This window comes from Clavelina lepadiformis, chromosome 7 (assembly GCF_947623445.1).
Source record: "Clavelina lepadiformis chromosome 7, kaClaLepa1.1, whole genome shotgun sequence".
Taxonomy (NCBI): Eukaryota; Metazoa; Chordata; class Ascidiacea; order Aplousobranchia; family Clavelinidae; genus Clavelina; species Clavelina lepadiformis.
This window is the reverse complement of record NC_135246.1, coordinates 12,450,141-12,722,858: the sequence shown is the minus strand read 5'-3', so window position 1 is coordinate 12,722,858 and position 272,718 is coordinate 12,450,141. Positions and strand designations below refer to the sequence as shown.

The 272,718-nt window shown below is 35.6% G+C and overlaps 35 protein-coding genes and 2 long non-coding RNA genes across 65 annotated transcripts in view; 20 read left to right on the top strand and 17 right to left on the bottom strand.

Moving 5' to 3' along the window:
* The window catches only part of LOC143464735 (uncharacterized), a 26,714-nt gene extending 21,339 nt beyond the window's left edge, over positions 1-5,375 (top strand). For 4 of the 6 annotated variants that reach the window (XM_076962684.1, XM_076962682.1, XM_076962685.1 and 1 more), the window contains 15 exons: positions 41-122; positions 198-287; positions 371-481; positions 656-890; positions 995-1,476; positions 1,569-1,716; positions 1,820-2,329; positions 2,452-2,705; positions 2,850-2,954; positions 3,306-3,609; positions 3,668-3,846; positions 3,931-4,047; positions 4,118-4,255; positions 4,350-4,476; positions 4,584-5,375. In XM_076962684.1, the coding sequence (XP_076818799.1) occupies positions 41-122; positions 198-287; positions 371-481; positions 656-890; positions 995-1,476; positions 1,569-1,716; positions 1,820-2,329; positions 2,452-2,705; positions 2,850-2,954; positions 3,306-3,609; positions 3,668-3,846; positions 3,931-4,047; positions 4,118-4,255; positions 4,350-4,476; positions 4,584-4,696 (2,995 nt within the window). In that variant the 3' untranslated portion in view covers positions 4,697-5,375. The remainder of the gene's footprint in view (positions 1-40; positions 123-197; positions 288-370; positions 482-655; positions 891-994; positions 1,477-1,568; positions 1,717-1,819; positions 2,330-2,451; positions 2,706-2,849; positions 2,955-3,305; positions 3,610-3,667; positions 3,847-3,930; positions 4,048-4,117; positions 4,256-4,349; positions 4,477-4,583) is intronic. The other 2 variants (XM_076962683.1, XM_076962679.1) reach the window with 2 other exon arrangements.
* A 1,219-nt stretch (positions 5,376-6,594) lies between these two features.
* On the top strand, positions 6,595-8,318 carry LOC143464734 (winged helix repair factor 1-like). The gene has a single exon (XM_076962677.1). The coding sequence runs from the start codon at positions 7,275-7,277 to the stop codon at positions 8,055-8,057; it is 783 nt and encodes a 260-aa protein (XP_076818792.1). The 5' UTR covers positions 6,595-7,274; the 3' UTR covers positions 8,058-8,318.
* A 1,440-nt stretch (positions 8,319-9,758) lies between these two features.
* On the bottom strand, positions 9,759-15,059 carry LOC143464733 (uncharacterized). The gene is made up of 8 exons (XM_076962676.1): positions 14,302-15,059; positions 13,704-13,945; positions 12,850-12,957; positions 12,699-12,789; positions 12,451-12,572; positions 12,238-12,358; positions 10,247-11,106; positions 9,759-10,166 (listed from the first exon to the last, which is right to left on the bottom strand). Exons 1-8 carry the CDS (start codon positions 14,396-14,398, stop codon positions 10,059-10,061), a joined length of 1,749 nt encoding a protein of 582 aa, XP_076818791.1. The 5' UTR covers positions 14,399-15,059; the 3' UTR covers positions 9,759-10,058.
* An 8,497-nt stretch (positions 15,060-23,556) lies between these two features.
* LOC143464731 (uncharacterized) lies at positions 23,557-30,032 on the bottom strand. The gene is made up of 5 exons (XM_076962675.1): positions 29,780-30,032; positions 26,263-26,444; positions 25,950-26,077; positions 25,487-25,628; positions 23,557-25,128 (listed from the first exon to the last, which is right to left on the bottom strand). Exons 1-5 carry the CDS (start codon positions 29,952-29,954, stop codon positions 24,304-24,306), a joined length of 1,452 nt encoding a protein of 483 aa, XP_076818790.1. The 5' UTR covers positions 29,955-30,032; the 3' UTR covers positions 23,557-24,303.
* A 3,078-nt stretch (positions 30,033-33,110) lies between these two features.
* LOC143465641 (vacuolar protein sorting-associated protein 54-like) lies at positions 33,111-42,326 on the top strand. 3 transcript variants are annotated; one of them, XM_076964042.1, is made up of 19 exons: positions 33,111-33,422; positions 34,984-35,164; positions 35,266-35,448; positions 35,635-35,782; positions 36,243-36,332; positions 36,438-36,631; positions 36,944-37,138; positions 37,605-37,775; positions 38,129-38,687; positions 38,910-39,025; positions 39,160-39,308; positions 39,467-39,600; positions 39,747-39,850; positions 39,977-40,081; positions 40,260-40,434; positions 40,557-40,694; positions 41,118-41,285; positions 41,415-41,519; positions 41,721-42,326. In XM_076964042.1, exons 1-19 carry the CDS (start codon positions 33,248-33,250, stop codon positions 41,772-41,774), a joined length of 3,144 nt encoding a protein of 1,047 aa, XP_076820157.1. In that variant the 5' UTR covers positions 33,111-33,247; the 3' UTR covers positions 41,775-42,326. The 3 variants fall into 3 exon arrangements, with proteins under 3 accessions (XP_076820157.1, XP_076820156.1, XP_076820155.1); XM_076964041.1 differs by having other exon boundaries at positions 33,112-33,422; positions 35,269-35,448; positions 41,370-41,519; XM_076964040.1 differs by having other exon boundaries at positions 33,113-33,422; positions 41,370-41,519.
* Positions 42,327-43,868: 1,542 nt separating this feature from the next.
* On the top strand, positions 43,869-48,373 carry LOC143465182 (astacin-like metalloendopeptidase). Of its 2 annotated transcripts, XM_076963369.1 has the most exons (15): positions 43,869-44,006; positions 44,125-44,152; positions 44,309-44,432; positions 44,760-44,918; positions 45,312-45,437; positions 45,526-45,613; positions 45,762-45,939; positions 46,454-46,597; positions 46,767-46,969; positions 47,059-47,215; positions 47,316-47,477; positions 47,585-47,739; positions 47,829-47,936; positions 48,067-48,193; positions 48,278-48,373. In XM_076963369.1, the coding sequence occupies exons 1-15, from the start codon at positions 43,941-43,943 to the stop codon at positions 48,283-48,285; spliced, it is 1,833 nt and encodes a 610-aa protein (XP_076819484.1). In that variant the 5' UTR covers positions 43,869-43,940; the 3' UTR covers positions 48,286-48,373. The 2 variants fall into 2 exon arrangements, with proteins under 2 accessions (XP_076819484.1, XP_076819483.1); XM_076963368.1 differs by lacking the exon at positions 48,278-48,373 and having other exon boundaries at positions 48,067-48,262.
* Positions 48,374-48,463: 90 nt separating this feature from the next.
* On the bottom strand, positions 48,464-50,183 carry LOC143465437 (protein SPEC3-like). Of its 2 annotated transcripts, none has more exons than XM_076963725.1 (4): positions 49,957-50,183; positions 49,695-49,845; positions 49,340-49,519; positions 48,464-49,238 (listed from the first exon to the last, which is right to left on the bottom strand). In XM_076963725.1, the coding sequence occupies exons 1-4, from the start codon at positions 50,002-50,004 to the stop codon at positions 49,144-49,146; spliced, it is 474 nt and encodes a 157-aa protein (XP_076819840.1). In that variant the 5' UTR covers positions 50,005-50,183; the 3' UTR covers positions 48,464-49,143. The 2 variants fall into 2 exon arrangements, with proteins under 2 accessions (XP_076819840.1, XP_076819841.1); XM_076963726.1 differs by having other exon boundaries at positions 49,695-49,842.
* A 1,010-nt stretch (positions 50,184-51,193) lies between these two features.
* Positions 51,194-53,497, bottom strand: LOC143466160 (uncharacterized). 2 transcript variants are annotated; one of them, XM_076964787.1, is made up of 5 exons: positions 53,480-53,497; positions 53,134-53,362; positions 52,823-53,063; positions 52,422-52,604; positions 51,194-52,190 (listed from the first exon to the last, which is right to left on the bottom strand). In XM_076964787.1, exons 2-5 carry the CDS (start codon positions 53,221-53,223, stop codon positions 52,087-52,089), a joined length of 618 nt encoding a protein of 205 aa, XP_076820902.1. In that variant the 5' UTR covers positions 53,224-53,362; positions 53,480-53,497; the 3' UTR covers positions 51,194-52,086. The 2 variants fall into 2 exon arrangements, with proteins under 2 accessions (XP_076820902.1, XP_076820901.1); XM_076964786.1 differs by lacking the exon at positions 53,480-53,497 and having other exon boundaries at positions 52,823-53,066; positions 53,134-53,378.
* A 4,933-nt stretch (positions 53,498-58,430) lies between these two features.
* Positions 58,431-64,994, top strand: LOC143465484 (NAD-dependent protein deacetylase sirtuin-1-like). Its single transcript, XM_076963809.1, has 14 exons — positions 58,431-58,623; positions 59,920-60,001; positions 60,165-60,295; positions 60,836-60,960; positions 61,101-61,220; positions 61,356-61,448; positions 61,953-62,053; positions 62,137-62,243; positions 62,333-62,412; positions 62,501-62,684; positions 62,796-62,955; positions 63,059-63,498; positions 63,645-63,776; positions 64,441-64,994. Exons 1-14 carry the CDS (start codon positions 58,497-58,499, stop codon positions 64,629-64,631), a joined length of 2,073 nt encoding a protein of 690 aa, XP_076819924.1. The 5' UTR covers positions 58,431-58,496; the 3' UTR covers positions 64,632-64,994.
* Positions 64,995-65,089: 95 nt separating this feature from the next.
* Positions 65,090-71,094, bottom strand: LOC143465485 (organic cation transporter protein-like). The gene is made up of 13 exons (XM_076963811.1): positions 70,442-71,094; positions 69,143-69,236; positions 67,922-68,080; positions 67,713-67,816; positions 67,486-67,640; positions 67,136-67,325; positions 66,847-66,973; positions 66,552-66,696; positions 66,280-66,456; positions 66,074-66,182; positions 65,891-65,990; positions 65,656-65,780; positions 65,090-65,555 (listed from the first exon to the last, which is right to left on the bottom strand). The coding sequence occupies exons 1-13, from the start codon at positions 70,711-70,713 to the stop codon at positions 65,501-65,503; spliced, it is 1,812 nt and encodes a 603-aa protein (XP_076819926.1). The 5' UTR covers positions 70,714-71,094; the 3' UTR covers positions 65,090-65,500.
* A 1,126-nt stretch (positions 71,095-72,220) lies between these two features.
* LOC143465629 (uncharacterized) lies at positions 72,221-74,997 on the bottom strand. Of its 2 annotated transcripts, XM_076964022.1 has the most exons (5): positions 74,920-74,997; positions 74,393-74,493; positions 74,008-74,244; positions 72,698-72,834; positions 72,221-72,520 (listed from the first exon to the last, which is right to left on the bottom strand). In XM_076964022.1, exons 2-5 carry the CDS (start codon positions 74,473-74,475, stop codon positions 72,279-72,281), a joined length of 699 nt encoding a protein of 232 aa, XP_076820137.1. In that variant the 5' UTR covers positions 74,476-74,493; positions 74,920-74,997; the 3' UTR covers positions 72,221-72,278. The 2 variants fall into 2 exon arrangements, with proteins under 2 accessions (XP_076820137.1, XP_076820136.1); XM_076964021.1 differs by lacking the exon at positions 74,920-74,997 and having other exon boundaries at positions 74,393-74,512.
* A 3,629-nt stretch (positions 74,998-78,626) lies between these two features.
* LOC143465738 (carboxypeptidase B-like) lies at positions 78,627-81,829 on the top strand. The gene is made up of 13 exons (XM_076964201.1): positions 78,627-78,779; positions 78,942-79,017; positions 79,090-79,187; positions 79,363-79,483; positions 79,657-79,755; positions 79,908-80,009; positions 80,134-80,241; positions 80,345-80,432; positions 80,597-80,658; positions 80,723-80,860; positions 80,946-81,030; positions 81,425-81,536; positions 81,702-81,829. Exons 1-13 carry the CDS (start codon positions 78,715-78,717, stop codon positions 81,778-81,780), a joined length of 1,233 nt encoding a protein of 410 aa, XP_076820316.1. The 5' UTR covers positions 78,627-78,714; the 3' UTR covers positions 81,781-81,829.
* Positions 81,830-83,354: 1,525 nt separating this feature from the next.
* LOC143465740 (uncharacterized) lies at positions 83,355-84,733 on the top strand. Its single transcript, XR_013118644.1, has 3 exons — positions 83,355-83,892; positions 84,006-84,323; positions 84,447-84,733. It is a non-coding gene; the product is annotated as an uncharacterized LOC143465740 (long non-coding RNA).
* A 10,819-nt stretch (positions 84,734-95,552) lies between these two features.
* LOC143465739 (NADPH--cytochrome P450 reductase-like) lies at positions 95,553-97,975 on the top strand. Its single transcript, XM_076964202.1, has 5 exons — positions 95,553-95,676; positions 95,934-96,058; positions 96,358-96,552; positions 96,743-96,807; positions 97,847-97,975. Exons 1-5 carry the CDS (start codon positions 95,578-95,580, stop codon positions 97,855-97,857), a joined length of 495 nt encoding a protein of 164 aa, XP_076820317.1. The 5' UTR covers positions 95,553-95,577; the 3' UTR covers positions 97,858-97,975.
* An 87-nt stretch (positions 97,976-98,062) lies between these two features.
* On the top strand, positions 98,063-104,159 carry LOC143465737 (carboxypeptidase B-like). Its single transcript, XM_076964200.1, has 13 exons — positions 98,063-98,222; positions 98,375-98,450; positions 98,553-98,650; positions 98,907-99,027; positions 99,212-99,313; positions 100,644-100,745; positions 100,915-101,022; positions 101,190-101,283; positions 101,416-101,477; positions 101,562-101,696; positions 102,148-102,232; positions 102,355-102,466; positions 104,008-104,159. The coding sequence occupies exons 1-13, from the start codon at positions 98,155-98,157 to the stop codon at positions 104,084-104,086; spliced, it is 1,242 nt and encodes a 413-aa protein (XP_076820315.1). The 5' UTR covers positions 98,063-98,154; the 3' UTR covers positions 104,087-104,159.
* Positions 104,160-105,655: 1,496 nt separating this feature from the next.
* On the bottom strand, positions 105,656-112,585 carry LOC143464666 (uncharacterized). The gene is made up of 16 exons (XM_076962580.1): positions 112,268-112,585; positions 112,083-112,173; positions 110,052-110,189; positions 109,774-109,925; positions 109,351-109,460; positions 109,185-109,266; positions 108,831-109,093; positions 108,410-108,578; positions 108,163-108,257; positions 107,764-107,931; positions 107,296-107,587; positions 107,013-107,163; positions 106,724-106,883; positions 106,366-106,566; positions 106,196-106,277; positions 105,656-106,064 (listed from the first exon to the last, which is right to left on the bottom strand). Exons 2-16 carry the CDS (start codon positions 112,134-112,136, stop codon positions 105,872-105,874), a joined length of 2,310 nt encoding a protein of 769 aa, XP_076818695.1. The 5' UTR covers positions 112,137-112,173; positions 112,268-112,585; the 3' UTR covers positions 105,656-105,871.
* A 1,733-nt stretch (positions 112,586-114,318) lies between these two features.
* LOC143464667 (APOBEC1 complementation factor-like) lies at positions 114,319-123,670 on the top strand. Of its 3 annotated transcripts, none has more exons than XM_076962582.1 (13): positions 114,319-114,477; positions 116,120-116,337; positions 116,831-116,973; positions 118,407-118,574; positions 118,667-118,846; positions 119,062-119,218; positions 119,311-119,498; positions 119,605-119,717; positions 119,851-120,133; positions 121,239-121,302; positions 121,544-121,666; positions 122,142-122,240; positions 122,547-123,670. In XM_076962582.1, exons 2-13 carry the CDS (start codon positions 116,209-116,211, stop codon positions 122,970-122,972), a joined length of 2,073 nt encoding a protein of 690 aa, XP_076818697.1. In that variant the 5' UTR covers positions 114,319-114,477; positions 116,120-116,208; the 3' UTR covers positions 122,973-123,670. The 3 variants fall into 3 exon arrangements, with proteins under 3 accessions (XP_076818697.1, XP_076818696.1, XP_076818698.1); XM_076962581.1 differs by lacking the exon at positions 114,319-114,477 and adding an exon at positions 115,391-115,545; XM_076962583.1 differs by lacking the exon at positions 114,319-114,477 and adding an exon at positions 115,391-115,545 and having other exon boundaries at positions 119,851-120,173; positions 122,547-122,837.
* A 519-nt stretch (positions 123,671-124,189) lies between these two features.
* LOC143464668 (26S proteasome regulatory subunit 6B) lies at positions 124,190-128,891 on the bottom strand. 2 transcript variants are annotated; one of them, XM_076962585.1, is made up of 11 exons: positions 128,641-128,891; positions 128,423-128,490; positions 127,725-127,875; positions 126,979-127,153; positions 126,766-126,872; positions 126,235-126,344; positions 125,978-126,153; positions 125,651-125,736; positions 125,022-125,098; positions 124,726-124,894; positions 124,190-124,580 (listed from the first exon to the last, which is right to left on the bottom strand). In XM_076962585.1, the coding sequence occupies exons 2-11, from the start codon at positions 128,456-128,458 to the stop codon at positions 124,411-124,413; spliced, it is 1,257 nt and encodes a 418-aa protein (XP_076818700.1). In that variant the 5' UTR covers positions 128,459-128,490; positions 128,641-128,891; the 3' UTR covers positions 124,190-124,410. The 2 variants fall into 2 exon arrangements, with proteins under 2 accessions (XP_076818700.1, XP_076818699.1); XM_076962584.1 differs by having other exon boundaries at positions 128,423-128,516; positions 128,641-128,890.
* Positions 128,892-132,514: 3,623 nt separating this feature from the next.
* Positions 132,515-140,037, top strand: LOC143464908 (glutamyl aminopeptidase-like). Its single transcript, XM_076962952.1, has 22 exons — positions 132,515-132,648; positions 132,809-132,911; positions 133,034-133,135; positions 133,235-133,365; positions 133,491-133,768; positions 134,117-134,258; positions 134,380-134,520; positions 134,625-134,751; positions 134,832-134,986; positions 135,285-135,398; positions 135,520-135,654; positions 136,445-136,576; positions 136,745-136,864; positions 136,977-137,118; positions 137,255-137,444; positions 137,622-137,769; positions 137,890-137,966; positions 138,059-138,166; positions 138,327-138,488; positions 138,994-139,134; positions 139,261-139,342; positions 139,507-140,037. Exons 1-22 carry the CDS (start codon positions 132,592-132,594, stop codon positions 139,660-139,662), a joined length of 2,943 nt encoding a protein of 980 aa, XP_076819067.1. The 5' UTR covers positions 132,515-132,591; the 3' UTR covers positions 139,663-140,037.
* Positions 140,038-140,570: 533 nt separating this feature from the next.
* Positions 140,571-143,620, top strand: LOC143464911 (uncharacterized). Of its 3 annotated transcripts, XM_076962957.1 has the most exons (4): positions 140,572-140,776; positions 141,088-141,193; positions 141,322-141,408; positions 141,646-143,620. In XM_076962957.1, the coding sequence occupies exons 2-4, from the start codon at positions 141,100-141,102 to the stop codon at positions 142,215-142,217; spliced, it is 753 nt and encodes a 250-aa protein (XP_076819072.1). In that variant the 5' UTR covers positions 140,572-140,776; positions 141,088-141,099; the 3' UTR covers positions 142,218-143,620. The 3 variants fall into 3 exon arrangements, with proteins under 3 accessions (XP_076819073.1, XP_076819072.1, XP_076819071.1); XM_076962958.1 differs by lacking the exon at positions 141,088-141,193 and having other exon boundaries at positions 140,571-140,776; XM_076962956.1 differs by lacking the exon at positions 140,572-140,776 and having other exon boundaries at positions 140,967-141,193.
* On the bottom strand, positions 142,711-147,126 carry LOC143464910 (uncharacterized). The gene is made up of 4 exons (XM_076962955.1): positions 145,452-147,126; positions 145,142-145,317; positions 143,756-143,984; positions 142,711-143,615 (listed from the first exon to the last, which is right to left on the bottom strand). The coding sequence occupies exons 1-4, from the start codon at positions 145,749-145,751 to the stop codon at positions 143,124-143,126; spliced, it is 1,197 nt and encodes a 398-aa protein (XP_076819070.1). The 5' UTR covers positions 145,752-147,126; the 3' UTR covers positions 142,711-143,123.
* A 2,980-nt stretch (positions 147,127-150,106) lies between these two features.
* LOC143464909 (uncharacterized) lies at positions 150,107-153,913 on the bottom strand. Its single transcript, XM_076962953.1, has 4 exons — positions 152,341-153,913; positions 151,792-151,958; positions 151,437-151,665; positions 150,107-151,324 (listed from the first exon to the last, which is right to left on the bottom strand). The coding sequence occupies exons 1-4, from the start codon at positions 152,626-152,628 to the stop codon at positions 150,791-150,793; spliced, it is 1,218 nt and encodes a 405-aa protein (XP_076819068.1). The 5' UTR covers positions 152,629-153,913; the 3' UTR covers positions 150,107-150,790.
* Positions 153,914-156,942: 3,029 nt separating this feature from the next.
* Positions 156,943-159,320, top strand: LOC143466006 (glyoxylate reductase/hydroxypyruvate reductase-like). Its single transcript, XM_076964584.1, has 8 exons — positions 156,943-157,221; positions 157,396-157,526; positions 157,707-157,825; positions 157,984-158,054; positions 158,183-158,379; positions 158,492-158,627; positions 158,698-158,828; positions 158,935-159,320. Exons 1-8 carry the CDS (start codon positions 157,151-157,153, stop codon positions 159,054-159,056), a joined length of 978 nt encoding a protein of 325 aa, XP_076820699.1. The 5' UTR covers positions 156,943-157,150; the 3' UTR covers positions 159,057-159,320.
* An 18-nt stretch (positions 159,321-159,338) lies between these two features.
* LOC143466007 (cilia- and flagella-associated protein 95-like) lies at positions 159,339-162,411 on the bottom strand. Its single transcript, XM_076964585.1, has 6 exons — positions 162,265-162,411; positions 160,909-161,023; positions 160,533-160,663; positions 160,152-160,223; positions 160,029-160,089; positions 159,339-159,678 (listed from the first exon to the last, which is right to left on the bottom strand). The coding sequence occupies exons 1-6, from the start codon at positions 162,363-162,365 to the stop codon at positions 159,478-159,480; spliced, it is 681 nt and encodes a 226-aa protein (XP_076820700.1). The 5' UTR covers positions 162,366-162,411; the 3' UTR covers positions 159,339-159,477.
* A 275-nt stretch (positions 162,412-162,686) lies between these two features.
* LOC143465880 (mitochondrial glutathione transporter SLC25A40-like) lies at positions 162,687-166,926 on the bottom strand. Its single transcript, XM_076964397.1, has 10 exons — positions 166,012-166,926; positions 165,566-165,729; positions 165,311-165,378; positions 165,098-165,213; positions 164,832-164,906; positions 164,485-164,583; positions 164,029-164,205; positions 163,717-163,797; positions 163,518-163,590; positions 162,687-163,387 (listed from the first exon to the last, which is right to left on the bottom strand). The coding sequence occupies exons 1-10, from the start codon at positions 166,250-166,252 to the stop codon at positions 163,354-163,356; spliced, it is 1,128 nt and encodes a 375-aa protein (XP_076820512.1). The 5' UTR covers positions 166,253-166,926; the 3' UTR covers positions 162,687-163,353.
* A 3,394-nt stretch (positions 166,927-170,320) lies between these two features.
* Positions 170,321-176,716, top strand: LOC143465457 (uncharacterized). Of its 3 annotated transcripts, none has more exons than XM_076963775.1 (10): positions 170,321-170,624; positions 171,908-171,992; positions 172,061-172,199; positions 172,555-172,781; positions 173,941-174,056; positions 174,127-174,352; positions 175,309-175,854; positions 175,978-176,134; positions 176,212-176,368; positions 176,473-176,716. In XM_076963775.1, exons 1-10 carry the CDS (start codon positions 170,470-170,472, stop codon positions 176,657-176,659), a joined length of 1,995 nt encoding a protein of 664 aa, XP_076819890.1. In that variant the 5' UTR covers positions 170,321-170,469; the 3' UTR covers positions 176,660-176,716. The 3 variants fall into 3 exon arrangements, with proteins under 3 accessions (XP_076819890.1, XP_076819889.1, XP_076819891.1); XM_076963774.1 differs by having other exon boundaries at positions 175,309-175,908; XM_076963776.1 differs by having other exon boundaries at positions 175,309-175,908; positions 176,478-176,648.
* Positions 176,717-176,860: 144 nt separating this feature from the next.
* LOC143465456 (E3 ubiquitin-protein ligase UHRF1-like) lies at positions 176,861-184,862 on the bottom strand. Its single transcript, XM_076963773.1, has 19 exons — positions 184,597-184,862; positions 183,881-184,057; positions 182,532-182,618; positions 182,038-182,148; positions 181,690-181,862; positions 181,419-181,581; positions 181,290-181,336; positions 181,099-181,208; positions 180,790-180,982; positions 179,482-179,605; positions 179,264-179,371; positions 179,074-179,178; positions 178,628-178,734; positions 178,387-178,549; positions 178,148-178,285; positions 177,851-177,929; positions 177,619-177,764; positions 177,418-177,516; positions 176,861-177,334 (listed from the first exon to the last, which is right to left on the bottom strand). Exons 2-19 carry the CDS (start codon positions 184,031-184,033, stop codon positions 177,188-177,190), a joined length of 2,253 nt encoding a protein of 750 aa, XP_076819888.1. The 5' UTR covers positions 184,034-184,057; positions 184,597-184,862; the 3' UTR covers positions 176,861-177,187.
* Positions 184,863-189,055: 4,193 nt separating this feature from the next.
* Positions 189,056-195,010, top strand: LOC143464885 (uncharacterized). Its single transcript, XM_076962921.1, has 6 exons — positions 189,056-189,273; positions 193,087-193,195; positions 193,561-193,718; positions 193,802-193,890; positions 194,065-194,126; positions 194,233-195,010. The coding sequence occupies exons 1-6, from the start codon at positions 189,228-189,230 to the stop codon at positions 194,285-194,287; spliced, it is 519 nt and encodes a 172-aa protein (XP_076819036.1). The 5' UTR covers positions 189,056-189,227; the 3' UTR covers positions 194,288-195,010.
* LOC143464884 (uncharacterized) lies at positions 194,128-212,763 on the bottom strand. Its single transcript, XM_076962920.1, has 37 exons — positions 212,673-212,763; positions 209,450-209,497; positions 209,074-209,179; positions 208,690-208,879; positions 208,353-208,481; positions 206,870-207,070; positions 206,544-206,687; positions 206,299-206,380; positions 205,940-206,195; positions 205,425-205,638; positions 204,837-205,002; positions 204,571-204,746; positions 204,344-204,470; positions 204,021-204,123; positions 203,519-203,738; positions 203,189-203,407; positions 202,649-202,786; positions 202,356-202,570; positions 201,924-202,103; positions 201,648-201,759; positions 201,398-201,541; positions 200,525-200,827; positions 200,243-200,380; positions 199,834-200,164; positions 198,513-199,627; positions 198,300-198,429; positions 198,073-198,212; positions 197,892-197,984; positions 197,557-197,692; positions 197,162-197,329; positions 196,814-197,025; positions 196,575-196,742; positions 196,223-196,436; positions 195,921-196,066; positions 195,486-195,749; positions 195,007-195,139; positions 194,128-194,867 (listed from the first exon to the last, which is right to left on the bottom strand). Exons 1-37 carry the CDS (start codon positions 212,740-212,742, stop codon positions 194,728-194,730), a joined length of 7,071 nt encoding a protein of 2,356 aa, XP_076819035.1. The 5' UTR covers positions 212,743-212,763; the 3' UTR covers positions 194,128-194,727.
* Positions 212,764-214,989: 2,226 nt separating this feature from the next.
* LOC143464432 (sodium- and chloride-dependent glycine transporter 2-like) lies at positions 214,990-223,786 on the bottom strand. 2 transcript variants are annotated; one of them, XM_076962184.1, is made up of 16 exons: positions 223,654-223,786; positions 223,209-223,364; positions 218,851-218,980; positions 218,598-218,729; positions 218,279-218,452; positions 217,935-218,152; positions 217,750-217,836; positions 217,508-217,642; positions 217,281-217,384; positions 216,971-217,095; positions 216,690-216,802; positions 216,368-216,496; positions 216,083-216,182; positions 215,887-215,987; positions 215,643-215,810; positions 214,990-215,512 (listed from the first exon to the last, which is right to left on the bottom strand). In XM_076962184.1, exons 2-16 carry the CDS (start codon positions 223,299-223,301, stop codon positions 215,315-215,317), a joined length of 2,007 nt encoding a protein of 668 aa, XP_076818299.1. In that variant the 5' UTR covers positions 223,302-223,364; positions 223,654-223,786; the 3' UTR covers positions 214,990-215,314. The 2 variants fall into 2 exon arrangements, with proteins under 2 accessions (XP_076818299.1, XP_076818300.1); XM_076962185.1 differs by lacking the exons at positions 223,209-223,364; positions 223,654-223,786 and adding an exon at positions 219,165-219,606.
* Positions 223,787-223,807: 21 nt separating this feature from the next.
* LOC143464433 (uncharacterized) lies at positions 223,808-227,959 on the top strand. Its single transcript, XM_076962186.1, has 11 exons — positions 223,808-224,314; positions 224,473-224,677; positions 225,145-225,321; positions 225,415-225,502; positions 225,622-225,777; positions 225,855-226,013; positions 226,386-226,555; positions 226,626-226,693; positions 226,849-227,063; positions 227,306-227,485; positions 227,699-227,959. Exons 1-11 carry the CDS (start codon positions 224,227-224,229, stop codon positions 227,957-227,959), a joined length of 1,767 nt encoding a protein of 588 aa, XP_076818301.1. The 5' UTR covers positions 223,808-224,226.
* Positions 227,726-236,349, bottom strand: LOC143464434 (E3 ubiquitin-protein ligase RNF4-like). Of its 2 annotated transcripts, XM_076962187.1 has the most exons (5): positions 236,154-236,349; positions 235,770-235,912; positions 228,956-229,038; positions 228,753-228,881; positions 227,995-228,663 (listed from the first exon to the last, which is right to left on the bottom strand). In XM_076962187.1, exons 1-5 carry the CDS (start codon positions 236,222-236,224, stop codon positions 228,505-228,507), a joined length of 585 nt encoding a protein of 194 aa, XP_076818302.1. In that variant the 5' UTR covers positions 236,225-236,349; the 3' UTR covers positions 227,995-228,504. The 2 variants fall into 2 exon arrangements, with proteins under 2 accessions (XP_076818303.1, XP_076818302.1); XM_076962188.1 differs by lacking the exons at positions 235,770-235,912; positions 236,154-236,349 and adding an exon at positions 229,272-229,522 and having other exon boundaries at positions 227,726-228,663.
* Positions 236,245-240,854, bottom strand: LOC143464436 (uncharacterized). Its single transcript, XR_013118495.1, has 2 exons — positions 240,700-240,854; positions 236,245-240,218 (listed from the first exon to the last, which is right to left on the bottom strand). It is a non-coding gene; the product is annotated as an uncharacterized LOC143464436 (long non-coding RNA).
* A 2,756-nt stretch (positions 240,855-243,610) lies between these two features.
* On the top strand, positions 243,611-246,424 carry LOC143465310 (uncharacterized). 2 transcript variants are annotated; one of them, XM_076963536.1, is made up of 5 exons: positions 243,611-244,520; positions 244,648-244,896; positions 245,127-245,342; positions 245,413-245,590; positions 245,689-246,424. In XM_076963536.1, the coding sequence occupies exons 1-5, from the start codon at positions 244,478-244,480 to the stop codon at positions 246,215-246,217; spliced, it is 1,215 nt and encodes a 404-aa protein (XP_076819651.1). In that variant the 5' UTR covers positions 243,611-244,477; the 3' UTR covers positions 246,218-246,424. The 2 variants fall into 2 exon arrangements, with proteins under 2 accessions (XP_076819651.1, XP_076819650.1); XM_076963535.1 differs by having other exon boundaries at positions 243,611-244,896.
* Positions 246,425-247,746: 1,322 nt separating this feature from the next.
* LOC143464591 (pyrokinin-1 receptor-like) lies at positions 247,747-251,075 on the top strand. Its single transcript, XM_076962456.1, has 5 exons — positions 247,747-248,041; positions 248,317-248,568; positions 249,120-249,335; positions 249,500-249,668; positions 249,934-251,075. Exons 1-5 carry the CDS (start codon positions 247,978-247,980, stop codon positions 250,460-250,462), a joined length of 1,230 nt encoding a protein of 409 aa, XP_076818571.1. The 5' UTR covers positions 247,747-247,977; the 3' UTR covers positions 250,463-251,075.
* A 1,539-nt stretch (positions 251,076-252,614) lies between these two features.
* On the top strand, positions 252,615-258,956 carry LOC143464590 (kelch-like protein 25). Its single transcript, XM_076962455.1, has 17 exons — positions 252,615-253,464; positions 253,688-253,813; positions 254,203-254,317; positions 254,564-254,749; positions 254,833-254,943; positions 255,027-255,140; positions 255,278-255,410; positions 255,605-255,820; positions 256,273-256,554; positions 256,651-256,703; positions 256,842-256,936; positions 257,102-257,158; positions 257,412-257,540; positions 257,618-257,886; positions 258,120-258,182; positions 258,279-258,482; positions 258,591-258,956. Exons 1-17 carry the CDS (start codon positions 253,290-253,292, stop codon positions 258,696-258,698), a joined length of 2,436 nt encoding a protein of 811 aa, XP_076818570.1. The 5' UTR covers positions 252,615-253,289; the 3' UTR covers positions 258,699-258,956.
* Positions 258,957-261,562: 2,606 nt separating this feature from the next.
* On the top strand, positions 261,563-272,244 carry LOC143464589 (kelch-like protein 25). Of its 8 annotated transcripts, none has more exons than XM_076962449.1 (16): positions 261,563-262,901; positions 263,230-263,334; positions 263,426-263,600; positions 263,789-263,974; positions 264,176-264,298; positions 265,821-265,934; positions 266,034-266,157; positions 266,385-266,591; positions 266,879-267,163; positions 269,052-269,089; positions 269,172-269,362; positions 269,741-269,890; positions 270,207-270,466; positions 270,607-270,669; positions 270,934-271,143; positions 271,457-272,244. In XM_076962449.1, the coding sequence occupies exons 1-16, from the start codon at positions 262,721-262,723 to the stop codon at positions 271,574-271,576; spliced, it is 2,532 nt and encodes an 843-aa protein (XP_076818564.1). In that variant the 5' UTR covers positions 261,563-262,720; the 3' UTR covers positions 271,577-272,244. The 8 variants fall into 8 exon arrangements, 6 of the variants coding, with proteins under 6 accessions (XP_076818564.1, XP_076818563.1, XP_076818565.1 ...); XR_013118518.1 differs by having other exon boundaries at positions 261,564-262,901; positions 263,218-263,334; positions 271,043-271,143; XM_076962448.1 differs by having other exon boundaries at positions 261,564-262,901; positions 263,218-263,334.
* Positions 272,245-272,718: the final 474 nt, after the last annotated feature.

Below are 272,718 nucleotides of genomic sequence, written 5' to 3'. Positions count from 1 at the left end.
GGATAATATTTCCTACTTCCTTGCTAACTCTTTTTATCAGGGGTCGAAGAAAGAAGCGCCCCGAGCATCAAATTCCATCAGGATCAAGTGGGAGCATGTTTGGTACCCAACCACTTCCTCCGGTAAGTAGGATTTGACAACCAAAGGTCCAAAGTTCGCTGTGATAATCAATTTTTACTCGTATTTTTTCTTTACAGCTACCGATGGATAAAAGCTTGCAACGAAAAATTGAGCAACTTATGGCTGCCAACAACCCATCATCTTGTTCATCATCTCTCTTCTCAAAAGTACCTTTTGTTATAAGGTTTCTTTGAAAGCTGTTAACAAAATTAATGATGTGGTGTAAATTACCACTCTTTTACATCTGCAGGGTGTAAGTTCTCGCAATGAGACAAGTTCATCAAAGTCATCTGCAATCAATTCTCAATCATTGGACGAGGAAGCGGGAAATAGCTCTGCATCGTTGCTCGCCAATCTGAGGGTAAACTGTTGATGTGTTAATTTTTCCTCCTAATTATTTGTTAATTACAAAGCGTTGCATTTTTTCAAGAAGTTGCCATAGACAGTACTTAACATAACTATTTAACTATTGTGGCTTCGATACACACAGTGTAGTAAACTACACAGCAGCCTAATAGCATTTTGTCTTATTCAGGAACTTGCCAAGGCAGACTCAAAGTCCGAACAAAGTACCTCGAGGAGTCGTGGGCGATCGTCAGGATACCGGCATCACTCTCCATCTCCCTCTCAGATGAAGTCAAAAGATTCTTCAAAACTTTCTTCCGATGTGCAAAAATCACAACAGCACCAGCAGTTTATGCCAACACCGGATCAACTTCTTGCCATAAACGCTCCGCTGCAGCAAGTTATGCAAGATGCCATTAAAGCCGGTATATATACAGTATTGGAATAAAACCAATGATGCTTTGCTTCCTGACTCTGCGTTTAGCATCTGTATTTGTTACTGAGTTTTCGTTTTATTTGAATCTTTCAGGGATTGATCCGATGGCTGCAGTTGCAGCTTGTCTTCCTCTCTTCCCAATGATGGATCCTTTCCAGATCATGAACGCATCATCTAAGTCCGAGAACCTGGCGCAGATGCAACAGATGGCTATGCTGCCTCCAGGGGAAATGGAGAAGATGTTGAAAGGGATGGGGCTGACTCCAGAGCTTGCATTGATGCACGGTTTATTCCCGGGTGCCATGTTACCAACAACATCACAAACTCCATCAAAATCAGAGCGCAAAGAAATAGAATCTCGTCATTCTGCAACTCCAAGTAAACCTAATGAATCATCTTCTTCCACAAATGCATCATCAACACCTGGCTTGCACAGTGAGGAGAAGAGCATTGCCAGCATGGTTAGTGAAAAGAGGAGTACTCCCCACCGAAGAGGAGGAAGCAAGCTGGACGCCATGTTTGGAGGCACAAAACTTGGCGATGACAGTCCTGGTAGATCAGCTCATTCATCAAAGGTAGCAGATCTTTTCATCATCATATGCATTGTACGATGCTATCATCACAAGTTCTGTAGAAATCTATCATTTACTTCAATTATTTTGTGCAGAAATCCCGAAAGTCCAAATTTGTGTCTCCTGCCATGCTTCCTCCTGACACAAGGATTCCTGTTCACAATAACACTGAAGGAATCAGATTGTCTGGGGATGATGCTCCGCTTAATAAAGACCTTGCTGATTATTTAAAAGACAATCCCGGTATAGAATTTGAACACTTGTACCTTTGTGCATATGTAGTTACAGCTGTGACTCTATTACTACCTGTAAATTTATAATCCTTACCCAATTCGCTCTATTCCAGGTTATGTTGTGGACTACCAAGCGCTACGACAACAACTTGATGAAGCTGGGTCTAAGAAGCACGATGCATCAACGGACAATGCAGATAATGATAGCGATCAGTTGATAAGTCCCAAAGCAAGTCAGTCGCCCATGCCAAAGGACAGCAAGCACAAAGATATACTCGATGAAGCTGCTGTTCTTATAAAGAGCGCTGAGAAGCTTGTTGAGCACAGGAGAAACAGCCCACTGGAGGCTGCAAGTGAATCGCGTCGGACTCCAGAAAAATCAAGACAAAGTGACTTTGCATTGCCCAAGTCTGCTCGCGGCAGTTCTCCAGCACTAAGCAAGGCAGGTTTTTCAGGTGCACCGACAACAATGTCTCTAAAACAACAACAACAACAACAACTCTCAGAGCTATCATTGTTACAGCAGATGAATGCGGCTGCTGCAGCTGGGATAACCGATCCCACAACAGCAGTTCTGTTGAGCTTGCCTCCGGACATGCTTGCAAATTTTGCACACTCTTCAGGTTAAATTTAGAAATTGCTGTTTGTCTAAAACGTTTATTGTCTTGATGTGATTGGTAATTTTGAAACTTGTGTTAGGTCTACGTTGGATTAGTGCAGTTTTACAATATATTTTCCTTAGCAGATATGGCAGCTTTGATTGCTGGAGCAGGATTTCTTCCCGGCGGGGCAGGTGTTTCTCCCGATCTTCTGACTGCATTCAAACCTCCAAGAGATGAAAAACACTTTGGAGAAACATCCAGTCCATCGAGGTCATCCACTCCAAGTCGAGCATCACCATCACAGAGGCGATCTGATAAAACGAATCCACCATCCGATCCGATTCACTTAGCGGGAGATGAAAGAGTGACCGTAGTGAACATCACTACTGGAAAAAAGGTTAGTGCAGTTTCATATAAAAAATAGTAATAATGTTTTTCAAAATTTCGTTTTTTGTGTCTGTCTGTTTTTAATTTATCTGTTTTGGTAGTACATGTCATGTCATGTGAAAGGTGGGGTTTAATCTCGAATATTGTTTATCAGTTCACTGGTAGACAAGCTCCAGAACTTCGAAATTTGTCGGAACATTTACGCCTGCATCCAGATGTTGTTGTGTCACCAGACTGGTCTCCAGTGATTAGAAAATCGGTAAATAGCGGTATAATATGTCATCGCATAGGAAACCACAAATTTGACTGCGCTAGTAATATCTTTAATAATTAATTAATAAATAGTACTTGAAACGTTGTACAGAACATATGTTATACTTTGAGGTTGATTGTCTAATGAGAATGTGTAAGCCATACCTTTACCAAATCTACACCGTAATAATTTGATTAATTATATCTGTACTCAAGAGATAGCTTCGTAAAAAACCAAATAATTTGAAAGCAATTAAAAAATTTTCATAAACATTTTGAGATGTTTAGTTGATTTAGACTGAGAGGGTTGTGTTAAACAGTATTGAACAAATGGGTCTTACATAAACATTTTTTTTAGAAATTTTTACCGAAAGAATTGCACACAAGATTGCTCCCCACACGACCTTCATCCCCTTCAAAACCATCCTCATCATCAACACAGTCAACGTCTCCATCAGCATCAAACGCAGCTCTCGCTACAGCGCTTGGTGGATTACCTCCAGGAACTGCTTCCATGTTTCCAGGATTGATGCAAGGCCAAGCAGCAATGATGGCTGATCCGATGCAACTGATGGCAGCATTACAGCAAATGCCAGGCCAAGGACAGATGGACATGAAGGCTCTAGCTGCTGCAGGATTCCCGATGCTACCTTTTATGGGAGGTGAGTTGCACACTTTTTTTTGCTGTTGACAGAGAATTTTTACCAACATTTAAAAAAGATCAATTGTTAGGTTTACACAATCCGCTCCTGACAGGATTCCCTGGCCAAGATGCGGCAACTGTCGCAGCGTTGGCTGCTCTCTCACAAGGTCAAACTCCTACTCCTACATCGAAGAAAGATCGATCATCTTCGCATGATAGATCAATAGATGGAAGCAGAGGACGCAAATCAAAAAAGGTTAACCGCAATATCTGATAATGCTCTTTGTATCAGGGTTAAGGTGTTAGTGTGCGACTAATCCTTCATCAAATTTTTTCACAGTATGATGAGCGCAGTGGCAGAGATTCCAGTCGATCCGCAAGCAAGCAGTCGAGTCAACCCAGCACATCATTTGGCGGTGGTGACCCAATGACTGAAGCTCTGGTTGCATTACAACGAGTATGTTTGTGACCTATTTTCGACAATGCTACAAGCTAACAATTGTCAAGATTAATTTAAAACATTGCAGAGTGGAGGACTCCCAGGGATGAATCCATTTCTTCCAGGAGCTGGTGCTAATCCGATGCTTTTTCCACCGATGATGATGGGAGCACAGAATAATCTTTTTCAAATGGATATGATGAATCCTGAATTACTTGCAGCACAGGTATGTTTGAATCCTCACATCCAGAAGATTGATTTATAGAATCTTGACCGTTTTGTTGCTCCATTATTACTATTTCTTTTTGTTCTGTCTTCAGATGGCTGCATTTGGTGGAATTCCTGGCTTAGATCCGGCAAAACTAGCGGCCACATCCAGTGGGCATCAGAAGTCAGATAAGCGGCGTGGAAGTTCGTCATCATCAACATCAGTTAAACCCAGCTCAGGTGAGTAAGAAATTCAAGGTTTACGTGAACCACATGCCCCCTTTTATATAACCGGCAACTGCAAAACAAAAGAGCTAAATAAAGATGTGGTTTTACAACCGGACCAGGCGGTAGAAGTCAGTCGCGAGGTGCGAACGACGAACAGCCGATGGATCTTACGCAATTTGCTAGTGGAAACGTCAACAGGGAAAGGCTGACTCCGGATAAGCACAAACACTGACGAACAACTCCAAGACACTGTTGATTGTGCCGTCCATATCGGTGACGCTGTAGGGGCTGACGTCACTGATCACGACATAGCGATATTTATTTTCATACCGTCTCGGCACATTCCTATTAATTAGGTCGTCACAGTCTTGTTATTTGTGGTACTTTGTACATATCGTCGTTTAGTCATGTCATTGCGGCCATGACGTAACCATTGACCATTGTGTTTTTTACGGCGTAAGTCTGGTATCCGTGACCTGAAATGTTTTCTTTTCTCATTTTATGTTTTCAATGCAGTCTGTATATAAATGGTTGCGACCGTTGTGTTTTTTGCCTTATACATTTTTTCGTTTAGGTAATATCTGCCTATGAATTATAACGTCAATGAAATATTTCTTATGACTGTGCTAACTAAACTTAAATGTTGCTGCCAATCAAATAATTAATCAAACTTTCGCTATCTTATGAAATCCCTTGAAAATTAAATTTTTTAATTAATGATCAACATGGACCAGGGTCACCTGCACGTTATACACTGCTATTTTTTGCGATTATGTCGTCCATACAACTCAGTTGTCGCTAATCTTTTAACTGGATGAAGCCGCATCGTAATGATATTGTGTTTTGTGTGTATGTTTCTATTGTCCTTATTTTGTATGAAATTGGACACACAATAAAGTCACTGAAACATCTTTTCTTTCCTTATCGTAACTTGCAGTATTTCCCCGCAAGTTACAAAAGTTATACTGCATGTCGTATATAACTAAATATGTTAAGTGCGTTTCCCACCAAGTAGGTTATGTTGTTTAATGTAAACTAGCACAAACTTTTTGTGCCAGGATTTCAGATAACTTACGGAGGCAAGTGCCGCATTTGCCTCAACGTAGCTACGGCCTAGGATAGAGTTCGTTCTGATGTAGGAGCATACAACATTTCATTCTGTCCAACAGGTACTGCAGGTTTGACTGCAAAAAGAAAACATGAACTTGGTCAAAAACTACTATGCTCAAAGTTGACTTTTTGTAAACAACTGTTTTATGTTAATTCCACCCCGGTCTATTCGACTCCACGTTAACCGGGGTTGACTTGCCTGGGAATGAAATACTAAATAGCCGACCACTGTAAACAACAAATGTGACAGAAATCCTGCTCTATTTTTACGTACTTTTACCACATAAAATCACAAATCGTGATACTATGATACGGTATTTGGGGATAACATTTAGCCAAAATGTTTTTATTATACACTTAAGTACGTTATAATTATTTACGTTACTTGTCTGTCACAGGAAACATTCTATTGAATCTATTCATATTTGATCCAAATACCGAAGTCATCCTTATTGTTTGTTTTATTGTGACGTAATAAAAACCGCCATGTTCGTCATAATTTAGCGATGACTGCGTTTTTTGCCACTTAAATTATAACTGCTTAACCACTACATATTACTACGGTGCAAATCCTTTTACCATATTTACTGACAACTACTGTTTGATTTAACACCAACTTGTTTTTGGACTTGCCCATCACTTTAACGTCTGGCTGGTAGCCGTGCAATATTGAAAGCGGCAGTAAAAGTAAAGCCAAAACAAAACTACTGTGTACGAAGTTGATGGTGGCTGAACTGTGTTAACCCACTATACAGTAAAATAAAAAATAAGATATAGGCTGGCACTCTAAGCTTTCGCAAACATGAGCCTGCTTCTCTAAGTGAACTAAGTAAAAGTACTGTGGCTATTTTTGTTCGTTATGCTCGCAAACTGTTGTAAAATCGTAGATAAATTACAATCAAGTGGTTATAGTATGTCTCTGGGATAAACACAAATCATCATGACGAGTAATTCTTCTGTTGCTAGTGCGGTGAATCCCCTAGTTTTCACTAAACAATTTTAGATGCAAGTTTGTGCATTGTTAATGTCGTTATATTTTTGGCTGTGTTTGTTTTACCGGAAAAAATCGTGCGTTCGCAACTAATTTTCACAGTTTCTTGTTAACATAACTTAAATATTATAACATAGTAACTTAAACATAACCTACCTTCCAATCTAAATCTAACTTCAATAAAACCTTAAATAGGCTAGTTAAAATCAACTTTTTGCATACCTATTTTCCTAACCTAATCGCCTATCTTTAACAATTGGCTGTGTGACCTGCATACAGTGAAATGGTCACTTTCGTATATTTTTGGCAGGTGCCACCAATGCATTGCAAAAAGTGAAAGTTGAAGCATTTTTTCGATTTCTTTTTAAGCTAACTGGAAATTTATTAACCTAAACCTAACGTAAATCGTATTCTAGTTGAAATCTCACTTAAAACGAATAAAAATTAAATGACTTTTTACTCATCGTTCTCCAAACCTGTACATCTGTATCTTTAACAACGAGCTGCATGACGTATTTACAATGAATCAGTTGCTCATTACCTCATTTTTTTGTCAATTACAGTTTTAAAAGTTTTGCATCATTGGTCATTCATAGAAATTGTTTGATCGTAGGCTATATAAACTGATGGTCATATAACATTATAACTTACTTATCATTCACATTGATATATATTTATGTGTGTGTGTGTCTAAATCAGATTTATAAACATGAGTAAACGTTTTAGTTCACTAAAATCTGCTGAAAGAACAAAAAAGAAATGTGAATTTGTACCATGGAATTTAGAAGATTTGGTTCCAGAACACATTCAAAATGGAAATGTCCAAGATGCTTTGAAGTATATCTGTGATTTAAGCCCATACATAAAACAGAGTGGTGAGATGCCATTGATAGCAATGAAAAATCAACTTTATAGCGTAATGGCAAGTCGTACAGCAGTAGACCAGGGTGTCAGTCATCTGAGGGAAACTGGAGTTATCAGAGTGTTCAAGACAAGTTTGGGCCAAGATCAATTCTGCATTATGTTTACAATTGACTACATTAAGCATATAACTGAGCAGTTTAAAGCTACTTGCAAAGGTGAAGAGCAACCAAAGTGTTTGACAAGATTTTTGGAAGAAGTGTTATCAAACCCAACTGACATTACAGTAGAGAAGGAATTTCTCATTGACAAACATGGTTTTAAAGACTCTGATGTTACAGAACTGATTAAAATTGGAGTACTCAATGTTAAAGATGCTGGCAGCTGGTGGCTGGCAATACCAAGTGTTGGTTGCTTTTTGAAAATTTTAAGAAAAGGTCGACAAGCTATTATTCAAATAATAAGACGAACAAAATACAGAGAAATAAATTACAAAATGTTGTTATCACGAAAGCCACCAACTTCACTCAAGTTTGGATTTCAATACCATGTTCATGACTTGATCGGAGCGGACTTGGTCAGATGCATAAATTCCACCACTGGTGTTCTCTTGCGGATTGTAAATGACTAATTATGACTGTGTCATTACAAGAGATTTTTAAGAACTTTACAGTAGGCTTTTTATGAGGCAATGCTAAGCTTTTACTTTATTGCTCTGTGACTTCAAAATTTCTTCTTCATCATGTTTATTGCGTCAAAACATTGCACAACTCTTTGCCTAAGGTATGCTAACTTACTGTTAGCTTTTCATGCCGTGTTGTGTGAAAAGCACATACTTCTCCAGGGTATTATGATATGTGATTTGATGGAAATGGGTGTATTTTCTTTACAGTTCAAGATAATGAGATATTTATGTATATATTACTTGTTCATTTTAATTACTGTGGATTGTTTGCCAGAAAAGTATTTCACAACTACGAAAGAAATTCCAAGACTTGGTAGGTTTTATCCTGGTATTATTGAAGATACTTTGCTTTTTGACACTGCTAAACAACATGTTCTTCGTAAACAGCCATGGAATCTAAACCAACATGTTAACCTGCCAGCATCACTAAGCATTTCTCAAAGGAATTTCCACCTTTCACGTGAACATGAAGGTGGAGGTATGCACAAAGTTGTAACCAGCAGGCTCACTGCAGATGTGCCTAGAAGTTTTAATCTTTCTTTGAAGTGTTATGCAATGTTTGCAGAGCAAGTAACAAACTCATTTTCACTCGATGTGTATGAAATTGAGCGCACAAAGGAATATACCTTTTATTACAAAAATTACATTGACATTGAGAAATCATCTGCTGAAGCTGAAAATCATACTTTGTTAGTGTTTCAAGAAATTGTTCAAGAAGAAATGTTTTTACATGCCACATACGATCTCACCTGGCATATTAGATATCACCAGCCAAACGATGAAGCATATTACATCCTTGTTACACTTCCTGCTCCAATTGTTTATGTAACTTGCATTGATGCGAATGAACTCACCAACTTTGCTTCTGAAAACAGTAGTGTGCTGGAAGATAGAGTGCTTGGACCATGTCCAATTGGTGTGAAGCAGCTCTGTTTATGGCTGCCAATTAATGTAACCACAGATGGAACCTTACAGTTTTCATGGCCTGTGGGTCAGCCACAACAACAATTATTTGTTACAGCTGTTACGTGTATTGTTACTTTTGCCAGCACTCTGGTTATTATACTAACTGTAATAAAGTGATCACCTTATTATGGGATAATAAGATTATTTCGTATTAATTACATTATAAAGGATATTTTTGCAATGTTACTGTACATCATATTTCGGCCTGAATTTTCCGTTCTGCCTTAATAAATTCAAATCATGATAGTAAGGTATCACACTCTTTATCCTCAGACTGAAGTCTTTGTGCGACCTAAACCTGATAATGATACCTCACCGCTCTAGCACCAGTTTTTATGTAGGGTCTGGTGGATACACATTTTTATGTTTTTGTGGATATAAAAACTATATTGCAAACTATTCCAGAACCACTGAATAGGAGCAAGCGTCATTTACACAATGCTGAAGGGTGCTACTACAATAGCACAACTGGGAATCGAACCTGGTTTGCATTTTTATAAACCAGGTACTCTTGTCGCTTCGCTTCCAAGTGCTGTCTTCTCCAGTGTTTTTTTACTCTTGAGACCATTTTTAAATAATATCAACAAGTTTTGTTCATGTATGAAGATTGAAGATGTATGGTAAAATGTAATTTAAATTTTTTATTGAATGCAGACAGAAGAAACTTTTATCAAAAAAGAATCACAAAAGAACAAAATATTTAATGCAAAATAAACCTGCAATATGATAAATATATAAATTAGCAACAGTCCTCAAAAGTTAAATTTTGCACATGAAACTAAGACTAAACAAAGGTGATGATTTGAAAAAATTAACATTGAATCAGCATATCATAATATTGACACAATTAAACTAAATATATTGCTATGAAAAATAACATTGCCGCAAACAACTGATCTTTGACAGGGGGTTTTAGTTCCTCCTTTAGAATAAAAGCTGTGTCTAGTGGACTAAGAACATGGCCCTTCACCGCAAGGCAGTTTAATGAGTCAACAAATTCAGTCTTCTCAAGGAAACAGTTGGCGAGGTTGGGTCTGGATGCAGATTCCAGCTGTCATGGATGTTGAAGTCTGGTATAAATGGGTCATCCTGCAGAAAAGATTAAACAACGAAGAGCAAATGACAAAGATTAATCAGCTACGTATATGTAAAATATTTTTTGATCTTACCAGTCCAAGAATGATATCATTATCACTGCACTCGCTTTCACTAACATAATCATCTGACGAATTCTCAACATATTGTGCTGATGCCAGACCCTCAGGCAGTGTTTTAAATAATGCTCTATCTTCATTCGTCTTGTTGGCACAATTAATCTCGGCCACAGAATTACTTCTTCCATCATACTGCAATTTTTTTCTAATTTTACGTTGTGATCTTCGAAGTGGTGAAGTGCATTTTGTGACACCATTAGATGCTAATTGTATTTTCTTATGTAAGACTACACGTGGGCTCGTGCAGCAAAGTTTATACTCCAAGTCACTTTTTCTTGGAGAACTGCTGTGGAAAAGTTTAGAATGTGATTTTGAGAAGTAATGTGAAACTGTAGGGCAAGATTCCATGGATATGTCAGTTTTCTCCTGGTTTTGATAGTTTTCATATGACTCTACTTGACTCAGGCTGCAAGTTTTTTCACTCAGTGGACTGTCTGTTAATAGCAGAGCTGCCACTTCTTCAGCGCAGAATCTCAGTCGCTTAGTTTCCTTTGTGTTATGTATTGGTGAAAGAACTGGCCTTTTCGAAGAAGAATCAGGATTTCTTTTTCCATTTTCTACTTTCAGAACATTTTTAGAACTTGAATCACCATCTTCAGACATGTCATTGGAATATTTACGTAATATTATTTTTGATTTTTGCTGTTTCCCGTAAAAAGTTTTCACACAATGTTCAGACAAATTTTCCAGAGTAACAACATCAGCTATTGTAGCACACTTCTCAGAAAGCTTGACACTACAGTTACATTTTATGGCACTATCCTTCAAAGCTGGAATAATGTCACCATTTGCTGCCACAAAATTTGTTTGACCATCTACATGATAAAAACACGATTATAATAAAACTTAATAATTATACTGACTGGGTGCAAAGTGGTAAGATAAATGAATTTTAAACCAAAGAAGAGTAGTCAGCAAGCAGAAGAATTTTGCAATAGTATTTTGTAGTCAAGCAAGTATCGCAATATATCGCAAACTGGCTGCTAATTATGGTAAAGGCATGGGCGATTATGACAGCACAATCTGAAATCAACATGCTTGGTGTTTTAATCTAGTATCAATGAGTGTGGGGCAAGCTAACACGTCAAGACCGTCACATGTAGGTGATGTTTGTTTTCAGCATAAAAATGACACAGGTGACAGTACATATACTACTGAAGCATTTGGCTTCTTATAGTAAATATTGGTACCTGACTAGGTTAATGCTAACAACCAAAACTAAACTTTGGACTTAAAATCTATCTTCGCCAGTATAAACGCATAAACTGTATGTTACATTTTGGGAGACGTTGGAGAAATTTAACAGATTTTTTCAGTCCCCCCAAGAAAAACTTTAAAATACTGTATACATATTATATATATATATATGTCTTGTTTTCTATAGGATTTTATTTGGTCTAATGCAGGGTTTCTCAACCGGGGCCCTATAGACCTCATGGGAGGCCATGAGCAAATGCCTCACTGTAGTAGGCTATAGTGTAGGAATAGGGCAAGACAAGATAAAGGGGACACAAGTTTCTCACTTTTTTGTGCTTGCTATGCAAAATTTGTGGTGTGAAGACTATTGCACACACAGTAGTGAAGTAAAACTGTTCTGCAATGAACAATCTACATTTTTTAATGATGAGCAGAAAGCCACAGATTTTTAAGGTCACTGGAAGGGGGCCATGAGCCATGAAAGGTTGAGAACCACTGGTCTAAACACCACTATCATACAGATGTATTTCACATTGTGACATCACAATTGTTACTATTTAAGTCATAAAGAGAAATTTTTGTTTTTTCGATACACGTTTTTAGCAATAACCACTAAATCTTATAAAAAAAATTCTTTTTCCTGGATACTTACTGACAAATCATCTTTGGCTTAAGGTCAACTTATTTTAGAACTTGCCCCAAGTTTAGTCCAATTATATCTATGTTAAAACAACAAATGTATCAAACACCTTGTGTTGATTCTATTAAAGCCAAGATATCAGTGTTGCTAATTTCTAGGCCTTTGGCATATTGTTGCTGTATATTGGATAGAGTTTTATTTCGTATATGTCTTCCATTTTGATCGAGGATCTAAAATTTGTGAATATTAGAACAAACTGCAAGAACCAACATTCCCGGTACAACATATTCTAATGAATGCTTTTTTAAAATGAACAACAAACCTTTTCAATTTTGAGTGGTTTTAAGCTAGATTTAACTGTTTTAAGGTATGCAGCAAGGTCAGTTGATAAAGTAGCCCAGAATTTTTCATTGAAGTCATTCCACATTTCACCTTGCATGTAATCTACATCCACGTCCAAACATAATTAAAAGCTTTGTAGAAATGTTAAAAATTAAGGCAAAATTCTTTAAAAGAAAAAAGTAACAATTCCGCTTATAAATGTATTGAAGCTAAAGTATGACTATATACTTATTCTGCTTTCTGCATCTTCCAAAAGATTTGAAATTAAGTGTCTAAAAATGTTGACTTCACGCTTCAAAACTGTCACAAGACGAGGATTCTAGAAACAGGAAAGAAGATCAAAAATTAAGTTTACAGCAAACTTCATGCCAAAACTTACTTCAGATGGATGAACCAAGCTTTGGGCACAAGAAACTCCCAGCTGTTCTTCAAGCTGCCACATCACTTGTTCTGCGGTTTGCTCATTGCAAATCATGTGCATGATAATCTACCAATCCAAAATAACCACTGCTTAGGTTAAACAACACTAGTTAAAGAGCAAAAGTTACAACATGATGGAAAATGTACTGAAGTACATTTACACGAAAAACACAAAAGTACATTCTTGCTTTAGTCTCACTCTCACATATCTTTAACAAATGAGAGCTGCAGTAATTTTAAGCATTTTTGTCAATTTTATACAAAACATTTCCACAAGTAAATTACAATTTTTTTACTATCATAGGAAACACATTGAAAATATATCTATTACATTTCCTTGCAGGCAGTTATATATATTTTTATAATGCTGGTCTTTCAAAGAAATTAAAACATCATAAGGAGATAAATAAAAATTATAATGAGTTGTTTTTGAGTGTTTTATAAGATATGGACCTATGATACATTGCTACTACACAATCATTATTTTTAAACATTTGTAACTTGGCTATAAAACATCTAAGAAAATGTGCAATAATTTTGCAGTTCCCTTTTATTAATATGGGTAAGATGCCATTAATTCAATATGGTAAGTGGCGGTGTAAAAATATCAATTACTAGTTCCTGTAATTAAATTCTATTACCAATGAAAGCAGTGTCAATAACAAAGAAGAACTAGGATATGGTAAGAGACCATATAAGCTACCGAAACTCTGGTAGAAAGGAAGTAGTTCTGTATATATTATGTACATCTGAAAAAAATCTACATCACTGTAAAGAAGAATTATGTCAAAAAACGTCTAAAAATGTACTCACAGCTTTTTTTAGCTTCAAGCTGCAGGATGCAAAAGCTGATATTTCTTTAGAGGAAGTACAATTAGATCTAACAAATTGCAATCCTCGAAGAATTTGAGAATATTCCAATAACATATTCAGATCCATGAGCTGTGCTGCTCCTGTTAGGTCTGATAACGTTCGTGGCATTGCTGCTATCACAAGTCTTGTTTGACATTCTCGACTAAGTGGAGTTGCGCTCTGTCGTATTTCATGAAGACATTCTAAAATTCATTATAAATTTTATCATTTTATGATACTAATAACATTATGTTTTTGGCAGCACAACCATAGGCTTAAACGAACCATAGGCTAACAATACAAATAATGTTTGAATTGTTGGCATGTTATTTTATCAGAGCACGCACTCCAGAATATTTAGACAACAAACTGCAAGGTATGGCAGTTTTTAAAAAGAACTTGTGCATGCAAAGACACAATTTTTGGTGTGATGGCATGTAAAGCCTTAGTTCATTAATATTATTATAAATTAGCACATCAAATCGGCATCCAAGTTAATGCGCCACATGCGTGTACCACACTTTCCACTATCACTTGAACACATTTTAAGTTACATAACCTTTTACACCATTTTGTAGTTGATGTTCTAAACAGAACATTAGCACATCTTCGCAATTGAACTCTTCTGAATAAGTTGTGTAAGCACCAGATTCCATTGTAGTTTTGAAAAAAATGTTACTTAACAAAAAGAGGCCTGCGGAAGCACACAATCACATCGTGCATTTGTATACTAGACTCCTGCTACCCAAATTGCAACAACAATTGGTTGTGCACTTGGCCTAGACCCACAAAAAGCACAAAACTTTTCAAGGTCAGTTGGTGAAAAGTTAACCCTTGACCCTAGGGCCTATAGATCATATCAGCCTAGGCCTATAGTACTGATTCTTTTTATTTTGGATGTATAGAAATATAGGTTTGCTATTGTTCTGCAGTATTGTAGACGTACCGTATAAAGATTAGGCTAGCTAGGCTGCTCCTATCTCTTGTAATTTGTAACTGCAAAATGATAAACAGCAACAGGTGCTGAAAGCCTACAGCCTAGCCTATATGTAAAAATACCTGACACTAAAGCTATGATCTGATTGCATCGGCTGTATATGGGCCTATTAATTAGTTAGGCCTATAGCAGGCTAGCCTAGCAACTTTGCTAGGCTAATTACTTTCCACCATCATATTTTATAGAAAGGCCTAGCTTAGACTAGCCGACACAGCGGATATTTATCCCCGCGGATTAAGCGGCATACACCTTAATCAATCCACACAAAATTTCCAATAAGACTCATAGCCAAGCAGGCCTGCTTAGCAGGGACATGGTGAATGTTGATGTTATATGTTGTGTTAATGATTGTATTGATCATTTCGCGGGAACCTGGCGTCATTCAACTGTAGAAAAATCAGCAAAGCATAACAACTACCTATAGACATCTCATAAACTCGCACAAAGACATTTTTGTCTGGTTATTTTCTTTACTGTTCAAACTTACTAGAAATTAGACGCGTATTTCACCATAATAGCTGATCCAGTTGATTGCAATGGTTAACATGCAAACAGAGCAACGAAAATCATTTCACTTTTTTTAAAAACATCGGTAGGTGTCGCTGCTGAAGTATATTATATCTCTGAAGCGAACTCTTTTTACACACTGTTCCTTCGCTGTTGACCATTCAAAGATTTTACGGTATGTACATAACATGCTAACATTTAATCTCTCATTCTGTCTTGTATTTACTGATCGCCCGTTAAGGCAGGCATCTTTAGTTTAATTGTATTTTCATTACAATTCAACCTTTTGAACAGGTATAATGGCAGTGCGATTTCGAGTTTGGGAAACATGGGTTTACTTCAGTGGTGGGCGGGATTTTGAGATACAATTTCTTTTTCGTAAACGGAGAACCGGGGAAATTGATATCAAAGTCCCACAGATAGCAATGACAAGTCGTCATTCAAACGTGGCTTCATGGATTTGTTGGTTACTATTTCAAACTCCAGTTTCTCTTAACATACCCAGAAAGCCTAAATTTCAATCGGTCATTTAATGTAAAAAATACTTTCTGATAAACATTTTTCACACGCGCATCACACACGTTAAATAAAGTGTTAAACAGTTACAGAGAGATGTTATCAATCAATTACGAAATATAAAAGGTCCCGCGTAACCTTGTTATGCAGTGGGCGTCAGTTTTATAGTCAAGGCTGACAAAGACCAGCGTATGAGTACCTTCAAAGTGTCTCCCCTGAAGCTGTTTTCTTCGCTTTGGTACGACAAAGCGCTTTTCTCGTGGTGTGATAGAGGGGCGCCGTTGCCAATTTCAGTTACCCTTATCTAAAGGAAAAGCGGTTGGCTGCTAATTGACAAACGGTGTATAGCTTTTCATAATGCTTTGACGCTATAAATGGGAGTGGCACTTTGAACTGTGTAGATATAATTTACCACCTGACTAATACTTACGGGTTTCGGCGTTGCATTTGAATGCATATAACGATTTTTGAGAAAAAATCTTAATAACATATTTTACTTGGCTCAGATAAATTTCTTTGACTTGTACAGCCTAGGCAACTTTGTACTGTAGGTCTAATTTGATTTTTAGTTGAACACGTAAACCATGCAGTTGCCTATAGCCTACAGTTCGCACATTTGATATGACCATGGCAAGTCGTGTATATCCATATTTGTATACTTTATCCACATCAAAGCACCTTTCAAAGTATTTTCTATAAAGGATTTAATGTTTTCGACCGAAAAAAAACTTATTAACAAATTAAATAATCTATTTTGCCCTTTCCACTATCATCAAGTGCCTGTGTATATAAGTGTAAAGGCCTATACAGACTTTTAAAACCGGCCAACTTTCATTTGCAGCCGGCAGTTTTCTTTTAAGAAGAGTTTGAAAATAGAAACAGTAAAAAGATACTATTCAATCGTTTAAAAGCAAAACCTTTTCAGGTTAAATTATCTGTAACCGGAGACGGCACACGCTTAATACTGAAAAGATCATTCAGGGGAAATCGTGCCTAACAAATATCGGAAAAACTTATATTTGTAATTTTGCAGAGCGAAACGGTCTCCACACACTCGTTTTAACTTGATTTGTTTCATTCTGATGCTAACGTGTACGGTTGTTTAAAGTATTTAAACGGCTTTATCCCAATGACATATTTGAATATACTATTGGTAACGGTCCCTAACAGTAACTGCCATCATATCCAAAAATACTGTTCTATATAAAACTTTAATATTGCAAATGAGTCTCCATATTCTTCACTTCAGTATTTATAATCATCCCATTCATATTTGCTCAAAGAAAACACAAACTTGTGACATGGTTAGCATGTGTGAAGTTTATTTACAGTAATAACATTTATGCAATATCGGTCGGCACGTGGCGCTGTTTTTATAGTAGTAACCCAAGCAGTGTATTATCGCCTTGTTTAATTAGGCGATAATCATGCGCCGTAATGTGACAACAGAGTGGTAAGGGTCTTATCAAAATAAACCGGCTGTGTTGTTTTAGGCTCGGTTAATGTTGTGAAACACGTGTAACTTTTGTTGTGGTACCCGTGTTAACAGCAAAATCTAATCTAATCTGTTGAATATGAGCGCAGAGTGGAAACGCAGCCTTACTAGCGGAAAAAATGAGACGAAATAAGAGAGTTATAAAACGAAATATTACGCAAATTGTATACAAGCGCTGATGTAATTTTTAATTCATTAAAGTATAAGTTATATGTTAGCAATTGCTATTTAATTTGGAGGTATAATTGGGTTTTTGGTCATTTCTATTAAAAGAGTAATGGACAGCAAGTTTATCAGTTACAATCCGTGATTGTTAAAACGTGACGCGTTTTGTCGCATCAACTCTAAGTACAGTCGTGGCCAAAAGTTTAAGACCAAACCGTGAATTTCGAGAAAAACAGTTCTCTGTCCTATTTCTTGTCGCTTTTTTTACTTATTGCTTGCTAAACTACATATAAGTCAAAGTAATAAGAACTTATATTGTATTTTGCATCAAAATCTCAAATTTTTAATATTTGGTGTGTCCTCCTTTCGCTTTGATGACGGCCTTGATTCGTCTGAGCATACTTTCGATTAAATTCTTGCAAAGTTCTTCAGGAATTTCACGGATCCAGACTAATTTGATTGCTTCAATTAGGGAAGGAATACTCGCGGGATGTTTTTAGCAACTTTGTTCTTGAGAAAAGTCCAAAAGTTTTCGATAGGATTAAGATCGGGACTGTTCTCCGGCCAATGCAGAAGAGTAATTTTTTTAGCCCTAAAAAACTCTGTTACTACCTTTGAACGATGGCATGGGGCTCCATCTTGCATAAAAATCGTGCACTCGTGCACCGACATGTGCAGTTGTAGCTTCTCCTTCATTAAGTACAAGTATTTCTGACCGTTCATCGTGGTTCCTGGTTTTAGAAAAAAGAGTCCGGCTGTAACTTTGGTCGAAATGGCTCCACTTCAAATCGCTCCATATCATCACACTCGGTGGATGTTTCATCGTTTGCCGGGTATACTGTTCATCAAATCGTGTTCCTGAGGGTCGATGGACATTTCTTTTTCTTGCACCAAACTGTTGGACACTTGATTCGTCCGAAAATAAAACTTTAGACCATTGGGCAGAAGTCCAGTCTTTGGGCTGCAACTGCAATGCCATTAGGAGGTGCTTCTTCTTCATCGCTGGTGTAAGCTTCGGTTTTCTTGCTGGTTTTCGTGACTTCAGACCAAATTCTACAACTTAACGGCGGCTAACAATCTTCCTGCTGACTGGAATACCGGCTTCATTCATATTGGTTATTTTGATTTATGATGATTACCCTGATTTTTTTTGGCTGAACATGTTGGAGATTTCACCACTTGCCTTTTCATGAAGATGATAAGTTCCTGATTTCTTAAATTTCACAATTGCCTGATGCACAGCAGTTTTACTAAATCCAAGCTGCTCACCAATTTGACATTCTGCATAGCCTTCCCTGTGCAGAACAACAATTTAACATCGCTGAACCTCCGAAAGAGAGCACATTTTACTCATTTTAGGCAGATAAATAGCACAGAAAAGTAATCTCTACTCAGTACAGTAGAGTCTACTGGCTAATGTTCAATTGATATTTGCTAAATAATGACTGATTACATCAGATTTCGACCCAGAATAAAGATGATGCAACTCAAACAATATCTGATGCAGAATTATGACGTAATAAGAAAAAACGTCATTAATAAAGTCTGATCTTAAACTTTTGGCCACGACTGTACGTGTTTAAGCAAGAATGAAGGTTAAAGGTTGTCTAGAGGTTGTATCTTCACTCAGATATAGAAATTTCTGACAGATCTTAACAAATTTGACCAACTTTCGACAGCCATGATATAATTCGGCGGCAATTTTGAGATTTCCAAATTCTTTATCAATTGGCCTATTTCTTAATTTGCTACATATGTACCAATCCAAGCGTGCGATTGTGTCTATAATAACAAACTGTCAAGCAATAATACCGGCAATTTGTAGATTTGTTTATTTTCTGATACGCTTTTCGACCGTCTTAACCTGAGCAGAGCAAGTTATAGACGCATGGAGGTCGTGATACACTTGTGGAGTGCACCCACAACATTTTTAATACAGCACATTTCGAATTCAATTGCGCAGAAGACAATCTTCGATTTTACGCTCCATGTTTTACAACACCAAGATTGTGGGAAGGCGTCAACGTTAATTCGCTGCCTTTCCAGGAAGAAATTTTAGCGACATTTGCATTTTTTCAGAATTTCATAGTTCTCTAGTTTATGCATTTTTTTCAAAAATTTGTGACCAATAAATTTGGAACGTGCTTTTTTCTTTTATTTAAATATTGGTATGTGAAGAACCTTAATTTAGAATGTTTTCAAAACTAACTTAAATTGCGAAAGAACCTTACAAGCTTAATGTAAAACATTTTAATGACGTACTCTGCCCTATATACGTTGTTCCAGCATATTGCGAGAAAAGCTAAATTTTTTTACAAGTATAGCAACTATTTGCCGAATCCACCATCTTGAGGTAAATCATGTTAATCTTCATCTCGATACTAGAAATTATAAAAAAATTCAATTTCGTGCTGTTGTTAGTTTGAATAAAGCATCTCCCCTATATTGTTACTTGCGATAGTTTTTGCAGGTTTATGGTCATGCATTTATGCTTGACTTTTCACACACCTCTGAACAACCAAACCACTGTTTATCATGAAAATATAAACATTAAAATCAAACAGCTTATTGGTATACTATATAGTATAGTGTAAGCTTGATTGTTAAGCTGCAGCCGGGTCAAAGGACTACTCTGCTGGCAAGCTGGGAATATCCCAAGTGATAATCACGGAGAAAATCCAATTTTTACCTATAATACGGAAGTTTAAAATCGGAAGTGTTAGGATTTCAACCGCTTTGATTGAAATCTCAAACACATTTACCATTCATAAGATGGATAACTTATCTAACTATAACTTATAAATCGGACGTGTGGTATTTAAAATACATCAAAGCAATTAGTCAGACCTCTTCTTGAAAATTGTTATAGCATTATCAGCATTGCCTACAGAGCAAACTTGACTTAGAAGGAGACATAATGACCTTATAACGAGAATGATTCACTGATGGGCCAAGAAGAGAGATTGATGGTGAAAACGATTTGACTGTCGACCAGCTTTGAGGCGAGTTAATCGTGTTCGAGAGATTTTGACATTAATTTCAAAGATATAGGGGATTATACCGCGTCTCGCAGATTGTCTGGCTATTATTGCTCGGCAATTTTACAGCGTATAACTGCCTTTGACCGCAAAATCGTCAATTGTGTTTCACTTGCTGTCATTCTCATATCGTTGATGTCTGTAAAAAGTTATAGTTTTGATGTTTTTCGAAATGTGACAGCATTCTAATTCTCAAGTAGTCCTACTGCTCCAAAATGTTTGCTATGATGCTTGATGCATAGCGACATAGCCTATATTATATAATAATCTATACAGGTTCTTTTTAGGGTATACTTAAAGTTTCAAGTGACAAAGGGAAAGGACTAAACGATGTTTTAGATATAAATTATGAATTGACGTACGGGAGTGATGATGTCAGTCGCTAATTGTGTCAGGAACTATTTTACCATGGCGGCGCGTAGGGAAGCCTTACTGTACTTGTCAAAGCGCGAAGTGTGACCCCGCAAATGATTTGTACTTTTAAGTGTTTGATATGAGAAGGTAAAAGATCAAAGTCAGGGCTTTATCTGATGTGTGCTAAACGAAAGCTTGCCCTGGGCGAAGTTCCAAACGCGATGCGCAAACTTATCGGCGAGAATCTCGGCTTCAACATTCGCTCCGTCTTAAGGCGAGATCAATCAGAACAACTCTAATTGCATCCCCTACACTGGCGACACTTTCACCAACGAGTCTTTGTCACTTTTTTAACTTTTCAACCGATATAAAGAGAGGTCGTCCGTTCCCGGAGATTAAGGCTGTCTCTTTTTTTCGCGGAGTACGTGCCCTTTTTATTGAGAATAAATTCTTTATTTCGTATTCGGCCACGCTTTCTAAGGGTATATTGACACCGGGGTTACGTTGTCATAAAGGGGGTTAATGGTTTGACGCCATATTAGCAAGCCACAGCCTTTAGTTTCTATCATCCGGCCTCACAGAACTATTCTGCCAAAGTTGGTAAAAATAACAACCCTATCTATCACCAGTCTTTTGCTTTGCCTCAAACAATAGGAAAAGGGAACAGAAAGCATATTAAAAATAAATGTCCATCCTGTCACCTATCGCTGCATTGTTATCCGATGATCTCTTATTTTGTACCAGCTTCTTCATTATACGCAGAGAATAGAAATTTTATTGTGGGCGTCCAGTTAGACAAAACAGAAAAATCGTTCGACGCCATCTAAGAACCATGCACGGAACGAAGAAACTGACATACCAAAAAGTTAGTTTGGTTTGTGTCCGAATCGCTAACTTTAGTCTGCTATCAAATCACATTCATTAACATTCCTTTGATTTCACCATCCAGCATGCATTAGCTTACGCAACGTATTTACCTCCTAATCGCTTCAGCAGAAAGTTGGGCATGAAGAAAAATAACAAACAAATAGGAGTACAAGAGGATTAGGTTTCAATTGTCATTCTACTTACTTCAAATAAGCATATAGTGCCGAGCTACATTGATAGCATTTTAGCATATACCCAAGACACGGCCATCGCCGAAATATTTTTGTAAACGTCCCCTGTTTTGCAAAACGCAATAAATGAAAAGGCTTTTCTCTAAACAGTGAATGGAGAAACGAAATAGGTGATGAGATTAACATTTTGCTGGACGTGCGTTGGTCAAAAACTTGATTATAGGCGCTGAGTAAATTTGGATTTCCTGTTTTTCAAACAAGAAATAAAAGATATCTCCACCTGATACTCGACTGTGCTAACTGCTATATACTCCAACATTTTTTTCTAAAATAGAAAGTAAATTAAATTGATAAGAGCGAAATGGGCCTATAGCCAACTAGCAAGCGAAGATTTTCATTATTTGTATATATATAATATGCACAAAACTATATGTTTACGTCAATTTACGCCGTTACATAAAATTTTAACTTTCGAAAAAGGAGTTCATGATTTCTCCGAACAAAATTTTCCAATGCCTTTGATCAAGGAATAAATTTTGATAAAACGCTGTCAAGCGTTTTTCCCGTTTTTCTTCTAAAGTATGTATTGAAGTCAGCGTGATAACCGCAAAAACCATGCACTCCCGATGATGTGTGTGCGAACTTATTGGTATTTGGTTATGATAGCACCGAGGTGGAGTTATAGTTACCGGTCCCCTTGTTTCGTATTCAGTATGTTAATGAAGCTATTCACCGATAATGTGTTAGTAATTGAACAAATTAATTGTTAAGGCACCGGTATGTCGGCTACAACAGCGTTTATGTCGGAAGCTATTGCCGCGTTTACCAAAAACTTTTAAGTTAAACGTATTTTAACGCCAAAGGAAAATTTTAAAACGGCAAACACGACCGTTACGTCTAGAATTTTAGGTTGAATACCGGATGCAAACGCTTCCACGCTCAGTTACGCTTCACACAGCATCAATGTTGTATTCTTCCTCTTTCTGTCTCCACCACTATGAAGTCACACGCGAGCCAATGAGTGAAAGCGTCAACACCACATAAAAGATACCTTCTAAAGTTTCTATAAATATACGAAGAAACTTTATGTATGGTCAATTTCCATCAATATATACTCGCTGTAATAAAGTAAAAAGCTCATACAACGTAAGTTGCGAGTCGCTCGTGCCCAAACGCGCCCTTTTATGAGCGGAGACCGTAGAAGAAAGTATAATGAACAAAATGGCGGTAAATTGAAACTGGGCTTTTGTGCAGTTTGTGTAATAGAATTTTACTTGAACAATTAGATAAATCGTAAGTTGATATACAGCAAAACGTTCTTTATATATCGCTTGGCATTATCGACCAACTTTTTTATGATTTAGGAATTGTTAAAGGTTTGGTTTGGAATTTTCACCTTCTCATTTCAAAAACATTTGTCTTACACCTTTCCTTAAATTAACAAAAAATGGTAACCCTAAATTTCGAAATGCGTTTTATAGCGCGTTTCATTTCTATACCTTAAGATATAACATGTATATAGTTTTTATGGCATGTTACAAACTAAACATTGTAACTTACTACATCTTCCCGCGTTCAACAGACTCAAACTCATATCTAGTCGAACGTTTAAGGCTATAAGTTATTGTTGTTATGCAAGCAGAAAAACCACCAAATGATATTTCCTTTCATTTTTATTGAAACGTAGTAAATAGCTGATAATGATACAAGAAAAAAGACCGATTTCAGCAGTAATAAACAAACACAAGAATAAATTGTACGAAAAAAGGGCCTTGACACTATATATGTCACTGAATGACTCTGAAATGTATAGCTTATGTTACACAGTGACGTCATGTCAAAATAGGCACAGTAATGGGTTTTAACAGATAAGGCCGCAAGTACGTTTTTCTTCTCAATAAAAACAGTTTATGATAGTCATCAATTATCAAATAAATAGATCAAAATTTTCTCGGATAAAGATCGCTTTGTTTTGACATTTTTACTATAACACCTTTCTGTTCACAGCATGCTGGTTTGACAAAAATACAGAAGATAGTTTTAAGCCCACATTAGTAGACATATCTTATTAAGCTCATGCGAATGTGATACGTAGAACACTGCGCAAAACAACCACAATGTTAGGTCACGCAATGATTGTCAAATAAATGTAAAGAGAAACAATCTTATTTTACTAAATATGATACGATTTCTATTTGAGTAGAACTACTTGCTACCGGTAGCTACCAGCTTTACTTTAATGATATTGATTTTACTATACATCTTTAAGAATGGTATCCATCAAATCAAACAAAAAATAGAAATATTGTTTTATTTTATTAGGAATATTGCAAATGAAAACTGAAAATTAAAATTTTCATTTACTGTGGTGTGAGATTTTTTCTGCAAACGACGCTTGTAATAAAGCAACTATACTCGCCACCTGAAAGCGTTAGTACTTCGAATATTCGTAAGCGGTATACGTGCGTGGTTGGTTGGTCAAGCCGTATGGAGTTCCATAATAGTTACCAGCCTGCAGATAACCGTGTCCAGTGTATTCGGTAGCAGTACACTCTGCGGTTGCTGTAGCACTATGGAAAAGTTCGTTTGATGGATGTGCTGAATAATAGGCTTGTTCCGATTGGTAATGAACCGGTGTCATTGTTGTTGGCGTTTGACTGGTTGCCCCAGCAGTACGCTCGTTGTACCAGGAAACGGTTGTTTGGTCTGGTGGTGATGAAGTCTCGCTGCTGCTGTAGCTGGCTGACGTTTGCATATTTCGGCATGCGGGAATAGGGTGATAGGTGACGGTGGATGAATCCCCCCTGCCTTGTGGTGTTATGTAAGGATGCTGTTGGTAGCTTGGGAAGCTGTAGCCGGTCACTACATCAGTCTCGCGTACTTGATAGGCGGGTTCAGCTTGTGCGCTGGATAATTCACTAGAACCAGACGATTCCGGCCTAGGCTGAATCTCCTTTTGGTTTAGGTCGATGAGCGTAGTTTTCGAATATCCATTTAACGGCTGACTATCACCGCAAAACGTATTGGACGATTCAGCAGGCTCTAATTTTGCGACAAGCGTCTCAGAGTAAGCCGAAGTCTCGGCAGAATGTTGCAAAGCGCTGACTAGCGTATTGCTTTTGACGCTGTATTCATTTTCTTTCTTTCCTTCATCGTCTTCAGATACGGATTTCGGTTGCTGATTGGTCGGCGTTACGTCACTATCGTCATTGTTAGACATCGATTCTAACTGACCGTCTTTTTCTTGACTATCAAGCTGAAATTTGCAAAGCAATAACTTTACTCATTAAAAAAAATGTTGTTTTTGCTTTAAAAATTCAGAAGGACGCCGTCCTAAAGACTAAACAGGGAACGTATAGCTAAAATGTAGGAATGAATGATGTACTGCTGGAATATGTTCAAATCTTTACCAATTCCACACAAATTTTAAAGAACTTTAGTTTTGTTTCCATACAAAATTTGATATAATTTCTGGGTTGACATTATTCTACAGTTTAACTTTATTTTTCCGATGTTTGCCTTTTCAGCAAAAACCTATACAGAAGTTAAAAGCACAAACGCTTTGGTTGGCAATAAATAAACATTCGATCGCGTTTTTATAGTAAAAGTCTTACTTTTTCTCTTTTGTCTCTTTCTCTTCCTCCCTGCTTCTTTTTAAACCGTTTTCTTCTCCTGAGATAGCTTCCATTCTCAAACATGTTATATGCATCCGGATCCATCGTCCAATAAGATCCTTTGCCCGGCTTCTTGTCATCCCTGCAAAATCAAGCGGTTTTATTATACATTGAGGACTCGTTCATCATTGTTTGTTTTATTTTGCAGTGATAAATATTTTCCTGATGACCTATGCCCACCTAACATTGGGCGAATGCAATCATGCCGTGGATTGACACACTACTGTATCTATTATAGTGCATCACCAGTCCAAATTCTATTTCGACTTTTAGTTTATTCAGTGGCCGACGTTGGTTAACGGTATAACATCGGTTGTATTCGAACAGTCAAATTCCTTGAACACGAGCCTTGCGCACAAGACCGCGACAAAGATTTTCTTAGCCCTGTGTAAAGTCGGCTTACCTGGGCACTTTTACAAAGCATTCATTAAGTGAAAGATTGTGGCGAATTGAATTCTGCCAGCCTTGTTTGTTCTCTCGGTAGAATGGAAAGCGTTCCATGATCCATTGATATATCCCATTTAATGTCACCTGGATAAAACACAATTTTCTTAATTTTCTGCCATTAAGTCATTGCTAAACTGTCGATTACTGTCTGTAAAAACTGGCTGTAATCTAAAGGGCACAAATTATTGCATTGTCCTTTTATTATTGCAATTACTATATTATGGGATTACCCCGATTACGAAATTACAATAGCAATCAGTTATTTGTACTTTTTTGTCCGGCACATTTTGGATAGCCATGGCGATCAGAGCAATGTAGGAATAAGGTGGTTTGACATAATCTTTGTTTTGCTGACCCATGCCGCGCTGATGGGAAGAATGATACCCGGAAGTGAAGCCAGAATGAGAAATGCTTCCGTATTGATCAGCGCAGGTACTTGCGTGATGCATTCCTGAAAAAAATGTTTCAAGTTTTTAAAATTAGTTTCAGCAAAAAATTACTTTTAATGTTAAACGTTGGACAGTTACAAACCAATCATTGCAGCAACCATAATTATAATATTGAACAGTGAGCATGTGACGTAAAGATATTTTGAGGCAGAAAAAATTCGCAAAATTTGACGTCACAAAGCTTTGTAAAAATAAACTAATTTTTGTATAAAAAACTTTGCATTTCCGATCTATTCTGGTCCGTGGGGGAAGCAAAATGGCAATTTTTCTACCAAATCTCAAATGAAAATAAAGTGAGAGCAGTTTCTCATAAATTTGGAAACTCTACAAATTTTTTTTCAAATCATGAAACATTGCGTAAAGGTCAGCATTAAAATTATCCAAACCATTTATTGGTTTAGAATTATTTCTGATACGCCCGCTATATAATGTATATGCAACGTAACTGAGTGTACGAGCATTATTTAACTCTACATTGTACAATTATCAATTTGCTATACAAAATCCACATGTGCGTACAAAGAAAGTTTGTATACAAGCAAAATGATAATATTTATTTCGTCTTTGTGATATTTGATCACGATGACGGAAAATTGAAGCCGTAACTATATAGTACCTACAACGTTATATTATAATTGTCATAGTATGACAAGTTTCTATTGATACCCTACCATTATGCACTGGCGCTCTGGTTTACCTTGCCGGCAGATAATAACGAGTTAATTGCTGTGCGTAATGCGCTATAATCGCATTTTGTTTTCCAACACCCTTCGCTTCAAATGCAAACAATGATATGTAAATATGCTTGATGCGTTTTATTTTAAAAATTTATTTCTTCAATCAGCAAACTTGATATATTATGCAAAACCTATTTATAATCTTGATCAGAATTAGTATGAATAGATTCATCAACACTGACATATTCCCAAATACTCTCCAAAAAACTACAAGGTGATCATGTTTCTCTATAATAAATCACTCCATGGCTTACGATTAAATCCAACAACGATATATTTAAACGAGCATGAAGTATATAGGAAGCACCCGGGCCCCTGTGAATAAATTCGACAGGTCTGGTGGTCAGTTGTTTTTGCAGCGAATCTTAATAAGGAAATGAAACCTAGTTTGTTCATCGTTGCAATTACAGTTTGTAGAAAGCGAAAGAGATGATTGTATACAAACGAAGTAATTTTTGATTCAATTGACTCCTCGAAAATGGCGAAGGCTTTAGTAATATATATTGTGTGAAGGCTGTACGGAAACGCTTTCCCACGTCTCTTGTAGTTTACGAGGTTAGGAACTCATGATTTGCATCAAGGCTTTGTTTTATGATTCGTAGAAATTAAGGAATAAATTTTCAGTTACCAAACAAACTGCACTGCAGCAACGCATCGTCTTTCATATTCCTCTGTTGACTTCCATCTACAGCTAAAACTAAAGAATACCACATGCGACATACTGTGGATTTAGATCACGCTTTTCTATTCTTTCTGAGATATACGTTTCACATCCGCGTTTAGCAATTGCCATCAGTTTGATCGTGAATGGTTTGGCAGTATGAAATTTTTGTCACTGAAGGTTTTTTTCATGATTTTGACGATTTAATATTTGATATATTGAAGCAGTAAGCCTGCCGATTTAAATAAAAGCAAAAAAGAATTGAACCCATACTTTCCGAAACCGCATTTCAGCCCCTACGCAGCACATGTGCAATTACTATACGGTGCCGTACGCAAGGACAGATCGTTACGAATACTATATAGACGAGAGTACCATCGTGACGTGATTTTCTATCCGTTTCCTGCCAAATTTGCACAAATACATCACGAAGCTATTTGGTTACGTAATTATTCTTCGTCTATAACTGAGTGGCGTCACAACTAAATGCATCGACTGCAGAATGATTTAACCCTATATCTTTCAATATTTTCGTATCTATCCTTGCTCTGAAGTCACGTCAAAGCGGATTACCACATTTGTTTGTAACAATATTTGGCACATATTGTCACACACAGCTGATGGCTTCAGGTTACCGAAATCAGGTAAGACATATTTTTAACCTATTGCCCATGACGACGCAAAAATTGGAGTCGCCGCAATGATAATAGCCTGGTCGTATATAACGACCACTGATATCTATCAGTTTAACGCACTTTTTTAAAACGTTATGTTTATAACAACGTTAGCTGTAATATGAAACTGGATACCCGCTTCACGTTTTCACTATAGCCATGAAAATCGCATTAACAACATTGAAAATAAAGTTTTAGTTGATTGATTAGTAGTTCCGTTCAAACATTTGCTTAAATTGATGATGAGTATTAAACACAATAATACTAAATTAATAAAAATGACAGTGCATTAACATAAAAATCTCACGTTTGGATAATTAAATTTTCCAACAGCTTCAGGTCAATCAAAGCTCTATTGCCGTTATACAACCCACACTGTATGCTAATCCATGATATGTTGTTAACGTTTTTAACAGCAATAATAATTTACCGAGATAAAATTCAATAAGATCCAAAATTAGATTTTAAATTCTCTGGTTTTTGAAAATTTGGGAATGTAAACTGCGGTTTTAGTGACGACGATGTTACCAGGGTGATTCGATGAAATTACGCCCGCTCGTATATTTATTAAAATGTGGATGGAACATAGCAATGCTGACGGGATCGAATATATACTGCAAAAGTCGTAAACTTTGTTTGACGTATTTTTTGAGTTGTGGTGCGAGAATCTGGCTTGAGAAGAGGCGGATCTAGATCTAGGTTTCAATGAAACCATTGATAAGGTTTGAGAAGAAGAATTTTTTACTTAAGAACTCCTCATAGCGTATATAGTCTTATGCGTATCAAATCAAAGCAGATACTCGAATAGCGGGTTTAAGACACTTTTACGACCATATTTTAATCATATTAACGCTTGTATATCAATTTAAGAAGATACATATGTAGCAGTATACGGTTTTCGCTGCAAATCTGCAAGGAATGCAGAATTGCTTCTTTTCAAATTTACAAATACTAAGTTTTGGCATTTGCTCCTGAAAATCGCCATTTTGGTTCCACATTATCCACAGTGTTATAGTTTTAGAATGCCTTTGTCAAGTTTTGCAATTACTTTACGTAATAACACATTTAGTTTGTATAGCACAGCGTTTTATATCGACTTTGCTCGTTCATTGATTTATAATTATAATCAGTTAAATCTCTCTAAAATGAAAATTTACTAAAGTCGAGCAGTAGGTTTTAATTATATAATTACAACCTAAAATTGTATATATACTGCGTACACTATCTCTTTTCATACAACATTCTTGCAATAGTAATAAAATTACCTGTAATATTGCTGTAGCTCGCCGATGGATAAGGATAATACGCTGTTTCAGCAGACACCGGGTGACCCGCGTACATACCTACCGAGTTCGACGGGCAAACTTGCGGCAGAATGTCGTTGCTTGTTCCGGGATGAGTCGACGTTTGGTAATGCAAATGCATAGTCATAATTTTCATCAAAAAATAGATAATCTCGCACTCAACAATACGTCTGAAGAAAACAGCACAAATTAAATTTTTTCAGACTTTTTTCAAAATACGCGATATTGTAAATTCGTGGTAAATTCACAGCAACATTGACAGAAATCTGCATTTGTAGAATGACGAAAGCGGGAAAAATCTACCTTCTCGTAAACTATGCTCTAGAAAAGAACAGGATTTGTAATAATTCTTACTTTTATCAGAACAATACCTAATTAATGGGATTATAATTATCATTGTTATTACAAGGAATCTGACACGCGCCCTATTAGCTTTGCAGCTCGTTAGTTTTTTCGGCAAATTCTAAACGCGAGCGAAAAGTACGGTAAGCACCGTATTGCTAATTTTCGATTCGATTAATCCTTACAGCTTGAGGCTTTCTATTGAACTAAAATGATTGAACTGATCATTATTTCTAAGACCCTATGTTCGACGTGAGTGACTCTTTGTAAAACCTTTCCTTATAAACGCGACTTGAAAAGCGATTTCTACGAAAGGGAAAAGATGAATCAAATGATCACAGCCCATTAACTCCCTCTTGTGGCGTCGCAGTAAAATTTCGTAAACTTGTAAGTATTTGGCAATTCGCATTCGAAAATGACGCCTTGTAAATAAATTAACATCTGCATTTTTTGCAAGCATTTTATGTTTTACAGCCAGTGGCAAAAATGCAGCTACAGCAAAGCACTCACTCAACTCAACTCAGCACTAAACTTTGCAGCAGAATAGCTCATCTTTAAAGTTATGCACAGCCACAGGCGTAGCCTATACTTAAATGTTAAAGTATTGAAATGTCTTCACATTCCACTAACAAACTGGCTGCAATAAAGTTTGCCGTTAAATCAGAAAGAACTCATCCGCGAAGGGGAATATCCAGAATGACATCACGGAAGCGTGTCGTTTTCGTAGGCGGGCGTAGTAATAATGGTCCGACTGAAATGTCTATATCCGGCAAAAATTTGGTTATTAATCTTGTCAAGTTTGATGTTATGATTGCTTGATTAGAAAATAATGTTTATTTCAAATTGTACATTTAGCAAAAGTTGCAAAACTGTAGCAAACTGTTAATTTATAGCTCATGCATGAACATTAATATATGACTTCTGTAAATTAATAATTCTACATGTCAATACATCTAAAAAATATGTCAACAAGTATTTACGTCCGCAAGCTAACGCGAAACTTGCAATGTAGAATTTTAATTAGCTCTGTCACATAAGTAGGCCTATAGACCTTCCATTAAAAATCTAAAATCACACGATATGTTCGGAAACTAATTTTTTATAGGAATATTTTAAAGAGAAAATTACCAGGTATCCTGAAAAATGTTTGTAGTGTTTTACAAATCACACTTTCTGTTAAAAATGGGCAATTGACAAGATAAGTTGCACGATACTACGATACGAACTGTGTAGTTGTTATTTTTGTTTTTTTCCACTGTGCAATGTACAACGGTACATGTTAAAAAAATTTATGGTTTTCTTTATGTAGCAGTGATTCCAAAACTTGATAGATATATTGACTACTTAACCCTGCAAGCTTGATACATGCATTCACTAAGCCCTTCGGTAAAACTAAATAACATATATTATACAAACAGAGTGCATGCCTTGATCTCCAACGAACCCCAGAAACTTACCTAACAGCTGGAGTTCGATCGAAAATACGTGGTTATGAAGTAAGTTATGTAATATAGGATGTCTTTATACCATATCAAGTCTTGACGTCAAGACATCTGGATATGATACATAAAATCCCCTTTTTGTTATATCCCTGTTGAGCTGTTAGGACCGGTTAGGACCAAAATTGGTAGAAAAGAATGTTTTCTTTGCTCTATCAGTCTTTAGCAATATAGGTTATGCCTTTTCTTGTTTGTTGAAACGTATTGTATTGCACATCCCCCCTTCATACTTAAATTATACTGGCCGTGTAATGTTTTCAAGTAAAGCCTTTAGCCTTCATTCTGTCATTAGACTGTTAGGTAGACCTAACAGAGGTACTATTAAACACCGGCGTCCAGGTGGCAAGGTCATAACCGAAAGAGCGGATGCTATTGCTATTAGTTGGCCTGACAATCGACTGGTTCGAGCGGTGGTCTCGCAATATATGCGGTTCATGTTCGTGTTTGATACTCTGTGGCACTGTAAAGGCCTGAGGGCTATCTTGGTAACCAGCACTCTAGCAATGAGGAATCATCGCCAAGTTTAAATTGTGCAAAGAGTTTCCATAATTGGAAGATAACGATTATCATACCATACCATACCATGCAATGTAACGGTTGCTACTAGGCTATTTGATAATTATGTCAGTATGTTTGAAGAGATATGATGACATTGCTACTCACTGTAGTTTGATGTCATCTTTGATCCATTGGTATACGCGAGTACATACATGAACATTGAACAAATATGCATACATGCAATTATACATAAAGAGGTTGAGATGTCGTTGCTGTGAAAAAATCCTTTAGTTGAAATGTCCGTCAATTTTTGTTGGTTGATCATTTAATTGAATAACCAGTAACTGAATATTCGATTGGTACAAAAACTCTGGTCTTTGAAAATAGAAACAAGTGACCAATAGTGTCCAAGGTCAGCACTTTGCATTACATGTGGGCAAAACAAGGCCGCAGATCAGATTGGAAAGTTTGCCATGTGCACGAGAGATTAAAATTAGTTTCACATATAATGGCTATTGTTTTGTCTTGTTGTGTGGGGGATTTCTCACCCAAAAACTGCAAACTTCCCAATCTGGGCCACAGAAAGAATGCAAAATGCGAAAAAACAAACTTGTTACGTATTAGACCTACCCTATTGTAGCAATTGCATTTAGTAAACCAAAGAATCAAACAGTGTTGCAGTCTAAGCTGTCAAAAATGACATTATTTTGTGCTATTTACTCTTAATTTGCAGTCACTTTTGCATTTATTTAAAAAAACATTCAGGGTATAAACATGGTATGCAGTAACAGCATCAACCATTTTTACCACAACTTATGAAAAAATTTTTTCTGTTGTTGTGTACAATTGGTTTTATTAGACACCACAAATTGATTAATTGGTTGGTTTATTTATCTGTGCAACATTAACTTGAGCAGTTCGAGTATATGCTTAAAAATTACCATGTCTGTTGTTTTAGTAATAGGTTCATGAAAAATGCATTTAAAGCTTGTTCCATACGTTCATCCTTATGTCATGCACAAACCATTATTACAGTTCGTCTGCATTTTAAAATATGTCTAAGATTTTACAAATGAAATGATTTGAAATTATGAGTGCGCCTTTAGAAGATTTGCCCTACAAGGCTGAATTTAAGAAACGAAAGTGGACAGTGCATGACTGCAAAGTAAATTTAGCTGCATTGCTTAATGACCCCAGAAAAGTTCGGCGAGATTATGATCTTTTTACCAAAACCTGGGGTGAAACATTCAGGGAGCTTCCTCCAGGTTAGTTTGACTTTGTATATATAGATAATAATAATGGTTTAATTCAAAGTTAGAACTGTATATAACATACTTCATTGAGAATTTTTGAACTTATATTCGATAAGCCATTATACACTATGTGGCATGTATGCATCTTTACCATTCTTTTTTATGTCTCCATAATGATTTCAAGGTGAAATTTCGTGTGTGGGACACTACTATAAATTTATATTTTGATACAATTTGTTGTCAAATTGCAATAGATTTTAGTTGAGTTGTCTAATAACCTTAGTATTTTACCTATCCTCGGTAACAATGAACCAAAACAAAGCAATCATTAATATCCCTAGGATTTAGTTTTTCCAAGATGCATGTCCTTTAAGGGAATGTAGATGTGTTACTGAGTTTACCGACCACAAGGTTTCCATTTCTAAATACTTTTTATCGCTACCATGTCACTGAGTACACTTGTGCTTAAATATGTTTGATATGCGGAAAGAATTTTAAAGATTATGGGCAGTGGTGATCATAAGTGAGATCACTAGTGCAAAATTAATAGTAATTCATAACTAGTGCGATTGCTACTAAAAACAGAAGGTGCTATTATTATTTTGCTATTCGTTTCCAGGCTTCCTTATTCTTCTACAAGTAATGCTAAAATCATTTGGGACCCAATTAACAATAACACAGTTAAACACGAGAACACGTTACGTGTTTTAGCAATAATTGGAAAACCAGATTTGGATAAAATGGTTTGTACAACTAATGGTTTCATGTAAAAGTCTTTTTATGATATCCTCCCAATCCTTATGAAATTTTGTAGAAAACAGGAGTCAGAATAAAACTAATCTGCTTTTAGAAACAAGGGCACATTATATTTAAGCATTATGATAAGCTAATAAGAAGGTTAAGCTCTAGTTGTCCGACAGTGCCTCACTTTTCTAACTATAATTTTTCCAACCTCAAACAGTAGTTAGTGATATTAATACAATAGTTATTTAGATAGAGTTTGACCCAGGAAAGCATTAATGTCACTATCTGTGTATCTGGTTAAAAGTTCATAAAAGTCTATATCACCTTTTTTATAAAGTGTAGCAGTTGCAGAAGCTACTTTTTGATTGAGTAAAGCAAGCAATGATGATTTTAATCTGGATTTTCCATTTTCATAACTTTTCGCCATTTCCATTTAAGGTCTTTCAATGATACGTGTTCTTTAAGGGAATGTAGCTGTGTTACGGAGTGTACCAACCACAAAGTTTCCATTTCTAAATACATCTATCGTTCTTTTTCTGCTGTACTGGTAACAAAATGTTTAATGAACTCTGTTAAGATGAATAATGAAATGGAGTTAATGGGTAAACCTCAAAGGTTTTACTATGTCTAAGATGTTTTGCAATTGACTTCAGTAATCCTAATTTGTTGTCCACCCCTACTTCAATTTTTCAGGTTTATTAAGCTATGTATTGCTAATCCGCTATCAATATTAGTATTTTTTTGCTTTACAAATAGTATAACTATAGTTTAGCTTACAAGTGAAAAACTGCTTTTGTATAATCGGATCTTAAACAAAAAGCAATTACAGGTGCATCTATCAGACGCTCAAAATGGATCCCAAATGTCCAACGTGGTCATTTTGCTGATTATCTTGCTGAAAATGCTGATCAGCTGCTCCGACATGACAGTCAGTCTCCAAAAAATCTTCGCAAAATCGATGATGAAGAACAAGACTTAAATTCTGATGCACAAAGTAGTAGCTTTGTGAGGTGAATCTGTGTAAAAAATGCAATCATGTTGTTGTTAAGAATATTACGCTAATCTCGTTACAAGTCATATAGTCAAAATCGTATCTACGTTAATCTTACAGCAGCAACAAGACTGTCATTAAATCTGCGCTGGTGGCTCAACAAGAGCGTGATGCAATTATGAAAACTCGACTTGCTTTGGATGCTCTTCCAAAGATTTTCCTCCGAACAGATTTTAACATGGGAAATCACCACATCTTTGCATCTGTCCTTACTGTTGCTGAAAAATCAGTAGATGCATCAAGGTTTTAGCAGTTTTATTCTAGAAATACTAGAGATGTGAAAATGTGTTTTATGTAATAACGATTACATCACTGAGTTAATTTGTAGGCCTACTCAATATTTTTATCTCTAGAAAGTAGGCAGTTTGTTTCAAATAAATGTCTGATTAGTTGTCATTGTTTGAATAGAGTGAGTTGCTTTATTCATAGTATTCATCGCCGGGAAATGTCTTCATCAAAGTTGCTGCAAGAAAAATTGAACCATTACTTAGACAGAGTTGAAATGGCCATTGTCAGACAGATCTCTTTACAATCCGATGCGTTTTTTAAAGCGATGGCGTCTCACGATGAACTCCATGTAAGTACTTTTACCTTTTTTAAATTGATTGCTATTTTTTGGAATCTTTTTTAACGAGCACGATTTATTTTTAGTATATACATACATACCTATTCTTTTTCATATGAGCAAAGTTACGATAACTACAGTAATAGTGAAAGTTGTAATTTTCCTGAGCTATGTTATTCAACATTCAACTGCTCATACTCAACTGGATTAATGTCAAAAAAAGTTGCGATAAAATGAATATATCAGATCTCTGTAATATGTTTTATTAAAATTTATTTCTAGGTACCTAATGGAATTGCTTGACAATCAAAAACTATGCTAGCTTTAATCAATGTTTGCAATATCAACAATTCTCTTGGAACTAGAAACAATTAGCATATTGGCATGCAACCATTTTAGATAATTTGCAGTGAATAAGCAGTTTTACTGTATATGGAAAGTGTACACAGAAAGTTAACATATATGTTAACAGGAATACTTGAACGCAACCATGACAAGTGTAAAAGAATTGATCAACAAAGTCAAACAAGTGAAGAGCAACGTTGTGTCAAATTCATTACGAGTCAGTACTAAATATTACTTTGAATAACATATTTGTCGCTTCAAACAAGTCTTTTAGGCATATGTATTATGTATTACTTTTAAGCATATGGTTTCTTGTTGTTAGGTGGTGAATTTGAGGCGTACATATCTCAACGCTAATCATTTGGTTGAAAAACTCCATATGATGGTAACCGTACATCAAACTCAACCCACCATCCAGCTCCTTTTGCAAACTAGCGAGTATGCTGGTTCTCTTGATCTCATTCGAACCACACAGGATGTCTTACATCAAGAATTAGCTGGTTTACATTGCTTCAGGCATGTCATAATTATGTATAGTTAATATTTCGGCCAAAGTTGTTTAATTCATGATCTTAATCTTTGAAATGAGGGATTACAAAATAAAATTGTTATTGTTTATATTAAGTAACTTTTTCCGACATGACTAACTTAGATCTCCTTTACTGATTGCAGAGATACATATGGATATGGATATCTCAAAAAAGATTTTAACTGATTTATTGTACTGTGATAATGATAAGCTGTGCTGGATCAGTTATCACTGACTTTAGAATGGACAAAGGACATGAAACATTTGCATAACTTCCTGCTTATATCTCAATTTTGCAGGCATTTAAGCAGTCAGCTGACTGAAATGGAACGCGTGATCGGTCACATGATGAAGCAAGAAATGGACGAATGCTTGCGAACTGAAATCCACAGAGGTGTTGATGAAGGTCACATGTGTGCTGATCCTCACCGACTCACTGCTGTTGTTCTTGGACTGCTTCGTCAGGGCCAGTTTGATTTTTTCCCCGATTTTAGGTATCCCACTATACTGTTGCGAAGAGTGGCTTAATCCTAATGTACTTTACTGAATATGATAGCTGGCTGAAAATATTGGTTACTTGTCACTCGAGTTACAGTACTTAATTTAGAAAGTACGTAATCATACAAAGATTGTCCAGATTCTTCAGTCCTGGTACAGTTACCAAGAATAATTACTATGTGATATAATTGTTGTGAGAACACGTAAACATTTGTTTGAGCTGGAATTTAATATTTTTGTACATCTGTTTTAGTTTGTTTTCTTTAAAGATGATTAGTGAAATTTTAATATGTATTTTTCCACATTTTTGGTGGCAAAATAAGTAGTTGTAACAAAATGCTAAAAATCCTTACATCCACTCATGTCATTATGAATTTTCACCCCATATCAGAGAATTTTAGACAAACATTCTGCATGTTGTGCACTCAAATATTGAACATGGTGTTCTCATGTTTGTATAAGGAATGAAATTGAAGTTGCGGTTAAAACTATCATTCGAGAGACTGTTTCGGAAGCAGTTGGAGGTCCTGGCGAAGAAGCTGAAACTCTAGCATCAAGGATGAGGTCGCTCGAATTCTCAGAATGGATTCTTCTTCTTGACACACTTTTTGATAACCTTCTTGTCTTGCTGAGGTATGTTCGAGCCAGTGGTTAGCTGAATGCTAAGAACAATTAGCAAACCTGTGGTTACATCATCACTGTGAAGAGTTGTGAAATTATTCATTATTATCTTATAACTAGACCTGTCAGGGTGCATCAAAAATACACAGGTTTGCTTGGATCACTGCAACGATAGCAAGAACAACCCAAGTATAGAAATAGAAAAACGTAGGTTCAAAGAAAATTTTTCTTTCCCTGAATCAGTTGAAAAAAGTCATGTCCATGTAGTGATCCTTGCGACTCAAGTTGTAACTTTTGAAGCCACCCGTAGCTATTGGTGTTATGATGATTGCAATTAGAACTGATCTGACTGATGCTTTGTATAGACGAGTGAAGGCGTTGATAGATTTGCTGAATGGTGTTGCTCGTGACTCAGTAACAAGGGGTGATGTTTGTCGAATTCATCACAAGAGTAAATTTACCAAAACTTATCTGTCAACAAGAAGAAAAATTCCTATCAAAACAAAACTGAAAAGTGTTTCAGAAAAAAGGACAGGCGACGAAAATATGAGCAACGGGACTTCAAACCCATTTTTAGACTCCACATCAAATAGCGATTATGATGAAAAGTTGAACCCTTTTGAAGATGCATCGTTAGATCAAGATTCATCAAATCCCTTTTTAAACGATGACAAATCTGCAGAAAAGGCTATTAATGACAAGAAAGTTAATGGGTATGCAGACGAAAATAATCCATTTTTGGGTGACCTTAATGAAAGTAGTGACTTCAATGAAATTGGCTTAATGGACGGACTTGCCAGTTACGAAGATGAGTTGATTAGCACTGCTGCTGATACCTTTGTGTCACCGGCTGATGTTCCAAAGTCACCGAAAGTCTTACCATATTCCAATCATGTTACATCTTCGGATGATCTATCAGAACAGGTAATTGTCATGTTCCATTATTAGTGTGCTTTTTGTCTAACTTCTTTCAAAACGAATTTATATCACTTGATGTTGTGAACATTTGAATTTTTTTGCTTTCTTAGACCCAAGCTTTGTATTAAGTGTACTCTAGTAGTTGTTAAGTGTAATCAGTTATCATCATTTTTTGCTAAAAGCTGTGAAAGTCCATTGAAAAGACTAAATTTTGTTCATATTTTGCAGGTGGATTCTGATAATCAGATTACTTCAGACGAAGTTTTGACCTCTGAAGAGTTTGACAATATTGCATCAAGTCTCAGAGACCTCCTTTGCTGGGCGTGCAACTTTCAACAAGATAGGTAAACTATTTTGTGTAACCGCAATCTACTAAAACTGAACTCTTCACAACAATATATGTCATATATTCGGTTATGTTGAGCAGCCACAAAGGTACACCATAAAATGGAAATTTATGGCAAAAATATTTTGACAGGTGTGTAAAGGTGCTTATTGCTAAAGGCAAAGACAGTTCATTGGACAAACTTGGTTCTGGTGACTTCCTTCAACTTGCCAAGTCAGTTGAACGTTACCAAAGTGAATCAGAAGCAGTTGTAAAGCAACAGTCTCCTGAAGCATCGTCAGGTAGCATTTGTGATAGTACTATTAACATACTATTTTGAATAATTTAGAAACTGGCAGATTGCATTTTTAGTGAAATTTCAATCCCTTTGTGTTTTATATCTTGACATAAACAGATGCTTTGGTATCTTTGGTATTGTCATACTGCCATGTGCTTACAGGTTCGGGTCAACTAAGTTTGAGCGGGGCCCTTCGAAATGCTCTCCAAGCTCAAGCTGGCAGATTTGTAACCAGGTTTCATGAAGAAAGGCGAAACAAACTTTCACTTATTCTTGACAATGAGAACTGGAAGCAGGTATCACATTTTTCTAGCTGCTTTACATTGAGAATAACAAAGTGCTTGGATTGCGCCTGATTTAAATTTATCAAAAAAGATAAAGTTCATGAATACCTTGTCAAGTCATACATTTTTTAAAGATGTAAAAAGTTGCCTTCTTTTAGGCGGAAGTACCATCAGAACTGGCAGGCTTGCTACAGAAGATGGTGGGCGGAAGGACGATGTCAAATCACTTCAACGAACAAAATAAACTTTCTAAAGAGCGCAAGTGAGTATAAGAGAAGCCTGCTAACAACTTACAGCTGTGCAATAAATTTCTTTTTATTTACTTCCTTGCAAATTCTTATCTGTTCCAATCAAATTTCGCTTATGGAGTATCATATCTTTATTACAGCAAAGCTCAGAAGGCAACCAGTGAATACTTGTTGCTTGATGGCAAGAAGTATGCTGTTGTTGGAACCGTTCTTATATTGCTCAAAATGGTTTCTGAGTATTGCAAGTATGCACTTAAATTCAACATACAGTACAATATTTCTGCAAAATCTATTGCATGTGATGGTTGTTGCTGAAAGGGGTTAAGAATAGTGATTGATGGACAAACTGGACATACGAGAGAGAGGCGATTGCGGACAATGTCTACAATTACGTACATCACAAGGTCATGTTTCTTTCTTCAGATGTTCCGATGATCTTCCTGCTTCAACTCCGGACCTGGTTCATCGACTCCGTGACCTCCTTACCCTTTTTAATTCCCGGACATGTCAGCTGGTTTTGGGAGCTGGAGCACTTCAGCTGGTCGGTTTGAAGACAATAACAACAAAAAATCTTGCCCTTGCATCTCGTTGTTTGCAGGTAAAAATGCTCCTTTGACTCTAAGATTGTGTCAAAATGTTTATTGAGCAAGTGATCGCATATCACCAAAAGGCTTCAATAAATTGTAAAATCTGCCTATTTTTTTACTATATTTCTCATAGTTGGTACTTTACTGCATTCCTGCCATTAAACACCATTTTGAAGAGAAATTGAATCAAATTAGCCAATCAGGGGAGGATAAGTCATCGAAACATCTCGGCGTTTTGCGTCACTTTGATCATGTAACCAAAGACTACCAGGTATACTTTTCCAACGTGTCTTCATACAGTTGTTATTCAACGCACGTTTTAGAGAATGAATTTAAAGAAAGTGCCATGCAGAACATGCGAAACACGAAAATATTTCTTTAAAATAACAACGTACTGGTTGTAACAAGGTTTCGCTTAATTGTTTGTTTTATTGCTTTCTGTTAGATGAATCACATTTCCGTGTTCCAGAAACAAAAACTTTTAGTAAATATTACGGTTCTGGTGTATGTTGTATCATATAAAAAGTTATAACAAAATTGGAAAATCTGTTTGTTATGGATGGTCCACTGAACTCAAATTCTGCTCTTCCTTGTATTAATTTTAACCTATTTCCCAAATCAGTTCCATTGTAAAACATCAGCACCATGTTGAACATAACAAAAAGAGAGGCAATAAACATTTCTCTACCTGCAGGATCACGTGAACGAAGTTGAAACTAAGCTGACCGTGATAGTGGCCGGCGTTGTTGACAAGTATCTATCGAAGTGGGAGGTCAAGGCACCAGTTCCGTCTTACGCCTTTCGTAACATTTGTAAGCAGATTGTCAAGTTTCACGATACCGTCAGTTCTTTGCTTCCCGAGGTAAAGATGACGTCACGAATTCGCGATTATGATGTATTTACCGGTCAACCTATTACGATTTATGTCCGCTTTCATGTATCGCAGAACCAGATCTGTCGCATTTTAATGAAATTAAATGTTGATCTGAAGGAAAGATTGCGTGCTTTGTTACGTAAGTATGACGTCCGCAATGATGGCGGTCCGCAACACGGTCTGGTCACGTCCGATCTCACATTCTACGAAAGCAACATCAAGGTATTTACCAAATGGTTTCATAAACACAGTAGCAGTACCAACTATCAAGTGAATGTATTAACAGCATTTTGTAGCTTTCTGCTTGATACAATCAGGTGGCTAGACATTCTAGTTCCAAGTAAATATTAGGCGGTTTTTTGTAGTGTGTCCGTCAAAATTGATATTTATCGTATTTACGTTAATTATTTTTGCCTTTTTCAGAATTTAAGAGGAATGAATGAGGCCGATTTGTCCTTAAGCTCCGTGTGGAGCTGAACAAAAGTACGTCTCTCTGCCTGATGTATTGTCGGGTGTGCCTTGTACCACGGTGCTGTTTACTTTATTTATTAGTTTTCTTTGCCATTCCAAAATATTTTAACAAGAAGTTTATTTATTTGGCGTACAAAATCGCGCGAAGTCCCAAAACACACAAATCTACCGGGACGTTTTTTTATATGTTTTCAACTTCGGACAGAGTTAGTCCATCGAAGCAATCACTTCGTTTCACTGTAAGGCAAATCTATTTACGCATTCTTACCTACGACTGGACACGAAAAAACTCTTTGGTACCCTGTAGCGTCTGAACCCTGATAGTGCTTGTCATTACTGAGGCGAAACCTTATTTTACATAGCAAGAGTATTCTGTTTTTTTTTTTAGTAAACTTTCAAATATATTCGCCTTGTGCGCCATTCTCTGTGTTTGGTGAAGAAACAAGTTTCTGTTTCGTTTTGTTTGCATTTTAATTCTATCAATGTTGCCACAAAATGTCGCTACCTATTGTGCAATATTTTTAAACCGAAAAATAATAAATGAAATGGCTTATTTAACTTACCTGTCTTACATAGAAATGCTACTTAGCTTTTAAGTCGGACGCAACTCCTCGGTTTAGGCTTGAGGGTTTGAGGCGCAATCCCACAAGCGTGTTTGTTGTCTTCGGCGGTTGGATCATATTCCTGTCAAATAGTAGATTTCCGAGAGAAATCTCTGGTTCTCGCGTTGAACTGATGTTTAATATCCAGGGCTGCTTGATTATGTTTCTTGCTGCTCGTTTTGATTCCTCAAGGTTATCCTTTCTTGATTGTTGGATGTCTATGGCTACCCAAACAAGGCGGGTGGTGTCTCTCATGAAAAGGAGAAAGTATTTTGAGGTCTTGCCTTTTTACGTAAAGAGTCGCACGAATTCAAGCAATATGTGGCTGCTTAAATATGAGTTCACGTTCCAGCCGCCTACTTATGGTAGGTTGACTAGTTATTGACAACGGACGTATTTTGTTGACTGCTACGGCAGCAGAACGCAAAATAATACGTGATATTGTTTGTACAATAGCAGACAATTTATTTCAAAGATTTTGTGTTATCAAATAAAATCCCAAGTGTTAGCGTGGAAAGGAGCATGTGGTGTTGTGGACCACACCACCAATACACCAAGTCAGCATAGGTTAGGCCAAGGTTTCCGAAACTGGGCTCCGTGATCACTGCACAGGCGGTCCAGACTTGCCGTGGAGTCTTTGGACTAAGGAGTTTGCTTGTCACAATTTGCTCCGAGAATTGATAAATTGTTCAGTAAAAAGCAACCTCATCCAGCGCATTGATGTTGTCAGTGTTGTTAATAAACATGATTTAGTGTTATTTATTTTTGGGTTTGTGTTATCCTTCCTCGTTGGTTAGGCAGAAAAATTGATTTGACATAAGATTGGGGTATGAGAAAAAAAGATTTACCGATAGGGGTCCGTGGCCCAAAAGTTTGGGAAACCCTGGGCTAGGCAATGCGTAAAAACACTAACACCAGAATAATCTCACCACACAAAAGATATAGCGGCTCAAAAATAAAAACTTGGCGATCTAAAGTTTTTGGATAGTTTTTAAACGATTTATTAGGATCCTTATTGCAAGGTTTGGACTACACTGGCTTTGAGATTAAGATAGTTAGTTTTGTCTACCTACAGGCGCAACATATTGATGGTACACATTGCTGAAATACTTTGGACTATCGACGATGCAACGTTTACGGATAACAAGCTTGGTTGCGTCACTCAGGTTGCCAGTAGGTGCTATGCAGTCTGTGTACATAACTTTATGACATTTTACGAGCTATAACTCATGTAGACTGCATTGCTATAACTTATACCGTATATATAAGTTGGCTGCTGAAAAAGGCGCATAAAGTTGGGAACGAACTCAGAGCTAGTTTGTTAACTGCGTTTGCTGCAGTATAAGCCAATATAAACACAGAGCTATAACGTCGTGGCTGAAAACTGGATTTTAAATTGCAATGTTTTTTTGACTGGGAAGTTGTTAACTTAAGCTTAGTTAAAATATCGTGCTCGTAGGGAAATTTTTAGTAAATGGTATTTTGAAAATCCGTTTTTAGGTATAATAGCTACAGTATATAGTATGTATTTATGTTTTACTGACTGATAATACTTCGTTAAGACTTCGCCATGAAATCCATTGCACTTGGTGTGTTGCTGATCCTAACGAGCGTTTCTTCAGGACTTCCCGTAAAGGTAATTCTTGAACAAAATATACTTCAAAGTTTGAAGAAATGTCAAGTTACATTCTTTGTATTGGCCGCAGATCCAAAATTCCACGTTATATTAATTTTTCCTTTCTTATTTTACATAGCAAGGTCCAGCTCGCAAGGAAATTAAAGGTAAACAATATAGGATGATAATTAGGCTATATAGCTTATATTGCTCTTGTTCATGCAACAGTTTCTGATTTAGTATTGCAAATACCTCATTCCTACTAAATAACTTATAAATGGAGTTAAGCAAATAAATGCACCGAAGTATTTCTCTGCCGACAGGGGCGATGGGTGCGATTTTACAAACGAACCGGGATCAAGGTTACGAATACTTCCAAGGAGATATTGTCTTGACCAACCGGGAACCTGGACAAAACAAAAACGCCATTTTGGATGAAAGTCTTAAGTAAATTTATTGCATGCAGTTTTGTCTCGATGAGAATTTTTTATTAAATCACAAGTTTCGAGCAAAATATACAGGGAAACAAACAGTATAGTACTTATACCATTGTGAAATCTGGTTGCTTGATTTGTTCAAATTTAGTGCAAAAACTTGAATTAATTATAATATACATCCTATAGGCAATGTTAAAATTTTCGTCAAACCTTCAATCGATTACTTCGCAACAAGCAATTGTTTAAATGACCAGATGTTTGCGAGTTGAACCATTGTTTATGATAAACAGCAGTCTTACAGAAAAGTAATGACCTCTACTTGTATTTTTTGGCGTAGGTGGGGCATAAATATTCCTTATGTCATTCACTCCCAGTACAGTTTCGAAATACGCGATCTCATCGAAGACGTCTTGCGCGAATACAGTGCTAGACTTTGCGTCAACTTCGTGCACCGTGAGAATGAGGCCAGCTACATTTTGTACACACGGGACAACGGGTACGTCATGTAAAACTCTGTTTGGAAAAGCATTTGCATCATATATTTAGTTATTGATTTATTAATAGTTTCATTGTATGTCTTGTCCCTGACGTTTCTTGGGACATTTAAAGTTTACCTTAATCACTCAAAACATAAACGACTTAAAAGTTCTAAAAAAGAAAGTAAAATGTATTCGTATGAGTCTTTATTTATTGACGGTAAATACCTTCATTCTTCGTGTTTGGGAAAATGTGTGTAGCCGATAAAGTCTCGTCATTTTTGCAAAGTCCACATTTCGTTTGTTTTATGAGAATGAATGCTATAAAAATGTCTTAAAAATTGCTGTTTTTCAAGTTTTTGTTTTTGTTTCTGTTTTTTTTTCTAAACTTTTTTGGCTTATTTGTGCTGCAGATGTTTCTCTTCAGTTGGTCAAATTGGCGGTGTCCAAACTATCTCAATCGGATCCGGTTGCGAACAGCGCGGTGTCATAATCCACGAAACAATGCACGCTATGGGATTTTGGCACGAACAGTCAAGGTTTGTATTTTTGTATTCATATTTGTTCAGAAGGCCACTGCGTTGCTGGCACTAACAATATGTCGCTGTTCAATGCGTCTGTGTATAGATACGACAGGGATGATTACGTAGAAATTAAATGGGAAAACATTCAGAGTGGAAAAGAACACAATTTTGACAAATATACCGAGTACGAGGTTTGCAAAATTTGATTTTTGTTTACAAAACAGCTTAAGTAATCAAGTGATCCACGTTTATGTCGCAGAAAACAGAAAATATACTAAACAATACCGCATCATAAACCTTTCAACATCTTAACTCCTCACTAAAGGAAATTTATCGTAGATCCAGACTCTCGGAGAAGCATATGACTACTCATCGATCATGCACTACTATGACACAGCATTTTCTGCAAATGGTGAACCGACAATTGTTGCTCTTTATCCTGGTGGTGAAAATATGGGCCAAAGAGAAGGATTTTCAACTAGCGATTTGAACAAACTTCGTAAATTATACAACTGCGGTGAGCACTGCCGGTGTTAGTGTAGTTGACAAAACGTCATGGTTACGTATGTAGACCACTTTTTAACATTAGGCAACATATGCTCACAATTGCCCATTCCTATAACCTAACTACGCAATAGCGAAAGTTACTCGAAATGATTTGCTTTGCTCAACTGCTGAAAAGCCGGTTCCTTTAAGTTTGCTCGGCTGGGTACAATGATTATATTGGATTCCCTTGGTTTACCGTGTTTGTTGAATTACATGACTTTAATGGGTTGAAAGTTCAATGGGTTGCTTATTTGTTTTTGATTTTGTGTGTTTCCTGGATTCTAGGACACGATATTAGGGCCCTCAGGTGCATGGATATGTCCTAATAACAAAGTATACCTACATATTTAGAGAATAATAGGATATTCAGTGCTACCCCTGAGGCCTGAGAAGCTTTAACTAGTCAATAACTGAAAGTGCAATGATAATAAAATAAATTTCTTGTTTGGTTTGTTCATTTCATACTTACGTTATTTTAAATATAGACTTCATTGATGGTTGGACGCGTTGGACTGACTGGAGTGAATGCAACAAGGAATGTAGGATGTACCGCAGGAGGTTCTGCGAAGGCGACAGTTGCGCAACAGACAGCGAAGTCGAGTGGAGTGATTGCAATAAGTTTTGCATCGGTTTGTGCATTTTACGACTACAACTTGTCGTAAACTTTGCGAGTTGCTTGCATAAACAGAAGCAAACCAGAACTTAATCGACAGTAACAATAATAATAATCGGCTATAATAATAACGACTTAGCGTCCGGTGTTTGCTCAACCGCTTACTGAAACTCTTTGATTGGCAGTTGGAACTGACAAAGACTGCAACCTACCATTTGTAGCGGGCGGTTACGGTACCATATCATCACCTTTATTCCCCTATTCCTACAAAGCGGACGTTGAATGCGTGCAAACTATAATAGCGCCACCTGGCGAGATTGTTAAACTGCAGTTCGAGTTTCTCGAAATCGAAGATTATCAGGGGATATGTTATTACGATTGGCTTAAGGTAAGGTAATCTAGGAACAGATCTCAACGTAGAGTTTGTTGTCGTCTGTATGACAACTTGAGTTCGTATTTAAATTGTTAATTTTTTAGATTTACGACGGGCGTGACACAGCTTCTCCACAGATTGGAACCTTCTGTGGTTCAAAGACACCGAGCGCAATCTACTCAACAAGCAACACTCTGACTGTTAATTTCTTTTCTGATTACTCCGTGACCATGGGAGGATTTTTGGCTGATTATTACTCTTGTAATGTTAAATGTCCTTCGATAACTAACTAGTCATCTCCTATACGTTTGCTTGAAGCGCTTTGAAGTAATCCTCCTCAACTAATTTTACTTCATGGCAGCCATCACAGCTCCCATACATGTTTGTCACTTCGAAGGAGGTTATGAAGTGTGCGGATGGACTCACGACGCTGACGCTGATTTCAACTGGGCCCTCAATCGCGGTTCGACAGTTAGTGACTATACTGGTCCTGCGGTTGACAAAACGACTGGAACAGCAAAAGGTAGGATTACGAATCATTGAACAATTGACTTCGGAATATTTGGATGACTAGAAGACTCTGCTGATACAATAAAAAGATGAACCTGAGTATTCGTGCCTCGATCTTAGGCCAATATCTTTACATCGAAACTTCATCTCCACAAACCAACGGCATGAAGGCACGTATCATGACGCCCGAGTTGGCAGTACCCGATAAAGTTCACTGCCTCGAATTTTCATACAACATGTTTGGTGAAAACATAGACCGACTAAACGTGTACAAGGTATATCTTTGCAAAAAAATGTATAGATACTATAACATTCTCCTCATCACTCTATATATACTTTCACAGTACGAATAACTCTATTTTAGCAACCAACTGACGGATGCAAATCTTTGATCTATACTGACTACGGCGACCATGGAAATAGCGACTGGATTACTGTAAAAATTCCCATATATGAGCTCAACCCATACCAGGTAACGAACTGATTAATAAAAATGTTTCTTTTAACGAATACTCTAAATTTCATTCAATGCTCATTTTCGAATCAATCAATTTTCAAACCAAACCTGTTAAATCTGATGCGTTTTATGTTTTGTGAGAAAGATCATATTTGAGGGTGGCCGCGGAAATGGTTATAAAGGTGATATGGCCATTGATGAAGTCCTGGTTCATCCGAACATGTGCGAGGACGATAAAGAGGAAGGAATTGAAGGAAGCGGGATTGTGATTGGTAGAGAGGACAAAGCATCTTTTAGTGTGTAACATTGTTGTTATTATAAGATAATCCTCATGAAATTGGCCTTCGTACTTACAGGTCCGTGAAAAATTTCAAGTCATCGAGCTTTTGTCAACATTCTTTCGGCAATATGTTTCCAGAATAATTAAAAAAAAAATAAAATAAAAAATGGTGCGACTGTGTGTGCCTCTGCCTACATAGGCAAATCTTCTTACCTAAACTGCTTAAGTTAGAGAATTAATTACGAAAACATGAAGCCCCTAATACCACAAGAGTTATTGTATTTTCACATCAACAAATCCATTCTAATGTAATTTGAATTATCTTGTGCATGTACTACAGTATAAGGCACAGAAATGATAAGCGCACATGCTATAAGACAACATTCTGATAATAATTTTAACTATAGCAATACACATAGTTCACAAAATCGAATAGGCTATTGCGCTAATGAACTTTTTGCTCTGATTGCTTACTCATGATGCATCGGTGTCATAAGGCAGTTCTTATCATCCGTTGATGACTTTTACAGATTGACGAGATTTGTTATGCATTGAGTTGAATATTCAAAAACATTAAGTTTCTGGACAAATGAACAACGCATGAAACTGCTACATGAGACAGGCGCAGTACTGCTAGTGGCAAGTTACCCTATTGTTAACGTTACGACAAATAGGACAAAATAGATGAAATACGATTATTAGCACACTTTTGGATATCAACTTGACTGAATTTGCTTAACATCTCCAAAAAAGAGTTTGCAATAACCGGCAATACTTTCAAAAAACCTTCCACTTCACGAATTAATAACGGGCAGACAAACACTTCACAAAAATAATTGTTCACTATGAGATTATAAAAAACCAGTCTTGTAGCCCTGGATACCGTGTCGTACACATTTGAAAATATTTGCACAGTCTTGAAGCACTTCATTTTATCATCTGTTAATTTTTGCTAACCACCGAAGTTTGTCGGGCATTTTTTGATGGTAGTGTTGTAACTGACGTGACAACCAACTCTTCCACATTGCCACTTTTAGCTTAAAATAGTTATAATGGTAAAAATATCAAACGTCAAAAGAATAAAAATATTATTAAAAGGAATTAAATGCATGTATAATCATTCAATAGTGTAACCTACCGGCTATTGAAACAAAACGTACTCCCCAAGTTATGCTCCAAATCCAGCCAGCAAAAAGTACCGGTACGGTTATGAGCTGCGCCCATCCAATCAAGAAGTTAATGCAGAACACGTTGAATTTGTCATGGCCCTCGGGGACAATTGCGCAACAAAAAATAGTAAATGAAGCAATGATAGTTCCTTGAAAAAAGTGTATCGCACAGCGGTAATTCAAAACTATCATTTTGATCTAAAACAATCACAAAAGGGAAACACCATAAGCTTTCATAATTACCGCCATGTATAATTATTAACAAACGTAGTTCAACTATATCAGTTGGTGTCATTAACGTGGACGCAGCAAACTTCAACTTACCTAATCCAGGAAAAAGACAGTTTACTACACACAGACTGATAGCAACTCCCATTGGCAGAACCGGTATTGATGCGTCAGTAGAATCTGTCATTTTCCTTTCTTCAAGGATGACTTCTTGTAAAGGCAGCCTGGTATCGCTTTGATTTTGCTGCTAAGACGGAAAAAAGCGGATTACTGAAGATGATCGCTTGAATCTACAGGCGGACTTAAACTTTATATTTATATTGATACATAAAACAGATTTCAAAAACAAGGCGTTTACCACAAGTGGATGTGGTTTTTCTGACTCACAACTTTCTTGAGATGTCATCTCTGCTCTTGTATCAAGTTCTGACCGGACCGGAATATTTTCTTCTTCTTAAAATTACTAAACAACTTATGTAAGCTTGGTAATCAATTTTTCAACGACTGATATAAAAACGTGCTTAATAAGATCCCTGAAACTGTTCGTTTAAAAACAAGCTTTTCAATTTGTTGCAAAAGTTCAACATCGTTCTCATCATGCCTGTGAAAAAGTTGAGATGCTTTTTTTCTATTTTGTCGCCAGACTTAATTTAAACATTTCTTCTTCCCTGTTACGTCTACCGGTAAAACCCCATGATTTCACTGATGACAGCATTGCTATTTGCACTGCCAATAAAAATCCGAGTGCAAAACGCAGTTAAAACAAAACTTGTCTTTAGTTGCAAAATATCATTGATAGTTTCCTGATCGCAATCATAAAGTTGAAATGGCTGACGTGCCCGATTCCGCCCACTTGTGACACTTCTTAAGATTTCAGGGTTCCCTTGCGCATATTTACCGCAAATTGAACACAAACGCATATAAATAGCCTAATTTTATGAATTAAAACTTCCTTTTTTTTTAATGCAATTAACAAATTAATTTTCAATATCAATTATGATGTTCGATCGAGTTTACGTTTTTAGTATGCTTCTACCTTTTTTGTAAGACAAACTTCATCATCAAACAAAAATTCCTGCTGGTTACCATCGCACGGTATAGTACAGTGTACATGGATAGTCTACCTTATTAGAGTATAACATTTCAAAAAACTATTCAGATAATTGGGAGTATAAGACGGTAATTTTAAGTAAAGGAAGTAGGTTACCAATTCAACTAAGCAGGTGATAAGAAAGGCTATTCCATAGAGTAGTATAGACTATATACTTCACATATTTTGTTCTGACTCCGTAAAATAGACATCACTTGAACTTATGCAAACGACATAGCTTTGCAATACAATAGGCCTACGCATTAATAAAGTTTATCGGCCCCTTTCAGTTATATAGTCACCTCCTACGCTACGTAAAATAACACATAACACCTACCAGCTACTTCTAACAACCAACCTACCTACCTACTAATACCTACGGTAGTTATGTAGACCGAACAAATGCAGTAACTAGAAAGTGCAAAAGTCAATGTTTAAGGATAAGCTACCGCTCAAAAACTAGATAGGATGGGAGAAAAACAATAACAAAAAACAAACTCAGCCGTCAAAGAAGTAAATTTATTGGCCAGGGTACAATTCGCTGTTGTATACAAAAACATCATCACACAAACAATTATTCTAAATTGTAATTACAGTAAAAAAGCAAACATTGACAGCCATACGCTCAAAATTACCAACTGAACTTCACAGCATCATGAAGCAATATAACAGGGGCGGGCAAACTTGTTCAATGAAAGAGTCACTTGCGGAAAACTATAAACACCAGCGAGCCGCAAAATCAGTAATGATTGTCAATTTGGTTATTATATTAGTAGTAGTCATTTTGGGATATTACTTTTCAGCTAGAAGACCCATAAAAAACATGTCGGCGAGGTGCACTTTGACCACCTTTGCCATAGAGTATAGAATCTATACCTGAAAACAATGTTGGATTCTATGTCTAGTGTTACATCATAAACCAAATGCGGCCTAAATAAAGAAAAAAATAGACAGAAACGTTCATAAACGGTACTCTTGGTAGCCTTTACAATTTTTTTGGAATTTTACGATTCGACTAGAAGAGCCACAAAAAACATGCCGGCGAGCCGCAGTTTGCCCACCCCTGCAATATAACGTCAAGTACACACTGTCTTAGAGTATCTAACATGTAGAATGAAAGTAGCTAAGAAAAAAGCAACACCAATATAAAGTCGTGTCAGCAAAACAATCGAGATTTCTAACACATTTGCACTATAATACAATGCAACTTTTAATGCGGAACGGCTAAAGTCGACTTTGTTCTGTATAAACATTGGACGAGGTTTATGCTATAAATGCATAAATCATTTAAAAATTAGATATCCTTGTTTTTTAATCGTATACGGCACTTTACATACGGAAATTCTCAGAAAATGCTAAAAGACGTAACGCATGTCCAGCAGAATAAGTTTTATCTGTTCAGTATGAAGTTACGGTTTGTACTCCAGTGTATTGGGGGATGGGCTGTGGAATTGCCGCAGTCGTTGTTGTGGTCGAAACGATTCCCCCTTTACCATATTGACCTAACGTGTAAGCAAACAATAAAATCTGTATTTTGCCTTTGTATAACATATCACGTTGTACTGAGAACTTAAAAACAGCAAGTACCATCCTTTATATTTACCTTCTAATTTCGTAATTTCCGTACACAATTTGTTAATATGTAACTATCGTGTTTTTAACAATTTACCCACTGTAGGCTATACCAAGCCGTTAAAGGGATATTTACGGTTTTTGCATTGAATGTTACGCACTTGCGTTTGAAATGAAATAAACTCCCCAAATAATGCTCCAAATCCATCCAGCCAAGAAAAAGAATACTGTAAACATCTGAGCCCACCCAATCCAAAAATTTAGGCAGAATACACCACAATTGCTTGATCCGCTTTGTCCAACATTTGCACAGCAGAAAACCGTAAATGATGCAATGATAGTACCTGAAATCATTAAAAATTAACTTTGATTGATATTCTCCACATTTGATTTTGACACATTAAATAAAATGGACTTAGTTAACTAGGTTCACTGCAACCTATTCTTTCGTTACTTCAGACATCAACGCAATATTAAGAAACGATACCATGAAACTGCATAACCTGTTTATAGTCCACATAAGGTTTCACAGTTGCTGATCATAAGTTATTGCTATACTTACCAAACCCTGGTATCAGACAATTTACTATGCATAAAATAATAGCTAAGCACATGGGCATGATCGGTATCGATGACTGCAAGGATCCAGCATGCATTGTTGTTGTTTGAGTGACGTAGGTCACTTGGTTTGGTGGAGGTTGAGGATAGTAACCTCCCTGAGGCGGATTGGGATTGACCATGGAAATATTTGTTTGATTTACAAGGTTTGGTTGCATCTGGGTTTGTGGTGGGGTTGGCATCATCTGCTGAATTATAAGTTGATTATTGGAAAAAGTGTTTGCTAATAAACCTGATAAAATACCTGGCACTTACCGGTGGTTGAGGGGAAAAATTAGCATTAGGCGAGTAGGGGGGAGGCTGCATTTTTTCGGTAGCGTTCACGTTTTCATATGTGGTTTCCATGATGTCTGCTATTTGATTATTTACTTGTTACTTCAAGGCACGTTGCTTGTAAGAAAAGATTTCGATTGGGCAAAATAGTAAACAAGGTAAGAAAGATTACAGCCTAATCCACTTGGTGCAGATTATATCTTGCGATAACCTAAAATGATTGAGTGATTAGAATTGTTAAAGTGGTTAATATCTGAGTCATAAAATAAATTCAAACTGAAAAACGATGATGCAAATAGACTTTATCTTGGGAATATCAGGTAATTACCTCGGGAACTATGTATTCTGTGTTGAGTTAAATCGATTACGCACAAAGCTCCCCATGTTTTGTAAAATAGCATACAATACTGGCCTATTTCCTGTTAATCTTTTGCAAGGTGTTCAGCTTGTACATTTATCCATAACTGCTTTGAAATAAACGTAAACTTCGCCGAAAAGAAATAACTGAGAAAATTGATGTGCCGTCTTAGAACTAGATCGTTCAAACCTGACCTAAATATCAAATAAGCTGAAAATGCAGAATTTTCAAAAGTCTTCCAAATTTTTTTCTCAATTGTATGCAATATGATATTGTTTCATCTTTCTGATTTTCTTGTTTTAAATTTTTCATGTTAAATAAGGCAATTAATCTTGCATTGTCATATGATTGATCGGCACCTGGATGCTTTCTGATGTGACATTATTAAATACATAACATACAGTACTTTACAATGTAAGCTAAGCCATCAAAGTCCTCTTCGGTGGCAATACAAGGTAAAAGGTACCAATCCGACTTTTCAATCCTAACCTTGATATACATAAAGTGAAAATACGAAATTTTGTAGGCGGCCTTACATATTTTGTCCTTGTCTTATGCAGAAATATATTGTTTCATCTTTCTGAATTTTTTATTTTAAACTTTCGTGTTGCGTTAGGCAATTAACCTACCATTGTCACATGACTGAGCGTGGCATGAGCTCTTTCTTACTTAGCCTAACATTTTTAGATTTTCGTTCAAAGCTAACCCATAAAACTCCACTGTTGGGATTCTGTTTAATCATTGAAAACGAAATAGGTTTATAGCAAATACGTCATTGGCAAACACCTTTATGGTTAAACATTAAATATTTGATAAAGTGTACTTGTTTGGCTTAGGATGATAAAGTATATGTTTGGAATAAAGTCATATTGTAAATGCAAGTAATGTAAAGCCATTTACATTTTCTTATAATTACAGAAAGGTTTTTGTTGTTTTCTTGAAATATGTTTAACGCCATATTAGCGAATGTCACAATTACTATAAAAGCATCTTATAATGTCAGATTTATTTAAGTTGCGTTAATAAATCTGGCCAAATAACATAAAGGGGTGATGTTTTTGAGAAAATTTTGTGTTTAGTGTGCAACGCTATAAATGAAGGATGTACAAGCATAGACCGTCTAAAATTTCTCCCGATACATTTGACAGCCTGGTGACTTTTAGAAGCTAAATAGTCTATAGCTATATAGGGTGCATGCTAATTGAATACTAATGCCAATGCTTTTACCAAAATTAAGTAACGCAGCCATATTTTCTGATAGAAAACCTTCTTCAAATTATAGAAGTTGTGATAAGAACAAAAGGCATTTATGCGGTATAGGCCTAAACTCACCTACCTTGCCTGAGCAAGTAGGTCTATGGCTCGAATAAATGTGTGGTAGGCTATACTATACCTTTATATTAGGATACATATACTGTACTTTACAAAAGAATAATCAATAATTTTATATCATAACATTAAATCAGACCCTTATCTACGATGTATTGTAAAAACAGGAATGTGCACTTGCCTTTTAGGATGTTCCCTAAACTTAAATTCTAATGTTGTTGTTTACTAAAAAACTGAACCAGGTAAATCGATCATGACAAAGCAGAGTTTATTGAAATCATACGAAGAACAAACACTTATACAGTCAAAACAGTAAAAAACATATTTATCATTCCCACGTTTCGATCGATACCACCACCAAGTTTAAAATTTGGTTGCTTCTTTTTTTGTGGGTGTAAATTGTTCTCTTACATACTGGAACTTTCTGGTGGCCACGGCATTACACCCACACGAAATTGCATCTAAATGAGATTGCACCCACACGAGATTGCACCTACACAAGATTACACCCAGACGGGATTGCACCCACACGAGATTGCACCTACACAGGATTGCACCCACACAGAATCAGAGGCATACCTAGGGTTTCAGTGCCTGGGAACGGAGGCAACATTTTCTCCCCCACTTGTGAAAATAAATGAAAACAACGAACACAGAATGACCGAACTATAATGGAATTTGCTTGATTTCCACGTTTGGCCACTCCGTCGCCCGACCAAAAAGTGTGAAGCACAAATTATGAAATGAAATCTAACATTTATTCGTACAATAGTACCTGGTAATTTTTAGTGTACAATTTTGAAACGCCTTTTAGAACGATTTTGATGCCATGTGACCAAATATATAGTATAATCATGATTTATAAGCAAAATAGTGTTCACATTATATCTATGCGTGTAACACACTTTTTACACTAAATATGTTTTCCTAAATCATTTAACTGTTTTCTGTGGTATGTACGTAGCGTTTTTCTTATGTTTTACAGTACTTGTTTGTTGCAGTCGTGTGCTATTCTGTGTGGTGCAATCACTGTGGAACCGGAACTTTTATCGTTCCCGCTTTTTTTCACCAGTTTGTAATTTTTTTCTTATTTAGACCTATAGCTCAATTGCTTGTTGGTATTAAAAGCTATGATATTTTTCTTTGCTGGTGCTTTTTTGAAATATTTGTTCATTTTTGCGGAATTTTTCAGTTTGCAAAATATGTTTTTAACTTGTAAAATTATCGTTGGTTATTTTATTGCAAATTTATTGAAAAATGTTTAGACATGAAATTAACGTTAGGGCATTTTTATAACCTTTTCTCGTATATTTTTCACGGTACAGTTATAACTTACATCAAGTCATTTTTGACTCGAGTCAAGCCGAGTCAGAATAAGTTATGAACTTATGATTATATAATCCTAGTCAAATCAATGCGTTCAACTTGAAAAAGTTTGCTAACGTCACACTACGCGTTGTGTGTTGATTGCCGTAGATAATTCATGGTTGTTTCCAATTCTATGGCATCATTTTGGGCATTTTACCAAAGCCAATTGTAGTCATTTTGAACCTTTGGCTCATGTCAAGTGAAGTCATCCGAAAATGTGACTCTAGTGGATTAGAACTAGATCAATGACTCGCGTCATTGACTTAATACCAGCTTGCTAAACACAAAAGATAATTTCTAATTAATTTCCATTAGTACTTAATTACTCCGATCTGATATCAGAATAAATGACGCCAAAATAATGGGTACATATGTAAACGGTACAACATTTCTAATCAATTTTTTATCGTTATCAGCTTGCTTCGCGGCACAGTTTCCTTTGATATTATTGTCTGTTTCGTCGCGCCGCGGCCGGACAATTTTATTCGATCAAAGAAAATTAGAAAATATTTTTTCTCTTTTGTTTGCGTCTCTACATCAGCTGATGTATTTTCTGTGTTAAAACTTTCTGTTTTAGTGCTTTCAAGAAATACTTGAAAACATAGGCCTACCTCTTTCACTGTGCTTACCAGCCCTTAGATTTTTGTCTTTGCCAACTATCATCACTGTTTTTACTACTGTTACTGCTGTTACTGCTGTTACTGCTGTTACTGCTGTTACTGCTGTTACTGCTGTTACTGCTGTTACTGCTGTTACTGCTGTTACTGCTGTTACTGCTGTTACTGCTGTTACTGCTGTTACTGCTGTTACTGCTGTTACTGCTGTTACTGCTGTTACTGCTGTTACTGCTGTTACTGCTGTTACTGCTGTTACTGCTGTTACTGCTGTTACTGCTGTTACTGCTGTTACTGCTGTTACTGCTGTTACTGCTGTTACTGCTGTTACTGCTGTTACTGCTGTTACTGCTGTTACTGCTGTTACTGCTGTTACTGCTGTTACTGCTGTTACTGCTGTTACTGCTGTTACTGCTGTTACTGCTGTTACTGCTGTTACTGCTGTTACTGCTGTTACTGCTGTTACTGCTGTTACTGCTGTTACTGCTGTTACTGCTGTTACTGCTGTTACTGCTGTTACTGCTGTTACTGCTGTTACTGCTGTTACTGCTGTTACTGCTGTTACTGCTGTTACCACTGTTTTTACTGTTTTTTTTCTGTTTTCACTTAAATTTATTTGTGTTATACTATTATAATATTCTTAAAATACTTATCTATCCCGTGTATGTTAAGCGCCTTTAAGCGGCTATATTTTAACTGAAATATGGTCCTATACGAATAATATTATTATTGTTTTTATTATTAATATTATTATATATTAAAAGAATGTAAAAAAGTTTTTTTAAGTTATATATGTAGTAGCCTAGTTTACTTACCAACTCGAGTGCAAAAATATCTTTATTCGATACCAATTTGGCACTTAATGCGTGAATGTACTGTGCCGTTTAAAAACTATAATAACAAACTGTTTTGGGTTTTTGACTTTAGTATTTCGGAAAGCTAAGTTAGTATTTCAACAATATTTTTTCGTGTTAAGTGAAAAGCGGTCACCCCATGATACAGTAAATCATGTGACGCATCACCACCAAGCCAAAGAAGTCTTTGATCAAACCGTTGAAGTCAAGATCATCGCCAAGCAAAACAGCAAAAGTTTGCTACAACACTACTTTGTGTATATTCAATAGCGGTCGGAATATTATGAAAATAGAAACTGTTTAAAATCCCCCACCAAAAAACTTATTTTGATTTTCTTAAAGCATTTAAGATGTCTAGATATTCTATAACGATTGGTGCGGACTTAATTTCACATAACATTGTTTTGCGTACCGGTAATACAAATACAAAGAATTTAAAAACAAATTTAAAAGACTAGATATACTGTTAGAATTATTTTTAATAGTCTTTAATTGATATATGCTAAAATTGTTTTTTGTGATAGATATAATCACAATTAAGTTTGCATGAAAGTTGGTTTTGTGTACAGCATTTGTATGAAACCGTGTTAAAATAATTCTTATTAGGTGAATCACCAACGACGAATCTTCAGTCGTCAAGTTTTACTCACAAAGGAGGTTTGCTGTTGGTTGTATAAACAATTTTTAAATCTGTTCAACGCGATGTTATGGCAGCCTAGTTCATCGTTTAACATACTTTCTGTTTATCGAAAAGTTATTGGTTGATTTCGTCAGTTTTAGGTACTTTTTAGGCAATTTTAAGATTTTGCTAAAAGTCTGAACATGGCTGAATATGAAGTAGAAAACATTAACAAACTGGGTCATGACACGCCTGTGAAAAAACGTCGTGTGAAAACGGAAAAAAACGACTTTTCTGAAAACGATAAAAGAAAAGTTGAATCCCTATCATGTAAGTGCAGCTTGAATCACAAACACTGTTTATTAAATATAAGTTTAGCCATTTAAGAAAACATTCCTTTAGCTTGCATGTATTAACATGTATTGCATGTATTAACAAACATTAGCTTGCATGTACCGTTGGTTTTTACTTATTTCTAATCGAAGTTAGCCGAGATGTGATTATTTTGTTTGGTTTGTTTAAAAAATCCTGCAACTTCCTTTTATACCGATCGTTTTTGGGTTTGCTACGCATTGTAGACGAAGTCTTCAACCACTTTGTGACTTAGATAATTTGTTAAGTTTACCTGATATTTTCTGGTGATGTTTAAAGAAGAGTTTTGCAGATTAAGAGTGAATTTACTAATAAAAAATTTTAAAACTACCCATGTGCATGCTCTGATAGAATATGTCAGCTATATTTTTTTAATGTACCTTACTATCAAATATCTATTAAAACCAATTTTATTTTGTTTTATTTAAAAAAATTCTCTTTTTGTGTATCTAATGTACTTTTGTCGAAAGTATTCAGTTGTCCCTGTCTTTGTTTTAGGGTAACATGTACGAGTTACGACCATAGACAGTAACTTTGGTTCTAATCATTATGTTACTGGTACAGTCAGAACTCATTAATCCGGTCCACTTCGTTTCGTCATAAAAAATCGGTTTAACGGGGTATCCGGATTATCGCGAAAAAAAATTAAGCGAAAAATCAATCAATCTTGCGAATGGAGCACCATGTTCAAAGAGCAGTATGCACCTTACTCCAATTCAAAGTATGCGTATGCGTAGGAGTTTAAAGAGTGAAACTGCAACATTATTATTCGTAGATAATAATCGGCTGTTGTTTTCGTCAACTAACTACTGTATCTAGGACAATCGTGGATCATTTTCGCTTCACTAATAATAATCCGGTTTATTGGATTTTATTGCTATTTATTTAACACATTTGTTCCAAAACTTTTGTGTCGGAGTCGTACAGTGGTGTTTCCAGATTAAAGGGGTAAAATGCATAGGAAAAAATCCATTCCCGACAGTTTTGTGTCGGATAACGGGGATTCCGGTTGTTCGGGGTTCGGATAAACGAGGTCTCGCTGTATATGGTTACATAGAGTGTACTTTTATTTTTGTACAACTTGTATATGTTTATTAAGGTTTTTATGTTGTAATTGCTTGTCAAAGCGTCTGGATTTGTTGGTAGGATGCAATAAAGTGAGATAGTTGAATATGATGCAAATATCTCATTAGTTACTCAATAGTTATTAATTATTAATTGAAAATTTTAAACTTTGTTTTTATTTATACTCAGCACCAAAGCAAAAAGATGAAAGTTCGAAGTTGATTGACTATAAATCCGATGACAAAGCTGTTGAGGAACAAACCATTTTAATGTAATGTTTTATGTGGAATAAAGAAGGCATTGTGTAAAAATTTCTTGTAGTTATGTGACATAATCTTGTGTTTCAGCATAGCTTAGAAATATGTATTGCTTTACTAAACAATTCTTTTAGCTCATTTGCGAACTAGTAATCAAAAATCATTAAACTTTGTTAGGTTGGATACCCAAAATTATACCGAAGACTCTGGAAACTGCTCTTCTTCTTTTGAGAAATCGCAAGGGTCTGCCAGTCCAACTTACTCAGAAGCAAGCGAGAGCGATTGGCAACCATCTGTTACACCTAGTGGTGAATTGTTTTACTTTTGAGTCTCATAGTTCATCTCCAAAAGTTATATTCAGAAATTGTGTCATGCCAAATTTTTTATTTCAAATATACTCTCGCTGTAACATTTAGTCACTAGGTCATAAATTTGTAGTTTTTTGCTGTAATTCTACATTGAATCTCGAGATCAGACACAAATATAACTCACAAGTATTACTCGACCAGCTTTAAAAACAAATCACACAAACAAACTGCAATACAACTCGCAATACATTTTTTGCTTAATGACTAGTCACTCTGTTGCAGTCACAATGACTAGTCACTTACCACCATTTTCAAGGTGAAACTCTCTCTTTCGCCCTATATGAGTGAAAGGTTTTACTTTTTTTTCGGGATTGACTTATTTCTTAGAAGTTAAAAGTTTGGCTATACTGACTATTCGTTTGCGGGAAGGTTCCTAGAGATGGACAGTTGACAAAGCAATTGCGCATTTCTCCTTAATTTTCCATTTAATTAGTGCAGTACCACTCCGCAAAGGTGTTATAATTTTCGTTCTTTGTCTAGGTCTGATTGAATGGATACAAATGCAAGTAGTGAACGACAAAGACCCGAAGGAAATAGTTTATAAGCTGTTTCCTCATATAACAAACATCCCTGAACACGTGGACAATTGGACTGTTTGGAAATTGGTGAGTCTATGACTGAGTGCAATGCTGTCATTTCTATAGGATTACGTTCAATGCAACTTTGTTGGAATTTACTCACATTTTATATGCATCCAAAAATGTCATTGGGGCACTATTCTTATTAAGACTTAAATCTGTTTTAGCTTGTTCGAATGCTCAGCGAACCACCACGTCGTACAAAGCTGACTCAAGTGAATACCTTTGATGATGTCATCAGACTCATTAAATCTTCTTCAAAAATATTAGTTCTTACTGGAGCTGGGGTAGGTTTGTTTCTGGTGATCTCTTTTTATGGTTGTTGCATGCAGCAGAGACTTTACATTTTTTTGCAGGCAATATACGAGTGTGTATTGCGTAGCTTGTTGTCTTATAACTTAAATGAATCTTTTATCAAAAAGGTGTCAGTGTCATGTGGTATACCAGACTTTCGATCCAGAGATGGAGTGTATGCCAGGTTAGCTGTTGATTTCCCAGATTTACCTAACCCCGAGGTATGCTTTGTGAAATAAATACTCATTACACCAGGTTTAAGACCACAAAATATTTGGACTGCATCCGTCTACTACCCAAATAAAATTTTGGAAAATTGGATTACCTATGCACCAGTGCAGTTCTTCCCAGCCTTTTCCAAGTCTCAACTCACTGTTATTTTCATTTTTTGCGTGAGGCACACAATGAGATAATGTACAAGAAAAAATAAATATATCAACAAAACATGCAGTTTACTGTTAATGCGAAACTTGGACTTGCCTATTGGATATGATAAGATCAAGTCGAGGTTTGATAGGAGACAACCTCACACACAACGTAGCATTCAGAGTGCCAGCTTTATTCCAATTTAATAAAAAACTGTACATTCGAAAATGCTTTGCAGCCCACGTGAAAGAACTTCTTGTACTTATACTAACCGTTGCTAACTGTTACTTATCTGAGAAAGTGTTACAAGTTATAGAACCTCCATTCAAACATAAAGCAGTTTTTGTGACACTTTGCAGGCTATGTTTGATATCACTTACTTTAAACATGACCCTCGACCATTTTTCAAATTTGCAAAAGAAATTTACCCCGGACAGTACAAACCGAGTCGTGTGCACAGGTATGGTTTAATTATTATGAAAGTTTTAATTATTTTTCATGAACTTTAAGATCAATTCTGTAAATACCTACCTCATTTCACAGATTTATAAACCTTCTTGAGAAAACAGATCGTTTGTTGCGAAATTACACACAAAACATTGATACTCTGGAGCAAGTTGCTGGAATTACCAAAGTTATACAATGTCATGGTATGTGGGTTTTAGATGATAATAATTAATAATATGTCAGGTTTGGATAAAACCTGACTTCAGTGCAATAGTTTTTTGTGAACTTTTAGGTTCTTTTGCTACTGCCAGCTGTCAAGTATGTAAGCATCAAGTTGGTTGTGATGATATCCGAGACAATATCTTCAACCAAGTGAGTTAGTTTTGTTAATTTTCATTACTGAAAATGCTTGTAACATTTTAATTGTTAGTTTCACTTGTTTTTGATTTCAATTTTGTAGGTAGTGCCACGGTGTCCCAAGTGTTCCTCAGACGAGAATGGTATTTTAAAACCTGACATAGTTTTCTTTGGAGAGAACCTTCCAGAACATTTTCACAGACAAATGACTGCTGACAAGGATGACGCCGACCTCTTAATTGTGATTGGTTCGGCATTAAAAGTTCGCCCCGTTGCCCTCATACCAAGTAAAAACAAAAAATTTGTGTTTATAGCTGCCAGTTTAATTTAGTTTTGATTATGTTATTGTTACCTGACTTCTGCTGTCGTCAAGCATAAAATATAAATATTTTTTTTAGATTCCCTTCCAGGTGAGATACCTCAAATTTTGATAAATCGTGAAACTCTCTCTCATTTGTCATTTGATGTGGAGCTTCTTGGCGATGGTGACACAATTATAACAGAAATATGCAAAAAACTTGGAGAGGATTTTACTGAACTGGGTAAAGAATCAGAAAGGTGAGCTGTTTGATCTTCCAGAAATAAGATAAGTTTCAAATACATACATTTAAACTTTCCGGCTTTGATTGTTGAGATTATGTCCTATGTTCGCTTTTTGCAGTTTAAATGAAATTGACAAGTTACCTGAATGTAGCGAAGCAGATTCATCCATTAATGACAATCAGGACGTTTTGCTACCCAATGGCTCTTCATATGAAAATGAACCTGAATTAGATGTTAGCTCAAGTGAAAATAAAATAAGCAGTTTATCAAATTCCACGCAAGAGTCAGAACTATCTTCTTGTAACAAGGTGGCTGCACAATCAGCAAACACTGTTCGTGAGATGTCAGTTGAAACCAGAAAGTCTGAGAAATGCCCTACTCCTGATACTACAAATGAAACAATTCCTGACGACAGTGAGAGTAACCTTGCCACGATAAGTGGAAACGAAATGGATTCCGAATTGAAAAAATTTGATAGTTCAATTTCAAATAATGAACAAACGTTGAGTGGTTTGTGGAAAAGCAGATGGAAGCAGTCAATCAGCAAACGCCTTCCATGTAAGTCAGGATTGATTTATTTTTATTCAAGTTGGGTTTCCCCGCTAAGTGTGGCCTTGACAACTAATTTCTTTTTTGGTACCTGCAAAGCTCTTTGATCTTATCAGTTTAAATAAGTACAAAACTTTGCTTTTTTATGTTGTCAGTGGGTGCCTATTACTATGATGGTGAACACCGATACATCTTTCCCGGCGCAGAGGTTCCTCCAGAAGAAGATAGCGATTGCTCATCTGATGATGATAGCTCAAGTAATTCAAGTGATGACCAAGAGACACTAGGTTTGTTGATAATGCTTTTTCAATGTCAGTGATTCCAGCAATAAAAACATTTTGCTACTTTTGTATTGAAAGAAGAGTTAGTTTACTTGCATATTTTATTCAAGGAGAATTTTGTGGACAGCACGAGCATTTCTTGAATACTGTAGTATGTTATGATAGATGCTACCTACGTGAGTCAGTGTCGTAGTAAAATTAGTTTGAGGTATTTAGGTTAGGTTGGGGTATAGATTAGAGTCTTATTTTGGGTAGTATCAGGTAAATTTTAAGATTCAAACACAGGTTGTGGTTAACTAAAAAAATTGCTACAACGGCAAAATATTTTTAGTGTAATTGTAATTTTAGTGGATGGTGGCTGAACCGTGTTAACCCAGTATATTGTAAAATAAAAATAAAAAACAAGATATAGGTTGGCACTCTGAAAGTTAACCTTATTTTTAATCTTTTTTTGACGAATTTTGCAAACATAAGCTTGCTTCTTCTGGCATACTAAGAAGATAAGCTTATGTTTGCGAAAACTCGTATAAAAAAATTAAAAATAAAGTTAACTTTCAGAATGCCACAGTTCACAGTTTTATCTATTTTTGATTTTACTTTAATTTTCGTGTAATTTTATTCATTGCATGTGTACTTGTTTACAGTTTTAGAATTCCTTTTCTTACAACAGACTCCACTTTAAATGAAAATCATACTGCCCTTCTGCTGCTGTCTGACAATGGAGACGATCTTCCTCAGTTCATGAATCGTGATACAAAGTTATCTTCTTCACCTTGCACAATCAACCAGAATGGTGCTGATTCGATAGCAGCACCCACGCAAAATGATTCTGACTCTGACAGTCAGATGTCATCGACCTGATAACATGTCATCTTTTGTTTTTTTCTGTCATTCTGTGAATACCTCAGGAATTAATTTTTACATCACAAAATGCTCAAGTTCATTCCATCTGGGCAACTACATTCAGTATTATGCTGCTGGTAACCGGTTTCAAACTTCTGTCTATTTTAGTGTTAATTTTAATTACACCTTAAGCTTAAAAAGTAGACAGCACGGCATGACCATTGGTAAGGGATAAACTGAAAGTACCTGTGTGTCATCAGTATTGTCACCCCATATCACAGGTTTTAAGCTTATTAATTGACACAATTTGTTTCCTCAACTGGCGTTTTTTATTTCCTGTTGTATAAATTTGTTTATAGAAGTACAAAAAGCTTGATCTCACAGTGTGTCTAAGAATCATAATTTTCTTTGCTTAACCTTAATATAGAAAGTTCCCTTTCATTAATTGAAGTTGACTTACACTGATTAGTCATCTGTATGAAAGGTGACGTCTATTGTTACTACAGTGTAAAGGTTTCAGAATATATACAAGATTACTAACACGTGCTAAAAACCATTGACAGATTAATTGAATTTGTATCACTAAAATTTATTTGCGATAGAATAATATGACTTTCTCTTGCCTGATCTAGTTTTCTAAACAAAAATAAAATGTTTTGCAAGAACATTTAGACTGAAATGGATTTTTTCTAAAATTTCACTGTTGTGGTAATAGCCAAAATTGAAAGACGTTAAAAAATGTTTAGCAAGTGCACATTAGCCAATTTTTAATTCAGACTGTGAAGAATTACTCAAATTTTATGTTTTGTGTGCAGAATATTGAACAGTGGCTTTGTGTTTTTTCTTATATTCACGTAAATTTGTCAATCGCACTTGAACGACCAGTCTCAAAGCTGGGTTCGAAATTCTTCGTTGTCTTTTCCATCTGCATGGAGATCGATTCTGCAAACATATCGCGAATTTCACAGAAGATAACGCGATTATTCCCATGCAAACTGCGAACGCTAAAATATGTAAACCCTGGATAACAACTGTCGCTTACTCAGTTTTTACGCCTTTGTAAAAGCCTTCTGCTTCGTCGAGTGACGTCATCATCCTATTTCCCAGAGTTTCGGGAAATAACAAGGAGAGAATGCCAGCCAATAGCGCCAGAACGCCGAAGATGACCTAAAATATGAAATTTTCTTTACCTTTTGGATAAAGAATTGTTAATCTTAGATGGGCTAAATTATGATTGTAAGATTAAATTGGTCCGTGTTTAAAAGCCTAATACTCACACTAGTAAGCCAGGGCAAAATGTACTGTAGTTGCAACGTGAATGGTGTAATGATGCTGCCGACTCTTGCAGACATCGAACCAAGTCCAACTGCTGTACTTCTGTTGTATATATAAGCAACCGTATCTCAGTCTATACTAATGACCTTGATATGTTATCAACAAGCTTGAATGTCGTGACAAACCTCACTACTGTAGGGTAAAGTTCTGCCGTATAATTGTAAATAATAGCGAAGGATCCGGACACTGCCATCTTTCCGATCAAGGCAAATGCTGTTGCAGTGTTCTTCATATCTGCAAGACCGTCGCCATTAGCAAATCTCTTGCAACCCGAATATTGTTCGAAAATTATTTCGCAAGCGAAGTTGCGATATGTTTTTAAGCTAAAGACCTTGATTGTCACCGCTGAATGTGTTGACGGTAGTAGATACTAGACATGCTACTCCGCCTGACAAAAGGCAGGTAACAAGTAGAACACGCCTTCCCCATCTGTCCATCGTTAAGATTATGAAAAAGTAAGCCACCAGTTCCACTAGTCCATTCAGGGTGTTGTTGATAAAGTCGTCACCTGACCACAAAACGTCTGGTTAGCTTAATGATTTTAGAAATATACGTTTTACCAAAGAAATTTGTTTTGCATGATTAAAAATGTTTAGGTCTCACCAGCGAGTTCTCCGACGTTCAACGATAGACCGTAGTAAACCAAGGAGTTAACAAACCAGTTGAACATCATATTGAAGGTAACAAGTCTCATTCTTGGTCTTCTAAAAAGTTCTATTGGGGAATAGTTTTCCAAATCGTCTTCTTCCTAAACCAGATAGTTTAATGATGACATGGTTAGCTAACCTATACTAGCGTTTAAAAATCAGCAATTTTTAGACGTTAGATGTCAGTAAAGTGTAACTAATCCTGGGCGAAAACGGTTCACTCACTGCTGCTGCAATTTTAAAGTTCATACGTCATTTAATTCTGCCGCCTTCTGAGCTCTGTCCCAAACGTCTACAGATAACGTGTTGCCGTTTCTCCTAGCCATTATTTCACTTATTTTCTTTCCCTTTTCCACTCTGCCTTTAGTAAAAAGCCACCTATTACAACAACAAGACAAAATTAGTGTTAATTGTTAGATAATTTGCTTACAATGCAATGTACCTCAGTAAAATGTCAAGGTTTCCTGGATTTGGAATGCTTTCTATAATATAAATTAATTTCTGTTACACAACATTTCCAAACGAATATTTGCTGTGAACCTTGGCGATTCTGGAAGGAAAAACCAAAATAGAATAAACGGGATAGGTACAAATGAAATTGCAAGCTGTAACGTTCTCCAGTCTCTCCAAGCATAAGAAAAGCCAGACAATGCCATGTAACCAAACGCAAACACCGTCTGTACGTTGATGCCGATGAAAGTACGCCATTTTTTCCCGGTAATTTCCATCACTAACCAGAAGGAAAAAGGTCAATCATTAGCCAAGTTCATTATTCCGAAAAAGCCAATAAAAGAAACGCTTATATAATTAAAGACTTTTCACACAGAAAAACTTAGACGTGACCTCAAAATTGTTGTACAAATAGTGATAAGCAACAAGTTCGGATTTACCATAAACAAAACATGCAATATAGCTTCCTTGCAGAAAGAGTGCAATAATGAATCTAATAGCGGCAAATCCAACCAGGTTTGGTGCAAACGCGCATCCAATTCCAGCAGCTGTCATGCAGATTTGGCCTACCAGCATGGTAGGGCAACGACCAAAGCTGAAAGTAAAGTATACAAATGAGTATTACAAATGAAATCGAACTAGTTCTAGTTGAAGTTTTTGCGCTTACATGTCAGCGATGTTTCCACCTATCAAAGAACTCAGAAGAACGCCGCAGAAAAAAACAGCACTGACAACAGCTCCGATGATTAGATCGTCGCACACAAGGTTCCACTGCACACAATATGCCAATGAATTGGATTATGTTACAAAAACTTGACACAACAGTAATGACAAACGATGTAATACTACAGTAATTTCACATTTACATGCGCACACCTCAGTCACGATAGTGCTCTTATACACACTTGTGTCGTAGACGTATCCGTGGTCGCACGGTATCGCAACAAATGTTGCTGGATCAACGTCATCAATGCAATCTAAACTTCCATCACACGATGAAAGGCTGACGTTGTATCTCTTGCATTGGTCATAACTCTGTAAAATACAGTTAAGTCAAATGAACTACGTTTTAGAGTACTATTTTCATTATTGTCATTATCCAGACTTTGCTGAACAATAAAACCAACAATCAGGTTTATCGAAAAAATTTCGAGGAAATGGATTCTATAATAGGTAAAACTTTTGCGCGCTGACGAAGCGATATCTGGATTTAAAATTTTCCATTGTTTGCTAGTTTACTTGATGACTTAATTTGAATCATCTGATAAAACAACTGCGTCAGGTCGAGCACTTAACTGCGTCCCGTGTTTGATTTTTTCTTTGAAATTGGTATGTTTGACGTCGAGGAACGTGCAAATATCGTCAGTGGTCTTCTGTTTGCTGCTCCACTGTATAATGTATGTCTAAACACGAGGTTAACTCGTGAAGTACGCATGCGCTATTAATCTGCCCTTTGTTCCTATTCATTTATTTCGGACGTAATTTATGTCGCGCCATGTCACCTTCAGTATAAAACCCACTTTTTGGGATATACAGTAGGTCAAGCGACCGGCGTGAAGATGCTATAATTACCATTTCCTTGTGGTGGCTTAATCACTACTCGGTTACTTAATTGTTCATTATAGGTATAAACATTTTTATTTACGAAGAATTGTATTAATAAGTAACTATGTAGCATGTTACCAACTTTATCTGCAAAAAAGTATTTGAATAAGAAACTACATAACAGGCAACCAAATTCATGTTTTAGATAAATATCTGAGGAGCCGGAAAATAACTTCACACTGATGGTGGTCAAGCGCCATTTTCAAACGGTTTTATACTGATTTTATCGAGCATTCGAAGATGGTTGCCCCGGTTTGTACAATTAAAAACTAAAAAAAATATTATTCTCTTGCATAAACCTATATTTTTTAATTTAAACCTATAACAATACATTTATAGAGGTAGACAGATAACTGTATTTGTAGTCACTATTATATAAAACTAGGTTTCTTGAGAATAGAAATAAACTTGATTTCTGTTTGCCGTTTACTTATTTACCGAACTTTTATTGTAAAATAATTTAATTGATGTCTCCAGCAAACACTACCTTACCCCAGTTCTTGAATCTATAGGAAGAAGTTCGGTCAAGTTAGCTTCACTTAGACCTGGATACGCGGTTTTATTGTCCAAAGGTGGAAGAGCGCATCTGCGTATATTACCACCTTAAAAGCACTTTTGTGTATATAAAGCCTGTATACAAGCTTTTACTTAGAAAAATCCATCTAGTATAATATTGATCTATAGTATTCAATCATATAACCGTCTAGTTAATAATGAAGCCTTTTTTCAAACCAAATATTTATTGACACAACGTCAAATAGACTTTCTCACTTTGTTATTTATGTTTGTAAACGGACAGTATTCATACGTCACTAAAACGATGTAGTCATTGTCATAAGTGGGAAAGAACGATTTTGGCCAAAATTGCTAGTACTTGTCCGGAAATCGCAGCCGGTAAGATAACTGTGACATACTTGCGTAATAGATTAGCTGAAAAGATGAATACGAACTTTTATAAAAGCCAGTGTGTAGCAATGACGAAATCAAAATCTTGCTTAAACAGGAAATCAAATCCTTAGCTACCGGATTGGACGAGTTTGATTTTTACAATTTAGACCGATTGCCGATCTAAGCAAAATATACAATTGGATTGGGATCGTTGAAGAAAATTTCTCTTAAAAAGTGGAAAAGATTCTCTTAAAATCATACTGGATTCGACGCTCTTCAAATAAAGTAAACACGGAAACTACTGAGTTAAAATAGAAGAAAGATATCTCGTAATGCGTTACAGAAACATTTGCTCACACAAAGGTTTTGCGAAAGTTGTAGATTTTGAGACATTTCTATAAACTATAGCAAAACGTTTATTTAGTTTAAATTTTAAGAATTTCATAGATGTGTACTCCAAACGTGGTTTATAACTTATAGTTGCTTTAGAGTGTTTGACTTCGAATATAAAAAGGTGTTGCATTTCGACCTCTAAGTAGGTTTTAATATAGTTAAGTAAACTCTCTTAAATTTTAACACCCTCTCTTATAACAAACCAGAAAATACAGGAATCGAATGCAAACAAAACATAACAATTCTCGCAAATCCATAACCAACCGCGACTACAGCTAATTATGTAACTGATGTATGGTTAGTCATGAAATACTTCTAGTAGAACAGACTTTTGTGTTTTTTTAGTAACAATTGATCAATAAACTTTATTCTGTAATTCCTAAACAAATTCCATGCACTATATAAATTCGGGATTTGTTTTATTTTTCCATTGTTTGCTTTTATCAATAAATGTTTTGGCACTGTACCATGGAGGTGATAAAGCAGAAAATTCTTACAAAAGGACCTTACCTATGATCTGGCGTGGCTGCGAGAAAAACTGATGCCACCTGGTTCATTCCTGCTGGAATGGTGATCCAATACGCCAGTGCAACCAAGAGAATTTGATACTTTCCAAGAGCCCCGATTTCAGCCATTACCACGCTGAAGTCGATCCGATAAAAAGATCCGCTTGCAACGGAGACATCGTAATCATCACTGTCATCCGGCTTCATGTTTTGATCTTTATCGAAAGCATCGTTTTCGAAACTTGTCTTTACATTCACATTTCCTTTCAAAGACATGATTTTGTTTTGATTTACTAAATTTAACTTACTTTTTTATGTCATAATAATCTGTACACGCATAAAATAGCTTAATTGTAACTATGTAGGTAAAATGTGTCTGTTTTACTTCAGCTACGAATGATACTTGACAGCTTTTACTTGTGATGATCACTGTAGTCTATATGCGACTGCGACTTTGTCGTTTTTGAATTGTTTGCTCTTGCATTATATTGCAAATCTTTTATTATCTGCTGAAATACATGCCTGAGGTCGTACAGTAGACATCTTATGCAAGCATTTCATTTGCAGAGAAAGTGACCAAACCTTAAAATCGTTCTTTGACGCACCTTGTGAAAATCAAAAATCGGGTTACACGTTGTATAGACTGTGACAAAGTTTAATTTAGATGAGCGATTTGTATAACTAAGGCGTAGACTAACAATATTCCGTTAGGGAGATCACTGGGCTGGAGCGATAATTCTTTTCACTAAAATTCTCCTCGTTAAGCATGCACCCATATCGTTCGCGATCAATCTTGTTATGTTGAGTAAATCTGAACATTTCAAACTTTTCACCTGTTTGATGTTCTTTTCTTTTCTCTGCTTCGCCCTTTGACCGTACAACTGTCATATAAAGAGAACAAAGGCGAAGATTTAACGAAAAAGAAATTTATGCGAGAGCCGAGTCCAGAAGGAAGAAGGCGCCATTAACAGCAATTTGCTATTACGAAAGGCTTGTTCGCAAGAACATGTCACATTGTTCATTTCATTTTAAAGACAAAATCAACACCAAAAGTTTCAAGATCTTTTAGCTTTTAATCAGAGATTTCCAAATTTGTATGTTCATTTAAACTTTATTCGTATTTGAGTTTCGACAATATCAATACGTAATAAGATGCGCTGGAACGGCTAAACTAATTTGTAATGATAATTTTATACTTGACGATAAAGGTGTTCCATCTACAAATACAAATCGTTCTCACGTGCCAAACAATTTACTTCAAATTTTGTGCATTGGTTACTTATTTATAGTTACTTATTCAAAACAGGAATTTTATTACTTGCCATGTTATTTCATTACTTGCTTTCAGATTAAGCTGGTTACATATTTCCTACATTTCGTTATATATTCATCTAATTCTTCTTAATTAAAGATATTTTACCGATATTGAATTGGCAACTGCATAAATAACCAGGGAGCCAGTAACCAACTTTACAGCGGTTTTGTAATAACTTATACTTGTTGTGTGTATATATGTATACACCTATAGGTGTAGACTGACTGAATAGGCAACATAGTATATGCGGTATCGCTAAACATTAAAACACCTGTAATAAAAATACCGGTCACGTTTCATATTGTGCAAATATTTATGAAGTGGAAAAGATTGTCTCGTACAAAACGCGTATCATTATGACAAAAGTCATAGGCTTATAGGTGTCATCTATATTCTATACCATTCTGCTGGCTACGGGCACACAAATGTATATACATGACTTATATACATGACTTATATACATGACTTCTGAAAGCATTGGGCCAAGAATTCAGTAAAACATCACAACAACCAAAAAAATTTATTCTTAAACATCAGTCTTTTCATCGGCTGCGATGTTTTTGTGTATGACTGACATGGAGATGAGAAGCAAAATAAGTAAAATCATTCCAATTATTTTATAATCGATCTTGTAAGGGCCTTTGTTCCAAGACAAAATCCCTGTTAATCTCTCACGACGATCGACTTGTTCTTCCAATCTTTTTGGTACCGTTAAACGGTCGAATGTAAAGAACCTGCTATGTGCCGGTGGAGGAGAGCCAGCCTGATCTGTGAATAAATGATACAACATTGGCTTCCTCATATCATTGTTTTGATACTTGGCAGTCTGTTAATCTGTTGTGTAAGTAGGCAACCATGAGTGTGTAACTTGCACACTTTTTTTCGCAATGATTGTGTTGTTTACTTATTTTTTGGTCCCCTAACTTCAAATACTTTGACGCTTACTTCTTTCCAGTATCTCACGTTTAAGTTCAACAAGTTTTTTGTGGAAGTTTTTCTTGGCTAACGTGGTTGAAAATCGAAGTTGGACTTTTCCAGACCGATTCAAACAAGTCATTTGCTCCCTCCATCTGTGATCTTTCCTGCAAAATATGTTACAAGATTAAAAATGTATTGTACGCATGGCGTCTCAGCATGCTGCATACAATAGAGCTGAGGGGTTGGCTGTACAGTAATCCAGAAATCGAGAATTGCAAACTGCCAATTTTATAATTAAAAATCCAACTAAAAATACTTTGTTATAGGCTATTTTCTATTAAAACGCAATCTTTAATATAACTTCTTCTTTTCAAAATCTCAAAAAATATCTCAAAATATCAGAATTATCAATCAAATTTAATTTTGAACTGTTATTTTTTGTCCAGTAGCATTTTCTCAGTTTATGTTGGTCTTGGTATTCTTCCAAAGATCTGCTGTGTTCGAAACTGTATTTTTGGTATAAGCTAGAGTTTCCCAAAGTAGATTCCATAAAAACATTTTAGGGGTTCCATAAAAGACGTTTTCAAATCGCAATCTAGTACAGAAACGTCTACCCAAATTATTAAAGAGCACAATTATCACTCTGCAGAAGGAAGATTTTCGGTGTGGGCAACTGTCCTCCAAAGCATTTTATCAGAAACACGGACGTATGACGGAAGCTGGTTTTTGGTTACGTCATCATCTCAGAATATTCTAAGCAACATATGAGGCTATATTTAACACCTATACAGCTCAAGTACTAATCAAAGTTAAACTTCAAAATTTAGAATTTGTCAAAGGCTACAAATCTTGTATTAGTACATCTCCAAACAATTTTCAAGGTTTTAACCAAGATTTTGTTCGTGTCTGATGAACAGTGAAAAATGTCAGGCAAAACAATACAAAATTTCAAAAAAAGAAAACCAATAATATATGTGTCCATCAATTAGAATTTGCAAAAAAGCTGGTTCGGTTACCGAGGCTCCAGGGATGAGGAATTATTGCCGAATTTAATCCGTGCAAAGACTTTCCTTAATCCAAGGATAAAGATGATGATATATACCATACCGTATACCGATGTTTCTAAGTAATTAATAAATACGACAACGTTTTTACGTTTAACGGCAAAATCACACGCTTTAGTTTGCCTTACCTACGGGAATAGTTAGAGTGACCATTACTTGGGAAAATTGCAGAAAAACTAAGTATATGTTTAGAACCAAACAAAAACAAAGGTTGTTACGAAGTTATCAGTTTACAGGTCTACAGAAGGCTTATGAAAGCAGTTCCATAGTCACCTTACTTTGACTTTTATCTTTTCAAGTTTTCTCATAGTTTCTAATGCCTGTAAGACCCACAAACGTTTGTGTCCATCCAAAACCCAGTATTCTTCATCGCCAAATGTGACTGTCATGACGTCGTGATTTTTATATGTCATTTCCTCTATCGTAGTAAAACCTAACAGTACTTTACGCAAAAGATCAAGAACGTCACATCCGCTTGACAATCGAATTGAAACAGTTCCTTTTATGGGTCTGCAAAAAAAGAAAAATTTAGAAAATGACTTTCATAAAATTTCCTATAAAAGTAAAAATTGGTAAATTTTGAAAGCTGTTATAAATATTTATAAATTTTAAGAATTTTAAATCTATAAATAACATGACATTTTAATTCAAAATTTACCTAATGTCAGAAGGCTTCACGTGTATAAAGACTGGTTCAACAGAATGAGAAAAAGATCTTGATAATTCATATTTACTACACATCGTTGATTGCGCTTAAAACTATCAAAGACAAACTTTTGCTGGCTCTTTTTCAGGAGAATACAACTGTTTAATTATTATTTTTTGATAATTGTGACATAGTAATTTCGTCACATATAAAACTATTTGTCATATAAGTAATTGCCTTTGCTTGATATATTAGTGTGAAGTTTGAAGTCTTACACAACGTACCAAACACTTGTATTTGGAGAACAATAAATTTGCAAACATATTATTTTAAAACATAATTTGAATTTAGATTTTTTGAAACTGCAATTAGTTTACTAATCCTGCTTTTTAGCGCACCCTGCCGGAGAAAGATTTGTATGAATAAAAAGCTGAAGATTGTTAGTATTTTGTGCTTGATGCAGTTAATGTGCGTTGGCAAGTAACGCTTGAACTTGTGATTTAGTAATCCTTGTGCTAATTTTCATTTAAGAATTTTACCTTTTTAAGGACCACTTGTTCGAAAAAGACAACAAATCAGTCGTGACCACGTCAGTAGACCGCAGAAGTTTATTTTCTAAAAGAATAATAAAACCGGGTAACGAAATTTTCCACTTAAAACGTTGCAGCCTTCAAGCTCTATAAGTTAGCTGCTGCAATATATATTACATATATTAACTGAAATCACTTAAGTCAGGGGCTTCTCCTTTTGTTGACTATCTGATATATATATATATACGATAGTGTTACCGGCCTTTTTCTAGTGCTGGTTCGAAGAGACCTGCAGTTAACTATAGGATTGTATTTCAAAACGGTGAAAAGTGGGCACGTCTACACAACAGTACAAGCATCGGTAGAATGACAGTCGTTCGACAACGGACACAGGGCTCTCACAAATGCAAACCAGAAAATCCCTAAAGCTATGCCAAAAAATCCCTAGATGGTATGAAAAATCCCTAAACCATGATTAGCGCGTTATACTATTATTTTATCACTAGGGCGATTAGTTTTTTGACCTAAAAACGAAAGTTTTTGACCTAAACATTGAAAATTTTGACAAATTGTCACATTAAAAAACTTTTTTTTGACAAATTTTCACGTATGAAGAACTCAAGTAGGTAATTAACTACGGTTAATTGTCGTAGAACCGTAATCCTCTACTCTACAGTCTACACCTATGTTCCCTCTAATTTTTTACGAATCTGAGCAAACACATTAACTCCCTGAGTGGTCCCTTGGACCACTGTGAGCAACATCAGATGTGCTTACTGTGGCCATTATTTTGCGTTTATTTTATTTTCAATTCAGGTTGGAGTTTTTTCTTGTGCGCAGGCGCAGCACAGATTTTCTGTGCGTGAAGACCGTGTCAGTAGTGCGCATTTGCGCAGCTTAGAGGGAACATTGCTCTACACTCTAATCGCAATGCAGAATGCACACCAAGGATTCCTTGGTAAGGAAGCACATGTCGGAAGCATGACTAACATTGAAGTCTTAATAAGTACTTTATACGTATCAACAATTTCAAAAATCCCTAAACTTGTCCCTAAAAGGGGCTAAAAGTTCCAATTTGGAACTAAATCCCTAAAAGTGAGAGCGCTGAACGGACAAGGCGTAATCATATTTATCAGTGCTTCTGGCCGAAGGCAGAAAAAAGAAAGGCAAGTCAAACCAAGCATAAAACAACGTAACAATAGTGTACTGTATTCAATATCAGCAGGAGCATATTAGTTCAAGGATCTGCAATCTGATTTGTTTTACTCGGATCCTTGATACATATATTTCGTCTTAACGTCGTCTAATATGGTTGAATTAGTTGCTGCAATTTAGATTTCTACATAAGACCATCGTTTTCTTCGAAATGGATTGTATTTCTGCTCAGTGATAATGGAAAATTACAGACGAGAATTTCACCAGCTGTCCTTATGACGAAGCAATTATCGGGAGTGTTTACTGGGAACACAGAACGTTATTGCTGCAAGGACTTACTTGGTAGTATATTGAAAGAGGTTCACGAGAATGGTTCTTTGGGAAATGAAACACATGTTACTGTCTAACAACACCTTGATTATTTTCATTTTACGGTCATTGTACAAATAGTATTACAAAAACAAAGTTATGGTTTCTAATCTTTTTATACCCCAAGAAAAGTTGCTTCTTTTGGTCCATTAAATGCCGTGAGATGCAATGTTGAGTTTCACCTCACCTATAACGACACCTCTTGGTATAACCTTAACAGAATAACAACATCTGACAGTGTTATACGAACACCGAGATACCCTACAGTAAAACTTTATTTTGTGATTGCAGTTATATGTTGTTCGTCATATCAGATAACTTTCTCCATATTTACAATAATTAAATTAAACGCAAAATAACCTACAAGTTTTCTAACAAATATGACGGTGTCTGTACCGCATCATAATCCAGTATAGACCGTATAATCAGTATTGGATGACACTTTTGGGTTAACTTTTATTTTTAAATTCTCTACAAACTTTAAATTAAAATTAAAAGTAAAAGTTAATTCTACAGACTAGAGTGTCATGCAATATTCTAGAATGATTATAATCTAAAAATAATGTCATCCATGTAATTGCACAATGGCGTGAGAAGGTTGTTGGAGGTTCCATATGAAGCGTGTTGGCCTAAGTAGCATCAGTTTTTAGCGGCTCCATTTCTCTTAGCTGGCAGGTTCCAATTGTCGTCAGTGACAGCAAATATTGCATTAAGTTCACCCCAGAAGTTTATCATCGGTTTAAAGAATACTACGTATAATTAATATAATAATACTGTAACAAAAAAAAAACAACACACTATATGTATGTTCTTAATTTTGGTATCTCTTGGGACAAAATGGTAACCAAAAGTGTCGAAATGCCCAAAATATAAAACCTCTGCCTTAAAAATAAGACAAAAATAAGGACGAAAGTGAAAATAAGGACAAATCTTAGAAATAAGGGTAGAAATATTTTCTATGACACATACCTACAAAATAAGGACAAATCTTAAAAATACGGACATAAGGTATGACAACCCAGTCTGTACGTCAAGCCTACAGCCTGGCAAATAATACATATAGGCAATTGGTCTACCTTTAACATTGATGGAGATAAAACTTTTAATAGTCTGCGTATTTTGCACAATGCTTTTATTTTTTAAGGACTCATTTTTCTGCCAGTTTCAAAGCATGAAGCAAGCTTCAAAGAAGTGCGGTTGCATGAGATTAACAATACTCATATAGGGCTGTTAACGGTATCCGAAATCTGGGGGATAAAAAACTTTCGTTTCATAAATGCAGTAGATTATTCAGTAATGCTGAAAATTGTATTGTGTTGATTTTGATATTGTTTGTAATGCTATAAAGATGATATTCTCAAATATCTTAGGACAAGAAGTGCGTTGGTCCAAATAAAACCACTTTCTAGAATGCTATTTTCTGTGACTCGATTTTATTTCTTCTCAAAAATAATGAAAAGTTAAATTAATTTATTCCTGAACTTTACCACTTGCCAGGATGACGAAACGATATATCGAAAATGTCAGCCATGGCCAAATATAGAGAACGTTGTTTTAACATTAGGAGGCAGTAGGTCAGAAATGGCGCAGTGGGACATGAACCACATGTTGCTTTCATCAAATACTTTTGCCAGGCAACTGAGCATCATAATACCATTATACAAATAAAACAAAAAAATATTAAGGTAACAAACCATCTCCGATGTAATGTGTAGGCAACTTTTGTCCGAAAAAAAAACGTAATAGATTCCTTAATATTAATTAATATAAGCTAATTAGGCTATTTGTGGTACCAACTATAATATCATTAACAACTATGTATAGGCCTAAGTAAATTTAACTTTTAATTTAGTAAATGAAGGGAATATTTACAACAAATAACGATGAGGTAGCATGCACAGTTTTCATGTCACATGAGCCTTAAACATCGCTGCATGCAATTCACCAGTATTTTTTGCACTTTTGCTAATGCCAAAATACTACAAATTATGTGCAAAGTCACTATAATATATCACCGTTGCAGTGTTTTATTTTTCTTTTATAGGTCAGGGAAAATAACATCTGGATTGCTATCAGTTGCGTGGGAAAAAACTAATCATTAACAAGTGACGAGGTACATAACGTATAATAGGTTTTCGGTTACAATAATATATGATCTACTTATACGTTGGTTGTGTATCTTGTTGCTATATTTAACACCTCGAGTAGTTTACAGTAGCGTATATAAAGCAACTGCAGCAGAAGAAAAGTCTATGATCAGTAATCTTTTGTTTCAGAAAGATGAAATTGTTCGTAGTTCTTCTCGCACTCTGCGCCCTTTCTGCGGCCAAGAGGTTTTTTCACGGGTAAGCAATTATCTTAACTTTCTTTCAAGATAGTATCTTTAGTTTTTAGTTCATATTTTGTTTATCATCAAAAAGCGCATTAACAAAAAAGCAATGGCAAATACTGTTTCATAATTGTGCAAAATCTCAATGCAATTGTTCAAGGCGATTTTCTGCTTTCAGGGATCAAGTCTTGAGACTTCATCCTACTGAAGATCACCACTTCCAAGCAATTGCTACTCTGGAGGAGAGTTTTCCGGTAAAGAAGCATATTAAACGTTATCTTTTTAGTTCAGCATTTTCTAGTAACAATATTCGTGATTTTGCATAGATCGACTACTGGACTGACCTATATGGCAACAAACCAGTTGATATTCACGTTCCTAAGAAATATCTTCCACGTGTTAAAGTCTTCCTGAGGCGTAACAGGTAATTAATCAAACTAGTTAATAGGAATATAGGAAAGAATGTTATGTTATATTTATAACTTAAGCTTAAATTTAAACATACACGAAAAATTAGTTTATATTTGTCTAAAGTGATATGATAAAACGTTCAGATGTGGTACATGTAATTAATCTAACAATTATATTTGTTTTTGCAGAGTGAATTTTGAGATTTTTATTGAGGATCTCCAAAAATCTATCGACGAACAAGTCACAGACCGAGCTCTTCAACTCAATTTGGCTACATTTGATTACAATGTTTACCACACTATGGATGAAGTATGGCTATACAACCTTATTTTTGTATTGCAAAAGTTAATTCAAAACACGTTTTTTGATGCTTACTCATCAGTGATCTCTAAAGCAATCACCTTCATCTAAGAAACATCACGTTTTTGACCATGGGTTTTATTAATAAATTAAACCTGATCAGATTATTGTAATTAATACAGATTAACGGATGGATTGATGATATGGCTAGTACTTATTCCACTGCAACAAAAGTTGATATCGGTAGCACCTACGAAGGTAAAACAATCCACGGTCTTAAGGTATGCAATAAATATATATATACAAAGTAAACATATAAAGAATGCTTAAAGGTTTATGCCAAGGTATAGAGATAATACTCATGTGTTATTTTATTGTACATGTATAGTACAAATAAAAAAAATAGCGTGTCAATCTCATTTGCACGTTACAGATCAGCACCGGAGGCTTCAACAGACCCGCCTTCTTCATCGATTGCGGAATTCACGCTCGTGAGTGGGTCGCCCCTGCTAGCTGCATGTACGCTGTCAAATATGTAAGTTTATGCTAAAACCGTTGTTGCAACATGAGAGTGGATACTTTTATAGAGCGCAAAAAGCCAACTGTGACAACTGTAGATCAGTTTTGACTTAATCCTTACAAGATTTGTTTGTAAATAGCTAGTAGAAGCTACATCGGGTTCTGATGAATACAATCTACTTCAAAATATTGATTTCTACGTGGTACCCGTTGCCAACCCAGATGGCTACCTATACACCTGGAGCGGTGTAAGTAAAACATCCAAAACCATGTCTTTATTGATACAATAGGTGTGGATCGTGAATTCAACCACTAGTAGTCATTATAACTGAAAGGATGTTTTTCTCATAGGATCGTATGTGGAGAAAAACAAGAAGTAACAATAATAAAGTATGTGTTGGTGTAGATCCAAACAGGAACTGGGACATCAACTGGAGTGGTATGTGAAATTATATTGATATTTAAATATGTCGTCGTATCAAGTGTACAGGAACACATTATACAGTATGTTTACACACTTAATGAGTGCGTGTGTTTTCGTGCCATGTTTTCAAATTTTTCTATCCCATTTGCTTTCGATTATCTGAAACTTTTATTCTCTAGGCCCAGGTGCCAGCAGTTCATCGTGCAATGACGCCTATTATGGTCCTTCTGCAATGTCTGAGGTGAGATAAATCATTCTTACCCAATCACTATGTGAAGTCATGGTAAAGTTGTGATGTGTTTCAGGTTGAAGTACAAGGACAAGCAAATTACTTAAGGAGTATTCCCAATTTGAAAGGCTACATTGATGTGCATGCATACAGCCAGTATTGGATGTATCCTTATGCCTATTCTTACTCAACGTGTCCAGATGACACTTTTTTGGTGAGATTATACTTTCCAAAGCCCTATACTCTACACTCCTTTTGTGGCTTATAGAAATTATATCGACTTTAATTGCCTTGATCAGAGGTCAGTCGCGACAGAGAGCGCGAGCGCAATCCAAGCTGTACATGGAATGACTTACCAATCCGGACCGATTTCTGAAGTAATATGTGAGTTAAAGTCCACCGCTTTGCAAAAAACGTTCATATTTCATTTGTATTTATGTAAAGTATTTTTTGACGGTTTTCTCCATCTTAAACCCAAACACATAACCACAGTAACTGATTAAATTGTCTAAATGAAAAATTTGCTCGAGAGTCATACGAGGCTAACGCTGCATGGATGTTGCCTGCTCGTATAAGATCGTTCTTCCTTATTTCTAAGGTTTATTCCTAAACAAACAATACTTCGAGTGTTTTCCTCTCTCTGTGACTAACTGTCAACGAAAATAAATTTTTAATCTCTGTATGTTATAAAATTTATATACTAGCCGAATTAATTTGCAGTAAAACAAAACACATCAAGTACAAATGATACACTTGCTGTCATTCAAATTATTTTTAGACCAAGCTTCTGGAAGCACAACTGACTATGTGTACCAGGAAATCGGAGTGAAGTGTGCTTTTGCAGCCGAGTTGAGAGATACTGGTCGTTATGGATTTACCTTGCCTGAGAGGTTTGTTTAAGACTAAACTCAAAACAAAATTTAAATGTTTTCTGCTTTACGGCTACAGCTGACGATCTGTAATAAGCTGTAAAATACATTAAATTTACTGAGATTTAGAAATTAGCTTACATGCGTAAGTTTTTCAGTACTTTAACTGTTTATTATCTGGTTTAGATTTATTCAACCAACAGCCGAGGAATCCTTCGCTGGCCTCAAAGTGATTGCCAGTTATGTTGCCAACGGTCAATGCTAATAAAAGCAAACGATAGATGTAAAAGAACAAATAAAATTTATCAAAATTGTCTGTGGTTTTTTACTTTGTCGTTGATGGAGATAGTTTACTTCACCATTTTACATAGATACTCGGTTTTCACGTAATATCTGTTGCCGCAATGAATGAAATATGCAATAATCAAAACAATAATACAATAAATAATCACACTCAGTTTAAGTGTTCAGACGCGTAAATATGATGACATTTGTAAACATTGTCTGATCGTTAATGACGTAACAGATATGATTATGAAGCAGCAGCCAAAGATAGAGCATCAGGTTTGACTTCGGCGAAAGCTAAAATATTTAAAAAATTTTTAAGGGTTAACTGCTAATTTTAATCTAATAACCCGAAAACTGGAACTTTTACTCCGTCATTCTTTTATCTCATTTATAAATCAGCGCCATTTGTGCAGCTCCGCTTCATCGTCTAGCGGACATTTTCTTTAGCAAATACGATGTACTGTATATAAGCACTGTCATTCTGATACTTATGATTTGTCAAAATTGGTTTTCATTTAAAGTTAGCAAGAGTATTTCAATACTTTGAAAACTCGGAAACACTTTTGTTGTTCGGCTCAAACCAGTTTCGAACGTTTCAGTTGAATCATAATTCACAACAATAAACTACAATCTACATTATTGTGTAGGGCTGTTGCATTGTTAAGCAATATAGGAGAGCTTGTCGCAAATTTTCTAGCAAGAATCTGGCACCTTTTTGCTTCGAGTTAACCTTGAAGCAAGTTTCGCGCTTATTTCATCAGCTGAGGAATTTACGCGAGATTTGTCGAATCTTCACTGCGCGTGTTCGTTCCACAATTTCATTCTTTTACCTCGTGTAGTTGAGGTGGCTGGTTGGTTGGTGGTTATGAGTAGTTTAGAATTTACAATACAATGGATACAATTGGCCTACAATGGATTTACAAAAAAGCAGAGTTCAGTTTGGTGTCGTAAGTAAAAAGACCAAGTGTAAGATATTTTTGACCTTGTGACTGGTTTGAAGTAACAGGTTGTCTATGCTGAATTGAAACGTCATTGCTTGGTTTAAGGCCCATATTTGTTGGTCGGTTTGTCTGACTTGTTTAATAACGATAGAGTTTTGGTCAGGGTTGCAAGTTGTATTTTGTTTGATGCTGAAACACAGCTCGCGCTTGTTGCTGAGTTTTGTATTTGTTTGACCTTTGTTGTACACTTCAATGTTCTTGTTGTCAACCTTTGTTCCTGCTTTGTTGCAACTGCTCTCTGCGCGCACTTTAGCGTCTTGGTCATTGTTGCATTTCTGCGCTTTGGCGTTTGTACAGTTTGCGTTGAGTATTTTTGGAGCCTATAAATTGGTGATTTTTTTGATTTTTTATGAATTTTTTTTGTTGGAGTTTATTGATTTATTTTGTCCTGGCCATGCAGTGACCTTCAGTTTAAATATGTTCAGTTTCTCTGGATTCTGTTTAAAATTTGAGCTCGAGATATCTGGCATCTGGTGTTTCAGGACAATTTGTTCCCCCAAAGCTGATCTGGAATCTGCAAATCTGCACATTTCTTGCTGTGAACTGAACATGTCAAGATTTGTACCAGAACTACAGTATACGTAGGCAGCATAAAAACTTAGAAATCTGCGTTGGCTTTGTTCAGTTCAGTAAGATTGTGTTGGGGGTGTATTTTAAGCTTTATTTAACATTACCATCACGTTGTCAAAAGTTCACCTTTTTCAGATGACGCGAGTGGTGACGTGTAAACATGACGTCTATTCTACGACGGCATTAAAATTTGCAAGGTATGTTAAAAATATTTTTAGGAATTTTTCTATTTAATAAAAGTTCCAGGGCCTTAATAATTGCCAACTATACAATTATGATGTCATTGGAAGCCAAGTTTGATAATGATTGTGTCCTCTCCATCGCCCTTTTGTGGGTCGTCACCATGCTACGATAATTTATAGCTCAGGTGAGTTTGTTTTATTGCTGTTTTCATACTCGTTTCCCAAGATATTTCCTCCATCAGCTGAATGTTCTATTTCGAAGTTCCAAGTCTTCTAGTCATTTTCATCTACTTCCATACAACCAGTAACTAACAGTGGTTACGCCCATAGTAAGAGGTAATGTAATGTCTTTCTTGGACCCGTATCTAATTCTCACAATGTTAAATATCGCTTTTCCCGAGAATCGGTGTTGATATTTTATTTTCATTCCTGGTTTTAATTTCTTGCAGGTCATTTCCCTGATAGTTTCTCATATAAACCAAACATTTTCACGTTTCCCAAACATTGTGACGTCTTACACAAGCTTCAAGACCCTACAAAAATTCAGTGATGGGTGGTTATACCAAAACAGTAATAAAATTATTACACACATATCTACGATTAAAAGCTACAAAGTTTTAGCAAGTTTATTCGATCGTCAACTATTAATAACAATATTGTTTCAGACTTTTTGCCAACATTTAATTCTACTTCAATAACTTCGATAGCGTTTGTTCAGTATCAAGGAACTGGCGGTGCAGCCTCAACCCAGCTATAACTCGCCATCTGTAGGTCTCGTTTGAGCAACTAGTTTCCTGAATTAAACTAATCAATTGCTGGTGTCAAGCTATTAGTCATGGGTGATGGCTTTGCTGTGTAAGCATGGGTTGACCCTTCTGTTACTTTTTAAGGTGTCATGGAAGTCCAGCAACCAATCAACCAACCAACCAAAGCAATATTTAGTCGCAGAGCATTATAATGTTAGGAGCGCGCTGGTAACCAACGAGGGACGATGAGAAGAAGTAGCGATAAGACAAACACGGAAGAGAGAGGAAGCTTCCGACGACAAGTTGCCGGCGCGCCAGTGCATCGTAGGTTACGGTTCAGGCGGCATTACCATCGCACATTGCGCCCCTGGTGTAGAAATGTTAAACATGTAGTGCAGCAAAAAGGGACATTTTATACCAATGGGACATTATGCTATCAGACTAATATGACTTCTATAAGAATTCATTAAATTCCCCTCTATGAAAGACAGGGACATTTCGTATTTTTGTATTTTTGTGTGTTTTTCTACTTCCTTCCTTCCTTTCCTTCTATTATTTTTGTCGTCGGTAGAGGGCGTCAACGCAAATGCGATGGTAATTTTTTTCCAGGTAGGGTATATCCCAAATGTACCTAAAGTAGTAAAGTTTGGAAGATCCGAGGTGAATTTTCAAATATCTTTTTTGCTTAGGCCCTTTATATGTTGCATAGTTTATAATGATATATTTTTGTTACAATAATTTTGCTATTAATTGAGGGTGTTAACATAATAGCAATAATAATATGGAGCAGATTAACTATTGCTTATTTTGATACCTGTTACATTTACATTTTACCATTATTGCAAACATAATTTTTAAACATTTTTTCAATATAACTGTTTTGCAATTTAACCAAAGGACAGTTATCTAAAACCAGTAACAAATTTACTGGGATTACCTTGTATACAATAAGATAGTGCAGGTGCTGGAGTCGATGGCATAATGACTTTCTCTATCTCTTAAAATTGATGGGATTGTTGTTGTGTATTGTTTTATCGCTTGTCTTATTTCTCTCATAGTTAATGAGTTCTTCTGTCTTATATTGTTGTGTTTTGACTGTGTTTTATCGTCGGGAGAGTGCAGGACCCGATGCAGCACTGGGTTCGCCAAGCCCAAAGCGATCCAGTGTCCCCGGCCCAAATTATGAACATTTTGCCTTCGCGCCCCTATACTAGCCTGCATTCTCATAACCTTATCCTAGGGGGACAAAGTGCCGTGTAGAATAGGGTAGGGACTTCCGACATTTTGCGCCTCCCCTAGATGACGGCACAGAATGAAACAAGTAGGTCCGACGGGGCATTAGGCCACAGACAAACAATTCGACGCTTATGAGGTTTGTTTTGGGTCCCCAGATAAAATAGTGCTACTAGGGTGTAGCTCGCTTAGGTTATCCAGCACTATTTTATTTCAGCCTTGCGCATAAACAATTAGGATTTTAGTTTTCGGAACCACACAATTCTATTTAGTTTCATTCCCGTTATGTCCATCGACTCCAGTGCAGTTATATTTCTATTTTTTATATATGCTGTATCTAATCTTAGGCATAAGACTCTATACTCTCCTTTATTCTGGCACTCCAACCTAATGCAGCGGATCGGTGCCTTCGCGCGCAACACAACCTAAAACAAACACAACCTCAAAAAAATAATTCACATACTGTATGGCCGGTTTGAGTTACCGGCGTTAGCTTTAACTCCTTTTTTTCAGGCTATCAGGTAAAGTATTAGAGTAAAACAATCCTAGGGTGACTGCACTTCGGTCTTGTTGACTGCATTTTCAGTCAAATAAAATTAAAACAACAAAAACAATAGGCCAAAACATCTAACGCGACCTTCTCTTGAAGCCTTGTATAAAATTATCACAACACACCACACCGCGCGATACCGACTAGGTCCCTCCAACATTTCATAGATGAGGTAGGGTCATGAGTTGTTTTGTTTTTGCCTTTTCCTCTATAGAAAAAATGTAAAAAATTTCTTCTTGGGTCCCCAAATGCTTGTCTTCCCAACCTCGTTGTTTCATTTTGCGCGATTGCGACGGTTATTTACAGGTTACAGGTAATTATATGAAATGAAACGATGGTCAACGGTTGGGGGGACTCCCCCTGGCTTTAAGAGAAGGAGATTGCATCGTAACGTACCAAATCTTATACTAAAACAGTATAAAATAAATAATATATACAAAAGTAGAATTCAACATTTGGCTTGTAACAACGGTCTTTATCCCGCTTCTCTACACCCATCGGTAGCGAAGTGGGGGATTCTTTCCGTTCCCAAAGAACCGTTCCGACGACTGCCACCTTGACGCGGTGGCACGGCTTCAAAAACTAAGAGCAGTCGACTTTTTGGTAACATCACCAAACGCAGTCAATTTTAAACTTTTACCAGCATTAATTGTTTAGATTTTTTACAAGTTTTTAACGTTGATGCTATAGCAGGCATACATCAGCTTTAATTCTATGGTTTCGTACTTTTAATCAAGATTTTGTTCTATATTTTTTTCAGCCAAAACAAGTCGACTTTTGATCCTGAGCCTAAGACGTACGCTCAAGCTTCTCTAATGGAACGAAGACAACATGACTTTCTATGAAAGTGTTTTATATTATCTTTGCAATGTTTATACCGTTGCTGTGTAAACGTATCACTTATCACATCACTGCATTGCACGTCGCACTGCATATTACGTCACAAATCCTTACATGTTCGATTCTAAATGGACTTAATTTCTGACTGATGGTCCTCGGCTCTTATTGGTTACAGGTTCTGGCTAATCTTGTAGACTACCCTAATTACCATCGGTTAAAAGATCACAGTAACTTAATTCGTACAATAAAACACGCAAAATATACAAAATACGGAAGTTCTATACATAATTCTAGAAATAATGAACTATGCATAATAATAATAATAATAATAATAACATAATAAAATGGAAATCGTCAACAAACTGCAATCGAATTCGCCACATGACTGTTTGGTGACTGGAAATAGGTTAAAGGTCATTTCCAAATATTTCCGCACAAAACAATATAAATTGGTTGGAAGTAAATCACTGGGAAACACTGTTTTGTTGACCATCCTCATAACCAATAAAGCCTCACGGTAACTTGATTTCTTTAATAAAATACACAAAATACACAATGCTAATGCAATATAAATGAAACAAACAACATGATACATAACGAAGCAACACTTGTCACTTGTTAAAAACCGTAATCGAAATCGACATTCGGCTGATTGGTGATTGGTGATTGGAAACAAGATAAAGGTCATTTCCATTTTTTCCTGTGTTCTGGAGACCCAATGACGGTCACTGTAATATGATAAAATAATATATTAGTTCGTAAAAATACTCGTACGGATTAAGTGTTTCCGAACTTGTGGCCGCAAAACAATATCATTGGTTCGATATAACAAAATATAATGTATCAAAATTCTAATATAGAATTTTGTAACAATATAAATATAACAAATCGATTAGTTGCGGTAGCAACAAAGTTCGTAGCAAATCGCTCGATTTTCGACCATGATTATTTGCTGGTATTTGGCATTTTTGCTGAAACAAACATCTCATCAACTTAACTTGCCCGCTATCGTCCGCAAAATAATACCATTATTCGTGCACGTTTTAAACCTAGTAAATAAATAATAAATTAGTCGTAGCCGCCCGATGATTGATTGATAACGAGCTTTCATCAGTGACACTGCGCGTCACTTCGTGAGTAATGGTTTTTGCATCAAAGAAAACGAATTGGGAAACATATCTATCGAAAACATCGTTGTTACACAACATCGTTTACATGAGTTAATTCGTAGCTCGTGTGACTCGACACTGCACTCGGTGCTAGAGGTTCCAGGTTCGATCCCCGGCCATGGTAGAAAAGCTCGTAAGCCACTCATGCGTGAATAAAACGTAAGGTCCACGGTCACAAGTGTAACGTAATTCCGACTGATAGTAATCTTCGAAACTGGAACTGAGTCAGCAAAGTGAAAATATGTATTTAACATGATCATATAAACTTAGCTTTCTGACATCACGACATAATGCGTCATCATTTATCTTGTTACAACGTTTGTCAACATGACGACTACGTGGCTCAGCAGTAAGGTGTCTCAATCCAGATGAGAAGATTTCGTGTTCAAATCACGTTGGAGTCACTTATCCTTTTATCTCAGTGTTATGATACTGATGAACGGTTTCAGGTCAATTCAATTTCTGTATAGTCGAGGAAGATACTTCTAGAACAATTAAACTCAGGATGACCCAACCAACATGTGTAGTTACCGAGTTCAGGTCTCTGTGGAGCCATATGACCTGTGTCTTTCCCTTTTCAAAATTTAACAACTGATGCATCGTCGTTGGTTATATTTGTTACACCACATCATATACGTGTGCAACTTCATAGCTCGTGTGCTTGGACACTGCACTCGGTGCTAGAGATTCCGGGTTCGATCCCCGGTCATGGTAGAAAAGAATGCAATACAGGAAGGTGAAAAACCACGAAACAGGATGTAGGACCGACGGTCCTGCAAGAATGGGGAGGGATGAGCAACACCCAGGAGGGATACCCAGCTAGTGCATCAGATGCAGTAAAATTTATTATGGCGCCATTTAGTGATAGAAAATTTTAGGCGTCCATTAGATGGACACCGTACAAAACATATCCCGTCCAGCCGACCTTAATCTTAAGTGCTGGGATTATCAAGGCCTTTTGCAAACTAGACACCGCTCCTGAGGATCCACCGATCACCGTCTCTACTGATGCCGCCACGACCTTAATTGAAGACGTCGGCTAAAATTAGCACGCCTGTAAGCTACATGTCTATGAACCTATCTTGGCTGCCAGCACTGCCTTTTCCCCTCAAACTAATATGTATCCATGTATGAGCCCAATAAAAAAGGACTAGTCGTTGATTGCGTAAAGCCTCAAACTAACTGGACCAGAGAAAACTTAAAAGCGCTACCTCGATAGCAACACCACTGCACATTAACATCTCTAACAGGGGAGTAGGCGGAGCATCGAGAAACAGACGAATGTCTGAGCACGGCAGGAAGAAATCAGCAAAAGGTGTGACGTTGTTTTGCAAATAATTTTTAAATAACCACTGTGATGAAATGGAACAGTGGAAATTAATGAGCAAACAAAAACATGCCGGGGGCAAAACACAAAGTTTTCCACTGATGCACGAGCTTAAACAATTGAAAACTCTCGAGGAGCTGAAAAGTGCAGTGGCAACAACAGCTATTGGATAAGCTTCTTGTTTGGACGGCATCCCGGTTGATCCCTTGAAATGTGTCAAACACATCGTTCCATTTGTTTACTCGGTCCTGTGCAAGTGCTGGAACACGGAAGGATGAAAGACGCAGATATCGTAACAAAAAAGTGCTGGTAAGGGAGATTGTAACAACCGTGGAGATATCTTTGCTGAGCGTTGTTGGCGAAGTTATTGCCAGTGTACAATTTGAACGTTTATAAATCTTAGCAGACAGTTTTTATCCCGAATCATAAGGCGGCTTTATAGAAACAGGTCATCAATTGACTTTATTTTCTCTATCCAACTAACCCAGAAAAGTATCGAGAACAAGGACGGCCCATCGTGCTCATTAGACCCGAACGTTTGTGTACAACTAAAGGTTCTCATGTCATGGTCATCAGCACCAACAACCGATGCGCAGCATCTGCCACAAAATCGTAATGAAAGCAAACAACCTAGTAAATGAGAAGTCTTACATAGGCTACGTGACAGAAGAGAAAGTTGAACGCTTTAAGGTCAAACACCAAAAAATGCCATAAAATCTTTGTTTGTTTTATTATACAGTGAATTTAATGTTAATTTAGTATGCTTTGAACTACCATTCCATAAAATGCCATCAAAAAACCATGGTTCAAACTTTTAAGAGGCCCAAAATTAACACTAGAATTTTTGGTCTAAAAAACCCAATTTTAGCTACTTTCATGCTAGTTTTAGCCAAATTCTTTACGCGAGCTGGGATATTGAAGCACGCCAACTGCTACGGTAATTCCCAGGCTAGAAAACAACACCAACCATGCTGCCTTCTGATTGGTCTAAACATTTATAATAAATAAAATATACGCCCTACGTAGGACGTCCAACAAATTCATAGAGATCTTAGTTTTAGGTGTTTGACACCTTAATAGGCGCTGTCTGCGACGCAGTTAAGGAGTCACGTGGCGCACCAAGATCAGGAACAGCAGTGTGACCGAGCGCACTGGCTGCAGCTCTCTACCCTATCACATGAAAGCACATCTCTCAAAGTGAACTCATCTCTAGATCCAGGCCCATTGGTCGATCTCTTCTGCGTTTCCACGACAAGGTGAAGCAGGATACGAAGCAGCTCCACCAAACCAACAACCACCAAACCAATATGTACGACATCCAGGTCAGCAAACAAGCTTGAAAAAAATTTGAACAGCGTTTTGTAGCGTGGCTAAACCTCATAAACATGGAAAATTTCTTGAAAACTCCAAAACACTATTAGTATTGAGTGAATCGGTGTCCACTAGAGCCCCACCATATAATTCACACGAATTAAATGTGTCTTTAATTTTATTGAATAGACCGCAAAAAAAATAAGTGACTATTTCACTCTCAGCCGAAATCGAAATAGGTCAGGCAGCCAGTCTTCGAAGCTGCTTTGATTTTACTGGGTATTTGATTTAGTCTAGAAAACATATATAGTTAGGTTTAGTTATCAACAGTATATGATAAAACATTGAATTTTAGTTAACGTGAGGTATGGAAAGGTAATTATGAATGTACGATGTTTTCGTTGAAATAGCGACAGCTCAAAAATTAATACCAAAAATAGTTGAAATTTCATGGAAACATTGTGATTGGAATACTTCACTGGTCACATGAACAAAGCTGATCCACTATAGAAAACAAGGTTTAATTTTGTGAACTGTAATAAACAGTTCTACAGTTTGCTACTGTCCCTAATTCTGAGAATTAGCCGCATAAGAATAAAAACTTTGTTCCGCTGGAAGACAGAACCTTTCTAGAAAGTGTACATCATTGGCGGCTTGTTGATCCGAGAATCACCGCTTGAACCTACAAACATAATGGCTCGATTGAAGATATCGTTTACGCTATTTTGCATCTAAAGTTTTCAAGTTAAAAACGTATTATATTTTACAACAAAAACTTAAGCCTATAATAGTAGATTACAAAATTTGATCAAAAATAATGTCATATTGTTTACAAAAATATAACAAGCCAAAACCTGTTTGAAAGCTAACTTGTACTTATATAACCTAGCAAGCTATAAACCAGTTTAAATAACAGATATAAACGTCAACCGAAAATGTATTCAATAAACCAAAACTTCAAACTGACAGTCTCATAATCTTCAGCCATTTAGTCATAGCGCAATAAAGAACATGCTCTCGCACAATTAGCGAAAAGGAAAAAGTGGTAACACTCGAACTTTTATAAAACATGCAAGATGCCAACAATACAATTGTGCTACATCATATTAAGTTAGGATCAAGCTAACAAGTTTGAACAAAATATACCACTATCATAAGCATGTTTATCGCAATCAACAAAATACTGAATATTCGACTCACCAAATGTACCAGAGCAAGCTTTCACTCTGCACTGGAAATGTTGAGCTGACCAAGCCAACGCACAAGTTCTCACAGCTGCGACCTTCTCAGTCACCGTCAAAATAAAATGACCACGAGTTTGTTTATTTGTTTGTGACGTCACCTGGCATTCGGCGCGGCGCGCGTTAATTAAAGTCTGGCTTCCTTACAAAATTATCCGCGTATAAAACTGAGAAGTAATTTTGAGCTTAAACCCGCAATCTATGATGTCTGTGGAAATGAAATGAAAATCAACCAAGTTGACGCAATAAACTTCAAAATACAAACATGGACGTAACTATTTTCTCGTACCGAAGGGACATTCTGCTATCGGACTAAATAGCTTCTATAAGCGTAAGTTTTGTATTTTTGTGTGTTTTTCTACTTCTTTTTTCTTTTCTCTTATATTGTTTGTCGTCGGTAGAGGGCGTCAAAGCAAATGCGATGATAATTTTGTTTCAGGTACCCCGGGTATATATCAGTTGTACCTGAGGTGAGGTTTGGAAGATCCGAGGCGAATTATCCAATATTTTGAACAGGCCTGACCCCTCTAACATTTGCTAGATGAGGTAGGGTCATGAGTTGTTGTTTTGTTTTTGCCTTTTCCTCCATAGAAAAATTTAAAAAAATTTCTTCTTGCGTCCCCAAATGCTTGTCCGCCCAACCTCGTTGTTTCATTTTTGCGCGATTGCGGCGGTTATTTACAGGTTACAGGTAATTATATAAAATGAAACAACGATCAACGGTTGGGCGAACTGCCCCCGGCTTTAAGAGAAGGCGGTTGCATGGAAGGTTTAGCTGTAACCTACCAAATCCTTTACTTGATCGTGAAAGTAGGGTGTAGTATTTGGTTTGTTACAACGGTATTTTTCCCGCTTCTCTACACGCATCAGTAGCGAAATGGGGTATTCTCCCCGTTCCCAAAAAAACGTTCCGACGAATGTCACCTTGACGCGGTGGAACGGCTTCAAAATCTAAGAGCAGTCGACTATTTGGCACCTTGGGAGAAACAAGTTTTTTTATTTCAACGTGAAACACTAAATAACTGGAACTTAATAGGTTAACCAAAACTTGGGCTGCTACGTTTCAGAAATTGTCAGTTTAAAGCAATTTTACTTTTCTTTCAAGCGATACCCACTTCATTTTAACACCTTTATTTTTTAATAATAATTTTATTTACCCAATTCTCGTCTCTTGCACTACAAGCTTTCTATTTATAGTTCCTCCGAACATTGGCTCATTGCTAATGGGTCAATATGTGATGTCATAATTGCCAACATCTGTTATCATTTTGCTGAACTTTCCTTATTTTGATTTTACGATTTTTAATATTTAACAATTCTGGCAATACGTTATATCCTGTGTGTAGGATTCAAACCGCTGTAAAATAAAAACTAGGGAACGTATTTTCAATGATTTGTCTTTATCGTGTAAAGGAATTCACATGCTACCCACCCAGAGTCCCTTTGATCTACGTCTAAATTCCTCACATATTTGTTGTGATATTATAACTGTTTTTGTTTCTTAAATTTATACTTTTCAAGACCTTAGGCATGGTTATGAAGCCAACATTTCTCCTACAGACTATAGTGATCCAGGTGAGAGAAAGATGAAACAATATTGTATGGGTTAACCCAATCATAATTTTTCGGAATGTTTTGTACAGAAGTCCTTGGTGATGAGAGCTTCGTGGAGGAAAACCAAAATGCAATCTCTGAAGATATAAACCGTGTTACTACAATCCCATCCGGTATATGCATAAGCTAATTATAACATATTGAAAACAAATAGACTATTCAAAAATGAGTTCATAGTTATTGTATCTACGGTGTTTCATTCCACGCATCGCGTGGGTCCAATCGCACCCATATACACGGAATTGTAATTTTAATTTAAAACATCAAAAGGAAATGCTTGAGAAATATCAGATTTTTGATACTAAATATGCAAAAAGCTATTTTACTCACATATAAGATATTTATGCAGATAATCCAACAACGCTGTTAGATTTTTGGGTGGAAGCTTTTAAGAAGAATAAACAACACTTAATAGATGTAGCAGTTATAGAGTTTCCAACATCGCTTAGCTTATTTGGCATCAGGTTGACAAACGATCAAATTTTAGCATTTTGCTTCGTTTTAAAACATGTTACCAAGAATATAGAGATGTTGGATTTATCCAACTGCAATTTGAACAAGGAAAGTTTTCACCAAATCGCTTCTGCAATAAAAAGTTTGAAATCGGGCCAGGTATGGTTTGTTGTGTCAATGAAGATTTAATTAACATTAAAAACAACAGCATAAAAAAAAGTTTAATGTTTTATAAAGCAAAAATTGTCTATGAGCATCGACAAAATTGTTTTAATGTAGATGTAATGTACATAGCAAAACTGAATTTAATTCAAAACAAACTTGACGCAACAAATGTGGATGACATCATTGGATCGCTAAGAGTTGTGCAAATCCAATTGGACTTAGCTAAAAGCTTTGACGATGGCCAAGGAAATTTTCGAGATCCATCTAAGTCAGAAAGGATCAAAATTATTTGATGTTTTGGATAAAATGAAAGACACGGTATAAGGCTCTATAAGCCATTACCTTCATAGACCTATAGTTACATTTTACTGAAGAAAGTTATTATATTATAAAGTTAGTATTGTTGCCTTTTGCTGTTGAGCTGAAAGATTTGTCCTCAAATAACTTACACAATTTGTTTTAATGTATCAATAAATAAGTATATTTTATATTTGCTGTATTCCAACGGTGGTGTTAACGGCCAATTGTATACAAAATGAGACTTCAGTTTAAAAACGAACATAGTTGTTTGTGTTGCAAAATCTCACGTATCTTTAGAAAGAATACTCTCCTCTAGAATTTTACAAGGTTGACATCATCGGCAAACAACTAAAAGTTAAACAAACTCATCTTTTTCTAGAATTTAAAGGTCCCCGTTGGTTCTATTGCCGAGCTCAAACGAAACAGGATTCGACTATTTTTTTGATTGGGAATATCTAACTTTTGCAGAAGTGGAGAGTACATGGTTTTGCTATTGTCTACAATATCAACGGATAGCTTAATTTTAACTACAGTAATTGAACAATTGCCTGTACATAACCAGCAAGTATTACTTGGACAGCTGCTGTGTTCGAAGAGTAGCCTACATATACCACGTTGTAAACACAACGATTATCACTTTTGCTTATGTAGGCTATACATCTAATGTATATGTAATTTCTGAATGAAATACAAGGTTATTAAAATTAAAATTCTAGTTGTTCCTAAATTGTAACAATCGTTGTTTCAGGGTAGAAGCATGGCGATATTCTATGGTTCACAAACTGGCACGGCTGAAGAATTTGCAACCAGGTTGGTAAAAGATGCACAGAGATATGGAATGAAAGCATTAGCTGTCGAACCTGAAGGTTAATCAAACGTGTTCATTCGGCTTAGATTTTCCACAGCATTCATTTGCTTCTGAACAATTCTTTTACGTCATATTGTATTCCAAAAAAATATTGAAATATTTAAAAACAAATTTGAAAATGTTTGTGCAACATTTTTTACAGAATGTAACATGGAGGAGTTAGCGGAACTTCATCAAATCGAAAATTCTCTCGCCATCTTTTGCATGGCGACGTATGGTGAAGGTGATCCCACCGATAATGCTCAAGATTTCTATGATTGGTTCCAGCAAGGAGATACACAACTCGATGGACACAAATTTGCCGTAAGTGTTTCCGCCAAGTTGAATATGGCATACTTAGTGTGTTGGCATACTTAGTACTCAACTATGGCATACTTGTGCGTGTGTTGCAGATTAGGCAAAATGCTATTTTTTACATGCAAGTTCAGTAAATAACTGACAGTTGTCGATGCGTAAGGTTTTATCAGAAAGAGAATACTTTATTTCCTGTCAAGTGTACCCTGCCTCTTTATCACCATCAAAACCAACTACCCACCACCAACTAATTTCTTCACATAAAGGTGTTCGGGCTGGGCAACAAGACCTACGAACATTACAATTCAACTGGAAAATATGTCGACAAGAGACTCGAAGAGCTTGGAGCTGAGAGAGTTTATGAGATCGGCCTCGGAGACGATGATACAAAGTCAGTGACTCTGTGGTTTAGTAAACTCTTTTTTATGCCGCTTGCTCGCGCGTGTGTGTGAAGCGATCAGTGGTGATCAGATGATGCTGCTTATGCGGTGGTATTTCCTGCCGCTCTGCAAGAGTACTGTGGTCTGAACAAAGCATCTGTTACCACTAAGTTATCCTGATGTTTATATACGCAAGTTTCCTGTTCTGAGTCAAAGTTTGTGTTTTGTATTTTCTCAACTTAGCCCTATTTCAGGATTTTTCAGTCTAAATTTAGTCTTTAAACATCGGTTTGTTTATTTGTGAATGTAGCATTGAAGAGGACTTTGTGACTTGGAAGGAAGGTCTATGGCCGACTGTTTGTCAGAAGTTTGGCATCGAAGTTTCAAAGCAGGAAGGTTCGTTCCGATCTTACTCCTTCACCAAATACGAACCTGATGATATTGATGGGAAGACTGTTTATAGCGGTGAAGTGGCGCGTTTACATTCCTACAAGAACCAAAGGCCGTGAGTTCCTGGAAAAAAGTTCCTTGCCCGCTTTTAAAGTTGCTTAAGTCTCCTATTTGCCTGAACTACTGACCTACCTTTTCTCCTTTAAAAACAAACATTCCCTTCCTTATAAGGGAACCTACGCAATAACTTCACTTAACCTACTTACCAAAGCCTACATTCCCTTGTTCATCTGTTTATTTTGCAGGCCGTATGATGCGAAGAACCCATATCTTTCACCTGTTTTGGTGAACAGAGAACTCCACAAAGGCGGTAAGAACATAAGACATAGTTATACCTCCCGGGAAAGAATTAGTGCGACTTCATACTGAAAGCGCGTTGTTACATTCGACAAAATGCAATCCAATATGCAAACAAACACTAACACGTATTCGCTTATAACGAAACGACTTGAATTTGGCACGCAAAAGTCTAAATGAAAGGTGATTGCCTATAATCTTGAATCAGACGAAAAAGAAAACATATCACTTTAAAGAACTGTTCATCAATAACGTACTGGTTCAGGTAAACTGTGAAAATAATATGCGACGTCCATATAGTGACTTTGATCTAACGTTTTCGTCACGCTTCCTGACGGAAATTCCTGAAAACATACTTCGGTTATCGTTTGATTAAAGAATTTCCTTTCGCGTTGTGTATAAATATCGTTCTGCAACAAAATTGGCTCAATAAATATCCCAAGATGCGTATTGCATGAAAAACTGCGGCCATTTCCAGATATGATAAAATCTGCAAACCTGCTAGGTTAGGTTAAATTCAAAGGCGTTTTTTAATATAATGATGTTGAATATTTTTTTGTATGAATGTCCGTGATGTGTTCAGGCTTTTATGCTTTATTCAAGCTATAACGTCAAAAGTCCTACTTCCCATAACCAATAATTTGTAATAAACGTTGGTAATAATGTAATAATGTACCTTACAGTACGTTGTTTGCTGTCAGTAGCAGGTGCGGTGTGTGGGAAAAAAACAGAGGGTGCCACCAGTTGTTTTCCATAATGTTTTTTTTTGTACAAATATCAGCTGTAATTTCGCGTTCGCTAAAGTAATGGCAATAGCCTGAATGTCTATATACACTCTACTGTATGATGTATTACACATGTGCATGCAAGACGTATTTTTTGACGTGTTTAAATGTATACGGTTGTATCATGGAAACCTAGAGCTTATATATAATGCACATTTTTTTAGGTTTTCCAACGTTAAATATGTATTTATTAATTTGCCATAGAAATATTCGATTCTGCAAAACATGAACTGGAAATACCTTTCTTCAAATATAGCCTTTACACAGATATTCTGTAAATATTTCAAATGATGTATCGCTCTCTGATAGGAATGGCAAAGGTTGTAATGAAAGTCCACTCTTGGTCTGCTGTATAAAATAAATTCCCTGGGAAATAAACACCTGTAAGTACCTAATACAACAAAATTATATATCTCATAATAACCGCTGTCGGGCAAACGCACAGGTAGATAATTCCCACATCTTCTTTGCAAATACAGTTTAAGTGGTTATTCTATTATTAGATTCAATACAGTTTATATATGTAAGCATCATCTGCTAACGATATTTCATTGTTGGTCTTCTATCTTGGAACGATGAAAGTGCTAGTGGTTATTCTGCTCGTTGTTTGCGCTCTTTCTGAGGCCAAACGATTTTTTCACGGGTAAGAGGATTTGTGAGAATTTATTGCATCATGCAAAGCTTTTATGCTAAAAAAAAACAATGTTCACTTTAACTTCTCGCAGAAAACTTTTATCTATTACAATTCTTCAGCAAAATTTTGGTAAAAACATTTCAGATAATTTTTACTTTTAGAGATCAAGTCTTGCGACTTTATCCTACCGAGGAACAACATTTCCAATCAATTACTATTCTAGAAGAAAATTTTCCGGTAAGGTTTATTGCCTAATTTTGAAGTATAGCTAAGGGTGGTAAGGTATTGTTTCGTTTGTAATATGCATCGTGTAGAGATATTTTCTTGATAATTGCATAGATCGACTACTGGACCGACTTACACGGCATTCGACCTGTTGATATTCACGTTCCTAAGAAAGATCTTCCACGCGTTAAAGTTTTCCTGAGGCGTAACAGGTAAAAACTATACCCAAATATTCACGGTTACTTTATACTTTGATATTAATTAATATTGCTTTCATTATTTATTGAAAGTATATTATTTATCCATCTATGTATTTTACACGTATTCAGTCTCCTAATGTTGCAAACCGTAACAAAAAACAGTTTAACATTCAACTGAAAAGAGAGAAACTTGCAAACAGGTTTAAATTAAGCAGACCTACCGTAACAAAACCTTACATTCATTTTCTGAAATAATTATTTGTTTTAGAGTGAATTTTGACGTTTTTATTGAAGACGTACAAAAAGCAATTGCCAATCAAGTTTCTGACAGAGCTCTTCAGTTTGATTTAAGTGGATTTGACTACAATAGTTATCACACTTTGGCTGAGGTAAAAATAAGCTACAATATAACCAGTGGCGTAAAACTGGGAAAGGAAAATCTAAACCGATGTAAACCCAATACTTGTGTGAAACAGTATTACTTGACTTTCATGAGCAACCATTTCTGGCCGTAATTTACATCTTAAAAAAATTTACATTTATCCTCACCTTGAATGCTCTATATCACTATAGATTTACGCATGGACAGACAGCGTCATTGCCGAATATCCTGACCTTGTGTCTGCAGAAGATTTTGGTTCCAGCTATGAAGGAAGACTGCTTAGAGCTCTTAAGGTAGTAAGAGAACGTAGATCTATCGAAGGATTTAAAAAAATTATTGCGCAATAATATGATTTGGTTATAACAAAAACCTATAACTGATCAAAGGAGGCAGATAAAATCTCCTTCCCTGTATATGTATAGTCAATATACATAATGGCTATTTGGCTATTTTTATACAGATATTCTATAGACCTATTGAATCTAATTACTGTATATATAATATTTTGGTGAGAAATGGGTCGTTATTTGAAAAAAAAGGGCAATCTGTACAACTTTTTCGTAGTAGATAACGTGCAACATTTCGTTTCACTAAATTCAACCATTGCCGGTGACGTATTTCCGACCTATGTTGCGTTTGCTTTGATTGTGTACGTTTTGTTTATAGCTCTTCGTGTATTGGCAAAGTTGTAATGCGCCTAATATTTTTTACTTGAACCCAAAAATTCGTTTTAAGCCAAAATTAGGCCAGATGGTTAACTTGATTTTACGGTCATCTATTGATGTCATCCTTTTCAATTTGCGCTTTGCTCTTTGCGGAAGTTTTTAGCAACCTGCGCGCGTGCGCAGTCGTGTAAAGATAGTGAAAATACAACGGAAATGTGGCAGTCGAGCGTGAGAATGAATTCGGGCCCAAATCTGGCCCAAACTCGACTCCGAAAGCCCGGCCCGGTTTTCAACTCTGTTTAGTGGTTCGATAAAAGCTGACGTCACAATAACATAAAAATGCCTTCATACAACTTTAAGTACCGGTTGTCCGCTTGCTTTCTGCGTATATGCTGTTGTAGAATGAAAAAAGTTTTGAGCGAATAATAAATAATTATTGCGTGAAAACGTTTGATTTTTAGAATACAGTATTCGAATTTCAACTATACCTGTACGAACAAAACAATTGTTGACCTACAATTTCCGTGGCTACTTCTCCCAACAAAAAAGAAATTTCAATAGTGAAGTCAAAACTTATAAAAAATATTTTTAAGAGTCTAGTAGGAATCATCATTTTTATCTTTCTTTCTTTCAGTATTTCGGTGTAACCCATTTTTAATGAGAGTAAAATTGCAGTCATACAATCACTGGTGGCAGCAGAAGAAATATTTGTAAAAATATATTAACACCTCAAAAAACTCTGGAAGCAGCTTTGTAATTCCAGCTTAGGACAATAGCTTGCCACGTTTTAGGCAGTTTAAAAAATTTGACGCTTCTGTATTTAAAATTAAGCTGCCAAGTACCAACGCAAGTCAACGTTATTCAGTGACGCTATAAATAAATGCTACGCACTCTGGACCGAATAATTTTAAAATGAAAATATTCAAAAGGAATTTTTGAACTGTATGTTACATTACAGATCAGCAAAGGAGGTGAAGGCAAACCATCGTTTCTCATTAACTGTGGTATCCACGCACGTGAATGGATCACCCCTGCTTCATGCATGTACGCTGTGAAATATGTAAGTTTACGCTGTTGTCTGTGAGAACCCTTTTCAATAATAAATACAAATAATCTAACAAAAAGCAACACACCGTAATTCATCAGAGGATTTATCAACATGAACAACTACGATGTAATTAAACGGACTTTTTCGTTGATTACGTGTTAAGTTGAGGTTTTGTATTTAGTTGGTAGAGGCGAAAGATGGCAGTGAAGAAAATAACTTACTGAATCAGATGGACTTTTACGTAATCGTCAGTTCCAATCCGGATGGATACGACTATACCTGGTCCGATGTGAGTTATATAAATTTTGCGCAGTCTGTGCACCGGTTTGATTTGATTACGTAAACTAATTACCTACATTTGAAAAAAGATTCATCGGGCAGCAATTCATCTGACCATTGTGATGGTAACGTCTTGTTTACTTTAAAGTGGATCCACCAATTTTTTTTGTGTTTTAGGATCGTATGTGGAGAAAAACAAGATCATTGCGTGACAGTGGTAGCATTTGCATCGGTGTCGATCCCAACAGGAACTGGGATTCCAACTTTGGAGGTAAGCCTGAATAATATATATGAATTGTGCAACTTCTGATTGTGGTGTCCATACGAATTTAAAATAACCGGATAATAATTTTTTTCCTACGTGCATTCTTTATTTGTTAAGTTTTAATTTTTATTTTTGCAGGAGAAGGTTCCAGTAACAGTCCGTGCAGTGCAACGTATCATGGCCCCGTAGCCTTTTCTGAGGTTACTAGTTAGACTACACATCAATTTGTACATATCATTTGCATTATTATAAACGTTGACTTAGTAAATTCTTTCAAATTTTAGCAAGAAACGTTGCTGCAAAGAGACTTTATTTTGAGTATAAAGCCCAAAGCTTATATCGATGTGCACGCGTACAGCGAACTTTGGATGTATCCGTATGGCTATACAGAGAAATTGTCAGCTGATAACGATTTTCTGGTAAGACTTTGCAATTATAATTTTATGAAGGATGGTTTGTCTGCATGGTTGTTGGCTCGGCATAGCCAAGTAGTTTGAGCGCTTGCCTTGCAATAAATACAACTCGGGTTCCTTGTTCGACACCCAGTGGCCCAATACCCTTGTATAATACTCTTAGGCAAATCATTGACGACTCTTGATCCTGTTGTGGTCAAACCTGGCTTACAATTATAAGTTCGGGCAATACTATATCAAACATCAAAAATTTAAATAAGAAATATTTGATGATCGAAACTTGCACAAAGGATGAAGATTATCATACCACACCATACGATCAATACAATGGGAGAAAGTTTAAGAACAATTATAACTTTCTCTAAAAATAGTTTTTTAATTAGACGTCAAGTTATACTGTCTTAGTCATTAAGTTAAGTTAACTCATAATGTGCTGTATAATGCTGGTATTGTTTAGGGTAAAATTGCCGATGAGAGCGCTGCTGCAGTATTTGCCACTCACGGAAAACGATACCAGGCCGGACCTGTCGGTACTACAATATGTAAGTCGACGAACGCCGGTGACTTTAGATATATTACTGCACAACCTCAAGAACAAAAATTGTATGTGTTAATACACCTTAAACTATCAGAATAAAAGTAGCATTTAACCTCTTTTTTTCAGATCCTGCATCTGGGATTACTGTTGACTGGGCGTACGACGAAGGTGGTGTGAGGTGCTCTTACACTTCTGAATTAAGAGACACCGGCCGATATGGGTTCTTGCTGCCTGAGAAGTCAGTATCTAAGTTATTAAAATACTAACTTTAAATAAGCATTATGGTATATAAACTAAGGATAACGTAAAAGGCACAGACGTATTTTTTTTTTATGAAACATCTGAATATACCTTCTTCGGAATGACCCACCACACAAGATATATAAGAGATTAAAAATATAAAGATGTCTATATAATTTTTCATACCCTGTCTTGGTTTTTACTTGGGCAATTAGTACACTAAATGAAGTGGAAAAAATGTAAAGAAGTTTTAAACGACATTTTATTACCGAGTTTGAATTATTATTCCGGCGTTCGGATTAAAATGTAAGTCATCCCTTTAAAAACTCCCTAACAATATTATTACTGCTGAGCATTGGATAATTAATTACACGCAAGCATTGATAAATAAAGTTTTTAGAGCATAGTTTAATTTTCTCCCTTTCATTAAATCCACGAGCAAATCTTCAAAAGTAAACTTAACTTCACCAAAAGGACATGTTATGCATTACTTCAATTACATTGGCCTTTACGCACTCAAAGAGGCAAACCTAAAACGATGCCGAAAATTGGCAAATTATTAATAGTGACAAATCAATTTTCAGTGACAAATTATTGGGTTAATTATGAATAACAAGTCTCTAACTTTCACAAGAACCTAACCCAAACAAGACAGTATGGGTAAAACTGTTTGACTATATTTAAAACTTAACAGTAAGCTCTTAAGTTAATTCGATTAAATCGTTGATGCAGCCATGCTTGTGTAAGGTACGTTTAAGTGTCCGGCAACTCTCATTTAAATCTTCATATTATGGCAAGCTATACTGGACAAATGTGAAATCGTTACGTGCAATATAATGTGCATGGGTTGGCCAAGCGGCCAACAACGACTCCACCCTTTGTTAGCGCGTGATCGCCGGCGATTAGACATTTTTTGTTCCATTTCGCCAACCCAAGACCTAACACGTAACGATTTTCGCTTATGTCCAGAATGGCTGGCATATCATATTGCTTTATAGGACGTGTAAGCATAAATCAGTTTAAAACGCAACGTATACCCATATCGGGAGAAGAAGTGGGTTGGTGATCGGTATTGATACGTTTTGCAAAAGGTTTCTACAGTATATCTGTGGTATATTGGCATCACCTCGAAAACGTCTATTCAATGGAATTCCAAAGTTTTTATGTTCATAAAATTCATAACTTTCTGTAATAACTTTAATTCATAACTTTCATAAAATTCATAACTTTCTGTAATAACTTTAATTCATAACTTTCATAAAATTCATAACTTTCTGTTTGGGAAGTGAGGACTGAAATAATTCAATTCGATTCTCCGATTCAATTCAGGTGTAATTTTTCTTAACACAGTTACTTTTATTGCTTTGGCTGAACAAATTGATTAAAGAAACAATAAAGATGGCCTTGTCCATATACATAATTCAAGGATTATTAATTGCTTTTCATTTCGCCGTATTTTATGATAACAATATGTTACTCTATACAATATATGAGTAAGGTTTCATTTAGTGCCAATTTATATCCAATTTTATTTTTCAGTCAAATTCAACCAACATCAGAAGAATCTTTCGCTGGCATTAAAGTGATTGCAAATTACGTTGTTAATGGTCAATGTTAATTAAACTATCATGACTAAATTGCAAACAATTTAATTGATGTAATGCAAGAAATAAAACCTATAATAATACATATATGCGGAGTGCTTTATTTATCTAACGTTTATTCTTTATTATAGCTATCATTTTGAAGGTAGACAGTGTTGGTTCTAAAGTATTTTAATTCCAAAGAGCTATTACGTTAGATTGTAAAACAACCAATTACACACCCATGTGTCTATTTACATCATTTCTGTCAATATTTTAATCACCTACTGTATACTATAGTAACGCTACAGCAAGTGCGTTTTTTAGATATATGTCCAAACCGTTTAAGGACTTCTTTCACAAGAGATTCGAACGATAAGAATTTTTCCTAAACTCTTCTTTTCAAGACTAAAAGCCTGGTCTGTAAAAAATGTTAGCGCACATTTTCTCACCCTTTCTTACACCAAAACTTCGTCATATTTCACAGTAACAATTAGGCTAAGCACGGAAAAAGCCTTATATAATGTCGGCAACATGTTACTTACTACTGTGGACTGTAATTACTAACTTGACCAATATCATAAATTTGGTTGTTACATAACAATAAGAAACACGTATATTGTAGCAGTGGCTGCTGCAGGAATGGAGCCATACGTGAAAATAAATTTGTTAAGACACCAAATTCGGCTCACAACTATACGGTCCATCAACAAAGAAGATCAATCTTGAGTGATGTGAAAGCTAAAGCAGTGTTAATTAAAATTTATTTATTAATGGTAAAGATGGACGCAATGCAGTAGTTCGAGTAGTTCAGGGCGCCCGAATTTTGTACCAAGCCGCTGAAACCAAGATGGTTTGAAATGATATAGGCTACTTATAGTGTTTGCTTGATGTTGCAATAGACTTACTTGCATTTCATATCTATAAGTTTCAATGCTAAAATAAAACGGAAACAATTACTCCATCCTAAAATGAAATTTGTCTCAACCACTATGTTATTTTGCTTCGCGGCTCATGCCAAATATACTAATCAAATTAAGCCGTTTCACTGAGAATATGAGCATTATTCTATTTAAAATAAAGGAACGTATGTTGCTCAAATAGGAAGCTTAGAGTGTCATTTACTTATGATTTAAGCCCCTTGCACCTTGCTTATCACACTGAAAAAGAAGCAAAGATATTTCAAACAAACAAATTTAATACATTCTATACAAATTCCTTCATAGAGTTAAAATATTGGAAACATAACGATATCCATAAAGCAAGTAATCTCCAGATAAAAAGAAACTTGGTTAAGCTTTTTGAGGTGCTGGTAATGTTCCGACGTATGAAATTTATAAGGAATTGGGACAGGCTGTAAAGTTGTGCTGTTTTTTTGTCATACATGCAAAATATCACCACTGACAGTCAAATCGTTTGTTTATCGTTCTTACTATATGAGCTCAAAGCTCGTCTTATACTGAAATTAAACATGTTACTTTACAACTGAATTGTGTGCAAGGCTTTTGCTTTGAAAACAACTGCTGAGGCTGAAGAAAACGCCCTACAATTACACCCTACCCCGCCCACCCTACCTTACACCCTACTGTCTGCAACTCTACGGGCATGGTTAGGGTCAGCTTTATTTGGAAACGATTCAGTAAACACAATGCGTCAGTCATTTCAGCATATATGGCTAAAGTTAGATAAATAAAACAAAATGGAACTTGCTGACCATGTGCTAAAGTTAGCAACAATCAAAATAAGCAAACAATGAAACAAGCAAATAGATTATACGCATGGCAGTCACTTAAATACAAACAGCACGTGTCTAGAACAAATTAAGTGCATATTGCTCCCCTAATACCATTGACAGGTTGAGACGAACAAATGCATGAGTTCTTTCCTTCACACTCGCTAATAAATGGCGTATAGCTTCCTCCGTACCCACTAAATCCCCCTGAAGATGAGCAAACAGCCATGCATCTGATTTGGCCGCTTCCGTTGCCAGATCTTGATCTGCACTCAGGACCACTGAATTGAAAAATTTAACAAAAAAAGTGTTAAAGCAAAGACGTAAACAGACGGCAAGTTAAAGGTCTGTTCAACAGAAAATTGGAAAACAAACTCTGCAGAATATTATAAAAACATTTTTCTTAACTTACGCGGCGCCACATGAGCAGGAAATTGAAGAGTCAAACCCCATGCACCGGTTTTCTCGGGAACATCTGTCACTCATGCAAGTACCTGATAGAAGGAAGTATACGTTTATGTTAAAAGGTTACCAATGGCATTTTAAATACAGCAAAAATTACAACAATATCGTTTTACAAACCTTGTCTTGGGTCCTGCACGTTTGAGTTATAAACTTGCGTAGTTTGATCCGGAGTCGGATATCTTATATTTCCAGCAGGAGCGTAATGAGCTACTGTGTAAGAAGACTGCAAAGTAAATCTTCCGTTGCTCTGTAAATTGTCAACCGCCCTAGCGCAACCAAGATATTTTGTGTCCTTCCATAGCATCTGAGTATAATGACCTGTGCAAAATATAAACAGTATACAAGTAAATATCCAAAAAACTCAGTAAACCGTATAGATTGGAAAAAGTTATGTGTATACATATTCAGGTGGGTGAAAGTCAGCGTTTGATTTTTAAAAACTTTTAACAAAAGTTTCTTATTCTGCAAAACTAACCAACTGGATTTCCGGAAGAACTTCTGGTCGGATTGTTTTTATTGTAATCAAATATTTCGGCGTACCATCTAAGCACCGATTCCCATGCTGGACTTCCATCTGTCGACTTGTCCCAGGCTATGTTTTCGCCTGCGTTACGGGCGCGATACACTCCTTTTCCCTTAAATTTCAAAAAATCACCAATGATAAAGTTTTTTTTTTGCAATACCCAAAATAGACATGAAATTAGTTGTTTACATAAACAGCAAACTGGAGTCGACAAACAAGTGCTGATAAAGTTATATTTTACCTCTGAGTGAGGCCAGTTAGGAGTTCTTCGAGTGCCTGGCCGTGGTTGATTAGGATGATCTGGAGCGGCAGCTAGCAAGAAATTAGCCCATTTTTGAGCAAACGAGGCCAATGTAGGATCCCATTGCAGTGCAGGCGTGTTATGGACAGCCCTGTAAAATTGAGATCCACAACGTTTTGCATACTTTAAAAAAACTGCGTGCAGTTAGCATATTACATAAGCAATATTTCGTGTTTATTAGCTAATTCTTTTCAAGAAATAACTGCCTAAACATGGAAATTACCTAAAAAAGTTATGGCGGTCGAAACATTCCTTTGCAAAATCTGATTGAGGTGGAGGGTTTCCTGATCCGGGAGAAGGCTGGTTGGGAAAGGGAGTGAATGGAGGCTGAGTAGCCGGATATGGAGGGGTGAAGAATCCGTTGGTTGGTGAAGGCCTGGTCGGGAACGGGAACCCGCCAAAACCAGGTGGTGTAAAACGATTGAAAAGGTCTGTGGGTGGTGTAAAACGATTGAAAAGGTCTGTAGGCATTGTACTTGGAGGAGCTAGTGTAGTTTGAGGCAATGAACTGAGATCTGCAGAGAAATAATTATTACAGGAAATTTAAGTAAATCTCAAATTCCAAATTTTCTGAAACGGCAATATGGTTTTTCATTTACTGGGAAGTAACTTGTTATTGTTGTTAGTAAATTCATGTTGAATTAACGATCGATCTATACTATAGCGATTATTATATGCAAGGCGTCTTTACCTGGGGCAAAGAAGAACCAATTTGTATTTAAATAATTGCAGCAAGCAGAGCCGGTGTGAAGTCTGGTCATCTCTGTACCCTGTCCGTCATCAGAGTTCGATACAAAAACAAACATGGCCTGGTTGCGAGGAAGAGAAGATGCGTACAACACGTATTCTTCCATCCATCCTTGACAAAGACAAATAAACTGACGGTATATTAAATTGTTCTCCGCAATTAATATTTATGGTTGAATACATTGTTTTCCGGAATTCAAACCCATTGAAGTATAGAACTTAAAAGATTTTAAGCGACAAAATGTTGCAAAGTGCCATCTAATATTACAATATATGCCACAGCAATAAACGATGATGCGGTCGAGTATAAATGCTGGTAAACTCATCAAAAAATTTGGTATACCGGGTGGACAGCTCGAGTAGACGACTTGCCAGACCTCGTTGCTTCCTTTTCCAAGTTTGCAAAACCGTACTGCAACCCCATAATCGCTGGTGGCCCTAAGCAAAAAAAGCTTGCTTTAAATATGGTTGCATGGCATTTACAGTATACCCATTAATTCAGAAGAATTTTTCGTTGTTTGGAACGGCAGTCATTCTTTTGCGGTATTCAACGATCCGCACCCCATAAAACATTAGTCTTCATTTCTTACCTGGTATACAAATGAAAAGAAGTGATCTCGCCTGGGCTTGTGCTGTCCGAAACCGGTTTCCATGGCGATGGAGGACTATCGGGGGAAATGACGTACTTATAGCTCAAAGCGTTGGAGGAAGGAGTCATTCTAAAGTAAACTTTCACTTCACGATACAAAGGTTCAGGAGCTGTAATGTTGAAAATGAGAACATGAATTAAGGTTTAATTGTAATTATAATTATATTGAATTATAATTGAATCATTATAATGGTTCAGTAGAAATGTCAGTATTTTATGAAGGTTTCAGGTAAGAAAAGTCTCCACTAGTCCAGTTTATATCGATAATTTACTCTCTTTCTCCCCAGAAACGGGCAGTCATACATAGGATCTCATACGTATGAAATAATCGGTATATATTATTGTAGCACTATACTGCTTACTTGGACGGCTTGCTGGAAAGAATGGTGGCCTGGTTGAAGGACCTTGGTTAGGAAAGAATCCTCCAGGCCGGTTTGGGTAGTATGGGCCTCCTTGGTTAGGAAATGACGGCCCAGGTTGGTTTGGGAACGGCAGACCACCTTGGTTAGGAAAAAATCCTCCAGGTCGGTTAGGGTAGGGTGGACCCCCCTGGTTAGGAAAGGATGGGGACGATCCTGATCCTGAGCACGAACCGCAAGTTGGTCCGCAGTACTGCATCATAAAACTGTGAAAATGCTCGGGTTACCATACACCGTAAGCCTTTAAAACGCTAAAACGACAAACACTGTAACGGGGCAATATAGTTTACAACTTACTCATAGTACTGTGAACGTTCGAAACAAACATCACGAAGACGTCGCTTTATTTCGGAACAAATCGAGAACCAATTGCGGCAAGCTAGTAAACAATGAAGTAAGAAGTTTAGAAAGTTAAAATGCGTCATGCTGTATAAGCCAATTAAACAAACAAAGTTTTATTCACTGTTTGGTTGACAGAAGTTCCAAGTGCATCTCCTGGATTGAAACTTAAGAAAGCGGGAAACTAGTTGAACTCTGACTTGCCGACCTTCGCCACTTCTATCCGACGTACGTCTGTGAAAAGGTCAACATATTCTTATTCTGTAAATGCTTCGAATCAAAACATATACTTAACCTTAAGCAGGTCATTATATTGGATTATATTAAATCTATAGTGTTGCCTATTAAAATTCTGATATATAAATTCATATGTACTAGAACAACTACACTTTGAAGTAACCAAATCACGACTGTATACAGAACAATTACTAGTATATAAATTGAAATCTGAACATGTACCGTATATGAGATATATTATTTTGATATAGCATGTCGAGCAACTAAACCAATTATAAAGCGAGAGTGGGAGCAAAAGCTGGGAAACAACCTGCAACATCCGTAATCACTCCAGCGATTTTCTCCACCGAAGAAGAATTGCTTCTTGCTGCTGTTCGTTGTTGAAGACGAAAAAGTTTCTTCACTCACGATTTGCTCAGCTGTTTCCCACGAAAGAGTGAGCTTTTTCGAGTCAATGTTTGTCTGCAGAAAAAGTGGGTTTATACTTTACATTTTCTCATTCAAAAAAATAAATAAATAATAATTCCACCTTAATGCCACTGCAATAAAGGATGGTGCAGTCGAGTCTAAATGCTGGTAAATGCTTACTTTGGTGGACAAGGCGATGTATGAAACGGTGGTGTTCATGGGCGGAACCATTTTGTTATCGGGTATGTAGCGATCGGTCAAGCTTTCCATATATATCGACATCAGATATTCGGTTATGTTCTCACCGACTGCTGGCATCTGGTCATATAAAAAAGAAACAAAAAAAGTGTTACGTTATCTGTAATCATTAACGTTTGACCATCTAACGTAATTGGAGACATATCAAAGATTTAAAAAGATTACAATGTGTTTACTTAAATAAGTTCATACGTCAAGCTATGTCATCGCCCTTATCTAAGGTGTGAGTATAATTCCATAACAACACAATACACTTCGACATGGTCTCGCCTCGACCTCTGTCGCTTCAATGTCTTATCAACCACAAAAGATTGTTTGTGCCTTCGAGGATTTTAGCCAAAACCGTGCCAAGGGCGTCTAGATCATATGACGTCATCAACACAATTTTACGCTATACCATAACGGACCTTGTTCTAACCGCGAGTATATGAATTGATCGTTGCGGTTTTAGATTACGATAATAATAACCGGGTTAAACCCACTTTTACGTTTTATCAGCAGAAGATCACATTGTGGCCTCCGGGGTTCGTAAATTGGAAAGGAAGTCTGCCCAAACCACTGATGGAAAAATGTCATAACAATTTTGCAAAGAAGCCAAAATCACGAAGTAGTTTGTGGTCAATTAAACCTCAAATAGAAGTGTTGAATAAATTCGTACCCAGCACTCACAGTTACAAGCTCTAACCAAGAAAGGGTGTGTTGGCAAGTTTGACCGGATCGCGCACAATCAATTTCATGAGTTTGGGTACTTTCCGTAGTTTTACCGGTTAATGGTTTGCTGATGCTATCAATATGTTAGTCGCCCTATTTATCATAAGTGTCAATGACACATCAGAGGGAAAAGGCGGTTAAGGTGTGCCAGCACAAAACTCGTTCAAACGCCTTTAACGCCCAACATGCTTGAAAATATTAACAAATTCTGCATTGCGCTTCCGGACAATTTGGTGGATCGTTGGATTAGCAAACGTAACGTCGTTAATCTTGCTGATTATGTTTTGGTTTTGAGCTTGAGCTTGCGTTAAAATACATTTTAGTATTTTGCTCTGAGACGTGTTAAAACAAAGTACAATATGTCACTAGTAGCTTTGCCTATTCTTTGTTACGGAAATTCAGTTTGAACATAACGCATACAGTTATAATTAATTATGACAGTTGTATATAATACACATCAGTTTATAATTAAATAGCCAATTTTTTACATCCTCAATACATCGGTCTTAAAAAGTTGTAGAAAAGGGCGTAGTTATTACTATACCGATCCATTCAGACATAAGAGGATTATTAACGTATACATCACGCGGCACGTCCCTAATTGACCAGTCATATGATTAGATGAGCAACAAGTTGTTCAAAATGTTTGATGGCAGAAAGTTGCAGCTGAGCGCAGATTCTCTATTGCAGATTCCAGTATATCGTTTAATTGGTATTTTTTGCGCATAAAGTTTTACAAGTATTTTGTTTAAAATTTTTTTCTAATCGCTTTGCCTTTTCTAATGCAAATAACAGTACGTGTATCTATATATACAAACAAATTATACGTGTTTTGCAAAAATAACCTTCTTTTTAAGTATTGAATATTTACAACAATTTAGAGTTTAATTATAACAAATGCGAAATATTAATTTATAACTTATTCAAAGTTAACAAATTCTGCTCGGTGTTGGAAAATTACTTAATAGTTAAAACTGCAGTATAATTTGGTAAAAACTCGAATTTAATCACATTACGAAATTGATACAGTTGGTAAAAACACGCAATGCAAACGTTTCAATAAAATAGTTTCCTTTCCGTATAATAGGTTACTAATGAGCTCAAACGTAGGACCATTTTCTAAATTCTGGTATGAATAACATAAATTGAAAAATCACGGCACTCCGCAACTTAATAGATACAGGACTAAAACTATCCATCACCAGTTAACAACTTGCGACTTTCTATGTTTATTCTGCTTACCCCGACCGCCAGGTTGATGTGAAAAACAGCTAAAATTGCAATCCCAATCTTCATGGCTGGTGCTTTGCGTTCAAGTTTTTCTTACACAGTTCTACAAAGGTAAACAAGTTTACAAACTAAAGGATAATGAAAAAGTTGTCAAATTTTTACCGGCAAAATCACAGCAATATTTAAAAAGTTTGTACCTTTAGCTTCGAATCGACGTCTTCAATATGATCGTCACCTTTTGATAAATTCACTTTGTCAATGCCGACCCAAGATGTGACGATTTCATTCGATATTCAAACCACTTATATACCCAGGTCGAGTTTTTCTTTTTTTAATCACCGCCCACTTCAAAAACATATTGAGAGTTGTCATGATGATGAAGGCGTTAGTCATAAAGTCCACCCAATCTTTTCTCTTCTCATTCGGAATACAATGCCCATTTTCATTCCCAAGGCCATTTTCCTCGTTGCAAACCAGTGGTCGACATCAGTACCGGCTACGGAGAGAAATTGGCGGCGACTGTCACCGATTTCGGTTGCTAATTACAAGGAAACGAAGATTGGAAGTAGATAAACAGAGTCATGGGCGTAACAGGAGCTGTCGATTATGGTTAAACATATCAAGTGCGGTGATGACCGCAAGACAGAATTTTGGTGACGCCTGCCATTAAAGTACACGCATTTTTGAAAATCTTACAAAGCGTGCATTGAAACCGATGTAATAACTTTGTTGAGTAAATGAAATAATGGGCGGAGTCTTTGACATATATCTCTTCAAACTATTTTACACCCTTACCAAAACATGATAATTATATTTTGCTCGTAGCATAGCAGTTAAATTACAGATGCATCGGGTTTGTTGTGCGCCAAAAAGTATATCAATAGACATAGCTGTATACGCTAAAACTCATTTGTTAGTCATAAATAGGGAGGGCGAACTGCAAACATAACATTTTATCAAGTTCCAAATCTATGAATGCATTTCACAGCTTATGATTTCAATGACATTTACATAGGGACAATGCAGATCGGAGTTATAAGTTGGGCCCGGCTTTTCGGGTCGGTTCGGGTTTCAGTTTGAAAAATAATTCTTGCCAGATTCGAGCCAAAACCCATACCCACACTCTGCCACACTTGCGCCAAAATTTCACTTTCTTCACACGAATGTGCATGTGCGCAGGGTGCTAAAAAGTTCGCGCAAAGTGCAAAGCGTAATTCAGAAAAGGATGATAGTCAAAGGATGACAATAAAATATGACTTTTATTCTTTTGGTAAAATTATCTTTTGGGCCTAATTCGGGCTTCAATGAAATCCAAAACATTCAATAAAGACTTTATTGATTAACATGTTTTTCACAACAACTATATTGATTCAATGGAAGCGATCTTATCACAATACCCATGGAGTGGTTACGCAAATCATTACATGACCGCTAAGTTATAAATGATTTGTTCCAGGTGTGCATTTTGACACGCTTTAATCTAAATTACAAAGAACCTTATAGTACCTGATATTTCTTTGAAAAAAAAAACTTCTACAAACTTGCAAATATATATAAAAACTATTAAAATTGCAAAGCTCGGAATATATATATCCCGAGTAAATACCAACTTAAGTTCCTTCCGCAAGAGGTCGTCAAAGATTGTCTGGATTGGACACAAAAAGTGATATAAGCACCAATATACTGGCAGTTGCATAAAGGTTTCATACCAAGACAATGAATTGTGTTTTTTAGTGTCCATTACAACGCTGACGCTGCCAAAAAAATTGCTAAATAGGTATAACGGTCAAGCGTTGTATTTACTTAATTGATTTTGATATATAGATTTACGATACGGGATGTTACAACGATAATATAATTGGATATACATTATAACTATATGAACAAGCAAATGGAATAGCCTTAGAAACTAAGAGTTAATCAAACGCTGTTCAAAGGCCGTACAGTCACGGGAGTTTGTATTGTATATCTTCAATGATATAATTCAGGGGTGAAGGTGTCACAAGGTGTGTTAACTGCCTTGCAAAGAAGTCTAAAAACAATGACAAATTTTATCGTGGCCACACACACAGCATGGGCAAACATTGCTATCGGCCACGGTAAAGTAGTACTTTCACAACGCCTCGAACAACGTCAGGCTCTGCTGAACGAGACCACGCACCAGTAAGTGTGAGTGTCATAAAAAATCGTCCTTAATCATTCCTAATAAGTAACGTATTAGAGTTTGGAGGCAGTGGATGGGACCCACCATTTATCTTAACCAAACAATGTATCCACCGTCTCTTAAAAAGTCAACACGACTTGGAACACATGACGACCACAACCCAATATCCAATGTAGAGGAAAGAGACATTCGAATTCAACAGAGTGCACCGTTAATTGCGTGATTCGAAAGGAAAATTCGAAGGTAAGTCTTTGGGTTTTTTTTTTATGAGAGTCGGGATAGAAATTGTAGCAAGAGCTAACAGTATCTTTCATCAAACATCGCTAAATACTTGTAAATTGCATTAAAAGCATTACTTATTAAAACATAAAAGGTAAACGCCAGAAAGTGTGCTCTAAAGAGCATATAAGCATTTGATGAATTGCTTCTGGATATGATGCTTTTTGCTTGTTTGCTCAATAACACTAGTTTCACTTTGGCGCCAAACGGATATCAGTTCTTAGGATTGTTACCAATTGCTCATCCATTGTTAGAGAATGAATCGAGCAAGGTAGACGGCGAATTGTCTTTAACTAACTACATCATGCTTTACCTTGTAGCCTACAGAGTCCATAAGCAAGTTGTGAGGTCTTTGCAGAATGAATACCTTTACATGGGTAGCGCATAAATATTCCATTGTACCTTTTAGTATACCGGTAATATATGGCACCTGTACAATTACTTTCACAAGATTTAGCCGTATAATGGTAAACATATAAAACAATGAAAAACAAATAGCTAACTTTATAAGACATCCCTAAACGAGCAACGCTCATGTTTGAATAGACTCCTCACCTATATTTACATTAAGACACGGCTTCAATACGAGAGGTGGTTGCTAGTCACAGTGTACATTACAGCGTATATAATACCGTCTATATATAACATATTTGTGCAGTATAGCGTTAGCCAGGGTATAAGCATATAAGCAACCTCACAGATCAACTGCAGGTTAAGTGTTTTGTTTGTAAGTGGCGGAATTTAGCTTTATGTCCTTCTGTAAATATTGTATTTAGATAAAGGTCTTCAGAAACATAAATGATAAACACTACACAAAAGCAATCTTCAGCTCAGATTAAATACAATAGATGGTTCAAGTGTTAGAACAGAAGACAGTACAATGTTGTTTTTCTCTAGATGAACCATACTGGACTCAAACACTAGTGGACAAACTGTGTAAATGTTCCTCAAACGTAATTCTGTAATAATTTGAAGCTAATTTTTTGTTAATACAGTATTACTATAGCACAATGAAGCAGATTAATTCACACGGTAAGTAAAGGCTCTTAACTGAAACTTATAACAAAATCAGCAGTTTCCAAACAAGAAATTTAGGGTGGTCTGGGGTGTATGTTGTGGGTAACAAACAATGTAGTTGTTAGTGCACTAGAATTTTTAACCTGTCGGACTTTGTCACTGTTTCTCCTGTTTGCTCTTGATAAGTTAATGATTAAGTAGGGCAATTAACTACGATCACGAGATACTCTGTGCCCATAAACTATAACTTTGTATAAAAGGTCACGTACCCTATTGGGCACCCAGAAATTTTCCGTGACGGAAAATAATAATTAACTAAAATATCCGTTGACGAACCGACTCAAACAAGTTCTACGCAACTGTAAACCTTTAGTTAAACCTCAAGTAAAACATTGAGCCTTAAAAAGTTTTTCGCTATGTTAATTTTAACAAAACGTTGCAACAATTTATGTTTCCAACTCAAAATACTGATCTGAAGACTTCATGTAATTCAATTGGAACAAAATTATCTAAAATTTGGACAAGCTTTAAAAAGAGATTAGCAACGCCTGTTTTCAAGCAGGTTTAAAATATTTTTATGGTTTTACAGATTGCATTGTAATTCCTAACAAATCGCACCAAGCAAGCTTGCTTAGAAGTGACATTCCTTCAATCACAAGTGGCGCACAGCAGACTAACATGATCACAGCCAATCAGCCGAGCGCAAATGACGCCAATTCAACCAATCAGGAAGCGCTTTGCAACAACCCTGCCAAAGAAGCAGCGCTACAACAGCTATGCAAGACTACCGGCTATACGTTAAAACAGGTATATATTCGCATACTCGTGATGTATTATATGTTGGTGCAGGATGGATCGTTAATCTTTCAAAATGATTATAATGAAAGTGAAAACGATGTTTTCTAACTCTATAATTCGACAGTGCAACAGATTGAAAACAAAACTTATGGCCATGGCACTTCCAAAAGACTTGTGTTGAACGGGTTTAACTTATTATTTCATTGTTAATATACGACTATGCAGCATTTATTTTAGAATAGTCTTGCCACTGGTAGTTAGTTTTGAAAACAAAGGTTAAAAACCCACGGGTTTGAAAAAGAGACAGTGGTGTAAAAACACTTTAAGCAAATAAAATATTAATCGTAAACAACAAAATGCATAAATACGTCAATCATTTCATTCATGAATGTTTTCATTTTCAAACCTCACCTTAATATACTTGACACTTATCGCAATACTCACAGTTGACTCTCCTTCAGTGCATAGAGCCGCACCTAACGACATGCTATTCTTTAAACAGGAAAATGGTCAACGAAAGTACGGTGGACCTCCTCCAAACTGGAACGATGCTATTCCAGGAAAAGGTTGCGAAATATTCGTCGGTAAATTACCTCGCGATCTTTACGAAGATGAACTAGTACCTGTGTTGGAAACATGTGGAAGGTAAGAAACTTTTTTGCACAAATTGTTACATCTTTGCATTATTCACATGTTCTGGCTTATATAAGCACTTATTTGATCTACTCATTTTCGAGCCATTTCACTTTAAAAATTATTGATGTCTGCATAGTGATGTCGTAGTGATAAAAATTATGGTGACTTGCTAAAAGCGTTTTAGAAGTCTTAAAGAAAATACACCTTCTCTCTTTGTCGGTCATGTAGCAACAATCGTGGGGTTCTTGACTTTACAAATATTAATTGTTCAAATATTTTCAAGACCAATGAAATTCTCGCGAAAATCAGCTTAAACAAATATAATTTTATAGAATTAATCTCCAAAAGTTTCCTTTTCCGTGGCGTGACTTTAGCTGCAAGCACGATCGAATATTGTAAACGTTTAGGGCTTAGTAAAGATTTTAAATTGTTTGTTCAATGATATGCTCTTTTAGCAGCAGAAGATTTCAGTAGAAGATTTTAGCCAACACTTGTTTCATCTCTTTCTGGACCGACGTTATAAGGTTTAATAACAAATCCTGGAATGCCTTTGGTGCACAGAAAAATGTTTAAAATCTGGCCGGATTTAATATGGTCCGTTCAAACAATACTAAACTCTCTTTACATTTCCCACTACACTTTTCGCAGAAAACTTCTGGTTGGGTAAATGATTGACGAAAGGCATGCAAGTCGTAGTCCGCGCTAAAACGGGGTCTAAAATAAATATAGTTGCTTTATACAGCAATCTATAAATTTCTTAATGTGTTCTGTCTTTAATGATTACTTGAGCAAACTTTATCTTTTCATTATCCTACTCACGTGATTTACGTGTTTAGACAGCAAGCAAAAAAAACCTCGCTATACTTTTTAAACATGTTCGATAAATGATATACCACTTGCTTTTGCCAGGTTGTGATGAACCAATAAATTTGTCAAATCGTGTTTGTCTTACATTTTTGCGGCTGGGAAGTTTTGTTTGCATTTCATAAAAGATTTTCGGTCCAAAAATTAAATTAAAGTAGGACACAGAGCACAGAGCCCCTATTTAACTATATAGTTGATAACTTAGGCCTTAAAGCAAAATATGTGATGCAAAGAGTTTTTTGGATTGAACCAAACAAAAATAAACACGATAAATATATTCCTTAGTACATATGCTAATTGTATATTCTTCAGATCTGGACTGACCATTTTTTTCTGGATCAAATCTTTATGTTTTTGGGCAAAGTCTTTATGTGTTTGGCAAAGTCTTTATGTCTTTGGGCAAAGTCTTTGTGGCCCTACTTATTTATGGGTCTGATATTATCACGAGCTTCGTAATATAGGTCGATGCATAATGGGCGTTATTAACTTTGCTACATTCACGCCTTTACCTTTTTAAAGCATTTGATGTCATTTGCCTTGTTGCGACTTAATGTTTCTTTTGAATCTTTTTAAATTAGAATCTATGAACTTCGTTTGATGATGGATTTTAACGGCAACAATCGCGGTTTTGCCTTCGTCAAATACTGTGCACAAAATGAGGCCAGGCGTGCCTTGAAAGAGTTGAACAATTATGAAATCCGAAAAGGAAGACTGTTGGGCGTCTGCAAAAGCGTGGATAACTGCAGGTATATGCTATCATGTATGCTAACGTCAATCTTGTTAAGTTGAAGAAATCGAGGGCTTCTTTCAGTAGACTTACAAATTTTCTTCTGTTTAGATTGTTTGTCGGGGGAATTCCCAAGACCAAATTGAAAGATGAGATTTTAACCGAAATGAAGAAAATCACTGAAGGTGTCGTGGACGCCATTGTCTATCCATCAGCCGCAGACAAAACAAAAAATCGAGGTTTCGCCTTTGTAGAGTATCAGGACCATCACACTGCTGCAATGGCAAGGAGGTTTGTTTCTTTTAATAGTTATGACTTATAGGCAGTCGATTTGCGTTAAAAATTCATTTTCTTTATATTAGCACCAATTATGTCTGTTTGTATCTGTCCGTTAATCTCCATCCATGCAAAGGTTAAATATTACACTGATAAATTGTAATTGACATTGATTGATTTATTGATTAATATTGACAACTGACATTTATGCGACGTTTTGGTTTCCATAGAAAGTTAATGCACACCCGTCCACAAGTCTGGGGTCACCCAATTGCAGTCGATTGGGCAGAACCCGAAGTTGAAGTGGACGATGACGTTATGTCAACGGTTAAAATTCTTTATGTAAGAAACTTGATGCTGAACACAACGGAAGAACAACTCGAAAAGGCAAGATAAAACACTGAAACTAGGACAACGCCCAAAACTGCCGGTATCCTAAATACGTAAAATTTATGCCCAACTAATTTCTGAAACTGCAGGAGTTCTTAACAATCGTTCCGCCAGAGGCGATAGAGAGAGTTAAGAAAATTCGTGATTACGGTTTCGTTCACTTCAACACAAGAGAAAACGCGTTGAAATGCATGAAGGAACTTAATGGGACATTACTGGACGGGGCGCCGATGGAAGTCACTTTGGCAAAGCCAGTTGACCGGGAAACCTACGTCAGGTATACCTTGCATATACAACACAACATAGCCAATGAATTAAGCTACCTCAAGTTGGACATTTTGAAATTAGTTAGATTTATGCGGGTGCGTGTTCATAAATCACAGGTACACCAGAGCAGCAAACAGAGTAAATACTGAAGGTCAGGAGAGCCTTGCAGCTGCCTATCCAGGTTTCATCACAACAGCTTATGATCCTGCAACTGCTTATTCATATGCAGGTATTGGTGCGCCTACTGAGTAGTAAAATAGAGCCTTAAAAACATTGGCGTTACTTTATCTTGTAAAATAACTTCTAGCAAAGCGTTTGCGACAGCTGTTGAAGTACAATTTAATAACATCGTTTATTTGAAGGAACTCCAATATACTACGGAGGGGTGCCCTATGCCACCGCTGCGATACCGGCTCTTCCCGCCACGCCACGTTATTCAGTGCCATCGACACTTCGAAACGACTTTACCCAACTTCCTGCTATCGGCATACCACAGATCGGAGCTGCGGGAGTTCCTCTCGGAATACCGGGGGCAACAACAGGGATGGTAGGAGCTCAAGCAGGACGAGGGGTGTCTTTGCGTGGGAGGAATCGCGGAGCGGCGCGTGGGATCGGCGCAAGAAACGTCCTGAATCTAGGAAGAGGGTATGCTTCAGAGATCTCCATGCTTGGTGGGGATCTGCAGGTGTGCAATGACTAATCAAACCTATTATTCGGTAACAATTAAAGTTGATCATTTAATAATAGTTAACTAAAGACGCACGTTGCAAAATGCTTGACACTTTTGAGGTTAAAGTTGACTCTGAAACCGAAGGATAACGTCAGCTTACAAACAGAGTTCTACCAAAACAAATGCTAACACGTAATTATGAAAAACACCTAGCTTTGTTTGTTTTAAGTTGCTAGTAATAAGTTATATAACATTTCTCGGTCCTTTCAGCAGGATAAATAAATTAATCTTGTGCATCTTTGAATGACAACCGTGACGTAAAAGAGAAAGCATTCTGAACAAAACAGGTCTACGATAAAGATGCGCACGCACAAATGCTGTATATGTTTAATTTTTCTTGATTAATTTTTCTGAGTAACTAACTGTTCAAGTGGATTTGCTGTGGTCGACTTACGAACACTTACAATACTGATTGAAAGTTTTTAATTCCTGAAACCTAACATCGTAATCTGTATAGCCTGAATGTTTAATTTGGTCGGTTCAAAGTGTTTTGCTTTGAAATATACCAGAAATTGTACATATAACAGAGCCAATATCTAACAGTTATGTTAGCCTACTTCATTACGTTAGTAGTTATATCTGGAAAAAATTTCTCATGGAGAATCACAAAACTAAAATCTAATTTAAGCTATCTTTTGATTGTTTATAGATTTTAGATTTTAGAAATTTTGTGATTTTCAATCTGGAATTTCTTAAAGAGATTTTATGGTAGTGGAATCCGAAGTAGCTGAATTTCAATAGCTTTTTTACAATAATTGCTCACATTTGTAAGAAAAAAGTTGCTGTGTAAATGTAGAACACTTTTAATTTGAATTGAACATATGTTAATTTTGGCCGTGAACGTGGTACAGTGGATAATTTCTGAAGACGTAGAGATAATTTTACGTTAATTTGAAATAATTTTTGCTCTGCGATTTCCCCACCTTTGATTCCTCTATAACAACTTTAAATAACAACAATATATTGGGAATTAGTTCCTGCGAGTGCAAATTTTGACTGCTGATATTTTGAAAACAACAGGCTTCAGACGACTTTCTACAACCACTACAACAAACGGCATCACTGGCAACAACCACATCATCAGGTTAGTTTCGTTTCTATTCTGATAGGGAAATCCACAGTTAGTGGAAATTAGTAGTGATAGTAGTAGGCCTATATGCAGTACGTCGCAAGTTTGTAATTCTGAACCTAACAAATATGAGTTCTTCAAAGCCTGGAAGACAATACCTATAGGGCTTACTCCAAAAACATTAACAGTTAATTTTAAACAGCGGCATTGTTTGATTATAAAACAGTACAAAATGTCTTGCCGTTATGAATTTCAGCAAGTAATATCGGGCCCACTGCAGGGCCCGGCAGAGAAATTCGACTTACTGCCCGGTATGGAGCTCACCCCTATCAACCCACTATCGCTCAAACCCAGCAACCTACAGAAATCATCAATACAGGTGAATTTGCAGGCTTGTCCATGGGACATTTTTTTCTGTCCCATCCCATCCCATAGCAATTAATGCCTGTCCCATCCCATCCCATCCCATGCCATCCCATCAAAATACAATTCAATAAATGTTATTAAATTTATGGAAATTTAAGTCTAATGTCTATTAGAATTGACTACATGTACAAAGAGAGATACAAAACGACAAAATTTATTGACTTTGTTAACTTTAAAGTTCAGAAAAGTTGTCTATCTATGACAATTTATTATCATTGGTACTCATATTCCGAGTCACTGTGTTCATTTAGCAAATTTTCAATGCCATGGGAATTGCAATTCGTGCTGTCCCATCCCATCCCATCCCATCCCATGGGACATTTCCCATGGACAAGCCTGTGAATTTGTATGCAAAGAATGCCAGCATTATATTTACTCCGCAAAATAATTCTGGAATTTAAACTAAAACATTTTGATTTTTGTTGAAGCTGTTGGAGGACTATTGCAAGAAAATGGGGCTGGCGAAGCCGGATTACAGGCTGCACTCGGCCGATGGCCAGAATGGGCGCCAACTGTTCTTATACCGGGTAAAAATATGATTCATCACTAAAACAGTCTCCTAAAACTTGTGCAAGCTAGGCAACATTAATCTATGGAAGTAAAATATCAATTTGATTTTTTTCAAATATTTTCACTAACACAATTCTTCAGGCAAGCTCGAAACGTCTGTCCCGCATTTGTATAAGTTAATATTGACCAGCAAATTTGCCAATGGCCAGAATATAGAGTTTTGGTAAATTAACCAATTGACCACAGAGCGACATAAGAAAATAGCAAGAAAAAATTGCCGTAATTGCATTTAAACCAAACATTGTGTTTACAATTTTGTTCAGGTGGAAATGCCTTCATTGGACAACAAGCACCAGTCGCAAGCGGCTTCACAGCCGCCGCCGCCGCAGCAGCAGGAACAACGGGAGGGCTACAACCAGCCCAGGTCGCTGCCCAACCGAATCCAATACACCCCTACCAAATTGTGTACCTCCCTTGAAATGGCTAAAGAAATCGCCGCTGCCCACGTGCTGGGTGCTCTTAACGTTGACAAAAACAGCAATGCCGCCGACGTTAAGTCTAATGATGGCGAACACATTTATGTCACTGATGACGCCACATCCGGCGTTGCCACCCTTTCACTTTGCAGCCCTGACATCAACGGTTACCCAACCGTTTATACCAGCGCTTTAGACGACAACTATGCCGGTTTTCACATTTATAACGGGATGGCCTATACCGCATCTAACGAACCATACACCACCTACTGAACGGTGTTTGGTTAATGGCATACTAGGCCTATGTGTTTCATCCTGTGATACCGTAAAACCCAGGAGATATAGTCGATATGTAAAAATGCAATCAAATTAGCTTATTTAAGGCAGCTAAAGCTTCATTTAATTTGTCATTCCGCACGTTGTAAATATGGCTTATTGTACGCGTGTTACTGCATTTTCGCTTTTTGTGCTCCTGTTATATACGAGCATTTTATCGTTAGTCAGCCTTTCTTCCAGCTTGTATAGTTTATATACTTTACGAAGCCCTCAGTGTTTATTTTACAGCTTTAACTCCTCTTCATGTGGACGTTTTACTAACAGTTGAATTATTTGTTTTCTTGTTAGTTTTCATGAACGTCAAACAATTATTATCAATAATCTGGAAAGTACAATTTATTTATTAAATTTAAAATTGGGTGTCAATAAGCACGAACAAATCAGCCGAGTTTTCCACCATATTGCCATACTGTCAAGAAGTTTATTTTTTACTTTTTTTCTTTAAACATTTTGTCCGGGTTAGGACGTTTTTTGACAAACTAATCACATCCTTAAAATTAATGTAGAATTGAACAGATATTACCGTAAAATTCAAATGACTATATTGTGATTTCTGCTGCGCTTGCGATTATGCGTCTTCTGTGATTGCTTTAATCAAATGTAAATTTGCTAATCATAAAAGCTCTGAAAACATTCTTTGCGGTCTTCATTAGTTCAGCAGAAGTACGAGCAAACAAAGATAAGGTTGTGGTGCCTGGTGAGGATAGCTGTTATGTTTTTCTGTAGGTGTTGATTAACTTATTAATAAGTGTTGGAGATGATGGGTAGGGCCGATAAGCATGATAAGAAATCCTTCACAAACGCGTTCATGGTTGGCTCGGTACCCGAGTGGTTAAAGCACTGGCCTGGCAACAAATATCGGCAACACTACACGACAAATCAAAATAAAAACTGTGTGACAATCGGACCTGGCACGAAGACTCGCTCGGTAACCGGGTCTCCAGCGATGAAGAATTATCCCGAAGACTTTCCTAAGCCCGAGGATAAAGATTATCATAAAATGTGAGAGCAACCGACATAGCTATAATTAAACAAAAGCACATTATGCTTTTTTCTCGGGACTTTGTTTCATTGCTAGAATACGCAAAAGGAGGTCGCCTGCAAGCTAACATGGTGGAGGATTTATTGCGCGCACAATTTACAGACTCCCAAAAGAAAGCATTCCGTACGTTTAATTCAAGTATCGGAGCAAATTAGAATACAGGCAACCTATGAAACTTTAAAAATAGTTACGGGACCTATATTTGTTTCATAGACTTAAATAGCTATCTTAAACCCATCTTTAGATGTGTTGAGACAAAGCAGCAACGCGTACAAACAAAGTTGCCGAAATATTTTCGAAAAACAACAACTAGTCAACTATTGGGAACATTTTCTATTTGTAAAATTCCATTTCCAGTTCATCTTTCTTCATTTGGGTCTTGTAAGCTTTTTCAAAATCTTTTGCCAACACAATGTAACGATTTTCCCTCACCGCCAACATGCCGGCTTCTTGGCAAATTGCATTTATATCGGCTCCTGATATCTTATCTGGTCGTGCCACATCTACACAAAATAACAATAATAATGAATTATGATTTGGTCTGTGGTTATTCGGTTTATTGGTGCATCACTTGGCAAAGATAACTTGATCAAAAGTGTGAGGTAGGCAGCAAAAAGTTAAAAATGAAGTTTTTTAAAAATATCTTACAGTCTTCGAGGTCGATTTCATCACTGAGGTTCATTTTGCCCGTGACCGTCGAAAAGACCAAACGTTTCTGTCGACGGTCTGGCAGCGGAAATTCAATCTTTCTATCAAGTCGCCCGGGACGCAATAAAGCGGGGTCTAACGTGTCAGCACGATTCGTGGCCATAATAACCTGTAGATATAACAAGTGAGGCTTTAAACCTAACTCCTTGTTAATATTCCAATGGATGATTGCACATTTAGTTTTTTAATATATCTGTTGTGTTGGAAGGCCAAATTTAACCAAAACGTGGTTTTACCTTAACATTGACAGTTTGATCAAATCCGTCCATTTGATTTAAAAGTTCCAGTAAAATTCTTTGAACCTCTCTATCAGCTGTACAGATGAAAATTGTACTGTTAAATACAATTATACATACTCAACAGAGTTATGTTTTAATAACAGCATAATGGTTTCATCAAATCCATTGCAATGCATTTTACGAGCTAAGTATTGAGAGATACGACCCATGCGTAGAACGAACAAAAGAGTCTAGAACTCTAGATAGTAGAATTTTGATTCTTGAGAACAAATTGTTATTGCCGGCAGTTGGCAGTATAGAACAAAGAACCCCATAACTTGGTAGCCCACGACCATAAAAACAGGTCGCCAACTCACGATTAATATTATCCGGCTAATGGGCAAAAATATTTGAGCTAAACACGCCCAACACATATAACAAAATTTCAAGTTATTACGAAATGGGTCTGTAACCTTTTACTGAAAGCCCACTTCTATAAACGCTAATGTTCCATATGACAAAACCTTAAAAACCACGAATCCTACAACAACCTCAAAATTATGCTTGGTAAGTGCTAGAGTAATCAAGATATTTTTATCAAGAAAAATGTATTTAAGAAAAGGGACAGGACCCGTTCCAACACAAACCTCCAGTTTGAGCATCGAATCGTTTCGTAGCAATCGCATCAATTTCATCAATAAATATAATAGCGGGTGAATTTTCTTTAGCAAGCCTGACAAATAAATATGAGGAGTCAGTGACAACATAAGCATTAAAAGATGTAGTATAGTAGATGTAGTAACACAAGTAGAGTACATGATATCAGACGTACAATTGATAACCGAAACGTAAGACATTTAAGAATGAAAGAAGATATGTCTTTAAACTGTCAAAGGCGAGAGCACTCATTGTGACTTCTGCAAACCTAAGAAACGATGTCACACAAGCAAACAGGCAACTGCCTAAACACTAACCGGAATACGTCTCGAACCATCCTCGGACCTTCTCCAAGATATTTCTGTACAAATTCAGAACCGACAACTCTTATAAAAGACGCAGTGGTGTGATGGGCGACTGCCTTGGCAAGCATGGTCTTGCCGCAGCCAGGAGGTCCAAACATTAACACTCCTCTTGGTGGGTCGATGCCAATCTAAAGTTAGGGGACGTTTTATGCAAATTTTAACTTAAATTTCTTAAGCCTACAACTCATTGGTAATTTGTCGTGATGTACCTGCTTATAAAGTTCAAAGTGAGTTAAGGGCAACTCAACAGCTTCCTTGACCTCTTGTTTCTGGATATCCATCCCTCCAATATCAGAGTAAGTAACATCTGGTTTCTCATCTTCATATTTACCATATAGTTAGAAGATGTTAGAAAAAATCTCCATCGTAACTGCTATTTTTACGGTATTATTATTCTATAGGACCAAATGACTTGCAAATAACATAAGTCCTACCTGTGGTATTTTCTAAATATTAAGGATAGAATAACATACAAGTTCAAATAATAGCCTAAACATGTGTTATAATACAAATTGCTTTGTTTCTGTTAGGCCCACCGCACAACGCCCACAACTTAGTGAAAAAACAATTACATAGATAAAGCTTCCGGTCTGTGATTGACATTTCACACAGTTAACTGGCATGTACTAGCTTAACACGATACATTTCTTGATACATGCACTAGTGACTAGACTAAAGAGTTGCGTAAGCAAAAATATTAATATTAAATAAGCACAGATGAAGAAAGTAACATAACATACCAGCTGACAGCATGGTTATGCTGCTATCAGCTTCAGGGGGTAAAACATCGACCAATGCATTGCTGTGCTTATGGAGTGCAACAGAAGAGTTTGGCTTCAGAAGTTCCCTAAAAACAATGACAGAGTCACAGTCACTACAACAGACATATATATGTAGTAGTCAGAATTATACATATTTGTAAAACTTTAATGTAACATAAATGTAGTAACCACCTGTCAATTGTGCTCAGAATTCTGACGTAATAGTTTGAACCAGTGGTCGAACCAACAATAGCATTGTTCTGATCAACTGCTTCAAGAAACTGGCCAATAACAAGTGGAATACTTTGAATGCGTTTCACTTCTTCCTGGGCATGAAGATATTCCTTTCGTAGGTTTTTCATTTCATCTAAGTAAAAATTAGGGGAAAACCAAAAGTTTCAGAAGGTCATTAAAACAAAAATAATAGATATTAATGTTTGTGCAAATCCAAAACTTCCAAATTACCATCACACTTGATTTAAGCACTTAAAGCCGGCTAGTTATGCTAAAAATTGTTATCAAATGACATTCATCAGGACAAATGAACTGCTTTTCGACTTAACAGATATAATAAAATTTAAGCAATCATTTTCAAACAAACAACTGAAAACTTTCACCTAATTTTTTCTTGCTTCTTGTAAAATAATTGATTTAACCTGTTTATGACGGCAACATTCATATTTATATAAAATCAAAAAAATCATTAATGTTCATCTGAATATTTGCATTTTTGTAATTTGTATCATAATTATGCAACGTTTTTTATTACCATGCATATTTAAAACATTTATTTAAGACCATGAAAAATGCAGCACAATTGTAAATGATTACAAGCTGAAGTGCATGATGTAATAGTGAATGTTTGTAAACCAGATGCTGTAAATGGGAAAGTATGTAATCATTTTCACCAAGGAATGTAAGTAACATAACATTTTAACCTTTAATATATTCTTCTTGCACTCCCAGAAATTCAAGTTGTTTACGCAGCTTCATGTACTTTGTATAGAAGTCCTCGATTTTATCAATCTCTGTTGTACTCAACATTGACTGAACAGTACCAGGCCTTGAAGTGTCAGGAGTCGCAAGACTCTACAGAGTGATGTAATCATATTTCATGTTGTGATGTTTGTTACAAAGTTAAGGCAAAAAAACAGCTAAAAATATTAGCACCATGTGCCATTGTATATTAGAAGTTGTTAATTGGTAGTAAATTTCAATCATCTACAAAAACAGTTGCAGTTCTAAAACAGTTGCACTGTATTTTTGTTTTAGAAATACGAAAAGGCAACGGCATTTATTAAATGATACATATAGACAATTGACAAGTCAGAACATGTGAAGTATAGTAGTACTACAAAAAGGTGAAGTGTTACTACATAGTTTTTGTTTGCTATTTGGAAATACGTATGCACATATTTAATTTATACAGTAGTAGTAGTATGTTTACTTGCCAGGGTGAGTGGATTTATTTTGGGCAAGTTTTATGGTGCTAAAAGAAAAGAAGAACTTTTGCTGAGCAAAGACCAATAGTTGTATTATATTGAGATACTTGCTCTCACAATCTCTAACAGTACATATATAAGCCATACTATACACATACTATAAGCTCAACTGCTAGAAATTTCAAAAAACTTACCACTGCTTGTTTACTTATGATCCCGATTTCTTCCATTGTGGATTTGCAAATGCTATGTTTTCAACACACTGTATATAAAACTACGTTTTTAAACCTGCAAAGTAGTTGCAAATTATATCCTTAACATGTTTAAAATGTATATAGTGACTAACATTTGCTTAATGCTTAAGTGAAATGTGTTTACGTCTCATTCATCAACTTCAAAATCAAAACCTCACCAGATTAGTTCCAACTACTGATTTCCACAGAACAAAACAATCCTGAGTGTTTGCACGCACGATTTCTTGTCGAAAAGTGCTGTACTTTCCAGTCGGGTTACAGTCCTAGCCCGTGTTCCTATTTTGTTCAATTATAGGGTACCGGTAATAAGTACCATGCTAGACAGCCTTACGCTGATACAGCTGTAACTGTAACAAAGCGCAATACACACTGACAGAACTATACGAAACTTAATTAACCCACGCTAGCCTACTGCACTTTAATGCCCTTATACACTTAACCTAGGTCTCGTCTGGCGTAACCCCGCTGGCGGATATCCTACTACAAAAACTGTTGAGTCACATTGTGGGTCCTGGAACACAAATTTACGGAAAGTGGGGAATTACGGAATCTTTAATTCATTCATTTTCATTTTCCGCCGTAACTGTGGGAGAAGACAAATTGTGCTGATGCTGATAGTCGAAGATATTAGCAACAAACCCAACACTGATGAAACATCACGATTCACGACTAAAACAGGAAAATATGGCAAGGCCACGAAAGCAAAAATGTCTATTATAATGAAATAAGTTTAAGATCAATTTAAAGCGCTACTGAGCTCGAATACAGTATACACAAATAATGCACATACTCTATCTAAACGTATTAATTTTAAGACAAAGGTAACTTGCTAAATTGGCAGAACATTCACATCTGTGCCACACTCAGGATAGAGACAAAATGTGGCTATGTGTGCCTGTATGGTAAAAGAAAAAACCACTGAAAAACTCCATCAAGGGAGCCAGAGTCTCGTTTAGGTGGCGTGGGTTGATGAAAGGTTACAAAGTTCTGTTTACCACAGGTCGGTTGTTGGGGTAAAAAAAACCTGTATATTGTACTCAATTTTCTGTCTGATAGTTCAATCAGCCAATTTGAAGATGGTTAAATAGATAAGTGGTGCAGAGTGTGATGTGAACTAGAAACCGTGAAAACTGCATACAAACAGGCCTGCGTGAGGTAGTTTATTTAGAAGCTAAAAGTTGGACAGTGCTTTCAATGTAAAAAAGTGTGATTTTAGTGCCAAAGAAAAGGAGCAAAACAAATCACAGTAGTGCAAAACATGCAAGCAGAAACTTACAATAGGCCTATTTCTAGATGAAAACAGAAATACTTGAGCAATAATTGCAATTATTATTATTGGAAAAGCTGCTACAATGTAAAGCAAGTAATCCAGCTCACAAAACCAAAACATTTGCTAATTGTCTATATACGGTCATATGATGTAAATTTAAAAAGTAATAAGTACGTCAGCTCCAACATAAATGAAATGATACAAAAGCGAAAGTGGTTTTGCGCATAAGCACGACTGTAGATACCATGAAAACCAATTTAACTGAGCTATACTTTTACTTTCACATATTTTAATTAGGAAATCACCATCGCACTTTTGAAATACTTTCGTATAACGTAGCGAACCCACAGAAACGAATTAAAGATGAAGATTATGGGAAGTGCGTTGAGATGAGGTGGCCTAGTTTGTTCAATATACGTTTTTACATTTAAACTTATGTTAAACCTTTGCGATATAGATGCATAGCGTTGGTTACGCGCTAAATTACAGTTTCTTCAATTCAAAAAAATGTTCTTCTTTCAGTCTCTTTGTTTGGGGAAATAGCCTACATAATCATCAGAGATTCAATTAAAACCTCCAACCACGTAACTCTTATCTTGCTGAGTGGCTTTCAGATCAGGTCACTAAGATAGAAGCAATAAGAGTTTTTTTTACATTTGTTTAATCTGCAGGTTGAAATCTCGTAATCGGATACGAAATTCTAAAATAATTTTATCACTGGAATAAGAAAAAATAATTTAAATCAACTACGTAACCATATCCAGCACGCGGGCAGCATGCTACCTAATTGCAGTTGCAAAATGTGTGTGGCCCTGTTAAGGTTTTCGTTGTTATGTAGTAATGTATGATAATTAATGAAATTAGGCTATTACAACGACGAAAACTACTCTACTCTTTATAAATTAATTTAAATATTAGCAAACAATTGTCGAGAAAACTTTGGCCATTGAAAACAAATTTCGTCGTTATGGAACGACGTGCTGACTGCTAACCTACTTAGTCCTCATGTAGGCCTTATTGCTCATCTAAAATTGCTTTATTTAAAGCATTGATAATTTCATTATATACTCTGTGACTATGTTGAACAACCATATGTTATAATTTATTAAATGTGTGGCCTTTATCAAAAAATGACGTTATTTTTGGCTCAGTAAAGCATTTTGTTGAACATAGCTTTTGCAAAAAAATGTCCGCCGTGCTTTAACCTTGTCAAAACTATAGAAATCATATAACACAAAGTTCGTTTTGTTAAGAACATATGGTTAGGTTAGTGCCTGAGCGTTATAAAATTATACAAACGAAATAAACTGAAAGTTTGTGGCGAAGATTACGGATAAAAGTAATACGGGTGTTTATTAGATAACAAAACGGTATAGCTTATATATAGTATATAGTGTATAACGGTATATGGTGTATACTATACACTGTATAGTGTTTCACCCGGATCGGTATAGCACTATAGCTGATAACCAACAACCAACTGATGTTGGGAAAAAAATGTCAAAGCAGACATAAAATGGTGGAAAATACACGTTAAAATCTTGCTATTCAAAAGATGCGTATTCCCAGCAACTCTGGCGTTTTGTTCTATTTACAAATACGTTGTACGTTAATTAACGTGTATACATTCCAGAAAAATGTGCAAGATTTACAGAGAACAAACAAATTTGACGCCATAGTTTGAGCTTTCATCGAGGTGTTTGGCGAACTCGGTTAATAATCCTCGACTTTAGTAAACGGCATTTATTGTCTTATCTGTAGTTTGTTTGCTTCCTTTTGTAAAGTCAGAAAAGGCTTAACTTCTTAATGCTTTGACACATACACCGGCACGTGTTTGCAAAAGATAACACGCACGCACAAAAACTATCTTACATCAGTCTCATAAAAGCACACCCGGTTAAAGGCCAGTTTAAAGCAAACAGACTTTCGTTCGTTGTGGCAATGCAAAGGAATTTTAAATGGATGCCGCATTCTGGCTGATGATTGATTGACCTCTGCAGGGAATTGCTTAATAGACTCAGGATACATATAAACCACTCCAGAAAGACAAATCTATAAACATGAAATATAACGGGCGTAGAGAGGAGTTGTTTTGATTTGGCAGATGCGGTTTTGAATAAGAGCCTTAATTACAAGTAAGGCAGCATATGAAATTTGTGAAATGACGAATTTCTTAATGACTTTACAGTTTAAGTGTTTGATAATAATTTTGATTAAATTGGGGACGCGTTTTCATATCAAGAACAGAACAACATCATTACCAGAATAAGTTCAGATTAGCCTGAATAACTCCATGAAAGCAATTAGTTTTTGTATTTTTTCATACTTGCAGTAACTAAACACAATCTTCGTCTTATATTCTTTCTGGTGCGGTGGCCTTATTCCAGTAGTTACTTTATTTACTTACAGACCGGATTCCTTCATGAAATTGTATTGTGTTTATTTTTCTCCATCGACTGTGGGCAGCGAAAAGCATGGTGCTAACCTCTTTGCAGAGTGATCAAACAAGTCTATGGTCGAATTATTACAACAAATTATTACGGTCGCCCGCAAGTGTTGCCATCTCGGCGGTATTTTGGCGTATCTTAGTTCTTTTATTTGCATAACAATCTTTATATTGATCCGAAACAGTTTTCTAAATGAACTCAATGCACAAAGGTAATTAACGTATAAAATTTAAGAAATATAATGGGATTTAGGTCTTGGAAGACAGAGCACATTGTTTTTAAAAGCCTACAGTTAAACTTGAAAGTTTTTATGTATAACAGGTATGATTTCATGAAAAAAATTGTTAACTTAGAAAAACTTGTGAGGGTTTTATAAAGAAATAAATTTGAAGATGCAGGATTCCTTCGAACTTGAAAGTTCGCATAAACAGAAGAATGCTGGTTGTCCAGTGAGTAGACAAAGAGATTTTAGCTTATATAGAAGGGCTGAAATTTTGTATTTTCTTAGCAGAATTTTAAAACCAACTGATGAGCTTTTTACCACGATATTTTTAAGGAAATCCATATACCTTTTAATACACTACAACGCTTTTTTTAATTCTAAAACAGAAATGGCAAGTGTGGGTCGGGTGCTCGCTTCTGGTTGCAATTGGGTTGGGTGTCGGTCTTGGTGTGGGATTATCTAACCAAAAAACTGTGATTGTCGTAGAAGGTAAGAGTAACTAGTTATAAAATTAATTAGCAGCCAGTGCTTTTTATTCATAAGAATGCAATACACTTTTAGCTGCTTAGATCGCTTCCATTAATTAAGTTTTACATCATGTTGATTTTCAGAAACTACTGTCAAATCGCCAATGACCACAAAAACTACAGCAACCCAAACAACAATCCCAACAACAACAGCCGCGGCAACCACCACCATAGCGACTGTTCCTGGTAGATAAAAAAAGTGCTAATCGAATCTGGAAATTCCAAGGTTAATCTTACAAAATCTGTTATAACATCTCATTAATGGAAATTTTCTCTTCTGCATAGATGATGGACCGTGGAAAAACTACAGACTTCCAAATTACATAACGCCTTTTCACTACCAGCTAACTCTCCATCCAAACATGACTACCCAGACCTACACTGGTATTAATGCAATGAACATCAATATTACACAGGTTTTATGTTTTATAAGTCACTTTTGGTATTTGCTTATTAGATTTTTTCTTGGATAGTGTTTTAAGGTCAAGGGAGCCTGTCAAGGTATATGCGATGGATAAAAGTTGTAATTCAAATTATTTAGAACACGAAGTACATTTTGGTTCATGCGGATGCAAAATTGGAGATCCTTTCCTGCAAACTTCATAAAGTGCTTGCCGATATGAGCACTGAGGACATTCCCATTACTCAAGAATTTCGGGTGCCCGAGTACGAGTACTATGTAGTGAGTACCGAAAATGAATTAGAGCCAAACACAGGGGGAGAATATTACGTGCTTACGATGGAGTTTCAAAGCTCTTTGGTACTGAGAATCGTTGGATTGTACATGTCATTTTACAAAGACGACAAAGGCAACGAAAAGTAATATACCTAACTCATATATTATTCTTTAAATGTAATGTATTGTACTTATAATGATCTTCACGTGACGGAAACAGAATAGCCAAGACGTTATAATTTAAATTAGGTTATAGCAGACCTACCGTTTTCTGTGAAAAGGTTCCTAATTTAGCTTCACAAATATTTTCAGTGAGAAAAGAAACGTGTGTTTGATGATATTTTTGTCTTAGCTATTCAATCTCGTTGCGTAACACCGCTCGCTTTCGGTATTATTCACCAAATGCTTTTTATGACAACAAATTTGAAAAAATATTTGTTGAATACCATGTGACTAGTCGGTAAAAATAAATACACCATCATTTCTAAAAGGACAATGGTTGGCTCAGACATGGAGCCCACAGATGCTCGTAAAGCCTATCCATGCTTCGACGAACCTGCTTTGAAAATCGAGTACACAACTGCTCTTATTCACGAACCTCATCATACAGCTCTGTCTAACATGGATGTCGATGTAAATGCATTGTAATAATCCATGATAATAGTAGTAATAATAATCATAGTAATAATAGTCTAATTCTAAATATGCTTTATATGAACCTGTATTCGGTGATTCTAGAAGAGTTACATTGCAGATGGTCGATGATACAAGTAGAGCAGATGGGCTGTACATTACAAAATTTAAGAAATCTGTTCCTATGTCAACATATTTGGGCTGCTTCGCTGTCAGTGAATTTACGTATTTGGAAAAGTTTAGCAAGAAAAAGAACATTTCGGTAAATTTTAATTCTGCTCAACCAATTACCTGATATACAGCAACGTCTATAATAAAGCGACAATTTTATTAAAACTTTGTTGTTGATTTAATTACGTCATTCAGCTGCGAGTTTATGTTCCTCCCCACCAACTGGCAGCCGGTCAAGCGAATTACGCAATGGATGTGATGAAAGAAGTTTTTGACTACTTTGAGGAGTTCTTTGGGATGGACTACTCATTGCCGAAATGCGGTAATTGAAATAGAAATTGTGGCTACTTTCATCTTCTTTTCTATTTTTGTTTCACGTTTAACTTTCTTGCTTTTTTGAAGACATGATATCGATTCCGAATTTTGGAACGGGTGCCATGGAAAATTGGGGTCTCATCACGTACAGGGAAACAAATTTGCTTTGGGACCCCATGGAATCATCAACGACAAATAAACAAAGAGTTGCGGCAGTCATAGCTCATGAGTTAGTGCATCAGGTATAAACTTTTTGCACTAAAACGCGTGGTACTTTCCTATTTCGAAGAGCAGAGATTTTATATAGGAATTAGCGAATTTTCCCGCTTGGAAAAGAAATTTCAGAATCAAACTTATAGTTGGATTTGTCAAGATAACACTTATTAAAGTAGACCACTTGGTATGCGACTAAGCCTCGTTGTATTTAGCATGATTTACGAGCCCTAAATTATTTGGTAAGAGATTATGTGATAAAACGTTCTATAATTGCTAATAAAGCACCATCGTTAAGGCTAACGATTGTATTTTATGTGCTTGCAGTGGTTTGGAAATGTTGTTACCATGAAGTGGTGGGACAACATTTGGCTTAACGAAGGTTTTGCGTCGTTTTTTGAATACTACGGGCAACGAGAAGCGGAACCTGAATGGCAAATAGTGAGTTTAGTATACCCGCCTATTAATTGGAAGTAAATCATTATACGACCATAAACTCATGTATTTTCATACATACACAATTTCTGCTAAGGTTGTGAAATCGTTTCTCTTTTTGTCTAAGATGGATCATTTTGTGATTGACGACGCACAACGTGCTTTATCAGTGGATGACACCTTGACGTCACATCCGGTCGTTGTCAATGTTTCATCACCTGGTCAGATCACATCCGTTTTCGACACCATTTCTTACTCCAAGGTTAAAACTTACTGTTCAATTAGATTTCGAAAACGCCGTTTATAAGGTTTAGTTTAATCTCGCGATGATTCTCATGTCGGTGTTTTATGATTTATGTTAAATCGGCGTTTTTTTAGTTTATAACCCAAACGCTTTCAATTGATTCAAAATATAGACCCAAAGATATTCCAAATAATATTGTTCTGAGTCACTTATTTTGTATTTTGCTTTCATTGATACAACAAGTAAAAATTTTATTGAAAGGTAACTTAAGAAGTAAAGATAACGCATATATATGCAAACTTTGCAATATATTCAGTTTCAGTTTCTCAAAATTATAAGACCGATGCTCACACACAAGTAACTTCGCTGATCAAACATACAGGTCATCTGCAGTTGTTTGCGTGAGCAATCGTCATGTCAATGAACTGCATGCACTAAGAGAACAAAAACAATGTTTACCAAATCTTCCATAATCGATGTTATCGGGAACATGTCGTCAATGGTGATAACGACTTTGCTAATATTTGTCCAAACGTTAAAAGATAATAGGTTCTTATTCGTGTCCAACGTTAGTTGCATTTGGAAATCATTAATCGATTTTTGTTGCTGTCATTGATAAAAGCCGTTATGGACTGTGGTTTCGTCAACTTAAAACGTTACTATACTGTGACTGGGGAAACGTTTGCTGGCGTTTAGGCAACTTACGATTTTGAAAGAGTCTTCTCAAAAATTTACCTTTAACAAGAAGTCCTTTGCAACTTTTTGATAAAAATGCCCAAACATATTATCGTTATAAATCCATGCTTAGGGCGCTTGTGTTCTGAAAGTCATGCGAGATTGGCTTGGTGAAGACATCTTTATGGGTGGTATCAAACACTATCTTCAGAAAAGACTATACAGCAACGCGGATGAGAAAGATCTTTTTGCCGACGTTCAAGAAGTGAGGAGACGTTATTTTTAACATATATTGCAATTGATGTAAATAAAACTAGCGTGTAAAGCACGAAAAGCAACGCTTCAAAAAACATAAGCAATGAGTCACATGACTTTTAAGTTTTGTTTTGTTCACTATTCGTTTATTATAAAAACGTAATTTTGCTGATCTTAGTATTTAGACACAAACACAACTATCAGTTTTCCATTGTCTGTGTCCGAATACATGAATCCATGGGTTTTACAAATGGGCTACCCGGTGGTCAACGTGTCCTCCAGCAACGAGGCGGATCAGGTGACACTGAGCTAGGTCCTATATGCTTCTTATAAGCCCATATTTAGTTTTTATAAGTTTAATTTCGGAAAAGCAAAATTACGAAGGCTTTGTAAAAATTTTGTGTTTTTAGAATCATTTTCTGACAGATCCAAACGCTGACTTAACTACACGTCCAGGATCTGTCTATAACTACAATTGGAACGTTCAGCTCACCTACTTCACAAGCGACGACCCTACGGTTAAAAATAGTCTTCTGGAAATAGGAAATACACGTAAGAAAATATGAAATATCAACGTTTGTTTGTGTTTTGTTTTTGTATATAAACATAAACTTCTTTGACAAAAAACGGTGATAAAAGTTAATATTATTTTTTTAAATTCAGTTACAACAGTTTGTTATTTCCTCAGTTACACTAAACCTTTCTTCGCTTCCTGCTGATGGATGGTTCAAGTTGAACTCTGAACAAGCCGGTTATTACAGAGTCAATTATGACAAAGAAACATGGAGAAAAATTTCTGAGCAACTGATGACAAATCATACCGTTTTCAGCGAACTAGATCGCTCCAACCTTATCAATGACGGATTCGAATTTGCTCCGTAATTAAGTTTTCCTCTTGCAGATGGATAGTGTGGCAGTTAGTTTCCGTTGTTAAGATAATGCAACGACTAATCCACTTATTTATGAGATAAAATAACATTTGTAGTTTGCCACGTTGCTTACGTTGCCACACTTGTAACTACGTAAGTAGTCAGCCGCTTTATATACATTTTCAGGGCTAACATTCTTAGTTATCCCGAAGCTCTCAATCTCACGCGTTATCTAGACAAGGAAACAAGTTATTTCGTGTGGGATGCTTTCTCTGGCGGCAGTTCTTACATTAGGATAATGTTGGAAAGTTCCGATATTTACACCGACTTCAAGGTAATGTATAGCATTTGTGTTTTAGCTTCGGTAAGTGTTTTTATGTGCTATATGTCGACTTTCCAAAAGAAATATATTTATGGCCATTTTGAAAAATAATCCCATCGCAATATGTTACAGCTTTTCTATAAGCAAAAAGTCAAACCAATTGCCGATGAATTGGGTTGGAATGCAACCGTAGGAACTCACGTAGAGAAGTAAGTTTACTGGTTATGGCAATGCACAGATACTAGCAAAAGGACAACATTCTTTATTGTTTTTCTCATCAACCGAAATAAATTTTCTGCAGGCTGAACCGATACTTAGTTCTTGCACTCGCATTACGCTACGGAGATGAAGACGCTTTAGACAACGCCACGGGTTTATTTTCCAACTGGATAGCGGACGAGTCGTATTAGTAGGATGATCACTTTATACATAAGCATAGCTTTCCTACTTATGAATACACAAACTTTTGCTTTTTATGGGATTTTTTAAGATTCGATTTTGGTAATCAGCTCCACTGAAAACAACTTGACCATTAACTTGAAAGTTTATTGTATCTTCTTACTATACAGCTTGTACCCTGATACTCGTCAGCTAGTTTATCGATACGGAAACCCGACTGCTTCTGAATGGGAAATTATGCTTGAAAGATACATTAGAGAACCAGTGGCAAGCGAAAAGACAAATTTGTTGAGAGGCCTAACCTCAACTGAAGATGTTGCTCTTATTGACAGGTGAATGATTTTGCTGCCTTTGGTTGAAAATATCCTTATACGTTGCTAAATATGTTGTCATGAGTATATTTTTGACATCAGAAATTATGATAGCACATAAACTTATACCAATAACAAAATCAACATACTTTGTTCCAAAACCTGATTTTTATAAAAGAAGACAGTAAGACATATATGCCAAATATGCCTGCATGGGGTTTTCATAGGAGTATAATATTATCAAATAAGTATACAGTAAGATTAACTGTGTTATCAGTCGTCAGTACATAATTCTTGCAACTAAAAACTGAAAACCTAACACAAGTTATTTATTTACTCAGCGTGTAAGCATTATCATCTCTAATTTATGAAAAGTGTTTACACATAGTCCATAATTATAGTTTTGTATTTATAATTACAATTATATTTTTGTTTTTGTTTTGTTTTAATTTGCTTTTATTTTATGAGTATAATTTTAGTATATTCGTTATTGCTTATTTCTGAAAAGCTCCACGTTTTCATTTAGGATGCTGGACAACTGCTATAACGACAGTATAGTCTTGTCACAAGATTTTTTCAACTGTGTAACTTATATTTCGTACACTCCAACCGGAAACAGAATGGCATGGTCCTGGGTGCAGCTGTACTGGGCCGATTTAGTAACAAGGTAAACTAACAAAATGCATTGTTGTTGTTGATTGCTATAACTGATAAAAAGATTTTTTTCAAATTTCAAATTAACATGTAAGTTTAAATCTATTCATTTTAAGCCATAAAATACTTTTTGTTTCAGGTTTGGAATCGATGACAGAAATCTCGGTAGACTAGTTCCTAACATAGTGTCTGATTATAATACCGAATTACAATTGTGGGAGGTAAAAGACAAAGTAACATTGTGTTACAAATTAGCATCTAATCTAAGCTAAATCTAGGCCAATATGTTTTAGTTTATCAGACTTTAATTTGGTTCAAACAGGTATCACTTTACTTTTGATTTTGAAATACCTCTATAAGATATTCTAATAACAAGTATTTGCAGGTCGAAGCATTTTACGAAAAAAATCCACCAGGTGACGCTGGAGAAAGTGGTCGCGTTTCAACAATCGATTCGATCAAAACCAACATTCAGTGGATGAAAGATAATCAGGAAGCCATAGGGAGTTGGCTTGCTAACGAATTAGCAGTGATGCCCTGAGTGGAAAGTTTTTATAAAGAGTACAATGGTTGCACATTGCACAATTTACCAGCAGCACATTTAGTTGGAAACTGTTAATTAATCATCAAGAGTTTGTGTTACAATTTTTTGAATGAATTGGTCAAGTATAACTGTCAAACACTTTTTTGAATCAATGCACAGTTCACAGCAGTTGTCACCTAATTTTTTTCCGCTCGTTTTGTAGGTTCTCATTTTGCCGAAATTTTTTTTTAATTTGCTCAATATCTATACGCCGCATTGTTGTCAAAGCATTGCAGGGAAAGTAGGCTATACCAGGCCAGCAATTGGTTCTACCGGTCCTTTTTAGACAATGATGCAGTGATACTTTGGAAATTAAAATTGATAAAGGATAAAGACTATTTTGCTTAAACAACCAAAGAACAGTGGCGTTTTTTGTGCATTTAAGTTAAAGGTCAACTAATCTATTGAGGAGCTGTATTGAAAGTTATGAGAGGGCAGCAGCATAGGTGCTGACAGATTTTGTTTTTTATGGAAACATAATTCGCTTCACATTTTAATCTGCTTGTCACTGGTGTGGTGGAGAGATTTGTGGACCCAGTTGACCCGATGATGGCCAGGATTAAATAACAACCAATCTGTTTTTCAAACTCCGTTTATAAATTTTCAGCAGCTTTAAAAATATACAAATATACATGTAATATAATATATATGTATAATTAAACGGAATACTTTATGACGCTGACAAACTAAGCTAAAATAAGATAGGGTAGAAGAAGTAAGTTATAGCTTGAGAGAAGGTCATACAGAAACGTCATACAGAACAGAGATGAACTTCTGCGAAACATCAACGTCAGTGTTGTCATCATATTCCTATACTAGTGACATCATCGACACGCTTTTTAGAACCCGATAACGACCATTTAAAGACAAGTCACTGTCGGCCTTCTTAGTCGTATGAACTGTGTATTGCAGAAAGAGCCAGCAGTTTTTTGATTGATGGTGAAAGTTTTCTAATTTCGCTCCAAACGTCTTTGATGTTCTACAAGAAAAATAACAAGGGATAGAAACATTATAGTTTGGTTTACACTATAAGGTTCCTCTGTGTAGAAAATGAAATCTGCGCGTTCAAACGGTGAGTGAATTTAAAACGATAAGAATTTAAAGTGATGTCTGAATTCAAAGCGTGAAGATTTCAGCATGCTTGAGATTGGTACAATACTTTGTTTGTTGAGAAATATTTGTAAAGTACTTAGATGAAAAATACTTTCTTCAGTTTTAACATGTTAATGTATATTTTGACTGTCATGACATGATCTGCGACTTACCGACTCTTTGTCTGATATAGTCGTGTTTGAAAACTAGGACGACTAACTTAATTGTTAGAAAAACTAGTATATAATGATAGAAGAGTTATATAGCAAATGATCCACCTCTTCTATGCAGTCCAGTGATGCGATGGCGTCCGGAAATTTCACTTCGGGAAAGAAGCATTTCACAACAGTTGTAAGGTTAAAGCCAACGGAATTGAAAAGACAGAACAAATTTCCTTGTATGCGTTTGCTTTGCTTGTCGTTTTTCATTTGTTTTTTTATGTTTAGTTGGTAATAAAAAGTATAATGATTGATAATTCTAAAAACAGCATTAAACGGCCTTAAGTAGTATGATGATATTTTTCAGGTTATCGTCATTCCGAGTGGAAAGTTGAACCAAGATCAGTATTCGATTATGATCCTTTAGAGGAAGGAATCGAATCCATCAGTTTAGGTGAGGAGTGTTTGTATGGAACTAAAAATAAATGTATTCTTCGTTATTTCTGCCTTCTTTTTTAAGTTATGATTAGTACGTTATAGCTTAATTAGTATGGTTATTTAGGTAGTATGGTTACTTAATTAGATTAGTAGGTTATATCTTAATTAACATAACTGTGGTTTTTGATTGTCTGCATGCGATGATAGACGTCACATATAGACTAATAGTGTGTATAAATGTTGATTTTTTCAGGTCATCTACGTAAAAATGCTGATCAGACGGTGTACGAAGGCTATGGAAAACGCGATTTGATAAAAGAATGTGCTCCACGGCGGCATATGATAGACCCGAAGCCACCCATATCGTGGGTACACAATGGGCAAACGCGTTGGGCAAACACCGCAAAACTAGCAGATGCAACCTCGAAAATCGATTACTGCGGTATCAAAATAAATGGAGTTGCTCTTGACACTCAAGCTCTAAAACAGGCGCAGGCTGTAGTGGCTTGTAAGACAAAGCAAGACGACAATACCAAAACCATACCCAAGGCACCGATAAAGCAACTTTCTAGCTTGGATGAGATCTTATTAGACAGTTTTATTACCGATTATACACAGCATGGCAGCAGCAATAGCCGGAATGATAAACAAAGCACAAATAAATGCTTGGAGTATAAGCCTTCGTTTCCTTGCATAAACAGCAGTACACAAGGTCTTTACTCTCCACAGCCATATACCGTAGACGAGGAGGCAGAGCAGAGAGACCAGCCAAAATACAAGGATTTTAACCGGTCGCCAAAACCTTTCAACGCAATGTACAAGTGATTTTGAATTGTTTCTATATTATAGACCAGACAGTTTCTTGTGCCGTCTGTTGAAACGATTTTTAATTTTTGAACATAATAACATGTACGACTGTATACCCAAAACCTAGTATCTAAAAATTCTATAATTGTGTTTTACATTTCCAACTGCGTGGAGGTTGTTTAATATAGTGAACAGCTCAATTACAGGTTATGTATTGTATCGTGTATGTAATAGTTATATGATGTGCGAACTGTAACGCTTGACTTGCGCATATAATCTTAAAACTTTTATCTTCAACGCATTAGTCCATATCTCTTGTAAACGTCTGTATATAGCTATATCTTTTTTATTCTGCACCGAACCGCGGTATAGTTTCAACCTTAAATAAAAGACAGATGTCTGAAAATGCGTAATCACTGTTAAATAATAGCCATGAATCGATATAAGGCAGTGTTATGTGTCAGTAAGTGTCTGCATATTTTGTTTTTATCAAGTTTTTCTGTAAAACACGCACAAAGTTTTTCTTCTGATACTTTTAATTCTTTGTTCAAATCAAGGACACCATAAGCACAATCGGATTCAGTTCTGCATATACTGTACAACTTATGTGCAATACATAGTACAGATACAATTAATATACAGTGTGTCTTAAACGATTTAAAGATGTCTCTGAATGTGTTGGCAAATATAATTGTAGGGCCACCTTATAAAGGATAGCAGGAAGTATTTTTTATCTTAAAAATATTTTATTCTTAAAACTTGTCACAGACTAATATCTTTCCATCGGCTTTTCATATCTGCACCACCCTTTTCCTTTTTAGCGCACAACTTGTTGCATTTTGAAAAAAAAAAAGCCAATACAAGTTATCCTTTCTGCCCCGGAATCTGAAATTCGCAAGTGAGTCAGGTGAACCCAGATAAAGCTCAAAAACAGAAGAAAATGGTCGACATTAGTCGTGCCAAGGCAGCTTTTAAACTGGACATGTACTTGATAAGTATGATGGGGCAAAGGAGGGTGTAGACCTGTACCAAGATCATCGAGGGAATGCGGATAGCAGGAACATTAAAACTGTCAGCTCCAATGTCAATAAAGAAAGCAATTGGGACTAGAATAGTACCTAAGATGAAAACCGAACTCAACATTGCTATCAAACGCAGCCTTGGGTTCAACCTGGTGATTTTTCTTGTTGGAGGTTTGGCATTGAATACATCATCTGGTCCTTTGTCTTTATCAGCAGACAGCCCTCGTTGATTACCACTAAATTCGTCAAAGTTTGCGGTAGATTCGCTGGTGAGGGACCTACCACGCGATTCAGCAGATAATATGCGGGATACGGCGTTGTTTATTGGGTTTCGAACCTGGGACACCTGTGATCCACGGATTCCACTTACAGTAACCGCTATCAGAGTAACCACCTAAAGATGAGACATGTGTGATCATATTTGGAGCAACATAGCAGAACAGATTTAGTAAAAAAGCAACGTTGAATATTCGGTAATGATATAACAGCGTTGTCAGTTACTGTTCAAGATACTGAAGCTGTCAGAAGACTTACGTCAAAAAACCATAACGCCACATTAACTGCTAAGAACGAGTTGGTCATGGGAGTCCACATTCTTGAGCAACCTTGATTTCTGGGACACACTTCTTCTTTTGCTCCAGGAGGGCAGCGGCATGACGAGGCACAGTTCCACGAAATCACAGCTGCTATGGTTAAAGCAAGCGGAATCAACCAGCAAATAATGACAAGGAAAGCTGCTCTCTGTCGTTTTGATTCTAATTTCCTGTGAAAAGAATGTTGTCGTAAGTGCTGATAAATTCTACTCTAGACTTTATCATTATTGAGGCTCTTATATATGGCGCAATAAAGATATGACGACACCATTTGATATAACATCAAAACTATCACGTGATAGTGCCAATCCAGATGTTGTATATTGTATCAACATGTTAATTTGACTTTTAAATTGATACTTATACTTTTAGAGTTATATAGATACAGCAGTTTCTTAGTTTTTCCAATTTTATCATTTAATGTATTATTAATTACGACAATAATTAATATAATAAATATACTGTAGAATTTGTGTTGTTAGATTTTAAAATATCCAAATACATATGACAGGTTACGAGCAGTTCTTGTAAACGCGTCAAAGCTCAACTGTCAGACTTGTTTTAGCAAATAGCCCAGGTCAGAAAGCGTACATGTAACGTGTTACGTGTGTGTGTTGACAGTAACGTGTTGAGACAACGTGTGGTGTCGACGTCGGGTTCGTGTTTTGTTGCCAAACGAAGGCATTACGTAAAACACGCTTGGGTTTTCTTCAACGGAATGTCCTGAAGCGGCTTCATGTTTTATTACAATTAATGCTGGGTCATAGTTAAAGCGGCAGCCAATGTGGAAAATCTCGAAAAATCATGTGGTATAAGTTTTGAAAAACAGTAATCAATTTCCTCATTGACTTCACGAGCTCGATGCAGCCTCTGATGACGTCATTGCGCGTGATTGTGTTTGGAAATTAATCATTCATGTGAAAACCAAAAAGATTTTGCTTTCGTCACGAAAATATTAAATCATTTTACAGAAGACTAAAATACAGGTTAAAACGTGAAATAAGGATGGTAGCGACCATTTTGTGATGCAATCTCAATCAGCTTTGAAAAAGAATAGACATAAAAATTTTCAGTTCATGTCGTGTTTTATCGCATTTGCACATTTACAATCTTTTGTTTTGCATAAAAAATGACTGTTTTACTTTACTACAACATTCCGTATTCGTAATGTTTAACAAACGCGTACAGTTGGACTTGGATATGAATGTTCTATAAAAAAAAAACTGAACTTTTTTAATTAAAATTTATAACCTGTTCCAAAACATATACTCTGAGCATTTTACATTCACCTTAGTACTTTTTCAGGACTATGTGAGCTTATACTTACTCTGTGGTTTTCACTTTAATTTTAGTGTTTTTTTCAGAACTATGTGAGCACGCCCTTTTGCGATAGGATTGGCTGAATTTCCTGCTGTCCAACATAACATAGATCAGGACCGACAAATTGCCACACATCACAAATAACATGGAAATAGCGGCCGCTTGGCACAGTGCCCAAAGTATCTAAAAACAATCCAAATGTTATCATTAGCGTTATTGAAAAGTCCCTGCACGTCAGCAAAGATTAAAAACGAGTGTTTTTTTGAAAGCGATTTTTAAATTTTTTCAAAATTTTCTTCATATTAGTTATATATTACCTGCATTTTTTCACCAGGTGGGCCACCGTACACGCTGTTTGGCCTCATGTATCCAGCAATCTCTTCCCAGAGATGAAATGAGAGGAACAGTGCGTTGCTTAGCAATGTGCTCGAGACGCAAGAATACACGTAACTTTGACGCAGGAGTTTAGTGCGGTAGATGGATGCCGCAAGCCACACGAGCAAGTTTAGGCATCCAGCAATGATAGGCAATGGCATGAGAAGAATATAATGCCATTTGTTACCTTCCGGTGTGCATTTCCCTTCGTCAAAATAAAGAGAAGTCGTAGCATTATTCATTGTGAGTTTTTAGTTGCCTATTTCACCTGAAAATAAAGTAATTTCACTGATATTAATACAAAATGATCTCCATTTTGCTCAACTCTTTTGAACTGACATCTTGGAGTCACTAACAAACAACTAAACCTGACAATCCTTTAAGTAATAAACTTCGATTAAAGGCTTATTCAACTGCTATTTCAACAGGTTTCTCTCCACTTGTGCTCCGTTGCAATTAAAGGTTTCAGATGATGATGTACTTCGACTAGTTGCAACTCTGTGTAAAAAGACTGATTAATCACAAACTACGTCATATATATGCATTTTACCGTTCTATGCCTGTTGCAACCCGAGCAGCGGGAGGCAGATAGTGCGGTTGATTCACCGATCACCACCGTTTATCATTGCGCAGGTTTTACCAAACGTGATCAGCCGACGTCATAACCGAAAGCTACAAAACCTCCCACACTCGTGACACGGCATAAAAGGTCCACGACAGCAGGTTTCGAGTCATAACTATCTTAATGTTAAATTGTTGCGGTAGTAAAGCTTAATAAACAAGAAAATGCACCGAATCATGTTTCGATTTTAGACGATTTTGGCATTGCCGAGATATAGGTCAACTCTTTTAGGATAGAGCCATGCGCGGGCACGATGCTTCTGCCTGCACTTACACTAACCCGCAGGTATTCCCGTGGCCCGTGGGTACCCACATTGTCAGTTACACTACCCTTGTCCGTCCCACACTTGCGCTGGCTTATTTGCGGGTGCTTCCAAGTTCTATTAAATTCAGGTATAAGTTGTATGAAAGAACATACAACTAAAGACCGTAGTTAATGTATCCAATTGTGATTTGCACCAACTTGTAATACAGAAGCGATCTTAACTCAACATTTGAGGAGATATTGACCACCAATGTCAACACAATATAAACACCACAACATAAATAAAACAGAGTTATGTTTTGATGAAACAAAACGGTCGTACATGAAGAAAACGGACCTTTGTCCAATTTCGTTATCACAAAGTATGCTGCGGACATCAACGTAGGGCCTTCGTTTGCAAGCCTCCTATAAAAAATTTCCTGGTGGCTTGAAAATGGGTATCTTGTTCGGTTTCATCAAATGACTTTCTTGGCACGCAAAACTGTTGTCATTTGGTATTTCATAGTTGCGCAACGTTTGGCAGTGTTACATCGCTTCTCGGTAATGTTTACGCGGCTTTGCGGAGCCTTGCACGACAATTGAAAAAGTTGACCTATGACTCAAAGAACGTACTTATGCATACTCACGCAACCGGCTTCTCTATCTGCATGTATAAGTTAACTACTGAAATGTTAAATGCATCAAAATTGGCAATATACTTCTAATCAGCTAATATTCGCATGAGAACACGTTTTAAATCAATTGCAGAATATTATCATCACCAGAATAAGTTTAAAACTGCCTGAAAGGGCAATTAGTTTTCGTATCCTTTCCATGAGTTTGTAGGTAATTACGCTATTGGTAAAGTTACGAGCAGTCATCACGATCATAAGCGATTGATTCCATCAGGCAATGATCTTATTTCAATATATTTATACCAGTCCTTTAATAAAAACATAGCATGGGCTCCCATCAATATTTTTGTATCAAATGACTATTCTGCAAATTTTTCTTAAAAATTCTGACGCCTTAATGATGTTGTAGGAAGTAGTACGCAAAGTAAAATGACACTTCCGGAAGTTTGGCGTAGAATGATGTGTTTCAAAACGTCACATCATTTTTGTTGATACTGTACTAAGTACACAAACAAAAAACACACAGTTGGTAGTCATACAACGTTATGAATATACAGGTAAAAACGTTTCTTTTCGAAAACCACGTTTTACTGGAAGTTTACTTCCTTTGGTATAGGTGAATTTCAAAAACTAAAACATGACTTTTTTGAATGGAGGTTTATGTCCAACGCGTATGTCGTTAGTTCAGCTATGTCTTTAATTGGGCATCGGATGTAACTCTGCGTCAAGGACTAGCAGAAAGGCATAATATCTCCGGAAATTAATATGAGTCTCAGCAAATGTTACGTATAAGCCTATATGCTCTTTGTTTCATAATACGTTGGATAGTGTTTTTAGTCAAACATGGTATAACGAGAAATATTGCCAAAAATTTCAGCTGGTCTTTGTCATGCACTTGTATGTCTGACGACAGTTGTTATAAAATTTTACTGTAAATAACCGCCACTGAAAGTTATTTCAGTAAAAAATGTGATAAAGACATGATAACAAAAGTAAATGCTGTTCATCATTCAATTCAGAGAACGTTTTGCAAAAATAATTTTTACTAAACATTTCCATTTAGCTTTTCTGCATGTTAACGTCATACAACACTTCAACATTTGACTAACACAGAGACGTATTCCTGAACACACCCTATTTACACTATATTGTGGACGACCCTGCACACAGTCACAGCAAAACGTGACGTACAGTTCCACTTTTGCTGTAGAAACTTGAAATTTGGTGACTTTTCCTAAAAAAGGTTCAGTTATCTTTCCATGTTTGTTTTGTAAAGTTTGATTTTAAAATTTTTGAAATATTGTCATATTTTTATAATGTTGCTCTCTCTCTCCGCATTGAAGCGTATCGTTTTCGTTTACTTATTCACACACAACTAACTCGACTAACTACTCTCTTGTCTTCTTTTCTCGTGGTCAACTGGTTTTCCTCACAGCGGGGGCGCAGCGTAACAAGAAAAACTTTTAGAAATGTACCATTTGTAGAAATATTTAATTTACACTAAATGCACTTTCTTTAGTTTTATAATTATGATGTATACAGGAAGCCAGATGTTTTTGCTACTAACCTGTAAAAATCCGATCAATTTACGACGTATAGTTTTCGAATTGGTATCGATTCAAAAATTGTGTGCAGTGTCGGCCACACATAGTTAAAATAGTAATCCTGCGCAACCGATTTTTGATATTTTTCGATGAGTTACAGTGGTTAAAGATGCTTTACACGAGTCGCAATAAAAAGAAAGCAGCACGTTCGTTATTCGATTGCGTCACACAGACAATTGAAACGTTTAGGTTACGTCAATGCTTCGTGACTTCTCAAATAGTTACCACCATACAGCTTGCAAGCATTGATCTCTACAGATCAGGTCTAGACCATATCAGAGCCCACTTACATCATCGCAGCAAACGGTTGATGGAACAATATTTACCCAGAGACTGATGAATGATGATGCATTACCTCATTGTACTTCCATGAATCAGTTTGGATCTGCGAAACACGCTAACACGCGGAAATGATTGGTACTTCCAACTTCCGTAACACAACAACAATGGTATAATGCAATGCAAAATTTTCCAATTTTTCACTGGACTGCACATATTTTGAACAATACCTATATATATATAAAAAGTAACTATAGCATAGTCTTATTGTTTTGTTTTGAATCAATTTGAAAACATTTTCTTCAAAACTCTGTCCGCAACAAACCTAAAGTTATATCAGCTAACTTCCTTGCGTGTTTCTAGCTGCCCCGCTTTCATATCACGTTGATATCAGCCTATGATAATTTAATCAATCACTTCATTAGTTTGAATATCATCAATAACATCTGCACGACTATTCTGCTGGAAACCAACTTTGATTCACCTACATTTTACGTGGGTCCGACACGTTTACACTGTTGTTTGCGCATCTTTCGACGCAGGTCTGCGTTAGGTTTATGGTTTATTAAAGTAGCGTTTGAATTGACGTATTGTCTGCACCACTGAGTATTCTTAGCTGTGGGTTATACTTATTTTAAGCCCATTAACGTCGCAACTGTTTGCATACTTATTGCGAAACACTAATAAACCGCAAACGTAATATGTTCTGCCACAGCTTCAGACAAAATTAGTGGAAATATGAAGTACCATAAAAACAGCATTATTTTTGGTATAAATTAGAATATATCGAATAACTTCCAATATAGCTCTCTTTGTCAAACCTAACACTGTTTAGTGATGAATTGTAAGGCTATATCAATATTTTGGTTTAAAAGATACGAATAGAGATTTCTAGGAAATATTGCAACGATGTTTTGCGACAGAAAATATCTGTGTGACTTTGCAAATGTAAATTTAGTATGACGTAATGCGGCATTGAGCTGAAAACACAATTTCGTGACTAAGCAATGTTTAGAATAATAGTATATGACGTTTAATTGTTGTTTATGTAAATTCTTTTAAAAACTTTGCAAAAATGGCTAAACGGTATAGCGTGCTGATGTGACTCATAAAATGTTATATTAGTATTATAAAAATATAGGGAAAAAAACGAGAAAAAATTTCTGTAGGTCAGTGATATGAATAATCTATTTTAGATTGTGAATAACAAAATATCAAATAAAAAAGTTATTTTATTAAAAAAGATAACACGACAAATAATATTCTTGTTCGTATACTGCCAACTCGCACTTGCTTTCTTTTTGGCATCATGATTCCAATTTACATGTTATAAGTATATGAGCATGCTGTGTAGTATCAAAAAATTTCTTTAAATTAGAACAAAGCATACATCCTATTAAAAATACAAAATCTAACCGATATTTGATATCACTCAACCGAACAAATTTATTTGCGTTACATACTTTATATTTTGGCTTATAATTTAGCCAGCTATATATAGTTGAAAAATGTACATCAGTATGTAAATAAAATATCTGAAAATATAACAACGAGCCGAAGCAATTTTACGCAAAAAGTATTTCCTTTTGATAATCATTTATTTAAAGAAATAAATAATTAGTAATTCACTTTACAAACTACCATAACTAACTATTTTGCTATAAGTTTCGTTTGATATCAAAAAAATCAATAATCAATTTTTTGCTTGCCAACAGCTGAATAAAGAACAATGGTGATTAGCATCAAAGCTTATGGCGAAATTGGTCAACAGCGTCACTTAGCGTAAAAAATCAAACATATTCATAAGCGTAATTAAGTCGCCAAGTTGTGTATAAATCAAATCAAGTAAAAGAAACGCAAAAACACCAAACTAATTGTTAAAATATTTTACCATTTCTTCAACCTGTTTTACAGAAACATTTTAAAAACATCAGAAACAAATTCATGACAGCGGATCGTAAATTTGCCATCCCTTTAACGATGAAAATCGGACATAGCAGGGTGTAAATTTCAATAATTACCCCAGTTGTAAACCGAGCTGCTGTGGTGTTTATGGTATCAACGCTGTAATCAATAAAGAATACAATAACGCTGGGAATTGAACATAGGACAAACAAGATCGAAAGTGCCGCTGCCAGTCTAACTCTGGGATCAGAGCGAATCCATCGGGTTAAATATGAAGGCTTTTTTTGGCTGGGCAAAGTATTTTTACCAATGCTGTTACGATCAGGAGAATCAGTTTTTGAGACAGGAACAGGAACGATATCTTGTATTCTTTCCGATTTTTGAGTTGATTTTTCACCGCCGTCTTCAGCACGGTTCGACGCCACGTTTGACGCTGTAGCGTCATGGATAGACAACGATCTGTTCTTTTTGTTAAATTTGCGAAAATTTTGAAGTCCGTTCATGTTAAATAAACCAAGACATATGACCTGTCGATAAGCAAAAGAATATCAAGCATTTAGCAAACAAAGTAGAAACCCTATATAGCATAAATTACATAAATCAGCAAAATTTACAAGAATTTACGGAAACTCCGCCTACCTCGACGAACCATAAAGCTGTGAACACGCCCACGAAGGAATTAGCTAATGGACTCCACACTCTCGAGCACCCAGCTGAGCGTGGGCAGGACTCGCCACCGGCGCCCAAACTACAAAAGCAAAGATCGCTGCAGTTCCATTTCAACACTGCTGCGAGTGTAAATGCAGCGGGAACTATCCAAGACATTGCAATCAGTAAAATGGCTTTTCGTCGTTTAGCGGGAACGATTCTGTCAGTAGTAATTGTAGGTATGAAGGTGTTTGTCATTTTCAAATATTTTCATGAGTATTAGACTTCTTGAAAAGAACAAAAGTATAGTCAAGGGATACAGTTATAGAGATGTTATTAACCTGACCTGGTGGGAGAAGTTTTATGCGCATTTCCAGGGCAGTAACTTGGCCTTGACTTAACAGCTATACTGAAGTATGTGCTGTCAAGCATAACGTAAATCAAGGTTGATAGGTTCCAGCAGATGACGTATAACATGGCGCTGGAAGCCGCATGACACAACGTCCATATGAACTGTAATGCAAAATAAAATTTTAGTTGAGTAACCCAGTAGCGTAATTCAAAATTTAAGCATCGAGTTTGAGATACAGCTTTTAATATCATAGAGTGAATTCAACCATGTAAGTTATAAACAACTTGTGTCAAATCCTGGCGGGAAAATGGGTTATACCACAGTACAGTATTTATGGAACGGTCACATCAATAAATTTTGTACAACTGTGACAAAATGTTGCTAGGTTTAGCATAAAAATCAAACAATTGTCACCTAAACCCAAAATGTCTTATATAACACTAATTGGTAGAGTTTAATAAACGACAATGTGTATTATAGTCCGTTTTGACATTAGATTGGTCGAAACCACGCAAACCTCTTGAATCCTATTACGGACCATACCCTCAATGTTGTGCTTGGTCTTTGCACTGACATCTCCGGAGGTAACGTAAAAGAAGCAAATAATTCCCATAACTGAAAACTGAGAAAAAGAACATTGCTCAACAGGGTGCTGGTGACGCAGAGGTATACGTAGTTTTGACGTATGAGTTTCTTGCGGTAGATGGTGGCAGCCAACCAAATCACAATATTTATGCATCCCGATATGATGGGAAGCGGCATTAGTGGGATGTATATCCATCTTTGTAATGCGACACACTGAGAAGAAGTAGTATTATTAAAAGACGCCATTTCCGCTTAGACTTTACAGGCAGTCAAATCAATCAGACGTATTTCTGCAAACGACGTAATTAGCAATTAATCATAAACAGTTCGTTAAAAATTGTTGCTAAAAATAATGAAGTCTTTCGATGTAATAGCTTTCTGGGTAAATGTAACAAAACTCGATATATTCCGAAAATCGTGCCGCTTTGAAAAAGAGATTTGTAAACGGCCGGGAATTATTCCTTTTGAAATTCAAAAAACATACTTATAATGTACAGTCGATAGCTATATGTGTACAGCCCAATATTAACTTTGTAAAAGCCGTAAGCAAATTCTACTCTGGAAGTCATCATAAACAAGAATTAATATGATTTGAGAGAACACTATACAAAATGCAATTCTTCTCATGTACGTTCAATGTCACCTTAACCCGATGCTTGTGTCACCCCTGCAACTTACTTATGTGCTATCAACTTATCTAAACTTAACCCTAATTCAACTTCTAACGAATCTAACCTTGATCCTACAGCCTTTCTCCACTTATACAGTATTTCTGTTACAACACATAAGCATATTTATACAGACTTTTTTTATTCTGGATTTATGGGGATTTATAGTAACACTTTCCAAGTCAAACTAAACTTACAAAAGTGCTTTGTTTATCTAAATAACAAAAAAATTTTTGACCAGTTTCATGCAATGCAATGTCTCAAAATGAAGTAGTTTGTTTTATGCCAACCAGCAAATACCGTGCCGTAACCAAGTGACTAAATAAGTCCTTATTATACTGCTATAGGAACATTCGTACCACTTTGACTTGTTTTTTACAAGTAGCTCCCTGGTTTTATTACATGGTAATTGGCAAGTCTCCTCGATTAAGCTACATCACCAGCATTTCACCGGTGAAACCTAGCATAAAATGTCTTATTCTGGTTCTGCACGTCAATATACTGGCTATCTTCACGCTTTATTGATCTGTCGCTGTTTAAGGATAGATAAATGCAATTAGCAAAAAGAGATATGCCTCCCAGTACCTACATGGTCTGCATCCTCTGACACTTTTTCATAATGCCTCCAAAATTGCCAGTAGTGGCAAAGATCTAGCTCGACAAGCTTCTAGCTTATTATTATCGGTGCTATAAAAAATTTTCAGTTCAATCCAAGCGCAGTCAAATTAGTAATGATATCAAATGAAGCTGTTTTAATAGGCGATATTTTCACCAAATTTTTATTTGAAACAATTGCTCGGATGTTACAGTTCTGAAAGTCTTACGCTAACAAGCTCAGTACTTCCAACTTTATTATACACTCTTACCCTATTCAGGCAAAATAATTTTGGTTTATGAGCGCACGTTTAATAATTTAAAATGTTTGTCAGCTTTTTATATTTGCACGCATGGTTTATCATCATTACCCTTCCCATGTTCTGTTTTTAACGTATTTATCTTAAAAGGGATTAAAATCATGCAAGAAATCAAATTTATAAATAACAGAAGGCTTGTAGCGGCCTGGCCCCGGTTAGAGTATTCTAACCGCACGCAACAATAAAGTCAGATAATTCAACTGGTGAATTAAGACACTCATAAATTAAGTTCAAATAAGATAAGTTAAGCTTCCGCAGGCTAACTGTTAAATGTGCCAAAATAAAATTGCTCAACGTCTTTGTATGGAGTAGTGGCAAAGCCATATAGTTGCTTCGACAAACAACAATAATATTGTTCTGCAACTTTAATAACCAAAACGCTCCTTATAATAGGCATACACAATTGTATCTTGCATACGGTACTGTAAGGTCGTATTTGTAATGGCTTATTGTGATGTGCTTAAATCATAAAGACTGGGCCTATCTAATAGCCTTTTTACTGCAACTTAGTTAATTGCTATCACAACAATAGACCCGTTTAACGTAAGTAAGATTGCGAGTTTAAAACTACATGCCGACCAATTAATCGCGTTAGCGTCAGATGAGGCACAATGCAAATAAGTTGTACTTTGTTCATTTATTTGGTCCAAAATATTTTTGAAATACAAGTGTCATGTGTCAAATATGTTTTGAAGTTTTTTGCATAGTAACAATTATCAGCAAGCAAAATGTGATAAATAGGGCAACCAAAAGTCAATATGGTCAATTTTTTTTTACCTGCTCAGAATGCTATGAAACAAGCACAAAACAAATTTCAGCTTTGTACGACGTGTGGTATAGAAGTTATTAGGTCAGATAAAGTCAAAATGTTACGTTAGGTCAAAATACGGTCAAATTGTTTCGTTAGGTCTTTTTTTTAGGTCAAAATCTATTAAACTTGTAATTTTGTAACCATTTTGTAATATTATTCTTCCGTTTTTCTCTTTTCTTGTACCGCAAACAATTCCAGTCCCGCAAATTTTACTTAGAACCCAAGCCACAAAGAGAGGGAAGGCTTTTCAGCGCGTTTGGTGACGTCACGATGTGACGTCATTGCATTTGAAACTGCAAGTTGTCAATCTTAATACGCAGAAACGAAAAAAAAGTCAACACTAGAAAAGCATTTTGTCATTTTTAAATGCAGCTTTAGATTAGAAAGTTGCTGTAGACAGTGTAGAGACTATCAGTATAGCGTTTTTCAAAATGAGGTCAAAATTTAAACTTTTTAGGTCAAAATAAGGTCAAAATGTAAACTTTTTAGGTCAAAATAAGGTCAAAATGTAGACTTTTTAGGTCAAAATGAGGTCAAAATTTGCAAATTTTAAGGTCAAACTTTAAAATTTTTAGGTCAAAAAACTGGTTGCCCTAGTGATAAACTATGTAAAAGAAATTTATTCAAAGCAGGCATGAACCAACATTCAGTACAGGAACAGCGTATAAAGGCGAAAAACATGAAAACAAGTTGTTTTTTGCAAAATAGCTTAATATTCGTTTTATTTTATGAAGAAAAGAAATGTTTCGGTTACATTCAATCAACTTCCTAACTTTTTGTTTAAAATTTTGGGCGCATTATCTTAACAGAAGTCACCACGCTATTCGTTTTTTCTTTAGCCTAATATTCTATAATCAATGATGCGAAAAGCAGCTCTGGTTGTAGAATTTCAGAAATAGCATAGATTGTCGACACGTGCAAGCAAATGCAGCCGTCTGCTGTGCAACCACAGTTGTGATATTCCGTACATAGCGTATTGTTCACGGTTCAACATTTGTTTCCAAATTACTAGGTATATATCAGTACTCTTCAATATAATTTTAAACTACGAAGTTGGTTTGTCAAAAATTGGTTTTCGTGGTAGCATGTAAGGTTATTTCCCTTTTTTGCAACTCCCTTTCCACAAACTGCTGAAATGAAATGATGCTGATGGTCAATATTGGTCATGTGCAGTGAGATGATGGTTGCCTTCTGGTTGGTATATGAATCGACCCTTGTCAACTTACGGCCGCCATCTTATATTGGGTGGCAAGATTTTTGTGATCGCCAGTACTTAACTAAAGAAATTGTCTTTGACTTTGATGCTTTTTTAAATTGAAAACGTTCAAAGATTTGAAAATTTACTAAGTGCGCGGAAGATTAAAACCAGTCACGCATATAATTGCTTATCTTTCATCCTGTTGCGCGGGAGATTTCTCAAAATTCTCACCTAAAAGCAGCGAAATTTTCAATCTGGGTTCTGGCCATCGGCTTGCAAAGGTTTAGCTCAGGTTGGTAGTATATGAATTTTTTTACACAGTATATAAAGAAAAATTGTCGAAGAAAGGTTTCTAGTTTTTATTTTACAGTGCTTTGAATCCTATGTATTGGTTTAGTTCAGCATGAGGTCACATTACGTGGTCATTGTAGCATGTGACGTGAAATGCGTAAAAGTTTGCGTGGTATTTGCGGCGCTTTAGACATGTAATTTTGCCAAAATTTTTAAGCAAAGTTTAAAAAATAGACTTGCAGTAAATAAAAACTGAATTACTTTTATTACAAGCACTGAAGATACCATGGAAACTCTTACACATTTCACATTGCCTGCTTCGCTGCCATGTATTTAGACGTCATATAGAACATGTCTATGCTACTTTTTAGGGCAAGAAAGTCATAGACTTGTACTAGACTGCCAATGCTTTTTCTGACTTTGTCTAATTGCTCTCACACGGCACACGCTGTTGCGCCCATGTGCGTCACATTGAAAAATTGTGCTCGAATGCAGCTTTTTGACCTGGCATAAATAAAGCCCATATTGATTGCATAAAACAACCATAAACTCCCTTGTAACTAATACAGTGTATCTTAGCGTTGATATGTGTACATAGGTTTCACAAAATAAGCTTTAAAAAGTTACATCATTGTATGTGCAACCTTGATTTTATTCCTTTGAGTGTTATAGCATGTGGGCAGAATTGCTTAGGACACAACTACTTAGGATGGGAATGTTGCAGTCACCGACTATACGTTATGTTTGTTTTGTGGTTATTTACTTGAATTGCTAACTGCATTGACAAAGGTACAAAATATTGAGCAACTGTTTAAGGTATTATTTAGGTTGTTTTTAAATAGCTCTGAGTGAATTCTGCGGCATTGCTAAAATTTTTACCAGCAGAATGGCAGAAAAATTTCATATATTAGTTACAAGAAGAATACCAAATGCTGCTTTAAACATTTTAAAAGAAAGGTTTGTAAACATGCTTAGCAAGTCATTATATGTAATGTATTTATATACTAAATAAAATTAGTAAACATGGTTAAAATTAGGGTAACTGATTAGAATAAAGGTAAAAGATAATAATACTTAATTATATCTCCCACAAAACAAGAAATGAAACTGTTTGTCAAAAATGTTTTCCAGGTGTCATGTTGAACAATGGGATAATGATGATGTTATGCCTTCTAAGCAATTGGTTGAAGGAGTTAAAGGAAAAGATGGAATTTTTTGTTTGCTTACTGATAAAATTGATGCAAATTTACTTGATATTGCAGGTTTTCTTGTTTGGTAACTTTACTATTCAAATGTCTCAAATACTTTTTACTTGTTGCAAGTTTGTTTGTCATTGGCATGTGCTCAGTGTGTATAAACCACAGGCAGTCATTTTTAGCACTACTTGGATCAGTGTAGTTAAAATGCTTGACAAAAGTAAAATTTGAATTTTTATAATTCAGGCAAGCAGTTGCAAGTTGTAAGTACTATGTCAGTTGGAGTTGATCATATTGATCTTGCGGCTTGTAAAGAACGTGCAATTAAAGTGGGATATACACCAAATATTCTAACTTCAGCAACGGTATTTCAATCTTCTAAATTTCTTGACCAGTGTCTGGCCATTGCATGTTTTGTTGCTTGAATGAGACTCTTCCTGTTTTTTATACGCACAAAAGTATACATGTTTGTAAATAAAAATTGCGTGATTATGATTACATATTTACAAAATACATAATGTAGGCTGAGCTTACTGTCGGCTTATTGTTAGCAACTTCTCGTCGAATAGTGGAAGGAGTGCAAGCAGTTAAAGAGTAAGTTGTCATTAGTCTAACATCAGCCCATGTTGTAAAGTTTTAAGTTGACCACTAATTCAATAAACCAACTTCAAAAAATGTTGACTTGTTTTTTAAAAACCGAAACTAGCCTTTTCATTATTCAGAGGCACTTGGGGAACATGGAAAGGTTTATGGATGTGTGGCCCAACCTTAGAAGACAGCACTGTTGGTTTCTTTGGATTAGGTAGGATTGGCCAAACGGTGATAGAGCGCTTGAGACCATTTGGAGTAAAAAGCTTTATTTTTAAAACTTCAAACAAAAAGACTAAGGAATTTGAAGATATAATCCAAGCTCGTGGGGGTAAGATATTATTGTTATAATTTATATAAATTAACCTTTTACCCCCATTTAATTAAATCAGTTATTTTAAGTAAATTTAAGCAGTAATTAAATCGATGCATGTTTCTTTCAGTTGGATTTGAAGAACTTTTACAAAAAAGTGATTTCCTTATTTCCTGCTGTGCACTTACACCAGCTACAACTCATATATTTAACAAAGTAGCATTCCAGAAAATGAAATCAACATCAATATTTATTAATATTGCCAGGTTTGAAGTTGAATGTTTAGGGTATTATTGGTTGCTAACCAAATAACCCAACAGAATTTTGTTTTAATAGAGGTGGGGTTGTGCAACAAGATGATTTAATTGAAGCTTTACAGAAGAAAGAAATACGAGCTGCTGGAATTGATGTAACAACACCTGAGCCACTTCCAGTAGACAGCCCTTTATTGAAGCTAGATAACTGTGGTATGGTTCCACAATTTTGCTTTTAATGCACTGAAAAATTTAGGTTAAAAATGTTCCATATAAAATAATCTTCCACATTCTTTTTAAGTTGTGTTCACTATTACAGTTGTTACACCTCACATTGGAAGTGCTACGGAAACCACTCGGACAAACATGGCCGTTCTTGCCGCAAATAATTTAATTAATGGGTTAAATGATATGGAAATGGAAGCACCATACATGTTATGATGCCTGTACATTTTGGTTTAAATTTTTTTTGCTCATTAACTAGTTTTTGTTCATAATAACATTTTCTTGGTATAATTATCATGCTTTGTGAATAAGACTCTTTTAATACAAGCCAATCCACGACATAGGATGCATGAATAGAAATGCTAAACAAACATCTGAGTTGTTTTCTAAATTTGATTACACTGCAATGAATTGTTGCTTGCTTCATCTTTATGTCCAATAAAAAAATTTACAAAAATTAAGGCGCAACGCACCAGAAACCAGAAGTAAGGATTATTTTCTTCAAATTCTGTTTTAATAACATAGAATGTAATCCATGGATTCAATATAAGTGGCCAGCTTTTCAAGTTTACTAGCCAGATAAAATACAAGAAATATTTGTAGTAAGTGCAAAATGAAGGCTGTTCAATGTTGAAATTTATTTCAGCCCTTCCGTTAGTCTTTCAGGGATGGGATTATTTCTTTGGAAGACCCTTCTCTTATCAGACATATTCGCATAGATCCCAGATTCATCCCGCCAAGTGTTCTTCCCCCATCTGCGATAATCTACTGTGTCAGTAAACTGTGAGTGACATTTTCTATAAGCAGCAGAGTTGTCCTGAAATTCCAGAAGCTTTTCCTGTAATGAATTTAATTCATTTTTTAATTCAATTTCACCATGCTGAAAAACTGCCACTTCAGCATGAAATATCGAAGTTAACCCTCTGTGTGAAAAAGTGTTATATTTTAAAGTTCAGCTGCCTAAATACTTGCCTGTACCATGATAGGTGAAAAAATATTATCCATTAAAATTTGCTTATTATAATACACTTCTCCATATTTTAAAATTATCACTATCAAGTTGATGATAAATCCTAATTATGAACACCTTAGAAGCATTATTGCAGCCTAATATACCAAACATAATATACTGGTAAGATGCACAAACACATTTATCAACAGAAATTACAAAATATATCAACAACTTACAGGAGCCGGTGTGAAAGGATAAGGGGCTGTGAAATCTGCCCGTTGAGTGGTTTCGAGGTGCCTACAAAAAATGCATTTTAAGAGTCAGTCTTGCCTACAGTCACAAAGTATATGAAAACTTACAATTTATCATGATCTGGATGATGCCGTGGTAAAACTGCACCAAATCCTCTTGCTGGGGCAGATGGAATGGTCCTGGTGAAACAGCATAATCGACTTATTTATGCATTAACAATGCTACCAACATCATATAATTAAGAACAATAGGATAATATGAAGATTTGAGTAATCATGTTTCGGATGGAAATAATATTAAGAATGGAAAATTAATCACTTAAACAACATAAAAACTATTCTAGATCACAGAAAATCGATTTGGAAGTGAAATTTTTTGTGGTGATATATTTACTAACATTGACATAAACAGAATCCTTGTTATATCACAGAAATAGGTGTAAAGTTAAGGTTAATGAAGCAATTTATAACTGTACCAAACTGACAAACCTTGAAATGCTCTTATCCGCATGGGCAAATGAACCTACGTTAATCATGCTCTTCTTAGTTACTTGCTCAGTGAAGTCACCTTTTAAGTTAATTTGTTCAAAAGCAGTTTTTGTTGTTGTTTCTGGCAGTGACTACATTTTAACACAAAGATAATATGAAGTGGTACCATGTACAAAACATGGGCAGTGCGAGAGAAGGCTAATTGCTTCCAGAATCACACTTTCCGCTAGGTGCCTTTAGTTTATTAATTACTTAAGAACAAAGATACTTAAAATGTATGTACAAGTATTATTTGTTAGGTGCCAAACTAACACTAAACCAAGTCATATATGTACATTTTGTGGTAAAATCGTAGGATATAATCAATTTAACTTACACCATCAGTAACCCCTCCAATTCGTTCATATGTTGCTGTAAGCAAATTACGCCCTGGGGGAACAGGGAAATCATTAATGTCATAATTCTTGGGTTCAGCTTCTCGAGCCTGATGCCTGCAATTAAACAAAACTTCTTTGAAAGATAAATTGTGCAACATATATATTTAGTATTTCAATTTTGGCAACACAACATGCCCCCGGTCATGCAACAATATTTTGCTGAGCTTGGGTTTTTACATGAACCTACCTGCTAGGGTGTTGATAAAGAAATATATTATGAGATAATATGCAATGTCTGTTTCAGGCTAGAAGTACCTATATATACAGTAAAGTGTTGTATTGTGGATATTTCCTGCCAATTTACAGTATGCTTAAGTTTATCTACAAATTAAAAGAAACTGCAAAGCCACTATTCTGTGTGATAAAAAACATGAATCATGTGCTCAGAATATATTACATTTTGACCACCAGTTGTTGATGACATAATGCAGTTCATTCATATACACATACATTCATTTCTGCAGTTAAGTATGGTTATACTTAAATGTGGCCTTTAGACCCAGACTGCAGAGTTTGACATAGGTGCACTCACTATTGTTTTCCATGAGCTACAGTGGCATACTTTAAGTACGTAATTTTGCACTTATTGTATTTGTTCTGACCTAAATGTCCAACTGGAAAATACGACCATTTTTAACAAGAAATCGCCCATGCAAAGATGCGAATTTTGTTGTCATGCGCAGAAGCCTCAATTCTTTGTTTATTTATTATAAAATGGCATTCAAACAACCAGCTTTTCATTGTTTATTTGTTATAAATCGGTGTGAAGATAAATAAGTTTGGCATGCACGTTGATGAATCTCTTGCGTGCATCTGCCACACTTTCCACCATGGAATACCAATAACCGTAATAAAGCAAAGGCTGGCACCTGTCACTATTCCACCGGAACAAAATCGTGCGTCAGAAGCTTATTTTTTATAGTTATTAGGTTCTTGTTAACCTATATCACTAACTTAAAATGTTATAACATCTGAACATATACACATACAAAACTAAATTATGTCTAGTAATCTAAACTTAAATCGTATTTTTAATCTAAATCTCCAAAAACTCCAAATAAACCTTAAATAGCTAAAATGGGGTCTAGGCCTAGTATGCAAGTGCACAACCACAGGATGCCTTTGTATACTAGATTCCAGCTCCTCAAATTGTGACGTCATCTGGTTCTGCACTTGTATACTAGACCCCTAAAATCAACTTCTTACATACCATTCTCCAAACATACTCGCCTATCGATAAAAAAGGCCTAATGGCCTAGTCGGTTTGTAAAAGAAATACAAAATTAAGATCTTACCAATTAGAATTTAACGTCGGTCGACTGTAATTTATATGATCCGATCGTAAATAAAGGGATCCTTTTCGTTCCACGTAATCTGGTATGACGAGATAATCCATTTTTTGATATTTTTGACGTTGTAATATCAAACATAAGGCAGTTTCACAGGCATATAGGAATGGTGATTTGTGATTATTACCTTTTTACGCGCGTAGCTGTTGTTATGGAAACCACTTGCAGTGTTTCCTTAATAAAAATTTTAATTTAATAATACAATTTGGCGCTAACTTTTTATTTCTATAATAATCTACACGAATTTTGTCCTAGACATTCATTTAATAATGCCATTAACTTTCCACTAAGTTTTTTAATTACTTTTTAAAAGCTCTGGAGCACCATTTCTCTAACAAAAAAATGAAAATAGTTTTTGACGATTTGCCTTGTTTCTAACAAACTATTTATTGCAGAAAATGGTAGCAAATAAGTTAACGGTGGTAGGAAAACTTTCTAATTACAATTCACATAAGCCAATAAACTAAATTTGTCATTTGAAAATACGCTAATTGCATACATTAACAGACGCTGAGCACTGAACAAAGTAACCATATGCATTCTTTCAAAAAAATCATCATAAATGCAAACTCTGGCTATATGTTATCTGGCAGGTTAGAAACTGCCAACTATTAAGTATGTCCAAAACAGGATAATCCAGGAACAGGATACAACGCAGAACAACAAAAATTTAGAAATTTTTTGGAGAAATGACAGTCAAATCGTAAAACGTAAGTCACTTTAACAAAGGCTGCACCAATCACAGATGGGGAACAAAGTTTGCTAATGTGCAGTTGGTACAACACGATAAAATTTTAGAAGCAAAAACATTAACATGTAAGATTGATGATTAAAAAATAAACGGAAAAACAAACAAGATGCCAAAAAATGATTAATACGTAGTGACTTTCTTGAGTCCTTGTTGTGTATGTAGCAATTATTTCACTCAATTACTTTGCATTAAATAATAAGTTGATATTTTTTCATAAACTGTCTCCTCTTGCTCATTTGGTCACAATTTTAATGAAGCTATTACAAATGGAGCTCCAAGCTGACTCATATGTTATGATCGTCTGATGCTTTGAAAAACCTTACAAAATGAATAAACAAAGTAAATAATACTCAACTCCACAAATATTTCTTCTAAAGTACGGTTAATTACATTTTATTTAGCAAAATAAATTATGCATTAAATCACTAAATATTGAGTGTTCACTTACTTTTTTCCAAGTTCATAAGAACTTATCATAATAGCACATGCAGGTGCTATTTTTAAGCAACGAGGAAAAATACCTAAACAGAAAACTTTTAAAACCACTTCACCAGGTTAAAAAAGAACAGTACTGGGCTGAAATTTTATAACACAACTGTTAATAATGAAACCGGTTTACTCATAATTAAGCAGTAAACTGATCATACCAATAAACAACCCTTTATTTCCAGATTCTCTGATAATTTGTTGTAGTAAGTACAATGTTGATGTTCTCCCATTGGCTTTAACTAAAAATAAAGTAATAATTTTAATAATTCCTTAAAATAGTACCAGTACCTTTCATTTTGTTTTCTTTGTTACAAGTAATATGCTATTAGGTAGGCCATATGATTATAATTTCAGTTATGTTATTCAATGTAGCTTAAGTTAGGCTACAGACTAAACTAACCCATCACTATTCATTGGCAGGCATGGGTTAGTCCAAAGTAGCTTTATTAATAGTTACATCAAGTTTTTACCTCCCATCAAATCCATTTCGCCTAATGTGATTTGTCTTTTTGTTTTTACCACATCTAAAGGCTGCGTGATAACTGCAGCGATCATTCCGGCAGAAAATCCACAAATAAATGAATTAATAAATAACGATTCATGATAAATTTGCTTTTTGAGTTGTTCATACATGTACCAGTACATCACTGAAATAATAAAAACTTTTGATGACTAATTAATAAGTATTATTACAAATATTAAAAGTTGTACTGTACTAAAACATTCGAAGTAGTCAAAAATGTATCTGCAGCTAATAATAAACAGCAGGTAAATATCTACAAAACAATTTACACATAATGTTATGTTTAACCGTTTCTGTTTGTTTAACTCAATTTCTGCCTAACTTTATATTTTTAGCTATACTGTACATATACCAATAAACCACGCAAATATTCAAACAAAGAATTTACAACACATTTTCATACTTGAAAAAGGTACATCACGTAATATTGTTGGACCCAGGCCAATCCACATAGATCGTAGCCCGCCAACTTCTACTGATGAACGAACTGCTTGAACAATTTCTGGATTCGACAAGTTTAGTGAAAGTTGTTAATTTTAGTTAATATATATTTATATATTTTGCACCATAACACATTGAGCATTTACAAAACAAAAATTAATATGCATAAACCAAAAAAATAAAAATCATCTAATAATGAAATAATAAAATTGAAATGCTATGTATATATGATCAAACATTTTCAAGTTATACTGAAACCAAACATGATAAGTTTACAAATTAATTTTGCAAAAACAAAAAATGAAAAACCTCTGTAAGTTAATGATTTGGACTGCATCTTTGTTCGAATTAGTTCAAGAGGTGAGATTACCGTAACAGTTCCAGCTAAAAACAAAATGCTTTCCATCTTACACAATATTATTATAACGTTATACCAAACATATCTTTATTACATTACGCCGCTGTACCTTCAAACCTTACTCAATGCTTTCATGCCCATATAAAGATACTGCACAATTGTTATCGATATACGCAGTACATATAAACCAGTGAACAGCTTACGATGACTTTAGTACCTCGTGCTACTGCCCCTGCTAAAACAGGAGCGTACTGACCAAAATGCTTCGAGAAATACAACTTAAGTTGATCATAACTGGTGAAGTATATCATGGTTGCAGGTACTGCCATAACACTGTAAAATTATAACAGCATTAATATTTAATACCAAAATTATTATTTAGATGTGTTAAAACTGTTGCAGAAACACTATAAAATACTGAAATATCTACAGAGTTGGTGCAAGTCCACTCCACAGTGAAGTTATTCCTTCATTTCGAGCGATTTGAACCATACCGTGCTGAAAATATGTTGTAAAAACTAGATCAAATTGTAAGTATTTGAATATAATGCCTAGATGTATGCTTTAAAAACACAAGTTAATCCAAGTCCCAATTAGTGTAACAGTAAACATTAGCATTGTTCATTCTATTGTATCAATGTTTTACATATATACAGTTTATACACTCTCTGTACAATACACTTACAAAGGTGCCCTGAAATGCACTAGGTCGTTTGTACCATTTTGTGGAAGTCGTATTTCCATTCAGGCAATAACACATATGATCCATCAAGCCATTGCAATACAAGAAACATTTTGGGGTTGTTCTTTGTGACTGCATTCTGATCTTTATAACATCAAATGGAGTCACTAGAAACGTAATTACATTACAATTTAAAATGTTATTAAAAACTACACCTTACATTGACTACATATTTATGAGAAGAAAGATGAAAATATATTGGAAAAAAATGACAAGCTTTTACAACGTACAGTTGAATCTGCATGATAAGTGTCAAAATAGGTCGCAAAAACTATACTAACAGAAGTCACGAAGTCCAAGAGCTAATTTTTAATTGTTATTAAAAGCATTAAAACTTCAAAAAATCTATTCAAATCGTTTTATCACGTTAATTAGTGAATGGTTCTTACTAAATAAGGAAGTGATCATGGCTCCTGAACCAGACGCGAGCATCTGCTGGACTGGCGTGATGTCATTTCCGTTCATTTTCTTTTGAACATTTGCAGTGTAGTTTGTGCAACTTAAACTTTGCAAATAAATTCCAGTATGCAAAACCAGATTTTCAAACCTGCGAATAATTTGTAATATAATAACTGTTAACGAAGGCAGGTACTGGTAACAAGTGGATCCATGTTTGAAAAATGCCACCATAACCTGCACTGTGCCCGTCTTGGAACGTTTTTGAACAACACAATAATGAATAACCCCGAGTTCGCTTTCGAGTGTTCCTGGTAAGAATAATTGACAATTTTGTGAAAAGTATGCAACTATGTGTCCAACATCGTGGAAGCCATTTGAAGCATATTTTGAATAAAAATATGACTCTCGAGAAAAGCGACTAAGATAACTGAAATTTGGAGAATGGTTGTACACAAACTGGAATTCAAGTCAGTGTAAACCTTTCTGGCATTTAATAAGTTAGTTTTGGTTTCTTTTTTTGGGATCACTCTGTATTAGCGTTTGCAACAAAATAAATTAAAGACACAAACCACCAAACATCATAAAAATTACACAAAAGGGTAAAAATTCTGAAAACTTTTCGGCTATACAGTATAATAATAAAGGTTTCCTTAAAGTGATGGGCAAGTCTAAAAGCAAGTTGATCTTATACGAAAGAACACTATTACCTGAACATATTTGTGAAAAATTATCCGTGGTTAGGTAGTTATTGGCAAAAGAAAATCGCAAAAAAATTTTAGTTTTTGACCTTTATTGTGATGTAGATCAACGCTCTTGTTATGTCATAGATTAGTCAACATGCTGCTGCTGTTGCTTTCCTTGCGCAGTAACCAACTGAAGTCAGAAGTGTAGGTCATAGAAGCAGCCTAATGTATGATCAATTAGGCGTCAGGAAAAGAAATTAGCAACAAAAAGCATCAGAATTGAATAAATTAAGATTGTTTTAAACATAAAACACCCAACCATTTGCATCTGCGAACCATAGGCTACCCATCAAACCAGTACCGTACTGGTTGCTGTGGTTGGGCATTAAGCTGTCAAATTAGAGCAACCTTTAGAACTGTAACTGTTCTATATATGATATACAGTAGGACAAACTAGTTGAATTTATGAGTTTGCAAATGTTGTCAGTAATTAACTATGACATTACAAGAACCTTGATCTACATCACAATTAAGGCAAATTTTGTCATTTACTTTTGCTTATAATTTCCTAGCCAAGAAGTATTTTTCAAAAGTTTTTTACCAGAATATTCGGTGAGTAGTGTTTTTTCATATAAGATCTAAACTTGTTTTTAGACTTGCTCCTCACTTAAAGGTACGTAAGCATGGGTGATACCACTAGACGAGGCTTCGGGGGCAGACAACTGCCTCCAAATGCTTTAGATGACCCCTTGTTGGCCGAGGCAAGCTTGCACAATTAAATTTTCGGTCTAGTATGCAAGTGCTTTATCACTGGATGACTTTGTATACTAGACCCCAGCTACTCAAACTGTGACGTCACCTGATTGCGCACTTGTTTACTACGGAATTACAATTGTATATTATCTTGCACTGTTTTCTCTCTTTTGTTCACATTGTTTATGAGTGTGATTTTTCACAGAAATGTTTTTGCTGTCTATTGCACTTTTTCTGTATCTATGACATAAATTAATCCTGTATAAGGGTTAGCGTACTTTACACATACACACTAACTTGTTTGCAGTTTCTATGAAAATTAGTATTACTGCTTTCTCTCTTGAATCATGTGCCTCTCTACATACACCTATGTTCCTCTTTTGTCAATTATTTTCTAAATAAACGCTGTTATAAAATCAAAGTCCACTACTTTTTTCTGCATTGTAAGTAGCCTATAGTTTTTAGAACACAAACAGAAAGATTTTGGATGAGTGAGTGACTCATTCACACCATGGCAAACAAGACCCAACCATGAAAAATTAATTGTAAAGATCTAACCGCGCATCAGATATTTTCATCTCTTCCTGGCACTTACATCACTGTCGATGTATGAATATTCAAAAAAACTGATTAAACCATCTGGCTGGATATGAGTGATTTACCTGACCATCTTGTACTTCCTATCACATGGATCTCCTATCCTATGGATGGAGTTTATTTTAGTAAGGTTTTGTCTTCTTCCATCCAGACACACAGGTCGGTTCCATCTTGACGGTGACAAAACGCTTATGTCCTACCAAACTATCAGCGTAACTTTTGTTTTATATTAAATGTATTAAATTATGTCTTTTGTAATTTAGATTTGGTGGCGCTGCTGACGCTAGTAACTTTTTTCATTCTCTTATTGGTCCGTAATGCACGTTTTTGCTCTCGAGGTCTTGTCTCATTTGCATGTCCAATCTGTGGAAATTATTGTCATTAACTGCTAATATGTTTGCAACCAACTGCGTCAGCACAATGTTTTCGTCTCCCACATTGAAGACGAAAAATTTAAATGAATGAATGAATTTGTGCTAGGCACTTGTACCCTAGACCCAAATGTGCTAGGACCAAACAACCAATTAATCGTATAGGCCTATGTAGGCTAAATATAGTATATGCACATTCTAGCAACAGAAGTACTAGACCAGTAATATTAGGCCTATGGAGCCCAGTCCAAAAAACTAAAATTTTGGGAGTCCAGCGTAGGCCCTAGTGCAGAAGTGCACAACCAGCAAATGACGTCACAATCTTGGGTCTGGCATACAAATGCATCCTAAGGTTGCGCACTTCTGCACTAGACCCGCACTTCTCATAACCCTTCAACTCGAATAATGGCATAAAAATGTATTGAAACCGACTATTATGCAACAATAGGTCAATGGGACATGCTTTGAGAAGGGAGAGACCCTATTATAATACCAAAGTGCAAAAACGAAACTTCTTTATGTAAAAAATTAGTACCCTGGTCGTTTTAATTTAGCAAGTGTTGTGGCAGAGCTGTACAAAAATACTAATTTTGCGTTAACTTTGAGTACAAGTATGAGTTCATAGGGAGACCATAATCTACAGATTATGGTATCTATAGATTATTTTATGTAGATGTCTTTGCTTTTGCGGTTATCGTAAAATGCGAAGACAAAGCTTGGTTGATTGACACTGATCGCTGTCTGGCTGTCTTGATATCAGCCAACACAAACATTTGATATTTATTTACTTTGATTACAGTAGCTTATATTCTTTCTTTATTGATTAAACACATTGACATACTACATCGGGATGATAGGCCTAATTAATTTATTATTTGTTATTAGTTCGACTAACTTTTATAGAAGAATGACTTTCTAGGGCGTAAGCAAACGTAATATACATATAATAGCAAAACATGCACATTACTAGATAAACATGAAATTTTTTTTAAATAAATGAATTACCAGCTTACAGTTTATAAACCGTAAACACGACGTTGAAACACAGAGGATGTAGGAATTTCCTCTTTTGAAGAGTCGTATGAGTTTAATGTAATCCAACACTGCAGATGAATATTGATCACGATTATGGTAAATGCTACTGAGAACACACATTGCAAACAGCAATGCAATAGTTGATATACAACATAGTTCAAATGATCTAGAATAACATATTGCTGGATGTCATTAGTGCAAGTCTGCGCTTTAGATACAAAGTGAAACTTGAAGTGGTTTTTAACACTGCGCTATTTGTAACCTTCAAAAGATGAACAGTGATTTATATTTTGATAAAGTTTTTCTTTAATTTGATTAGCTTAGCTTCCCAAACCGAGAAATTAGCCGACATGGTATTTATAGGTGCTCCTTTTAACGCCATAAACTGAGAACATGCATCGCATCGTAATTTAATTACAGTATTTTCGCTAAAACCATTACATGTGACGTGTAGAAGAAGAAAAAAAGGAGAATTCTAAAAAGTATGATAAAACTTTGAACAAAAGACACGTCCACATTTGAAAAATATTTTATATAATACTGTATATTATTTCTGCGTCCTGCAGTGAATAATTTATTGCAAGAGCAAGGTCAATAAACTCTCCAATTCTACAACAAAGGGGTGGAATTGGAATGTCGTTCGCGCAACCGAGAAACAAAAAAGGAGTTGCGAGAGTGACCGTATTCTATCAAACAGTCATTGTACAGTAGATTCTAAATCATATTGCGTAAGCAGCAGTGTAGAAAGCGCGTTATGACTAAATTCATAAAGTAACTGAATTAAGTGTAGAGAGTCTTATATTGCACTTTAATAAATCCACTAATTAAAAAACTTTCTTTATAAAGTGTATAACGTTTAACTTGTAACTTCCGCTTGTTAGGCTGATACCCATGTATAGGCTTGAAGATGGTGTTATATATGGACATAAAACAATACATTGCTTACTTCGACTCTGGCAATCTCGATTATTAATTGGAAAATCGGAAACTAATTTCAATTGCAAAAATTATGTCGTGGCATCTTTTAGAAAAAAGTTTTGACGAAATTGGAAAGCAATCAACGTTTATCGGAAGAATTTGGATAATTATTCTCTTTGTGTTTCGAATAATTGCCGTTACTCGAATTGGTGACGTTCTTTATGGCGATGAACAAGCAGCCTTCAAGTAAGTTATTTCAACTGAATCCTACAATTTCAAAAAGATTTGGAACGTTAAAGTTGTGATCAATTAATTATATGTAGCTTATAGCTTTTCCAAAAAAGTTAATTTAGATTAATCTGGTTATATTAGTAAGTTAAGATTCATGTTGAGTTGTACGTATCATTACAGATTGCCTACTGTGCAAAACTGTTGGAAACATTTAACAGTAGCCTATGTTTAAAAGTGAAATTCGTCATCAAAATAGAAAACGAAAACAAGAACTTTAGTTTCCATATACGCCTTGTTAATAATCATGGCTCTTTCTTATACTATATAGTTTATACTTAGATATAAGCAGTCTGATTATAAAGATAAAACATTTTTTTTACTTTCTCAACATTTTTAATGGTTTTTCTTGTCGAAAGCGTTGGTGGTGACGCGGAATTTTTGATGGAGTTCCCTTCGTTACAAGCATGAAGTTAAGCTTTGCATTCGTTATCGATTTTTGACTTTTTGCTGAATTAATTTTTTCTAAAGAGAATAATCGGATAAAAGCACGACTTAAGTGTTGGTTGAATTAATCAAAGTTATTTGTGAGATATTTGGCGAGACGTTTTGAGTTAAAAACCGACCAGTTTAAAGTTAAGTGTTAATTCTTTTTTTTTGATATACATGCACTGATAAACTATTAGCAAAAACAGTAACCTAAAACTCTTTCATTAAATTACGATAATCTTAGTGATATTATCATGCAGTGATACCTTTGTTATATTCGTTCAGTAACAAGGTCTATACTTGAATACAACTGAAACAGTTTCATAGTTTACAGTATTGTACATGATGGTTTGTAAGTGCTCTGTGGTAATGCACAAGTCATGGACATATGCATTCTCATTAATTATTTATCGTGTCAAATGGGCAGATGAATATCTTTTGTTCCTTTAAATATTTCTGTCAGAAAAATGCATTTAAACCAAAAGCTATTTATTACTTTTTTATTGAAAATGTTTTCCATTATTTTTATTAGCTTTACATTAGTGCAAATTTAAGTATTGAACAAAAGCAAACCTTAGTGTGGTGGATATAATGACATAGTCGTGTAATGGTTGCAGATAGAATTATATTGGCCATTCCTTGTTGTTCGAATTCTTTATTCAACATAATGATAATTCAAGCCGCGTTATCAAAGAACGATTAATCAATTAACTATATCACTGACGTAGGCTATGCGTTGTTGTGGCAGTTTAAACTTACTCTAGTATGTTAATAGATTGTTATATCAAGTTAAACGTGCTTTATGTTTCTAGGTGTAACACAAAACAAGTTGGCTGTGACAATGTATGTTTTAATGAGTTTTCGCCGATTTCTCATATTAGATTTTGGGGTTTTCAGGTAACAAAATTGTTTTGCAAGACAAACTATCTCAATTTAGATTGGTAAAAGTTGCTTTTTTGTTTTAGATCATCCTGGTTGCCACACCTGCGATTATGTTTATGGTGTATGCCGTACATGCAGTGTCTTTGATACCCGGTACTTGTAAACTTAGTGGAAGGCAACTACAGTTCTCTACCAAAGTGAGCGGCGAGAAAAGGAAACGAGGTGAATGCGACCCTGAAATTAAGTGAACTTTTAAGCGTAATTGTTATATATTGATGCGAGAATAAAATCAGCTGCAATCCGTTTTTATATATTGTTTTTTAAAGGGTATTGATTTTCTTGCTTTTATACTTTGACGTTTTAATTAGGCCTACTTGCAATGCACATTGCTAAATAACAACTGCTTCTATAACGCATCGATACGGTTTACGCAGCTATAATATCTTGGTAAAATAAGATTGTAAATTTCAACTTTGTCTCAAAAAGGATTTTTCTGAAGTTACTACAAGACCAGTTTGCTAGAGGAACACTGCTATTATGCAGTTATAACATTTTAATACGGTTGAATTCAACACAGGTCAATTTAAAGTACAACCAAGTTCCAGTGTTAATGCTAAAGGGCCTAAAACCAGGCAAGGGGGAACACAACATTCGCCCAATAAGAAAAAAACTAATTCTGCTCCAGGATGGGAAAGATGGAGCCGGGAGCAAAGTCCACGCCAGATCCTTCGACCTACCGCCCCTCCACCTGATTCACTAAATGGCAGTTTTATGTCATCCACGGTTTTTGACAGATATTATCAGGTGAGGAGTGTAATGTATACCGGCCTTATTACCGCACTTTTGAAGTCATTAGCACAAACTCCAAACAAGGCAGTGAGCTTGTACGCCGAACCTAATTTTGTCGTGCTAAAATATTTCGTATAGGCTTTGTATTTCGGTCAAAATAAAATACTTGCAGTAAATAGCTAGATTTGACGTTGTTGCATCTAAAATATAAACAAAAACGCATTATTCATCCGAGAAAGAATCACAAGTTGCATTTCTTGCAACGAAATCATTGACGGTTAACATAAGTAAAATGCTCTCTGTGGCAGTGGACTTATTCAGCAGCAGCTTATAGGTTCCTTATTAGAACGTCATACGTTATTTTAACTTACGAAAACGAAAATGTAACCAAACGGCAGTTAAACTCTGTGTTAGGCTGCACTGATCAATCAATCAATCAATCAATTTGTCAATTAATCAATTTTTTATCTTATATTATGATGACGTATTATACATATATATTATCATGACGTTGTATTCTTAAAGGCGAGTATTGTTGTTGGTGTATATTTTATTAGAGAAAGTTTTCAGTCTTTTCTTGCATTGCAGAAAGTCCAAGTCATATGGTGCGTTTTCTTTCTACGTTCCGCATAATAAAATTGTTATCGATTACAAAATAAGCGCAAGTACTTTAAAAAAAACTAATTTACTATTCACGACTTTTTCATATTGGTTAGATCTGAGGGATTTTCCATGCATTGCAAGTGCAACCGCCTTTATACCATATACGGTGTTTATAGCGCTGACGTATTGTTTTATAATTTGATTAAGAATTTGGCACAGGAACGTTGCTTCGGTGGTTTCCCCACAAAAGGTCCAAATGGGCTAACTGAAACGTGTTATTAAGTAAAGGCTTTTATGACTGAGAGGTTACACGTTACTCTGCGAATGCACCCTATTTTGATCAACGACGGTATGTAGAATCGATACCACATTTGGTCGGTAATTAATAACAGTTCCATCTACGCCGCCTCTAATTTTACCCCAATTGTTTTAATTTTATAAGAGGCGACGCCGCTTTGATTTATTTGCCTAAGTGGTTCGGAAAAAATTGACTTTAACGGAAACCTGGCCGTCAAAAAAGCTATACTGTGCTTTTATCAAATCTAAAGCTTCGACGCCTTTTTGTTTTCAGCAAGATTATCCACCGCCGTACAACGATTACAATAATCATTTTTGTGACGAAATCGGTCTGAAAAATATCACCATTCCAACGTCCACGCCAACCAGCAAAAGAGAGTTATTCTGCAGGTAAAGTGGCCCTACATTCAATACGACTGGCGAAAATTCAGCAATAATCTCAACGTCCATTTTCACACAGGGATGGCAAGTTAACTACAAGATGCCAACTTGACAGTAAATCGGTCTATCCGAGATTAAACGCCCTTTTAGACAGACTGCCTGACCTGGACCAGCGCCGATATAGTGACGGATACTTGGCGAGAAATAAAAAACACCCAGAAAGAAACCAGCATCACAGGTTCGTTGACACGTCATCATCGCCGTCTACGGAGACCACGGATATGAGCAGATCCGACTGCCAGGCGGTAAGTACATTTGCCACAGAGCAGTCAGCTTGTCAGTAGGTCTAGGAACATGGAAATTTTGTAATATGTGCTGCGTTTTTTCCAACGACTGAGCCAAATTTGCGTTAAGTCAACAATGGTTATGGCAAGATTGAGATTTATTTAATGTTGTTACGAAAGTAACCCGATTAAACGAAAAATAAATCCCCGACTTAAGTCTATTTCCTTGTTTGCTTATTTCCGTCCCACGTAAAAAGTTATTAATTCCGCTGCAGCCGTATATGCAGTCATACGTATATGTGCATTGTGCGGTGACGGCATATAAATTGTCATCGTAATCATTATAACAATAAACAGTGGTAAGAAAAAATATAAATTTACTTCTTTGTATAATTGGACTGATAAAGATGCATTTCTTCAATAAAACCTCGATCTTTTGATAATGTTGTATTTCGCAAATGCAACCATTTATGAATGAAAACTTTAAACAAAAGCTGAGACGAAATTAACTAAATGCAATGTTTATCATGACGTGATACATTGCTTTTTTTACAAAAGGCATTTTATTTTTGCTGCGGTTTCAGGAACTTACGACCTTTGGCTATCAGCAGAAAAAAATAATTTTTCTTTATAAATTCCAAGAATTCTATTTCAATTAGCTGTAAGGTATTTTGAACTGGAAAACATTTCCGTTTTGCAGAAGGCAAACTAGACTCAGCAATTTAATTAAAACGCAATGAATATTTATGAGTCAAATAAACGCCTACTGAAAAAGTTGAAGTAAAATTTTTGAAGTTCCACAGTAGTTTTCTGTAAACACTATTCTGCGGTTGAAAACAATAAACTAGAATGTAATTTCATCGGCTTGTCACTGATATAAATTATTAATGACTAATGGTTTTGTTTCAGATCTTCAAGCGAAGCTCGGTTAAAACAGAGTGTGTCAGCAGATAAGACAAATTTTCTTTTTTTTTCAGAGCGACAATTCCGAACCGAATTTCGTGTGGCAAATGAATGAAACAAGCAAACTTCCGATGTCCTTGATAAACATAGCGCCGAACTCCACGCAGACCGTGACCTGTGAAAACCGTCTTTTGTATGACGTCATTCAACCGAAATCAAACTACTCGTCGCCAAAGTTACCAGTGCCCAAGCAGGCAACTTCCCAGCCAAGATCACGACTCGGATCTAAAACACACATCAAGCAGCCAAATACGTTACAAAACAAAACAGTGATATCGTATCTTAATGAAGAAGATTCAAGCAGCAAAGCTTCAATACAAAATGGTTCCACGTGTAACTTCGTCGAGATCAATGAAAAAAATAACACCAGCAGTGTGTCATCCTTAGTTGTGACAAAGAAATTCATTGAGAAAATTGAAAATCGAATAGCAGTAGCCTACTTTGTGCATTGTGTATTAAGGGTGCTGATTGAAATAACATTCCTGATTCTGCAGTATTTATTTTTTAGCTTCAAAGTTCCAGAGTTATACAAATGTCAAAGGTGGCCTTGTCCGAACACAGTGGGTTTGCCTTCACGTTATTTTATGTGCATGTGTAATCTAATTCATATACAGGTATTTCCGAATTTTGTTTTAAGCACGATACGAAATTTTTTCAATCGCATCCAAGATTGTCGTTTATAGGTTGACTGCTTTGTCTCTCGACCAGAAGAGAAGACGATCATGATCTATTTTATGTTTGGTGTAACTGTTGTCTGCATCGCAATCACATTAGCAGAGATAGTGTATTTACTATGTGTACACATCAAATCAGCAAAACATAAGAGAAAGCTTGAACTAGGTAAGTTACAACCTTTTGTAACCTAAATCATTTTCTTATTGAAATGTCCATATGAAAAACTACTGTTTTCCTGCAAGCGGCTAAACGACAAAGGAGACTCGTGGCAGCTGGCTTATCACTGGCAACGCCAAACGCGTTTGGCAAATTCAGCAAACATTGCGATCCAAACCGAAAGTTTGACATAAGCAAACATCCTTACCTGTTAGACGGGAATAAACGGTTTAGGCGTTACAGGTGTGGTATTCGTAGTTTTGAAATAATAATTTTCTTCCGAGAATTCGTCAGTCATTTATGCATAATTATACTATTTCAGTACGATATCTTTGTATCTGTTTTAGTGTAGAAGAACTCAGCGACTCTGAATCATCAAAAACTGACTCAAGCAGAACAACACCGACGGAATCTGAGAGCGACGAACTGGAGCATAACTCATTTGAGTCAAACTTAAGTGATATGATGGATGCTGAAATGATTGATGCTGCTGGTTACAACGAGCAACAGAATGAACAACTGGAGTATGCGTAACGTGAACGTTAAAAGGTCCATCCGGTCTTCAACGTTTGCATTTGTGTACGTCACACGAAGCGAAGAATTGGGGGTATATCAATATTAAGAATAACTCTCCCAAGAATTAAGACAAATTGCAAATCCCATTCGCCTGTACAGAACATCCAATACAGGACAAGGAATTTAACCAAAATATTTACTGAACAACTACAACGTACGAATGGTAACAGAAAGTTTATAAACGGCAAATCATAAAACTTTGCTATGGTATTTTCAGCAAGCCATTAAGCAGCGAGGAAGTATAAAACAAAACGGTCTTGTCATGTATAAAAAGTTGCATTAACACGAGGTTATACGAAGAAAGAATAATACAGTCGACTAGCTGGCAAGTGCATAAACGCCGTGATACAGTATGCAAATAGTTAAGTATTACGGTATTACGGCAAATATGGATTATTTTGGCACAAAAAATTAACCACCGGGGAAAAAAGAATAAAAGGGAGATGCTTGTGATTCAAGGAAGATTAAAATTTCTTCAGCACCAACCTAACGGCCGTTTTCATATCCCGGAAAAAGACGAGTCAGAATACTTTGCAGGGCAGAATTGACTTGTAGTTTGTAATCTTTGCCCAATTCTGTTCGGCACATTGGACAGGAATAGACTTCAGCTTTAAATGATCGTTGCAGACAGCTCTGTAAAAACAAGAGTGTTTGAAAAAGAGCCAAACAAAACTTGTGCACTAATGTACCAAATTTATAAAAAGCCTGTCACCAACCTTGCACATGTTATGTTTGCATAATGTAGTCACAGGCTGTACCACTAAATCCTGACAACAGACGCATGAAAAAAGATTCTGAATCTTGTCCAAAAACACCTTTAAAACATAGCAAGGTTAACCAATCGGAGCCTATTCCTATAAACGTTACAGAAAAGGCCTAAAAAAATATTTAACAACAACATATCAACAGTGGAGCACCTTCTGTCCTTCTTTAGTGCACTCCTTCACCTCATTCCACAGTTTGTGATTTTCCACATCAGACTTCATTAATTTTTGAATGTCAGCTGACATAACGTACTGAGCTAATTTTTTCTTCTTTGTCAGATCAGTCTCTATGGACGATTCTTGGATACGAGAAAATATACAGTAATACCTGAAAGCCTTTACTAAGATTTAAACACCTTACAAACAAACCATCAATTGAACTTACTCCTCTTCCTTTTCTTGCCTTGTTTTTCATTTTCATCATTATTTGCATTTTTTTGCGCTTCTAAATAGCCGTCTGGATACTGTAATAAATCAATGATTTAATCATACCACACTTATCATATTAGCGCACCTGACTACGCCAAAAAATCAAATACAATCAATCAGTAAGCCAAGTTTTAAATCCTTTGGCAGTATAACGTTTAATGATGGATTATTAAAATGTATTGTAACGTATGCAGAGCATACTTGCACTTCTTCGAAATTCTTAAAAAATTTTAGTGCTATGAAAATCAATTACCTGCATAGTTAATCCGAGTTCTTTAATTTTCTTTTTTCCTTGTTTTGTCCAAGGAGCTGGTTCTTTGTCGTCACGACGAAAAAGATACCTCCAGACAATAAACCCAGATTTGCCTTTTTCAGGCCAGTACTTTACAACCTTAAATGATTAAATAGAAAGCTAATGCAAGTAGCAGTTTAACATAAGGCTGAACGACCAAGTTAAAAAAGGCAGAAAAAAACATTTAGAAGACATCAAACCTTGTAGATGCCATCATATCGATTGCCCTCTTCTGGCGAGTATTTACTATGTTTTCCACCCTTGTAATTTCGAACAACTCTTATTGGTCGGGATTTCTTCCAGTCATTGGACTGGGCGCCATGTTTAACATCAACTTTCGCATAGCAAGATCTTGCAATTGCCCTGAGGATTCAGAGAAGGGAAATGCACATTCCAAGATTAACCTCACGAAATTTGGAACATTTGTGTGCAATCACTTACATGTTATTTTTTGTTAAAATTTGGTCACATGACTGTTCTGCAGTTCGTTTGTTGCCTGACAAATCCCTACCTCCACTTCCAGTGTAAGTAAACTCATCACCATCATCCTGTATCATATATAACAGGTAAATGTTTCCAGTCACACGTTAGTTCACAGCACGTATTCATTTTCTTACAATCACAACTACGGACGCTAACCGGGGCTTACATTTGCTTCAATTATTTGCTTAATGCTGAGGTTACGACCGTCTTAAAAAATAATTAGTTACACTTGTTGCATGTATGTTGAGTACAGACGCATACCAAACAGTGTTAGATGCCCACAGCTGATCTATCACTGAGTAATATGCAAACGCACAAAACAAAAATACTCGTACACAGACAAGAAAACATATAGCATTGAGACACAGCATGCAACCTTAACAAAAATTAGCAAACAGTCTCACTTCATCATCTTCGTATCCACCGGAGAGAACGATTGAGTATGCACCATCCGATTCTTTTCCATGAATGCCAGACACATGAGGACGGTGGACACCAGCTTCACTCACCTTCAGAACAATGTCAAGAATTCACAATATTGCCATATTTCTAAAATATTGCAATCGCAATTGATAAGTCACAATTCTTCATTACTTGTACTCTATATTTCCAAAGCGTTCCTACAGAAACTCCAGGTATTGGGCCACAGTGATTAGATGGAACTATCGTACATATTTTCGACCTTCCGACACAAGCCATACCCTAAATGAATAAATTTTCATTTGAAAACTTTGTTAGTGTGTTTAGTTTATGTTACACCTTAAAAGCAGCATCCCACTAGCCTATTCACATATATGTAAAGATGGTCAAACCTTTCCCCAATCTCTTTCCGTTTCAGAAGTAGCAGATTTCATTTTTGACTTTTTCTTACTTTCTTTTAACTTTTCGCCAGCAGTAACAATAACATTTGGATCATTTCGACATAATGGACAATACCTACAGAAAACTTTCGAGTTAAGTCTTGGACGACTACTTGCATATGTAATGCCAAGAATTTACAAAAAAACACTACAGTAGACTTCGCTTACTGGGACCAGATATCCGAATGGTTACAACAGCTGCAATTGCGACAGTACTGGTTAACCACACCAGGACGGACACAGTTAGGCGCAAAATGACAAAAAAACATCAAATTCATCATTTATGGTATTTCATTAACATTAAACAGCAACATTAAAGCGCAACTGCAATGCTAAAACAAGTTGGTCTTAAAATAAAGTAATAATTATGTAATTAACGTTTTCACAAGTCATTCAGCCCAAACCTCTTTAAGAAATTAATTTTTGAATTTCGCATTTTTTACATCCCGGCCATCTTCAAAAATAATCCGTGCTCAAATGGACTTCCCCGCACTAAAATGTCGAGTGTGGACCACAAAAATATGCTTCTGAAAATCTGAACAAGAGTGAAATCAGGTCTTTTAATATATGTAGCCAGTCGTAATTACTAGTAGCATGTGATAAACAGTAAGCTTTTTAATAATTTTACTGCTACAGTGAAATTATTGAATTCAGTGTCATCCGATCTGTATTTCATGGCAGGATTCGCCAAGATCTCAGGTGTGCATACTGGCAAAGGCTGAAAGGCTAAACTGAAATGCTGGTGTGCATCAGTCAGCCAAGTGTTCACCGTAACTTGTGACTTTTCATAGCACAATAGAAAGAGGGAAAGCAAAGCTTCTCGTTTTTTTATAGACCTGCAATGTTTTCCTGTAGCCTAGGCTATACAAGTGTGCAATGTTTGTTTTTACCACGCTTTTAGTGCGGGAAGTACCTCGTCCATTTCAGCAAGGATTATTTTTGATGATCGAGATGCAAAAAATTGCGAAATTTAAAAGTTAATTTCTCCTTAATGGAAGATTTTTGGGCTGAATGACTTACAAAAACGTTAAAATTATTAGTTTATTTTAAGACCAACTTGCTAAGTAGATGAAATGAGAACACCATGGCACAAATGCAACTGTCAAGTTGCATAATTGACACAAAAAAAATGGTAAAAAACCTGCAAAAAATGGAAGTGGTCATGATATCCGAAGACTGGTCATAGAAAACGGAGAATTTTATATGGCAAAATTCGGGACTGAAATAGTCATGTTAAGCGGATTTTATTGTAATACTAACCAATCATCATCAGAAGGAAGTTCCTCCAATGGCGGATCAAGACAAAAAGTGTGAAACGGTAAATTGCATTCATCACAAAGTAAAGTACGATCAAAAGCACGTTTCTCCCCGCAAACATGACATCCGCATTCCTTGCATTTTCTGTGTGGGTTATCTCCGCAATGTGTACAATCAGGTTCTTTTTCAGTTTTACCTAAAATAATGCAAACACCTGAATCTTAATATGTATGTTTATTATTTTGATTAGTGATGATAAACTATTTAAATTGATTAGCTACTAGCTGAAGGCATCACAAAATAGCATCCTACGTTTAATGGAATCTTCATTGGTAATTGGTGTGCTTTCTTGGCCAGGAGATTCAATTGCAAACACTTCTTCAACGAACAAAATTTTGCAAGGAGCAACTGTTTTGTCAGACCTTTCAAGACAAAAGCATAAATATTTCAAAGAAAATCAACAAGTTATCGTACTCATCAAATTTCTTGTATTATATACCTACCCCAAGATCAGCTCCACTGTTAATTCTCTTACGGTGCGTCTGCTTTTCTGGAACATTACAAGGGGATATATCATAAAAAACACTTTAATTTCATACTTAAGATGAGCATTTTTTTCAAATTGTTCTCACCTTGTTTAAGACGATGCAGTCATACCAAAATCCTCGCTGGTTAGGGCAATCAAGGTTGTAGTTTACCATCAATTTATCACAGACATTGATTTCATCCCATTCCAAGAGTTTTCTTGCTCTTGGTCTGATGAGCTTCTCACTAAGGTTTCTTGTTTCATCATAGCTGTTAAATTGCGTATTCCATGTTTATAAAAAAGAACCAATGTGGCCCACAACAAACCAGAAATTTTGGGAAGAAATTAAGGAGAACAATGCAGTACATGCCACTCACTCATCAAATTTCACTTCATAAGTAACAGAAGATGAGCTGCTGCTCTCTGATGATTGATTCAAGACATTCTGAACTTTTGCTTCAAACCACGCACCAGTAGCTTCATCTTTGGCATCAATGAGTTGGTTTATTGTATAAAGACCCTGGTTTTTGTATGTTTCATTTTGTTCTTCCTATTTACAGGAAGAGTGAATTTGCCAAATCAGTATCAGTTATTGTACTCAAGTTATTAAAGAAAAGAAAATTCTAAGCAGGGTGAAAAGTTAGCTACAGAGAACATCTCTACTCCTTAATATGAGTTAACTTTTGACAAATACATACAACACTAACAAGTCTACTGCAATTTACCAGTACTTCATCTCCAACTTTTGACATTTCAGTATTGTTTTCTTTTGTGTCTATTCCACTATCTGTATCAGATGGGATATTATGTTTGTCCGTTTTTGATGCTGGTACCACCTTAAAATACAAAACATTTTATTTGACTTAAAAATATTTAGTCACTTAAGCAATTTAAAAGTATTATATTTATGATACTTCCTTAAAATGTCATCAAACTTTTAGTGTGACAATAAATTGAAAAATGCTACTAGATCATGAATTTCATCAGAGTCACCCAAGTGTTGTTTAAACCAATCATACAGAAGTAAAAAAAAAATGGACAACATTCTTTCCAAAGATCGTTGTTGGTGCATTTTTAATGCATGGTTAACATTCTTGTCAGAGTATAGATTTTATGCATTTCACATTTTAACTCGCGCATATTTCGTCAGACAAATACGTATAAACAGTATGATGCTATATATCCCTAACATTCAATAGAAGTTTATGAAAAGATTTACCTCAGTGGGCATAGACCTACGTTCCAACAGTTGAATAATGTCATTAAGCCCAACATTGTAGTCAAAGAGGCTATGTCCATCCTCCATCTGAAACACTTAATTCTGTTATCTAATTGCAAAACAAATGGTTATACACTGTTACTGCATTTACTGTAATGCAAGCATCTTGTATATAATTTCAGTTTAACACTGACTATAACAGACTTTATACCGAATTTTATCGCAACACACTGAAACAAAATATAATTTGATCTGATTTTGTTATATTGTTGTTAATGAATAAACAAAAAATCTTTATACAACAGAAATTGTTTTTAATACATATTGGCTACAACTATATTCTTAACTTTCATGTGTTGTAACGGTCACAATGTTTCAAGTATGTCACGCATATAAGTTACACCACAACGGTTTTTGTGTTTAGAGGAAACGCAGCATATTTACATGACAACAGCAAATACGCTGCCACCAAGTATTTAGTTTTTCTTGTTGGACAGTAAAAAGGGGAGTTCTGTGAGATTTTTAAGTGCAGGGGTGCATGAACACAGTAGGGATGTGCCGCGAGGAAGATTATTCGTGTTCGTGCGAACCCGAATATCATGAAGGTCTACACGAACGAATCCCGAATCTATTCGTATTAGAACCAAACAATAAAATTTCCTCCAAAAGTTGTCAAGTCTTGCTTCTAAAATGACGTAATCGTTAAACAAATCGCTTTTTTTCAAAAAATAGTGTTTAAAAAACGATCAAAGAAGCAAAATCATTAGGAAAACGACCTTCATTGTAAGTACTGCTGACTTTAGTTTAGCATTGTCGGGAAACTAGATAATCATTTTTTTACGAAAGTCAGTAAATTTATAAGTAATATTGTATTTGGGTTCGCCATTGTTGGTATTCTTGTTCGCTCGAATCTTCTATAAAGGCGATATTCGGCGAATCTATTCGGGTTTAGGTTCGTATCGGTCCATCCCTAGAACACAGACTGCAGAATAAGGTTGTTTTTAGCAAGACCTTGCAAAGATCAAACAACCAAAAGAACAAGGGGCGCAGAAAATTGCTTTGAAACACTTGAAGGGCACATTTACACAGTAATATGCATTGTTTCACTAATTTAATTCCTAAATAACTAAAAAATTGAGTGCAAAAGTTTTGTTCAAGTCATTAAGGGCAAAATTGTGCACCTAAAGTGTACCAGTGATGAAGCTCATCTAAAAAAAATGGACTGTCTGTTTGCCAAATTCTGCAGCCTGGAGCACAAGTTGGTATATAATTAGATTAAAGACTGGCATACAATTAACATTAGATATTTAAGGCAAAACTCAAACAGTAAACATTATAATAATACAAACCTGTTTTCCTCTGAAAAATAATCGTTGTAAAGAACACTCGACACCAAATTTCTCCATAACCAATTCACGAAAGTCTTCTATCTTAGTCAGTTTTGACAAACCATCTACTTGTTCAGATTTCTTTCCATCCATGGTACGAACCTGGACCCACATCTTGTACGGTATCAGTTGCAACTTCTGAGGAAAAAAGTTAAAATAAAAGTTTGGGATAGTTGAGATAACCATTTCCATATTTTACTGAACAAAGATTACATAGTCTGTCGCAAGAAAACAGAAATGTGATTAAATGAATTGCAGAAAAATTTAAATTAAAAAATGGGGTCTAGTGCTCAACTAAATGACATTACGATTAGAGTAGCCGAGGCCTAGTATACAAATGCAACCTGTGGTTGTATATTAGACCTAAACATTTGGTTACATTACGGTATATTTTAAGTTTATTTTTTAGGTTCGTGAGTGTACTTTAAAGCGTCATAAATAACAGCCTACAAACAAGCCACATCACTCTTATATATCGGCTCAGTGGTTCAGGAAAACTAAACAAAAAATTATTAACTTAAGTTTCAAAATGCAAATAATGAAACTGATTTTTTTTAAATGTCTCCAAATTCCCCTCGGTAGAAGGTCATTGACTTATCACCATGTTACGCAATGCTATAGGCCTATAGATGTTTTGTAAACTTAAAGGTTCAATGCATTTGAATAGATCTACTTACCGGCACCAAGTTACCCAAGCAGTGAGGACGGTATAGCCTATTTATGTATCTTCAATTCTTAAGATTGATTGCTTCAACACACAATAAACTTATAACAGGACAATGTCTGTGACCATCATCTAATGCCATCCGTCTATTACCATCCAAGGTGGAATGGTATTAAACAATCTTCGCGCTAAATATCAGCATTCCCGCCAAACACGTGTGCTCATGCCACATTCTTTTTTGTTTTTTCACAGACATAGATATCTGCAATGGTTTCTTTTTGTTGCAAACTTGTTTGCATGGAAACTCAAAAGAAGCAAACGAAAACGAAAACCAAAAACATAAACAACAACAGCAAAGCAACAAAAGACGAAAACGAAAACGCCAATAATGCACAAAATGCAAAAGAAAGGAAAACCTCAAGAACAAAGAAAGCGCAAAAATGAAATTTTATCAAAGAATAAATCGAATACATTGAAATTTGTTTAAAATGGAAGCCTATAAATTTATCTTCCCTGACATAAAAGATATCGCTTTTGTATGAGATAAAGACATCTTACGAGTACTGTCGTAGCAAAAAGCTACGTCGCAGACTACAAGCTAAACTTTGCAGTTGACTACCATAAAGCCTCTGTGTGAGTTCTTTGTATAGTTGATATTTGCTAAATATTTACTAAGTTTCACACTTTCTGATACTTTAAAATAAGTTTTTCAAACATCTTAGTTTGCAGTTTTTCGCTAGATCTCATAAGTCCCTTGTTCAGTTTGAAAAGTCCCAATAGGTGGGGGAACAAAAGATAAAAAATTAAATTCTAATTTTGCAACTTTTTTAAGTGTCTTGAATAAAGTTGGGTCTACTAACATTATCCCAAATAAGTACATATAATAAAAAAAAATAATACTTCAAAATTTGGTGTAATATGAAAAGAAATTCGCTTTTTTCATAGTTCCCACACTCCCCCTACCTTTGACGGGAATTAGGTAAACTTGATTAGAAACCAATGCTTTCAGAAAAAATGCTTTTGGAGAAAAGAATAAAAAATAGGCTTACAGTAAATTAGATATGTTCGTACAAAAAAGTTGGACGCTCTAACATTCCGGTACAGATTTTAAAAAGTTTGAACTTTCCAATCAAGATAACGAAAAAATTAGAAACACTCCACTGGAAAATAGCAAACTAATAATATTCAAATAAAAATAAACATGCTGCATTTGTCTACAAGAAATTGTCAAACCGGAAAAATTTCAAACAAAAACTAAACTTATAAATTCAAGATATACCAGGAAAGAAATTACTCTGAACGAATATTCAACGTATAAAACTACTAAATTAGATAGTTATACAAAATATAGTCATACAAAATATATAAGTCACTATAAATTATGATGCTGGAAAATTAACATACTAGAAATATTCAAATAAAAAATGAACAAATTGCATTAACTACTTATTCTCTTTTTCTATTGTCTTTTATTTGAAATTTACTTTTACAAGTTATTGTTTAAATTAATAACTTAAAATTTATTCACAACCTTTTCACCTATTTTGAAATTTTTGTGTTTTTCTTTTTTGTACTAAAGATTTAAATATTTATTGCCATTGCTACTAACAATTTTCTAGGTCAATTATGCTATTGTGTCCATTGAAAAAGGAAAATAGAAAGTTGTTTCTTAAAAGGTCTTTGCTGGTCATATAGGCTAACACTGCAATACAGAACGCTTGATCGCGTGCATTATTCAGGCCTAAAAGAAAGGGCAAATAACCCAAATGAAGAATTTGGATACCAAGTTAAAGCAAAACAATCTAGCATTTGTCGGCTATTTGTGAAATTGGTAAACCCAGCACAGTATAATCTTATACTTCTGTTTCAATATGGTCGTAACTAACTAAATATTTTGGAAATTGTTTGCTTTTTTTTTATTCTGTGTGATTAAATTGCTTTTCTGAATTGCTTTTTTTGTTTTTGCGTTTTCGCTTTTTGAACTTCCATATGGTTGAATATAGAAATAAAACCAGGCAGTCATTAAAACTTTTCGAAACAAAACACAGATCTATTAAACTTTATTTTCCAGACAGATGGTGTTTATGATGTTATTGTTGTTATTGGTGTAGGCGTATACATTGCTGTAATTTATTAACCTGAATATCTTATCGCATTTCTGTGATATCGTTTTCAAACCAAACTCTCCCGGACTTTGCCAACATTGGCGTTGCTTTACGTGGCGCAACGCCTCGTGCCAAATTCTAGTCCGTATGTTTATTCATTGTTGAATTCAATAAATGTAATATGGTTAAATCTTTATGTACAGGCTACTTACTTTGGAAACGCTCCGCTTGCCGCTTTGCACACAGTGCAACATTGACTGGTGCCACAAATATGATGTTAATTTCTCATGTCACTTGACAAACGAGCTTTTTGCAGCCTTTTGGGCGCAAGTCGGCAGCAAGCATCTCTTCAGTTCTTTTCTACAACAACATTTCTCAACCAAAATTCTTTGCGACCATATAAATTGCCTATAAAACAATTTGACACAATGTTTGTGATTCCAATAGTAATATATTTATACAGCATAGACACCCAAAACTCTAAAAGAAACTGAACATGGCTTTTTCCGAAAAGGTATAGCAAACTCTTGCATTGGGCCCATTCAAAGTTGAGAAGCATTTTTCGTTTCTTACGTGCATTATCTATTGTTTATTGCTCTGTTTTTCCGTGACAAATTATCTTACATGTCTGTACTCAAACTTTAACCATAAACTTTAATTCTGTTTTAATTCTAATTTTGTTTTCTGTGTTGAAATCGTTTAAAACGACCTTTGTTCAGTGAACTTGAACTAGTTTGAAACAAGCTCATGTCTTGATAAACCAAAAAAATCTGAAGAAACTTAGGCCTATATTAACTTGTAAAATTTATGCTTAATTAAAAAAGATAAAAAAAAAACAAAACTAGCCTAATTGGTAAGTTGTTAGATGCTCCAACCCAAGGATCAAATCCCACAGGATTTCCAAAACAAATGTGAGCAACACCAAACATTTTTAACGAAAAGTATAATACGACTCGCTCGATATAGGAACTATACTAGGCTACTATAGCCTACGCCCTACAGGAACCAAAGGCGATCAAATAATAAGCGCAGCAATTCTGGCGGTGACTGCAAATACAAATTAGATTATCACCAACACTACCGACGCAACTAACGGTAGGCTATACTATAAACAGTGACGAGTATATATTTTCACTGTTTCCGATGTTCTGTCTACATTTGCAGTAGTTTTTAGTCGGTCCGTAATACAGTAGCCTACTTAGCGGTATTTCTTCTTTCCTGATGTTACAAGATACTTTCAGCGGCATTTTGTGGGTCTGATGCTTCATTCTTGCAAAATTTCCGCTATTTCAAACGAAAACATTTTTTATTTTACCATACCAGCTGCACGGGCGGCTAAAATCCTGAACTGTCTTGATACAGGAATGTATGCTAATTAAAATCCAGGCGTAGCTTATTTGGCGATGCAAGACTGTATGTTTTATAACAACTCGGGATTTTTTAAAGAATCCACCAGCACGGAAAACGCGCATACCGCAAATACGACACTGGAGTAAAACCCAGGTGGCATTGTCCGCCACAGATTAACGGAGATACTGTTGATGTCGTTTACTGAAACTGACCTTATGAAATCTACTCAACATATAAGTTAATTCACCAAAGATTTGCAGAAAAGCTTTCAAACTGACGTGGCGTAAAATACTTTTCACATCACAGGATCTTACACCGGTCATGGCCAGTCCACTCCATTCGTCAAGGATTGGCCCATAGAAAAGGGAAAAAGGAACGCAAGGAAGTATTACGGTGAGGAAGTATTATAATTATTTCATACGAATGGCTAATCCGTGCGTTCCTTTTTCCCTTTCCTATGAGCTAATCCTGGACGAATTGGGTGGCCAGTTACAACAACCATGTCTTGCAATTAAACTTGCCAAGTTTTTGCCCCGCACAATCAGCATACATTGAAGCATTTATTTTCCTCAACTTATATGCAGCAAAATGGTACGAGGAGACGGTTTATTAACAAGTAACCGTTTCAGTCAGGCTCCAAACCTAAAGCATTCAAAATATTACTCTACACTCGACTTGTTTTCGCTAAAGAAAGGTAGGATATAGAACGTACAGCAGTTCACACCGAGGGAAGGTCAAGTGTTAACGAGGTGCTTCAAAATGAATGTGTATGTATAAACAAACGTGCTACAAGGTTCAATAAAAGCACTGATATCTTTGTATGGCAGTTCAGTATTTGCAATTGGCGAAATAAATGTTGAATATATACAAATATATATATACAAGTATGTAGGTATATGAAGACTCTGGCCAGATGGTATAGAATAGATTATGAAACAACAAAACAGGTTTATAGATATCTATGGTTTTGGTACATTTTGGTTATAGACATCTTACTGTATAATAAAGCTGGCTATTAAAAAGCCCCTTTGCAGCAAAAGGCTTATTACAAGTATGAGTCCTATAGGCTTACGCATTTATACCTGCTGGATGTACTGGAACGCAGACTAGGCCAATATAGAGAGTGCGTATTCCAGTGTTTGGCTGTTCCGTCTTGAAGAATCACAACTTGACCAACATTTGCAAAACAATGGGTCGTTCAAGGTCGAGAAGTCCTCGCTACAGAAGTGACCGAGGTATGATAACCTGGATTAGGGGTATTAGGTATTTTGGTATTTTATTATTAATTGGCATTAACAGATAGGCTACAGACCAAGTTGAAAAAATTAGGACACACTGAAAGCCCGAAAGAGCTGAAATAGAAAACGGCGTTTCTCAACCAGGCCTATTTTGTTCTTTTCAGCCCTTTCACTGCTTCAACTTTTTCAAGTAGTGAGGCTTTTAGTGAGATTCAAAACTTTGCAAGCTTAGTGAGAGAACACATAGGTTGCAAGTAATGCATGAATTTAAAATCTCCCACCAATTAAAAACTTCCCACTATTCGGAATGTAATTTCTTAAGTCTTGCATGAGTGAAAATGAAACCTGGATATAGCTATACAGTATTTTTGCTAAGCCAGCTCATCCCTGATAATTTTATGCCCATGAAAAATGCCTGGTCATATCTGTGGTTACATTGGGCCCAGGTTGCATCCAGCATAAAAAATTTACCCTATATCCTCCATCCACAATTGTGTAACCTTACTCACAATCCATGCAATTTCAGAGCTTTTCTCTGAAAATTCACATGATATACTTGATTCCGAAGTTCTTTTTTAACAATTTGTAGTTCCTACTGTGGCCTTGTGAAGCATAAGCTACCAAAAAGTGCTAACATCCGGTCTGTATTTCGTGGCAGTTGCACACCCAATACTTTGTTTGTTAAGTGCACAAGAACACTCAATAATATGCGGCAATAAATAAGCTTGAATAAAGAAAGGAAAAGGGAGAAAAATTTACCAACTGGCCACACCTACATAGACGCACATGGTAAATAAAGGAAGCTAGGAGGCTATTTACAAGGGGGATTTAAAATACGGCAAAGCTTGTATTAATCAGGTAAACGACATAAAACAATCACAATCACGTATAGTAACAATCACATAAAAACAAATACTGTTTACATACATAATGCAATTACACCGAAAGAGATGTTTGAGACGGACTAGAGTTAAAAAAACACCGTACATCTGGACAGAAGTGCGAGTTCAGCAGAGTTTGGTGGCCTCAAGGTGGAGCTAAGCGTTTATAGGTGTAAACAAAGTGAATGAATGAGTGACCATTGTTTCTACGTTCCCTAGCACGTTTTGCGTATGCTGCTTTTTTAATAGACATGACAAGACAGGGTGAACTGAAAGCTGTGTCTTAAAAGCAAATGTCATTCCTATGTTTCTAAATTTGTAGGTTGGCGATGTTTATCGTATAAGTAATAATTTCTTTCTGTTGAGGGTCAGAATTTTACTGTAAGATCTATAGTTTGTTTAATTTTGTTTTACTAGTATTACTATCTTACAGATTATTTCATAATCTCGAAATAAGTTACATATTCCTTCTTGAAGTATGTAATTTATTTCGAGATTGCAATAACTATAATTAAGTCGTAACGTTTAAACTGTGCATGTGAGGGACATGTCTGTCCCTACATTTAAAATAATCAAACTGTTTCATGCCAAGTATCTTATGACGTTACCTTCCTTACATAGACATTTAACAATCACTGTCTTTAATAATTATCACTGTTTTTAATATCGTCACACGTGCAACTAGTGGCGTCACTTTCATCGTGACTTTTTTGCTTTCTGGGAGGTGGTAAGTTGTTCAGAAGGTTGGAATCGTCGCTTCTGTGTCTCTTGTTCTTTCTTGCAGGCTCTCCATCGTCATTAATGTCAGTCGAGGAGAAAATGTAATCGTGGAAGTCTTGGCGTGGATAGATACTGAATAGATTCTTCTGTCTTTTTTCTATTGTATGTTATCTACTCCTAATTTGGGAAGAATGCACCGATTTGTTTCACAAAGTTGTCAATTGCCCTTTGTGGTAAGTTTATCGTGACCCATGCAATGGTTAGCTGGGTATAATCGATTGCTTGGGTTTGGGTTACGTCTTGCACTCCTGGAGTGCCTTTGAGTTTTGTGGTCATTTTTAGAGCATTAGCTTTGTTGGCAAAGATGAGCTCTACACATTGACCTGGTCATTGAATTACCCCTTCAATAGAATTGAGATGGATCTTAGCTGCTTTTAAGATGTGGCATATTTCACCTCTTTTCTTGGGTTAGTCAACCTTAAAGATGCTTTACGATCTCTTGCATGTTTCAGATAAAAGACCTTTAACCTTACCTCTTAACCCTTTAACCATTCGTGATGAACCATCTTTCTAATTTCAGTGGTTCGTTCTGAAAAGGACTGTTTTCATCTGTGTCTCCCAGAAGAACCTTAGATGGTTAAAACGTGTTCTGGTGGAGGGAGTCTGAGTTGAACTCACTTGCTTCAAACTTTCTGCACACTTTAGTTTGTAAAATAACTAGCCACTTACTTGTTTAAGTTTACTTTATTCACACCCGAGATAAATTTCAAGCAAACTTTTTGCACACTTGACTTTGTAATGATAAATTGCCACCTAACGGTTTAAAATGAAAAATCCTGCTTTGCCTAAAGTAAAAAATAAGGACATAATCATCGTGGGAAAATTCCAAGCAAACTTTACAAAATGTTGAGAATCATCGAAGTGTGGCAAATGAGCACGATTGGCTTCATACATTCGGCCATTGCCAGGCAGTTTTAACTGAGCACATGCTAGAATTTTCTCGGGACGTTACCAATTGCAGCATGTTGTTTTTGAGTGGCATTAATCGATCGTGTCATGTAGTCTCTGATTAGTAGTTTGAAGAGAGAGAGGCGTTATCATAAGAACGGCTGTTATTAGTTGCTGCTCCAAACTGGACAGCTCACTGTTTGTTTGTATCAAAGATGTTCAAGAGTATTAAGACGTGAACAATGAACATAAACACTATCTACACTACACTATCCTCACCCATACAACCAGTCTTTAAATGAAACACAAGCAATGCAATATTCTTTACTAAGAGTCGATGTACATTTTTCTTGGAAAAAAATCCACATCACCCGCTCACTTTCTTGAAAAATTAATCTGCTACTCGTCACGTTACGGTCAGCAGCCTCTCTGTTATTGAGTCAGCAAGCAGTAGCAAGGCGCTATTAGCACAGCAGGTGCTATTTCACAATAGCACCCGCACTAGCACAGCAGATTTTTTGTCATAAACGCTCTTGCCTAGGCTCTAGGATGTTTCTGCAATTGTATTTTTATACATCAAACTTATGGTGTTTATGAAAAACTTATGAAAAATTTTACAACTTCTACATAGCATGTTAAATAAAGAATAGTATACAGTTGATGTGCTGAACGTTTTGCTGTGGTAATTTAACACATCCGCATGTGTTTTTATAATATCTCAAATGTTCATTACCAAAACTACTAGCCACTGCAATGTATGCCTAATTCTGGTCAGACTTTTTATCTATGCTTTCTTACAGAAATTTGGATAACTCGTAAAATTGCAGTACAGATTCAAACAAATAGAATTGAAATTGTCTAATTTAGCAGTTTTCTGCTCTGAGTATGCCAATTTGTAGAAATTAAATTTTGTACAGGTACATTCCAATCTACATTATTTATTTATTTTGCTAGGATTTATCTTGTGACCTCAGATGCTTTGTTCAAATGATTACTTCATTAGCGATATTATTATTGTGCCATGCCTATGTTGTGATTGAAATTTTAAACTTGTCAATGTGTATTGCTCAAATATGCTCCACCAAACGTAATTAGTTATGTAGAAAATAGGACAAAATTTTATACCAAAAACTAACCTAATCAGTTTTTTTTAACATTAAGTGTACCGGCCTTTACTACAGTATATGCTTATATGTTATCACAATGTATTGCATTCATGAATGTTGTCTTTGAATAACTACAAAATATCATTTTGTTGCAGACAGAGATCGACGCAGAAGAAGCCGATCACCTCGTTCTCGGCGATCCCGTTCACCCCGCCGAAGACGACGATCCAGGTCACCTGCACAAGTCAAGGGTCGAGGCCCGCCGTAAGTAGTTAAGAATGAATGCAGATGTCAACCTGCAAATTTTTAATGTTGCTTTTAAGCTGCTTACGTCTGCATAGGCATTGTCAAAGTGCAGTGCACGTTTTTTACCTTGCTAAATTTTAATTTTTACTATAAGCTTTTTTGCTACTTTTACTTACTTTAGTTTACATACTTTTTTATTTTTTACTATAAGCTAAGTTGTTTGCAAAATTTGATAAATCATTGGTGAGTTGTGTGGTTGCCTTAGTGACAGACAGCTTAGTGGTGACAGACATCGTCATTTACTTTGTACAGAGTACTTCCAAACTACTTTTCCATGAACCTATGTTGTGGAACTCGTGGTTTAACATGCCTTGTTTCAATAGGGAAAGGAATGGAAGAAACGGAGGTTATGATGACAAGCATCGGGGTAAAGATGCAGATTGGAAAAATCCACAAGATGCACAATTTTCTCTCACACTGGGTGGAAGTCTAGGTGTACAGAAACCTAAACAGAAAAAGAAGAAAGTTCCAGCACAACCAAGTGAGTTGTTGTGACTGCTTTTTCATTTTAATCATTGTGTTTAAGATATTCTATTTGGTAGCATTCGTTGATGTTTTTTACAGCCATAGTGCCTACACAGCCAGAAGATATGACTGATGAAGATAAAAGGATGCAAGAAATCATGGGCTTTGGAAATTTTGATACCACTAAGGTAGAGTAGTAGGTCATGTTCATGGTAGTCAATCCTTTACAGTGTTTCACGCCAATAAATAGGACATATCTTTTCATTTCATAATATAGTTTTATTTATTCTGATTCAAATCCAACTATTTGGTGCATAAATCACATGATGTTGTATACTTTATTCTGGTATTGCTTTTTGAAGGGCAAGAAGGTTCAACAAAATGATGTCTATGCAATCAATCGAAAAGTTGAAAGAAAATACAGGTCAGTCCAAAGTTATTTTTATTTACACTTCTATAATGCAAGATCAGCTTCAACAAAAATTTTCATGTCATGTTCATAAAATGATTAATATTGTTTAAATCTGCAGGCAATACATGAATAGAAAAGGTGGTTTTAATCGTCCGTTAGACTTCATGCCTTAACATCAGTGCTGGACAGATGAAAACTACAGTAATGGGATGCTGGACGGCAATTTTATATGAAAAATATCTTAGTACTTACTATGAGACACAACCAATTACAAAACTTTGCCGCTGCAGACAATATTAACACAAGTAGCCCCAAACAGGTCGTTTACTTTTAATGGGTTTGTGTAACTGCACAAGCACTATGTTTTACAGTAGTGGTCAGATTCAACATTACAAACATAGACAATACATGCACAGCAAACCTTATAAGTTTTCTACATGATTTAAAGGGTCATCATTATGATTTAATCCCTTTTGCTATAACTACTAGTGCATGACCAAGTGAATGATGCAACTTCTTCACAAGTTGATTGTTCATCGAAAACCACGAAAGTACATTGTGGAAATAAGTTTATGGTGCGCAAGCTATGTACAATATTCCTCCAGTACATTTCTTATATTATTGGACTGCATACACTTGCATTCTGGTCAATCTCGCCACAAGTACATGAAACTGGACTCCTCATTTTTCCAATCAAGTATGCCCTCACCACATTGACCAAAGAAGTGGAATCATCTGAACGATGGCAGTCACCTAAAATAAGAAAGATAAAGCTCAGTTTTAGTTTAATTAAATGTCTTTCCTGTAAAACTTTGCAATATGATGAAATGCTGAACGGAAAATCACATTTAAAACGTTGCAGACAACAGTAAAAGGTAATAAAAGAATAAACCTGATGTCAAGTGTGGTAGCATTATGTAATTTGTCATGCATTCTTGATCATTTAGAGAGGATAGGAGATAAACGTTAGTCAATTGGTTGATGAAAAGATTTGCCATTTTTTTTGGTATGCGACCACCCATGTGCTATCAAATAAGTACATATAATTATGGGAACATGGGAGAAAAATGTTAGGTTAATTGCTACAGAATATATATTTAACTAGCAAAGTTTTGATGAATATTTCATTTTCACACAAAAACAATCAATGCAAAAGTAAAAGCTAGCTACAAAAAATAGACTACAGAATCCCCAGCAGGATAGCTTTGCTACAAACTAGTAGCAAAACCACTGAGATATGGCACATAATAAACAATGTCGTCATCATAGCTAAATGAGTTACAGCATAACGGATACAGACTGGTAAGGGAACACCAAGGAACATAATAAAATATTAACAGCCATATATTGAAAGCATCCTTGTGGTAATACCTGTTGCGTAGATTCTGGTGCAACAACAATCACTGATCTTGCCACACCTAAGTGGGCTTCATTTAGTTTTAAAGCAAAATCAAGAGCATCCACAGATGATGTGCTGTCATAGCTAGGTCCATTAAACTCTATCTGCGTGATTCTATTTCTGATCCTTGCCACATCGTTTAATTTGGTTTGCTGACCAATGGTGTTTATGAACGGTTGGTAGAAGTGCGTCGGTCCACCATATGTAACCAGTGTAATATCAGCATTGATAACTTCCTGTAATTTTAGCGGAACAGAAGAATTATTTACAGAAATATCTAATGAGGAATTCAGCTAACTTTATTCATTAGACCAAATGACTCAATGAAGTAATATTACAAAAATAAAATAGTCTACAGTAGCCTACTATAAACAAGATGATTGACAGACTTATGACTACTATCTTACTGCTTCGCTGTGTTCTTGTAACAGCTGGGAAACAAAATCGAGCAGAAGATCTGTTGGATTCATGGTAAGCATATCAGAGCTTCTCGAAATCATGATCATAATATTCACACGCGTTATCTCAATGGGTTCGTCAGAGCTACATTCTGCTATAATTATAAAATAGTCTAACTTGAGAAAAAGAAAAGACTAAATAGGTTGGTATGACAAATACATGCATAACTTTTAATCTTCACAAGGAATTTAATTAAGTGATAGCAATTATGTATTGATATTCATCATAATCGTTGTTTCAAGTAACTTACAACACATTGACAATGTGGGCATAGCATGTCCTCTTCTTCTCAAGCTGTGAACGAGCATCTCCACATACTTGCAAACTTGGTTAGGTGTGGTTGCTTTCTCTGAACACATCTTCATGTATGTATTGACCAACATAAGATCAAATGACACGAAATGCTCAAAGGCCTGACTACAAAGCTGCATTCCAGTTTCGGTTGGAGTGTTGACTATTGCATCCTGGAATGAATGAGATGGTTTATGATCGCTTGTTTAATACTGAATACTACATATATGAGGCAGGAATAAAACAGACATTTTCAGATGAAATAATTTTTCTAATTACGTAGTTGACATTAATCCAGTGATTTACCACACCTCGGATTTAAAAAGACACTCATCATTGCCAGTAAGTTCATAATGATTTAAAAACTCAGCTTCATCTTTCCCAACACTACCATCAGGTAGTAGGTATCGAGGCACTTCAATTTTGTTTCCTGCAATTCCTGCCAAACCTTTTATATCATCCATATAGGAACCTCGAACCTGAACAAATGCAGTTAAAGTAAAATCAAAGTTGTTTTCACTGACAAGTTTTGGCATAAATTTACTCTTACGTCAGCATATAGAGTTGCTTGATTGTTGTCCATATCAAAGGTGAACCTTGTACTCGAAAATTCGTTGCCACATTCAATTTCATTGTCTCTATTTTTTCTGCAAATCGAAGTTGCAAATATAAAAGGAAATTCAACCGGAAGAATGTTGCCCGAAGGATCCACAATGTCCACCATTCCATTTCTGTGTGCTACTAGAGTGGTACCATTGAAACCTATACACAAAGATTAACAGTCAAGATACAGCATAAAATCCCTAGTGAGTGGGATTTTTAATAAAAGCTAATCACTTTCAATAAATTGTAAGTATCATTCATACCATTCCTTTAAATCAAACAAAGCAAAACTTACTCATCAAAGCACTGTCTCGCTTCATAGCAGCCGTTACCAAACCTTCTTTTGTATCAATTCCACTCAACCAATTACAGCTTGGCTGTGATATTTGTGGGAAAACGTGGTAATGGCTATTTACTGTGATATACTGTGCCGATGAGGGATAGAAAAAGCCAACAGATTGATCTGTTACATATTAGTTATTAATTGTAAAACAAATTCAAAACGATAATGATTCACTTCACAAACAGAATTATCAAAAGCAGGAACACACTACAGTAGTACAGTGGATACTGCACTTGGAATATAGTACAGTACCAGAACAGTATGACCTGAGCTAAACTAAAACTTGCACATTTGAAAGGTCTTTAGCAAGTGAACGCTAATTTATTAAATGGCCTAAGGGTCCCTACATAAATCCATTGTTGATAATAAGAGAGATGAATCTAAAAGCGAGTTCATTTGTTCCCGAATAGCAAATAGATAAGGAGGCAATGAAAGTGGGTTCTGCAGAATGTTTCCAAGAGCATAGTCCACTTTAAAGATTTTCTGTATCATACATAAACAGATTATACTGTAAAATATTACAAATTTATACTGTGCATATTATGGTAACCACAAACCATAAAAATTTACAGGTACACATTATTTTGCCAATGCCAACTGATTGTCTATCACATATAGTTAGGATGATTTTTAACTAGTCGTATTCAATTAGTTTAACTTTTAGTAACATGAATGTGAATACCTCAAACAAACTTTCAATATACACTTTTATTGGCCCGATGTTATAGTCTTTCAATGGAATCGTCTCCGCCAAGTTTTCAAGGAAATGCTGAACCTGCCGACAACAATGAACAACGATTATATGTAGACTGAAGTAAATACAGGAAATTTTCATCTCAAATCTGAAACAACTCAGAACAGACCATTATAAGTGATCCTTCCAATTCACTGATGTAGCTGTCGTCAAGGTTACCATCAAATTTAGAGAGTATTTTTTCCATTTTTTGGTGTATATATGTTACAATGTCTTTTGTGTCCATAATACTTCCAGCGTGAATAGCAACTAAACATGTATTAAATCAATCAGTTGGTGATAACCATTTTGCATTAGGAATTACTGTAAAGTTCCTGTAATAAAACAGTTATTTACAAATAGAGTTAGACTCCGAAATTGCCAAACTGCCAAGTTGCATCCATGGAATGTCAGTAAAACGTTGTTGTTCTTCAGCTGAAAACTGAGCAAGTCTTAACATCTTCTGCAAACTGGTTTCTTGTCGTTTCTGTATTCAGTGAAATCACAAAATATTCAGACAAGTATATACAAACTACAATTACATTGTGGTAAATAGTTATGTAAACAAACTTGGTAAATCTGCCTCTTCCTGTCCTTGCAATTGTTGTTACGGCCACAAAGCTCCTGTAGTGTGCTTTCAATTTTCTGAGGTGGGCCAATGAAGTATTTTCCATCGTGATGATATCGATTGTCAGCACCACCTGGTGACAATGGCATTGAAGGCTCTGACCACGTTGCCTTTACGCCATGTGTTGGAGACGACCAAGTGTCAGATACTGGGTCCAGATATGTTAGGGTAAAATTACCCTGACCACGTTTGTTGGTAGCAGCTTCATTTATTTCTGATTCACTCAAGCTGTAAGTAGTGTCCGTAATAAGAGCAGCTTCTTGAAGTACACTGCTACTGCTATCAACAGAAACATCCAACGATTGATTGAAAGTCATTAAGTTGCTCTTTTGCATGTAACTGTTTACATTAATTCTGCGACTTGAGTCACTGTTGGTTTTGGCAAGTTCATAATCAATTTGTGAGTCATAATGAAAGTCCAGGGCATTAATGGCATCAGAAACCTTTGTTTCACAAATCAGTCCCAGTGAGAAGCCAAAACGTTTACTTGACAGAAGTAAATTTGCTTTATTCCAACTCAATTTTTCATCAAGCGTGCAGAAATAATCTGCAATGCGTGTTCCAACTTGAACATCAAAGGAATCTGGCTTGAAATGTGCAATGAAATCATAACCAATTTTAACGCGACCACTGCTAAGAGAAGAGTAGAGTATGCTTGGAAGGTGTAATTCCTCTGCTATTTCTGGATCAATATTAAGGTAAAAAGAGTTCCACAAACTGCTGTTTTGATATTTGAAAATGAATTTTCCTTCTCCTTGCAAAGTTACAGCCTCTATCACGAAACAATTTTTGCAGTTCACATGACTGCTAGTCAATTGCACAAACTGCTTTACTCCAAGAATGTTATAGAAAGCAGTTGTGTTTATGTGGCCTTCTGGTAATGTGCCAAGCGTTACATCCAAACCGTATGTCACAACAGTAGGATCTAAAATGGGAATACGAACATCATCGTGTGATGAAGATCTGATCTGATCAACTGCTATTGGGTACACTGGAAGAACTAAATGACTTCTGATATCAAACCTTGAGGAATCAGTCGCATCTGCGCTCCATTGGGCTGCAATTTAAAGGATATTTTCATGAAGGAAAATCTTGAAAAGACTAATACTCACGTTTGCAACTGATGAATAATTAACCGCTAGTAAATCAAATAAGTGGGAAAAATATAATAAAAACTTTTTTTGTCAAACGAACGTCCTATCTACTTTTGTACACTTACTGTAACTCACACACTATAATTTATCAAAAATCTTTACTTGTTACCTTGGAAATAGTTTGATGTAACAGTAGCTTTCCAATCATAAAGACGTGGATCACCAATTGAACTGTATTTTGTTATTTGACGTAAATCCAAAAATGGTCCAGGAAAGGAAGGATGATACGTTGAGTCAAGGTGAAGAATTTTTTTGTATCCAGTAGTCGATGAATTTATCATTGTATTTGTCATATTTACGCTCTCGTATGGAAAAAATTGTGGACTTAACTCTTTTAGAAGGATTTTCACTCTTGAGCCAACATCAATACCTTCAGTTACCAACTCTCTCTCCCATACAATGGTACCAATTGATGGCCCATTTGGTGAACCTACATAAAGCTGAGAAAAAGAAGGTGCCGAATTTAAAATTACTAAAACATTTCTTATCTAAAAATGTCAATTTGATCATTTTTGTACCTTGCCAAGAGCAGTAAACTCCCCTGATATTGTTGGTTGAGGAATATGACCAACAGCAACAAATCTTGCCATTGCAGTTGGTAAAACAACTGTACCAGTAACATCGTATCCAGATACAGAACCATACTGAAGTTCACCCTGTGTGTAATAGCATATATAGGATAATATGTTTTAACTACTTTTCTATTTTTATGCATTAATTACATAACATGCAGTACTACAGTACCAATTTATGCATGAACATCTTTTTTTAAAATGATAAGTTCAAAAACATATAAAAACCTGCATGTTTAGTGTAGTTAACACATCTTCCAATGGAACATTCTCAGTTGACTTATCAACTACTAAAGAGCCTTCAAAAATATTTTGGCCAGTCATAGACACATTTGCACTCGCAAAAACTTGTTGAATTTGTTGAGAGTTACTTCCAGTGCCAAGTTCAATTACAAGATTAGCATTGGCCTCCCAAACAGATGTATTTGCATTGATTTGTGATACTTGTATTTGGTTTATTGTGGGAAAATATCTAAAACTCCAGGACTTTGTAAATGATGCTTGAATGGGTAAATCTGTTATTGCACTGACCTGAAAATGGAAATTTGCAACAATTAAAAAATACATTTAAAAAAAACTATTTTTGGCCATTGATGTAAAATGAGTGGAATTTTACAATGATTTGTTAAGTATTCATTTATGCTCTAGTTGTTCTGTAGTTGTTAAACTTTTTGAAACTTCTGCAAATTTTATTCTTTTAGCTACAATTACTGGGAACTAGGGTTGCATCAGTAATCAGTTTTAATAATCAGCTATTCATAAATTTTCCATGAACATAGAGAATTCAATAACAAAGCAGACACAAATGTAGCATAGAGCAACATCATACTACATCTGTTACGCAAAATACATCAGGTATTATTAAAAGCCATAATTCTATGACTTGCTGATTTGCCATACAAGTACCTGTAAGGTATATATAGTACAATACAAAATACTTAAAAATGCTGCACATTGGCACATCCCTAATCATAAATGTAGTATCGTACGTTTAGTATAGTTATATACAACAATATTTATCACTAATATACATATGCAACACTGTTAAACACTAACCAACTGCATAAGTTGTGCATTATTACTGCTAACGATCATATTTACCACTAGTTCTATTCCCACTGCAGGCAAAGGTTGCTGGTTCACAAGCCCAGGCATTGGACCCCAGGAAAGTTGGTATTTTATAGGAACTTCAATGGGATTATGCCAGTAAGCTACTTCGCGTGGTGCAATTTGTTCTCCACATTCCTAAAGTATTATGCAATAATAATAATCAACCAATTACGAATTCAGCTTTGCAGTAAATAGGTCTTTAAGCTAATTTCAAATTTGTTTGAACATTTCATTAACCTACAGTTGAAAAGTAACGTCCACCAGGGTAGAATGTCTTTGTTCTGCATGAAAGTGGTGCTGAAGTTATTTCTACACCAGTAGGTGTTCCCCAAGTAGAAGATGTGCTGGCAGACCTAACAACAAGATTTTGGTTAAGTTTTCTACTCATTTTTTACCAGCACAAGCAACGTTTAACAATTCAAAAATTTTAACATTTAGTATTTCATTAAGTTAAACTTCAAATCTTTAACCGTTTTAACAACCTTAACCAATTTCTATCATGGTTAAAGGGTAGTACCTAATCATCAACAAATCATTTCTTTCACTGGGATATATTTCCATTTCTATAGAGCTTGGATTTTTAGTAATTTTTATTTGTAACTGACTGTCATGTTTTGCTTTCACAAGCACACCAGATCCACATGAGCAGCCCCGAGGAACTTTTATAGTGCGGTCCATGTTTATCTGTATTTCCACTCTAGTAAAGTTAAAAGAAATGACTATTAAAATATGTTGTGCGATGTTTAGTACATATTGAGAGATTTCCTATTCCTGGTCTGATTAGCTATACAATTAGCAAGAGAAGAAGTTTTTCTAAAAAAATAGTGATATTTTGTGTACCACTTAGTGATATTTATAAACATGGTGCAACCGTATTTCAAACATTGCAGTTTCTAATGTCATGATTGTAAAGATTATCAAGCATTTTTTGTAAACACATGACACTTACGTAGGATCAAGGTGTATTTTTGCCGATCCACGTCCAGTAAAGACAAGTTTATTAATTTCTAATAAAACACTAAAAGCAGGCCGTAGCATAGTTGCAATATCTACACTGGAAACAACGCCAAGCCCCACAGATGTAGGCAAGACAGTTTGAAAATGCACAGGTGTCATCACAATTGATCCATTGAAAAACATACCATTTTCCAATTTTTCTACATACTAAACAGGATTCACTTGATCAAAATATTCCTGTTTACAGCAATTTTAAATTCCATATACACTTCAGTAGCTGCTTACTTTAAGCATCTGGGATATAGTCATATCCTGTATAGATGTTGATTGCAAGATGGAACTCAAAGCAATTCCTTGTCCCATAAACTTAATCTCCAGGAAAGCTTTGTTTTGCGTTTCCAGCATAAGTTTTGCTAGACGAAACTATTGAAATATTTAAGCCCTTTAAATTTTATTGTTTGGAATAAAAGATTTAAATACATCTCATACAAATCAAAACAAATTTACACTAAACAAAACTGATAATCTAGTAAAACAAATAAACACATGAAATACTGGGAGCAAAAACTTTGTACTGTGCTTGTAAAGTTTTCAAGATTTTTGCTACCATTGCCTTTTCCACCAGGCCTTTGGATAAAACAGAGTAGTTTTGGATAATCAAGTACATTATTTAGTTAGTCAGTAATAAGTTTTCCTCTAAAACATCTTACTAAAATAGTATAACATTGACAGCATAACAGTTTTATTCAATATGTAGGTTTGTGCTTGTACCTAAACTTTTTCTATGCTTTTAATTTGATTACCACATGGCACTAACTACTTTACCTGATCACTTAGCTGCTCAAGTTTGTTAAAGCTATCATCTGGCATTTTCGGAGGAATGACATCAAACGTTCGAAGCCACTGATACACAGGTATGTTCATCAGGTGTTCCGCCGCTTGAAGTGGAAGAACACCATCCACTCCAAACAGAGGTGGCAATACTGTTGTGAGTTGTCCAATGTCCACTTTTATGTTCAGCAACGATACATTGGCATTTTGTAACTTAGCAAAAAATAGTAAAATTACACAAAGATAACAGATTGGCAAGATAAAATTGCAACTTTAAACAGTAGGTTAATTGTGCCACGCCGCTTCAATGTCAAAAAATAATACCTCTGCATGAATCGAAACTTCTATCACTAAAGGTATGGGATTGTTTCCTGACATAAACATATCTGCCTTAAAAAAGCAACCAATGTTCTGCTTGAGAATAGGTAGTTCTACTGGAAATTTTTGCTCAAAACTCTTCTTTTCCACTTTATTTTCACCCATCATTGGTTGTTCAAGATTTGGCGCAACTGATGCAAAAGCATCCAAAAACCGGTCCATAGTTCTAAAACAACCAAATATTATTTCTGATATATCTGACCAACCCTAATCAATGTAATCAAGTATCAGTGTATTCAGCTGCTGATAATAAAAATATAGAATACACATAAAAAAACATTAAATAAACGCAATTTTTAGCAGCCTATTTGCTACCATGTATTAATGTACATACATCTAAAATTAGGATATCTTATTATCATCCAAGTTTTGCGTTATAATAAGTTGTTTATGCCAACTGATATATACCAGCTCTAATACAGCTTACAGTGCATTTATTGTAACTCACATCTTTGAGAAAGTACTGTAATCTGTCCCGAAAAGCGCAATCTGTGACTTAATGTATTTATTCAAAAAATATTTGATGCCTGCTGATTCAGATGGATCATTGGCTAAAAAAAAGAAGAGTTTTCAAATAATAAAGCAGACCATACATATAGTGAATATGAAATATAATTAAACACAATAAATTTCATAGTAAATCTTACAATAACTACATTTTTACACTTTTTCAAAATAACTTGTGCAAAAGCCGTCGGCACTATATAGCTTCAGTATGCATTGAAATTATGCACGAGGAAGTAATGATTAATGAATTCACTAATCTGTTACCTAAAGCCAGCATTTTATAAATTTCTTCGTCGTTAGGTTCCTTTGCTAATAAAATGAGAAAACTTGGTAACCTCAAGTCTGAAGTTTTACTTTTGTCAATCATAAGTTGAAGTAGTTCTTTTCGTATCTGCATTGTAAGAACTCAGATGAGTGTCATCAGAAAATGAGTCTAAAGTTTCTTAAAAGACCATAACTTTAAGTTAAAGATACATATCATTTTGCCGAACCTGTGGAGATGTTATAACTTGTTTGTTGTTCATAGCTTGGATAGCTGCAATTTTTACTGACTTTGGTGCATTTGGATTGTGAGCACACTCCCATACATTGGCTGCCTCTGACTGGTCTTCCAGCAGCAGTGGAAGTGACTTAATGGCATATAAAGCAGACTTCTCATCTTCCTTATCTGCAAAACGTTGTACGTATCATATTGACTTAAACCCAATACATGTAACCTATTACTACCAACAAAGCTTTATCAATATGAAGTGCGCACCAAAAGTTTCTAAGGAGCATTTTTGGTGAACGACTTCGAGCAAAAACTCTTTGACTTCTTCGATAGTGTCGTTAGATTTTTCAACGACTTCTGAAGTAAGATGCCTATTCAAAACTTGCCCCAGTGTCAATATCTTTGAGGATGTGCTGTCTGTCAATGCCACGTTCTGATAAAATATAATTGATCTTTTAAACATTGTTGCTTCAAAGCTAAATTAGTTTATAAATATGTAAACAATGATATCGTGACAAAAAATTGTTATACACAAAAAGCATAATGTTTTCATTTTTTTTTGAAAGCAATAATTGTGCAAATAAACACAATGAGCTGTGGCCCTGACTCAACAACTTTGTCAATTTAGCCATTACTTTACATAACAGACGCCGAGAAGCTGTGTTCTTTAACTGTGTTATTACAAGTTCATAGCAGATATTATCTACTAAAAAGAAATCATATTAAAAGCTGAGAATTATGTATGCATCCAAACTAGAGTGGAAATTTTTAAACACTGACTTAGCGTACTAAATTCCAACAAGCAACTTAAACCATATTATACAACATATAAAATTTGCCTGAAATAAAACTCACCAAAGCTGTTTGTAAAATTGCAGAACCGGGATTTTTTACTGATGCTAAACTACTAAGCAAAAGCAGCTTTATATCTTCTTCAACTGGTTGTGACACAGTCAGCGATACTTGATGACTATACACTTGTTGGCAACCCAAGGAACGAGTGCAATTCTTTTCCAGGTGACACCATTTAGAATCCATGCAATTTAACAAAAGTGTGTTCCAAGCACTCCTAAAAAATTTAACACTTTTCAAACTTGCAACCAAGTAAAAGGGTTTTGAACTATATCTGGCTTGTGGTGTTAACTCTCTCAAAACTAGCAACATGTATCAACAAATTTATATCCAAAAAGAACGGGTAATTTTTAATTGTCCAACTTTTTGACTTTGGAGCGAAATATTCCAAAGCTTAAGTCAGTTGTAAATAGAACAAATAGCTAGAAACAGAACCACTAATTAGCATGAAAACAAAAATAGTTACAGTAAATGACAGTAATAAAGTGTGTAAAAGTAAAGAATGTTGAATCATGTACACTGTTTCTGGCACAATGGGTATGCTTTCAACAATTGCAGCCCAGAGATTTTGAATGGATTCTTCATTCTGATTGGACGCCCATAAACTCAGTTTCGAAAGGACTGAGAGATTCTCATCTGAGCTTTGAGGATCAATCATTCGAAAAAAAGCGGCTTTAGGGTCAAAATTGTTCAGCAGGTCGTTAGTCAATGCATCAAGTTCAGTTTGAAACACAAGTGTTTGCTTTTGATAACTTTCCAGTTGTCCAGCTTCAGCTAAAATGTGCATAGCATATAAATATCAAATTATAATAATTTAATCAAGTATACATTGTATTTTTCTGCTTTTTTTGTGTTAATAAACAGTTGAATATCCTACTTGGTGACATTCGGTCTTTGGCTTTCAGTGATGATATGCGATGAATTTTCAAATATTGAGTTACACTTGTGCTCATGGCATTCTATGGGAAAATCATAGAATCTTAGATTTGTGACTACCATGCTAGGCTGCATGTTTAAAGCTAATTCTATATGATTTGCTCAAAATTAAAACTACTAGTTTTGCTAATAGAACAATAACTTATCTCAAAACTTAAAGCTTATCTTAAAAATCAAGATACAAACCCGATTTCCAAAATTTTGAAAAATTGGCACAAAGTGCTCTTCAGTGCAAGTTAGATGATGTATGCGTCTGCCTCGTTGCAAATGATAACGACAAAGTTGTGTGGGTTTGGAGGAGCCAATAGCATTATTCATAATTTGCTCAATCTAGCAAAACAGTTGGCATATAATTAATAAATGGTGCAATATAAAGTATAAACTGAATATGTAAGATGTTAACTTAATTAACTTAAGATGTCAAAATTAAGTGTTTGTAAAACATCGCAACTTTTATGTACAACACATTGATCCATGTCTATGAATAACAAACAGAAGCTTAACCAGCATACCTGGTTGGTGAAAAAAAGATAGACATCATCCATTTTATTGTTGTCAAACCTTGACATGCGAAGCGCTGCATTTTTGTTCCACGGCAAGTGGTGAGCAGAAAGATAACGACGACTTTCAATTTCTTTTGGAATTCCTCTCCTTGTGTGAGCGGTGACTGTCATATATTGATCTCCAGTGCCAAACAAACTTGTACTATTAACCTGTATTTATCATTAGTTCAATATTGAATCAAATCACAAAAACTATTAAAACGCTATATACAATATTACTGGAAGTACATCCTCCAGTAATTAAGCTAGTTTTATTTACTTTTGTTTTATTATCGTTTAAGAACCTCACTTACTTACATCATGTAACCCTATTGCCCACGATTCTGGAACAATTTTTGCATCATCTTGTTTAACCTGGCACATGCAAATTTCTTATTCTACACTGTGACTTACTAATCATGGCTTGATAAATTAAAGCGCTGTGTCTTTGCTTTACTTAGGCAAGTCTGAAGCTGTAGGACAGAAACTTATATATGCCATGATTGGCATTATGGTATTGTAATTCTCAAGATCAACATGCAAGTCATAGTTTTTATAAGGATAAGTCTACGGCTGTAGGTGGTCCAGACCCTGACATACATATCACATATAGGACAAAACATGTCACCGTATTGTGTGTCGACACATACATGATTTTTGCCCTTTGTCGCAAAAAATTAGAAATTATCAAGAAGTGTGTTGTTCGTGCAACAAAACGTAAGAACATTAGAAACCGATTCAAACAGAAAACACAGTCCTTTACTTATATTATTAGAGTTTTCCCGACTTGTGGCCCAAAATTTATGTGGTCCTCAAACCTTAACCTGGTCCTTCATGATGGCAGTCTTGGACCACCCTACTACAGCAAATTATGTATGTCATTTAAGTAATTTTTAATTGTGTTTTCCTGTTTTTAGTTTTCTTTTTATTATTTATTATGGTACAATAGGAAAAGACTCGCACATTCAGTGATGTGCCGAACATGAAATTTATGTTATATTGTGTGCCTGGAGCAAGAAAATTTGAAAACTATTAAATGTTAATAGTTTTGATTAAAAATACTACACATTTTCTTTTTAGTAACAGTAGATTGAATTCTCATTGATCAAGTATTGTTATATCAAAGACTAGTTTTATTCCGTTAATTGCTTTTGTGTTGGTAATATGTTTTATAAATACTTCCAACTATCTTTTTCTGTGCACAAATAAGATTCAAAACCCCAAATTGCATATAAAAGTTGATTAAAATTTTTATATAACATACTTTTTAATTCCATTTTTGTTTACAATTTGTGCCAATTGTTTGCAAAGTGCAAGCAGAGAATGAGAAATAGTGGCATTGAGGGTGGCAAAAACATAAATGTATTAAAACGAGTTTGAGTACCACTGTGCTAGGGCATTAAAAGTGTATAAAAGTGCATCAAAAACAATTCAGATATTCAATCCAACTTACTGTAAATGACTCTCCAATTGGGTTAGCAAAACCTTTTCCACTAAACTTTAGTGATACTGATGACAAGATGGCCCGTTTTATGTTAGCCACATCTACTGGTTCATTTTTGTGAAAAAAGACATCTTTAACCTAGAGAACATGTAAAATATCATGTTATTTACACATAGATATATTTTGGATTCCGTTTGTTATCAGTAACATAATCTATGTTAGCCCAGACTATCAGTTATACCTATTAACACAAAATCCCTTTAACATAGAATAATCATCGTCGATAAAATATCGAGTCAAAAGGTTAACACTACACACTGCAATGAAAATCACAGTAGCTGCATACCTCACCAGAGTTGAAGAAGAAATAAGCCGGGAAACGTTTTAGAATGAAAGCAAACTTTCTAGATTTTGGAGAAAGGTCTTCAAAAAGAAGTTCTCCATTTTTATCTAAAGAGCCTTCATATAAAGAGCATTCACTGAGCTGCAAACGTGCAGCACATGGTGAAAGAACAGATAGGAGTATATTAGTGCACCTATGCAGAAAAAATAAAGCCATAGTAAGTGTTTTTCATTGTAAGACAGTATAAGGCTAGAAAATACTAACTCTTGCAGAACTTTTACAAACGTGTGAGTGATTATACTACCTAACATATATACATCATTTTGTGAAAATGCTATGAGTTATTTTGCAACACAAATTTAACAGCATTTTTAACAAACACCATACTTAATTCGAAATCCAGACTTGGTTTCATTTCTGGTCACATCCTTGTGAGAAATTGTGCCTTCATACAGCAAGAAGTGGCTCCTACTGACTTGAAAACTTTGAACATCTGTCGAAAGATTTATGAACAGAAGTGCAAGTTAATCCAGTGATTACAAAGATCGTTTTATTTGGTTTTGTTGAGTTGAATGTCTCCAAAGGCAATCACAACTATTAAATATATTTGGATCCATAAATTAAAGTCACAAGTTGAAATCCGGTGTCTAATAATAAAAATTTAAACAATGACCGTAATATACCATTTTTGTTTAAATTTACACGTTTTTTAGAGATAAGTGATATCAGAACATTTCTTTACCATCTTAAAATATTAACTTACTAGAACAGTCGTCATAAGGGTACAAAAATTGTGTTTCTTCTCTTTCATCTAATTAAAAAAAATCAAAAATAATGCTGATACAAGAATAATATGTACACAAAAATATGCAGAATTTCAAACCATATCCATACACAAATATAAGTCTAAAATACAGTAATCTATCATTACTTCCATGTATTGCATAGCTTCCATCAGCACTTCAGACCATATTTAAAATTACCAAAAGCAATTACTCAAAATCACATCCTTTCTTTAAAAAAATTTAAAACGTTACAGCCTTTTCAAATAGCTTGAAAGTTTATCGAGCAACACTAGATTGATAAACCTTCTAGTTTTTATTGTGATGTGCATAAGTGCATGCATGAACGATGCACTTGTGTGGTAGACCCGTGCTATTCAAATTGTGATGTCCTTTGGTTGTAAACTTCTGCACTAGACTCAGGCATGCAATACATTGCATTGCAATAATGCATTCTACTACATCTAAACAGTGGATAGCCTACTAGAGTTGCTGATATCGAATCTGATACTGTATAAAACGAAAAGCATGTGTTGTATTCTACATATTTTTCATTTTTACCTAAAACATACAAAAATAACCCATTATTAACTAGCCTAATTAATTGATGTTTTATAAATTGTGAGATGACGTCTAATAAACCATGGTTTCAAACGCTTACATGGCATAAGTCTCTTGGTAGTGTTTATATTGGGCGATGAGCATATCCAACCTTTGAATAAAATGTGCAACTTGACAATTAAATATAGTTTGCTCGGTAGCCAAGAGTTTAGAAGGCTGGACTTGTAATAATGCACCAAATGCAGTCGTGATCGATACCCGATATTTTCCAGTACCGATACCTTCGGTACTTTCGGTACTGTTTCTTCAAAAGAACCGAATCTCTATAAGGAATTACATTTTTAAAGAAACTTCAGTCGGTCCCAGTACTCAGTACTTATCACATGATTATTTCAAAATTTTAACAAATATGTTTTCAAAATTACATGTTAATTAATCCCTAATACCAATTTTAGCATCTGTTGCTCTTTTTAAATCAAAAATGTTTAAGTAAAATTGCAAGCAATTAAGGTCACATATGTTTTGACCTACAGTAACCATTACCGGTGGCATAGTAGCGGCAAACATTGCATTTGCAGCAACATCTTTTACACAAAAAGTACCTGTACCGAGTACCGACAAAGTACCGAACCACTTTTTTCAAATAGTCCCGAATATCGGAACCGTCGGTACATTTTTTGCCAAGTACCGGTACCATTACCGAAGGTACTTTAAAAGTAAATCCTGCCCACCTCTGGATTTAGATTTTGGTTAGGAATAGATTACTATGTTATAAAATTTAAGCTAAGTTAACAGAAACTGTGGAAAAGAGCTTTGAACGCACGATCTTTTCCGGTGAAATAGTAGCAGCCAGAGATTTATTATTATACAGCACACAATACCATAATGGCATGATAGTGTTGATAGCGTTTTCATAGTAGGGAAAGTCCCTTACCAGTATCATAGGATAACATATTTTTTAGTTGCTATGTTGAACATTTGAACACAAAATGGGAATAAATGAATTGCGTTTAGCTTAAAGTGTATGGTAACGACGTTGATAACGATCTCACACAATAGCATTCATTTTTATCTACTAGTCATGTTTCAGGATAGAAAGGTTTGCTATCATATTTTCCAATAGTTTGGCTATTTTACTCATAATCACAAGTCACTCTAAGTATTATATGCAGCAAACTTAAATACTGTAGCCTATAGGTTTCTGAAATCTAATATTAGTTAAATAATATATTTAAATAAAATATTAAAATTTTGGGCCTTTTTAGCGGATCATATAGACGCGGTTTTAAGAAATATAGTTTCAGTTATTTGCAGTGGAAAGGCAATAAATTTTTAGGTTCGACTCTCAAAAATGATAGGCCCGTTGTTCAGTTCAATCTTCAGAAAGTCACCGAACGGCATTCCTTGTATAATTAATAAATATTGTAAAAGGTGAGAACATAATAAATTCATATTGTTAACATGGGTGCTCACCGGAAAATGTAATTATAAAAAGAGATAAAAACCGCTCTTTCCATTAATCGAAGTTTGATCACCGAAAAGAGACCTTCAATGTATTCAAACGCGACCCAGGGTAACATAAACTTGAATCTAATCTTTCATTATTTCAGTGCAGAAAGAAGAAGAACGCTTAACTTAGCATTTTACATTATATGACCATTGAACAGGACAATGCCTCGCCGCAGGGCCGTGTAGAGCGTATTGCAGGCCCGGACCAGAAAGTAAATTTAGGCACCTTCAAAAATTAGGTAAGGTCGTAAATTCGCAATACATGATTCATAAACGGCCGGTTGCTACCACTGCAAAGTTACTCACTACAGGCTGCAGATATCAACCACAACGCATTTATCCCGGCGCAAGTTAAAATCAGGCAAAAAGTCCAAAGGTCACACATACTTTCATTGAAACTTCTTTGGCTCTATGTTTAATAAATTTCAATTTACTGTAAATGTTTCAAAAATTTTGTTTTAAGAACATTTTATAACATTTGACATTAATAACGTGGTGTAAATAAATATTCGTTTAAATAAAAGTGTTAGTTTTTAATTTGTAGCCAATCGACTTCACATAAATGTAAAATCATACGCGTCATGTAGTCAAACTTTCCCCATGTGCTCAAACTGTGTTACTGTGTGCTTTATGCACTGCGACGAGAGTTTGTATATAGGCTAAATCAGAAAACAATTTTCAGGGACCTCAGCATCTCGTCCACATGGGCAGAAACATATGCTTAGCTATGGCGCTGTTATTATATAATCGATAAAGACACAAAAATTTGTATTTCTTGTACAGTACACCTCAGCTTTTGTTTTTATTGTTACATGCTTCCTTCATGGAAGCCTGGCACTGAATGCGATTTGCAAATAAATAGATGCCAAAAGTCGTACGCCCGGACCAATTGGCCTCTACATTGGCCTCATTGGCGCCAGCCTTTTCCTTTTTCCAATCTTTTAGGTTTGGCCTAGATTAAGCTAAATGGCTGATGCAGTGTCATGTTTCTTATTGTATTCTGCTGACGTCATATAACCCCGTAATTACAGTAGGGACTGCAATCAAATCGCGAAAACGTTATATCCGAAGCGAGATTTTAGGCTATATTAATATATCATCGAGGTAATAATAATAATAATCAACAAAGCCTACCTTGTGCGGAAACCACAACAATCAGTACCAAAGCTGCCAAAACACTACACACAATAGAATTTAACTGCATGATTAACGAAACCTTAGGAAAAAGATAGAAAATTAACTATGCTTAGTCATTTCTGTACCATGAATTAATATAACTTATAGCAAAGTAACGAGATGATAGTAATGATTTTTAAAGGCAACTTTAATTGAACTTGACAAAGATTGAACGAAAGAGGACAAGATTGGTATTTAGAAAGTCTAAAATAAATGTACGGTACAAATTGTTAAACATTTTTCTGAGTTCATTTCAATTTTCATATGACCTTTTGTAAAACGCATAGGCCTAGACCTACTCATATAAACACCGCATAACCAAAAAATTTAAACTAAGACAAGTAGCTAAAAGGAAGTTTTGGGTCAGTGAAAAAATATAGCTGTAAGGTCATAAATAATTAAAACATTCTAAAAGCTGTTTGATTTTATTTTGTTTCATGCAGAAAAATGAGTACTATGTTTGTTCAAAATGTTACATCTTTACGCCAAGTTATTGTTATTTATTGACAAGCGAATGTAATACAGTTTATTACAGCAATTGCAGTACCAAAATTGTCTAAATTTTCAAATGTCAATTGTCTAAAAGTCAAATCAGCAATCGGTTCATTTCTGTAAAGTGCTGACGCAAAGTGAGGTTAGCATAATTATTTTCCTGAATTAAAACATTTTTAACAATAGAAACATTTTTAAATAGAGTCGTTTAGATTCAAAAGTTGACTTTTTGGAAACCACATAAAAACTGATTTGCAGTTTACTATACCTTAAAAAGACATTGTTCCAAAAGTGGCCTTTTTTAAAAAATTCAATCACGTACATGTGCTATAGTATATGCATACGTTCCACTGGCCCGTGTTAAAATTTCAAACTCACCTGCCTACCTATACTGGCTTATGAAATGCGAATATAAATCAAGCGTATATCCTATATCGGTTACAGGTGCACAAAAGTTACAAAAAGATTAAAATTGAATAATACAAGTTTTCCAACAAACAGAAGCATTTGGTATTTTTTGGAAAGATGACATCGTATTTTAAAGAATTTTCCCATCAATGGAAAAGATTAATTGAAACTTATATTATGTTTATTTAACTAAGGCGTCGTAATCTTAATTTTAATCTGATTAGGTCACTGATGTTTTCTTTTAGTCCATCGATTTATTACTTCGCACGACACCTCTGGCGAAATGTCTTAAAAAATTCAACCAGAGAGGTACATTTTTATACCCCAAAAACCATCAAAAAAATTTTTGTAAAGAAAACGCATCAAACTGTTTATGCTTTCTTTTATACCTTGAAAATCAAGATTTATATTAGAAAATGCCTGTCGAACACACTGACGTTTATGAAATATCGAAGCTTTCACTCGGTCCTATATTGTTTTATAACTACCGCACTTTTTCCATGTAGGATCTCATAAGATTTGAATACTTTTCAATTTATTCTATTTATAAATGACGATCGTTCAAAATATACACAGATAACTCTTGGCAAGACTAAAGACTAATATTGCGTTTTAAAAATGACGCTATTAGGCTGACTAGATGTCTAGACTAAGAGTTTGTTTTCTTTGTTGTTGGCACCTACGAGTAAATAAGTTACAAATAAAACGAAGCATTAGCTGAGGTTCCATATAAAACGCTTGCAGAAGCTTACGATTGCTAAAGATTTCGCAACACACTTGTGATATAAGTCAGTGAAATTTTAACTTAATAGAATTAATTGCATTACTAAAATTGTAAGATCTTTTTGTTAAAACTCTCTGTATTCTAAAATCATCCCGACACGCAATTTCAACGCCTGGAAAATGCTGTCCTATAATGTTGCCTTATATAACCTTCCACCTTATATAAAAAATTTTCTCACATGCCTTGCATTTTTAGACTTAGGCATAGCTCATGTATAAAAAAAGCAATCAGCTTGAGAAGGCTAAGTTAATCATTTCTAGAGCTTAACTTCTCTGAAATAAACGTCCACTTTTGCTAGGACTTGCAAGTTAAGACTAATGCTAACAAGTTCCAGCCAGACTTTATGGCGCAGTTCATAAGCGTGTGTGATAAACCTACAGTGAGAAAAGGAGTTACATACATTGCAATAAGCTTCTACTTTATTAAGCCACTGCAAACCTATCTACACAATCCGCAGTAAACGTTATGTTCACACAAGACCTAACTCCTCACCTGGTGCTTTTATTTTTCGTAAGAGGCACCATCAAGTAAACACATGTCGAGACGGCGACCTGACATTGTTTAGTAAATGACTGACGTTTCACCACATAAATCCCAGATTTATTACTCATTTTGTTTTGCAAGTCACTCGACATAGGTTTATTTCTTGCTTGTAGAAACAAAGTGAACAGCGATAAATAAATATAAATATGTCAAAGTTCATTGCACTTCTTATGACGCAAAAGCAAGGGAAGCAAGTAACATGTAGCGATAACAACAAGGCTATATTGCATTGTAATTGTCGTACGGTTGTTGTTGCAAATGTAAAATAACACAACTTTTAACAACAATCTTGCAGCAATCAATTGTCGATAACTTGTCAACATGACAGCTTATTGGCAAAATCGCTCCTATTTCGCTGGAGATCAGGAAATCTTCACGTTGCGGAAGTCATACTCGACATACTTGAATCAGGTGAATAGAATAAACGAGCTTTTGAATCACAGATTGGAGAATCACTTCTGTTGTCGACGGGTGGAAAAAATATGTCGGTCTTTGGTGCGTACCTTCCAGTTCGATCTTGCTTTAAGTATGGCCTCCATTTTCGCTCAGGTTTACAGGCTGATTTTAATCTCTGTTCAAATTACAAAATTGCAGTGGTCCATAACTCTATATTGTATGACGTTAACGACTATAAGGGGTTTCACAGTAAGGGTAATGTTTAATATATTTTATCAAGCCAAAAAAACAAGACCTGCTTTTACCTCAAAGAAACTACCATCTCGCGACGCTACTTGGAAGATGGCAACAGCAGGTATCAATAAGGCACTAGAGGCGACAGTGAGCCAACCGATTGCATTTGCCCAAGGCGGAAAAGCGTAATCGTTCAACTTCAGAGGTTTATAATTGGCCAAACTATAGATGAAAATGAACTGAAAAAAAGTAAAAAATAGTTTACTTGAATGGCAACAGTTAGTTATTTGAAAGTAAGAAGTGTTTTAAACTCACAAGTAACACTGCTGGTGACACAAACGACCAGGTGATCCGCCAATAAAGACCAGGGGCTTTCCCAGTCATCAATTTTATGTCATCGCAAAATCGATCCAAACCTTCAACAAAACAGTATAGTATAGTTTAGCAACTGCTCATACGTTTTTGTGTACATGTACCTAATTCGTGAATAAGCTGAGTAACAAGCACTTACCATATATATACGAAATTGCCAGCATTTCTACAATAGCGCACAGAATTAAAGTGTAAGATGCGGCATAGCTGTCCATCAGGTGAAGATAATAAAAACCACCCTGAAAATCAATAATAATAATCGATAATAATGAGTAGTAATAACAAGCGAATACGAAGACGTCTTCAAAAGTTTAAAAGCATAATATAGAAATGTCTGGAAAATGTTCACATGTATTAGTCTTTATTTGCCAAAAGGTGTAGTGACACACATTTTGAAGGACCTCGGAATTTGAAATTAACATACCTGAGTTACTAAAGGAATTCCCAGTAAAAACAGCACGACACAAACAGCCAGTGTAAACAATGCTTTATGACGACGTAGGGTTGGAAAAACGTCAGTAAAAGACGTCACAATCGTTTCCAAGGTAGCAAACTGTGCAGTTTAGCAGAAAATATTTTATTTGGTAAACTCTAATTATTTATTTGCTGATTGCTTATATATGTAATATATCTATTTTAATATTGCATTATATTATATTGTAATATTACATTATATAGTATTGTAATATATCTATATATATCTATATATTGCTTATACTGCAATACTATCGGTGGTAAAAACTTACCATCGTATCCAAACCCAATGTAAACAGCATGAGAAAAAACAAAACCGCCCAAAGGGGGGAAATGGGCATCTGTGAAAGCGCTTCAGGGTAAACCACAAACGCCAACCCAGGTCCTAAAACAGTCAAGCAGAAAATTTTTAGTTCGTCAGAATTTGAGTCTCAACAAAACTATTAGTAAAATTGAACTAATTTAACTACTAACAATAGGACGAAATCGTATAGAGCAAAATAAAATGTTCAAATAACTAGGTTATTGAATTAAATTTATGGCCACAGCCTACCGTCAGCAACAACTTTGCTAATGTCGGTTTTGAGCACATTCGCCATGAATCCAATGACTGAAAAAACGGCGACACCGGCGTAGATACTGGTAAAGGAGTTCGTCAAAACAACGATAAGTGAGTCCCTAAAAATGTTTTCAAATGTTATTTTTGCGGTTGAAAACCTGCACGTACTAAGTTTTATGCCGGTTAAATTATTGATTAGAAATGTATAAAATCACTTAACGTTTTTTTTTAGATTTAAATTAGACTAAAAAGAATGGATGTTAAAACATACTGTAATGAGTAAAATGGGTAAGTTGTGAGCTACCTGTAGCAGTTGTTGTTAAATTTATTATAAGATGAAAGGGTGATGAGGCCACCCCACGAAGCAGAGAGGGAATAAAAAATTTGTGTAGCAGCGTCCTTCCAAACCTGTCAAAATCAAATAAAATCGATTAAATTCCACAATTGCAGCTAAAAGTTTGAAATGATACTGAAAAATGGGAAGAAATGTATATCCTAGCAAGCAATTAATAACAATGTTGTTTTTTCAACCTTTGATTCCTTCAACAATTCCCATCTGGGCTTGAAAAAATATACTACCCCGTCAAAGGCGCCATCTAACGTCAGCCCGCGAACAAGCAAGATTGTGAGAACGACGTAGGGAAAGGTGGCGGTAAAATAGACTGCCTGTTTACACAAACCTTTATTGAAATATCACTCTAATACTATGAGATGCATCACAATAACTCAAACAGCCTGTACTTATATAGAATAAAACGTATATCAAAAATAACCTTTCCAGACGACTTGACTCCTTTTAAAAGACATAAGTAGATGATTGCCCACGCAAGCATAAGAATAAGGACAAGTTCTAGACGTACCTTTATATGGACGTATAAAGATATGAAAAAGATTAGACAGCAACCCCAAAATGCCATTTAATATACAAAGCACAAGCATAAAGATTGCAAAATGTTACCGAGCCCAAATTGTGAATTCCATCTGTCAAGCCCAGGACCCTATTTTTCCAGTAGTTTTCGCTGGGACTGACTCGGTCAAGGCAAGTTGTGTTGACCAAGCTTTGGTTCAATCCAGCTGCAGAGCTCACGTTTGGCAAAATAGTTGAAGCAAAATCGGTAAGATTATTTTCAAGAAACAAACCGGTGGAGTTTGCAGTGTTGTTCGTCAAACATGTAACTACAAATTACAGTAATTCGTAAACTTTAACACGAAAGACAATCGATTTGCAGACCAAACAGTTAAGGTCGATCATAATCAATCAATGAGGTCGTATCGTAGCAGGTAAACCGAATAAAAGCTTACCATTAGCAGTCAAGTGGCTATCAACGCATTCATTTGTGTTCCAAGGGTTACCGCAGCCACGCCACGGTACGTCGGCAGTGAAAGAAGAAAACAAATAGAACAAAGTGTAAGTTATAACGACGTTGTAGTAGATACCGACGTATACGGAAATGACAACCATGGCAAATCCAAGCCCTGGAACATTTATAAACATGGATAAGTTTTTAATACTTGCAAATACAGCATAGTTACCGTGATGACATTTCAATTAGATTATTAATTGTGTTTAATTATACAAGCTAAAAATACTACAAGCTACAAAAGTGCTCTTATGCTCTACCTTTAACAATAGGAACGCCTCTAAATGCACCTAGTGGTCCCTGACTACAAAATTGTCCAAGTGAGACTTCCAGAAAGAAGATCGGTAAACCGGCAACACACAGCATTATCAGATAAGGAATGAGAAAAGCTCCTGGATGTAAATTGTACAGAAGATTCATTAAAACTTCATCCCGGCATTTAAATCCGATTAGAAACAGGTGCTGCTTACGGCTGTTTAACGTATTTTAGACGTAGGATTATTGGTCACTTACCACCACCGTTCTGAAAAGCGAGATAAGGAAAACGCCAGACATTTCCTAATCCCACGGCATAACCGATCATTGATAACAAGAACTCAGCCTTGTTAGTCCAATTGCCTCTGTCCTCGTCGCTGTCTTGGCCCTGTGATTTATGAACCAAAAATATATTGATCGTTTTGTACGAAAAACTATAATTACTTACAAAAAACATCGAAAATAAAAATACGTTACTACAACTACATATGTTTTTTTTACATAAGTTCTATGATATTTTTCAAATATATATACAATACAACTTCAAGTTTCGACTTTTAAGCAAATCACACCTTGCCTATCTTTTTTGCATACCCTTCTTCAATCGCCAATTCATCGGTATCCATTTTTGTTTTGGTCATAATATATATGTTTATTTAGTTTCGCTTTAATATATGACTTACGATTTGTTTTAAATTGCGTAAATAAACGATGCATTAACCTTATACGACCTTATAAATATGTAGGACACTGCAATGAACAAATGAATTTATTCAATAACATTACCAAAAAAACTTTGAATTGGTAAAACAGCCAAACAAACATTATAACAGCTGTCTGTTAGTCGGTTTCCGAGTCTTAGTTACATTTGTTGACACCATTTTAAAATTGTCTGTACAAATAGAAACGTCTTTCTGACGTTGATTATAATGTTAGTCGAAATTTGCAAAAATATTTTGAGAAATGTGAAATAGAGCAACCCTTTGCCAACATGAAGTTGCACATTTGTTTACTTATTATATTCATTATATAGTTGAAACAGATATAGGCCACTTTATCTGCGAACAAGTTATCAAGTAACGTTCAAATTTTATTACAATTTTGCAAATAACTAACAAATTAGTAAACGGGTAGCCCACTTTTCTCTCAAATAAGTTAAGTAACAAAACATAAACTTCCGCATGCAGTTGTAGCAAGTTCTTTTAGTACACAGGAGTTTGCTTGTTTTGCCAAAAGAAGCTTATCTCAAAAGATTTCAACACTTTTGTCAACGTTTACGCTTTTTCTGTCTATAGACCGGCATTTCTTAGTCATGTTCAGACAAAAGTCTTGCTGAAGAATTGTGCAAGTCATAAGCGTCGGGTTCTTATATACTAGATATAAGCGAACAAAAATGCAGATTTTACCAGTAAAAATCCAGGAAATTTACCAAAAACCTTTGGTACATTCATGGGCTATATAAAAAGAGAATCATGTTGTTACATTGTCTGTTTGTTTACGACTATATGAGACAACTCACAATACTCACACGTGATCATGACGTAACCCGATACTTTTCCAGCGGTGCGAAAATTAAACAAAGTGTGCATAAGGGGCGTATACATTGCGGGACATTTTCTCGGTTTTGTTGAGTAAATCTTCATGTTACTGTACTTGTGTACAGCATTTTAAATACGCTTTAACTTTCGAATAGATATGAATATATATTTTGCTGCGTTTGATGACCATTTCAGTAATACGGCGATATCTATCGCTTGGTACATTGTTGAGATGAGGTGTCAACAAAAATGAAAACAAGGAAGAAAGCTGTTTAACTGTGTTCTTAGCCAAAGTCAGTAATTTTGCATAAAACCGTTTTAATATAACTAGGGACATAAACATCATTTTAAAACACTATCGCAATATCATTTCGTGTATTGTTTGATCAGTTTTACCATGAACTGTTGACTATTCTTGGTTCGTGGAATTACAACCTCTTTCTCTTTACGTTCAAAGGCGGCTACGTCATAACGCGTCATCACATGATATTCGGTCTAGTGAGCGGTAGGCTTTCATGGAAAAATACAAGTCTCTACAAGGGTGTTGATGGAAATATGTCAGTACAGTGAGTATGTCATTCTGATTTAGGAAAGTTTTGGAGGTTTACTACATACTGTAAAATCCAAAACTTATGCATGTTTGGGGCAATCATTAAAAAATAAATGACGTTTTCCGAAAAAGACTTTTGTACCCGCCCGAAACCAATTACACCGGAACCACACACACAACCGTATAGCATTGTGTTAAATCGTGGTAAAATTTAGTCATTATTTCGGGAGGTTTTCTGGCTCAAAAAGACATATCATCATTGGGGTCTGCCTAAGTATTTCTACATCGCAATAATCTCACTATACAATAAATATTAAAATTCTGATATTTTAAGAGAATTTTGAGAGTTTGGCCAATATTTGAATAGCAGTATTGAGCAAATTACAGCTCGGCGGAAATCAGAATTACAACGCAATCGATATACAGTAATGTTTCTGGGCAAGACGCTAACGACTCTTATTCCTGCTTTTTACTCTTCTGTACCCGGGACGGACAATTAAAAATTCGAGGAAATCGCCTGCACACAGAAACTAAAAAACGCATCCATCAAAAATTGCACAAAGGCTAGCTTGGCAACCGGGCTTCGAGCAGTGAGATATTTTCGCCAAATTTAAGTAGTGAATGAACTTTCCACAGCCGGAAGATAACGATTTCAATATCGGATATAAATTTATATACCGTCATACGAGAAGTTAGGATTCTGTAATATTTTAGGGTTTGAAAGATTTCGACTCTGGGAGCCAATTGGGTCATACGCGTTTTTACGTCATTAAGACTCATTATTCTTTTTTGCTCATCGCATTTTCTTACTTGCGACCCCTTAAATTATCATCGACCGCAACCTAGAAAAACATAGGTTGTGTTCCCTACAATAGTAGGGTACACGGCGTCTCAAAATCGCTTTATACGATGTTACAAAAATTATTTTAAAAAGTATTTCAAAGATGTGCACCATAAATTGCCAGCTATCGAATTTTTAAATATGAAAATAAGCGTTTCATTTCGAGGCGTCTTAAAGCATTTTTTGAGATTTGAAAACTCACAAATTTTGCGCTCCTCACATTTTCGGTGGACAAAACGCGGGCGTTTTGGATTCAGCATTCAAAAACTTCTGCCCCACAAGTCTTCACCTCACCACATAGCTCATCGCAATTTTATTTAATGCTGTATACTATTCCTGAAAGTAACTCAGCTGTTGAGACTGATGGTTCTCATCCATGGACCGCGAGGCATTTTCAGGGGTTCGCGGGGGCAGAGTATCCCATAATCTTCGCAACAGCCAAAATGACGTTTTTGCAGTGAAATAAGCAGTTGCATTCGATTGCATGTGCAAAGAAAAAAGACATCGTAATTTTCCTCTATGACATCCCAATCTTCATTACACACGTCCCAAGATCTTTAAATTTATGGCGCAGTTTTGGTGATAAAAAAAACTACTTCCTTACTACAGTACGCCTGGTAATACTTTTTAAAATTATATCATTCATTTCTTCAGTTAGTTGTAGTGTTTGATAAAAAGAAATGTATTTTTGAACTATGTGGTATAAACCTCAAAGAGCAATATAGATATTTAAAATTTCATACGTATCTCATTTAATTTCTTAAATAAAACAAAAAACTTTTTTCTCTGAGACTTTATTGCTTATTTCCATTCTTCATTTAAATCAAATTCAACGATATTTCTGCAATGACTAAATTTAATAGAACTGAGTTACACGAACTGAACCACATTTAAAGTAAATGTAGGCCTATGCAGTGGTGGGATTCAGCCGATTCGCACCGGTTCGTGCGAACCGGTTCTTGGAATTTTAACGATCTCCGCGAACCGGTTTTTAATAAGCGTATGTATAGGTCTATGTGTATATCGGCCCCGGGTCAATATGGCATGCTGCTAGCGAGAGAACCGGATGTTAAAATATTTTAATCCCACCACTGGGCCTATGCTTGTCATTTTTTTACTATCAATTTGGTGCTCAGTGCAAAAGTTTACGCCCTACTTTCAGAATGAAAATTGCCCGGAAGCTTTCTTATTTCAGATGATCGTCACATCTCATAACATCCTTTCTTGCGCCGCAAAAAATTATTACCACTTAATTGGCCGGACGTTGTGTTAGTGGTTGTTTTCTTTGTTTTGTCATAACCTGATACGGTTAACAGCTTGAGGAGCTGAAAACTAATTTCGTGTAGGCTACATTTGACAACAACAGGATTTCACAAATTTGTATGTGGTTACAAAGGTCGTCTGCAACTTTCCAATCAGAAATTTGAAAACCATTGCTTTAAAATATCAGGACTATCGTTAAACTCAGCTTCAATTTAATCTTATTGTATTTAGCTTATAGAAGCCTAGACTACTTTAGTGGGATGATGGGATAGTTTCGGACCCGGCCTAGTAATATGTACATCATTGGCTCCTTAAAAGCAGTTTCTTTTGAACAGACTTACAGGCCAACTCAGTATTCAGGCATCTTTTCGTTTAAACTAGGCCTATATTTAAATCATGCAGATGCAAAAGTTTCACTACTAACCACAGAGTTGACGGATCTAATATCGTTTGAAACGTCAGGGGCCACTACATTTTTAATAGATTTAATTGATTTCTTCGTAGCCCTTGGCAACATCTCTCATTAAAATTAAAGGAAGCATTTAGCTTGTCTACAGACGATGCTGCTAGTTGGCAATTTCTGCAAATTGAAAAAAAAACTAATTACTACCGTTCTGATTTTAAGGCTGAGACGACGTAAATAGATAAGATAATAGCTGATTCATCATTGGTAGGCGTTTAAGTTAGTAGAAAAAGTATGCAAATAGTCGATTTTAGCTGTTTAGGATTTATTCTATAAGTAAAATAAATTGTGTTACTAGCCTATACGTTAACACTTCGTTTAGGTCTTCAAGTAACCGCGAAAATGGCTTTGAATGTTCGTTTTTTTTTCAGCAAAATAACTTCAGACAGCCTTAATGAAAACTTACCTCATAGTTGCAAAACGTTTTCAATCCTAGATGAAGAGACACAGTTCATTCATGCCTCTGCTTGCCTGTAAACGTGGCAGAAGCAGGCATCAACTTTACACTTTGGCTAAACTTTTTAACTCTCATCTTGATTTTCGGTTGCGTCACAAATGGCGAATAGTTATGCAATAGGCAAACCAAATCATTCGTTAAACGAGTAAGCAGAGTGAAAATGAAATTTATCTCAACTCAATAAGAATCGGAAATGATGTACAAAAACATGAAACCAGCGATAAACCTAGAAAAGAATGCTGATTGCGCTGCAGTTCTGACGTGAGATGTAAATTCAATTTTTCGTATTGACGAATATGTTATCAGTTATCACAAAAATGCTGTGTAAACAACGACATATGAAGTGAATCACATGCCTCATTACAACCTTGTTATGTATAAATGATGCTTGATACGTCATAAAAAAGGCCACAACTGGAGTCACAATAGATCAATTTCCCGGGAAAAGTTACAAAAGTTTCATTTATTTTTCCTGCAAAATTGCTTTTATTTAAATCGTGGAGAAACTCACAATACGAAAAGATGTTCAGTCTGATAAAGAGCAAGCAACGACAGGATGAAGGCGATCCGGGCGCGTGGACCGTTCAGGATAGAATCGAGGAAATCAAGGGTAAGTCCAACTCAGAAGAGATGATGTTGGATGAGTGCTCACTGCTTCTAGAAAATAATTGATAAAACACTGATGACAAACCAAAAGCGAAGTTAAGAGAGACGAATGCGAGAGTTCACCTGCCTAGACTAAGCAATGTTTTTTAATTTAACAAACAGGAAAGCTTGTATTGAAGCGGAGAGACCTGGACGCCTATTACGCATTTTCTCAGCAGAAGATAAAAGACAATGATGCTTTTATTCGAGGTCTTCGGACCGAAATCAAAGAGAAGCGGGTTCTTCAAAAACAGAGTTTTAATGCCGATGAATATGTAATTCGAAACGCTTTCTACAAAGATCGGGAATGTCAGCTTTCGATGCAAAGGTAGGATACAAATGTATAAAATATAATATAGGTCTATGGAAACAGGCGGTTAAGGGGAAGGTAATTTTGAGTTTTGACCTTTATGTTTTATAAGTCACAAGAAACAGCACAACTACTTCAAATGAGTAAAGTAGCCTACTTCAGTCGGATACCAACTTTTACTTTTCAAATACTATATGACCTTACGCTATACAGAATAATCTGCTGTAATACCGCTTTATAAAAGAAGTCAATTTTTCAATTTTCAACTTTCGTCAATTTTTCTTAGCATTTGCTAACTTATAGCGAGAATCTCACTGAAAACCGGTAATTAAGAGAAAAAGACTAAAACAATGTTCAATCGCCCTATTCTGGATTCGATTTTCGATTAAATTGGTTACCTATATAGGCTATATAACTTCGATATACAGCAGTCTAACTTGTACAATACTCAACTGTTGGTGTATTTTTGGCTATGCACATGTCAGATACCCCATAGCGAAAGCCATTTCGGATAAAAGCGAGCACGTTTTCGGAAAATGCGGACAACTTGACATCGTTCGATATCAAAGAAAACTTCGTCTGCAAAAGCTACGTGAACTTAAACGTTTACTACGCGATCTGAAATCGGTTCCTGTGGTCATGAGTGATGAGCATAAAAACAGGTAGAATATTTAACACTTGTGCTCCTTTAATTAACACTGGTGAGATTTTCAGCATTTCTTTCTGGTAGGATTTTTTGTACTTTTATGCTATAGCCAACGGGTCCGTGTCCTGACTGCAGCACTTGATAAGATGCTGATGAAGTTGGGTTCGGCGCAGTTTATCCACAAGACATACAAGCAGGTATAGAATATTTTCATCACTCAAAACTGCTGTTTTAGCCAATTCATAAAAAGCGTCATTTGATTCTATTGAAAAGCGACCAGTGTCGTTTGCCATATCCGTCACAAAAACGATTTTAGATATTTTATCACCTTGAACGAGACGGACTGACTTTACCGGGACGGTTAAAAAAGCTTGAACTGAGCTTGCAAAGTATAAAAACGGAAGTGAAAAATGAGTTGGTGCAAATTCAGAACGACGCAAAGCGAGCATATGATCTAACTAAAGTGGAAAAGGTGCGAAAAAATTCAGAAGTATCAATCGTTAAAAATGTTAGTTTCCTTAAACTGTTCGTTTTTAACTGGCTCTGTAGGAACAAATGGAGGTGGTTATCCTGAAAGCGAAGCGAACGCGGGATTCCAAACTGAACAAAACGCGAAAGAACTTGAAAAAATTGAACCAGGATGGTCAGGAAAAGGAGAGTAGGACACGAAAGCGAGCCACCGTAAAGCCAAGTCACGTGGAAGAGGAGGTTGGTACAAAAATTATTTATCAGCAAAATACAGTCAATATAGGCTCATAGTTCACCTGTCAATACGCCAGACAGAAATCTATGGGGTCTTTTTATCGAACATCTCCGGCAGAAAATCAAACGTAATTTTTAATTCGGCTGATTTTTGACAAAAATTTTTTCATGTTATGTTGATGTTGGCGTAAACTGTTTTGGCAGCCGGCACAAATTTTCGATGGACGAAGTTCATCGATTCCAGTGTGGTTTACTCTTTCATCTATGCACATGCTGATCTTATGACTTACATAGTATACCTAGGTCAAGGTTTCTAATTTTACACGATACAAGCTTCATTTTATTGCCTTCCGCAGTGAATTTCTGTACGTTTGCTAGAAAGGAATGGCCGACAGCAGCAAAGAAAAAAGAAAAAAAAGGGTAAAAGAAATTTGGCAAAAAAAGAGCAACTTTTGGGAGTTCAAGCACGCTATGGACAAACTGTTGGTGCAGATGTCAGTCCGGGCACCAACAGATATAGCACCGTGTTTTAAAAAGCAGATAGGAAGGTGAGATATTTGAATGGAAAGTTGACATTCGCTAGCAAACACAAGCCAGTAATCAACGCGTTCTATTCAGGCACAACGAACTTTTCGGTAAAGTAGATGAGCTTGTTAAAACGAAAAAAACTCTAACGAAAACATTAGGTGAGTTGTGGTGTAGCCATAAGCAATGCGCCGGCTACCGGCAATGTATAACTACATTGTAGGCCTAATTTTATTTTCACTGAGTACGTATAAAGCGCAGGATTCCATTAGTCGAGATCGTAAACTAGATAAGCAGGACTCAGCTGTTTACCCAGATCAACTGCAGACTCAATTGGCGGAAACCAAGCAGAACTTCCAAGATTTGCTGGAAGATACCAGTATCAGGATGCACGCATTGCAACTTAGCTTAGATGAGACGGAAAAATTTAAAGCGAAAACAGCAAACAATGTCACCAAGTCTGAAGATTTGATGTTTTCTATAGCTATATCGGTTGGTCACATTCGCGACAAAGTCTCTTCTTGTGATTGGGCAAGTATCTTACACTGTACTAAACCGTAATAGGTAGTTACTTCTGCAACCGTCAGAGTCACTAATCTGTTAACGTAGTCTCTCTGTAGTGCTTTGATATTGTATTCCTTGGTCATATCTAAACAGCGAATATTTGAGCAAAGAAAGTATAAAGCATGAAGCGAGTCATGCTGCAAAATCTTGAGGTAGCCTACAGCTGCGTGTAATCCTTCTGACGACAGCGATTAAACTTGGTTTTACAGATAGCTCACAAAGTGCGAATAAAGCACGGATCTCAATACAAGTTTGACAACATTAAACACGAGGAACTGTTTGAAAGTTTGGACCCTTTACACGAGTCGGACAAGCTGCTAGCCTATTGTGGAGACAGACTAGTACAACTTCAAGCTAAGTTTCGGCATATCAGCAACGAATCAAATGACGTGAGTTCATTGCAAACGATTGGAACATCTGGTATTGGCGTTATCTCTTTAACGTTAAATGAAAGCAAAACACTGTAACCATCATATTCCAAGTCATTTCAGGATAACAAAGTATGCATTTGTTTCAAATTTTTCCTATCCTCAAGATTGTCCTGAGTTTGTAGAAAACGTAACCAATTATAACATTGTCAACTTAATTGTGACTTTTGTCAGGATCGTAAAGTGCATATCGATAACATATGCAGTGATGTCACTCAAGATGTATTGATAAGTATTCGAAACTGCACACCACACAACAACCGAATCGTCATTGCTGACGATGAAGACGTCCTCCTCGCGGAAGACTTTATTTGTGATGACGATGACGACAACGACCAGTACTTGTCACGTGACGCCATAAAATCAGCCATGCAGAAAATGTCTGATAACGTAACAGCCCGTCGAAAGCGAAGAAAACAGAAGACAAAAGTATAACAGAGCGATTTGCAGTCAATAAAATTAGACTTGCGTTAGTTTGCTAATGACTATTTTATTTGCGTAAAACAAAGAAAGCAAGCCGGAAAGTAGGAAAAAAGAGCAATACAAACAATTCGCCCAAAGATGATATGGAAGAATATTCGACAAATTAAGAACTTAAGAAAAATTCCCCTCTATAGTTAACCGTTGTTAACGAGAGTTCCAAAAAACAATAAATAACAGTTGCAATAACGCTTTGGGATATTTTGAAAATGGAAACCTAAACGAGATTTTCAACCACAGCTAATCTTAGATTATGCCGTAAATTTCACCAATATTAACATAGATATCAAAAAAATATTTTTACCCTCATTTACACGTCTGTGTCAGGCAATATCTCAGTGGTAGTTCTACAAAATAGTATAGTAAAATGCATTTAACAGCAGCATTAAAATGCACCAACTCGGAGAAAAGGTAACACGGCCCAAAAGGCTCTGCATCCGAAAAAGGGCAGTGACGTGAAAGCAGATAAAAAATCTGGCGCAATGATTTTGACAGATACATCAACTAATTGGTAGGAAAATATCGTGAAAGCCCTTTTCAGTTAATTTCTTTCGACAGGTAGGACACTTCTTGCAGGTTCTCACAGCCTGCTTTATGCAGCTTCTGCAAAATATGTGGCCGCATACTGTGGAGCATATCTTTCGACCTGCACGTATGACCTGAAAATTGTTTAACAAATGTTCAGAACAGATTTTGCAACAGAGCCTAAGCTCGACAGAGACTCTAAGATTCGTTTAAAACAACTTACCGAGTGCAAGGGTTCCAAACACACGGGACAATTTAACTTTAAAATTGGTGAAGTATCTTCGTGGCTAAGAAGGTCCTGTCTAGGCGCAGAGGTTGTGGTTATCAACCCAGCAGCATCAGTTCGTTTTTGCTAAAGATTTATATGTATCGAGTCAACCAAAGAAAGACAATTAACTTGAACTACAGTAGCACAAAGATGCTTACCGTTCGATTCAAGGGGGGCCGAATTAAACTCGCCGGGGTCGTGAGGTCAACCAGTTCTACGGAATCGTTGCACGTCAAGTCAACTAGAAAATTAAACAGTTTTCAAACTTTCTAAGTTTATTAGAAAAATTCTGTTAGGCCTAAATAATTCGAGTTGGCAGCAAATGCTAACAAACTTCAACACTTTTCTCTCACGAATGTCGGAAATATCAAAACCAGGACCTAAGATTCTTCCCAAGAAAAAGACAGCGGGGTATTCCTTAACTAGGCGCAATCAGAAGGAGCAAATATTGCTACCAGTTACGAATATTGTTACCTGCTTCACTGTCTGACGTTTCCGCGTCACTGGCATATTCATCGCTTTGCCATATTTCTAACAAAGCCTCTTCGGCTGTCTTAAGTATTTCATAGCTTGACATATTTGCACACGTTTGAATTTGACTGAACTTTCGTGATTACCCGGAAGGGTAGGAAAGCTGACTCTACGCTTAAGCTGTAATCTACAAAATGAGACCAAAAATGCCACATATTCAACGTTCAACGTATTCTGCTAACGGCTTTACATGCTCGGGCATGATTCGGTTAAGAATAAATAAAAGCGAAATCAGCTGATTTCTTTTCTCTAATGTGACGTCAGCCGACGGTTCAGCTGATCGTTGAAGAGAGCGACGTAAAACGACTCCAATTGGTCGATAAACCAATAACCCGTTGGTAACAGGATAGGTAAGAATTTATGCTCAGTTAATAAACAATCGGCAACTGTTTGAACGCAACATCAGTACAGCATGATCGACTAGTAGTGTAACTGTAAACACCGCAGCAAAGCTGTCAGCGCTTGAATGGTCATTTTGGTTGTATCCGAGTACACGTCATTCGCTTGTTTCCTTAAAATTTGGATCAAGATGTACAACGCGGAATATCGTTAAAACTCATTTAAATACCAAAATGTAACACACTGTAGAAAAGGGAAAAGCAAAAAAATTAATCTTATCCATATTATCTTTATGCAGAAGCGTGTATTCTGTGAATATCTCATTTAAACCTTTGCACTGGCAAAACTGTTCAAAATAATAGCTACTGTAAGTTACTAACTTATGCTGCATACTTACTTGATCTACTGCACAACACGATTTGTATAACTGTATTTTCGGTGCTTTTGCAAAAAGAAATCAATTGGAAAACACAATATAAACCAGATCATGAAATTATACAACTGGACTAAACTTAAAACTTTTTCTAAAACAAACCTAAAGTTCACCTAATCAAAATGAATCAAATAAAATAGCAGCATTCAAATGGCTCCATGCCAACGCAACCCCGTGGCCAACTGCACAGGTTCTGTGAGTTCTGGATAACAACCTAATCCAGGTGGCCAAAGCACTATCAGATCAAATGATGACAAAGACAATTATTCTAATTTAATCTCCAGAGAAAGCTTTTAATAACGTACAGTAAACTTATGGGCTATCCTGATCCCGATTTAAGATGTGCATACTACAGTTGTTTCATAAAACTTTGAACCATTCAACTTTTCATTCAATCACAAGAAAAGCTTGTGAAACAATTCCTTTTAAAATCAAAATTGAAAAATTTGGACTGTGGTGACCTGTCATAATGTGTTTAAAAAGTCTGATAAATACAAAACCATTGTAAGAATTTTAAGCAATGCATTGTCCTAAGTTTGATTATGAGATGACTGTCTGACCATTTATTTATTATGTTTGATCATTTGAATGTTTAGGCTTGCGTAAACAATTTATGAAAAAGAATTGTGCTTAGAATGTAAGCTATATTAACAACTAAGGTTAATTGTAACAGCAATAAGGTTTAACACAATTATAGCCTATAGGCCAACTGCAAACTTTACAAAATGGGCGATTGGGCATCGTTTGGCCAATGATATATCATCCTTTACGCATCAATCTACATGTTTCTCCTTCTTCATTGCCTAAATGAGATCACATAACATTATTTAGACAACTTTTAAAATAACGTATGCTGATTTGGACTCTGTTACATCAACAATAAATGTCAATTATTAAGATGACAAAAATACACGCCACTTTCTCTCTTTTTAAACCGTGCTCTTTTTAAACCGTAAAAATTATTACCATGATGACAAACAAGGAAAAGGTAGATTAATAGCAACCATTGCAACAAAACAGTCACGAAACAGTAAGTTGATTAAAAAAATGCCGAGTTATTTGCTGGACCAAACACGTTTAGAAGAGAATTGTCTTCCATTGCAGTAAAACGAAAGTTCAAAGTGTGAGAAAAACACTTCCTTAAATGACAAAAGCTGAATTTCAGATTTTGATCTAGTTTACTTAACTCTTAAACAATTAACTGGGTCTCTAGGACCCGAAACCATCTTTGTCCGCTTACACCTCAATAAGCTTTAAGGCAATTGACTCGAAACTCATAGTATTCTCCTATCTTACTTTACGTTTTGTTTCAAACTTGCACTGTCTTAAAAGAAAGAGTAGTTCATTCAAAATTTCATAATTTTGACACAAAACCTGTCTCTAGCGAAATAGTGAAGTTCAATAGATTTTTCTTGTTGCATTAGTTCGTTACCTTTAATAATCACCTCATATTAAAAAATAACAGATACAGGTATGTAAACACTAAACAGTTTTTCGTTAGTTTTATTGTTGTGCAGAATCTTAGTCCTAAATTTTAGGCATAGATTTTGTGCTTCATTCAGGTTTGACTCAACGGTTGACAGCACACTACGTGCAGTTATCTGTATTATGCAAAGAGTGGTTACTGTTAAAGAGTTTGTTGGTGAAATCATGTAGCTGGACTTTTGTATCTTAGTTACACTTAACTAGCTTTGTCTTAAAGCATGTAAGCATATCCGAATTCATCTGAATCAGTATGAGGAACAACAAAGCTTCTTCGTGACCTGGATCACTAGGAGCCACTCAGTCAGGTAATAGTGTTTCGTGAAACAGCTGGGCGGTTAAGGGCTACACAAGCAAATGCTTTTTGTTCATTAAAATTACATTATCTTTTTAAATGTAGAACACTAATTTATCTATTTATTCACCGCTTAATGCAATTGAATCGACTGCGATTGAACTGAGCATGGTTGAGCTGCAATGATTAATTATTATTAACAGCTGTGACAATTGATTTTACTGCTATTATTATTATTATTATAATAATAGCAGAAATGAACTTTTATTCAGATTATATTCTTTTAAAGGAAATCTACTTTCTTTGCAATTCAATGGCAGGTTTTTCTGTGGTTTTTGGTAACAAAACCTCTTGTTCCGAGGTCCACGTTTTTCTTTCGCTGTTCTTGATACAAATACTTTTTTCTGACCCTGATTAGTTACAACTAAAACACACACATACACACCTCAACAATTGCAGAAGTCATAATCACCTTAATCTTTACCTATCATTGTTTATATTCAACAATTTAGCAATTAAGAATGTTTTTGGTGGCAACTTTTGGATGTGATTCTGCTCCCATACCACTCTGCGGGTGCTTTCCAAGTTTTACGTTCGCCTAAACCACCACTACGACCAAGTTTGCTTTGCCTGCTCGTTTGGATCACATTTAAAGCTATAAATATTTTTTTTTTGTTTTTTTTTGGCATTCTACTTATAGCTTACTAATGGTAAAATAGTTATAAGATATCAATGGGTGCACATAGTGTACTTGGAAATTTTAGAAAAAATCATAATAATGAGTATTACGCTGAAAATATCCAAAATATTTACCAAACCTAAACAAACCCAGCTTTCTACCCTTTATAGTTTATTAAGTTCTGTTTACTAATTTTAGTAATGGAGTGAAAGATAGAGAAACTATGGTATATTAATACTGGTTTACTTAAGTTTTATGTTAATTATCACTGGTCAACACACATTTTGGTGCCAAGAAAGTTTCAACGGTTTTAGGGTATTTTTATGTCGCTGAATCCAAAAATGGCATTAGTTTTTCCGAATTGGCTCTAGTTTTTGAGATATTCCATGTTTTTGTTTCAAAAAGTGCTAAAAATACGCAAATTTTGACATAGGTAAAATTCTCTTTATACTACAACTTCGATGAGTCTACATCTGACTTTTCAATCATGTGCATACAGTATTCATCTATTTCTGATGCGATATTGTTAAAGACGCAATCGTTAACACAAAGAGCCTTCTTTACGCGAATCATGTTTCATGTGAAAATCAAGCAAAAATTATAAAACTTAGGCGATGTTAGCAGTAAACAACAGATTTTTGTAACGCAAAAACAGGCGACGTCAAAGCACAAACACTACTTTTAGTAACGCTCAAAGTACATTTAGTAAGCTGTCAAAGCACGCTAATCAATCATATATCGGTACTGTAATACAAAAAAATTAGTCGATGCTTGTAAATTTTCTTTTGTACGACTTTCTGGAATGTGATGCAGCCAAGCAGTCACGTTGGAGACTCCAACAGTAGTCGGCCATCATATGGGCATCCCACCTGCCCTGATACCTCTCTTCTATGACCTTAATGTCCTGGTGGAACCTTTCTCCCTGCTCTTCACTTAGATCACCAAGGTTTGCAGGAAAACGATCTAAGTGGCTGAAGAGATAGTGAACCTTGATACTCATCTTCACACCCAAATCTTTCAACTTGGAAAGCATATCTTCCACCAATTCTTGGTAATTTTCAGCTTTTCGGTTACCAAGAAAGTTCTGTGTGACTAAAACAAACGATTGCCAAGCAGCAGACTCTGTGTCTGTCATGGACTGCACAAAACACACATCCTTTATGAGTTTGCGGATCTGAGGGCCATCAAAAATACCTGCTTTAAGCTTTTCGATGGTCAAAGCAGGAAATGTTCTGCAAATATAGTTGAAGCAATCCCCAGTTGCAGGCAAGGCTTTCACAAATTGCTTCATCAAACCAAGTTTTATGTGCAGCGGTGGAATGATGATCTTCTCTCTAGCAACTAAAGGTTCATTTATGATGTTACCTTCACCTACTCTCATGGAATCTCTAAGTGGCCACCCTTTCTTCACCCAGTGATCAGTGCGCGCTCGGCTATCCCACAAGCAGATAAAACATGGGTATTTTGTATATCCGCTTTGCTGGCCAAGCAAAAAATTTACCATCTTCAAGTCTACACAGATTTACCATTGGTGAGAGTCATAATCCAGTTTCTGTAATACCGTTTTAATGTTGTTGACTCTTCTTTTAGTTTTGTTGAGTGGCCAATTGGGAGAGATGCATATCTGTTACCATTATGTAGCAATACACATTTCAAACTCCTTTTCGAACTGTCTATGAATAAGCGCCACTCTTGAGGTCTATATTGTGGCACTCCCATTTTCAGCAGAAGCCCTTCGATGTCTTTGCAGTAAACAAGGTCATCTTGTTGGCTAAAATACGGAAGTAATTCTTTCTCTCTTGTACGGTAGAATGTTATTGAAGCTCCGGTTCCAAGGCAGTTTTTGTCTTTGAGTCAGGATGCCAAAATTTCTGCTGCTTCTTTGGATAAGTTGAGATCCCTGATAAGATCGCTCAGCTCCTCCTGCTTGAATGGCTCTGGAATGAATGGACTGCTTTCGAACACACTTCCACTGCTCTCACTTGCAGAGCATATATATACTGAACGAAAATGTGACAGGTTGTCAATTCAGTCACAGGAAAATGCATCCTCCCAGTGACAAGGCCTAAGCATATTGTCAAACTTCCACTAATGAACTCAATTCTCACTTGAATTACAAAAAACCTCCACGTTTTCCAAACTTACTTATGTGAGCAATAGCTTGAACTTGACTCGTGGTATTCCTTTCTCTGGCTACAGAACTATTAAATTCTGATTACAACATCTTTAGTCTACAACAATATAGCTATAAAATGAGATATTGATATGATGTGATAACTGAAGGGAGTACTCTACACTGTACATGTGGTGAACAATACAAAGAAACTGTAGCTTATCAGAATGATGCCGAAAATGGAGTGTTTTCAATGCCTTGTTTCTGAAGTAATGGGATGCTACAATAACAAATAGACATAGTGGAGTATCTGGTCCAAAATAAGTAATGCATACTGCCTAAGAGACATTTCCAATATGCATTTTACTGATGCTTGTGTTCACAATTGGCAGATACTAAAGTTAACGATTTTTCTCTCGTCAAAAATAAAAAACATCGATATCTCAAAAACTAGAGCCAATTCAAAGAAACGAATGTTATTTTCGGACTCAGCAGCCCAAAATTACCCAGAAACCATCAAAATATCTTTGGCACTCAAAAAAAATGTTTTTTTTGTTGGCCAGTGTTATTTATTCCAACAATTTATCAATGAAGTAAGTAATAGTTATAGCTGTAACAGCAAAAGCCTAATTTATAGCTTTCAAAACGATTTTTAAGTTGTCCGCAAACAATCCTAAAAACATGATTCGTCGAAAGCGATCCAAGCGATCTTAACAGTGGTTCCAGCCGATTCAAGCAAACCTGTATATTTTGGATGCACTTCCATTCTACTACAAAAATTGAAAACTATTCGAGCTAAACTATTCATGTCGCAGCTTTCAGCCCGATGGTTCGACTTTCATATTAGGCATCAATAACCTTTTATTGCTTAGCTTTAATGTTGTAACAAATTTTAATCATTTTGTTTGCCCCAAATGTAGCTAGTGGTCTGCGAACTGCTGCTTGATGAGTGTTGATCAACATTACTACTACTAATAATAATAATAATATTAGTTACTAATTAAGTTACCCAATTTCTGTAAGTAATACTTGAATTGAAAAGTACCATCAACATTGTAAAAAAATATATCGGAAAGAGATATATAACCCGAAATTCTTACCTACACTGTCCCCATTACTTCTGCGTTGCCTTCTTCTTCTTCGTGGTGCAACAGGATTAGACACTTCAGCTGGTGAGTCAATAACAATCACGTCGCCACTTCCATTGGACGTAGTTGATCTAATACGCCGCCGCCGTCGTCGTCTAAGTATGACCAACAAATGTCCATAAAATGAGGCAAACTTTCATTTTCATACATAGAGTTTCATTTTTCAGACTTGGTTCATTTGTATTTTTGGTAAACTAACAAGATTATTAGCAGCAGCATATAAATAAATGCTGGTGAAAAAATTCTTTGTATTGATTGAGATTATTGATTAGGAGAGACACATATGCGTAAACAATTGAAATGGTCATTTATAATGACCAAACTCATTTTCCTTACCTTGCATTTAAATCCACTACTAGTGGCTCATCGGTCAAGCTAATAAGTGAACTTTCATCAGACTGTGTCATTGTACAATTTCTTATAACAACTGAACATGGAAAAAGTTTTAATTACAAGATTGGATAAATAACCACAGGCATTTACAATTTTCTACAGTAAATGTGATCAGAAAGCTTATTGGAACAGTGCCAATCTGAGTGATGGACTAACAACCTTAACAGTTTATAGCTCTGCACTAATATGCACAGGACATGACGAAGTCTAGTAGTCATTTAAAAAGTAAATATATTTTAATTGACATTTTTGTTTGTCAGCAAAAATCAGTACAAAGAGACACATTTGTTTATTTACAGAAACAAATTGCTGATATGTTTTGGAATTTGGCCTATCTCAGTCCATAATCAAAGTGAAAATGAAATGAGTTTCTAAAATGTCTAAGTTAACTACAATAGGAAAAAGGGCTTGATATGAACAGACAGCGGCGGGTGTCCAGAACTAATCAGTTGAAAACAAAACCAATGACCTTGCAAACAAAAACCAGTGTGATGGTCAACCATTGTGTTCAATTATTTTATAACAATTATTATAGGCATGTCTTTTCTGGTTTATCACATATGTTACATACAAGGAAATTGCAAATTCTCATTGTTATAAATCACACTGTTTCTTTCATAAATTAATTATCACCTTTGTCTAGGCCACTGGTTCATAAGGGGGCACAAGAAATGACAAACTCTCTAAGTTATGACTAAACATGCTTTCACAACCAAGCTGGATTGTTTCACTGAACGTTTTAACTGCTGGCTTGATTATTTCATAACCAACCTCAATTGCTGTTGGTTGTCAAACATTTGGTTTCAAAAAAGAAGCCCATTGATGAAAGTTACATGCAAACAACTTGTTGTTCTTTATAATGTTTTTGGATTTTGCAGTGAGCTTTTTTGGCATCGTCAAAGGGGGCAAGTCTCAAAAAGCTTAACAACCATTAATATTATGAAAAGAATATTACTTTTAATGACAACATGTTATTGTTATAAATCAGAACAGAAAAAATCAGTGGCTAGCCAATACCAAAAACACAGTCACATCATTTTTAAAGGACTAATACACAAAGAATACATGTTTCTGAAAAGGTCCAACTCTAGATCGAATCTGTTTTTTCTTGGGCAGCTAACTCAAAAGACCCTGTAGATAATAAACGCCAATTCTAGGTATTTTGATATATAATGGAAATAAACCTGTCTTAGCAAGGTTTACACAGTTGTGCGTTGGTATAAAAAGATTTCCAAAAACATTGCTGTACTAGTTGTAGATTTCATTGGAAAAAAAGTCACTTTTTGGGTACATCTGTTGTTTGGTATCATCATGTCATTTCTAATGTAACAAGACGGAAAACTTCCATGCTGTTATGAATTCAACACTAGTACGTGTGTGTTTTTTGCTAAGACATGCACACTTCAAAAAAAAAGATTTGCAGCAGAACATATACCAAATTATTGAGCTGTTAACAATAAAAAGTGACAATTGCAAAACACAACAAAAAACTTGTTAAATTAATTTTGTTATAATTACCATTTTAAAGTTACCATTTAACCATTAACCATTAACCATTTTACCACTTTTAAGTGCCGCTGTCACTTCTCTGTACATGAAATCACGCTTATAAAGTGATGTTTTCACAATAAATATCAACTTTAGGTCAAACTGCATATTATGAATTTAAGAACATTGTCATCTCATCTCAAAACCATCTTTGCACAGATATATCAATACATCAAATTTAAAATCAGTACACCCTGTTCATACAGAGATCTATTTTATCTCATATTTGTTTTTAATCAATATGCTATCGTTTACCAGGGTAGTTTGAAAAAAATTTTTGTGTTTGGTTATTTAGAGCACTCTTTATATTAACAAGAATTTGTTAACATGAAATCAAAAAAAATCTGTAAGTAATTATTCTTTCTAAATGTAAAATGTCTGGCTGGTTGCTGTGCTGCTTTATCCTTCACTTATCGTTGGAAAGATTTTATCTTGTTGATCAAGAGTTAACATTGCTGCTGATAAATTGCTGATACAAATTTGTGCTTTTGTTAGTTAAGCATCAACAGTGTATTAAATGACATAGGCAGAAAACTTCGCAACTGTTTGCTAAAATCGCTGAAAATGAGTCAATGACTAAGTAAAACCTAGGTGATTTAACAGCTAATTGTGAGTCTAGACTAGTATTGAAAATGAAACAAGCTTCATTAGGCTATCACTATTTGAGCTTTGAGGTGATTATTATGTAAATAAATAGGCCAAGATTTCTCATTGAAATGTGAAACCACAAGTGACATTTTTTGCAAAGTTTGTAACAAATTGGACTTTTTGTTGTTTAGAATGCTGAATGCAAATGCCTTTAAAATTTTCAAGGTCTCAAACTTATATTGTGGTTAGATGAAACATTATGTATTGACAGTTTGTAAAAGCTGGGCTTGTGCGGAATAAATCATATTTTTCTCTCCAACAGCATCACATACGAAGCATTAACTGTTTCATTTGTTTTTACCCACGACTACAATTGGATTGTGAGTTGATTTTCATCTCCAATAATGTGATTAACTTGAGTTACCAGATTCACATCTATTGTAGAGCTGGTCTGTTCTTATTTCCAAGGTGTAATTTGGAAACATAATTCACAAGGAACATTTATTGGTTTATATGGATAACATGAAGATTATAAACTGCAATCCTCACCACCGTAATAATTCTGTAGCAAATAGCTGGGTGTGCGGCTCATGTATTTTACCCATGTAAATTGTTTGGTTACAGATGGCATACTAAAAAATTGCAGTCGGAGATCACATGTTATATATCGAGAAATTGCCAGTCTGTATTTTATTTACATCTTTAGGTCTAATCATAGCGGGGAAAAAGCTCCAAGCAAACATAGCAAAATGTTTAGAACTATTGAAGCGCGATGAATAACTATGGCTGGCTTCATTCAGCTATAATGATAGGCCAAACTTCCAACAGCAGTTTTAACTGAGCACATGCTAAAATTTTCTTGTGACGTCACCAATTGCAGCATGCTGTTTTTAGTAGCATCCAGCAATTGGTGGCATCAGCCATCATGTAGTTGTTGATTAATAGTTTAAAGAGGCAGGAGCGTTACCGTAAAAACGGCATTTATTGTAATACAGCAGCCAACTGTTTTCAAATAACGCCCAGCTATTGACTGTTTACTGTTCAGTAAATGTAAAAAGTATCAAGATGTAATCATAAATTACATAATTATGTTATCCTCACCCATACAACCAATCTTTAAACAAAACATAAACAATACAATAGTCTTTTCTAAAAATCAATATATGTTTTTCTGGGAAAAATCTATATCAGCCGGCAGGTGCTCACTTTGTTGGAAAACCAACCTGCTACTGATCACGTCACGAACAGCAACTTGTCTTTTACTGAGTCAGCAAGCAGTAGCAGGGCGCTATTGGAAAACAGCAGAGGCTATTTTACAATAGCGATAGCAGTTGTGGTTATGACCCTGCCTCTAAATTTTGATGAGAATAAATGAAAACTTATCGGCCAACAGGATTCAATCAATCAATTATATTATCAATCATTTTATTTTTCGCCAAACGCCTGGTGTGAACAAAAATTCAAGACCGGTTGTTACAAAAACGCGCCAATGAACAGGAAAAAGTGACAAAGCCGAAATAGCTTACAACGTGCTCCAGAGAAATAACGTTGATATTTACTGGTAATAACTAGCCCGGCCACTAAACCTAAAACTAGTTAAATCGATAAAACACAAGTTGAAAAAGCAAAAATTAGGCAGACGAGCAGGTGGTGTGTTCAAACAACTGATGAATGAAAATTGCTTCAGTGCAGTACATCAGTGGATGGGAAAAGAAACCCACCAAAAAAACCATCCTGGGCAAGAGCCCGGTTTCTGGTGGCCATAGCACTAAGGAAGGACGTTGTTGAGTAGCCCGAGTTTGTACAGCAAGAATGCACACCAATGATAATCTTTGGAAGATGACAATACTGCTCGTTGCAAGATGGAAATTTCTACATACGGAAAAAAGATGCTCATGCCAAGGATTGTTTGATAAAGTGTTATGTTAGGATCTAGGTAAATTTATATATTTTTATATTTATATATTGACAGAAATATTGACACTTGACTAGGCCTATAAGGCGTTGCACACCGGCACACTTGAGTTACCGGGACTGCACACCAGAGATTTCGGCAAATCCTGCCATAAAATACAGACAGGCATATGCGTAAATTTGCTAATCTAAGTAAACCTTTGTGTAATCACACAACAAATTTAATTAAGAAGATAATGCATTTAATTGCATTAATTGCTGAGTTGAATAAATTTGGCTTAGATTTTTTGATAATTTTTTGCGTAGACTTAACCGGGATATTTACTGGGTACTTATAACTAGGCTAGGCCTATAGAGATTAAGGTTAGGTTAGGTTAACATTTAAGTAAGAAAAAAAGCGCTCTTATTGCAAAGTTTTTTCGAGAAAAATAAACGATACCGTATGATGGCAAAACACATCTGCCTTTTATCTTGCAATTCGTCACACCATCACATCACTTGACAGTAAATACATTACCAAAGAACAAACCAGAAGACCAAGACTAGCCAACTGAGGGAACTAATCCAACTGAGGTACTGAAAGAAATTGACAAAACAGAATTTGCCAACTAATCATGACTAAGTGTGGTTTATGTTATCAGAGGTTCTCAAACCATAGATACTACATTAATACATGTTAATGTAGTATCTGTGATCAAACTATGGGTCGCAACATAAGATATGTATGGTCGCAACCCCGTTTGTGAAACAAATCCAACTTTGAGAAATTTAATTTTGTTTTTTAATTTTTGATTTGCTTTACTGTTTCCATTATGCGGTTCTTTTATTACTGTATTACACTTTTTTGGATTATGTACATTTGTATGATTTAGCAATAGACAAAAATACGACTTGACATTTGTGATGGGACGTTTATTGTTTTAGAATCACTAACGTATTTCGGTGGGCGCTATTACGCCATGTACCACTAATGAACCCAATTTTTTGAGCCATAGGCGTTTTTACGTCCTCATTCATTGCCTTTCACCGCATTTCTTTGTTTGTGAGTAATTTAATTATTGGCTAAAATCTAATCATCCTCTCCTACCAAAAAAAAAAAAATTAAATCTAGGAAAAAATGCAACATAACTTTTATTGGGTGAAGCTGCATTTTACGTAGCACATGTTTGTGCCAGTGCCACAGAGTGGGTATAAACATTTTATCGAACAAGCTAACGTTTTTAAAACAGCAATATTGTTTTTTTCTCAAAGCCAGAATGAAGTAAAACACTTGTGAAGACATTTAATTATACAAAATGTTGTAATGTTAAATACAATGTTTTTAATTCTTTCTGGCTTTGAGAAAAAACAAATGTTATTTGAAACAAGTTAGCTTAAACATGTTTAGCATGTTGTTTGAAATGTGTTAACTTTCACGTAATGAAATAATTATACAGTCATCTAGTATGGCCAACAGTCGCCTAGTGTTTTGAGCGTTGTCCAGCTCGGGTTCGTAATAAATGTGGCTGGTGTTCCTGTTCGATACTAGTGGCGGCCACCGTTGTAATTTGTAATGCTCTTGGGTAAGGCATTAACGACGCTTGCTCCTGTTCAGTGAACTTGGTGGACAGTACTAAATAGGGGTAATTTAACAAAATATCAAAAAATGTATGACAATCGCACTTTGCACAAAAGCTAGTTTTGTAACCAGGGCAGTGTTCCCTCTAAGAAAATTTTACGCTGAGCAAATATTTGATTTAGTGAGCATGAGCATTTTAATGCTGAGTTAAAATGAATTACCAACTTTGTGAATTACCAACTTGATTTCCGGTATCATCATTGTAATTTAGTGTCACACACTCTACTGCTGTATTTAACCATTCCTCTCTAAATTCAGTCTTCCTTTTTTTAGCTTCGTTTCCTTGAATAGACATCTCACTGGTAGGTCTGTATTTAACTTGGATAAATATTCGCTCAGTTTAGAAAATGTAATTACTGTAAATAGTAAAACCAGTCTTCAGAGTCGAAACTGGAAAATAAAAATCTTTTGCAAGCTAAAGAATAAAGTTAGTTGCATCCACGAGTGTGGAGTGTTTGTGAAGCAAAGACAAAGGATTGTGATGTAACAAAAAGGTACTGTATGTTTGTATGCTCATGTGCATCAGCACACGGTATAAATGCGATAAGCGCAGAAGCGTTCTGTCCAAAAATACTGTTGAAGATCATTTTACTTTTAAATTTGGAAATTGCAAGTGCGCAAGAATGAGATTTTACTGCGCAAATAGTCTGGTGGTACTGCGCATTTGCTCAGTTGCGCACCTTAGAGGGAACACTGAACCAGGGCTCGAGCGATATGGAATCAAGGCCGGGTTTAAGTCAAGCAAAGACTTTCCTCAGTCTGAGGATAAAGATTATACCATACTATACCATATCATAGAAAATTACGTAAAAATTGAAACATATACTGTAATAGGCAGCTATACGGTGTTTCAAAATCGTTGTGTACAGCGTATTAAAGTTGTACACCACCAATTGCCAGGTATTGGCTGCAAGTATAAATATGCAGGTTTATTAGCCAATATTTCGAGTCGTTTTAAAGCGATTTTTCAGGAGTGAAACCCAACATTTTTGGCGGAGTGGACAAAAGCGGGATTTTTAAAAACTTACTTGCGGGGTCAACCACGACCCGCTTCCGAGCGGATTATCATTAGTACTAGGCTACATATCAGACAGGCAGACAGCATCGTACAATCTAAAGCTTGTTGACCATTCCTGTATTTTGGGGGTAATTTTTGAAGATTGGCTTAGCGTATTTTTGAGATGGTTAGGAATATTCTGATGTCAGGATCAAGACAGGTTGGCCTATACGCATTATTCAAGGAAAAATAGAACGTCCGTTGGCTATCTGTTGCTTTAATTGTTCCACAACTGTGGAGAGTAGGAAGTGAAAAAGATGCAGCAATGCAAAGACGCATAATTATCACAGGCTTACAACTTTCTTCAGGCTTTAGTTAAAACATCATACCAACAACCAAAAAGATAAAGACTAAAAGAGCGTTGACGTTTGGATTGCTGGGCAGTAGGTTTATGGCGCCTTTTTAGTAGCGCTGTTACTTTCTAATGAGTAGCCCCACAGGACAAGTAGCGCACTAGACTACTTATTTTTCTGTCCTTTTTACGCTCTTCTTTTTCTAGCTACAAAATTGCGAATGCTGGTGAAAAGCAAAGTTATATTATACACTTATCGCCAAGATTTTTTGGCCGGTTTTTACATAAACTTGAGTACAATATATAAGCCTAGAACAATTTGGTCGATAATAATTCATGATATAGCTTACTATATATGTATGCAGTAGTGCGACTCATAAACCGTAAACGTAGCATGTCATTGCACATGAAAGTTAACCGGTGTCTTTTTAACTCAAACATTGCAAACGTTAAATGGAAAAAAATATTGAATGGAACATATAGCCTATATAGCGCAATTTTTAGCCATATACAAAAGTTCTAACCTGGGTAAAAGAGGTTCATTTTATTCTTGGTGGTTTGCAATGTCTACAATAAGCAAAGGTATCAGGTATTTTATAAATCGAACGTTTTGGTCATTATAAGTGCCCGCAAGCTAAAGTAATGCGAATAAAGGAGTTTGTTTAACATATTTATCTATAATATTGTCTCTAGGGAGTGAGACGTCTCCGTTATTGATTTTCCAATACTGTGAAATGTCGAATGGCAAGTTTTGCATGCGTAACAGTCATTCCATTTGTCTTGCAACAAAGGGCATGAAAAATTGACTATGATTGATTAAATGAAACCTTCGACGCGAAGCATGTGAAAATAAGCAACTAAAGACCATGTATGCGTAGAATGACCAACTTATATAATGCAGAAACTATACTTTTATGTTGTTCACAGGATATATAGCCTATTTAGACGAACATAAAGCTCAGAAATAATTGAACAGTAGAATCGCATGCATAAAGTATAGCCTTACCAGCAAAATTCGCAAAAGTTTCACAAGTTTAGACCATTGGAAGTGAGCAAATCAAATTGTTTAGGCAAATTGTTAGAAATAATTTTGACTTATTTGCAATGTGCGTCAATTCTATGACGAAAATCCGATAAGCGATATGCATGCATAAGTCTACAGCCACAATAAATCAACCGTTGGCAATTGCGACAGCTGCGAAAATTAATTATAGTAAATCAACTTCATTTGGACGTCTAGATCAAAAGAAATGAACACTTCAAACGTTTTAACAAGAAGCGATCACGATAAAGGTCATTGTCACGTTTTTATACGAAAATTATAACATTTAATTATACCTTGCAATTGCTTGAATGTTCGAGACAGATTTTATTGCTATTTATTCTTTTACTTTTCGTTTCACGTTTTTTGTTACCACAGTTCACCACCCGTCCTTCCAAGGTAATCTTGTCGTAACTGTGTGGTTGGGCTTCCTGTTGGTGGTCGGTTGCTGTGGCAGTTCCATCACGATGACCGTCATCTTCATCAATAAACATCTGCATACAAAAGCAAACTTCTTTGTGTTTAGCTTGTGCCTTTCCGATCTAATTTCAGCCGTCGTTTGCTCGCCGCTATGGATATATCGAAGAACCTGGGGGTTCGACAAATGGCTCTGGGGAGATTTCATGTGTAATTATCTTTATCGATTGTTCTAAATAACCTAAATTCTTCGAACGATAATACATTTTCGTAAAAGCTGTAAAACATATATTTGCTTGAGCATCACTGCCAGTGGTAAAGCCTTATAGATCTTATAAATTTTTTTATACAAGTTTATATATAAACGTGCTGTTTATCATAGCATAGGCGTATCGTCGTGAATGACCATTTTTCATTCGGTAAATGCATTTATTTTGCAGGTAAATTCTATTGGGTGAGCGATTTTACAACCAGTTACACCACATCCTTGCACATTGTTCTGTTTGCTTTTCTGCGCACCATTGCTGTCAGGTGGCCGTATGTTATAGTCAAAATTACCCAGCAAATGGTGCTGTGTTGCTTAACGTTGCTTTGGATGGTTGCTCTTACAATTGCTTCCCCATTAGGTCTCATTATGGGCGTCGAATTTCAACGAGGTAAGTGTTGAAAAGTTTTCAAACCATTTGTTCTCGTCAAATATTTTACAATTGCCCGTATTTCATGAAGAAAACGACGAAATCGGAAACAACTGGCCATCTTGTTCCATTATAAACAGAAACAACTGTTGCGTTGATGAATACAGCCTCTACTTTGCTGTCATTGACCCTTCGTTATTTTATTTTCCGGAACTCGTCACGATAATCTTGTCGATAGTAATCGCTAGGGAAATACACAGTAGGAAGAAGTACGTGAGTTGGATTACCAAGAACATAGTGTATAAGTTACAGTAAAACAACTTAACCTTGGACTGTAAGTTGTGTGCAATAACTATGCTTTTATCAGATGGCATTGCAAATTCACTGACACGAAAAAGCACTGTCAAGTTTGGACTAGTTCTATAAAAGAGCTCGAGTCTGCTGCTAGTAAATCCAACTATCATGACGACGATGAGCAAAGCGATGGCTCCGTGTCACATGCCCAGCAGCAGAGCAACAGGAGTACAAATAAGACAGCTCAGGTGACAAGGAAGCAATCAAAAACAGATCGCATTGGATTGAAGAAGCAAAGCAAGATGGATCAAAAGGGCAACGATCCTAACCATGTCGAACGAACCGTTTTTGCGCAGCTGACGGTTATAATCATTGGTTTCATGATAAGTTACGTTCCTTTTTCAATATATCTTATTTGGGCTTCCACCGTGCCCCCAGAATCAAAGGGTTATGCCGTTGACTACTGGTTTGGAGTTGCCTCTTACATCTGTTTAAGGACAGGGGAGTGCATGAATCCGTTTTTGTATAACTTGGCTTCTACCAATCTCCGGAAAGCGACCAAACAGTTTCTTCGGAAACTATTTCGAAGAAATTCTTTGTAGCTTGTATAAAGACGTTTTTTTGCATACCTAGAGCTATATATCGACTTTTTGGTCGATGTAGGCTACGTCTTTGTTTACTTTTCACAAACACTGATGTGACAATGATCTTTGAATCAAGCTATAAGAACGTACAATGTAGATGTGTTTTTTAAGTTTATATTGTAATGCGCAACTATTTGTCGTATATACTTTACTTAATTACTTAGGCAGCCCGCGTGCACATCACCATGATTGTAATATAGGCTACATGTGTCATTGACAAAATATTTTGTTTCAAATTGTTCAAAGAAAAATTCGATAAGCCGCTTGGTAAAGTAGACGGTATAAAAAAAAATGCTTACTCGGCGAAAAACTGCACAAATTTCGCAATCTAGCCTATATAATTTCTTTAAGAAATGCAGACTGTATTTATTTAGTTCATAACATATAGGCCTGAAAACAGATAATTTTAGACTATCTATGTCTTACTATATAACGCCTACATAAGAAATAGTAAGTGAAAATCTAAAATTGTTGATATTTCCATATTTCTGAATAAATTTGAAATTTTAAGTAAGTAGAATATAGGTTAATGTTCTTAACCTATTAATAATTATTAAGTATATAAGTAAACGTGTATAAACGGTGAAAAACATTGATAGCATTGATTTAATAATGGGTTTTTTATTACAAATAATTTCGATCATTTGCGTTCACACGAAAATATATTAGAAAGAGAAATTTTAATCACCAGGCATCAAAGCTCTTTTCAGCTTGTAAACTAGATCTTGACAAGTTACCATGTATTTAATCTCTTACGACTCTACTCCAAGCCAAGAACAAGAAAAATGTTTGACTTTGGCTGTTAAATCCTATAAAAATTAAGTTAAGTCATTTTCTTTCGGGGGAAATTAATGGTTCCCTTTACTGCACCCATGGTTTCGTTGTTGGTATTAAAAGGGCCTCACATACCCACACAATCTTAACGCGCTAAAAATAATGATGTAAAAAGGTCAATGACCCGAAAAAGTTCAGTTCGTGAAGGGGTTCATGACCCAATGCCACCCACCTAGTACTAGCTTACATGGTTCGGTAGTAAGCCGCCAAGTCGAAAATAATATATATACATATCTATAGACCGCAATTTTTCGAAGCAACATGTAAATGTTTTTTTATTTTATGCAACAAATTTGTTAATTCCGCGATAATAAACATACACTTAGGTAGGTTATAAAAGAGAAAACACATTATACCGCAATCAACAGCTTAGTAAATTTCAGCTTAAATCAGTAACAGCCACAAAATCTCTTTTCAAAAAGTTGCATTAATACAAGTCATATAGAGTGGAAGCAAAGATTAACTAACAATTTCCCGAAATCCTTCATCTATATAGTTGCTTACGCGTTAAATACATAGCCATATTGTATAACAGTAGGCGTTGAAAAAACCATTCGATTTTTTGTTTCCGTTCATTGAAATTATTGGTTTTGGAGAAACGTTGTTTTTCCAGGGATGTCTAAGTAAACATTTTACGCAAAAGCAAATAACTGGTCTTCCTCGCTGTAAATATGCCGCGAATTTAAAAGGGGAAGTTCGTGTTTTCTATATACCTTACACTCTGTGAGCAATCTGTATAGAACTATAGCCGAACGGTAAACATATCGTGAATACTTTACTACAGTATTGTAGTATTTTTTGCGTGGACGAACTGCACAGTTATAGGCAAAATTAAATTTTTAATATAACCGTAAAGTACAAGACTGAAGCTTTCAAAGACCAACATGCCGACCACAGCAGTGTGGACCACTTCAAACGTCACATTTACAGATCCAGTACAGCATCAAGGTAATTATTGTTATCAAGGAAGTGTGTATACCGAGTTCGTATACGTGCTAAGATAAGTACGATGTTAGCCGGAGAACTCGCCGCTTACATTTATAAACAAGTGTATGTTACAGGTGTAAACATTCTGTTACATGTAGGTAGTCACTAGTAACTAATCTAGTCTAAATCAACCCAGCGTAGCCAGCTGATCGTTATACAGCGAAATGAGCGCAAGTCACGTTATATAGCACACGTGCAAGATTACAACTCTGGAAAACGTTGTTGTATTTTTTTAGATCATTTACTGGCGTCATTTGTGTCAAACGTCGTCATTACCGTCTTGATCGCAATCTTCCTCGTAGTTGGAACGTTCGGGACTCTTTCTACAGCAGTGGTCATTTCATTAAATAAACATCTTCACACAAAGGCTAACATCTTCATAGCCAGTCTTTGCCTGTCCGATCTAATTTCGGCTCTAATCTGTTCTCCCTTGTGGCTCTATCGAAGAACTTGGGGATTTGAAAAATGGGAGTGGGGTAATCTAGCTTGTAAGTATTTCTGTTGTTTTAGGGTCATAGCATTTTCTGGGATATGGTGTATAAATATGACGTAATAGGGTAACAATAAATTATTGCGCCATGTTCTGTGAGACGGTGAGTAATGCACAACCTTAAATTCAGCTACAGATTTCCACAACTGTAAGATACATTTAACTCTGCTGTTTACCCAGCTTACTCATGTTTGTTTACGTCTTGTTATTGGCACGAAGCTCTACTCCAGACAAACGATCTACGTAATTGACCAGATTTATAACCGAAAATTGGTTATTGTTTAACCAGAATTGGCGATTAACACAATATTTGACGCTATAGCGGCTATAGCCCATTGATAACCTTCCGGCCAAATATTTATTCCATCGCGTCCGTTCCGCTGTTAAAATTTGTCAAATTCTGGAAATTTTAAATTTATAGTGTTTCTTTATACGTAATAGCAATTCAAGATGCGCCTAATTTACTCAAAACAGAAAAGCACATTCAGTATATTGCATGTTTGATGAATGATTAATTATTATTACCTGACTAAAGCATGTGCTTAACAGGCAAGTTCTATTGGGTGTGTGACTTCACTACCAACTACGTGACATCACTACATATCGTGTCGTTTGCGGCTCTTAGATGTGTCGCCATGATGGCCCCATTCCGAATTAAAAAGATCTCGACGAGAATGGTTTTTGTTTATGTTTGTTTTCTATGGCTCATATCCATTGGCACTGCTTTACCGTTAGGATTGTTGATGAGCGTCGATTTTGAAAGAGGTTGGTTACTAGAAAATGGAAGAACAGAACCTCAATATATGCACTGAGCATTTACACATATCGGCTAATGTAATGGCTTTATACTGTACTTGTGAAACTTTGAACTAAAATAGAGCTTTTGTTTGATTGCGATTTTTGCCAATGCTTTAACCATTTGTTTTAAGGACTAGAGCCAAGAGGTACATGCTGGCCATCCTGTTCAGTAGATAGTAATCGCATCGATGAATATTACACTTACATAAATGTTGTCAATGCAGTGATGTTCTACTTACCTGAGGTTCTTATTGTCATTTTTACCCTGCTCATAGTTCATGTTCTTCGAAAGAAAAGAAGGTGATTTTGCCGAATTTAAATATAATATTATTGGTATTTTGATGAAACCTCATATTTTATAACTTATTACTTATAGTTAAACATGTGCTAAAATAACGTAAATAGACTTTACTACTTAGGCCTAAATAGCCTTTAAAAATGACAAGCTTTATCATATTAACTAATAAAAAAACAAAATCATAAAAGCTTATAAGTTAAACAAGAATTTAGAACATTTCAGAGTTTGTTCAATTTTCAGTATAATTAACAAGCAGTTCTCTTTTAGCTGGAGGAAGCGCTACGTGAACAGCGTGAACAACAAGATAAGCAAAGACAGAATTGACTCAATAAGAGGAACTGCTTTCAAAGTTGACGTCATACCGAATACGTATGCACTTGATACAAACTCAACGCCGAACATAACCCCATCTAGTCAAAGACGACTTGCAATCACAAACAGTGTTTCGTTGTCTATTTCAATTCGAAACAACCTCGGTTTTCAAAGCAACACTTCAAGAAATAGACGCGGTTTCGTGTCTGGAGCAACAGAAAAAAAAGCCTTCATTCAACTTGCCTTAATTGCTTTAGCTTACTTCTTCGGTTATGTGCCGGTTACTGCTTATTTGTCGTGGTCAGTTGGTACACCTAAACAAAACAAAAGTTGCCTGGACGATTACCTGTTCGGTGTGACGTCGTATCTGTGCTTGCGAATAAGCGAATGCATGAACCCTTTGATGTATAATTTAGGATCAAGTCAGATAAGTGAAGCAACTAAGAAGCTTTTTAAAAACAAATTCCTCAAACACAATCGATGAAATAAATGTTGCATTTTATTTAAACAAGGTTAACAATATACTTGTCTAAATTCCAGAATGTCCCAAATCCTATTGGAAACGTTGTGCATGTCAACATCAACTTCATTCACGAATCGTCAAGTTTATGTCTTCGTTTAAGTATTACTGCGTTATTGTGTTTATTTTCATTATTTGAATTATTACCGATATATTGACCTACCTCAAAATGTAGATCATCCCTTTTGCTTATTTTGCATAATTGAAATGATAAACAATTTTTTAATTGCATTTATTCAAACGCCGCATCCTGCAGATCACGGAAAGGACATAGCCTTAATGTTGTGTTACTTATTCTCCTGCATACATTGTAACTTATAAGTTCAACTTTATCGACCTACTAATTTAACTTAAATGTTAACTGTTTTCGTGCTATAATCCTATTCCATTTAATTCTGTTCTTAGAGTGTTTGGTTAAATCCGGTGTTGACTTTATTAACTAAATTTGAGCATTGCGGATACTGATACGGAGTTGTTTACTTTTTGATCAAGTTGTGAAAACAAAATAAGGTTTTCCACATTTTCCAAAATGGATGTTAAAAGGAAATATATTCCAAAACTCATAGTGAAGTGAGTAATGCTACACTACAAGCCTTGTTTACGATAAAACTTTGAGTTTTGTCCACAATTTCTTTTTGTTAAAATGCAAGTGATCAAGTAAACATTAAAATTTCGTTGATGTCACTAATCGTGGTGTAGCGTACTAGGATTGTATAGGTCTTTTCTAAATATTTTTGGGACAAATTGGTCGTTAAAATGCCCTACAAAAATGGCAAAATCTTCAAACATTTTCTGTCATTTACTTTCCTAAATACTACTTTATGCTAACTACACAGTTTTACTTGATGCTAACGAAATATTCCATTGGTTACCGGCATTTTAATATTTTCAGGCCGACGTTGTTGTAGGTTAGTTGCGCAATTCCTTATTGAAGAGTTAATCGAACATTTACGAATGTGATATTGGGGATGTCCCAAACTCAACAAAATTTCCACAGTAAATTTCCATGCAATGTCCACACCGTGACACCACAGAGTAAAATCTTATTCTGTTGTGGCCTATTGGAAATACATTACGGTTACGGCCCACTGGTTAGCAAGTGCTGATGAAAGGTTCAATATGATCAAAACAGGAACAAAATTAAAAATATTGGAATATGACCAAGACTAGGCTTACCATACGTCCCGTTTTAGCCGGGACAGTCCCGCTTTTTAAGGCTTTGTCCCGGCGTCCCGGTTAGTCAACCCAAAGTCCCGCTTTGGCTTTTAGTCAGCCAGCATTGCCCCACACAACACACTGTGATAGGTCTGTTTAGCCAACTTGCTGAAGAACAATGCTCGATGCGTGTTCTTGTTTCTTTGTGTTAAATGTTAAAGTTATTGTTACGTCATTCTAGCGGGTAATTGGTCCAGTAGTGAGTTGATTGTTAGCGCATTTGCTAGTTCAGTAATAATAGGATAGAAGGAGAAGGTGATCTTTTTACAGTTAGGTTATTGAAAGAACATATTTCGTACCGGTACTTGTTTGCATTTCCTTCTGTAAAAAAACATTTGAATTTGTAAGCCCTTATCACCTGCAAAATTAACATGGACGTTTCCTGCTGTGATTTTTATGAGAAAATAAAGTCTAATAAAGACTTCTTGAAGAAAGTATTGTCTACAGAAAAGTATGATTGGACGATTATGTAAATTTACAAATGCTTGAACATTGTTTTGTTTCCTAGTAAAATGCATTATTTTAGTTTTTCTTGGTGTCTTACTACTTTAGTTGTCCCTGACGATAGGAATCCAAAATAGTTTCATACTCCTAGTAAAATATGAACCACATTTGTCTGATAAGGCTCGTTGCTCTGAAGCGTCCCGTATTTTAAGCACAAAAATATGGTATGCCTAACCAGAGGTCAAATCAGAGATGGCCCAATAGCCTAGTGAATTCACGACACTATGTTCAAAAATCCACTCCGGTATACAATGGATAGGCAAAGCATTGCTACTGTGACGTCATATTGACAGACAATGTTTTCATACCTCATTTTAAAAATCGCTAGTGGGCACTAAAGAGTGTCCGGATTTTAAGCCACGAAAATATGGTAACCCTAAGTCCAAGACTGAATTTAGTTAAGTAGTCTAAGGAAAAACCCCAGCAGCATACTCATTGCATTTCTGCACGAGACCACAAAAGCTTACGTAACATCATTTAGATGAAATACTTCTGTATCATTATTCAGATTCTTTTGAATGTATTTCGTTGATGATATTATTCATTTTTTGGTATAAAAACATGTACAATTTAACAAAGTTACGTGCAAGAAGCAAGACAGACTGAAAGTATTATGTGAAGCATTTAATATTGATTCAGGTTAATTCCCACTGATGACGTTAACGCAGATGGGTTAATGAAACGTTGGTAGATAATAAAGTTCTGTATTCACCAGTAGTGCCTTATATATGATGCTGTTATGCCTGGTGGCAGCCATAGTGTATAATGTTAAGGTTAAACTTACGCAACCAGCACAGAAGGAAAACTGAATGCTAACGTAATAGTCAACCTATTTCATCTCTGCATGCGGTGTTTGGAGTTCTGTTCCAGAATTGTGTGACTAAAATCTTGGCATAAATGCATTCCTATACTCATTTTTGATGAGTGAAGACCATATTTATTAACTCTCTCCACTAGATCTAGGCCTAGCTATAACAATAGGCCTGCCCATTACTGCATAGTAAAATTTTTTTAAAGAGGCTAACGAAAGGTGTATAGGCTTATACTGTATTTTATTGGTCTAATCCAATTTATGGGAAATCAACCAAGTTTGAATTTGTTTGGAAGTGGGTGCAAATGTCTTCATTATGTTTGGTCTAGAACCTCAACCACTTTCTCTCTTGATAAACCAATCAAGACATCATTGTCAACTAACAATGGTCATTTCATGAAAATGCTTGCCAAATTGAATGAAATGAGGCAGTCAGGTATTAATTTTGTAGATATATATGCTTATAATTCTGTCAAGTTTCATAAGATAGATTTTAATATATGGTTTTAAGCCTACCTTTACAAGTCAAACATTAATCAGCGGCTTCCTATCAAAAAATAATATACACAGATGGCAGCTGTAGCCTATAGCCAATGGTAAAGTGCTTTAAGGTATGGTTTTTGGTTAAATAACCATATGTTTGACTGCTTTCTTTCAAGAAATACTAACAGATGTTGAAATTCGACATGGGCATACATGTTTTCCTTGCCACTCCATTGTTTTGTTTTTACGTTCATCCTATTTTGAGAAGATATTGTCAAAGATATGGGATCAAGGAGCTTCAGGTAAATACCGCCCTAAATGAAAATCTTGTAGGTCTACTTTGGGCCCCAGAAATTTATATCAAAACTGGCACTATTTTACATTATACCATTTTGGAAGGGTAAAACCAAGAGACAGAACAAATGAATTGTTTTAAACAGGTAATGCACAAACACAATGAAATAAACAGTGAATGTATGCACAAATATATTGCAATTGGTTTTGACTTAAATACTTGTATTACCTGAACTTTAAGGAATATGTTCTGTTAAGCATCTTCTAGCTGTGGCATATTTTATGCCAATGGTTTAAAATTTTCATGACAGTGCCATGTCCAAGATGTCTGGTGTAATATAATATTTAGAAGAATAACCTACCGTCTAAGCATACTTTCATGTTAATCAAATTTTAGACAAAAACAAAACCATTCAAATTGAAGAAAGTGATATAGAGATAGATGTAATCCAAAATCTACTTGGTTTTGTGTATACTGGAAGCATTGATATACCAAAGGATCAAGTGGTCAAGTAAATTTGCAGCTGTTGCTTTTTTATGGGAAAACAAATTTATTGAAATGTTTCAAGTTGAATTTTTTTTTGGACTATTTTTGTCATTAAAATATATTTTATATATGCTTATGTGAGCAATAATGCTTCTGGTAGTACTACTTTGTGTTAATTGAAGGTTGAAAGTGAAAATTATTTTTGTGGAGAATGATTTTTTCCGCAAAAGTAATAACCAATAAACCACATTGTTTTGCTGCATTTTATCAGATATCTAGAAGGTGCAAAGAAATGGGACCTCCTATACATAAGAATTAGTGAGAAAGTAAATGTCAGCTTGTATTCACAGCGTGAATCAACAAACACCGTTTATAGCTTAACATTTACAGAGGAAGAATTGGACCTACCGTTTATTCGTGTCGTTGAAAAAGAATTTGAGAAAAGTTTGAAGAAAAAGTAATTATCAAGATATTTTCAGAGTGGTTTTGATATGATTTTGTTGTGGAAGAAAGTTTCTGAATAATGTTATTCTTTTGCAGATTTAGTTCATACTGTCCATTACCACCATCACTGAACAATGACAGACGTGTTTTTCCTCCGTTTAATTTTGTTGTGAATGTTAGCAATGAAAAAAGCATTTGCTGTCATAGGTGAAACATGAAAGTTAATACTCAAGTGTTTTTTATGCTGGTCAGTTGCTGTATATAACTGTTGTTTTTGTTTTGCTTATCAGGGAGTTGCTGGTGACATTCAGTGAATATTTTTATGCGATGCTTAGTACATCTTCCTTTAGAGAACATTCACAAGACAATGTAACTTTGCAAGATGTCAATGAAACTACATTATCGTGAGTGCTGTTAATGGAAGTTGATAGATTTATGTTTTGTTAATATCTTATGAAAAGAATGCTTGTTTTCGTATATTGTGAGGTTATTCATGACATGATTGTAATGTTATAATAATTCCTCTTGACATTGCTTTTAGGTCCGTCATAACTTACATGTACGCATCGACTACATCAAAAGAACTGAATTATAGCAGTGCAATGGACATTGCATCTGTGACTGGATGGCTTTGTCGTGAGTCAGGTCTTTTTCAACAAGCTGAAGAATTTTTGGTATTTTATGCATGTTGTCATTTTTTGTTTAAAAGTTATTTATCATTAACTATAACATGTACTATATAGCAAAGCTATAAAATAGAATATATTTATACCGCCTAGTATATATATATGGTATTTATTATTTTTTTAATTAAAGTCATTTATTATTTATAAATACCACCGAAAAAACTTAACATATGTTCTTTTAGATTGAAAGTGCCTCATGGTGTAAATCCATTCAACTTGTGCAATTTGCTGAAAGACATTCACTTTTCAAGCTCCATTCAGTTGCCAGTTACTATGCCTGGAGTGGGCTCGCATGGAATGTGCAGTTTACTCATTGTAAAGAACTGAAGAACCTGACTCCTGATATAGTTTGCGATTATCTGTCAAATGATAATTTGTGTGTACTAAATGAGCTTGATGTATGTATAACTTGAAAACTTTTACATAAAACTAGATGTAATAAACAGTATCTTACCTCACTATATGGTAAACTTTAGCTATATACGATCAATATTGCATGATATACAGGGTGTCCACAAAGTCCGGGTACATAGTTAAAAATAAGACTATCCTTCTCGTCCATTTAAGAGCACCTATTTGATACGTTTTTCTTCAGACAGAGCCATCATTCAATCTGAAAAAAATAAATAAATGAATGAGTAGAATTCCCTTTATATCCAGACTTTATGAACACCCTGTAGAATTGGTTCCATTTTTAGTAAGAAGTTAATTTGTGAGTGATGGCTGAATTTGATTGCTAATACCCCGTACGTATTAACCTATGACTGCAGTTCAAGAACGTGAAGTTTAAATATGTTTAGTTTTATACTCAGATAACACTCATAAATATTGCTGGCATTTTTCACTGCAGATTATCAGTACTGTTAAGAGATGGGCTGAAGAGAAAAAGAATGCAGCACATATATACAATGTTTTCAAAAGAACTGTTCGTCTTCATCTTCTTAGTCTACCTGTTCTTGAGCGTGTTATCGAGGAAATGAAACCGTATCCACAAACCAAATTACATTACAAAAAAGAAACATATGACCAAATTAGAAACGATATTGATGCTGTATGTGAGATTGCAAAGAAAATGCCATTGGAAATGCGCATCCTACATTATAATCAATCATTCAGGCGTTGCTGTAGAAAGGTTGGACAGAGTATTATTTTTCTTCATTTATTTGCTGAACTGTACCAAGAACTGTTTGTTGAACCATGCAAATGTATTCAAAAATTTATTTTACAGAGTGTCATCATGAAGGTATTCAGTGGTGGGAGAACATGTTTCTATATTTACAGGTATGATTACTTCATTACGCAACATATTCAAAGGCTTGACTTTAATGTTGCATGTAATGCACAAAATATTTATACAGTATGTATAGTGTATTCACTGTATTGTGCCAAGGAAAAATAATTTGTTTTTACTGAGTGCAGCATTCAAGAAGTAACTGGTGAGGAACCCACAGAAATTGAAAACCCAGCCTCCAAGTGCCTCAAGCTTAACATGTGCTGTGCATTTCAATACTTGGGTAAATAATTTTTGAGTTGTCAAAAATCGGTTTTCACCACAGCTGCTCGTACTCATCCCAAGTTTCACATTGATTTATTTTATGTTATAAATAATATTGATGTTTCTACAAAGACATGGAGAAAATTTTGTGTTCAAATTTTCACTGCTTGTAATTATTTTACAGAGCAAAATTTGTTGCAGTTTGCTGTGGAAGTCTTCAATAATTTGGTCTATATTTCTGGTAATCATTTATTCTAAATTTTATTGGATTTTAGTACTTAAACAGTTCAAAGGTCTCCAGATTTGTAAAAGTTGAGCATCCCAAACATACATTCGACCTATTTGGTGAAGCAATACGATTGGTTATAGTTTGTAAACAATTTTTAGTTTTAAATTGTGATGATTGATTGTAGATTGTTTTACAGTTATTTTATCCATCTATCTTTTAAAGCTGTTGTAGCTTTTACTGATCATGTTTGTGGTACTTTGTACAGGTGGAAAAGATGAATGTAGGGTGGTTTTATTTCATCCCCTTTTTCATACATGGAATGTAGGTCCTTCTCTTCCTGAAGTACGCTGGGGCCACCGCATGGTGACTGTTGGTGACAGTCTTTATGTTTTAGGTAACAAAAATTTGGTTTTAAACATGGTGTAATGATTGACAGTGTCTATTGCGGCCCTGCATGTGTATCTTTTTTAGGTGGATATGGAAAAAACGGCAAGTTTGTTAAAAATGTAAACAAACTGAAGTTTCGTGAATCGAAGTGGACAGTTGAGACAACAGTTTTGTTTGATGCGCCCAACCTGGTTTGTGTTGTTTGGAATGAAACAATATATTGCTTTTGCATTCCATCAATTGGAAAGAGTAGAGGATTGCTTCATTGCTATTCAACAAAATTGCAAACTTGGTTTCAACCTTTCCCATTACCATTTCCAGATGATTCCATTCCACTCTACTTTACTTATGCTGTAAGTAAGAATTCAAAACAGTTGATAGGCTATTCAAGCCAACTAACAAAATATTGAGAATGCAACCAAAACGTAAGGCCTTACGTACATCTACAGTACGGTAAATATATTTGTATGTTACTGTTTCGGTGTGCATGGTTTAACCACATTGGATTTTTAGTTTGCATTGACATGGAACCAGCCCTCCTTCCTTGATTAGTTACTTACCACGTTATTAAATGCATTTATTTTAGATCACTTTTGGTGACAACATCTTTGTATTTGGTGACATTTTGCCGCTACGACAAGCTGTCTTGGTACGTTATCGAAAAAGCCTTTCGTTTCATAAAAACTTTTACTTTAAAAATGTTGTGGTATAGTCACTCTGCTAACTGGTACTCTTTTTTTACCAGGTTTCAATTTTTGATGTGAAAAAGGAGAAATGGTATCCAGCCACTTATCACCTCCATACAGTTGGGACACCATTTGTGTATAATGATAAGATGTATTACCTAAAATCTAGCGACTATAGACCAAAACTTCTACCTTTCACTAAAAAATTATCATTCAAAATAAGCTTACTTGACATGACCTCCAATGGCAGTGATAACTTTGAAGTAAGTAATGATCGATTTTATTAAAGTACAGATAAGTTTAAAAACAATTTTACTGGCAAGTAACCTACTTGATGTTGAATATCTGATAAAGCAACCTTTATATTACAGGCACAAGATCTACTTGTAAATCTGCCAGATGAAGAAAGTCTCCCAGATTTTGTTACCGATTTTTCAGAGCCAACTAATCACCCAGAGTTTGTGAACTTATACACTTAACAGTCTTAGATATTTCATCATAGGCATAATCATGTGTTACTTTAAACATTGTTTAAATGTTCTCTTTATTTTTATCTGTAAGTACTTGACACGTTATTACCTACTTTTACCACTTGCACACGCTTGCCTATTTTTCACTGTTTGCAGCCGATCACTGCGTATTCATTATGGTGCTATTTTTATTCTACAAAATGAAATTTGCATTTCTTGTAAAGTTTAATTTTGCTTCCAAAATTACATCATCCCACTGTGATTGCCTATGATATATTTATATTTATTTTTTTCCATCCGCAATAACTTAAAAGGAAAACTACAACTATGGAATGTAAATCAAGAATTTAACAACGCTAAAATTTTAAACATTGTAACAATTGTAAACCTATAATGCAAGACATTTTTGATCACCAGCTGAGTTACGGTATAAAATTTCTTGAATTTTTTAGCAAAAGCAGGAATGCACAATTGTATGTTCAATGATGTTGGTGTGATAACTTGCTTTATTAAGGTTATTTATCTTTATTACGGTATCAGACTACTCCTCCATTTTCTGAAACTTCAGTCTGTTCCTTTATTTCAAAATTTTAGTCTTGTTTTAGCAGCTAAGCTGAGACGGCCCTAACCTGGAAAGTAAGGGTTAGTAAATTCATTAGTTAGGCAATCCATTAATTAACAATTCCATAACCCATTTTCGCAGAACTTTGATTAGTGGGCTATGAAATACTTTACAGAACAAAAGTGGGCCACGATTATAAAAAGGTTGAGAACCCATGGCCTAGAACCGATTAAGTTACTTGGCAACAGGCCGACCCGAGATATCCAAAGCCCTTTAAAGGTTGTCGAAGAATAAAGCAAAAGGTGGCGTGTTGTCATAGTTTTAGGACTTCTTGTATTTTACTTTTAATGAATAATTAAGGTGCATCGACCTCTAGTTGTGAAATCACGTGTCTGCGTCAATAAACTCGGCTTGACCAGCCTTGTCTAGTGTGGTACAGCACAACCCTTTACATAGCACGCCAATAACAATTAAATGTGAGGATTGCTCCAAGAAGTCAAAAAATTTAAAAGGAGGGTGCCACACTAGTCCTCCCATAAATTAAGGCTTGGTGCACAAACAAGCCGCAATCGAAAAAGAAATAAATCGGTAATTATGTGAAGCTGGACTCTCATAGCTCCTCATCGGGCTGATTTGCAGACTGGTGTGGGTCCTTTGACATCGTTTGCAGCAGAGCATGTAGATTGTAGAGCTGTTCAATGTCATCAATGCAGCGATCTCTAGCTGTAAGATCACGTTTTTGCGTCAATAAACTCCCTTGACCTGCCTGTCATGAAGACTACGTGTCCTTTGCCAGCACTAACTGCAGACAACAGTAGGATTAAAACTCATACTAAAACATTTATTCCAGCTAGTAAAACATAAGACATTATGTGGCGTTACGTCGTCTGGTACAGCACAACTATTTATATAGAACGCCAATAATAATAATTAAACGTGACGAATGGTCGGAGAAGTCCAAAACTTTAAAAGGAGGGTGCTATGTGGCGCTAAACGCCACAAAGTTATAACGTTTTAACGCTGCCCATATACCTTCTGTGTTGACAGCAAAATATTTCCTTAACCTCAGATAGAGTTCAACAAAGTCAAGTTTGTAAAAACCTAACACAGGCGTGCTGTCACATAATGCTACGTGTGCTGTAATCGGCTTTATGAAGAAAATCGCAATGTTTTTAACAGCGAAACATAAACGATCAAGTAAAAATCATCAATCGTTTATTTTTTAAATCCAAATATAGGGCATCCGCACTATCTTAGGGACTATAAGTCGGTATGCCAATTGTCTTAATTTGGGAAGTCTTAGCATATTTTGCTCTATCTTCTTTAAAATTAACAGGAAATATTATTTTCCCACATATACGGCCTTTATTCTCGCCATACTATTTGACCATTTATTGTTTTGGGATTATAAATAGCAAGATTTTTATATTATATTTGTTTTGATAAAAAGGGGCGAATTTTCACAGCTGTGATAACTCGCCCCAACGAAGCTATTTAAATAAAAATGAAAATGGCGGTTCGTAGATACATGTTATCAGTTGCTAAACTTTCAGTTCATCTCCTGACATATTAAGCAATGTAAGTGATATAAAACGTTTAACCTTTAATAAACCTTTATCAATAATCACAATATTTATTGAGTACAAAATTTATGATGATATTTCAAATTAACATGAAAGCTGTATACTTTTGTTTGTTTGTCTAGACTCACAATGAAAATGGAAGCAAAAGACGAAAATAGACCAAATGTAAAGTCGAAGTAGTTAGTAAAAGTAGGAAAAAAATAGCTGTGACAACACACCTTATGTGACAACTCGCTCCCCTTTGACTTTTACCACAGAAAATGTTGACAAGTATTGCAATAGAACAGACGAGTGCAATAGCAACATATGCGACAAGAGTAGGCTGCTGTGTTAGAATTAAATGACGTGGAAACCTTGAGTAGTGGGCTTTAGGTTAGCAAAAAAAATAAATTACAAGAAAAAAGCAAAACGTACTGAAGAAGGCTACATTAACTGAAGTACAGTAATCACTTCACAAGGTTATTACAAAGTTATATAGTCAACAAACAGTGAGATTCAAATCTTTTCGGTTTCGTTCATGTGAATTAAGATCAGAAATACTGAAGTTAAACTGCAAAAACTACGCGCTCTTACTGGTTACGCCACTGAGATTCTTGCATCATTTCAAGTACCGTTCGGAACAAAAGTAGCCTGCAGAGTATGGTAGCTGTTCCAAAAAAATTCCCTACTTTGAAACCATTGTGGTCCACTTCATTACTTATCGTGAGTCTTATGACCATGAATCAATGAGAAAGGACTGTGTTTTTGTTTTCGCTCGTAGCCTCGTACTAGAACGTTGGATCGATTGACTTCCTGTCCAACATGCAATGTAAGTTTTTTGTGCACTGGACATCGTAATTTTCAAAGACCGGTGTGCACCAGGAAGCAACAAAAAGTGAATGTGCACCGGTATGCGCGAATGTGCACCAGATGTCCTTGCTTGGGAATTACTTAGCTTATAAACTATACAAAGTTTTTTGACACAGCTTTTTGACCCATTTTATGCAGATAGCTACGTTGTGAACCGGACATTTCCGATCGTTGGTAATAAAATAACTTATTTTGTTCATAGTGAGGGAATAACACTACCACTACTTGTCTGTGTCTGTAGCATAGGTACTTGAGAAAAGAGTAGATTTCTGTCACTGAATACGAACTTAGCAATTTACAGGGTAAAACCATCCATACAATTGTTATTCTTTTCATGTTAAAATATGCTATCTGAATCTTGGGCCACGATATGTTCACCAAATGCAGATTTGAGGCACGCTTGAAAATATTTGGGGACCACTGGTCTAGGCCTACAAATATTTCAGCAAAAGCAAATGAATTAAACGAAATTTTCATTTTAGGTCGCAGGAAATCTCGACTTAAAGTCAGCAATTAATTCACACTTCTGAAGATCCTTATGCTTTACCAAACATTATAGAAAATGAAAGTGACTACTAGTGTAGCCTAGGTCCGGCAATTCATTTTAAAAATTTATAGACGGTTATGTTAGGAAAAGAATACCTTACACAGGTACAGCCAATGTCGTTACCTGGCTATGGATTGAAAGTTGATTAACTATTTCGAAATAAATTGAAGTTAACGTTGTTGAAGAAGATAGATTTTATTATGTTAACATTAGTACCAATATCTTTTAAGTTAGGTTTATGAAGCATCGGGAAAAAAGAGCTTAGAACAAATGACTTTTATAACAAATAGTGACAGCCGTTAGAATTTTTGAATCAGGTGTTTTTTTAAATTCATAATGTTGACTTACCTCTTAAAGTTTATAATTTACGTTAATATTTATGTAATTTATAGTAGTTTATAAAGTGGATTGAGTTTAGGTCGGATAAACATATATATAATTTGGTAACAATCGAAGAGTATTTGAATTTAATCAGACAACTAGGCCTACTATGGGGAATGAGCAAAGTACACATGACCGCGAGTTTATAAATAAATGCGCACACGAGATAGACAAATGTTCTATAGGAAAATCAAAGTTGGTGTTTAAGAAACCAGTGTATAAAAAGAAGTCACAAGCAAAGAATTACTTTTCTGGATCATTTTCAAAATTAAATGAACTGCGAAAATGTGGTAAGTATTTAACAGTTAAAGAAAAGGTTTCACACATTTGTTACATAAATCTAATTCTTTCAATCCACATCTGATAGAAATTGAACCCAACTTACTATAAACTCCATGTTTTCATACATCTTCTTTGCAATCTTAATCCAGCCTTTCCCCGAATATTAATGTAGGCATACCAATGAACTTGTTAAAAGTACAGCATAAAGTTAATGATTTGTTACATTTACATGAATTGATTTCTTTCACCACTAGCGAAGTAATTGCAATTGGCATATTCTGTATATCAGTTTATTTTGTGTTTATCTTTCTTGTTTGATTTTAGGAATGTTTACAGATATGAAGATTTGCCATGAAACCAAATCTTATCCATGCCACAGCATTGTTTTGATGAACCGTTCACCTTATTTCGAAAGATTAGTTATTAGGCACTTTAATCAATGTGAGGAAGTTTCAAACTTGCTTCATTGCTGTATATTTAGTCTAATTTATACAATTTACCTACAACATCCTTAAATACATTTTTTGTTTAGATAAAAAAGGATATTACTCTTCGAAATATAACTACCTCGGTTCTCTTTCACCCAAAGTGGCTGAACTTAGCATAGATGCAAATGACATTAGCCCAAAAATTATTGAGGATCTGCTTTCTTTTATGTATCTTGGAAGAATTGACCTACCAAAAGATGATGTTGAGAAAATCATGGAGTAAGAATGTTATATTTTCTTAAATTTTAAATCCACCTGTTGATAATAATTTAATTCATTGTATCACTCATTTTGACATGAATCTGTTATGCAGAGGTAAATGACAAAAACATGAATAGGACTTCCACAAAACGAATGACATGCACTGGTAATCTGGTTATATGTTAATTGGTTTGTTGTTGTTTCAGATATTCAAGGGCTGCTAACAAGTGGGACTTGTGGTTAATTGCAAATGACAAAAGAGTTAGTCTCTGTTCTTACTCTCTACGTGAAGCAACACTTCATCTTTACAATGAACTTTTTACACCTGAAGAAATGCAGACACCCTGCATTCACATATTGGATAACCAGTTGGAAGAAAATATTAAAAAAAAGTAAAAAATATAGTTATGGTTCTGTTATTGTTGCTGTTATGTACTGACCAGTTCTGTCTTTGCCACTCACTGGTCATCAATGTGTTTGTACCAACAGTTTTGCCAAATATTGCTAGTGAAGTAACCAAAAAAGTAATTAAATGAGTATAACTCATTTATTATCAATTTTCCTATTTTTAATTGATATGTATCATATTGTAGATTTTCTATATATGAATATTTTTTCACTGGTGAAAGAATAAAGAATGCTGATGAATATAAACATGCAATTCCTTTCAATTTTTGCATAAGCCTTGATCATGGTGAAAAGGTTTGGTGCCATAGGCAAGTTTTTGCACAATAAAACTGCTGTTGGTATTCCTATTAGCTGTATTGCCTTGTAGTGTATATGTAACTTGGTTAAATTTAAATTCATTCAATGTCTAATGACCATTTAACCTATTTTTACATCTTTAAGGAGGTATATGAGTATGAAAAAAGTGCCAAGAATAAGTTAATTTTTTATGTAATGAAATTTTGAAAAACCTAATTACTCAAAAAGTGATACATGAAGTTTTCTAAAATATTCCATATGGATAAAATATGCCTGGGGCTCCTTGTACTGGAATATGGCTTAAGTCACATATGGGGTGCACTCAATAGCTTAAGTTTTGAGAAATTTTATGCGAATGTTTTTTTAATCAGAACAACAGGAAACTTTATAATTATTCAAAATAGGATCCTCCAGCTTCAGTGCATTTATTATGGCGTTTTAGCCACTTCATAAATGTCATTTTCTGATCTTCCTTTGTGAGAATATCCATGACGCTTGTTACAGCTACCTTAATTTTCTGCTCATCTTCAAACCGTTGCCCTTTTAGTTTCTCTTTCACTTTTGAAAACATCTAAAAGTTGCAAGGATCGGGCTGAAGGGAAGATGAAGGACAGTTTCAATGCCCATATCAGCCAAGTATTTTATGACTAACATGGAGTTATGAATAGGTGCGTTGTCTTGGTGCAGGCGCAACTCACCAGACCCCAAAAGTGCTGATCTTTTGTGATGAAATTTCTTCCTTAACTCTCTCAAAAATTCCACATAATATCCTTTGTATACTCTTACATAGTACTCATTGTATGGCCTTTATCTAAGAAGCTGCAAAAGCAACCAACTCTAGCATTCTCTTCTTTTTCACTTTGACAGAGTTTTCATTGCCATTCACATGACTTCTGTCATCTTTGAACTGTTTGTGCCAACGGTAGACAGTTGCCTGGCTCATGCAAGCTTATCAATAAAAGTACTAATCTTTTATTTGTTTTAATTTTAGCATTCTTTCCAAACTTGAGGCAAAATTTTGTTGCATAGCAAGAAAAAATGTCACAATTGTTTATTATAGTTTGGTCAAGCTTTCATCAAAATTTAAGCTACACAAATTATGTATTAGTGTCTTTTACAAAAATTCTCAAAACTTACCCTCGTATCTCAAACCCTTGGTACAGAGGGCCAAAATCAAAAGTTGCATTTTTTGGTTTCAGGCTTATTCAACCTATTTTCATGACAATTTTTAGCTACATTCTGCATTCAAAATGAAACTTTCTAATGTGCAAACGAATAGGGTATAATCTTATACTAATATTATAAAAACAAAATCAACCATGCTGCCTTCTGATTGGTTTAAGCACTTTTTCTATACATATATATAACATTTTAACAGAGTCATAGATCTTAGTTTCAACTCATGCAATACCATAATCTTAACCCATGCGCCTCCTTAAATGATATTCTTCGACTTGCTGTAAATCATGTCATTTAGCTGAATAGTTGCTACATATTTTTCAAAAACTACTTACGTATTTCATTGCTGCATAGAGAATTGCTGGTTACCTTCTTGGACTACTTTCATGCCATGTTGACTACCCCTTCATACGAAGAATACAACAAAGATAGCATAACCTTGCGTGGTGTGACTTCGTTTGACTTGAAGTGAGTGTATTGGAATTTGCTGCTATATAAGGTTTTTTGAATTTTAGTAAACTTGTGTTATCTGTTTAAATGCAAAGCATTTGAATGGCCATTTTTTAGATTTATTTTGAAGTGCATGTACGTCCCTACTGTGTGTGGGAAAGAAATAACAAAAGGAATTGCTGCGGTTAGTGGGTGGCTGTGTCGAGAAAATTACTTGTTCCACTTAGCTGAGCAACAGCTGGTAATTCATTGAGCTTATATCAATAATGACGAACTTGAATCAAATAATGTTGTCATTAAATTTTCAAGATTTTTTTGATAAGAAATCTATTTTATTCCTTTTTACCAATTTTTTGATTTTTAACCATCCAAAGCCATAAAGTATGTTGACATAATCTGGGACTTATTATTTTTATTGTTTTGTTCTTTAGTAGGCCTATTTAAATGTGTCTTGTTTGTTTTTTACAGATACAAATGTTGAACTATGATAACTGTTTGGAATTGAAATGCTTTGCTGAAATGCATTCTTTTCATGATCTTTATGTGGCTGCATGCCATCTTTCCTACACAGGCCTTAACAGCATTACTTCCTTGCCTTCTTTCCAAGATTTTTCTAAAGAAGCTGTTTGCGATTATTTATCCAGTGACAAGCTATTTGTTTTAAATGAAGTTGAGGTACTACATGTTTGACGAATTATAATAATAACGCAGTTGGTCTTTACATACTTAATCTAAGGTCTCCAAACTGCTGCTCGATAGCTCAGCCGAGCACTGTGGGCATTCGAAAAAGAAGTTTAGCCATGTTTTAAACTTTTTTGCTGTATCTAAAACTAGTTCATAAAAAAAATTTTTACATGCACTTTGTACCACTTATATTGAAGGATTAGGTTGCTAGTGCATGGAAAATACAGCTGAAACATGCAGCAATCACAGAAAGTGTAAATTTTACTCTGCTTTTAAAGGTGTTTCATGCTTTTCTGAGGTGGGGTAAATGTAAACGTGACAATGATGATCTTTATCATGTCTTCAAAGCAGTGATGCGATTATCACTTTTAAGAATGTCTGAACTTGAGCATATTGTAATGAAAATGCTGCCCTTTCCTGACGGTGATTTGAGCTACCTTGGAAAGAAAATGCATAAAATGATCCAGAATGACTTGGACGAAGTCTGTGATGCTGCAGGCAAGTGGCCAATGGAGTTACGGATGTCACACTATGGCCAATCATTTAGAAACTGTTGCAAAAAGGTAAAAGGAACCAAAGAAATGTCATACAAAAGTTTCTGTAAATAAAAACCAAATTAAAAGCATGTACTACATAAAAAGTACTAGCATACATTTTCAATGATTTTTGTCAATGTTAAATGTCGTTAACTAGGTGTGTTCAAAAAGTATCTGACTTCAGTTTTTCCCACAACTAGTAATGCAACGTGGGCAAGTGTTTTTGGTAGGAACTGACTCCACCCTTTCTGTGTAGATATAGATGTTTATGAGCTTCTTTTTCATACCTTTCGTTTGGTTCAGGCATGAAGTGTGCTCAAATCAATTTTTTGTTTTTACTCAAAATGAAGCAATGTATAGAATGGAGATATTGCATCATGTTCTATCCCAGGTGTGTTTAAAGTTTGGTGGTAGTCAAGTTGAAGTGATGTAGAAGGTTCAGCAGGTGGTTACAAAAGTTATATGACTCTTTACTGGTGTTAAGACGTTGTTTTCCCCCAGAATACAAATTCCAATTCTTCCATTTAAAAATATTTGGTATCAAAACGACTAAAAATAATGCTGATCTTCTTTGAGCCACCTGTTTCTGTGCATCATGAAAACACATTACTAGAAAACATGAAAAATATTAATAAGGAATACTACCTGTATGTTCTACGTTGCTTATGTGAAGCTACATGTGCATTGCTAGCACTCAGAATTTTACGCGGGCGGCGAAGAACTAGCAAATTCCCCATACAAATACTGTACCTTCGCTCATATCACCTCTTTAATCCAGACTATTTGTCAGGTTATAATATTCTCCCAACTTGGACACTGCTTGACTTTAGATTTTTTGCTATGTTGAAAACTTTGCTGAAAAGCTCTTGATTTGACTCACAAGACTAAAATATAAAAAAAGCATCAATGTAGCTCCGTGGCATTTTGAAGAAATTGTTTCAGACAATCAGAGTTGTAACCAGGTAACTAGGACAGCTCAATGAAGAGTATTAACTACCAAAGCGATTATTTTTGACTCGATGAAGTAAATTTTGTCAAATGCATAATATTCTGTATTTTTTGTCCTGAAGTCAGATACACTTAGAACACACTCTGTTTAAAGTGAGGGCAAGTTCATGTGAAATATAAGCCTGCTTACCGTTGGTGTATTTGTACTGGTTAATGGAGATGCTAACCTATAGTACAGTTCGGTTTTGACTGCGAGCTCTAGTTTAGTCTGGTACCGATAACTGCTGTAAAACAAGAATGCTTTACGAGTTTATATACTCTTATCTGTGACATTTCTATGCCTAGTAACATCACCTGTTACTAATCAACTACCTATGAAGACGTATTCCATCCAAAACGTGTAAGCTAGCCCACCTTACCTAGTACAAACCTCATTCATCAAGCATATTGTTTTCACATTGTGACGTTGAAGAATTCCGTAAGGATAAGGGCTAATTATGACAATTAGCTTAACGTCATTATGGCCGCCGTCTTCGTCATCATAGGAGGAAAATTTGCGATGCTATTTTGGTAATAACTGTTTAACCACTACATATTATTAAAAATCCTTTAGCCAGTGAGTTTACTGACAACTGCTGTTTGATTTAAGGCCAACTTTTTTTTGGATTTGTCCTTCACTAAGAGATTCGTGACAGGTTATTGTTACTTGAACTGCAAATAAGATTGCAAACACTCTGGTCTAAACAACTAAAATAGTAAATGCAGTAAGATATGACTTTAAGAAAGGTACCACACCCAATGAAATGGACTTTAAAGTATGGTTTAAAAAACTTAATTTTCAAGTCAAATTTTGTACTTTGCCAACTGTCGAGGTACTAGTACCTGCAGTTATCGCTCAGTTGTAATCAAATTTAATTCTGTTACAACATAAGCATCATCTCATTTAATCTTATTTCTTGCATTGCAGTGTGTAGTTGTGGGAGGAGCTTCCTTTCATATTTATGGGTAGGTAAAATAAAGCATTCGTTCTCTTTATTACAGATGCTGACAACAGCATGAATATTAACGGTACTTACTACATGTGCAGAATGCAACAGATTGACAAGGAAAACTACACTCACGTTTTTACTGGTGATCAGGAAGCTGCACTTATTCTACGCAAGTGCTGTACTTACGAGTATTATGGTAAAACAACTCAACTGACTTCTCCTCGTTACTTAATGTTTGAAGTAACACAGTATGGCATTGCTGTATTTGACAACATGATCTATATTACTGGTAAGTTGAAAATATTTACTGCCTGTGGTGTAATATCCTATTGGTAATCCAATGTATAGCCTAATTTTTTTGAAATTTATATTTTAAAGGCTACTAGTCGTTATAATCAGACTCTATACCAGACTCAAACGGGAAAATAAGACTCCATTTTAAACATACCTATTATGAAGACTGAAAGTTTAAAGTAAAACACGAAAAGTTGGTTCAAAAGGACCTCTAGTCTGAGTAACCTAGCAGTTATACATTTGTGACCGATAGAAGTAGTTTATCAAAAATGTCAATACGTTGTGGAATTTCATCCTTGATGGAACTTCATGCTTGAAACGTTAAAGATAAAATGGAAGTATTTTTAGCTGATTGATGGTTTTTTTCATTTAGGTGGTAAGATTGAAAGGCTTGGCAGTGATCCAATTACTAAAACGTTGACGTTTGACCCGCTTTTCCATGTCTGGAAGGAAGGTCCCCCACTTCTGGAACCTCGGTTTGGTCATAGCATGGTTGCTGTTGGACACAGTATCTATGTTATAGGTGATGCTGAACTGATGTGTTTGCTTTTCTAAGGTTTTAAATGTCTTCCCGACAACAATTATCATTAGTGACACTATCCCAAAAAAGCTATGAATTTTTAAACTTACGCAAAATGTAATTTTGGGAGTACAAAATGTAGTAGGGATTTTGTTGTGGGGAAAGGAAGCAGGTCTCCTATTCCATGCATTAGTATCTTTAATTGACGTTATGTTAAATATAACTAATACAAAAAAACAAGTAAAATAGATTTAAATAAAATAAAAACAACACAATCAAATCCATGTCACTGCTTCTGAATAGTGAACTTTATTTGCAGGTGGATACAGACAGTCAGGTGTGGCAGCTATAGACATTGAGAGACTTCAGTTTGGTCAGACTAGTTGGACGGTTGAAACAATTATTGCAGATGCTGCCAGCTTTACCTGCGCTGTATGGAAAGATGTGATATACTTATTCTGTAGAAATACCAGCAACAAATATTCATTGCTCTGTTACTCAACAAAGCTGCGTACTTGGTTTAAGCCAATTCCTCTTTTCTTCCCTCATGGATGTCCAGCTATTGTATTTATCAAAGCGGTAAGTTTTTACTGGATTTAAGGGCTGTTAATTACATGTGTATAAATTTATTTTAGTAGTGGTTTATTAGTAGGTTGATTACATAAATATTGTTCTTGGAAACAACATGCTTTTCCCTGTCATGTATGCCATGTTTTCAGATAACATGTGGTCATGACATCTACGTCTTTGGAGAAGTTGTGTCATCCAAGAGAAAGTTGGTGGTATGAAGTATACTCTTTATTAACAGTTAAGGTTTTATGAAATACATTCAACCTTTAAATTTTGTAACTTTTTTGCATTTAACAGTTCTAAACTACATGTTTATAAAACTTTTTTTAACTTACAATTCATTTATTTTTTAGCTAATGTCAATAAACGTCTTGTTCGTCAGAGATAATATGTATTATAAAAAGTATTCAATGTTGCAGATTTAATGTATAGTAAAATATTTATCACCCAAAACCACCGCAGCTTTTTACGCACAGGTATCCTTGTTTAGCATCATAGAAGAAAAGTGGCTTCCATGCATACATACAATTAATGCTGTTGGAATTCCATTTGAGTATAATAAGAAATTCTACATTTATCTCAAAGATGCCCTGTATGATGGAAGGTTGCTGTTGAGAAGGTCTGATTCATTCCCAATAAAAATTAAACTACTTGATATAAAATTTGATTCGGATAGCCATTACTTGGTGAGTTTTGTCTATGGCTAGTGTATGCGTATTGTATGTTGACGTGCATGTGTAGTTGTAAGTTAGTAAGTGTATGTTAACTGACATATGTTTGATTATAAAAGCAGTAAACAAGTACCATCCATAAGGTGAACGAATTTTTCCTAATTTTAATACAATATCAATATCAGGTGTAAAAAATTAGGTCCAGTAAATTGTTTGTATTAAGATATTATTTTGTAAAATACTTTATTGTCGTATATTATAGTTTCGACTTGAAATTAACAATTACTAAAATACCAGTAAAACATTGCACGTTATACTTCAACTTTAGGAAAAGGATTTAGTTGTCGATTTGCCATGTGAGAAAAGTGAGATGTGCAGTAGCCAATGCTTCGATGCTGATTCTGATACGCCATATAAATCGCCTGCGTTTCTGAATTTAAATTTTTAAATCGTAAAAGTTCTATCAAAAATGCCATGATCTTCCACACCACTGACCATATATCAGCTGCTTCACAGCCTTAACATTTATTGTTTTTTTATAGAAACAATATTTTATAGTTGTTGCCATATTGTTTATCACTGAGCACTAAACTTGTAATATTTTCAATCATGTTTAGTGTTTCTCGATTGTACGATATAATCACTCAATATGTGCTATTATACTGTTATATTTTATTTGTTGATAAAGATCACGGTACAGGTTTGCAATCACAGTGTTTAACATCATCTCCTATAAAAAGATTGAGTACATTGTGCTGGGTCAATTTAATCGACCTTTAATGTTAATAAAATTGCTTTGTATATTTAACGAATAATGATGATTCAAATATCATTTATCATAGCGATGAGTTTGTGTTTTTTATCCTTGAGTGCTCTACTTTTATTTTACCCTGTTTTAGTACGTGCTATTTCAATTACTTGTGGGTTACGTAAGTCTTGACAACCAATTTCAACTGGATACCATTGCAGCCAGTGTCTACGTACGATATATTCCCTTTCAGTTGACTTGTGAGAGCCGAGTGGTAACAGTAATACCGCTTGCATCTCTTTGCGTACTTATATTTCTGAAAGCAGTATACGCTTAGCCTAAACAATACAATTTGGCTTAAATAACCATCTTCAGTCTGGTTGAAGTCTTAAGTGATTGGCCTGTAATTAGGCGGTCAACGATCACGCAATATTGAAGTCAGATGCGGCGGATTTTTTGATGAAATTTTTGTTGCCCGATGCCAGGGTTCCGCAATATTTTTTAGAAAAAAGCTGTTCGAATTTTTTTACGGTTATATATAACGCAGTGAGCGTAACTTGCGATTAATACGCGTTTTGATTAGGACCGAAACTGTTACTCGCACAGACAGTAATCTCAAATTTTGAGAAAAATATTTGTCATATGAAAGCAAGTTTAATCTTGGTTATGTAATTTTAAAACTATTGTAGTTTAGAATGTTTAACCAAACGAATAAAGCTTGAGTTTTGTTCATCTACGATAGTACCAAAATTTTGGACGTACCGTGGTACTTTGTGTGTAAGTATTTTCCAATTTATTTTTAATAAACAAATTTATATTTATAAGAGTAAGTTTTGTTTGTG

What these genes read in the sequence shown, in the direction of transcription:
- LOC143464734 (XM_076962677.1), top strand. Translation starts at nt 7,275, where the DNA reads ATGAGTAAACGTTTTAGTTCACTAAAATCTGCTGAAAGAACAAAAAAG.
- LOC143464733 (XM_076962676.1), bottom strand. Translation starts at nt 14,398, where the DNA reads ATGGAATCTGGTGCTTACACAACTTATTCAGAAGAGTTCAATTGCGAA. An exon ending in GCTTGAAGCTAAAAAAAGCT is followed by an intron (nt 12,958 to 13,703) that starts GTGAGTACATTT and finishes TTGGATTGGTAG; the next exon opens with ATTATCATGCACATGATTTG. An exon ending in AACCACTCAAAATTGAAAAG is followed by an intron (nt 12,359 to 12,450) that starts GTTTGTTGTTCA and finishes CACAAATTTTAG; the next exon opens with ATCCTCGATCAAAATGGAAG.
- LOC143464731 (XM_076962675.1), bottom strand. Translation starts at nt 29,954, where the DNA reads ATGAAAATTATGACTATGCATTTGCATTACCAAACGTCGACTCATCCC. An exon ending in AAAATGTGCCGGACAAAAAA is followed by an intron (nt 26,078 to 26,262) that starts GTACAAATAACT and finishes TGTTTTATCCAG; the next exon opens with GTGACATTAAATGGGATATA. An exon ending in TGCTTTGTAAAAGTGCCCAG is followed by an intron (nt 25,629 to 25,949) that starts GTAAGCCGACTT and finishes TTGATTTTGCAG; the next exon opens with GGATGACAAGAAGCCGGGCA.
- LOC143465641 (XM_076964040.1), top strand. Translation starts at nt 33,248, where the DNA reads ATGAGTGCGCCTTTAGAAGATTTGCCCTACAAGGCTGAATTTAAGAAA. An exon ending in TGCAACTTTCAACAAGATAG is followed by an intron (nt 39,026 to 39,159) that starts GTAAACTATTTT and finishes ATATTTTGACAG; the next exon opens with GTGTGTAAAGGTGCTTATTG. An exon ending in AAACTTTCTAAAGAGCGCAA is followed by an intron (nt 39,851 to 39,976) that starts GTGAGTATAAGA and finishes TCTTTATTACAG; the next exon opens with CAAAGCTCAGAAGGCAACCA.
- LOC143465182 (XM_076963368.1), top strand. Translation starts at nt 43,941, where the DNA reads ATGAAATCCATTGCACTTGGTGTGTTGCTGATCCTAACGAGCGTTTCT. An exon ending in CTTCAGGACTTCCCGTAAAG is followed by an intron (nt 44,007 to 44,124) that starts GTAATTCTTGAA and finishes TATTTTACATAG; the next exon opens with CAAGGTCCAGCTCGCAAGGA. An exon ending in GTTATTACGATTGGCTTAAG is followed by an intron (nt 46,970 to 47,058) that starts GTAAGGTAATCT and finishes TTAATTTTTTAG; the next exon opens with ATTTACGACGGGCGTGACAC.
- LOC143465437 (XM_076963725.1), bottom strand. Translation starts at nt 50,004, where the DNA reads ATGACATCTCAAGAAAGTTGTGAGTCAGAAAAACCACATCCACTTGTG. An exon ending in CTGTCTTTTTCCTGGATTAG is followed by an intron (nt 49,520 to 49,694) that starts GTAAGTTGAAGT and finishes ACTTTTTTCAAG; the next exon opens with GAACTATCATTGCTTCATTT. An exon ending in ACGTTTTGTTTCAATAGCCG is followed by an intron (nt 49,239 to 49,339) that starts GTAGGTTACACT and finishes AACTATTTTAAG; the next exon opens with CTAAAAGTGGCAATGTGGAA.
- LOC143466160 (XM_076964786.1), bottom strand. Translation starts at nt 53,223, where the DNA reads ATGGAAACCACATATGAAAACGTGAACGCTACCGAAAAAATGCAGCCT. An exon ending in ATTTTTCCCCTCAACCACCG is followed by an intron (nt 53,067 to 53,133) that starts GTAAGTGCCAGG and finishes CTTATAATTCAG; the next exon opens with CAGATGATGCCAACCCCACC. An exon ending in TTGTCTGATACCAGGGTTTG is followed by an intron (nt 52,605 to 52,822) that starts GTAAGTATAGCA and finishes TAATGATTTCAG; the next exon opens with GTACTATCATTGCATCATTT.
- LOC143465484 (XM_076963809.1), top strand. Translation starts at nt 58,497, where the DNA reads ATGGCTGAATATGAAGTAGAAAACATTAACAAACTGGGTCATGACACG. An exon ending in CCCCGTTGCCCTCATACCAA is followed by an intron (nt 62,685 to 62,795) that starts GTAAAAACAAAA and finishes TATTTTTTTTAG; the next exon opens with ATTCCCTTCCAGGTGAGATA. An exon ending in TGATGACCAAGAGACACTAG is followed by an intron (nt 63,777 to 64,440) that starts GTTTGTTGATAA and finishes TTCTTACAACAG; the next exon opens with ACTCCACTTTAAATGAAAAT.
- LOC143465485 (XM_076963811.1), bottom strand. Translation starts at nt 70,713, where the DNA reads ATGTCTTTGAAAGGAAATGTGAATGTAAAGACAAGTTTCGAAAACGAT. An exon ending in CTATAGATTCAAGAACTGGG is followed by an intron (nt 68,081 to 69,142) that starts GTAAGGTAGTGT and finishes TGTATTTTACAG; the next exon opens with AGTTATGACCAATGCAAGAG. An exon ending in GGTGGAAACATCGCTGACAT is followed by an intron (nt 67,641 to 67,712) that starts GTAAGCGCAAAA and finishes CTTTACTTTCAG; the next exon opens with CTTTGGTCGTTGCCCTACCA.
- LOC143465629 (XM_076964022.1), bottom strand. Translation starts at nt 74,475, where the DNA reads ATGTGTAGTAAATATGAATTATCAAGATCTTTTTCTCATTCTGTTGAA. An exon ending in GTGAAGCCTTCTGACATTAG is followed by an intron (nt 74,245 to 74,392) that starts GTAAATTTTGAA and finishes CTTTTTTTGCAG; the next exon opens with ACCCATAAAAGGAACTGTTT. An exon ending in ACGTGAGATACTGGAAAGAA is followed by an intron (nt 72,521 to 72,697) that starts GTAAGCGTCAAA and finishes ATTTATTCACAG; the next exon opens with ATCAGGCTGGCTCTCCTCCA.
- LOC143465738 (XM_076964201.1), top strand. Translation starts at nt 78,715, where the DNA reads ATGAAATTGTTCGTAGTTCTTCTCGCACTCTGCGCCCTTTCTGCGGCC. An exon ending in GCATGTACGCTGTCAAATAT is followed by an intron (nt 80,010 to 80,133) that starts GTAAGTTTATGC and finishes GTTTGTAAATAG; the next exon opens with CTAGTAGAAGCTACATCGGG. An exon ending in CTGGGACATCAACTGGAGTG is followed by an intron (nt 80,433 to 80,596) that starts GTATGTGAAATT and finishes TTTATTCTCTAG; the next exon opens with GCCCAGGTGCCAGCAGTTCA.
- LOC143465739 (XM_076964202.1), top strand. Translation starts at nt 95,578, where the DNA reads ATGGCGACGTATGGTGAAGGTGATCCCACCGATAATGCTCAAGATTTC. An exon ending in CTCGGAGACGATGATACAAA is followed by an intron (nt 96,059 to 96,357) that starts GTCAGTGACTCT and finishes TTGTGAATGTAG; the next exon opens with CATTGAAGAGGACTTTGTGA. An exon ending in TCCTACAAGAACCAAAGGCC is followed by an intron (nt 96,553 to 96,742) that starts GTGAGTTCCTGG and finishes TTTATTTTGCAG; the next exon opens with GCCGTATGATGCGAAGAACC.
- LOC143465737 (XM_076964200.1), top strand. Translation starts at nt 98,155, where the DNA reads ATGAAAGTGCTAGTGGTTATTCTGCTCGTTGTTTGCGCTCTTTCTGAG. An exon ending in GCCCCGTAGCCTTTTCTGAG is followed by an intron (nt 101,478 to 101,561) that starts GTTACTAGTTAG and finishes TTCAAATTTTAG; the next exon opens with CAAGAAACGTTGCTGCAAAG. An exon ending in GGGTTCTTGCTGCCTGAGAA is followed by an intron (nt 102,467 to 104,007) that starts GTCAGTATCTAA and finishes TTTATTTTTCAG; the next exon opens with TCAAATTCAACCAACATCAG.
- LOC143464666 (XM_076962580.1), bottom strand. Translation starts at nt 112,136, where the DNA reads ATGAAGATTGGGATTGCAATTTTAGCTGTTTTTCACATCAACCTGGCG. An exon ending in ACATCAACCTGGCGGTCGGG is followed by an intron (nt 110,190 to 112,082) that starts GTAAGCAGAATA and finishes TTATATGACCAG; the next exon opens with ATGCCAGCAGTCGGTGAGAA. An exon ending in TCCTGCTCATGTGGCGCCGC is followed by an intron (nt 106,065 to 106,195) that starts GTAAGTTAAGAA and finishes TTTTCAATTCAG; the next exon opens with TGGTCCTGAGTGCAGATCAA.
- LOC143464667 (XM_076962581.1), top strand. Translation starts at nt 115,524, where the DNA reads ATGAAGCAGATTAATTCACACG. An exon ending in CCGGCTATACGTTAAAACAG is followed by an intron (nt 116,338 to 116,830) that starts GTATATATTCGC and finishes TTCTTTAAACAG; the next exon opens with GAAAATGGTCAACGAAAGTA. An exon ending in ACTGCTGCAATGGCAAGGAG is followed by an intron (nt 118,847 to 119,061) that starts GTTTGTTTCTTT and finishes TGGTTTCCATAG; the next exon opens with AAAGTTAATGCACACCCGTC.
- LOC143464668 (XM_076962585.1), bottom strand. Translation starts at nt 128,458, where the DNA reads ATGGAAGAAATCGGGATCATAAGTAAACAAGCAGTG. An exon ending in ATGGTTCGAGACGTATTCCG is followed by an intron (nt 125,737 to 125,977) that starts GTTAGTGTTTAG and finishes TTTATTTGTCAG; the next exon opens with GCTTGCTAAAGAAAATTCAC. An exon ending in ATTCGATGCTCAAACTGGAG is followed by an intron (nt 125,099 to 125,650) that starts GTTTGTGTTGGA and finishes TCATCTGTACAG; the next exon opens with CTGATAGAGAGGTTCAAAGA.
- LOC143464908 (XM_076962952.1), top strand. Translation starts at nt 132,592, where the DNA reads ATGCAGGATTCCTTCGAACTTGAAAGTTCGCATAAACAGAAGAATGCT. An exon ending in TGTCTAACATGGATGTCGAT is followed by an intron (nt 134,259 to 134,379) that starts GTAAATGCATTG and finishes GTTACATTGCAG; the next exon opens with ATGGTCGATGATACAAGTAG. An exon ending in CCAGCAACGAGGCGGATCAG is followed by an intron (nt 136,865 to 136,976) that starts GTGACACTGAGC and finishes TTGTGTTTTTAG; the next exon opens with AATCATTTTCTGACAGATCC.
- LOC143464911 (XM_076962956.1), top strand. Translation starts at nt 141,082, where the DNA reads ATGCAGTCCAGTGATGCGATGGCGTCCGGAAATTTCACTTCGGGAAAG. An exon ending in AAGACAGAACAAATTTCCTT is followed by an intron (nt 141,194 to 141,321) that starts GTATGCGTTTGC and finishes GATATTTTTCAG; the next exon opens with GTTATCGTCATTCCGAGTGG. An exon ending in AATCGAATCCATCAGTTTAG is followed by an intron (nt 141,409 to 141,645) that starts GTGAGGAGTGTT and finishes TGATTTTTTCAG; the next exon opens with GTCATCTACGTAAAAATGCT.
- LOC143464910 (XM_076962955.1), bottom strand. Translation starts at nt 145,751, where the DNA reads ATGAATAATGCTACGACTTCTCTTTATTTTGACGAAGGGAAATGCACA. An exon ending in CACCTGGTGAAAAAATGCAG is followed by an intron (nt 145,318 to 145,451) that starts GTAATATATAAC and finishes GATTGTTTTTAG; the next exon opens with ATACTTTGGGCACTGTGCCA. An exon ending in TGGCGTTATGGTTTTTTGAC is followed by an intron (nt 143,616 to 143,755) that starts GTAAGTCTTCTG and finishes TCTCATCTTTAG; the next exon opens with GTGGTTACTCTGATAGCGGT.
- LOC143464909 (XM_076962953.1), bottom strand. Translation starts at nt 152,628, where the DNA reads ATGGCGTCTTTTAATAATACTACTTCTTCTCAGTGTGTCGCATTACAA. An exon ending in CATAAAACTTCTCCCACCAG is followed by an intron (nt 151,666 to 151,791) that starts GTCAGGTTAATA and finishes TACTACTGACAG; the next exon opens with AATCGTTCCCGCTAAACGAC. An exon ending in CAGCTTTATGGTTCGTCGAG is followed by an intron (nt 151,325 to 151,436) that starts GTAGGCGGAGTT and finishes GCTTATCGACAG; the next exon opens with GTCATATGTCTTGGTTTATT.
- LOC143466006 (XM_076964584.1), top strand. Translation starts at nt 157,151, where the DNA reads ATGGCAGAAAAATTTCATATATTAGTTACAAGAAGAATACCAAATGCT. An exon ending in AAATTTACTTGATATTGCAG is followed by an intron (nt 157,527 to 157,706) that starts GTTTTCTTGTTT and finishes TTTATAATTCAG; the next exon opens with GCAAGCAGTTGCAAGTTGTA. An exon ending in TATAATCCAAGCTCGTGGGG is followed by an intron (nt 158,380 to 158,491) that starts GTAAGATATTAT and finishes TGTTTCTTTCAG; the next exon opens with TTGGATTTGAAGAACTTTTA.
- LOC143466007 (XM_076964585.1), bottom strand. Translation starts at nt 162,365, where the DNA reads ATGGATTATCTCGTCATACCAGATTACGTGGAACGAAAAGGATCCCTT. An exon ending in TTGGAGGGGTTACTGATGGT is followed by an intron (nt 160,664 to 160,908) that starts GTAAGTTAAATT and finishes GTTAAAATGTAG; the next exon opens with TCACTGCCAGAAACAACAAC. An exon ending in GCGGATAAGAGCATTTCAAG is followed by an intron (nt 160,224 to 160,532) that starts GTTTGTCAGTTT and finishes CTGTTTCACCAG; the next exon opens with GACCATTCCATCTGCCCCAG.
- LOC143465880 (XM_076964397.1), bottom strand. Translation starts at nt 166,252, where the DNA reads ATGGTGGCATTTTTCAAACATGGATCCACTTGTTACCAGTACCTGCCT. An exon ending in AGTGGACTTGCACCAACTCT is followed by an intron (nt 165,214 to 165,310) that starts GTAGATATTTCA and finishes ATAATTTTACAG; the next exon opens with TGTTATGGCAGTACCTGCAA. An exon ending in AGCAGGGGCAGTAGCACGAG is followed by an intron (nt 164,907 to 165,097) that starts GTACTAAAGTCA and finishes TTTTGTTTTTAG; the next exon opens with CTGGAACTGTTACGGTAATC.
- LOC143465457 (XM_076963774.1), top strand. Translation starts at nt 170,470, where the DNA reads ATGTCGTGGCATCTTTTAGAAAAAAGTTTTGACGAAATTGGAAAGCAA. An exon ending in GTAATCTAATTCATATACAG is followed by an intron (nt 175,909 to 175,977) that starts GTATTTCCGAAT and finishes TGTCGTTTATAG; the next exon opens with GTTGACTGCTTTGTCTCTCG. An exon ending in TAAGAGAAAGCTTGAACTAG is followed by an intron (nt 176,135 to 176,211) that starts GTAAGTTACAAC and finishes TTTTCCTGCAAG; the next exon opens with CGGCTAAACGACAAAGGAGA.
- LOC143465456 (XM_076963773.1), bottom strand. Translation starts at nt 184,033, where the DNA reads ATGTGGGTCCAGGTTCGTACCATGGATGGAAAGAAATCTGAACAAGTA. An exon ending in CGGAAAGAGATTGGGGAAAG is followed by an intron (nt 179,372 to 179,481) that starts GTTTGACCATCT and finishes TTATTCATTTAG; the next exon opens with GGTATGGCTTGTGTCGGAAG. An exon ending in AACTCGGATTAACTATGCAG is followed by an intron (nt 177,930 to 178,147) that starts GTAATTGATTTT and finishes GATTTATTACAG; the next exon opens with TATCCAGACGGCTATTTAGA.
- LOC143464885 (XM_076962921.1), top strand. Translation starts at nt 189,228, where the DNA reads ATGGGTCGTTCAAGGTCGAGAAGTCCTCGCTACAGAAGTGACCGAG. An exon ending in GAAATTTTGATACCACTAAG is followed by an intron (nt 193,891 to 194,064) that starts GTAGAGTAGTAG and finishes TGCTTTTTGAAG; the next exon opens with GGCAAGAAGGTTCAACAAAA. An exon ending in AAAGTTGAAAGAAAATACAG is followed by an intron (nt 194,127 to 194,232) that starts GTCAGTCCAAAG and finishes TTAAATCTGCAG; the next exon opens with GCAATACATGAATAGAAAAG.
- LOC143464884 (XM_076962920.1), bottom strand. Translation starts at nt 212,742, where the DNA reads ATGCAGTTAAATTCTATTGTGTGTAGTGTTTTGGCAGCTTTGGTACTG. An exon ending in TACAGTACTTTCTCAAAGAT is followed by an intron (nt 203,739 to 204,020) that starts GTGAGTTACAAT and finishes TGGTTGTTTTAG; the next exon opens with AACTATGGACCGGTTTTTGG. An exon ending in GCTACCACACTTGACATCAG is followed by an intron (nt 194,868 to 195,006) that starts GTTTATTCTTTT and finishes TTCTTATTTTAG; the next exon opens with GTGACTGCCATCGTTCAGAT.
- LOC143464432 (XM_076962184.1), bottom strand. Translation starts at nt 223,301, where the DNA reads ATGTTGCCAAGGGCTACGAAGAAATCAATTAAATCTATTAAAAATGTA. An exon ending in GAATTCACAATTTGGGCTCG is followed by an intron (nt 217,837 to 217,934) that starts GTAACATTTTGC and finishes GTCCATATAAAG; the next exon opens with GTACGTCTAGAACTTGTCCT. An exon ending in GGCAATTTCGTATATATATG is followed by an intron (nt 215,988 to 216,082) that starts GTAAGTGCTTGT and finishes GTTTTGTTGAAG; the next exon opens with GTTTGGATCGATTTTGCGAT.
- LOC143464433 (XM_076962186.1), top strand. Translation starts at nt 224,227, where the DNA reads ATGTTCAGTCTGATAAAGAGCAAGCAACGACAGGATGAAGGCGATCCG. An exon ending in ATCTAACTAAAGTGGAAAAG is followed by an intron (nt 225,778 to 225,854) that starts GTGCGAAAAAAT and finishes CTGGCTCTGTAG; the next exon opens with GAACAAATGGAGGTGGTTAT. An exon ending in AACTCTAACGAAAACATTAG is followed by an intron (nt 226,694 to 226,848) that starts GTGAGTTGTGGT and finishes CTGTTTACCCAG; the next exon opens with ATCAACTGCAGACTCAATTG.
- LOC143464434 (XM_076962187.1), bottom strand. Translation starts at nt 236,224, where the DNA reads ATGACACAGTCTGATGAAAGTTCACTTATTAGCTTGACCGATGAGCCA. An exon ending in GTAGTGGATTTAAATGCAAG is followed by an intron (nt 235,913 to 236,153) that starts GTAAGGAAAATG and finishes GGTCATACTTAG; the next exon opens with ACGACGACGGCGGCGGCGTA. An exon ending in AAGTAATGGGGACAGTGTAG is followed by an intron (nt 229,039 to 235,769) that starts GTAAGAATTTCG and finishes TTAATTTTCTAG; the next exon opens with TTGACTTGACGTGCAACGAT.
- LOC143465310 (XM_076963535.1), top strand. Translation starts at nt 244,581, where the DNA reads ATGTTCGAGACAGATTTTATTGCTATTTATTCTTTTACTTTTCGTTTC. An exon ending in GCTCTGGGGAGATTTCATGT is followed by an intron (nt 244,897 to 245,126) that starts GTAATTATCTTT and finishes TTTATTTTGCAG; the next exon opens with GTAAATTCTATTGGGTGAGC. An exon ending in GGGCGTCGAATTTCAACGAG is followed by an intron (nt 245,343 to 245,412) that starts GTAAGTGTTGAA and finishes TATTTCATGAAG; the next exon opens with AAAACGACGAAATCGGAAAC.
- LOC143464591 (XM_076962456.1), top strand. Translation starts at nt 247,978, where the DNA reads ATGCCGACCACAGCAGTGTGGACCACTTCAAACGTCACATTTACAGAT. An exon ending in GAGCGTCGATTTTGAAAGAG is followed by an intron (nt 249,336 to 249,499) that starts GTTGGTTACTAG and finishes ATTTGTTTTAAG; the next exon opens with GACTAGAGCCAAGAGGTACA. An exon ending in GTTCTTCGAAAGAAAAGAAG is followed by an intron (nt 249,669 to 249,933) that starts GTGATTTTGCCG and finishes GTTCTCTTTTAG; the next exon opens with CTGGAGGAAGCGCTACGTGA.
- LOC143464590 (XM_076962455.1), top strand. Translation starts at nt 253,290, where the DNA reads ATGGGAAATCAACCAAGTTTGAATTTGTTTGGAAGTGGGTGCAAATGT. An exon ending in GTGTACTAAATGAGCTTGAT is followed by an intron (nt 255,821 to 256,272) that starts GTATGTATAACT and finishes TTTTCACTGCAG; the next exon opens with ATTATCAGTACTGTTAAGAG. An exon ending in CTGTGCATTTCAATACTTGG is followed by an intron (nt 256,937 to 257,101) that starts GTAAATAATTTT and finishes ATTATTTTACAG; the next exon opens with AGCAAAATTTGTTGCAGTTT.
- LOC143464589 (XM_076962448.1), top strand. Translation starts at nt 262,721, where the DNA reads ATGGGGAATGAGCAAAGTACACATGACCGCGAGTTTATAAATAAATGC. An exon ending in GAAGAAAATATTAAAAAAAA is followed by an intron (nt 263,975 to 264,175) that starts GTAAAAAATATA and finishes ATCATATTGTAG; the next exon opens with ATTTTCTATATATGAATATT. An exon ending in TTAGAAACTGTTGCAAAAAG is followed by an intron (nt 267,164 to 269,051) that starts GTAAAAGGAACC and finishes CTTGCATTGCAG; the next exon opens with TGTGTAGTTGTGGGAGGAGC.